General features: G+C 38.8%; 1 protein-coding gene across 6 annotated transcripts; it reads left to right on the forward strand.

Annotated features, from left to right (window-relative positions):
- Positions 1-29,882: 29,882 nt before the first annotated feature.
- Positions 29,883-194,231, forward strand: LOC149287424 (inositol polyphosphate 4-phosphatase type II-like). 6 transcript variants are annotated; one of them, XM_089492952.1, is made up of 23 exons: positions 29,883-29,996; positions 34,025-34,145; positions 36,119-36,145; positions 85,270-85,277; positions 91,166-91,177; positions 96,382-96,461; positions 115,029-115,143; positions 117,860-117,932; positions 124,097-124,244; positions 139,569-139,699; positions 147,323-147,427; positions 151,459-151,567; positions 152,193-152,370; positions 156,471-156,680; positions 162,708-162,846; positions 167,087-167,259; positions 168,347-168,470; positions 170,910-171,027; positions 171,901-172,041; positions 172,995-173,092; positions 177,858-177,970; positions 183,159-183,313; positions 194,099-194,231. In XM_089492952.1, the coding sequence occupies exons 7-23, from the start codon at positions 115,081-115,083 to the stop codon at positions 194,229-194,231; spliced, it is 2,211 nt and encodes a 736-aa protein (XP_089349078.1). In that variant the 5' UTR covers positions 29,883-29,996; positions 34,025-34,145; positions 36,119-36,145; positions 85,270-85,277; positions 91,166-91,177; positions 96,382-96,461; positions 115,029-115,080. The 6 variants fall into 6 exon arrangements, with proteins under 6 accessions (XP_089349078.1, XP_089349076.1, XP_089349077.1 ...); XM_089492950.1 differs by lacking the exon at positions 194,099-194,231 and adding an exon at positions 191,658-191,832; XM_089492951.1 differs by lacking the exons at positions 36,119-36,145; positions 85,270-85,277; positions 194,099-194,231 and adding exons at positions 44,601-44,604; positions 75,689-75,726; positions 191,658-191,832 and having other exon boundaries at positions 29,886-29,996; positions 91,166-91,175; positions 96,387-96,461.
- The last annotated feature ends 94,127 nt before the right edge of the window (positions 194,232-288,358 follow it).

The following is a 288,358-nucleotide window of genomic DNA, read 5'->3' on the forward strand; positions in this document are numbered from 1 at the left end:
TCGAGAATAGAGGTCTGACAACTGGAAAACTCATGAATATATATTCGTATAGCAGGGACATCAAATGTGATAAATAACCAGTTTTATATTTTCTCGCCATTTGCACTTAAGTGTGTGTGTGTGCTTGGAGGATGGACTGATCACCCAACATTTATAAAATACCAGCAGAGTCTGTAGCGCTATTACAGAGGAGAGTAAAGATTAATAATAACATTAAAATTTACAATGTGTAAATTGACAGTAATATCAAAACACAATAAGAAATACTGTAATAGAAGGAGAAGATTTCTACTTGCAATCTTATGGTCTTTTAGGAACTTAAGGAAGAATGAGACAGAAATGAGTGAGACAATGGTGATATGGCTGTAGGGAGTGTCATGTGGAGAAATAAGGTACTTTCCTAAAAAATACAGGTTGTGGGTTTGTATGCTTCTTTGAATAATTGGGTTTTAAATGAGCATTTGAAGTTAGGATATATAATAGAGGATCTGAGGGAAGGAGGTAAGGAATTCTGGAAAACAGATATAGTATCCTGGATACGCAAAAAGGAAGAAGTGATAAAGTTGAAAAGAGATGCAAGTCATGGGCCGAGGATGATTGGGAGAATATGGTCAAGGATAAAGTACTGTAAAGGGCTCTGAATGTAAGAATTTAATTCTGGATGATATGGGGAATAATGATAAGATAAGAAAATTAGTCTGGTAGAGGTGTCCAGGATGGATTAAAGTGGTGGAATGCGGGGGGGGGGTAGTTACTAGGAAATTGCTATAATCAGATAATCAACACTGGATATAATATGGGAATATATAATATCTTTCACAAGGAAAAAGATATGGTAGAAGTAGCAGAATTTAGTGTGTGATTGAATGTGCGGGTTGAAGGATAGAGAGGAGCCAAGTGTAACATGAAGGTAGCAAAGTTGGGTTGTTAGCTAAATCTTCAACAGTGACTGGGATATCAAGAATTGGGGATAGAGAAGGGGGAATAATCAAAAGCCCAGTATTGGAGATGTTGAGCTTCTTGTTGTGGGATGCCATCCAAGCTGCAGTTTTAGAGATTTAATGAGGTAAGGAGAAGTATGGTACATAAAGGTGCACAATCAACATACATGTGGAACTGGAATGCAAAAGAAGAGACTACAGAAGAGTAGAGGCCCCAGAACTGAGCAACAAGGCACACTAACAAAGAATGGGGAGGGGGGACTGCCAGAGAAGGAGATGCTAAATGTATGGTGAAAGAGCCAGAAGAGACGTATGTCAATGAAGGGTTGCAGCAGGACGGGGTGGACTGCAAAGAAGTCCAAGAGGATTAGTAGCAACCTTTTGTTTTGGAGGGGAAGTTGTTAGTAATTCTGAGAAGTTCAATAGGTCTGAAAGATCAGCAGGGTATAATATAGTATATAATAGCATATATATGTATATATATATATATGTATATATATATATATATATATATATATATATATAATTAGTGTGTGTGTATAAGAGCAGTGTATATCAATGTGTATGGGCAGGTGTGAGTAAGGGCAATGTAAGTGTATATGTGTGTGTAAGGGCAGTGTGCGTGTGTGTGGGCAGGCATGTGTAAGGACAGTGTGTGTGAATATGAGCGTGAAACTGAAGTTTTACAGCCAGATGGACAGGGTGAATGGGGGGTTTGCAAAAAAAAATTCTGCCCGGCGACTGCAACTCTGGTTACGCTACTGGTGCCGCCTTCCTGGTAGTGAAAGCCAGCTACAAGACAGGCAGCCCTAGGTTCTCAGTCACATCATGAAATACCGGTCAGGATCCAAAAGAACACATGTTATTGGGACTGGGTATAGTTTATATGGCCACCTTACCAAATGATGGAAAATTTCCATAATTAATATAACTAACACATAATAGCAATATGGACAATATTGGTACTAGAGGAATCTTCTCACACAGACAACAATTGCAAGTACACAACAAAGGTAAAGGGATTTTGGAAGTCGCGCTTAAATGTAGGCTAGACAGCGAGTCATCCTCAATATACATAGAAATGGAAACAAGCGCAAAAACACAAAATGTTACAATTTAACCCCTGCAAGTTAATCTAAAATTACAGTCTCAATAATCTTCCTAAAATGGAGGTCCAGCATCTATTACAGGGGTGTCCAACTTGCGGCCCTTCAGCTACTGCAGGGCTACATTTCCCATAAAGCTAAGGGGCTGGCTGAGGAGTATGGGAGATGTAGTCCTGCAGCAGCTGGAGGGCCGCAAGTTGGACACCCCTGATCTATTACAATTATATATAGTAAAACCATGAAACAAAAGTGTTTTTTAAATACTATTATTTATATTTTCATTCAAACACATTTATAAGTTTTAAAAATGTATATAAATATATAATTTGTGTGGGTGCTCTCAATTAGAAAATTATAGTTGAACAACCACCTTACGAACATTTCAGAAAATAAAACCAGATAATCAGAAATGATTCCGATTTAAAATGCTGCACATTTTATTTCAAATGTGTACCTCTGTGGCTGTATGTTGAATTGCAATAAAAACTGCTGGTGGTGGTCCAAAATTCGAAACAAACCAGCCCTTGGGTACCTTTGGCAACGTTCCTCTGCTTTATGAATAGCTGTAAGAACTTCTCAAAGTTACTACTGTGGTACCTGCATATCTCCAGCTTTTGAAGAACTACAACTCTCCTGAGGGTCTTGAAAAATTTAGCTAATTAATAGCTGAAAAGGGGCTAGTATAATTTGTTCTTACTCTATACCACACATGTACATAAGACTTGGCAATTCAGATTTGCCGATACTGTTAATGTGTACGAATTTCCGAAAACCAGGGACCCTCAATGAAACAAACGAAAACAAAGCTCAGAAAAGTACTGTCATAATCTTCATTCAAACCGGAGCACTTACCTAAGGAGAAGCTGCAGCTCCCTGTCCCCCTGTGTGGTCGGACATTTCACGCCACCAATCAATGAATGCGTATGGGGATCTTGTTAGATTTTCCCTTGGAGCACTTGCTGAGCTAGCACTGGTGCGTGTTGATGACAGTACATCACCGGTCAGGAGATATGTTTGGCCGAACACATCTCCTGCATGGTATGTAGCTGGGGGGAGAGAAAAGGGGCAAATGTGTATTTAACGATATTCCCATGGACTTAATAAATGATCTCTAGACCTCTGTTCTCTACTTTTAGGGATTCATGCCCTTTCAAATATATACAATAACAATTTTAGAAATGATCAGTAAATGGAACCAACATGAATCGCAAGCAACAACATTTGAAAAGGTGATGTGATATTGAATGCTTTATAAAATATCAGTATCGATAAACATTGTTTGTAAAAAGAACATATTTTTGCTCAACATGCCTCCTGGGCCTCTGCGAAAATGTGATTAGGAACTTAAATCAAGGCTATGCTGTAGATATAGTAGATTGCAGAAGCATTTTGGGGTGATCTTTAAAATAAGGCTTTATTATTTGTTTACTGAATATCAAGCCTTTTCTCTACAGCTGTAAACCAGAACTTTGCCTATATTACTCTTTTGAGAAGCAAATGCAGACACCTATTCAAATTCAAATGTTTGCTATGCTTTTATTTACCAGTATTTCATAGTCTGTATATATTAAAGTATTCTAAGAAATTTTTTGATGAAATTCCCCATTTAATGCACATAAAGATGACATCTGTTATACATTTTTTACAGTAGCATAGCAACAGTTTAAAGGTACAGCACTCTGATGAGACCCAGGCTGCAATGTATCCAATTTAACCCCTTTTTCTGGTGTCTAGAACTTTATTTAAGTAGTACTCCAGCACAATGGGTATGGTATTTTTTATTTAAGTAAACTTTAGTTGTTCCAGGGCCAAAAGGTTTTTAATCTGGCCTTGAGCTCGATCACGGCGCTCGCGGCACAGTGGGACCATTTTCTACTGCTGATGTACCAGGTATGTCATTGGTCCTTTAGGGATGTCTTTTAATGACGTACCTGGTTGGTTGCAAAGTGGTTAAAATGTGTTCAGTCATTTCTTATGTTTTTCCTAAATGTTTCACCATATTAATTTCTGTAGAGAATATATACAACAAAAATAATGAATACAACAAACAGAGCTGCCTTTAGATGCTCCTCCGTATATGAAAAGCCCTGTTCTCCCCACAGACCTGTACTGCTGTACTTCTTTAACATAGAGGTTCCTGAGGATTGGCATGTTGGACTAGGCTCCAAATAGATACTGGGCTTGAACATTTCTGAAGGTGACCATGCAACAATAGTTTCAAATTTGTTTAAGGAGCGGTAAAGTGTTTGCTTAACTGTCCTTGTCTCATTGAAAACCACAGCACTTGGTAGCCCCTGTTATCAGGCAGTCGTGTCTGTGCATGCTTAACTGCTACTAGCAGTAATATTTATATTAGAAAATGTCAGCTTTGTCCGATATGCATACTCGTTGATGTGTCCTTCGTTAAAATGATGGTTCGCTGCACCAATCATTGCTCTGTCTGTGAGTCTGGGGTACAACGTGTGTGTGTACGCTTATAGTGCATTGGCTGATCACTACTCAAAATCACGTCAGAATATGGCTCTATAAAAAAATGTATCTTGAGTACAAAAATTAACGATATGTTACAAAAAAATTATTTACTGAATACAAAATCTCATAATGCTTACTTTCTATATTTGACACAGAACATGTATATACATACCCAATGAACAAAAAAATCTTAAAATCTTGTGTTTTTTCTACTGTGTGATAGGAGCGACTGATGTTGTGCAATTATAAATAGTGAGTAACTTTTTTATATATGTTATATGGCCGTGTCACATCAGTAGATAATCTGACCTGGTAATGTAGAACACATTAACTACTAATGAGAGGGACTCACCTTTATTGCATAGAATTACTGCTTGATTGCACTGTTTTACACTTTCAGCCTTTTGCTGTGTAAATCTTCTTTAAATATATTATATATCTTTTTCTATCGTTATCTGCTATCTGCTGAGGTTTACATTTCAAACTTTAAGGAAGAGCTATCTCCCTGCGGTCTTTTTGGAATATGATTGTAATTTCAAAGTTGTAGATACAGCATACTCCTATGCTTCCAGTTTTTCATATTGCCATTGTTCTGGCTTCCATCATTAACGATGCTTATAACTATCTTTAACATTCCCCCAACATCATGATCATCTCCATTCCCTCTATACCATTATCTTGCTATCCACCCTTATATTTATTATTGATTATTATGGTACCCCTATATTCAGCAGCACTGTATAATGGGTACATGTATGCTTTCCATCCCCAACACCACTCGTCTTCTCACTTGCTGTTACATTTGGGTTTATTAACTAATATAGGAGCGGTTATGAGACCTTGTAGGGAACTTGTGGTTTAAACTAGACTTGTGCATTCGTCTTCGGGCGAACATGAAAACGAACACGAAGAGTGCCTTTTCGTGTTCGTTCTGAAGACACGCCGAAGAGAAGACAGCGGCGGTAAAACGTAGGCGAAGACGAAGACAAACACCACGAAGATCTTCGTGATCGTCTTCGTCTACCATTCTCCCCCCCCCCTTCTGACTTACCGCAGCATCGCAGCAGTTCACGGAAGTGTAAATCCGCAGGTTCGCCGTCACGGGTTACAGGGCAGTGCGAATGAGCCTATTGGTCGCCTAGAGGGACCCTGCAGGTCACCAATAGGCTCACTCGCACGGCCTTTGTAAGTTGTAACCCCTGACAGCAAACCTATGGATTTCCGGAGCGGAAATCTGTAGGTTAAAGGGCCGTGCAAGCTACCAATAGGCTCACTCGCACGGTCCCTTAACCCTTAAACCCCTAATGAAAGTTAAAAAGTTAACCCCAATGCTGCAACTTACCCGGCAGATCCCACTGGTCTCCCTGTTCTATTAGTTAAATGTCTGTACAAGCGACTTTATTGGTCGCTCGTACGGACATTTAACTGATAGAACAGGGAGACCAGTGGGATGTGTTGGGTAAGTTGCAGCATTGAGGTTTTAAAAGTCTGTACGAGCGACTAACAGAGTCGCTCGTACAGACTTTTAAAACCCCAATGCTGCAACTTACCCTGCAGATCCCACTGGTCTCCCTCCCTGTTCAATTAGTTAAATGTCCGTACTAGCTACTTTATTGGTCGCTCGAACGGACATTTAACTGATAGAACAGGGAGGCCAGTGGGATCTGCAGAGTAAGTTACGGCACCAGGAGTTTAACTGACAACCAATAGAGTTGCTCATACGGACATTTAAACTCCTGGCGCCAGAGCTGCGTTAACCCCGTATTAACCCCTTAACCGGAAAAAACGGAGAAAAACCGAACGCGAAGAATGTCCACGAATATTCGCCCGAAGAGAAGACAGGAACAGGCGAATACGAAGAGCCCCCTGGTGCCCAAGTCTAGTTTAAACTCTTTAAGATCAATATGCATTAGAAATGTCCTTTGCAAATATCTTGCAGGAGGTGAGCTGGCTGTGCATGGCAAAGTGATTTCAAGAAATCTGCCTAAATTAAATATGCTTTATTCATCCCCATCCATACTTCTTAGAGCTGATGCTTAGAGGAGTTGGCCTTCACAATGTAAAGTGAAGTTGGCGAGATGAAATGGCAACTCTCTTCCTGACTCCCTCTATAATAAATAAAACCCTAGTTATCTTCGCCTCCCCATACCATTATGACCTGCAATACCCCATATTATTAAGCTGTGCCCTTTATTTAATTATTTACAGGATTTGTACACTTTCAAGAATCCATGTTTTCATCCATATTTGTTAAAGTGGAACATTTTACTTTGAAAGCTGACATTTAGAAGAAAGAGATAGTAACTGGCTATACTCTTGTCAATGTTAGTTTTGCGGGATACATTTTTTACAAGTGTCACCTTTAAAAGAAGATGTCTAGTATTAAATGCTCTTCACTCATTGAATACCGACCACTAAGTATTTTCAGCAAAGTACTAGCAATTAGGGGGAAAAAATATATAGGTTTGTTTTTTGATTTTTTTTTTTGTAAAAGTGGCATGGATGTCTGAGTTTGAGGAAAATGGACCAGAATACTTCTTAACATATACCAACTCAATTTAAATGAAAAATATGTTTCAGTACTACAGATGTTTAATATTGCTTTAAAACTGTAATTCGCTGGTAGCCAAGTCTTGTCTCTTATAGCAGAAACCAGTATTACAGGTGCAAACAGAGTCTGTGTAATAGCACTGATAGTGGTAATAATCATATTATATATCATTACTTAGATAATTCTAAATTGTTCACCAGTATTCAAGCAGAAAAAAATAGCTGACTCTTTATAAGCTATTTGGTTCATCATCTTAAAGATAATTCTGTTTGCAAAGGTGTTAATTCTTGAAGCCAACACCAAGTTGAACTGCAACCCTTAACCGTGGTGATGCATTATTTAGTATTTTCCAAGTTTGACATTTCAACCTTTTCAGAAATGTCAGTACCCCCTCTGTCGGCATTCTCACAAATGCTTTTTTTGCTTTGCTTCGTACAATTTTTTTTTCCCTCTGCTTTTCTTGTTTTTAATGCCTGTGACGGTGATAAATGTAACACACTGTTCTGAGAAATCAGGAAATAGGAAACAGCAAAAACATACAGGAAACGCTCTGTTTTCAAGACTGGAAACAGCTCAGTTTCCTTTTACACATCCAATGAAGAATAAAGTGTCTTTCTTTACTGATGGCTCCCAGCTTTACTGATGCAGATGTGATGCTTCTTTTGATGGAAATGTTCCTTTCTTACTTTACTCTCATAGTCCACTTAATCGTCATCGATCTTTGCAGGGCTTCTTGGCTTCTCTCCTTTATTTTGCTGGCCCTTTAGCCGATTTAATAGTTTATTGTACTGCTGTACCATTTGAATGCCAGCAGGATTCGAGTACTCTGGAAATCGGCAGTTGTGGGTGTTGGGTGCAGGTCCAGTTGGGGAGATTTGGGGCAGTGGGTATGGTAACTTTTCAATTAAGTAATTGATAGCTGTGCTGCAAAGTATCCCTGGAAGTTGTTTTCAAATGTTGGCTACTAGGAGGGGGATGACAGCCATGTTTAAACTATAAATGAGCACTGATCCTGAGTGGAACATCACTTGCTTTGGTCGAGGTTAATTACTGAAATCAGTACGGGTTACTATTAATCCCACATGTAATAATTAGAATCAGGCACAATTCTCACTGGGTGGCTGGTGTGTTTTTCATGTCATGTTTAATGTCATTGGTACTTGGAATTGCACACACATTGTGATTATAAAAGTATGCGTCGGCATATCGTCTCTTAAAGACATCTGCTACAGTGCTGTCTGATATATCGATATATCTATATATGTATATAGATATATATATATCTATCTATATATATATATTGATCAAAGAAAATGTAGGGAGCACTCACAGGACTTTTTGAAACCTCAAAAGTCAATTTATTCCAGCGTACAGAAAAACAATTGCAGTTATCAAGACAACCCAACAGATTAAAAAACCCACATAAATAGGGAGGAAGTCGCCACCAGGTGCACTACAGGTGAATAATCAAACGATACAAATCCAACAAACACTCCACCTCATCACCATAACAACCCGAGGAAACTACAGTGAGCGAGACAAAAACAACAAAATCAAAACTACTTCACAGTTGAGGGTATATCTCCATCGCCATAGTAACTACAGAAACAGACATCTATGCAAAGGAGAGATGAATATTATAATAAAAGGAATATAACAAAAGGATAGATGAGAAGCAGTGTTGAAATTGGTTACAAATTCAATCCGGTCAGGATAATTTTTCACATGTATAGGTGACTGATCTCCTAAGGCTCTATCCAGAGCTCCCTGTATGTTTTGTCTCGAGTAAATTGTCCCTCGTTGATAAAAACTAGAAGACATCTCTTGGAGCCGTTCATCTCAATTTCCCAGCGACGAGTTATTGCATTAAAAAAACCCTTAAAAATACCCTTCAAAATTGCAAACATGGCAAAGGCCTTTTCATAGGTTCAGCGTGAAAACTGTCAGCATGTAATAAGGTATTTCAATCTGTAGGCTTGTGGAATAATGCGTAACTAAGAGAGGAATCACTGCCAAAAAATGTATCCAATCATGATGGTGGCACTTGCTTTAAATTATGTAGAAAATCAGGAGTATCCTTAAGTAGAAAGAGCAGTTACTGTCCCCTAAGATGGAAATCCATCCATTCAGCAACAGGTTCCAACGTGCTACCTCTTGCTGAGATGATAGGTCTCCCATGTTGACGTTGTGTGTCTTTATGTAATTTAGGCAATGTGTTGAGCAGAGGACAAATAGGATGTCGCTAAAGAAGAACCTCACAGGTCTTCTCATCATGGGCTCCGGTCTCCAAAGCCCTATTCAATTTTTTTTAAAGTTTAGAGGAGATGACAGTAGAAGGATCATACAAAACGTTTTCAGTGGTGGAATCAGCCAATTGTTGAAGAATTTTCCTGTCGATACCTTGTTTAGTTTTGTATTACCACCCCACCGTCCTTATTGGTCCTTAAATTTCTGCTGAATCCTCACATACAGGCTGTGCAAGCATCTTCAATGAAGGATTATTTGTGTGGGGATAAAATCTGCTTTTTAACTATGCTTGGCATGTCCTTAAATTATTTCAGTGTTAAATTCCGATTACATTTATACTGATCCAGTGTACTGCTTCTATATTATTTGTTCCAGTGTGGGTTTTATTTTTGCACTGGCATTTTAAACTGTGGCTCTAATCGATAAGAGCTATATACAGTTCAATTAGTCTCTCTCTTGTGTCCCTGAAGAGTGTCTTCTGTGTTTTTTTCCCTTGTCTTTGTGTCTGTTCTGCCATGTGGGTGGTAAGCGGGCTATGGATTATGATCTATCTCTTAAACAAACACTTATGTTGGGAGATATGCCTTTGTCCACCAGAGAACGAGAATAGTAAAATCAGAATGTTTCTAGAGATTATATGAAACTTGTCTCGTAGTGGGGGTGTGGATGGGTAATAGGTTTGGGAGAAGCTTAAAGATTTATTGAGATAAAGGTGTATAAGTTCGATATAAGTTCCAAAATTCAGAATTATTATTTAAATACCATTACTTCCTTGACCACATCTTCCTTTTATTGAAGAAACTTTTCAAGGAGCTATTTTTTATTAGCTGCTAGGAAGAGTTGGCTAGACTGATATGTCCTGAAGCCCTGAGAAGTTGCAGGGCTCAACCCAGTTTGAGGTGAGGGAAGTTTAGTGATGATGGCTATAAGACAGATAAGTCAATAGGGGTCCAACATATCTTCAGCATCAGGGCCGGCCTTAGGGGTGTGCGACCTGTGCGACCGCACAGGGCGCCATGGTTGCAGGGGCGCCTGACTGGGACTTAGATTAAAGCATCGTTTTGTTTTTTTTTGTGTTTTTTTTAAAACTTTATTTAACATCATTCATGTTAAATAAAGTTTAAAAAAAAAACGATGCTTAAATCTAAGTCCCGGTCAGGGGCGCCGAGCGGTTGCTCGTGAAGTTCTCGGCAACCGCTCGGCGCCCCTTACTCTCCGTGACTCCGTCGCTGTGCCGGCATCTCATGTTGAGCGCCGGACTATTCCGGCTCTCAACATGAAATGCCGGCACCGCGGCAGAGAGAGAAGACGGATGCCTCCCGCTCTCACCGCAGGACTCCGGCAACAAGGTAAGTGGGGGGGGGGGTGTAGTTTGAAGGGTGTAGTTTGAAGGGGCAGAGGGGGGGGTGTAGTTTGAAGGGGCAGAGGGGGGGGTGTAGTTTGAAGGGGCAGGGGGGGTGTAGTTTGAAGGGACAGGGGGGTGTAGTTTGAATGGACAGGGGGGGTAGTTTGAAGGGGCAGAGGGGAGGGGTAGTTTGAGGGGCATGGGGGGGTAGTTTGAAGGGGCGCCAGAGGAGTAGTCCGCACAGGGCGCCACAACGCCTAAGGCCGGCTCTGTTCAGCATACTGAAGATACAGTCATAGGCCTAACTAACAAAAAGTACCTTTAACATCATTGACTAAATAACTTCAGGCTACACGTAATATTGATATACTGTATACTTGCAGATATTAAACTGTACTGTGTTTTCCAACTTTTAATGAAATAAAACCAATCGTTTGTGTACAATACTGCTAACACCTGGCAAAGAGTTTTGTGTACAGAGGTACAATTTCTTAAATGGTGAAATTGTTTCCTCTTCTTAAATTAATGTTCTTGTTGGAGTAGTATAGCAGATAAGACTTTTTCTGTGATGCCTTTTCCAGCATCATTGAGTATTGGATGTCCTGTTACTCTGGCAGAAGGAATCCTTATGAAACGCGTGGATATTCCTGGTACCCTGAGCAAGGCATTAAGCAACATTACAATACCTCTCTATGATCCTTTCTCTAGGCCTATTATTTTTTTTAAATAATCTGTGCATTCCACCAGGAATAACAAATTCCCCACCGCTACCTAATACAGGAAGTAGAAGCAGAGAAGAGTTTTTATCTGCCAAACTTAAAGCAAGAACATTTATGAAAGTTACAGTATGTGTACATTAATTGCATTATTGCATGATCGTTTTATTCTGGCAGAAAAGAAATACTCTTTACTTTCTGTTAAAATCTGGATCTGGATAGTTATTGGTGAATCCCTACTAAATCTTAATATAGTTGTTCTTTACAAAGCTCTCATTTTGCTTATGGCAATACAATCTAACAGCTATGAACTCTTACCATTGCTCCTATATTTGGTAAAAGTATCAGCTGTTTGAAACTTTATTTCTAACTGTGATGATGCTTCTAGCTTTCTTGCCATTGAGCACCACAGAATATATGTAACTATATACCCAAAATGGTTTTTTTTCTCTTAAAAATAAGATAGCGGGGATTTTTGTTGGAGGCAATTTTCCAGTGTAGCAGTCACACCCAGTCCAAGTAGGACCGCAGCTTCAATCAGGGACAATGCATTGATGGCTATGGGAAGGTATTTAGTGACAAAGATGACTATAGGAAGCTGGTTAGTGACCTGTGTGTGTAATCTCATCCGCTTCATAGTGTGTCCCTGAATGGCAAAATTAAAATATGGTCACCCTAAATCAAGTGATTACCTGCAGTGACCATATGTGTGTCTTTATCTGATCTCTTAGTCTGTTCTTTGACACCATACTAAAAACCTAAATGTTTCACAATGTAGACTAACTAGATGCACTTAGCAATAATGTCTGTTTTCTTGAAGCGTAGAACGATATTTTTCTTTTTTAAATATGAATAAAAACGATAAAAGGTTCTCTTTTTTTTAGTTGAAGTGATTCACTCAAATGTTACTTTGGTTCTCAGAAATGGTTGTTTACAGGTTAATTTTTTTTTTTTTTAACATGTTTAATCAATGCCTTCATTAAAATTGCATTTTTAATAGCACTATTTAAAGTGGACACGCCATCCAAAACAGGGTCCACTGCAGGTAAATAATTGGCGACCCACTCACCTGTTTCACCCCAGAGCAAAGCATCCAAACACTGTCAGTCCTAGACGTTTGGCAGCGGACTTCCAGAGCTCAGACACAAGGCCCTAGCGTAAGCTGGCCACTCCGGCGGAGGTAGCAGGCGTTGCCACACCGCAAACAGACGCAGCCAGGGGGGAGAAACTGCCCTTACCATTAGGGACATTTGAGGCATGACACTAGCCAGGAAGCGAACTGGCATCGAAGAGATGCTGGCACCACCACCAGCAGCAGAATTGGGAAAGGCGAATGAGTGGGCAATTGGCGACCCACTCACCTGTTTCACCCCAGGGCAAAGCACCCAAACACTGTCAGTCCTAGACGTTTGGCAGCGGACTTCCAGAGCTCAGACACAAGGCCCTAGCGTAAGCTGGCCACTCCGGCGGAGGTAGCAGGCGTTGCCACACCGCAGACAGAGGCAGCCAGGGGGGAGAAACTGCCCTTACCATTAGGGACATTTGAGGCATGACACTAGCCAGGAAGCGAACTGGCATCGAAGAGACGCTGGCACCACCACCAGCAGCAGCAGCAGAATTGGGAAAGGCGAATGAGTGGGCAATTGGCGACCCACTCACCTGTTTCACCCCAGGGCAAAGCACCCAAACACTGTCAGTCCTAGACGTTTGGCAGCAGACTTCCAGAGCTCAGACACTAGGCCCTAGCGTAAGCTGGCCACTCCGGCGGAGGTAGCAGGCGTTGCCACACCGCAAACAGACGCAGCCAGGGGGGAGAAACTGCCCTTACCATTAGGGACATTTAAGGCATGACACTAGCCAGGAAGCGAACTGGCAGAGAAGAGACGCTGGCACCACCACCAGCAGCAGCAGCAGCAGCAGAATTGGGTAAGGCGAATGAGTGGGCAATTGGCGACCCGCTCACCTGTTCCACCCCAGAGCAAAGCATCCAAACACTGTCAGTCCTAGACGTTTGGCAGCAGACTTCCAGAGCTCAGACACTAGGCCCTAGCGTAAGCTGGCTACATTGGCGGAGGTAGCAGGCGTTGCCACACCGCAGCAAGTGCAACCAGGGGGGGAGAAACTACCCTCTCCATTAGGGACATTTAAGGCATGACACTAGCCAGGAAGCGAACTGGCAGAGAAGAGACGCTGGCACCACCACCAGCAGCAGCAGCAGCAGCATTGGAAAAGGCGAATGAGTGGGCAATTGACGACCCGCTCACCTGTTTCACCCCAGGGCAAAGCATCCAAAAACTGTCAGTCCTTGGCGTTTGGGAGCGGACTTCCAGAACTCAGACACAACGCCCTAGCGTAAGCTGGCTACATTGGCGGAGGTAGCAGGCGTTGCCACACCGCAGCAAGTGCAACCAGGGGGGGAGAAACTACCCTTTCCATTAGGGACATTTAAGGCATGACACTAGCCAGAAAGCGAACTGGCAGAGAAGAGACGCTGGCACCACCAGCAGCAGCAGCATTGGAAAAGGCGAATGAGTGGGCAATTGACGACCCGCTCACCTGTTTCACCCCAGGGCAAAGCATCCAAAGACTGTCAGTCCTTGGCGTTTGGGAGCAGACTTCCAGAACTCAGACACAACGCCCTAGCGTAAGCTGGCTACATTGGCGGAGGTAGCAGGCGTTGCCACACCGCAGCAAGTGCAACCAGGGGGGGAGAAACTACCCTTTCCATTAGGGACATTTAAGGCATGACACTAGCCAGAAAGCGAACTGGCAGAGAAGAGACGCTGGCACCACCAGCAGCAGCAGCATTGGAAAAGGCGAATGAGTGGGCAATTGACGACCCGCTCACCTGTTTCACCCCAGGGCAAAGCATCCAAAGACTGTCAGTCCTTGGCGTTTGGGAGCAGACTTCCAGAACTCAGACACTAGGCCCTAGCGTAAATTGGCTACACCGGCGGAGGTAGCAGGCATTGCCACACCGCAGCAAGTGCAACCAGGGGGAGAAACTACCCTCTCCATTAGGGACATTTGAGGCATGATTTCAGCCAGGAAGCGAACTGGCAAAAGATGCTGGCACCACCACCAGCAGCACCGTTGGAAAAGGAAAAAGGTGAATGAGTGGGTAATTGACGACCCGCTCACCTGTTTCACCCCAGGGCAAAGCATGAAAGTCTGTCAGTCCATGGCGTTTGGGAGCGGACTTCCAGAACTCAGACACTAGGCCCTAGCGTAAATTGGCTACACCGGCGGAGGTAGCAGACGTTGCCACACCGCAAACACGTGCAACCAGGGGGAGAAACTACCTTAAACATTACAGATAAAAAAAATTAACTTTCCAAGCTAAGAGCTGGGTAACCCAACTTGGGCAGATTGAATTTAAGGAAGGCAATCTGCTCCATCAGATGAGGTGCCATGCGTGAGCGCTGTGGACTCAGTATGTTTCCAGTCATAGAAAACACGCGCTCACTTTGAACAGTGGTTGGCGGACATGATAGTAGCTGCTGCGCAACCCATGAGAGTGCAGGCCACACACTCTTCTTTTCATCCCAGTAGCTAAGAGGATCAACATTAGGCGCAGAAGGAACTTCACAGAGGTAAAGTTTGACCATTTCAGCAGCACTACTCTCCTTTCTGCTGCTAGCTCTGTCAGATGGTCCAACTATACTCCCAAGTGCCTCTTCCCAAAACGCAGCTGCTCCACTCAGCTGTGTTGTGCTGCTTGTGGCACTGCTGCTGATGCTGCTGCTAGGAGTAGCAGACCACATCATCTCTTCCTCCTCCTGCACCTCTCCCTCCTCGGACAGCATTCCCATTTTACGCTGCCAGTCACGCACCTTGTTGACCAATTGCTCCCGGTAGCTACTGAGAACATTAAATTTCAAAGCTAGCTTTCCCTTAATTCTTGGATCGCAAAGGCACGCTAGCATCATTTCGGGACTCTCTTCCATTCGTTTGCGAAGGTGTACTTTTAGCAGATCCTTCAGCTTCCTGACTATGGCTGCTATGTCAGGATGTAGAGTGCCACCTTGAACAGCCTCACGGTTTCCAAGGAACACATCCATCTTGCTGCCTAGATGGGAGAACACTGGGATTACCTGGGCCAGACTGGCAGTGTTTGAGCTTAAATTTTCTGTGGCATCCCTGAATGGTTTAAGGACTGCCACTAGCTGGGCGATCACTGTCCAATCCTCCCTATTCAATGGAGAGGTAATCCCAATATTGTGCTCTGAGGCAAGATTATGGATTGCCCTCTGCTGCTCCAAAATCCTCTCGAGCATGTCTAACGTGGAGTTCCACCGTGTACTGACATCCTGACGTAGGCAGTGTACGGGAAGACCTGACCTCTCTTGCTCTTCCCTCAAAAGTTGGCTAGCCTTAACACTATGGTGAAAGTGCCCAGCGATCTTTCTGCAGCGGGACAGAACTACTGCTGCCACATTAGTTCCTTCTGACATTGCTGCCTTCACTACAAGATGGATGATGTGGGCTGCACAGCGCACACCAACAATATGACCATCTCGCAGCGCTTTCACCATATTGGCACCTCCGTCAGTTACCACAAAACCAACTTCAACATTGGTGCCCGCCTCTGCTCCCACCCAAAGGCTAAACATTTTCCTCATCGCATGCAGAATGTTTTGGGAAGTGTGCTTTTCATCCATCACTTCTGCATGGAGAAGGAAAGATCGGTAGCCTGCTGCAGCAGCTTCCTTAGACACACCGGGCTGCCACCAGTGTGCTGTCAAAGAAAGAAAGGCATGCTGGCCGCTAGGTGCACTCCACAAATCTGTAGTGAAATGAACAGACTGACCAGCAGCCTTGGAAAGCTCCTCTTTCACTGCTGCAACACAGGACCGATACAATGAGGGGACAATGTTCCTGCTGAAAGTGGAACGTGACGGAACTGTATATTGTGGAGCCACAGCCGCCATCAATTGTTTGAAAGGCTCCCCTTCGATCATAGAGAAGGATGCCCCTCCAACAGCAATGAACTGACCAATCAGTCGCGTTACTTTATTGGCCTGCTGTTTGGGCATTGACCTTTTGGATTGGAATGCCACAAATTGTTCCAGGGTGGGCTGGACATGCAGTGCTCCAACCTGCCTTGGTCTCTGGCTGCCAGCACTAGTTGCTGCTGCTGCTGCTGCTGCTGCTGCTATTGGCTCAGAAGAAGAAGCTGTTGGGGTTTTTCCACGGCCACCAGCTATGCTGCCTGCACTAAGTTTTCCCTCTGCATCTTTCCCCAATAGCACAGCGTTGTGTTGAGTGCTGAGGTGATGCTTCATGCTAGCACTGGTAAAATGGCCTACAAAGGAATGAGATCGCTTTGGTTTGGGACCCCTCTGAGTCTTGCTGCTAATTTGGCTCTGCTTGGTACCTTGCATGCTGCTGGTGGATGGGGAAGATGCTGCTTGGGGCAAAAGGCACTTCTTTTTAGTCACTGGGCTGGTACTACTTGTGCTACCCTTTAACTTTGAACGTGCTTCTGGTGCTTTAGGCTTTCCGTAAAAAAACATAGAGCTTGTGGGCCTAGCCGCACTACTACTGCCTGCTTTTGGTGCCTTTCCTTTACTTGATGATCCTTCAAGCAATGCTTCCCCAAATGATAAGCGAGAGCTTGGCCTACTTGGCCGACTAGACTGACGCAAAGGCTGCATCTTAGAACTGGTGGTGGTGCTGGTGGTGGTGCTGGTGGTGGCGGTGGTAGATGGAGCTTGTCCCTCCTTAGTCCCAAAAGGAGGATCCATTTCAAATTTTGTGTTGTGTGTGTAGTGTAGTGTAGTGTTTAAAAAACTATAAAAAAATTAAAAAAAAAGGAAAAACGAATTAAAGACAAAAAATTAGAGGAAGTTCTCTTCAGTGCTACTGCTTAAAAAGTAAAACTATGCACTACTGCACTGTGCTGTGTGCAATCTGCCAAAGTGCTAAAGTTATTTAAATTATTAACTCAAGATTAACTATTTAATAACTAGCAGTATTTTATTTTTAATTTGAATTTACACGGGCCTAAGAGCTTAGCCTACTACTATGCTAGCCTAAAGCTATATTTCCTTACTATAAGTCTACCTCTAGGCAGACGCTCTCAAACCCACTAAGCTAAAGTGAGGTTAAATCAGATTCAGTATATGATTTATTAATTAATATTAAGTTATATAATATTAATAGATTAGAAATAATTTACTTATATATTATGTATTATAGATAGAAGAATATAGATTCTGAATTAGAATTTAGAATTAGAATTACTTATATTATAGATTATGAATTAGAATTTATATTGTTATATATTATTTATAATATATTATAGATTAAGATTAAATAAGATTAGAATTATTTTAGTACTACAGCTAGTAGCTTGAAGCTTTGCTTAGTACAGCTCGTCACAGTCAATTTTTCTTGAAAAGAATTAGAAATAAAATAAAATGTCACAGCAAAACAGTTAGCTTCACTGCTGGCTGCACTCACTAGCCCAACAAGTTCACTTCACTGATGGACTGAGGTGAGCAAAACACTAAGGGTACTTTTAATAAAATTGAAATAAAATGTAAAATAAATGAGAAAATCTTTGCAAAACAGTTAACGTCACTGCTTGCTGATCAAAAAAAAACACAGCACTTATGCGGCTGCACTCACTAGCCCAACAAGTTCACTTCACTGATGGACTGAGGTGAGCAAAACAAATGAAATAAAATGAAAGATTAATTAAGAAAAATTGACTTGGTCTCTTGCTGTTGCTAAAACAAAGCACAAACTATAGAGCTGCAGCACCAGTACTAATAAGATTAGCTGAACTATACGCTAGTAGTAATTATTTAATATTATTACTTTTATTTATAGCTAATTTAATTAACTATTAAGACAAGAAAGAATTATAGAATTATTGATATTACTGATTTTAGATTAGACACTAGTAGATGTCTTGAATGTCTACAGTACACTCTACACTAGTATACTATTACTAACTATAACTGACAAATATATATATAATTTTATAATGAATTCAATTATTAATTATATTAATTAATATTACTGATTTTAAATTAGACACTAGTAGATGAATGTCTACAGTACACTCTACACTAGTATACTATAGAATATATATATATATATATATATATATGACTGACAAATATATATATATATAATAATGAACTATTAAATTATAGATTCTATTAAATTATTATTTATAAATTCTATTTAATTTATTTAAGCAGGACAGGCAATAGGCACTAGTGCCAGCCCAGGGCAAGGGCACCCCAGCACTTACACTACAGTTGATGACAAATTAAATAAAAAATATTAAATTAATCAAATTATTATTATTAATTATATTAAGTAGCACTGAAGTGAGGATGAAGTACACTGTGAGAAATGGCAGGCTAAGGCTTACCAGTCTCACACAGAACAGAACAATCTCTCTCTGTAACGCTCGGATGCAGCACAGCAGTGTTGCCAAAGCAGTCACAGCGAAAAATGAATGGATCTCTCAGGCAAGCTCTGGTCTTATAAAGGCGCCTTCAGAATTCAAAAAACAGCAGCACAGGCATTGGACGAGACCCTTAGCGTGACGTCACAAGAGTGAGCTGATTGGACAGACGAGATCAGCTCACTCCTGTTTGAAATTTTGGCGGCTGCGCGGCAAAAACGATTCTTCGTGGTTGTGAGTCTTCGTCTTCTCCTACGTTTTGCCGGCACTGTATTCTCTTCGGCGTGTCTTCGGAACGAACAAAAAACCGGCCTCTTCGTGCTCGTTTTCATGTTCGCCCGAAGACGAATGCGCAAGTCTAGTTTCAACCTGATTGCCTGAATGCTGCACGTGCAGATTTATACAGAGAGAAAGGTCAACTCTCTGCTTAGTGAATACAGCCCTGAGTAATATTGAATTACTGAAGCTGTCAGCTTCTCAGGCAAGAAGGGTTGAGGTTACACTGCGTAATACAAAGGAGGCATCTTGTCACCCTGTGCTAGCCTGAACATTTATGTATAAAGATCAATTCTAGTTCAAAGTGATAAAAACTAGCAATCAGCAGGATGGCTCCATTGGGTTCTGTGGTAATTGCACCACTTTTACTGTACAAACAAATCACTCTCTGTGTCTTGCTAAATACAATGTACACAGTGTCCTAAAAAATAATCGGGCACATGAATTTATTGTGTTGCGAAAAAAAGCCTACATGTGTTTAAATGCTTAAACACTTATGGCATGAAGACATGGTTGAGATTAAGCATATTTGGCTTTAAATCATATTTACATAAAAAAATAGGGGGTTTTTTCCGCTCAGCTTGCTATTTAGAGTGTTATGAGAACAGCATGGAAAGTTGGCTAGGTGGTTAATTTATTCCTAATGAGTACTCACCTGTGGTAAAGGTCATCTAGCTTTTGTTTACTGCTGTAATCTCTTTTATATTAAAACATTATTTGCATGGGTTTCCTGCAAAGCAAAATCTAGAGCGCTATCATAAACAGAAGTGACAGTCGTAATAAACACCTTTTCAGGCTACCGCAGCGTGTGGCCTTGTGATCTCTATTATTGTTACTACATCGACATACAGTAGTGTGATTCATTCCTTTGGTTTTATTGTTTTATTCATAATATAATTATAATTTATTTTATGTTTATTTTGTCATTTTACTTGGTATTTCCGATCTAGCAGTGCTGAAGAACAATGTTGCCACTGACCTATCATTTAATTAAAATAGCAAGAGACTAAATTATGGAAAATTGGATTAGTAAAGTGAGGACTACAGCTCCACAGATGTGTGTAGGCATGTATTTTATTATATTTAATGCTTTAGTGCACCTATAAGCACTTAAAGTAAAAATTTAGATTGTTGTATATAAGAAACATTGACATTTTCCGCTACTTGATTGCAATGAAGCTTGCCAAAAATTGAGTTATCTGGCAGTTTCTCAAAGTTTAGCAACTTGGAAAAGCTCACATCTTGTTTGCGTGGAAATGGTGCGATTCTAAAGCGTCAACAGCTTCCATGATGTGCTAAACTAGCATAAAACCTGCTGGCTGCTCAAGTGTACTTATCAGGTGAAATTTAGTAAAAAATATTTAATTTCAATTGGCATCAAGACCAGTCCAAGACCAAATGACACCCCAGGCAAGAATATTCTTTGGTGCCTCACTCCCGTTTTGTTCAATTTTAGACAGTGTTCTATTTTAACATCATTATTGTGTCCGCTTTGCCTTGTTTTTTCTAAATGTTATTTTGTCCTATAGAACTGTAGAACATTTTGATTTTATCATACCCACCAAAAGGAGGAACATCAGGGGAGGAAACAGGTGCTCATTGGATTTTGATCCCAATAGGACAACCTAACCAAACTGAAGCAGCCCAGCAGCTGCCACCACTTTGGACCTGCCTCCTAGAGAGAATATGCCTGGCTGCCTTGGATACCTGATTCTAAGACCACATTGGCCAGTAGTCACTTGCCCGTTCAACAACCTCCTTCTTCATACTCTATGGCAGTGACGTGTCCTGGCCTAGCAGGTCCAGTACAAAACGAGGCAGCTAGTCCTCTTAGGTGACCAAGCCCTCCAGTGTCCCATTGTGCAATGGGCCAGTTACAAAGGAGATCTTTGGTCTCCCACACCAGCCTTTTTACACAGCCTTCATAGAATCTCTATGTTTGAGTGATGTTCTGACATATGATGTCATATCCCAAGGCTCTGCTTCTCTCAGACCTGAGGGCCTGGGTCCTGAGTATAATAGGTTTGCATTACTGGAATCAGGTTGCCGGGGCAGGGCATAAGCATTCAAGAGTAGATGGAATCAAATTACTAAACAGTGTATACTTTTCTGTAGTGTTGCTAAGTAGAAACCGAAGGAGCTGATTCTATTCTGGAACAAAATTCTTTCTGTGTTGACAATAGTAATTTGAACAAAATGTGTTCTTTCATATGCAAATACACAACTCATTATTAAAATACTATCTAAACCTCTGAAGCCAACTGCGTAGTCTGTTTGTTTCAAGCCAGCCGGCTGAATATCTACAAAGCGGTTTTCCATTCAAAATCGTTGGGAAATTGACAGGTATGTGGATGTGGCATGATCAGTCGTAGCAGCCTCTTCATGACTTAATTATCAGCTATCTGCACTTCAAACAGACCAGGTATATTGGTATTAACATACGGTTACTTTCCAATATTCTTCAAATGGTTATGGCTGTAAAATGGACTACGCAGCTAGCGAGGGGGCACTTACATTATTGATATGTACTTATTTATTTATGTGACGGTAACATATTCCAGAGGGCCATTTTAGCATCTCTGGTACAGGAAGTTAAAAATAGTGCAATCACCATGCCAACTAATAGAATCTTGTTGGTGGTTGCTCCACCATGTAACACGAGGGTTGCTAAAAAAGAATGGTGTTTGTTTAGGGCCAAACCAGAGAAGACAAGGAAGCACTTTAAGTCCAGTAGACGTGATTGCAGCACCGGCTGGATATGAAGGTTTACACGTTATGTTTTTATGCTCTTGGAGCATGTGGTTGCCGGGTATATCCAGACACACAACGCAGTACATGATCTGCCAATGGTGGGGCAGATCTGGTGAGTATGAAATGTCATCGGGCAGAGACCCACTGCGCATTTGCTGGGTGTGCCAGATTGCCTATGTATACGGTGTGTGCAGTTTCTTATCTTTGCATAATTATTATATAACAGGGACAATTTTAAAATAAAAAGGGAATTTTGATCACTTCTCTCAGTTGGCACACTGCCCCATTTATCATATTTTTTATCTTTTAAAAGTTTAAATATCAGCATTGTATTTTGTTTGAGAAATAGGATTATTTAAATAGTTATAGCAACTACTTTTTGTGTTGGTTAGTAATTAATCACCACAAATACTGTCCTGATTTGAAACTCTTACTTAAGAACAATTTTGCTGTAATTTTTAGAGATTTTGCCATTTTGTCAGCATTGTCCCTGTAATGCATTTTTGCTGCAGATTTTTTTAAGTGATGGCTTGTCTTTGCCTCCGTACAAAAGGGCCATTTTTATGACAAATATGTTTTTTTTCATATGGATCCAAATGACTTTGGCCATTGCCCACTGATGTGAGTAAAATTCAGCCCAAGATTATACAAGAGAAGGCAGCATGTGACATAAATCATGTGAGCATATATTGCCTTTTCTGTGCTTTTCTGGTCGGCATACCTTCCAAGTGTCTGTTTAGGAGGCACAATACACCTCTTTCCTCTCCTAGTGTCATTTCTAGGTACTGTCATGTATCACAGTGTTCTACAGCTATGAAGCTAGTTCAAGTGGAACAGTCATCCATGAACTTGTAGATGACAAGTTCCACCAGAGAGAGGTATTACATGCGCAGAGAGTTGAACAGGGGATTGTAGGCTTTGTGCCGTTAAGGTGTCTTCTTGTCATTTTTCAACGTTTTAAATAAAACTAATTCTAAATCTTCTAAACATGTTTGTTGCTTACTTAAGTAGGTCACTAAGTCACATAAAACTTAGTAAGGCACCCCCAGCCATGCAATACCCCTAAAGGAAAAGTGTACCTGTTTGGCCATCTTAAATTTTGCAAAGTATAGTTTAAATGTGTTCTCTGTAGCACAGCACTACAACTCATTTACCACTCACTAATACAGTAGAGTTCTTATGCCCATAGCGTCGGCCTCATTATGGACGCTAAAGAGTATGCGGCTCATTTCCACAGCTTATATGCCTCCTGCATTGCACCGCAGCTCATGCGTTCAGTGGCGCACTTCGGTATGTGTCTGCTCAGCAGTGCGCCGAAGCTCATATCTGCTCAGCAGAGCCTGGCAGTTAATCTCTGCTCACTGCTGTACTACATTGAATTTTCTTAGTACATTTACTGCTCTCAGAAGGCCTGTATCCTTGTACTGCACTGTGAACTCTAATCCAATCAAGCAGTTCTTGCCCTGTTCAGAGACAAGCACTCTGAGACTAATTAGAATCTTGTCAGGCCATTCGCGTATGTCCAGAAGGATAGGTTAAGAGAGAGAGAAAAAAATAGTTCAAATAAAATAGCTCAGCATATTGGGGAGTTTCAAAGTTCTTTTATGGGGAAGCTGTTCAACAGATTAGCCTGCCAACGGCATGAATGGATCGTAGCAGGGTTCAATTATGGATCTGGTTAATGGGGAGAATGCTTTGTGAGTGCCCCCCGATTCCTGCAACCCTACCCTATAATGCTGAGAGGCTTTTACTGCACACACCATAAGCACAGCAGTCATAATGTAGCCTATTGTATGTCTACCTGGCCATCTTCAAATCAGGCCAGCCCAGGGGAGCCTTCCTGCCCTCTCATCGTTTGGACCTCCCTACGGGGAATTCCTTTTTGGTAACAAAATTTACATGTGCCTAAAGAAGCAGAAGCAATTTTCTTGTTTACTGTACTTGCAGAAAAATGGTCACATACATCTTGGAAAACGTTGTGACCATCTGGTCCTTATCTTTTCCAACCTGTTTTGGAGATATATGAAGGTCTGATGTTGCCTGACATTAAAGTCGATAAGAGGTGGTGGATGATTCATGAATCCTAATGAGCTGACGGTAAATAATCTGAATAGTTCACACACAATGAACATAATGTCAGTCCCTTGTTACTGTTACAGAATGCCACCTGTCATGTTCCGTACCAAGTAGGATGACTGCATTTTCTAACTGCCATTCAGGGACACTTTTTCAAGTGCATTGCATCAAAGTTATACTTTAGACTGGCGAAAACCTGTCGGCCAGTGCCGATACATTTTAGACATCTCTTAAGAAATAGAAAAACAAAACAAGTTGCGACAATGGACGTTTTTTTGTTTTCTCAATTTTTTAAAACATGTATATATTATTGTAGATATATTTTTGAAAATCAATATAATACAAACAAGACTAAATTATAAATATAATCTCTCTGAAATATTAATATATTTCTGTAACAGTTTACTATTTTATTCCAAGGACAGTCTGTACAATATTTATGTATAGTTTAGTTGGTTAGTGGGATACTGGGACACTGGAATAACACTTTGGCTCCATCACACAGGGGCTGACTCAGTGCAGCCAGCAACAAACATGTAAAGCCAACCAGACACTCAGTTGTGAACCAGCCAACCAGAGGCGGAGCTGCTACCTGCCAACCAGCCAATCAGAGGCTGAGCTGTCATCTAGAGGGCCAACCAGCCAACCATAGGCAGTACTACTAGACTAGGAGTTGTGAATGACACTTCCCGCTCTGTCTTACTCACTTACTCACTCTCCATTATACCCGCTTGTGAAACACCTGGTGATGTCCACTAGCTGTCGAAACAAAAGCTTATTGATCTTTGTGCACTGCAGTCTGCAGATCAGCGCACTGACAGAGCCCATTCCGGGACACTACCTTGTTCCAGAATGAAGGCACTCTGAACCCAGGACAGTGGCTCAAAATGCATGACTGTCCCGAGTGATCCCGGCCACGTATCACCCTAGTATCAAGTATTCCAATCCTCTATCAGGTAGTATAAACTATGGGGTAGTATGTACAAAACAACCACAGTGAAAATCAATAGCTAAAATTTGATGAAGACAAACAACTTAATTATGTGCTATGAAAGGGAAGCCCAACAAGTTCATCGTATAAAATGTAAAGAGAAATATATCCATATCTTTTTTTCCTTCTTCTTCTTCTTCAATCTATACTTTATCCAGCCCTTTTTGCGTATGTTAATCCATCATCATACATTGATGAGATGAAATGGTTGATTCTGCTGGAGCTTACTGACAACTCACTCTGTAGTGAATAAGCCCAGAGAAGACAAATGTTATGTGAGTGTACCTCCAATACTCCAATTATCAGTATGATGTTCATTTTGGATAGCTGGGCTAGCTGAAGATTAAAACAGATCTCAAGCAAATGGACACAATGGAGTTCTTTTGAGACCAGTGTTTTGTTATAACTAGATATGGTTATAGCAAAAGTGTATTGTGGAAAATGGTCCTCATTTAAATCAACTTTTACCCTATGGGGCTCAACTAATGTCTCCTTTGAGATAACAAATAAATACTACCACAATTAAACTTATTAGTGAACTCGCTGTATAAAAGTATAAGGGAACATTTTATCTCAAGGGAGCCGAGATCTGTGGCCAAGCAAGGCAACGCTGGTAATTTTATTTATTTTTTTGTTTTTAACATGGCTAATTGTCACGTCATTGCTGATGCCTACTAAATTGGCTGTGTCCCTGTTTAAAAACTAGCATTAGCTGAGCAATTTCCTGTATTGAAGTTCTCTCCCTTCTCACCCTGAGGCTGAACCAATAAACATCAAAGAACAACTCAGGGATGTAATACAGATAGATTGGTTCTAATAATCTGTGAAAGAACTACATAGGTTTATTAAGGGTATAGAACTATTAACATGTATTTTCGGGAGGGTGTTGCAAATTAGAACCAAAATTGAAAAAAAAAACAAAAAAAAAGCTGAATATTATTATACTTAATGTTATTTTGTCCATGTATATTATTTGTGGGAATTTATAGTACATTTTGAAGGTGAAAGTTTAATTGCAAAAAACGGATGATACTTTTACCTGTACTTGTTCTTCCAGAGAATAATGCATTAGACAAAAGAAAAAATATCTATAAAATGTTATCTATTACCGCTTCCCACTCCCGCATCCATGATTTCACTCTGCTACAACCAGCATCTTCAAAACATGAAGATGTTTTGCCTAATTACCTCCTTTATAAAGAAAAATGCAGAAATGGAACGCATCCTTGTTTTAGATTTGTTTTAGATTTTTTTTTCACTCTGCAAGTCTCTTCTGACCTTCATCTTTAATTATTAATCAAGTTTAGTATAGGAAAGGAACATATAGGTAGTACCTTGATTAATATAATATAGAAGGCTAGTAAAGGTCTGATTAAGAAAGCTTAATTAGGAAATAGTTAGCTGTTTAAGGTCATATTGATACCTTGCGTTAAATTATTAGACCATTACATATAACCGTAAATTAAAATAACCTTTTATAAGCAATGACCAAAAACAAACATTAACGATATGTCATTTTTATAATGCCTTTATGCCAGAACATTAAAATAATAAGTTGTGATATATTAATATTAAAAACACCCTTCTTATTACCTTTGTCTCAGAATACAGACTTGTAGCCTTTTGATATCCAACACTTCCTCCTCAAAACCTATTAATGGCAAATGCATAATTTCCAAATTCTACATTTTATACACATCTCTATACACTAAAAAAGTGTGCAAAATAAAGATAAAAATTAACATAAAAAAAAACACCCATCGTGTCCACACAAGGGGAAATGTATTTTAACTTGCTGTTCAGCAAGCAGGACGATGGTGAATCTTAGAGCTATATAAACTAGGGATGAGCATTTGCTTCAAAAATCTTTTTATTTCTTCATATGGCTACCTCTGTCACAGAGATGTCATAAGAACAGAAATAAACATAACTACTTTTTTAGAAAATCAATAATAGAAGAACTTGTAATGTCCTGTTTTATATTTCCACTCCCCAGCTGTGTCCTGTGGGATAAGTGGTCAGGGATCCAGACTAAAGCTTCCTTCCATGACCAGCAATTCTGGAAATATGCCAACAAATAGCAGGTTTCAAGAGATAGTAACGGAAGCGTGGAAAGTGAGTAAACATAGAATGCTCACATATATCAGACTGCTATTTTTTTCAGGTACCAAACAGCCATAGTTTTCTAGAACACTCAGAAGCCAGATTTGTTTCTTCATAGAGTTCATAAATTTGATGCAACTGTTGAAGACGGTAACATTTTAATTGTATTGATTATTTAACACAGAATTTTTTTATATTTTTAGGTGAATTACAATTTGGTAAGTTGAATATTCAATCAGGCCGCCCCGGTGCACAGTACTACTGAATACCTTAATATGCATTTATTGTTGATGAAGTAGTATGGGGAAGTAGACTGTTACTTTAAGAGCCCTGCAGTTGCAAAAATTGTGTCCCTCTACCCACTTTATGGAGGTGCTAGAGATAAGTAGCTGTGGTTTCTAAATCCCATTTGATTGTGTTTGATAAATTATTAATGGAGAACCCAGGCGTTATGTTTGTGCTTAAATGAGTCATGATGGTAAGTGGAATTTGGGAGAGGAATGGGAGTAGATTTAGTGGAAAAGGGGTGTTTTGTAGAAGAAGGAAAGCCTGTGCAGCAACGTTTTGTTTATTTTATTTTTTTTAGCTGCAGTTTGCAACTGATTGTTAATGCCCACATCCTCTTCAAACTCATCTCATGCATTAAAATGAACATGATGTCTGGAGTGCTCCTTTAAGAGAATTTAAACTCCTGCAGCTTCTTTAGAACATTGTCAGTGTGTGTGGGAGTAAAATGTGTTGTGTACTGTTCCCCAACCTTGGGATTGGTTTGTATATAAAAATGGAAACGTGGCAATGGTTTGTTAAGATTTTTCAAGAGTCGTGAGGCTTGGGCCAAAGGCTGAATTCAATTCGCTAAGCATGATGAAGAAAGGTTCTAGCTCCTAGTTAGTAGCTTCCTCAATAGACTTCCCAGCTATGGCTGTAAGGGGGGGGGGGGTAATTGATTTTGCTATGAACACTAAGGTTCTTCTGAAATGCCCGTCAGTGAATCAAGGGTACAACAGCAGGCTAAGAATGTTTCATGATTCATGATATGTTTGAGTCTTGGCCCATCGTAATGCAAAATTAAGTTGGTGAACAGGAAATATTTAAGTATATATTTTAAGAGTTTTATGTAAGTCTTGGGCCCTAGAGAGTATAAACACCAACAAAAAGTATAATTTGCAGGCCCATGGGTCAATGACATCTATGCGTTTTATGTTCCAATGTGGTCCAGTCTTATGGTCTAGGTGTCAAATATGTTTATGTTTTTTATCAATTGGGAAGGGATATATAGATCCTGGAATTATTTACTTACCATTTAATCATTCAAACGTCAAAGATATCTGCAGGACACAATAGAAGCCATTATTTTACTATTTGATTTCAATATTTGGACTCTGTAGAGCATTTCATGTGATAAGTACACTTGACTATTGTTCCCACCGAACAATGAAGCATTAATGATACATATTTTAAAGCAAGATAAATTCACTTTATGGTTATTGCTTTTGAAGAGGAGTTGGTCCTGATGTGATTAATGTTAGAGGGAGTATTTATTTAGTTTCAAGTTAACGAAAAGGTTACAAAATAATGGAAATTGAGACAATTGATGAGCTTCACGTTTCCAAGCAAGTTGAATGGCATTGCATTTACCATTAGAAATGACTTGATTACTATGATCATTGGTTACATTTTTATGAATAATGCCCTGACATGTGCAGATGAGGTATTGTGTACCTAGATTTGCTTAGATTGTAAAAGATGCCAAGATGGCTTGGCTTATCTCCACTTTGTGATGCTACGCAATGTGGCTCCTAATTGTGACCTATAACACTTATCTCTTGAGCCATAAATAATGCTTTAACCAAAATGTTAGGATGACCGATAGTAAATATTGTTAAATCCAGGGCAAAGTTAGATGACCCATAGTTCAACAACAGCAGGAGCTGAGCGCATTGACCCAGGATTGACTTGCCTCTGTGCTTGTCTGAAGGTAGCTTGTCGTAGCATGATAGCAATGTTTACACACTCCAACTCGATCCTATATTAAGAGTATCAGAACAAAACCCAGGCTTTGCTGAAAGACCCTGCTGTGTAAGATCACAATAAACCAATTATTCATGGTCATTTATAGGTATTCTGTCTATTGTACTATTTTTGTATCTTAAGTTTAAATTGTGTGGGGATTCTAGTCTACCTAATAACCATCTAATGCAAATTGTGTTGTTTCAAAGCTTTTGAGTGTTATAGGAGCAAGGGATTGTACACAAAGGGTTATTAAAAAATAAACTCCATACACATTAGCATTACAGCCTGTTTAAAATGTGAAGTTTTTATGCATCGTCTGTTTTTTGTTTTTTTTTATACGATTTTACACTTTTTTTTATCACCATCTGTTTTTTTCAGTGTATACAGCAGACACAATACTCTGGGAAAATCAGCTTTGTTTAGAAAACGCTTTAAAGTAGTATGCCAGAGGGGTCTGCAGAGAGAACACTGAATAAGAGACGCTGAGTGATCGGGTTTTATAAAAGTGAATTAGGTCAAGCCGACGTAGCTCTCCTCTATTGAATCTGCTAGTGTATTGGTCTGTGTAAGTCGCTGCGGATTAGTTTACAATTATATAGCAATGTTTAGCCTCTGGCAGGGAAGTCTTGCAGGAGCTGCTAGTGCAAATGAACTCGTAGCAATAACATGTGACTTCCTATGTCTGCAAAGGTAACTCCAAGGGACTTCCTCTGCTAAATTGCTTCGTCTCCAGAGATGCAATTCAGAGCTCACTATACCGTTTCAGCCTTTAGCGGATTTGCTCTGCATTCGTTTTGTTTTTCTCTCTTTTTTTTTAAATTTTTTTTTTTTTTTACCTTTTTTCCTTTTTGTGCCATTTACAGCATGCAAGGATCTCCTGACTGCCACCCGTGAACGAACTCTGAACACATTTGTGCAGGTCTCAGTAGCACATCCAGCAGAGCAAAGTTTGATCAGATATGCTAACACCGAAGTAGTCGAGGTGAGTTTCTTTTTGTTTCTCTTTCCCTTTTATTTTTCCCTGTTCTATCATTACAGAAGCTGCTGGGCAAGTCAGAACAAAAAAGTAAACGGGGTTAACAAAGTCAAAGCATGTTTAAGGCGTTTTACAAGTAGTCATAAAATAACTTGTTCCTTCTTGACATACGTATTTTAGTATTGCATAGATGCAGCTGCCTTTTCACTCCCGCATTTTGCAAGGGCACCAGGATTTAACCATTCTGAAGGGAAAGCATTGAATTTCTCGACTTTCAGCTCATTGGACTTTTAATAGCCAACCTGGCGCAAAAATGTGCTTACGATTACGAAAAAAGGTATGTACATAAAGCTACAAGTGGCAGGAATAGCATACTTTGTCTTACCAGCCAGAGAGAGGAAAAACAAGGAAGTCTGGGACAATAATGGCAAACAGGAAGGCATTGTTTATGCTGATCAAGGCACCTCTTGTAAAAAAAAAAAGTAAATGGAGTAAAAGACAGGAACCCAGCCGTGGAGCTTTCAAATCACTTTTCCAAGGCACGTTAGGATTTCCTAAGGCAGCCAAATGGGGATGTATATGCCGACATGGATGTTAATTTTCTAGTCGACTGCTGATCTAGCTGGTGGCAATTCGCTATTCAGCAAGTGAGGGGCTTCGACTGCCTGCTTCCGATCTGCACTACTTTCCGGAGTGCAACGAAAGAGCGATACACAGATTCTTTTTCTACTTGAAGGATGACCCAGATTCTCCATCTAACGTCTTCATTGCCGACTGCATTTCTGCACGGCAATGGTTTTATAACCCACTGAGCATACCAAGGTGGTTGTTGGAATGACAACTGTCCTCTTTTTTTATTTTTTTTTTTTATTTATTTATCCTGTTCATTCTTTTTTTGGTTCAATACAATGTGAAAGACTGTGATGGAGCTTTTCTTTTTCTTCTCCGTATACATTGACAGTGTGCCCATCAAAGAGTTGTGTGTCCCACCCTTCTAGTATACTGGCTTCACTTAAGGTTCTAACATTTTTCGCTCCTTATTTGAAGCATCCCTGCTTACTGAACTCTGAGATGTCATCTTCAAAAAGCCATAGTCAGTGAGATCTCTCAGGCTGTAGACTATAAATGCCGCTTTAATGGAAAAACCCCTTGTTAAAATAAAAAAAAATAAAAAAGCTTTGGGAAGTCTATGATGCTAAATATGATGTCTCTCATACGAAAAATTACTGAGACGAGCTGAGAACCAGCAGAACCTGACAGGTCTGCTAAACCAAGCTCATACCCATTGCTTCCCTTCCCCTCAGTGGCATTAGGCGTAATGTGGTATGATAAATCTGGGTTTCCCATCGTACTAAATGCCTTGACTCTTGTGTTCTGTAGAAGTAAGGGTTTGTAACACTATAGCTAAAAATCATTGCTGTAATAAATAATAATGACATTTGTGTTTTAACAGCCTTATGGTACTGCAGTATTTTTTAACTCCGCGTTTAACCTCCTTGACTTGGTTTTAAGATTTGTAGCTTTACTGTGCAGGAGTCCTGCTGGAGGAGCTTATGAAATCAGAGTCTTGTAAAGTCATTTAAATGAATATATACGGTACTTTGTTTTGTGAAATAGCCTTATTATCAGCTGGGGCTATTAATATGGTAGGAACCTCCCCTTGATACACAGTGCATCCTATCCAGTTATGTGGCACACTCTTTGCCAAAAGAAACTGTCCATAACTTGTGTAGAGGGAGCAGAAAAGAATCCAGTCATTTTTTCATGGAAGGTTACTCGATGCCAGTGTGGCTATATGCAGAACTGCAAGTGAAATTCACAGGGGACCCCTGCCCCAGCTCTCCTGGTTGGCAGTATTCGTACCATTATTTTTTACACTTTGTAATATGAATAATGCTACAAGTCTAAATAAATAAGTCAGGCACCAGTATATTCATAAACCCCTTGAAGCAGATTTAGCATTTGTTCAATAATTAACAAATGACGACTTGACGTATGGCAAGTGAGCCCATCTGTATTTATCACATGCTTTTTCCGCTAACTGTTTCACCCCTGTAACATCTTAAAAATGTTTTGGGGGTTCTCCATTTTAATATATCTATAGAATGGTTTGATTCGATGCACAGTAAGTCGTTGGGCGGCTGTTACGATTGCCTCCCAAACATAACTGAAAGAACACATGTAGAAAAGTATCAAACAAAGGTGTGTTAACCTGTGTCCACATCTTCCTACTCCACGCAAGCAGTGCCAGCAGCCAAGGGGGTTAAAATGCTTTGTCACAATATTTACCGTGGAAATATAAAATGTCTTTTAATAAAGTGAAACTAGTAGTACAGGAAGCATTTGTAACCTCTTACGGGAAACCAACCTGGGTTTGTTTTGAACATTCTGTGTGAATTGTGTTAATGCCTTTTTTTTTTCTTTGTAAATGGACTATACGGTTTCCCATATTAAAAAGTAAATAAACACATTACTAAGCTTAAGGAGAAGCTTCTCCGAGGTACCATTTCTGCATCACATGGCATCACTGCGTTAATGAGCCAATCAGTGGCAGGGGAAGCATTGGGAGAGCTTCCTGCGCAGGCACATGTGGTCTCATTAGAGTTCTGCCCTGCAGTATGTAGCATGAATAGCTGCTTCCCTTTTGGGAGTTTATACATCCCACATCCATAGGGAAATGTCTATAGGGAAAAATGGTTTTTGTATAACAACAGCTTTAATATTAGTTTACAAAACCTTTTTGAGCCACTCTCCCGTTTCTGAAGTAAAAGTGTTACTGTTCATGTCTGCTTTCAAAGATTCCACTACATTATACAGTATTTATTTAAACTCATATTAAGTTCTCAGAAAATGTCACCATGCAAAAACCTTTTTTATTATCATTCATTGAGATCAATCACATGGAAGTCTCAGTGGAATGATGCAGAGATATGATCATATCTTGGCTCTCCTACGTCAGACCTGGAGAGTTGTCTAGTATGCATATGATGTCACACCAGCACCTTAGTCCTTGAATGTGATGTCATAAGCTAAGGATCTGACCTACCACCTGACACAAATACCAGAAAAAATTGGTACATGCCTGCATGCCTTACTAAAGTTGCTATTCAAAAAAAAAATGTCGATAAAGTAATAATTGAATTATTTTGTACTGACTTTATTTCCCGATTAGTCACTGCTGTTTGTAATCTCTGTAAAGTGTTGCTACGTAGTAGCCTATTTTACTATTAAGATATTTCAAGCTTACAGCTTTAAACAATAACCCAACATTAAGCCTTAAAAAAAAAGTGATTGCTGTCCTACATTTTCGAAGTGTACCGCTGGTGGTCAGGTGAATGAAATATCCTAACGAATATGAGAAAAATGATTAACTATATTTGAAACCAGATGTTCTGGTCGGATATTTAGGTCAACTGGGTGTTATAAAACAGAGTGAGTGGATAAAAAGGCAACTGTCAAGAACAAAGTCTAAATCTCTACACGAACCTGACAGCAACAGGGTTTGCAGAAACAGATATCATTGTCAGCCGACTATTTGACTTCATGGATTTAATTCCCAAATGCTCCTGTCATTACCGATGCCTTCATTGATGTGGATTAATCAGTATAGTCTGTGGCTGTTTGTACAAATGATAGTACACGTCCCCCGAAAGCAGATACAAAGCATTGTGACAGCTGGCCTTGAGGAAACGCTTAAAAATAAGTTCACATAGGAAATAAACAGTTTATTACAGCGCGCTGATAAAAGCAAACAGCCGATGACACACAAATCCAGTATTATCGGTGATGCTCGGAGAGCCGTCACTTTCAGCGAGCCTTTCTTTCAGCGCGGTGAAGTATGTGGATACTTAAATACTGGCTTAAGACAGGACGGCAATTTTAGTCTTTTGGACGGAACAGAAAGTGTTCTTTGAAATCAATATCCTTTTTTTTATTCCCCCCCCTCTTGTCTGCGTGCTTGTCTGTCAGTTGCTTTCTGTGCTGCCAGCAGCTGCCACTTCATTGAGCTCAGACTGTCTCCTTGTGCTATACAGGGAACAAGAGACCCAGTGTTTCTAACCGGCGTGACGTTTCCTTCGGAGTATCCCATCTACGAGGAAACTAAAATAAAGCTAACGGTGTATGATGTCAAGGAGAGACCTCAAGAAACCGTGAGTATCAAACTGGACGTTTGTTTCTTTTTCTCTCTCCGCCTGGTTGGGGGCTTTCTGGAGAATTAGAGCTAGAAATGAAAAGGGTGAGTGTACTGGAAGTGCCATTTTGAAATGCGTCTGCTTGTTAATTGCGTTTTAAAGCGATGTGGAGTGATTACAAAGCTGGATAAATAATTGTATTTGCGTGTGTGCGTATGTGTGTGTGTGTGTGCACATCCTCTCCTGAGCCACGTTGAGCGAGCAGCGGCTTTTTAAAAATGTATTCGACGCATTCATTTTTCATGAACTGAGCCCTTTTGCGGTGGATGTGACCTGAGGTGCATCTTTCAGGAGCCGTTTTGCGCTCTCTCTCTCCGGTCTGGCATTTAAGGGGTTAAGCGCTGGCGTACTTAGAACTCAGCGGAGCAGGGCTTCGTGCGTTTCCACGGCTTGAGAAAAGGAACAGATGGATTTGATGCAAGAGGGCAAATAACCTTACAAGAAATACAATGCACAAATGGGCCTCTTCACAGCAATCTGCTAACCTGTTATATCAACGCTAACAAAACATTTAGCGCATTCACAATTCATGAAGCTTTTATCATCTATAGCCATAGATTTATCTCTGTTTCAGCTGTACACATAGGTTGCGTGGACCGTGATGTTTTTGAATCATATTGGCTCTCTCGGTTTTATCCGCTGTTCCTTTTTCCAACTTTTAACACCGTAACGTGATGGGTGTTCCGAGCTTTAATTAATGTATTAATGTCTTAGAATCAATTGAAATGGATTTCTCCCCCCAGGGTCTAAATACATGGGAGCTTAGTTCCTCAAGTGTGCAATAAGTTATCTTATCACAGTTAATGGTTTGTAAGCCACGGTTGTCTTTTTTTTTTTTTAAAACACTTATGTGCATCAAAGCAGTTACCAGCTCTCTGAAAATGTATCTTGTTGAAAATGCCACCCACAGAGAACACTTCCATATGCATACAGAGGTACAGGCGTCGCATGTATAATGCATACTTTGATGTCAGGGGAGCTGGGACGTTTGGCTGAATACGGAGTTTGTTCCAGATACACACTCGCTCTCCTCTTCTTCTCCGTTTTGTTGTAGTGCTGGTTCCTGTAAACCAGGGTTCTTCTAGCATGGGGGTCACGACTTAGTACTGTGTCATAACTTACCCGTCACTGGGTCGTGGGACAAACATTTCAATAAATGCCTTAAAGGCACCAACTTCTTCCAGACGTATGGTCCTGGACGTTTGTTCTCTTACATCTCCGTTACTGCGTATTCATCATAAGCCAAAAGCCACCACCAAAGTATGCCACAGCTCCATCACTGCATCGGTCGTAGGGTGGGGTGGTCCTCATGTCCAATTTTAAATGTGTTTAGATCATTTCTGCTGATTTAAGGACCACTTAAAATTAACATTCAAGATCTCTCAGTTAGCTTATATCTTAACTTGTTTTATCAAACGACAGACATTTTCAAGCCAAAGTCACAAATTCAACTTTTCAACTGTATGCAAACTCGTTCCTGGACTTGGTCCCCAGGACATACTTGAAAACAAGAGAAATCTCAATATATTCTTCGGGGTAAAACGTTTTTTAAATAAAAGAAATAAATAAGGCCAAATGACATTACTGCACTGGGTCTTCGGAAAAAAAGTTAAAGAACACTGCTGTAGACCATGAAACATTTAAAGTGGGAACATCTTCTCTATTGTATGCGTTGTCACATTTATGCAGAAATCTGAATACGGATCAGAAATATATTTTAATAAAATGGGAGTATATTTTTATGGCATTATAACTAGTATGTGGTGTGGATTAATGGGGCTAGGAAATAGCTAAAATATCGCACCCATGATGTATCTGTTGCGATGTTCGATCATCTTCCATTATTAACCTATTATTAAGAGACCACATAGTAATAGTTTGCCCAGATGCCCCTGTATCCTATCAGAGCGAGAAGGAAGCGCATAATAGCAAGAGCCATTGCCTTGATTCCAAACCACAAGTGTTTACTCACTCCCTGTGCGCCAGCACTATGTGCATTGCAGCATGTTACTTGGCCATCTGCCATTCAAAAGAGTTTTATTTGCATTTAGACTTTACAGAAGGTATGGCCTTTATTATGTATTCTTCGTGAGCAGCCTGTGTTATATATGGTTCACGAGAGATTTAAACACTTTCGCAAATACAATCCAGGGAATCGCAATTCAGGATAAGATCTATTATTAAACGACAACACTATACAAATATCTCCTATGGTCAGCGGAATTTATGACTACCCTCCAGCGAATGCATAGTGTTCCCACTGTACATGTGTTTGCTGACCAGCTGAGTCTTGGGATATCTGAAGGAGTGCTTCCCATCAGCTGGAACATACACCCTCGTAGGATTTCAGGGTTGTCTGTTGATCAACATTTTTTTTTTAACAGCCCCAGTTGTCTCTTGATGTACTGACATTTGTAGAGCGCTGTAAACCTTCTTCCTAGTACTTTCCAGAAATCTTTAATCATGTAGATTTCTCATTTATAGTTTTTTTTCTCAGCTGACACAAAAGCAGGAACTTATAGGTTTTTTTTAACCCCTTAATGACAACGCCCGTACATGTACGGGCTCAAAATGCATTGTTTTCAATGGGTTTAGGGACCGCCAATTGTCCTTAAGGGGTTAATAGAACTAGAAAAAGCTTCTTAAATGTATCATTTTGATTAAACCATATTGTTTCCGGCGAACCCTCAGAGGAAGGCATAGGAATATAGATCTCTAAAAATTATTTGGTTAACATATGAGAGTTACATTAACCCATTCATGACCAATTCCATACCAGTTACATCATGAAAAGATGGTCCTATAGGAACCTTGAAGTATCTGGTATGTTATCGGTTAAATTGGCTCTACGTCACCATGAATCTCTGTGATTCTGAGCTGGAGTGCAATAGAAAGAAACAATGTTTCCCAGGACCCCAAACCCTGCTTTTTTTTTTTTAAAAGAAAAAATTATTTATTTCAGTTTTAACCTTTTTTTATCCACTAAGAGGTTAATTTTTTACTGTATAGTGTGGTGAGAGTTAGTGAGGAATAAGTTAGATTGGGTTAGGGTATGTTTAGACTTAGATAAGAGTTAAACAATAAATTAAATAAAAATCTCAAAAAAATAGATAACTGAAAATGATTATATAGGAATATAGGGTGATTTCCAAATCAGGAAAAGTGAACAAACATATTTTTGGATTTTTCCTTCAATAATGTAAAATTAAATAAATGTGTTTTTTGTTTTTTTTTAAAGTTCATGAAAAATGGGTAACATTTATGAATTAGATAATTTTTGTTGGTACACTAAATGAGAAAAGTAAATAGCGGTTGTAAAATAGCCCTGATCCCTAAGGGGGGATAATGTTTATAGTAAGTGGAATGCAGCATACTGTATAATGTCCCTTTCACACAATATATTCCCTTTAAGGTTTTGAACTCTACAGGAGGCTAGAAACAGCTTCCTGCATAACCACTGGCTCCTGGAGGGTTAATAATCGACTGGTCATGAATGCAAGTCAGTGATGTCACTTTGAGAAATCTCCACAGTGACATCTGTTTTCACATTACAAAGACTTTCTCCCCTTATCGCCATCAGCCAGTTTATTTATGTTTCACTGGTTGGATCCAAGCTGTCTTCAAGAGTCTGCCATGGAGCGGTGCACATGTTCTGTCTGCAGCTGTTCTGTACTAGAAAGTCAGACCTGTTTGCTGGAGGACTCGGTGGTTTCACATGGATTGAAGTCTTTTCAGTCCTCACAATAAACATATTAGGATTTAAGTTATTAAGGGTAAAACTGAGTGAGCCGAACACCTCATATTCATTTATTAATAGTGGGCTCCAGATCTGGATACAGTGATAAGTGAGTGTGAGTGAAGTGCATCACTCGATTAGGTATAAGCCTCTCTGCTTTGTGACTTTTAATCTCAGAATTTAGTGACTCTATTAAGCAGATTCAGCAGCTGCTAAGAAGGTACAGAGATGAATTATTACCTTTTCAGCAATATGTTTATTTAAAGAACAAAACGTGTGTTTGTGTGTATGTATGTAAATATAAGAAAATAAAAGAGCACACCTAGAATTTCTAATAGAGTCAAGCACAACTTGTTTAATTTTCACATCATGGTACCATGGTTTTGTATGAAAACAAATTTTGTTTCTCTATTAGAAATCCTAGGTGCGCACTCTTACTTTATTTTGTATACATTCTAGTTTGTAGCTGTATATGGGTATGTGTGTGTGTATATATATATATATATATATATATATATATAATGTATGTATATATATTTTAACCTAGCTTGCTTTAAATATGTATTGATTTTGTTAATGTTAGAGCCCTCTAAATCCTTAGGGTTCCTTAAAACCTATAGCTGCCCCTTCGCCCTTCGCACAGAATAGCTGTGAATTTTTCCTAACAGTTCATGCAGGAAGGCAATGGATATAGGCATCTATGGGTTGGGAGTGACAGAGCTGCTGGGACGTCCAGCGTTGAGCTTTCTCAACCCTAGCCTTCAGGGAACTAGTGAGTTCATTTGGATATGCTGAGAAGAAGCGGAGTAGCTGCCAAGCACTGCCTCTTTCATACAGAAAAAAAGTGATAGCATATCCCATTTTAAAGAAAATTGCTTTTAGGAAAAAAGTGAATAGTCCTCATGTACATATTATTAATATGGAAGCAACTATCTGGATCAGCATGATGGTCTTTTCAACATTAATTGATTATATAATTGTAGATTAGCATACGTTGTAGTTTTTGCAGTAAATATGAAGTCTTTAATGTGATGCTTTCTTCAGTACTAATTACTTATTTATAACCACCTTTACATTACAGCCTGTGTTACGCGTTGAGAGCTAAATGTGATCAATATTTGCATGAAATATGCCGATCTTACCTTAATTTGATACATTTTCTGTATACACCTTAGGGACGGTTTTGGGTCCCATGCAGCCTCCGCAACAAAGAGTGCAGGAACAATTCTTAAAAAAAAAATAGAAATAAGAGAACCTTTAAGAGAAGCCCCTCAGTGGTCCTGTTTTCTGTAGCTGACTGGTAATGGGTATATAATGTGGGCACATGCAGCATGTTCGGCCAAACACATCTACAAGCTAATCATCTTGGTGTAGAGAAAGAGGCAAATTTATAAGAATGCCTTCATGATTTTGTAAAGGGGGACAAAACGGAAATTTAAATTGGACACCCAGCTACCCTGTGCATTAAAGTCCCTTTGTGTGCATTGAGGAAGGGTGTGTTACTATTCTTTTTGATTGAGTATGTCAGTATTATGATCATTTATATCTGATATCACAATGTATTGTGAAAGGCCAGCTCCAGTAAGCTTCTTCTTCACAAAAGGCTTTGCTGGTCCTGCATAATGAAAAATGAAGGTTCAGAGATCGCTTTAAAGTCATCTCAATAATTTAACTATGCATTATACAGGGTCATCTCTGCCCTTGCAGGAGAAGCTTTAGCTGGGTTGGTGTTCTATTATGCATCATGAAGTCAGGGAATTGGATTGTGCTACTCTTATACAGATGTCATAGCATAGTGTCATGTGGATGGGCAAGTCGCCTCAATGACCAGAGAGACCGGGGCAAGAAGACACTTAGCTACAGTCGCTGATTTTAGGTGCTCATCAGTAAATCTAATTAGTAGCAGGAAGAAGAAGGTGGCGCTGCCACTTTACATATTCCTCTCTTCGTTCTTCTCATAATTTGCATCACTCTTCTACCATCATTACCACTTCTCACTCCCGCATTCAGGATTTCACCCGTGCTGCACCCCTTCTGTGGAATTCCCTTTTCCGTCCCATCAGACTTTCTCCCTCGTTCACAACTTTCAAAAGCTCTCTGAAAACCTACCTCTTTTGAGAAGGGTACAGCCTTTCTTCCTAACACTCTCAGCCATCATCCTAATCAAGCCATGAGAACGATCAACAACTTCAACTAATCATCCGGATCCCTATCAACTCATCCTCTTCCAAGCAGTCCTCTGCTGCCGTTTCAATTCCCCCCCTAACCACCCACTAGATTGCAAGCTTGCAAGGGCAGGGCCCTCTTCTCCTTTTGTAACGGGTTGTTATTGCCCCACCGATTGTAACAGTGCTACGGAATCTGCTGGTGCTTTATAAAGAAATGTAATGCAGTTCTCGTATAATTGAATGCCATGCCCGTCATGTTAACATTTTCCCCACTATGAAAATTCCTCTGCCAGCATAAAATCTAGTTCCCTCAGTGTGCTCAAAATAGATGTCATCATGAAGACATTATGGGTTTTTGTTATTATTAAAAGCAACCAGTACTTGCTTGGTCTTGTAGTAAATCAGACTGTCATGGTGACTGATATTCTAGCTAGTGCATGACCCATGATAAATTGTTCCGCCACACCGACATGACTTAATTGTGCCGTTCCACTGAGTCTTGAGCTGAAAGCTGGAAAAAGTTGTTTCCTATGTTGGCAAAGTGAATATAATAACATTTTGTTTCTTTTTCTGTAATAGAGATAAGGGATATTATAATGTACATGCCTGCATCTTGGAGAAGAAGGTGTCTCTGTTAGTTGCTATATAAGTACTAGCTAGCAGAAAGTGAACCCATTCTAGGCATAGGTGCCAACAATGTGTTACCTGCTTATGTTCCAGGTTAGTATCTTATTAGCGTTCATTCGGAGATAGTAACAACATAAACATATTTTTCTTTTTTGCTAGTTTCATTTTATATTAGGATATTATAATAGGAGATAAACCTAGTTGGGTTATTAATAATCCAATACCTTTCTATTGATGCTGTGGTTATTTCCATGATCATTTTTGCGTATGGTCTTGATATTCCAAAGAAATGCATGGAAGCACCCCAAATTTTTATTTTGATCTCATTGGCATTTTGAAATTAGAAGTGAAGACGAATGAGATCTAGGTCTAGATGTGAAATACTGCTGTGCAGGAAAAAATACATCACTGTGGGGGATTTTGGAAGGAGAGTTGCAGTTTCATCTCACTGGCTTGAGTTTACATTATAAAGGACTAACCCCTGTGAGCTCCTGCACCAAGAATTCTTTGGCTGACCCTCCACGGAATTTATTTAAATAATTTACATGTACCAGTAATGGCCCTTGAGGGACTTCAGGGAGTTCAAACCACAGCTCTCCTGCAAACTATCCCACCAGCTCTCACTTTAGTAAATAAACCCCCTTTTTCACATCAAAAATGCATACCAAAAATGTACATTATAGAAACATAAATTTGATATTTTTCACTGTTTTCTGGAAATTAAAAAGCAGAAATATTCTTCTTTATATTAAGACAGCATACTATGCCCATATCCAAAGTAAAAAAACATATTTATATTAATAAGAGCACTTGAGTTCCCTAATAGATATATCACCATACTTGGGATGTATTCAGAACTTTACTGTCGCTGCAGAATATAGCTTGATGACCTCATCATATCCTCGTATGCCTCCTCTGTTCTAGTAATCTATATGAAAATAAGATAACTATATATCCCGGGCAGTGCTGTGATCAGGTTTGTGGATGTATGCTGATGAATTACAACTCTGAGGTACAGTACTTGAAGGTGACATTCCTAACTTTGCTGTATTTATATCCTATATCACATTTATACCTCAACTTGAGCTATGAGTAGTACGACATTATGCGTGGGTGGCACATTAAAATGTTTGTATGTATAATATATACATACACACACACACACACACATATATATATATATATATATTAATGTATAATAATAAATAGCATATTAAGTTAATTAATTTTATTAGAGTAGTTTAATTTTTTATTAATTATTATATTGTAAGTTCCTGCGGGAACAGAGCCCTTCATTCCTCTTTTAACTGTTTGTCAATGGCTGTATTGTACTTGTCGTTATCTGTAAAAGTTTAATCTTGTACAGCGCTGCGGAATCTGTCGGCGCTTTATAAAAAAAAGTATAATACTAATAATGACAATAATACTAATAATAATTATTATATATTGGAGTTATATATGTATTTGTTTTGGATCTTCTCAGGTAAGACATGTTTGAATTGTGATCCGCAAACAGTCTTAGGGCCTTCTATTTGTTACTATAAGAATATATATATAAAAAATATATATATAAGTCCCCAGCACATGTATATTGGTTTTGGAATAAAAAGTGAAATATTTCATTTTAATTCCCATTCATATTGGGGGTGAATATGTAATCAATGCACCAGCTTCATGGTTTTAGGGGTCATAAGCAAAATGTTTTATTGGGTCCTCATTTAAAACAAGTATATAGGAAGGCAAAGCATGTATGTATATATATATATATATATATATGTATAAGTGTGTGTGTGTGTATATATATATATATATATATATATATATATATATATACTGTAACCCCCAGGGAGATGATTTCTTTGATATTTGGGTGCAAGTGCTATACAATTCAAGTATATTGGTCCCTGAGGTTTAGCAGTTAGGTCCCTGGGGTTTACCAATTCTTCATCCCCCCTTCCACTGGATAATCCTGCAGCTTTCAGCTATTGTAAGAGACTAGATGTCTGCAGGATCCCAGTCTGAGATTCCTACGAAGTCTGCATTAGGCACAGGCGCTGGACATTAAAACCCCATGGAGCATGAGAGGGAGAGGTTGAGAAGTTCCCCTGTGCTCCCAAGCCAAGGAGAGCTCCAGAGGACAACCTCTCAGCCGAGATACAGGAGGAGAAGAAGGCCCTGCTCTTGTGAGCTTACAATCTATTAAAAGGTTGAAGGAGATTTAGACAGTAGTAATAAAAGAATCAAATCCTATTTGCAGTAACAAACTCATTACATACTGGATTCCAGGTATATTGCACACAGTAAATGGGACAGAAATATACAGATGGCTAAAGCTTATTACATCTCTGCTATCTTTCTATGCATGAAGAAGTAGCATCTGTGTGAGCCAACAGTGTAAGACAGAGTGTTTCTCTGGGGCTATGAAGGAATTCACATTCATTTTATTAACTGATTAATTATTTTGTAACATAACATTAATGGCTGCTGCCCTCCTGTAGTATGCTTAATTAGCGGCTCGTTAATTTATCTAGGCTCTTTTGCGGTAACCTGAATGTATAACGAACATGGGCAAATTACTAGGGCAGAAATCAAGTTGTCTTTAATTCTCGCCAATAGCTTCATATTCCCTGTAAACCAGGAACCTGCATTTTGAAATTTAGAGAGTGGTTAACCATTGTAGAGGAACAATGTACCCATATCCACTATTTTCATAATCGATTCGTCGTTGATTATTTTTTCGATTAATCAGATTATTTAAAATAATTTAATGAACAAACTGGGTGTTAAAAACAAACAGCGGAATAAAATACTAAACCGTTAAATTTACATTAACATGTGTCATTTCTCTAATCGCCTTCTCATTTTACTACTACATAATAATAAAAGCTATATTACAGGAACCCAAACACAACATTTCTCGAACTAGGTTTTAATACCTAAAAAGCTTTTACTATTAAATATTAATTCACATGTAAACTATTTTTCAGATTTAATAAAAAATATGATTGAGAAAAATGCATTTCTTGTTTTTATTTCCTTTTATTTGCCACTCAGCCCCCCTGATATGCCACATACCCCCTGATATGCCTTATGCTCACAGATATGCCCCCTTACAGACTTACCAATGCATTCAAAGACTTGCCCCCCCCCACGTGCTCCAGACTCCCTGGTGTCTAGCGGGGGGGCAGCTGGTGAGCAGAATGTATATTCTGCTTCTTAAAGCAATGTGCAATCCAACGCTGGATTATACAGTACTTTATTTCCCTTCAATGTTTCAATGGATAATAACGTCACTTATTTTTTGTGTGTGTCAGAGTAATCACCAAGCACCTCCATACATTAATATCAGACTAAACCTGTTTGCTATTAAGAAGGACTTTGGTTTTGGAGCAATTATAGATGTCAAGTAACAGACACAACAGTGTTATTTTAAATTTAATTGGAATGACCGTATGTGAGATATTGTCCTCTCACTAATGGTTTTTATTCATTTGTTTCTGAAATGCTCACATCATTTCCTCATGTGTCACATCTTTTTTGTTAGTCATATTGGAAGCCTACAGCAGTGTAATTTTGATTGTAAAAAGTCAGCTAATTTGATCTGCTCTCAGAACAGTGTCAAAATTTATAGCAACCCAATTATTTTACCTTGGGGGAAGAAGAACTTCATCCCTTGTCACACTGCATTAACATCCTTTATATGTAGGCTTTGCCACGCAGTAAACCATATTATCAAATATGACATTTGGAATCAACTGCAAACTTAATTAATGTAGCAACATACTCCAATATTAATGTAGTAGCATTGGGAGTGATGCTATTATATGTATGGATTTTAGTTTCGCTCCACTTCCAAAGTCTGCATGAAACAATTAACATTAATCAGAAACGTAATATTAGAGGAGATATAATGCAATTGGGAAGAATGATAATATGGATTCAGAGAACACTAATTTATGATACCTTTTGCCATCATGTATGAGGCAACATTCAGTCCAAATGGCTGGTCCTGCCAAATGACCCATTTCTACAACAGCCCAAGAGACATTTAGGTTATACAATGTGCAACACACTTTTCAAGAATAAGTACATAAATATCTGTAGAGGAAGCCAAGAAAGAGTGTAAACTCCACCTGGAGTTATTTATGTGATAGGAAACCTAGTGGCTATTTGGGGAATTACAAGTAAAACACACAGGAAGGACTGTTGTGGTTAACTGCCTTCTTTAAGGACTGATTTGTAACTAAATCTACTTAATCTACCAAATTATTATCACTTGTTGTGTCTTGATCAAAATACAGTACAAAATCCTCATGTATTTGCAGGTTTGGATTAAAGTCTTGGTAATATTTTTTTCATTCACATAAAGTTTTGCTAATAAACAGAAAACAAGAACGGAAACATATTGTTTTTTTATTTTTGTAAAGAAAAGCTATAAATAATAAAAAAAAATCTTCCTCCAAATTAAATAATTGCTTTTTTGTTGATTAAACATTCCAATAAGAAAAATTAAATTTATATACCACATATTGCTTTTTGAGAGAATCTACATTAAATTACTATTTCCTTATGAAATATGCATGTTTTCATAATAAGGAAAGCCAGTTTTATGTGCAATTGTTATGTTCTAAAATGTGTGCATGAAGGACTTTTTTTCTCTTGAAAAATAATACTTTTTAGAATCAAGTAAATGGTAATACCATCCAGGGTTTTCTCATACACAATTTTTTAACTTAGGTTCTGCAGCACCTTGAAAGGTCAAGCATTGGTAGACATATTTATCTTCACTACTACTTATTCAGCCTCGTAAAATACCTCTATGCTTTACAATAGACTCAAGATGTGATATGAGACAACCATTTTTCTTAATCCAAAGATACGAGACATTTTGTTTGGTTTAGTACATTTAATTTCCAAGAGCTCAAAACTTGGTATATTGCATTTTTGACATATTCCCATGGAATCTAAAACAAATATTTTATTATCTATTATCTTGATAAAGGTTTATAACGGGATATCTTGATATCTGTTATCTTATTTTGTACATAAATTTGTCTGAAACATCAGTAAATATTTATTACAAAAACACATATATATATATATACACTAGGTTAGTTGCATGTGTTAAATCTGCCTTAAATTAGTTAAGTTTCCATTCCTTATTTTGACCAAAATCAAAGTAAACATGTTACGAGGATGTTAGAAAATACGCTAAGATCAGTATATTTAGTTTATGGAATGTTGTGTATAACAAGTCCCACTGCAGGTAAGTATAATTATCCTAGATAATTCACTACCAAATGTAAATACATTATGAGTTAAACTCACAAGAACACTGGGGATGTTCCTGGGGATTTTTAATATAGCTACCTATGTGCTGTGCATACATGCACGGCCGGCCCGAGACATAATGCTGCCTGGGGCGAAGTTTAAAATGCCGCACCCCCACCATGACGCTGAGGCCGACGGTCATTATCTACCCTTCCTCTCCCTCTTATCTACCCTATTCCCCCCCCTCCCTCTTATCTACCCTACCCCCTCTCCCTTTGTATGTCACTTACCTTGCAGCAGTCCTGCGGCGAGTCTCCCTGCTCTGCCACAGTGCGTGCTGCTTTACTGCTGAGCACAGGAAATGACGTCATCTTCTGGCGTTCAGCATTACAAGCCGGCACCGGGGCCGAGCTAGAAGGCTCGCAGAGGAGAGAGAGGGGCGCCGAGAGGGTACTGACAACTTGGTAAGCAAAAACCACTCGGCACCCCTCTCTCTCTTCCGCTTAAAAAAAAAAAAGGCGCTTGGGGGGGCAAAGTGCCGCCTCTTCAAAAGTGCCACCTGGAGACAATTGCCCCACTCTGCTCCATGGTAGGGCCGGCCCTGCATACATGCATGCTTATCCCAACTGCATTCTGTTCAATCCCAGAACACTGCACACCCCATTACAAACCCAAATAATGGAGGGGGTTGTAGGTATGGTCAAGCAGTCTACTCAGCCACAATATATGTAGTTTTTATCTCTAGGCCAGTTTAGTGTTAGCATAGAGGTAGTGCATGTTACATTTAAATATCTTTTCTCCTATAGATTTTGTTCCCAATTGGATAGCCTACGAATTGACACCTTGCCATTTGTCAATGAAAGGAGCACTTTATGTTTTTTAGGGCAGTTACCAAGAATAAGTGTTTCTAAATGTCTCATTCTTCTCATTATTATTTAATTCCAAATGGCAGTGAATCTCTTTGGTGGGCTTGTTGGCACTGTAAGACCACATTTTCAAGACAATGTAGAGATAAATTCAGAAATTGTTAAGCGCCTTAATTCTACTACTTCACCCTAATTTTGTAATGTATGACCTGTCTAAATACATTCTGTTATATTCAGCATGTTAAAAATATGACTTGGCTAAATTTCACACGTATCTGATCTGCGTTTTGAAATATTACATGGTTGCAAAGACAAGGCAAGTACAGTTAGTAATGATACAGTCAAATGTGTGCCGGGATTTAAGAGCTATGCAGTTACATATTTATTAGAGCAAGTCTGCAATTTTCCCTAAAAATTAAATTTTATGGTTTGAAAGACTAAGCTAAATAATTTATGGGATGGGAAATAACCATCATACCTCCCCTTTTGTTATGTTACTCCCCCACTTTCGTAATAGATAATGGTGGGGTGAGAAGAAAAAATATATCACCACTGTTGGAAATGTATTAAAAAAAACCAGACAAATCCCAAAACATAAAAAATGAAAAAGTATTCTCTAAATCATATTGTAATACAGTATACATTGTACACAAATACAATATACCAAATGCCATGAAGTCTCACTGATTCAGCTCCTTGGTAAGCAATATAGCCATGAAAAAAATAGATAGGACTTCCAAACTTGGGGTATTTTGATATTTGACATTGACACAACCCCCATTACTATATACTAAGCAAGACATTGACGTGGTAGGCCTCTACCACTGAACCAGCATGCCTGTGCCACCTGTGCCCCTTTAGCAACCTGCATGTGCCACTTCTGCCCCTTTAAAAAAAGTGGAGCATGTTGACACCACATCTGGAAACCCAGCAGAAAAAATGTCGGCACAGAGGGGGCAACATTGAAAATAAATATGACACCAAGCCACAATGAACATATACTACAGACAGGCAGACAAGGCTTTAGAAAATCATTGGCTCTTGTGAGAAGTCATAGAACTGTGTGACTAGGCCAAGAATGAGCCTGTATTAAAATGTGAAGATGCTGAATGTAACACTTTTGTAACTAAATCCAGCATTGCCAACATCATAACTAGCACTTGAATGCCGAAACCCTTCCAAAAAATAATTCTTTAATGAAGTATACCATTGCCTTGTTCACAATTTTTTGGGAAACGCATACTTGTCTTGGGACATGAAGGCATACATTGATATGCTGTTGCCGTATATGTTGCAATAGTGAAAAAGCATTTGTGTTTATTTATATAATTAAAAGTTAAGAGGAAGGAAAGGCTAGAGTTTATCAAAGTGCTATTAATGCGTGTGAAAAAGCTCCATTTTAAATGGCTAGAAATTTTATTACAGAAAACTGGTTTACTAAACCTTATGGTTTTCCCTTTGAATGAGATGGAAGAAGATTATTATGATTATTATTTAATGTATTATTTATCTCCATCAAATTACTAAACATCAAAATTGACACAAAAATAGTATATATGATGTTGTCGTTGTACAATATTGATTGCTATTTTGTTTTGTATGCAAGTATTTCTACCAGTTTACGGATATAAAATCTTTGCTATATCACACAAGAAGGATTACAATTTTGAACTGTGTATCAAAACCAACTTTTATTACTAGTTCTTTTGTTCTCATAATGTGGGCTATTTGGTCATTATCATCATATTGATTCGTTTCTCAGGACTACTTTTTACTGTTTTTCCAGCAGCCCTGCACTAGAAAAGGCGCATGTCATTTTGTTTCCGTGCTCGAAGCTTTAGAAATAATTTCAGCATGTATAAAGAGAGTCCTAAAAGATAATTACTGCTGCTGTTTTTGAAGGAGTGCTTTCTGGGTTTTTTTTATTTTCAATTGCACATGTTCTATTAGACATCAATAGATGCATTTCAGTGATTTTCCAAAGAATATTTACAAGTGTATTTTTTACTTAGAAGGTAACTGTGACATTGACAATAATTCACTTTGGCATTTTTTTCTTGTATAGTGTTTGTTTTATTTTTAAACCCTTCGCTTTCAATGGTATTTTATACCCTGAAGCCGTTCACAACATCAATACACGTGATTGCCGTGGTTATTACATGTGACCTAGAAAGCACACTATTAGACCCATGCACTAGGAATCAGTAACTAATGGTGGAGAATTGCTTATGGTGTTCCAGACCGTCATAGTAGGCTTTGAAGCCCAATGTTTTAATCACACCATGAAACATCTTAAATATATGCATGGGTTAAATATCTCTTAAAAGTGATAATGCGTAACATTTATTGGCTTGCATCCTTGTGACATGACTTTTCATTATTTGGATACAACTTGTCTATATTATTGTACCAGGGAAGGCCAAGAGGGACACATATAGAAGAAGAAATGTTTAAACCAAGATTATAGTGATGCTGTTCAAATGTCGAAGGTAAAATATTGAGGGGTCAGTACCACCCTCTGACTTCCTTAGGTTTGCCCTTAAATTTCCTGAATTATATGTTACATTTGTAGCTGGAAATCTCTAACATACGTTGGCTTCCATATGAATGGGGATTTGGAGCCCTCAAAGCCAACATGTAGGACAACGGCATTAAAAAGAAAGTGGACAGAACTGTACAATAAGTTGAACAGCACTTCGCTATACACAGATAAAAGGTCTGCTCCTTAATACAGTAAGGGAATTAAAACATGCATGGGATAGGCATATGGCTGTCCTGAATCTGTGATGAGAAAGTTAATGATCTACAGCAGGAAAAATGGACAGGCTAGGTGGGCTAAATGTTTCTTATTTTTCATCATATTCTTTGTTTCTATGTATCATATCTACCATATCTAGATTGATCCAGGTTGGTCCCATGTGTGCTCATAACAGTCTTAACCTCTTCTTATATTTTATAGAATAAAATCTTTACAGATTAATGTTAAATATTATGGCCAAGCACAGGAGGTCAGTCACTCTATATCTGGGACCATCCTATATCATTATTGAAACCTGACCGGATACATAAAACACACATGAATATGCAGAAATCTCCAGACAGGTCCACTCTTGTTAGCAACAAAAGACGAACATTTAATCCACTTTATACCTGCAGTCCAGAAAAACCAATACATAGATTGAAATGTTTACCGGCAGTTTGGTAGCTGAACGAATGCAACCCTCATTTTTTCTTTTTTGTTCTCCTTTTGATTGTTAATCAGTCAGAATTGTATCATTGCATAGTTAAGTACGGCAATGGATCGTTACCTGTTAATTAGGTAGACATTTGCACTTTAGTGCATTTGAGGTTTTACTGCAATTACTACCTTATAACAACTGCTACGTGACAAATAGCTAAAGAATGCTGTTCAGAAAGTAACTCTGATCTCGGTTTTGTTATAAATTAATATAAATTAACGTAGCAAACCGCAAGAATAGACACGCTTGTGAGAAATAATACACTCCCTAAGCCCTATGTAGAACAAGAGAAGCACTAGGCTTTGAAATTATCTACAATTCTACAATGTAGATTCATTTTCATTTTTAGCAACAATCAAAAAGCTTTTGTTGCAATTTGTTTCATGTTGACCTATCAAAATATAATTCTCAAATTCACAATTATGTTTGTTATGTTATGTTTTTGTTCCATGTATGTATATTGCTCAATGCCCCCTTATATTATGTGTCTTTATCTTTATAAATACGTTGAATTATGTCTTCATGGCAGAGAACATTTAGGTGAACTTGGCATAACGGATAGAGAGTTGAGAGTAGAGGTTACAAAAACAGAGACTGTTTTGGATTTAAGGGAAGGAAAAAATGCAGATGACCACATGCAAGATACACTTGGAATATGTTTCATCCTAGGTGGATGATTAGATAGATATCATAAGCACAGCTCTGTAGCGCAGGCTGCACAACTCCTCAAGGACTGATGGAACCAGTATTAATTTTTACTGATTGGTAATTGTTATTTTCACCAAATTATCACTGTACAAAATTTTTGATATGATAAAGCATTGTCTGCCATCCAATTTGATGGCAGTTCGTGTCTTAGTTTCAGGATAGCTCTATGCCTATGCCCAATTACTCTTTTAGCCTCTACTACTTCTAATGGGAGGCTGTTATCTACCACCCTCTCAGTGAAACCACCTTACATTACACCACGACCCCTAACCCTCTTGTTTTATGACATCTTGTACTTTGTTAAATCCCCTTAAAAAGTTATTTTTCTATCACATCTCCCCTCTCGCGTCTTTCTTCCAAGCTATACATACTAAGTTCCCTTTAGCCTTTCCTAATAATTTTTTTCCTACAAACCATTCACCATTTTGGTAGCCCACCTCTCAACTCTCTCCAATTAACTGTACACAATACCCTGACCAGAGATCTATAAAACATTACAAGAGACACTTTTTCATTTTAGGAGGGTGTGCTCAGAGACATGGCCAGGGCACAGGACTTTATCAAGACTTTTACATGCCATTATGTCTTATTGAAAGAAATTGTCTCAGTTCAAGGATATTTTAGTGTAAACAATACTCATAAAATAATACTATTTCTTTTATCATACATATTCAGGATTTTAGAAGCAAGATTTTGTGGACACAGATTACCTTTTTACATATCACATCAGAAATACTATAGGCTTAATCGTGCTATTGTTATAATAATATTTATAATAATACTTTTATGTTAAAGGATGATGTTTTTTTTGTATCAGCAACACTCTAGGTCAGTGCTGTCTAGACAAGTGTCTTTTGGATTTATACAGTCTTTGGATTAGCGTGACCCTGATTGCCCCGGACAGTCCCTAAATCAAAGGAGCTGTCCTGAATCCTGGGCATCTCTGTTCTGGGAACATGTCATGTTCTGGAATGAAATTAATGTAATGCAGGTGCCCCTGTGAAACCCAGCAATAGTGCTGATGGAGGCTTCAAGCTCTCTGTTAACACTTTCAGTGATAAGCTGGCTGCAGAATTGTCATTCATTTTTAGAATATGAAAATGTTAATATAAATACCAAGTCACATGAGTCCGCTACATAATGGAGATGGAAAGGACATACAAAAAGTACACTGAGGCCAATATTACATATATATATATATATATATATATATATATATATATATATATATATATATATGTGTGAATGTCCGTATGTAAGCAAGGCTCCCAATTATAATGTGTGGACACCCTACTTGTGTTAGGTCTTGATACTACAGCTATGGCATATAATATAAAGGAATATATCCTCTTTCCCTCCCCTCCCAAACATAGTTTAGATGGCTGTGGAAAAAAAGGTGGTAACTGTGTAAAACTGAGTGTTTCTGATAGAGCTTTGCACCCATTCCTGTCCTTAGGGGTGCAAGGCCTTGAGTTACTTCTGTCTTTACCCCATGCTGTCTACCCAATAACCAGAGGATTTGCAGATTCTAAAATGATCGGGAGCAAAGCCTAACAATAAATGTGACAGGTGTCATGCCTATTCTGCAATTCCTATACCTTCATATATGCATGTAATAGTACATTTTATTTAATAAATATGGTATTAATAGTTTACCCAGCTGATTTTAACCTTACTTGGATGCTTGTGGCTTCCGTCCTCGTATCAGAGCAGTGTCACTTGTATCATGGGCAGCCTGCAGGAGTTTCCCTGTATTTTTCTGCTGGAAGGGGCAGTAAATGATGTCCCTTTCCTACAGCCACACTCACTGTAGCACCATATAGTATTAAGTAGATACTCTAACATGCTCACCATACATTGACACATACTCTCTCTGCTCTTCTCCTTTTCCCAGTCTCCCCTATCCCTAGACTCACCCCTGACACACACACACTAATACACTATAATAATGCCATACTGGCTCTAACACCATACAGTAATACACACGCAGACACACTTACTCTTACACATACACATGCTTTCTAACACCATACACTTACATAGTCATATACACACACTCTTGCATGTGGTGTTAAACCAAATATAAAAATATAACACAAAGGTTCGTCTACTTTAACAGATATTTAATAAGAGACAAAAACAAAGTAACAAACAATAAATGAGTGACAGCCCAACATACAATGCAACACTTTCCAAGACTAACCTGCAACCAAGATGGCACCATCCATGCAGGATGGTGGGCAGAGAGAGACTAAACTAAGATTTTGCATTCAACAGGCATATAGAATCACTGTAGGTGTGCCCTCGTTAACAAATCAAAAGACATGTGATACAGGAAAAGTTCAACTGACAAAAACATTGACAACAATACTTATGTCACCACATTGCAGCTCTCCAGTTATTCTCTGCCTACCTCTCCACAATCACACAATCTCCTTCATCAGCCCCCCCCCCATCAGCCCTCACTCTTACAGCTTTCCCTCTCCTTCACTCAGGAGTCCATGGACCCTTCATACTTTCTCTACAGCTCTCACAGCGGGCTACCTGGGGGCAGGATAGGTGGAAGTGCTGCGGCCAGAAGAACCTCCCTATTATGCCCTATACAAAGGATGGCCCTGTTTACATCACACCCAGACCGCCTGAATGCCCATTCCCAGAGTCTTCAGTGCCAGTCAGTTTCCAGCTAAGATAATAAAGCCTCCAAAATTGTTAGGCTGCCTGATGAGCATTGTGATATTCTTACAAAAAGACTGTAGATTGTAAATGGTCAGAGGTCCCTAATACAGATAAAAATTGCTTCTGCATCAATGAGTTAAATGTCATTTCACAAGCATCTGTGACATTAGCATACACAGTATAGTGGGCTTTGTTGTTATTTCATAAATCACATCTCTCTTCATCACACTGTGATGTGGCCTTTTATCTTGTAAGGAACTTTAGATCATACAATAATTTTTTTTGGTAAACACATACCATACGTGTTCGTTATCATTCATACTTCATTTGTCTGCCCTTGAATGTGAACACCTCTGTAGTTTTTAACTTTAAAAAAAATAAATTAACTTGTATTTTCTCAGATCTGTTGCGATAACAAAATCATGATATGCAATAGAAAACTACACAGAATTACTTGTGACTTGTTAATTTCTTTTGCAAGGTAGTGATGAAACTGACCAGATGTACCAATATAAATACTGTACGCAGGCATGTTATGAGTGGTGGTGAGTAGAAAGAATATCAGACTATTTATAACCTGTTAGATTTCCCTATTGCGTCACCAGGATCCCTGGCGCACCACTCCCTTGTAACCAGCCCATTCACACTATGGAGGATTGGATCCAGCCAGCTCTGTATTCTGTATCCACACTGTCTGCCCTTAAGAGGTGGAGCGTCGGGATAAGATGTTAGAGAGGACACCAGCAGTAATGGTGCTCTTGGTCAGGGCTAGGGCAGCCTCAAACCTAAATACTCTACCTCATACACATACCTGGGAACTCTCTGGCTCAGGCTACCTGGACCCCCCCCTTGTGGGGTGCAAGTAGGAAGGCCCGCTGACAGTGGGCTTTCCTGATGGCAGTGGGTGGTCCCACAAGGTCAGTGGGAGGTCCCACAAGGTCAGTGGGCAGTCACTCTGATGTTGCGAGAGACACACCATTTTTGGAGGGGAGTGGGCAGGGAGTGGGCCGCACTGCAGAGCAACTCCTGGGACCTGGAGTTTCTCCGCAGTGACCCTGAGAAGCCGTGCTTCACCTGGAGTCTTAGGGCGAAACCTTGACAAGTATGCTCATACAGCCTCATATGCAAAAAACTGCTTCAAATAGATACAGGTCATCTTATTGTTACTGATTTTCTTAAATAAAGTTAGTAGTTATAAGCAGACTTGGAGCTTCATTATTGAAATAATGCAATTTGTGGCAAAAAAAATATAAACCCCAGAAGAATAGCTGAGAGAAGGAGAGTGGACTCATGCAGACACCGCATCTTTTTTTTTTACACGGGTATAATTATATGAATGAAACCACAGATGCATTTTTTTCTGAAAGAACAGATGCTACAAAAACGTTAAGACGTTCATTATGTTCCAAATTACATCTATTTCACGTTCATATCCTGTCAAAAAGGAGGGTATTAGATGATTATATATTGAAATACATCGATCTATGTTAGATAACAGAACAAACAGTATAATGAGATTGGAATAATAGAGTTATGAATAGGAAGTCGGGCAGGAGTCATTTTTGTGACGTTACATCAGATATCTTTTGTTATGATTTGGTTATTCAGAATAGAGATCCGAAATAGCAAAATTCACATGGAAACAATGAGAAGCTTAAAGGTATACCAAAACCATTAGTGATGCTTCCTCAAACATTGTGTACATTTTGTAATGTGTATGTCTTGGTGCTTGTGACATCACAACTCAAGCGGAAATCCCTTCCCCCTCTCCATTTTTTGGAAGCTCTTTGCCCAGCTTCACCAGTGAGATAATTTAGTCTAAGCGTAAAAAGCCCCATTAACCCATTGTTAATAAAACCTTCTTTTTCAATAGTACCCACATTGGCTGAACCTATGACTACCTAAGTTTGATGTTGAATGTCTGTATTTCATCTCTTTGGTAAATGACATCAGCGGTTTTTGACGCCAGATCCACTCAACCCTCAAATAAGTCCAATAACCTCAGGAATGATGCGCGGCACACTTTTCATTTCTTGCTGCAATGTCAAAAGAGGGCATCTGAATGGACCCCCCCATTATAAATGTCTCTAAGCCCTCCTTCTCCACCTAGGGTCCAATTAACACCGGTCTGACCCCACTGTTGGCACAAAAGCCAACCCCTAACCCTTTTTGCCAGTCTTCCTGGTTCAGGCCCAGTCATGCAGCCCATGCTGCTTATATCTTGGCTCACCTTATTAGGGTACTTCTGCTATATTGTGATATTCTCTGTAACCACTGAATATCCTGTCTATGCCACTTTAGTGTATTTAACACCTGGCAGTTATAGGCATCTTGACTGTTTAGAGAATTATGCCTTCTACCTCACGTTTTTTCGATACTCGATCATTCCAGTGTCTCTTTTTTTAAATGAACACTTATACTCAGCTTTTTTGGTCTTTTATTTCAGTCAAAAGTTTAAGCCGAAGGAACTCTGGAATTAAATAATTGGTTTTTTGTTGTTTGTTTATTTCCCCAACCACATACCTTTCATATCTGATTCTGTACAGAGGTACCTACGGCAAAGTAATCCCAGACAAATATCAGACTGTAATGCTAAACAGCTAACTATATTAAGTATATATTATATTAAAGTACTTACGTTTTTTGCTTTACTTTATATTCTTTATCTCTAGTGTATTATACCTTTAAAATATACATCAGAGCTGCTTGTCGTGTTGTACCACACAAGGAATGCTGTAAAGCAGTATGTACATTCATTATGTAGAAAATACCTTGAGGATATTTACCTTTCTGAGTACAGGGTAATAAACAGACCTGTTCATAAGAGGAGTAAATTACATCTGAAAAGATCTAGAACTCTACTAATTGAAAATAGTGTTTTGGTTGTTTTTTTTAGGCGCCTATAAATTAAAAGAACTCAGCAAGAGTCCAATTACTTTTCTGGCTTGTCACTGTATTTTTATACTACTTCACGGAAATGTAAGGGCAGATAATTAAGCTTTCTCCACACTTAACAATCTTCCTGAATTGGTTTTAGAGTGTCTGGTCATTTCTGTAATGCTTCAGGGATTCTGCAAATGGTAGGATCTTGGTCCCAAATAGGGATAGTCTTGCCAAATCTGGGACAATTGCTTGGTGTAGGACTGGACTGCAGGAGTAAGATGAAGCATCTGATTTTCCTTTAGTGAATACTGTGCCTGACCAGCATACATGGTAAATCAAGAATGTTGTATCATATCTGGAAACTTTTATTGTAGTGACCAGTTGGTGGCAAGACAATTATTATAATAACTCTCATCAGAGCTAGGAACTTACTGGGTTTTGCCCAGATTCTCTGGGTTTTGCACTGCTTCTCCGGTGCTCCAAGATACTGTCCTCCAATTCTGGATGGAGGAGGGTCATTTGCTCACACCAACTAATTGTCATATCTGGGAACTTAATGGCTGCGGGTACCTGGAGACCCCCTTGCGTGATGTGGGTAGGAGGTCCTTATGGCGACAGTGGGTGGTCTCGCCAACGGCGCAGGACACGCTATTTTTAATGGGGAAGTAGGTGGGGAGTGGGTCATGCTGCATCAGAGCTCCTGCGACCTGGAGTTACCCTGTAGTGACCTGGAGAAGCTGAGAGTTCCCAGATATGCTAATTGTGCAGGTTTCACCTATTTCCCAGCTCAAAAAAACCTTGGTGGACCTAACCTGGTGTGGTTGCATGACTATTCCCATTACTTATTGTACCCATACCCTCTTCCTGCCACCTGTAAGGAGGAGAAGGAAAGCTCCTGTGGGGTCAACCCTGGGAGCGTCCCATGTATGGCTATTGTTTATGAGGAGGTAAAGGCATTAGGAATTGACACCTGTATTTAAACAGAAATTTGAAATGGGGTATTACAGCGAGAATGCTCTGAATGGAATGCTTAGTTATCATTAAATCAGAGTGCTGCTCTAGACTGCTTGACCCTAAGATTGGTATAACAATCAAGAGGCTCTTTGGCAATCCCAGAGAGTTCCCAGGCCTGCATCACACACCATGTTGGATAGATAGTACAGCAACCAGCGAACAGAGAGACACACAATGCTGAATGAGTTCCCTGGTGCAAATTACCTGTTGTTTTGTTTTGTTTTTTAAATCATACTGGTGCCAGCAGGTTAACCAAAATGTTTGTTCCTTTTGCATGTGGATCTCATCTAGGGATACTTGGGTGGTCTGATGACATACATGCAATGTCATCCTCAGATGTATATTGTTAAATACATTTTTTAATTATCCCTAATATTTACCTAGTAATAAAGATTTGATTCAGACTAATGGAATTATGACCTCTTGAACCAGAAGACCATTAATTACGTTTTCAATATCCAAACCTTTTCACATCACAAAGTCCCAAGCTGTACAGTAAAAATACCATACCTGGAGCCTTCTCGACTCTGGCCACCCGGAGCCTTCCCTTGCGGGACGTGGCCAGGGTGAGCGGTCCCGCTGACGGCAGCGGGAAATACCCACAATTAAAAGGAAAAATGGGGGAGCGGGGATTGTCAAGACCCCACTCCCGTGACCCGGAGGATTCAGGTCTTTACCCGGAGAACCGGAGGAGCAGCGCTCACCCAGCAATCTCCGGGTCAAACCCGGAGAGTTCCCAGGTATGCAAAATACATGACCATGTGATAGTTCAGCACTTTAATGTTCCTCGTGTATAATTAAGTAGGGGGGTAATATCATACCATGGACATGAAGAAAACAGAGAAGGCAAAGGGAATTTGATTTGTTTCCGAATTTTACAAAAAATGGAAAAACACCTACAAAATACAGTTAAATTAACTGAAAAATATTCCAACATGGGAAACACTGCATCTAAATAACTATATAAGACATGAGTTAAAATCAAAGGCAGTGAACTCCTGAAGGTTGATTCTTTCTAAATGATCTCTATTACTACCATATGGATAGAGCCGCAATTCCATTAGAACTGGTTAAAGTCAGAGCACATAACTGTTTAACAAGTTTAAGCAAAATTATCATTAAAAATGCATATGTTCTCATTTAACTGACAGCCGCGCATTCATGCACCATGCCACTAATGCCGATAGAATATTTGTTTCTGCTCAGAAAAAAAGTCATTATTTTTAATGAATACAGGGGAAAAAAATGATCATCCATCCCAGTTTCTGAGCTTAACGGGGCTAATGTGCTAACGAGAGTGGCAGGAGACAACTAATGCTGATTTCAACAGGTCACAGTGTGAGCACAAGGGAATCTCATGCTTTTCACACCCTTGTTAATAGGAAGGAAGCCCACATTCTATATTTCTCAGTGGAACCATTTTTGCTTGCATAATTTAATACTGTAACTTTGTTTTAAAGAATTTTCTTAATGACAGAATAAACATGGTGTGAGTGTGTATATTTTAACAGCCTTGGATTCCTTGTTTACAGAACGATGGTGCCATGCCATTGCATGTTACCAAGGGCTTGCCTTCCTACGCAACTGTCTTTTTTTATATAGCATCTGTATTTAATTCAGGACAGTGGGTGGTTGAGCAGTCCAGGGTATAATTTTTTTTTTTACTTTATAGGTACTAAATAGAGCACATTTCCTTCATGGGTGCTGTGCTGTGGTCTAATTGAGCTTATGTAAATGTTTAATGATAATTTTCCTTTAATGGTTGCCATTTTTTACATTTGTGCAGTGTCTCTGCCTGACTGCATAATTAACATGCAGGGCAATCTACTGATAATATATGGGGTTGCACCAAAGGCTGTGTTGAGTCTGCTTCTACAATCTAAATGTATATCAAAAGAACTGTTTGGGGATTAATAATAATAATTATTAATAATATAAACGCTACTCTATTCATGTTTAAGACAGAGACTCTTTATAAAGGCTTAAGTTCCACCTCGTTATTACTATTTCTAATAATTTTCTGCTAATTATATCATCCATGGATAAATGTGCTTAAATATATTGAAGTGATGCAGTGCACAATGTATAGCTTATTTAAATGCAAGATTGTTGGATATATAATGTTAGATTTTAGATTATTTAGTAACCATATTATTCCCACCATGTTTCCACTTTTTCTTTAAAGGCCACTTGATGTCTTCTCCTAATTCACTGATTAACAATAGCAGGCATTCAGCTCTGATGTCTGAACATGGCATCTTCTTTTACGTCAGCTGAGAGTGATGTGGAGTGCACTATATCAAAGTAAAGTCTCATTCAAATTACCTTTAAGTACCTATGCTAGGGGGTCTTCATGTCACAAAACTCCCTATTGTTAAACAAATGTTTATTTGTGTTTGATCATTAAAAAGAGGTGTGGAAGCTGAAGCCATCGCAGGAGGAAGGCAGCTGCAGTTAAACAAGGAAGGACATCATTATTCAACTCTAAGCAAAATAATCTAGTACAATTTATACTGTAAATAATAAGTTAATTTAGCCTCTTGCGGTTTCATTTAATCTTCAGACAAATTATATTATAGATGTATCTGGATCCCTGTGGCCAGTATACATTCATTAGCCTAATTCATTGGGGAATGCATTAGATTTATCCTGTAGAAAATGAAGTTGATTTTTTTTAGCCATGTTTCAGATGTTTATGTTTCCATTAGATGCCATTGTTCTGTTTTTCAAACTGTTATTTTGTTTAGACTGTTGGTTTCTCTATTTCCGATGTGAACAATAATGTATAGTTACAGACATTCCAAACTAGGTCCCTGCTCCCCGGATACAGACTGCTCATTTCATGGGGCACTCTGGCCGTCATATGTACTTTAATGCATATGCTAGCTATGTGATCCCTTTACATTTGCAAATGCATGGGAGTATTTCGCAGCCATTGTGTGTGCAGGAGATGTGCTTGGTATGTCTTGGTATGGAGAATTGGATACACCAAGACATCTGAACAATGCTATGCTTCCAACTTTGTGGGAACAATTTGGATGAGTTTGGAACATGGATGGATGTGTTTGGTGTGGAAGAACTTGACTGGCCAGCATAAAGCCCCAAGCTCACCTCAACCCCATTGAACATCTTTGGGATGAACTGAAACATAGATTGCGAGCCAGACCTTCTCATCCAACATCAGTGTCTGACCTCACAAATGCTCTACTGGATGAATGGCAAAAATTCCCACAGAAACACTCAAAAAAATGTTGTGGAAAGCTTTCCCAGAAGAGTGGAAGCTGTTATATCTGCAGAAGGGAACCAACTTCATTTTAATATCAATGTATTTAGAATGCCCCTGTTGGTGTAATGGTCAGATGTCCCAATATAGTGTATGTAATTGTGTTGATTTTATTGAATAATTATCATCTGATTGTGTGACATTTGCTGCTTTTTCATTTTTTGGGGGGGGGTCTGTGATGCAACATAAGTGAATTATATCATACAGCAATATGCTATATAAAGTATACTGCTGCTCTTCTACATCTGAATTTCTATGCTCTCTATCTTTCTGTCTCCTATTTACATAACACTTTGTGCTCATCAAACACTTCATTCTAAAATCATGGGCACATTTGTTTCCATCAAGCAACGACAGCATTAGTAAGGTACTGATGTCGGGTGATCAGGCTTAGCTTACAGTTGGTGTTCCAATTCACCCCAGAGCTATGTGCTGTCAAGTCGAGTTCTTCTCTTTTACACTTTTACCAATTTATCATGTTTTAGGGTACAAAAATGTGCCCTGACCTCTAGCACTCAAACCATCTCTGAAGCAGACATCCCAAATATTCCATTGATTCTTGGTGAAATAAAGTTTTTATTTATACATCTTTTCTGCTTTCAAGAGAACATAAATACAATGTCAGTCATTACAAATCACTGCTTACATTTGAGAAGGTACGTTTTTAACTCTCAGTAGCCATTTAATCCGACATAGTACTAGACTTTGTTCTGCGTAATTGTGCTCTGATCAATATTGTGTCATACACATTGACATTACAATTTAGCTATGGCAATTATATGGCTATGTTAATCGTGCCACTACTGTGTGTTACATGGATTTATGAAATGCTTATTGATTAAGAAAACCGTGTATAAAAATGTAGCCCAGAATTTACAGTCTAGTAGTTTATAGAGTGTCTAAAATTTGCAATGATTTAACTGACTGAAGTAGACAAAAAAATGGACTTTGGTCCCTTAATACCTGTGATCTCTTAAGAACCACTCATTTGTATAACAGTTCACGATGAAAAACTTTAAACCATGGAGGTCATGTAAACCCAGCATTTTATTTTTTAATTCATGTTGGAGCCCATTTTGAATGGACTTTGATGTGTTTTACTAAGCAAATTGGGAGTATGTTTTTTTCAGTTATTGGGATTAGAAAATTAGATTTATGTCTTGTTTTCAGCAACTGATTGAAACAAGTTGCCCTAATGAAACAAGTAGTCTTTATATGTAATCTTCCTGCAAATACTCAGTAGGTCTCTAATAAGCAATTACATGTATGTTAGCAAAACCGCAGTTTTCATTCATGTGGTTGGATCCTACTACTCTCACTGACTTCAGTCGGATCTCAGCTCCCTTTATCTAGAATGGGAGTTCTACTGAGCATGTGAAAAAAGTATACTGCATAGATGCAGCTAGGGAGGAGTTAAATAAGACAGAAGAGCTGCAAGAACAAAAGAAAGCCTGTACAAATTTACATGGAGTAAAAGCCATTACCATATAAAGTTAACATATGTATTTAACATGATAACCTGTGACAAAACCATGTATTTGCAAAGCATGGCTTTGTTGCTGTAACCATACATGCCAAGTATGCATGTTTAGGAGGGTCTCTTGTCCCTCATTGATGACCTTGGTCTGTCCAAGTTCTGTAGTCCCTTAAAAGTTATAATGTGTATAAAGAAACAGCAGAAATTGTGTTGTAAATAAAATAAAAATTCTTATTGTACACAAATGGCCATCAAAAGTTCCTTATGTCACATAAAACGTCTAAAAATCCCTGTCCCCTAACTGTATCTCCAACCAAACCCTCTAATACCAAAGTGTCTCTCTTTGGCCATTTCAGATATATTTAAATGTGTTTGCCTTTCAGAGCTAGAAGGCTCCATATCTCTAACTAAATGCAATGCAAATTCAATAGTATGGAACACCCTGGGCAACGAATAGACATCGAAACTCTGAGTACCAGATAAAGGGCTATCTTCAACGTTGCTTACAATATTCTATATTATTAAAACAGTCTGTTGATTAACATTTCCCCTTACCAGGGCCAGATAAATGTGTGCAAAACTAAGGCTAGGTAGAAAAAAGAGTAGCCATCTTTATATGCTAATTTATATGCTAATTTCAATCTGCTTAATTAACCTGGCTAAACATTATGAGTGTTATAGTTACACGGTGTAGAGGTAGGCAGTATAACATTTATGTGCTTCATGACATTTCCAATTTCTTTCAAATTAATTTTGTTTAGGTTTAATATTTTCGCCCAATAGACATGCATATTGCTAAGCAGTGGACTTCAAATTAATGTTAGTGTTTATATTGCATGTTGATTAGCAGAGACTATAATTCACCCACGTTAAAAGGGTTATATGGAAATAAATGCTAATGTATGTTTGTGGCTATTCAAGTAGCTCCTTATATATTCAGCCGCATTGTACTATAAAACAGAATAACAATAACGCGAAGACAGTAATGTGCCAATAAAGCCAATATCTGTCACTCTCGTGCCCAGTTGGAATAAAACATGCGGCCTTAGCACATAGTCTGTTAGAACTAGGAGGCGACGTACACGCCAAATATGCTTAGTCAAGGTACCTGGCTTGGTGTTTTGGGAGGACTTCAAGCCCAACTGTGCCAGATCAGATCCGTGGCAATCAGTTTTTACACTCAAGTATATGACACCTTTTCATCTAAACGTTGTGCTTGGCAAAGTCTTGGCCATTGTATGGTTGCAATTACTTAACCTGCTGACAGCATGCAATGTTATGATTTATCGTGGGTACTTTTATTCTGTAGCCTAGAAAATGTTGCAAGGTTCACGTGTGCCCTGAACATCCAATATTATTCACCGTCTACACTTTTGCTAGATAAAAGGTATACTATACACATGTTCTAGAGATACAATAGGCACTGACCTACTTACATAGGCATTATAAAGGGTCAAACTCATACAAAAAATCTATGCTGCTCCTGTTTGTATGTTATGTATACAGTGCATGTGGAAAGATTTAATAGAACTTGTCTCTCTGATATTACAATACATTACACAAAGCCAACGATATCTTCTACCAGAAGATGCTCACTGAGGTTGGGTTAGGGAGTTGAAATGTTTGTCTTGCCTACACACAGAATACACACTTTTAAAATGATGCCTAAAACATTGGTAAAAGTAAAAAGTAAAGATAAGTAGATATGCGTATACATTATATTGGAACATCAACAAATTAGGAAATATTTTAATACTGTTTTGACATTTATTATATTGTGATGTCTGTATAAGTGTATATATGTGTGTATGTATGTTTATATGTATGCACATGGTGCTGACAGGTGATTCAGCTGTGAGGCATCAGAAGTTTAGCCGGTTTAAGTCTTGTCCTCCCTCTTTAGTCCGATCAATTTAAATCCTGCTTCACAGGAGGAACAATTCAGTAGACAAGGTCTGGATTGCAGTCTGTACTTAAGAGCCCACATGCCCTCTTTAAAACAGTTGCAGCAGGTGTTGCCACTGATGGAGCAGTTTTTTTTCCTCTAGTCTCCTCAGTACCCAGCTGCTACGATTCACTACATTTCTCTTACTGCATGAGAGATGTTATTGTGCCAGAGCGATTGCGTGTTTAATCCAAATAAGCAGCACTTGAAAGAGATGTGCCAGTTCCTTCCAGCGTAAAGGGAGGATGCAGAAAGGTAAGGAAGCAGTGGGGGGGGGGTGATAAGGGACGCGAAAATCTGTTATTTCCTTGGGGATTCATATTACGTATGCAGGAGCTGCTGAGAGTCGGACAACAGTTTTTGGGACATAGTAAATGCAGACGTACAGTAGCTGGAATCCATGACGTACTATAGCTTATGTGTAATGTGATGCATTTTCAAGGTGAAACCACTATCATTTTAAGGACACTTGCAGCAGATAGCCAAAGACAAATGTATTAATGCCCTAAACAAAATCTATGATAAACTGCAGTGCTTGTTCAATTAACTTTCCTTTTGCATCATCTTTAAAGACATCATCAGTATTGTTATTAATGAGTGACTCATCTGGCCGCGTTGATTGGTACCGTGGACCTATTCAGGGTTTGAACCTATGCAGATGTCACAGACAGAATCTCGATCAGTCTTTGGTGGGTCTCCAGCCAAGTTTTAATTAGTCTACTTAGTAGCAATGCATTTCCGCTGATGTCTGTTTTATCTGGAAATTTGGGATCTATTTTGTGTTGCATTGTATTAGATTTAATTATTTTTCCCTTTAATTCCTGAAGGTGATTTATTGCTCTTTAGACTACGGCTTTACAAATGTTATTTAAAATAGGGTTTGGGCTTTCTTCTGAAAGATACAGGTGACTATTACCGTAAAGGAAAGCGAGACGCAGCAAACATGGGTGATAACTTATTCATAAAAAACAGCAGGCTTCATACGTTAGATGTGAACATGTAGAAGCAGCTAGCTCATTTTTAGGATTTCTTAGGTAGTCCTTGTGTTGCCCAGTATGTGAAAAATAACTTTTCCTTAACTTCAAACATTAAGGACATTGATGAGTGGACCAGTGGATATGATACATGGCTTTTAATGCCAATTGTAGTTTTGCATTTTTTGGCTACGCATGCTTGATTACAGGGACAGACGTCATTTTAAATCGCATTACTTAATTTGGTACATTTAATCCAGACGTGTTGCTTTAAGGGAACGTTCTGGGGCCATCAGTGGTTTACTTCTTTCTCCGAAGATAAGCAATTAACTGTGTCTCTAAAAAGCAGAACAAGGCAGGTACATGACAAGAGATTTGACAACTCTTGCTTCTCCACCTTTCTGGCAGCTCCACTTTATTAGAGAATGAACGTAACACAAGGTACATGTTTTTCAATGTTATAATTGGCACGTACAGGTGTTTATTTATTTATTTTGCGAGATGGCTTTATTTCTGTGCATTTGTTAAATGGATTCACTGACAATGATCGGTGACCTGAATTCTCTCTCGCTCCCCTCATGCTTTGTTTTTATTTCATTGCCTTTCATTAAATCATTTATTTCAAAAAATGTAAAAGTGTTATTCAGCTGACCCATGGTAAGTAAATAGCTACTGGAAACGTTGTTTATAATAGTATCATTGTTAAGTAAAGTAGTTAATTGCTTCCCAAAAACAAAGATGTTACCTTGACCTGCATTGAAGAGAATGGAAACTGTATTGAATAAAAGAGACCATTTGTGCAGTACCGACCTATCTAAAAATCGAATAAAAAGATTATTTTTACTATTATTTATAAATCTAAAACTGTATTGCACTGTTAAATGGGGAAAAAACACATTTGTGTTACAATGAAAGAAACATTTGAAGATGCGTGCTCATCTTATTGAGAATCTATACATAAGGAATGAACGGTTTTAACTACAGGTCCAAGACAGTTGTAGGTAAAATATTTTTGGTGTTCCTCTAAGAACATCTACTGAGCTAGTTTCATCAGGGTAGGAATGCAGGGAGAGGTTATGGTTTGCTGACAAACAGTTGTGAAGCAAGTATGATGAAGTAAAGAACACAGTGAGGTAGAGAATATTGTTATCTAGTGTTGGCTAGTATTGGATTGATGAGATTTACTTTAATGATGGAGGACTCTGGTTGTTGGCGATGTAATAGGCTTCTCTGATGAAGCTGGCTGTAAATATTGTAGTTTATTCTGTAAAGGAAGAGTTGTCCAGGGCGTTAGCAGGATCATTTTTGTTTGAACACATTTATTTCACTATTCGTTATGAAGGGCCTATCTTGGTGAGCTTCTGCTGCAGGAAGAACTTGGCTGGTCCTGTATAATGCATAGATCAATCAATAAGATTTCAAAATAAAAGATTCCTAAACCCATTGAATTATGCATCATACAGGGTCATAAGAAAACTTTTTTTTTTGCTGTAGAACTTGCTATCAAGTACTGTAGTAAGGGAATGGAAACTCTCAGCTTCCCCTTTAATGAATAAACCCCTTTGTTTTGTAGTTATGTACATCAAATTAAAGTATCAGTTGGTTTACTATCTACTTTATACTGATAGTCATGGTAAAATGAGGTTGGATTTGCTTCATAGAAGGAGTTTTACATGGTTAATTTTTTTAAAGATTTTATATTTTCTCTTGTGGCATAGAAATGTTGTTAGTTTCTACGTTTTTAAAAAAAATGTTTATGTAAAGTAAGTTTGCTCAGAGGTAAAAAAAAAAGTTAACCTCTACTCTTACCGTTTACAGAAAAGACGGTAGATATGAATGATGGACGAGAGCTATGGTTTTTGCATTAGGCTATTGCCTATGATGGACATTTATACTCTTTTTTTTTTGTAGCTACCTCGCTCTAAAATTTCCCAAAAATGCATTTACCTGCCCTGAGCCCTTGCAGTAAACCCTTTTTAGTGCACCATGTTGATACCTTGTTCTCATGATGGCAGGAATATGACGTTTGGAAAATCATCTGCAGCCGAGTAGGACTACAGTACCAAGGCAGTGATACCTACATTGCAAGAGACACAGACAGAATAAACAAAGCATTAAAGTAGACATTATGTGTATCTAATCTAATTCAACAAAAGTACACAGCGGTCTAATAAAAACTGTACTAATTGAAACTGGAACAAGAAGCAACAAAGCCAAAATTGTAAATATTTTGGTAGTACCATGCGCCTAAATTTAGGGGACTTTCTCAAGGCTGATAAATTAGTTTTGTTTGAAATACTAACACTAATAACAAACACAAAAGCGTGGCTAAAAATAATGCCAGGTGTGTAACTGGCTGCTCCAAGTACGTCTGTTTATGTGATTAGTGCTACCAACAAAACATGAGCCCATATTGGCACACCAGTCTATTGTGTTCTGAGTAGCATCTTGGGAAATACTTTTCAAAAATTATTTTCAGTCCTTTTACATATTAGAAAGACCCACCTGGTCTGCCCATTTTTCCTGATATAAGGATTCAAACCCCAACTCAGTAGTTTACATCTAAGATAGATAATGGTCAAAATGTAAACATATTGTATTGCTTTATAAAGAAATGAGTTTAAATCAAAGAATGGCAACTTTCCAATCTCACAGTCATTTAATGTCCCTTTCACTTTTGACACAATGTATCATCTAATGACTAGGCTTCACCGGTTTTCCTCTGAACACTTGAATGAACTGTCTTAGTTAGTTACATTACAAAATAGGTCAAAAGTTTACTATCGTTAATATGATAAAAGCTAAAGTGCAGCCTGTAAATTGATTTCAGAGTTTGTATGAATGTTACCACAATCCTTTAGGGATTACTCAATGTAGTCCACCAAATGTATCGGTTTGTCTTAGTCTGTCAATTCTTGTCTTGTCATATCCCTTGAATTTATGTATTGTATTAAGCGCTGCGTAAACTGTTGGCGCTATATAAATAAAGGATAATAATAAATAATAATAGTCTTTCTCAACCAAAAAAAAAAAAAAGAAAAGAAAACAGAGCACATTTTTGGCCTAAATATTACTTACAGGGTTTATTTTTCAATTTCTTTTTCCTGCATCCATCTGTAAAGTACAAGTTTTTTTTAGTAACAAATATAATATATATGTGTGCGTGTGTGTATATATATATATATATATATATATATATATATATATGTGTGTGTGTGTGAGTGAGTAACTGAGTACACATTGTTTTCAAATGGAAAAGATCAGTAACAGCTTTAACATCTTTTTAAAGCTAAATAAAAGGCTAAATTCATACTTACATCATAAGTAAAATACACTGTTGAATATAATTTATTGATAACCAGTGTCACATCCTAGAGGCAATTTACTGGCATTTTGCACTATGTGGGTCAATGAATACCAATGTGCATTTTACACTTGATCAAACTTTGGCAGTTTTCTGTTTGTTTTTTTCATTCTAACTTTGTTTACACCATGAAAATTGAATGTGTTGATCTGTGATAAATCAATGTTCATATTCTTAATTGTGCATTCTGATGGGCCTTCTTTTTATAGTTTCTTCCCCATTTATGGTATAGCTGGTCCTTTTATATATTTAAATTAGCCCTTCATGATGTATAATAAGACACATGTTTTAAATCTAACTAGTTGGTGTATAAACTAGGAAAACATGCACCAGTGACCCGGCACATATAATTAGAAAGTGATTATAATATATGTGTGATATTGGGAGTTATGTACCTCCGCCAATACTGGTGCAGTATATAGTGATGGGGGTTATGCTGTACCACTGTCAATGTCTGTCTTAGTATATAGTAATGGGAGTTATGCTGTACCACCATCTGTGTCTGGATCCCTATATAACAATATGAGTTGTAGTGTACTACCCTCTGTGTCTGGATAACTGTATAATGGTAGGAGTCATGCTGTACCACCATCTGTGTCTGCATCACTATATAATGATAGCAGTCATGCTGTGCCACCATCAGTTTTTGGATCGCTATATTATGATATATTAAGTTGTGGTATGCCACCGTCTGGGTCAGAGTATATTGATGGCAGTTATGCTGTACCACTTTCAGAGTCAAAATGTGATTAAATCGCTGAGTTTGGGGACATTTGTTTTACTACAATTTTTTTAATTCTCTGTAGTTTGAATATCAATGTCCTTGTTATTTATTTATCTACTTTCCTCAAGATATCCTCTATAAAAATATAGTAGGTAGGGGCACAAAAGGAACTAGTTACGGATTTGCCCTTACTCAGCAGCTTCTATAAAGTCAGAGCGACTGATGTCACTGACACATTCAGTGTAATGCTGTTTGGGGACAAAGATGTAATTGACTAACTGTTTGGAGGTAAGTATGGCACTGACAAGCTGTTTGGGGCTGAAAGACGACACTGCAAGCTGTTTGGGGCTCAAAGATGGCACTGACAAGCTGTTTGGAGGTAAGCATGGCACCGACAAGCTGTTTGGGGACAAAGATGACACTGGTAAGTTTGGAGGATAGAGACGGCACTGGTAAGTTGCTTGGGTATAAAGATTGCCCTGATAAGTTGTGTTGGAAAAAAAGATGTTTAGGGGTCAAAGCTGGCACTGTGGGAAGTGAGTGCCCTAAAAATTAGTGGGGTTAGAAGCATGTTTGTGAAGGGGATGAGTAAGCAATATACCCACTCTCGCATATGGGCGCCAAAAACAAATTCTTGCACCCAGGCATCAATCACCCTACGCTTGGCCCTGGCGACACTGTTGTGTACGGTAGCATGAATGAACCAGCTACAGGGTTATGGGCGGCCAAGGCGCCCAAGGCTCGTTGAGGCACGTGGGGCTGGCCTGTGTGGCCAATTCTAACAGATAAGCTACTGTAGCTCAACTTGCTGAAGAAGTTAATGCTGGTTCTGTTAGAAAGGTGTCTGCAGACCAGTCAGGGTGTCCACTGCTGAAAGAGCCTACAGTGGGCACGTAAGCATAAGAACTGGACCACAGAGCAATGGAAGAAGGTGGCCTGGTCTGATGAATTACGTTGTCAAGTAAATATTACCAGACTTCCAGATTATATTTTTTTAATCAGTCAGTTGTAAGGATTTCTGTATTTAAGAAGATTTAGTGGATTTTTGTGTCTCCAAGTCTTGATTAGTAAGCTTTGCAGGGCAGTTAATTACTGATCTACCCTTTAGCATTAAATGTTGTTAAATTGGGTGAAAGAAGCCCCAAGCCATCTAATCTGTAACAACCAGCTCTGGGATTTTTGCAAAAATTACAGCACTCAACTTCTAAAACAGCCAATACATTTTCACGCATGTGTTTTTAAATCAAGGAACTGAAACAGCAAATCCCCTGTTTTAATCTTTACTATCTTTAATTTGTACAGTACACTGCAACAAACACTGTAGGATCATTGGATTGGGAATGCCACTTCTGTTTCACTTATTGTATTTAAATGTGTGCACTTATTGGCTCACAATTGTCTCAGAATCTGTGCGTAGATATTATTCGTTTTTGTAAGTACTGTATATTCTGTTTAATATTTGAGCTGATCTTTTTCAGATAATACTGGAATTCTTTATAATAGTGAATAGAGAGGTTACCACATTCTTGATTTAATGGGTTCCCTTGCGATGTTTGATCGACCAAGTTCAGTTCGTACTTCAATTTAGCTGCTGAACTCTGGAACCATGGAACTTGGACTAGCCATTGGGCATAGTGTGCAAATGACCCGTAGGCTTTTACTAGACAGAGCTGCCTATCAGTGTAAAAGTGTAGCATGCATCAGCACCAATGTGGCTTATCAATTGTTGCCCATCAACTGTTGCACTTAACTGATGTTTTGTGACATCCTTTGTTATATGTTGGGTTCAAGGGAGGAGTATAGAACGCTAAACTAATGTGCTAGTTTTGTCACCTTTTCCCACTTATCTCAGCTTCCTCGACGTAAAATTGTCCCTTATTATGAAGCCATATATATCCACTGTATATCTTATTTGTTAATGTATGTATTTAAATGCATTTAAATCATTAAACCATTTAAGAGATAACTTAAGTAAGGAAATATATTTTCCACCACATATGATTTTAGCAAGTTGAAAGTTGTTTAAAAACACATCTAGAACAAGATGTCATAGTGAAGCAGTGATCCAAAGGTGAGTTCATTGTTATCCATTGTAAATGAGAAGTGCACAAAGTCATTTAACATTATGGATCTCTTTTAATGTTAGGCGTTTATGAAATATTTGGAATCTGAAAAATTCTCTGATTGGATATAATGGAATTTTAATAGCAAGCTCTTCTTTGTCATCACCTGTTACTAAATGTAGGTGGGATATTCAACCCACAATAAGTTGGTCACTTTAAGCATATCCATCCGTGACGGAATGGTCTTCTAGATTGCAAGCTTGTTTGAGCAGGACACTTCTTACGTTTAATATCTGTAAGTGAAAATTGTTATGTTATACACTTCCTTTTATGTCCTGTGTACGTATTGTGCAGCTCTGTGGAATATGGCGACGCTATATAAACATACCTGGGAACTCCACCGGTTTGCAGGGTGAGCACCGCTTCTCTGGTTCCTCGGGTCAAGACCCAAAACCTCCAGGTCGCGGGAGCGGGGTCTTGACACGCCCCGCTCCCGCCTATTTTCCCTTTCAGCGGGCAGTCCTGGCCCAGAAAGTTCCCAGGTATGTATATAAATCAATAATAATCATACAAGGGAACTTTTAAGCTCCAGCTTGCCTTGCAGAATGCGGCCAGGACTACCCGCTGACGTAAGTGGGCGGTCCTAATGACGTTGCGGGTGGTCCCACTAGCGTTGCGTGTCAGTTCCGCTGACATCAGTGGGCGTTTCCCTTGATGTCGCGGGACACACTCCCATTTATGGGGAAAACGGGCGGGGAGTAGGGCATATCAGGACCAGGCTCATGCGCCCTGAGGGAATCGGGTGTTGACCCACAGAACTGGAGAAGTGGTGCTTCACCCGGTGTCCCCAGGCGAAGCCCAGAGAGTTCCTAGGTATGATAATAATGCATATCAGCTCTTAAGGTTCAATTCTTTCTGTCCAGTTGGTTTGAGTTCCACTCTCACAATTTTCTGCTATAGGTGTAAATTACTGGGATCTCTTTGATGATTTTTCTAAAAATAAAACTGTTCAAAACAGTTGGCAGTGACTTATTGTAATCACACAAACAAACCTGCTTCCTCTGGCAGTACTTCATATCCAGGTCCATTGTACTTTCCAATTGAGCGCTATTGTCATAACAGCCAATAACAAATTATTATATCGTAAGAAGGAAAGTTTGCATTTTTTTCTCTAAACACAGATGCATTTACATTTGTACATGAAAGGCAAAGGAGGTTATTGAAGGTGAAAGCAAGAAATTAGAGCCAGAATCTTACTTTTGAAGTAAACCATACTGTGCTTGTAATTAAAATGTGAGCTTTATCGTCTAAACTTTTTATACAATATACTTTATTGTTGAGCTGGGTAGCAGCTCTATAGCACTTAAAGGGTTTTAGAAATAAGGGGGGAAGTTCTTTGTATGCCTCCCATACTTCAATGTCATTTAATACATTGTTCCCTTCCCCCTAGCTCCTCGTAACTATCACAATAATTATATTATTTTCTTTCTTCTATCCCCAAACTACTGTACAAGTCAGCAGCTACCAAATAAGAGCAATAACTTAACTTAAGGATAAATACCTTAGTGGATATGGGGGTAATTATGCAATTCATTAAGATGATGTGGTCAAGATGGGTGCTTCCAGTTCATACACACAAGCTGAGGTCCTAACACTTATATTACTTATTTTAAACAATTACCTTGGTTTATTTAGTGCACTGAATTGTTAAACGTAGGATTTGGAAAAGGGACAGATCCATTCAAGCTGCAATCTGACATATGTATTTTAAATTGGCAGTGTGGCAAGTTCTTGCTACATCCTTGGCTCAAGTAAAAGTCTCGTCATCTGCATGACCAGGTTCATTTAACAAAAACATAACACCAGAAAGGGCAAAAGAGATCCTCGCTTTCTCCTTTTTCTTAATCGCACAAGATAAAGTGTCAATCATTTTTTGCTATTCACATGCACCTGTTGGGTATTCCAGACCCTGCGCAGTAAGATGCCTATTGTGCAGTGTCATGGATGGGGTAAAGAGGTCCAAGAGTACTGCAAGTGTGCCTAAGTGCCTCTGTGATAAAGTATATGTGTAAGATAATTGTTTTCAATGTTTTCGTAATAATGGGTGTATGCTTATGAGTGAATGAGTGGTGACAGTGTGAGTGAATGGACTTGACACCTGGGCCACATGGCGTAGTCATTATAGTCATCATGCAGTAGTTGAGAACCTTCTACTTATAAGTCTTATTGCCAATTGCTTTAAGGTGTGTGTGTGTGTGTATATTATATTATGCAATACATACATACATACATATGTTTGTATTTTATAAAAACTGCTACTTTTTGAAAACTATGACATACCAAGAAGCGGGAAAATTACACTTTTCTGTAGAAGAAATAGTGCTCGCTACACCTTTAAGAGATGATTTACATTTTCAATTACACATATTACTGTTCAGCATGCAGCTTTAGATTCCTGTGTTATACTTATACATTATTTTCCAAATGTTAGACTTTCTATTAACACATCAGGAGGTGATTGTACTTGTGATTACCACTGCTAGCTGCCAGTACACTGTAGGAGATCAAATGTATAGGTATCCTGTTGTTAGTGTCATAGAGAAGAGATAATTTTGGCACCTTAGCATAACAGTTTCTCCTCTGAAGTGTCATAATGAAGACCGAAAATTGGTGACATAATGATCCTCATTGTGGCAGTTATGCACAGTCAGCTGAAAACTAAACATCCATGTCTCATCGAAAGGCAACATTGTAATTCATGATTTGCACATTTCTATTACCATTATAAAAACATGAATAACATCAGTTATTATTATGTCTAATGCCACAAACACCATTTTATATATATATATATATTTATTTATTTATTTATTTATTGGGAAAAGAATAGGTATAGGTAGAACACAAACAGGGCAACGGGAAATATTGTGCTTGGTAAAAGCATGGATATATATGGGGGTGGTCAGAACCATTCCTAAGTCACATACTTTCTCCACATACCCGTAAAAAGAAAAAGGTGGTCATAGCCTTATGGAAGACCTGGCCCTACACATAGACAAAATAGATTCCCCAAAAGTTCAATTCAAGTTCTCGGCCCCCCTATCCCACCAAAACATAAAAAAACTGATAACTATTAAAAATGGTTTGATATTTCTTTTTAGATGTCTCCATTATTTTTTTTAGAATTCCGGCTCTAGACAACATGAAATAAATATTCTGTGTGGTAAAAATATTGCTTATGGCAATAGCAATAACGTTGAGCCAAAACCTAGACTTAGGGTAAAAAGAGCTTATTTTTAGTGAAAATAAACTGTCATTTTTCAAATAAGCAAATAAATGGTATAGATCGTCACATCTCATAAGAGCACTTCCCTAAAGTATTTCAGAAGATTTCTTCGAACCTGCGGTTCTTCACACCCCCAAACTAATTCAAAACTAATTAGATCTCTCGAGAAAAATATCATTTAAGTAAAAGAAAAAGTAACTCCCAAGCATTGTATCACATTACCGGCAGACATTTTAATGGTTTAAAGAGCAGTGATTAAAATGCAGCATGAGTATTATCCTCATAGACAACTATACTTTTTTACAATATATCTATTGTATTTTTAAAATAAAGTTTGTAACTAATAAATCTTTGTATTGAAAAAGCAGAACATAAAACATTTCCACAGTTTCATAGATTAAAATCATTTGTCACTTACATTTCTTGACTCTGTATAGAATCTTTCCATCCCTAAAATGCTAATGTACCTACCTACCTTCTATATGGCCCATATGGTGCTCTTTAAAAGAGAGGGTTCATACTCGGCTCTGATATCGATGCTACAATCTCTGTATAAATATGTGACGCTTTGGATCCAGTTCAATGACCTGTGTACATTTTAATTGAGTTTTAACGGCGGTGAATAACATGTAGTTTGCGATTTATTGACCTGTATAAAACCCGGTTCTCAGAGACTAGGCACCGAGTGCTAAGAAATGCTACAAGAAAAGCCAATGGAAATATTGACAACATAAGAGATTCACTGTGTTTGTGTTAAATTGATAAATTTTAGTCAGATTTCCTAGACCAACAGAAATTTGTAAACATGTCTAAACTCGATTAACAAAACAGAGCCCCGACAATAGATGCCAGTGCGGCAGTACAGGATTATGTCGTTTATGTAATGCGTATGTATATCATTTGATAACTAATAATGACAATAATTATTAGACTTGGACACCAGGGGGCTCTTCGTGTTCGTCTTCGTGCTCGTCTTCGGGGGAAAAAAATCTTCGTATTCTGCGAATATTCGCCTGTTCCTGTCTTCTCTTCGGGCGAATATTCGTGGACATTCTTCGTGTTCGGTTTTTCTTCGTTTTCCCGGTTAAGGGGTTAATACGGGGTTAACGCAGCTCTGGCGCCAGGAGTTTAAATGTACGTATGTGCAACTCTATTGTTCGTCAGCAGGGGGCTCGTCTGCCATTAGTTGATGGCAGACGAGCCCCCTGCTGGCGACCAATAGGGTCGCTCGTACAGACTGTTAAACTCCTGGTGCCGTAACTTACCCGGCACATCCCTCTGGTCTCCCTCCCTGTTCAATTAGTTAAATGTCCGTACGAGCGACTTTATTGGTCGCTCGTACGGACGTTTAACTAATTGAACAGGGAGGGAGACCAGTGGGATGTGTCGAGTAAGTTGCAGCATTGGGGTTTTAAAACCCCAATGCTGCAACTTACCCTGCAGATGCCACTGGAAATCCATAGGTTCGCTGTCAGGAGTTAACTTACAAAGACCGTGCGAGTGAGCCTATTGGTCACCTGCAGGGTCTTCCTCTTGGTTGATGCCAGAGAAGGTCCCTGTAGGCGATCAATAGGCCCATTCGCACTGCCCTGTAACCCGTGACGGCGAACCTGCGGATTTCCACTTCCGTGAACTACCGCGATGCCGCGAAGACAAGGTAAGTTAGAAGGGGGGGGAGAATGGTAGATGAAGACGATCACGAAGATCTTCGTGGTGTGTGTCTTCGTCTTCGCCTACGTTTTACTGCCGCCGTCTTCTCTTCGGCGTGTCTTCGGAACGAACACGAAAACGAACTCTTCGTGTTCGTTTTCATGTTCGCCCGAAGACGAATGCACAAGTCTAATAATTATTATTATTATTATCGTAAAAAAAAGTTGTAGAGGATATTGTTCACACCCAAACTGTGTCAAATTGTTTTCCCCTTCATACTCTGAGTATCCATATAAGTTACAAGATGGCTTTCACCAATGAAGACTTAAACTACTGGTCTGAAAGTGGAAGGTGGAAAATAGATCCTGAAATACTGGTACCTTTTTTTTAACCCAGCCCTATGTAAAAGTATAAAGTATGAAAGCAAACTATTTCTGAATATTATTTTTTTCAACACTAGGCCCGCTACTTCCACTATGGATTCTAATATTAAATTAAGCTTAAATTTAATGGGGTTTTTTTGCCTTAATGTCTCCTTTTATTACTTCTAAAAAAAAAATGTAATTAATTATTTATTATTCTTCTTTAAAAAAAAAACCAAACATATTTAAATGCCACTCATATATGTTTGCAAACTCTTGTTAAAGAAATATGATGATGAAGTGTTCGATTTTAAGCCTATATGTAAAAAAAATGTGTTTGTCATTAAACATACATTTCTATCAAGGGGATCTGGACCCTTTTTTGCAGCCTTTTGCAGCCATTTTGGCATAATTGAAACAAAATCTAAAATTACTTTGACCTGAGCTGGCTGCCTGTGAGAAAAAACTCCCACTGTATTTCAAACTCTGTAAGGTACAAAATGTGATTGTTACCTTTGTGCCCTTTTCTGTTGTAGAAAGGGTGTGTTAACATATATATATCAGTAACTGGGACACGGAATGATGATATTTGTGTATTTCCCTCCGGTTAAAGCTGAAACATTACATTAGTGTACATTACGACTTATCTCTGAGTCAATACTGCATTGGAATCCTGCTTAGGTTGCAAACACAACGCTCTGCCCCCGTGATATGTATACATAATTCTTCATTGATGGCTACATTGTGCTGAAACAAAGCATTTCTTGACATACAGGTATGTGACACTGAAGATTATTTTGTGTTCGGCTGTTAATGTTGCAAATGGAGCTCTCCTTTATATATATGTTATATGCAACATTCATGGTGCTCTTCTTTAGTTATTTATGGGGGACAGGGGACACCCATAGTTGTTAACAGCGAAAGGTTGACTCACTGCCTCCAAACAGCACGCATGATATTTGTATTCCCTAATAAGGCTAGATAATGAAAATTTTAGTAATGTGGGGTGTCAGCTTTTGTTGCTATCATCACAACACACAAAAATATCTGCTCTTGATTGTAGCAAATTAAAAAACAAACCTTGGTTATAGATTCCTATAGATAACCAATGTTGTTAAGTGACAGAACGTTCGTTTCATATTAAATGAAAAAGGAATACTTTCCCTTTAAGAATATTGATTTGTGTGTCCATACAGTCAATGGTAATATAGGCAAAACCAAAAATAAAAGAATGCATAGTGTAAATTACCTTTGAATCAATTAAAATTGTATCTTCACACAAACAATGGTGCGGGGGTCAACACAATGAGGGAGGGGTAAACACACGGGAGAGGTATCCAATTAAATTAATATTTCATGCATCCGAAATGAAAACATAATCTCTGCTTACATGTACATGTAGAAGCTTGAGCATAAAAGTGGGGCTGCAATGTCCTAAAGAGCCTCTGAAAGCCGCAGTCCTGTGTATTGAGCTTGCGCTCGGTTCTGTATTTTATGATTTTGTGACGTTGCAGCCCTCCACGTATGCGCACAACGCATTTCGCCTGAAGTCAGCTTCTTCCAAGGGCTAGTGTTCATTAAAATGTGCAGAAACACTATGTTTCACATATTTGTTACAAATGTTTTCCCCTATGCGTATATGTAAAGGTCTACTGTAGATGTGTGGCCTATGGACTGGAGGCCGCAGTACATGGGCTGCAAGTCTAACACTTTTATTGTGACAGGTGATTAGTTGTTTTATATTTATTTGTTCTCCTGTAGCTGTTGACTAAAAATAGTAATGTTTCTCTCTTTAATCCGTGTTGTTCGGCAGGGTTGACAACCCTTATAATAACAGAAGCCCTTTGATTTAAGTAATGTTGTCTCGGTGTGCTCTTGTAAGAAATCATTTTAATTCTTTTATTCTTTCATATATACACACACCTTAGGCTTAAATATAATGGGATTTTCCAATGTTTCTGACACCACTATATACTGTATTAGTCTTGGCTTGGATTTCTTGTTCAATCGGTTGCAGTCCAGTAAAGAGTGTATATTTGCGTGTATGTATTTTAGCCCATTTTTTGGGGGGGTTCTAACAATTGTATAGCTAATTTTTTGAATGGCCCCTTCAAATGGTAAGCATGCTTACATAGTTACTCAGGTTGGAAAAAGACCCAAAATCCATCAAGTTAAACCAGACGGTTGATCCAGAAGGCAAGCTGATTCTAGTTGAGTTCAGTTATTTGTTGACCTCTCTGTGAATTCTCTGTAAACACGTGCGAAGCGTTACAAATTAAATATTATAAATATTTTGATAGCGTAGAAAATGAAATTAGTTAATAACACATGAGCTGGCAATAAGCCGTTTCCCAAAGGCAAATTTTGCTTGCACAAAGATACGACAACTGTATATGTCATGGACGAGAGATCTTTAAAAAGTGATGTGGAACTCATAATCCTATGTAGGCAGATTACAGGAAATTCATTAAGAGGAAAAAAAATGAGCCCTCACTGACAATTATTCTTCTCTTCTTTGTGAATATATGACATTATTTATATGTTTGGGTTTAGGATCACTAGCAAAATGTTACATTAAATCTCAATACTTTTAAGTGAATCAATACCAAGATATTAAGTGTTAAGGAAGATACATAGATTTGTGATGACATGGCGGTTGTGCCAAATGGATTTTGAGATTGATCATGGCTACTTTGTAGGAATCCTTTTGTCTAACTGTTTTAACAGGAATTGTTAATAGAAGGAGTGTGTGATATATATGGATATAGTTCCACAATCACTATCATTGGGTAGGATTAGAGGTATAGGTACTGTATCTGACACTGCAGAGCGGAGGGACAGTACTGAAACATCTTTGGCTACAGTACAATCCCATCATGTAAAAATAAGCTTTTGGAATGCCCCATTAAATATTGGAAAAGTAAATCTCGGTGACAGACCCTACAATAATTCTAGGGGCTAAATCCATGAGAATATTACACCCCTGTAACAGTCACTTAACACAGCTGGCAGATCTTGTGTAAAGCTCAGGTTACAGTGGAATATATTGTGAGATATTAGATCTGTGCATAACGGACTGAATTTACAACCCACGGAAAGAACAAGTGAAACATCCAGTCATGGCGAGAGAACCGTCTGCAAACCAGGCTCGTGTTGCAGAATCTGGCATAGAAATTCCCATTTCAGCATTTAAATCTGAACAGAGCTGGGTTAAGCAGCTGATTGTTTCTTCTGTAATGTAAGGACCGTTTTACTTTGCAGGGTAGTAAAGCCCCACATCAGGAGTGGTAGGTGCTAATACAGTAAGCAAATTTAAACATGCATGGGATACGCATTCTGAATCTAACACAAGATTTACAGAATCAGGAAAGATTGGCAGACTGGATGGGATGGATAGTTCTTATCTGCTGTCAAATTCTATGTTTCTTGGTCTCTCTTCCTTCCGATAAGTCACAATAGGAACAATTAATTTATATAGTTTCATAAGGACCCTTGTAGCATGCGATACAGCACTCCTCTCACCGAATCTATGATTTAAGTACATTACTTCATTACATTCTTACTTGTTGCTTACTTGTTTCTTACAATGAACTTTTGAGCTGTATGTATTCCCTATGCAGAAAGGCTGTATTTAGTGGCAACCTCTACTGTTTTGTACAAACCTTTGTATTATAAGGCGTGCATTACCCCTATGGAACTCATAAGATTAATTTATTTGATATCCCTTAGTACATGACTACAATACACTCCCCCATTTCGCAACCCGCTATCACAACCAGGCTGTTAATCCTTAGTTGCAACTTTTCGTGTAAAGCGCTAAAATCAGAGTTGACATTATGTTCATTCATATTTATTAAGAACTTTTTTAATTATTGGCTTCATTTATCTGTCAAATCCCACGACGCATTGAAAGAGCAGGACTCGAGCAATGTCACAGGCTCCCATATCTGAACGGTCCGTATTCTTAATCATCATAAATACAAAGCAATCCCGAAACAGAAAGCCGTCGCAAGATCATTCAGAGTCTGGTAATAAGCTGGCGGTGGAGACTTTTCTTTAATCAGATGTGTAAGCCTAATTAGGCAAATGCTTCAGCAATCAGTCACTTAGTAAACCTGACATGGGAAATTGAACTGTAGAGTGATGCAGGTTATTTCCTGTTAAGTGGCTTGTTAATGGTTTATAGTACTTTTTAATGATATCTGTTAACAGACCATACCTCAGCTTGAATATTAAAGCCCCAAACCACTGCTATATGTGAGTTTTCATTGACAAAGTCCTAAAGCCAAACGTTATCCGCCCCTTGTTTCGGAGCACTGATCTATATAAGATGATATGTGTTACATTTTTTTTTAATTGTCCTGAGTGTTTGTTACATGTTTATTTTACTGTTTGCTGCTAGGTTCTTTAATTTGCATTTGCATTTAAATTCAACCTCTGTGTCATGTTCTGCAATATAATAAAGTGATTAAAGGTAGCGCTTGGAGGGTATACTTGCTTTCGAATATGAGATATTTAAAAGTTAGTGGAAAAGCTTGAAGCGTTGGCACTATAAGAATTTATATTTGAAAGCTTGATGTGCTGGCTCCAGAAAACGAAAAAGCTAAGCTATGCAAATTGAATGTAATGTCGAATACTTGTAAGCACATAAAGAAAACAAAACAAGGAAATAAACAATCAGATAGCCCCGCAGAGGATTATATTCGTGCAGAAGGAAACATTCAATAGAGAAAAATGCACAAACAGTAGAAAAAGAAGTCTATCCACACTAAAGTTATATACGGGCGCAGGGGAATTCAATCTTTAATGAGCAGTGCTAAATAGAACACCTTGAGCCTTTACATGAGCATTAATTTCTATAACGTGGACAGGAGCTGGGCCAGGATGCACCTCTGTGCCTCACTTCTTGTTGCTGAGGGAAGCTGGGTAAATCAGTACTAATGAACTATTCATTCTCATCCATTTTACAGTGGTATTGATTTTGCTCCTTCTCCTGTAGAAGGGGATATGAAGGTTGATGATCATGTTTAAGAGTCACCGAAATGGCCAGAATAGCACATCAGGTGCCGATTAACAAAGGGTCTGAACGTTGACTTCATGCGCTTGCCTGCCTGTTGGGAATTGAGATAAGGCCATTGTGGAAGCCACAGGGCACCAGAAAGTCAAGAGAGAATGTGGAAGGGTCAGATCAATAACCTGGAACAAATGCGAATAAAGTAATAGCAGTAAAACCCCTCTAAAGAAGAACTGATATGCAAATCTTGTATATTTTTCAAGAATAATTTTGTTTAATGTTGTTTTCTTTTTTCTCCTAGGTCGTTCCAGAAGCCAATGAGCCAAGAACAAACATTGAGGTAAGCGAATGGAGATTTTCTGTATTTTTTCTTTAAATGCACTTTTTCTACTGGATTTGTCCAACTGCATGCCAGCCATCCTACTGCATTTAAACCTGTTTTGGAACTGGTTTTCTCTGTTTAAGGACTGTTTTGTAACTGACCTGAGATGACTGCTGATGTTAAGCTCTGACATTTCGATGCCTACGCTGCTGGGGCCTTCTCAAACGGAAACGCATTCTATTTATGTCAAATGAATCAGACAGCGGAAATACACAGTGACAATATAGAGTATATGTAGTTCATTCTTAAAATAGGAATAAAAAAATGAATCCATTTGTTGTCCAAATGTCCATTTGTTGTAAGTACCATACTTACCTACAGTGGACACTGCATGCTTTTTTTTTAGATGGTAGGTCTACTTTAAGGATGTCATGTGAGCACATTCAGGGTATGGAATCATTTTTACACACATAGTATTTTGGAATTTGCAAAGTACTATATACAACAATATTGTTTTTTTTTTAATTAACCTCTGCATCTCGTAGAAAAAAATGTATAGACATAGTTATGCATCTGGCAAGCTTTCTTGAAATTGCCTATTTGATTTTGTTTAATTATTGATATAAAAATGTGCATTACAGTGCAGTGCAATTTAAAACTTAATAATGCCTCATACTGTTAATGGGTTTGGTAGCTTGGATTATTTCTAAAGAATGGAATTATTTTTTTTTTTTAAACTTTTGAGCATAGGGACAACTGATGCCACTCATCATCACCAAGTTAACAATGCATGCACACTCCATGCTGCAGACTTATGATGTCATAGTGCAGCAGTATTTCCATAAAGCCTATGGGCTTTTCAATACCTTTTGTGGCACAATGATTGCAGATGTTGCGTATCACTATTTGACATCTTGGTTTCCAGTTTACAAGGCACACAATATTCCTCAGCATTTTACATTGTGCAAACACTGTGAAGCTACACATTTACCAAGTGTGGCAATAGCGGTCCCCTTTTTGGATTGTTCATGGTTGTTTGCAGCCATAACCATATTTTGTAAGTCTAAATTGACATCCATATATATATTAAGCACTTACATCAAACCTAATTACCTAATGTATTCACATTTACCCTATCCTAAAAATTGCTGACCATTGTATTTACTAAATCCATGCACTTAACTCCACCTTTTACTGCACTGTATCATAAACTATAAAGTGCTATACATCTGTAAGTGCTGAATAATTAAACATATCCACATGTACAATTTAGCAAAATCTATACAAAGGGCTGCTTTCTATGTCACGATATTTTAGTCTGTGCCAGACTAAACACAAAGCAAACAAAATAGATTATGTTAATACAAATAGCTAACAGGCACAAGACCAAGCCACTGTAATTTATTTTGATGATTTTGTCACATGAAGTTTCTCATTTGAGTCAATGTTCTTGTTTTTGCAAGTCTGCATCCTTTCAATAAGGTATGCATCCTTTCATCTCTTGAAAGTATTGGAATAGTGATAATCCTCTAATGTCTTATGAACATATAGACAGATCCCCGGATTAAGACATTAAACTATTGAGTGTATTGACATATTAATGACAGATCATTGTTGAAAATTTCATCCATTACCGCTGGTAATGATTTCTGTCAATAGCCTTGGTTCTTTAAAAGACCTGCCGCTGGAGTATATTTTATCATTATTAAAGACCCTCTATCTCCCACGAGAAAGTAGGCTCAATGTACGCGAGCAAATAGGCCCACTTACAGTATAAATTACTGCAGTTTAGCTTAGAAGATGGTATTGCATGAAATAGCCCAAAAACATTTAAGTGTTTGTAGCCGTTAACAAGTTAAGGTTGGTAAATGTGAAGGATTTCTGGAACTGACCAATTCTTTTTGATCAGTGTGTCTTCTCTGTTCCAATAGTACTAAGAAAAGCTTATGATAAAAAGAAGTGCAAATAAAAGTTGCTTCTTTTAGTGTAGATACTCTGGAGGCCATTAGGTGACCTCCCATAAAAGGGATTCATTTGTCATTGTTATTTTAAAAAAAGTGTTTATTTTGTCCGTTGTACTGTGGACTCTGATATTTACATAAATGTTCATTTTAACGCTTCTTTACATTTGCATTTGTTTTAGTTTTTTCGGAGAAATTGTGCTTTTTATCCTGTGTATGTAAAACTTCGAAACAAAAGGACTGACTGTGAATTATCGAACCTGCATTAAACGTCATCCAGATAATTACATCTCTTCAGTTCCTATATTTATCTATAATTGCACATGCAATTGACAACTGTCTCATTCTTTCCTATTTTTCTAAGTGTATCTTTGGCCTTTCGTTTAAAATGCTATTAATTGTACTTTAAATTAAACGTTACATTAAAAGTCATTGGGTATTGGGATTTCAAAGCGAGGGGGCGAGGATCAAGAAATGCGTATGAAATTTCTTTTATGATATACTGTGTATGACCTGGCTCGCAGTACAGCTTTCTATGGTTAATAGCATGATTGACAGACGTGATTAACTCAGAGAGCCACGATCCTGCCTGAGACCTGGAAATGTATTGCCGACTCCATCGGAAAGAACCAAATGTGTTATTTATCTGCAGAAAGTGAGGATTTGTTATCTGCTTGAGAAAAGAAGTGGCAAGAAGGACTTGTAAATGGAAACCCATCCACAACATTTATTTTGATATACCAATTGGCAGTATTATTACTGACTACTGAGTTACAAAAACACATTAGAACAAGTGCCGAAAGGGAATTCATAGAGAGGCTGTTTTTCATGTGAATGATTTTTGATTTACCTTGAGAGGAGAAATAATTATTCCACTGAATGCACTATTTATGAGGTGGCAACTTTACATAAAGCACCTTTATTAAAAAAATCCCTTTTGTGTGACAGAAAGTACATGGGAAAATACTATCCCTTAGTGTGAAGATTGCGCTCTGGCATTGAGATTTGGATGCTATTGCACCATCATTAGTTAAAGTTCCCTCTTGAGAATCTGAATTGGGTTTTTGGAAAAGGGCTTTCCAGCTGTCAGTTGGCCCCACAGAAGATCATAAGTGGAGCTGTAGATTTCTCCTGGCGGTATCAAACATTAAGCAGTACTTGGCAAAAAACAAGCCACTCAGAAACTGACTACCTGAACTGTGATGTCACAAGTATTACACAATGTGCTTAAGCTTATAACACACAAACAGCAATAATCTTTCATGTCCTTATTGAACACACTACTTAAGTGAACCCTGGGATTTAATAACTGGTGTAACCACCTTTGGCAGCAATAACCTTAAACGAGCGCTTCCGGTAGCTGCGGACCATTTAGACCAGGCATGTCCAAACTCCGGCCCGCTGGCCAATTGCGGCCTGCGTTCCGGACTGATAAGGCCCCACAGATAAGTTGCCCAAATATAGATCTTACAGCCCCCCCAGTGAGTCCCCGAGCGCCACTCAGGACTCCTGGGATCTCTCGCCACGGGACTTGACGTCATCAGCCGGCGCAGGGAGAAGGAAAGCCCAAATCTCGCGAGATCTCGGACGTCGCAAGATTTGGGCTTTCCTTCTCCCTGCGCCTCCACACACAGCCACAAGGGCGACCATTAAGGGCTATTGAAGAAGAAAAAAAAACTTCTGCCTACCAAACACCTTGACAAGGAGCAGTAACTGCACAGACAACACACTGACAGGCAGACAGGGCTGTGCACTCAGGATACATGTATAAAGCAGACAAAGGAGCATATAGGAATCTGTGGTAGCAAGCTGTCATACCCTTCATTAACCCCTGACTGTCCGTGACTGTTCTATAATTCCATTATCTGATGGCCTGGTCTATGTGCTGCAGTCCAGATCTCAGTTTCACCCTTCACATTAGTGCAGGCAAGTTTTTTTTCAATTGAGATGAATACATTGTAAAATCTCAGTTAATGTCAGTTGGTCTAAATCAGTTATAAATATATTTGAACACATGTATACTTGGTGTTATGTTCCTGTTCACATTTTTTGAACTTAAAAGTTGACAGACAACCTTTATTACTTTGTGTAATGTACTTTACAATGTTCCTGACACATTTCAGCTTCCTGTTTTTTTGATATTAAAGGCAGAGTCACAAAATGAAAAGTATGCCGTTTTCAATAAACTTTGCATAAAATAGTTAATTTGCATTTAATTTTAATGGTTCAAAGAATGTCAGGCAAAATGGTCGGCCCTCGCACATGTTCACTTCATCAAATCTCTTCAAAAAAAGTTTGGACATGCCTGATTTAGACCATTCCTTCTTACAGAACTGCTCAGCCATATTCTAAGGATGTCTGGCGTGGTTCTTTTTTTAAGCCATTATGTAGTAGATTTAATTCAATGTTAGTGTGTGTATATATATGTATATGTGTATGTATATATATATATAAACAGGCGTATAAAAATGTTGATAGAAAGTATATATGTCCTGCTTTGCCAATTTCTATTTGTCCTTACTAAGAAAGTGACAAGCCCAATGACTGTATAAAAGCACGGCTAGTAAGACTTGTGAATTGTGTTATGGTACTTGGGTGAAGTGTCCAGAGAGGGGGGGGGGGCAGTGATTTAAGGCCAGGATGAAGCTTTTACATGGCTGGATCACATTAGTCCAGCCAGGAAGGCTGGAGTAATACAAACACTGCTGTAATCCGTTTTCTTGTACTATGCAGTGTGTTTCAGTTGGTAAATCGGGAGGCCGACCCAAAAGTAGAGAGAAACATTTATGTTTAGTTCTGCTCCGAAAGAGTAAGTGTTTATTTCTTATTTAGCCTCAGTTTCTGATGAAGCATTAAGTAAATAAAAACACTTAAACCTGAGCATGATCTGTCCTTTGCTATTTTTTTGTACCCTAGAAGATATTTGTCTTTAAGAACAAAACTCCAGTATTCCAAAGGACATTTTTTCACAATGTGTGTGTATAGATAGATAGATAGAAGCAGCTCAATGTCTAGTAGAGGAATGCCTCATCAAAATTCAAATGAGCGTAGAAAACCTTTTTGCGCAAGGCAGAGGAAGCTGGCATCAGACCTTTCCCGTGTAGACAGGTCGGCTCAGGCCTACAGCTTCTCAGTCAAGTTGTTTTTCATACAAGTCATTGCTTTGCTTATCTAGGCATTAAATGTGACAGATTCCAAACAGGGTGATTTATCTTTTAAGAAAACTTGCTATAGCTGCATGTTAAGGCGGCTTTATTGAGCTATGTGTAGCGTTAAATTGGCAAGCACTTGATAATATAGTGTTTTTATAAAGCTTTAGGTCACTGTACACAATTTATGTAAATATTTAAACCTGTTTTTTGTACGTTGCATTGCAGTGCAATTACATTTTTGCGCAGTTTGTTTTAGTTTCTGAATTTTCATTTTTTTCTTTTTTTTTTTAATATCTGATTATGGTTAATATAACTAGATTCCCATATTAATGAGAACATCTTAACAGTAAACAGTTCTGCTGTTAATAAAAGGATATTGGGTGATAAGGAAACTATTTTCAGTTGAAATAAAATGACTATTCAAGTTCACCCTGTGTGTGTCTGGATATGTTGGTGTGGTGACTGTGTTTGTCTTCTTATGTGTGTATATGTCTGGATATGTTAATGCGTGTGTCTGGGTATGTTACTGTGTGTGTGGGTATGTGAGTGTATAAGTGTCGGTGTCTTAGTGTCTCGGTGTGTGTCCCCAGTTACATTAGTGTCAGCGTGTGTTAAAAGGCCTGGGTGTGATTGTGTGTCTGAGTAGGTATGTGTTGTATGTGTTAGCGTGAGTGTCTGTGTGTCTGAATATAAGTGTGTCTAGGTATGTTAGTGTGTATTTGCTTCTGTGTGTGTAAGTGTGTTTGACTGGGTATGTTAGCGTGAGTGTCTGGCTATGTGTGTTAGTGCTGTGTTGGTGTGTGTCTGAGTGTGTTTGTTAATGTGAGTCTGGATGGGTGTATTACTATGAGTTTCTGCATACATTAATGTTTTTGTTGCATTAACCCCATGTATATCAGGGAACTACATTTCCCTCTGCAATGCTATCCAAATTTCCCTAGGAGTCTCTGTGACAGAGATGATTAACAGGGTTCCTGCTTAATGTGTTTAATCTCTGAGTAGGATTTGGCACTGCCCCATCCCAGTGCAGTCCTGACTACTTCTTGCTACTTTTCAGTTTCTTGGGGTTAGCAAGAAGTAATACGAGGGAGCTCCAACAGTCCTACTCACTACTAATGTATCTGCTGTCTACTGCAGCCAGAGTCATCATCATGGGTGCCCTCTATGCTTTGGCAAAAACTGGCAGAGGGAAGCAGGCTGGAAACAGGCAGACAACAGCAGATTGGAAACTGGTAAACAAGGTCAGGCTAGCTGAGGTCATACACAATCAGACCAACAACACGGTACACAGGGATTAAGCAGAGGCAGAGCCAGGGGTTAAAAACCAGAGTATAATCGGCAGATGTAAACACCAGAAAATGTTAATCAATGGGCATGAAAACAGTGCTCCCCAACCCTGGTTTATAAAGGCCCCCGATTACATGATGAAGGACAGGTATGTCAGGAAATGATATCATATCCATAGAGTCCACTGACCCCCAAATCCACCTGGCAGTGACAAGAATGGGTGCCTTACCTCCCACATGCAAGGTTGCTGGCTCAAATCCTATCATTCCTGATCGGGATCAAATATAAAATGAAACTAGACCGGATCAGTTAAATGCAACATTTTGAAGGTGAAAAATGCAAAGGACAAAGATAACCAATAAAAATAAGATCTAACATGAATTTTTGGAAGAAAACGTTTAATGCCTGCATGAGATTTTTATGGCTTTTACTGCAGGAGTTTTCTAAAGCTTGTTTTATGAAAAAGAAAGTCCTAAATTATGACAGTCATGCTAAGCTAATCTTCCATTTCGTAATAACAGACCTTCTAATACACCATCTATATTTTACACTGGGAGCAAGCTATTCTAGGTGCTGTGGGAACAACTTTGTACAAAAGGAAATCCAGTGTTATTATAAAGCCTCTGCAGAGATGAGAATACTCATGTGTGCTGTCAAAATAAATCCTGTTGAAACCTTTTGTAACTGGGAGAAAAATGCCAGAACCCATTGCACTGGAAAAAGAAGAGCTTATAACTAGAAAATACAATATATAAAAAAAAAATGTAATTTGGATTTCCCTATTGTTAGAGACGGGGCTTCAAGACCGATGTGGGTTTAAAATATATATTTTTTTTAATTATTTGCTACAAACTCCTACACATTGTGATTGAGTGATTTAACATATTTCCATAGCCCCTACATCACTAAAATGTATAACGTGTATAGAAAGAGCACACAATGTGTTTATATATTTAACTGTGTTAATAAAGTACTTCTTCTAAAGGGGTTAACCGATAATGTAAATAGTTATCAATAGGTAACTAAGTCACATAAGCCTCAAAGCATTTTTTTTAGCCAAACCTCTAACCACATAACCTAAACCAAAAGTGTCTGTCTTTGGCTACTTGAAATGTTCGTTGGGAGCTAATGCTTGGCAGTTGGCACTCTGAATCAAAAGGCCTCCCAGAGGGTGGCATGCTGAAAGCTGTATGATAACTGTAGTGGCGACAGTCCCCCCTTTAAGGCAGTGTGGAAAATATTAATTTAATTTTTTCTAGTACAGTTCCTTTTAATTGCGGTCGAGAGAAAATGGGGAGTTACTGTAGGTGGTTAAGTCTGAAGCCTACTGGCTTTTAAGGAACTGGGAGGGCTTTTAACATCCCTATTATGAAGTCAGCCCCTTTTAATTACTTACCTGGGATAAGGATAGCAACATGAAGACACCTGAGTGTATTCATTATGTAAGGGATAGTTGAAGGTTTATTGAATCTGTATCTAGTCATTTGTGTGACTGCATTGTATCTGCAGTAAATAATTTATTGTCCTCTTAGTTCTTTCATCAATTTAATAGAATTAAACCTGTTTTTGTGAAAAATGCAACAAAGAAGCTGCACAGAAAAGCTGATACATTTCTATTAAAGTTTTTTTGTACAAATCCAAAAGTAATAAAATAGACAAAATCATTGGTACAGCAATAAAAGCTAACCCATAAATGATGGAGAGAAAGCTGTAGATAGGTGAAGATAATTAAGGTTTATTGTTGGGCATGCTTCTTTTCAATATTTTTTTCTCAATATCTTGCAAATGGGTTAATATCATTCTAGCAACACATCCACACAGACCTTATTACTTGATGTCCGCACGGAGTTGTGTCTGTGAGGTGCAAGGTCATTAGGTTAAACCTTCATAATGTGAAGTCAAGGAGTCACAATTTTCCTGCAGTCTCCTGCTTTAATGAAGAAACCATTGTGAACCAAAAATGCAATGGAGAAAAGCAACATATCAATACAGGATTTACATACTTGTGATAAGTTTAGGAGCCTGGAAAAACCAGATTGAGGTGCCAGGAAATTGATTATTTAGCCTTATATAATAGTGTATATATGTGTATGTGTGTGTGTGTGTGTGTGTGTGTGTGTCTACATCATGGATGCTATGCATGAGATTTGCACAAATCGATGAATTGCATTTCATTTGTTTATACTGTAGAGCACTGGCACTTCACAATACAATAAGAGTACAAATTAACAATAACATTAATATAAACAAAAGTTAAGACGCACTTGTACAAGATAAGAGACTCTGCAGGGCTTACAACCAGGCCCGGACTGGGACAAAAATAGGCCCGGGCATTTAAGCCTGAGCAGCCCATATTTATTTATTTATTGTTAAAGCCCACCCTTCATGTACGATCTTTGCATTTAATCATTCACACAAATCATTAACACATTCATTAATGCAGTCTCACAAATCATTCAAGCAATTCATCCACACATGAATTCATTAATTGTCATACGCATTCACACAATTCATCCACACATTTATTCATTCATTCTCATACGCATTCACACTACCCCCTCTCATCATCTTATCTGCCCCTTCTCACTATGTTCCCCCTTTTCACTATGTAACCCCCTTCCCCACTTCTCAATATGTACCGCCTCTATCTATCCCCTCTCCCCCTTTCTCACTACCTAACCCCCCTCTGCCCCTTCTCACTGCAGCCCCTTCCCTCACCCTATTTACCTTGTTGCCAGAGCAAGCAGCAACTGCGACCGCGCCTGTGGCAGAGCAGGATTGACTTAGGGGCTGATGGAGCTGCAGCTCCAGGCTCCTACCTTAAAATAGGCCCAGTCAGGACCGGACTGACTGGGCCTATATGGCGGCATTAAGGCAGAGCCCCTTAAGCCCGCCGCAACTGCAACCGGGTCCACCACTCTAAGGCAGAGCCGGCCTTAGGTGTTCTGGCGCCCTGTGCGGACTACTCCTCTGGTGCCCCCCCATCCCAAAAAAAGAAAGGAATAAAAACTTGTAACAAAACTCCCCTTTCTCACTATCTATCCCCCTGTATCACTATCTACCACCTCTGCCTCTTCTCACTGTTATTATATACTGAGGCAGACATTGACGGTGGTACAGCATAATGCTTATCACTATATACTGAGGCAGAAATTGACGGTGGTACAGCATAACACCTACCACTATATACTGAGGCAGACAATGACGGTGGTACAGCATAACACCTATCACTATATACTGAGGCACACATTGACAGTGGTACAGCGTAATCCCTATCACTATACATTGAGCCAGACATTGACAATAGTGCAGCATAACCCCAATCACTATATACTACGCCAAACATTGTTGTGGTGTAGGCCTACCACTTCATTGTCTGGCTTAGTAGTAGGGATGCACCGAAACGAATTCTGGACTGAAACCGAAAATGCAGCATTTACCTGTCCGAAACCGAATACGACCTCCCCACACCATAAAAAAACCCCTTTTATTTAAAGTAAGTAACACACCAAAATAGGACAAAACAATTAAAAAACAATATTATATGTATATATATATGATTGTTAACAGCAATCACATTCCTATCATGCCCAGGCATTCCCAGATTCCAGGATGTACTCGCAGACTTGGCATGATAGGAGTATGATTGCCCTATCTACCCCTTCTCACTCCCTTCTGCCCCATCTACCCCTTCTCACTCCCTTCTCCCCTATCTACCCCCTTTCCCCCTATCTACCCCCTTTCCCCCGTCTCACGCCCTTCTCCCTATCTACCCCCTCCTAACTATCTACCCTCTCCCTCTTTGAAGTTCACTTACCTTTCAGGAGTCCTGCGGTGAGGGTGCAAGGCCTCTGCCTCCCAGCTCTGCCACTGTATGGAACAGTATAGAGTGATGGGAGTTATGATGTACTTTTAGAGCATAATTAGATCATGAAAAAGACATTGGAAATGGTACAGCATAACACCCATCACTCTCACACACTTACCAATCCACACATATATACCAATCCACACCTATACCAATCCACACCTATATACCAATCCACACGTATATACCAATCCACACGTATATACCAATCCACACGTATATACCAATCCACACGTATATACCAATCCACACATACACCAATCCACACATATATACCAATCCACACATATATACTAATCCACTCTCACTGAATATTTTCCTACCTTTCCTCTTTTCTCCTTACAGCTCCTTTTCCTCCTCTTCGCTCCTCTTCTTCAGTTCTTCTGTCTTCTCTGTCTTCTTCCGGTTCAGAGGGCACGGACAGCGGTGGGCGCGGCTTCAGTGTTGTGCGCCGGGATCTAACAACAAACCCCGGCGCACAGCAGCTGTTGCCGCGCGGATCACAAGGGAGCGGTATCGGAGGTCTTTAGCAGACCTCCGGCTCCCTTGAGTGATTTTAAGCCGGGTTGAACCCGGCTTAAAATCACTCAAGGGAACCGGAGGTCTGTTAAAGACCTCCGATACCGCTCCCTTGCGAGCCTGCTCCTCCAGCGGCGGACATTACTGTCCGTCTCTGGAGGGGTGCCGGGTGCCGCAAGTTGGCACCCCCTGATGAGCGGCACCCGGTGCGGACCGCCCCCTAGAGTGTGACGCCCTGTGCGGTCGCACACCCCAAAGGCCGGTCCTGCTCTAAGGGGCCGGGAAGCCCCCACCAGTGCCGGCCTTAGGGGTTTGCAGCCGCACAGGGTTTAAATTAAAACATCGGGGTTTTTTTTCAACTTTATTTAACACCCTCCATGTTAAATAAAGTAAAAAAAAACTTTATTTAACATGGAGGATGTTAAATAAAGTTAAAAAAACCCCGATGTTTTTGACAGCCCCTAAGTCAATGCGGCCCTGCCGTGGCCCGGCCCACCGGGCAAACGCCCGGTGTGCCCGATGGCCAGTCCGGGCCTGATTGTGGCTACAATCCTAGTTCCCTGTTCTACAAAGTGTTTGGGATTTACTGAGTTGGCCGTGAATTGAAAACACTGCACACCTGGTAAAGTTTTAGGAATTAAAATGGGGAGATCAGGAAAATGATGTGAACTTTAGCACATTCCAAAGTAATCTGGAAACAGGATGAGCAGTCCTTGCACACAAAGGGGTTCATTCTCAGAAGATTCAGCTGGCTCAAGGATACCAAAACTTGTTTGAAGGGCCAACTTGGCTTTTTTGGGGGGGAGAAATCTTGCTGAAATTAATGGGGAATGAATTTGAGATAATCTCTAGAAGCCAAAATTTGTTCTCTGCCAAGCACCCTACCACTTAAAATGTTCACATTCCTGTGAGTTACCAAATGCTAACAAGCTTAGTGTTAAAAGCTAAACTCATGGTTTTGTGACTAAATGTACTATGGAGGGAATATAGGTGGATCTGGAGGAGGCTATATTTTAATACCATGAATTTTTGACATTTCTTGTTTATTAACGATTATCTTTTAACCATGAACATTTTTCAAGCAGTGTGTTAGGTCATAACTAGTATTCAGTTGTTGTTTCTTCCTTTGTAGAGAAGTAAAACAATGACACAAGTATCCCACCTCTGTCGTGGTATTTATTACAACTAAGCAGCTCCAATAAGTCTGATGCATCGAGGCCTCCTCCGGTTTTATTACTAGTTTCAGGTCATAACTTTTTATTGAATCTACATAACGCATTATTGAACTAGCCTGACAGTAACATAGCCTTTGGATGTTTGTCAGGTTCTTACATATTCCAAGATTCACAATAAGCTTGTTTGTGTATTTAGATGTTGGAAGGTGTTTGCAGAACAGATCGCATGGCTAGTAGCAGATAAAGGTAACGAGTAGTATTGTTAGAATTGGCCCATATTAAAAGGCTTGTAAGATCTGAATTAGGTGGCACTAGCGACTGCTTCTCTTTAGGGAGTGCAAAAGGGAGAGAGTTACAGCGAGGCAAGAACAAAGGAATCCTATAGAAATTCAGAACTTGGAAGAATGTATCAGAATGATAAGAAAATAAGTCATTAATATAAGTGAGATATATAGACAAAAATGTATCTCTGTGTCTTATCCCCCTATTTCTTTGTTTACTATTCATGCTGTGCTTTAGGCTAGTTGTATAAACTAAAACAACATAATGTCCGTTTGTTTCTAAGAAAATTTCAAAAATACAAATTGCTTCCATTAAGAGTTCTTATCCTACATTAATTACTCTTTAACTCAGCCACATCTGCGGTAATCTCTTACATTTTTCAGAATTTAAATCTTCAGATTTTTTTTAAACATTTTGCATTCTAACGCTTGAAACTCACACAAAGCAGACATAGTATAGTGTCAATTATTAATGAGATAATTGGGCTTGCTAGGCACATAATTCTTCTAAAATGCATTTCCAGTTGCATTTCCAGCTAGTACTCTCCTGTCTGTAGTTTATCCCCTTGCATTGTCTGGCAATACTTGAAGTCTCATTGGTAGTGGCCTTTCATGTTCCAACACGATAATAACAGACAAAGGACAAGGCAGCTACTAATAGAAATTGACATTTTAGAAACATACGACATTTTAATGGCAGTGCAAACCAGGCCTTTTAAAGCAAAGTGCTCATCGTCCCAATTTGGATGGGATGCAGGACGTTTTTTTTCTCTCCTAAAGAAAGGCAGTCGCTAGTGCCACCTAATTCAGGTCTTAAAAGCCCCACCATCCTAGAGCCACATAGATCTGCAAAGGTACTCAGAAAAAAAAATGGAAAAGAAGGTGTCCAGTTTATTGTGTGTGCGTGACAAAAGACATTGAATAGAAACTCCCCACTGATACCAACCTCATTGTTACTGCTTGCTGCAGTGTATCATGGGTAACACCATTTTTTTAATGACTGTGCCTTTCATATCATCTCATGTAAGCACAATTTACTAGATGTGAGCAAGCAATTTTCTACAATTATATTGATTTCATAGAAACCTGGGTAATATACATATTGAATTATGCATGAATATAAGAAAAAAAGCAATGCCGGTACCTCCAAAAAAGGTACAAATAAAAAGATGTACCGACTGCTTCACCAACCCCAAATGGGAGTGAATTCTTATTTAAGAATTTGATTTTCAATGAATATAGTTGCTAAACGGACACTTTCGCTCATGTTTGTAGTGTCACAATGAGACACACACTGGCATTCTGTGCCTCTCAGTCCTAGGGTCACCTGCCTACCTCGAAAGCTCTCTGGGTTTTACCCTGGTGTAACTCTTCTTCATAATCTCCCTCACTTGCGTTTTATCGACACCAGATGGGTGTAAAAGAATGGCAATTTAATTATTATAATGCCAGAAAATCCTTAACAGTTTGAACATTGTTCATTCTATCTAACTAAAAACTACCGGTAAATCTAAAACTAGAGTGTATAGCTGTACTTACGTCGCTTGAACATTGTTCTAATTTTTAGCCATACACTCAAAAGGTAACTGTGACCACCACAGCTTTTATTACTTGAATTTTTTTTTTTTAAATATTGGTTTTTTTGTTTAATTGTAAGCGAGATTTTATTATTTTACCTTATGAAAGCTCTGGTCTGTGGCTGAGCTAGCCATTACTAATAATGTTTTATTGTCATGAACCCGTGTAAAGATAGCTTCTGCTAAATGGGTGAAGTAACATAATAATAGAATAGCATTCATTTTATGGAGAGGAAGAATCATGCAAAACCAGAAGTTAAAATAACTTTTTCATAGATGTTTCTAATTGATATATATTGCTTATTTAAACCTGTAAACTCCATTACAGACGTTTATTGAATGTACTAAACTGTAGTGATTTGGGAAAAGTGAGATGAGACCTAAAATCAACAGACAAGGAATAGAATATCTACTCTATACACTGTTCTAATTTTGGACTATGACATATAGAAATACAGATATAAAGTTATAACTACAGAAGCGTTTTAAAACAATGCACAAATTAAACTAATGATAATGGAATAATAAAAAATATTAGCTGCAAGATTCAGTTGTAATTAAAATTTCAATGATGCTGATTATGTCTTTGTGAATAAAATTAAAATTCGTATTGTGGCCGGCACCAGGGACTTTCTGAATTATCACTGTCTCACTTTATATTCGTTATATAACCAATTACAGCATTCGTTTATTAATTAAAATTGGATTTTCTCTTTTTAACTCTAGAAAAGTCTCCTGGGCTGCAGTACCTTTAAAGTAAGAGATCTGGTAAAATCAAAGGAGCAACAGCTGTCTCTTAATCTCAAGTAAGATTTGTTTTATTTAAACGTTTAAGCTTATTTTGGGTCCTTAAACATGTATTACTTTGTGTTTCTGTATTTGATAAAAGTGTTTAATTAAAAAACACGTTGCGGTGGTGTGTATAGTATGCTCAAATAACATAGACTATCCCAGAGCCTGGGAAATTGCTAGAGGTCTGTGCCAGTGGCAGCAAAGGCCTCCACCTCCATGGGTGTCTGCAACTTGCCCCTACTTTGGTAATTCCCTGTCAGGGCCTCCCTTAGGTAGGGGCAAGAGGACCAAGTATTCTTTGGCCTAGCTGTCTGTTGGAAGACAGGGGACAGACTGCCCAATTAGGCTTAATGGGCCATTCACTACTGGTACTGATCGCCTGAGATACCATAGGATGTTGGTCAGTAGAAGATGAAGAGAGGGCAATTGGGTTACATACTAAGTATAATGGGTACAATGGGTCATGTATTTTTAAGACACGGTGTTCCTCCAGACAGTTCCTATAAAATTGTACTTAAAATAGTGTGTATGGAGAATATTAAAAGCTTATGGCTAAAAAAAATATTTACAATCAATAAAACACATAAGGCTTCCAGACCCTCTTATCCTATAATGTCAATTACTTGAACAAAAAGAGGCCAGTGGCAAGGTATGAATGCTTAAAGAGTAAGAATGCTTCCGCTTTTATGTTAAGCTTATTTAGAGGATCAAGAAGATATGTGTGTGTGTGCAAATGTTAAGGAGCTTGGACATTTTTCCCCATTCTGCTTCTTTTGCTTGGTGAGAATAACTTCCATTTCATTCTCACCATTCCATTAATTTTGGCTTTGTTAAATATTATTACCATTTTTGGGGGACATCATTGTATAGAAACACACACTCATGGTTTGCCTTCATTTAGTTTATATATTTCTTTTGGTTTTGGTGTGGTGCTCAGTTGGGTTTATGGGGTATTATATCTGTGTAGCCATGTTTCATACACTAGTTCAGTCCTAAACCTTGCTGGAGCTAGCTGACCTGGTGGTGTGGAGTATGCGAAAGTTAATGGCCCACATTTGCAAAGACTAAGCTTGGTATAAACTGCTAAATATATCAGTAGAAGTATCTTTATGGTTTCCATAGTGACTGCTTCACATTTGGAACTCAAGATCTGCTCTTTATAAATATGCTAGAAGTCACAATCAATATTTCTTCTTTGTTTCACAACTACAGAATGTTATTTGTTTTATGCATTGTTCTGTGAAAAGTGTTTACTTGCAGTATGGATTGTCTTGTATTCTCGGTAGAGGTGCTTATCTCAAAAATAATTTATTACACTGATCATATTTTTTGTGTGAAATTGGAGGACAGATCATTTTAAAAACATATTTGGCGTAACGCCGTGAGTAGGAGTTATCAATATTATTATACTTAATTTATTAAGCGTCAACATATTACCGAGTAGTATACAATATAAAGATAGGGTGATTTATAAATACATAACAAATATACATTTACACAGGAGTTGAGGCCCCTGTCCATGAGCTTGCCAAATAGTTCCTGGCAATAATGGTGGACTTTTTGAGGGTTCTGCTCATAAGCTTACAATCTAAAGGAATAGTGTGGGTAATTTACACAAAAAAAGCGTGAGAAGAGGGAGTAGTAGCTCTCTTGGAGCAGTAATTAGGGATAGTTGGTTTCAGGATGAAAAAGAAGATGTATAAATAAATAAGTGAGTGGGCTAGTGCTTGTGGCAAGATGGTGGCTCGCAGAGAGCTTGCGGTACTGAAGGAAAGCTGTAGGATACCAGAGGGGGGAGGGGATCAGTAGGAAAGGATTGTAAATTTGAAAGGTAAACAACAATGTTTAGCCAAAAGGAAACAATATCCCAAAATTCATTTTTGGTACGTATACAGAAAAAAATGCATAATAAGACAAAATATAAATTGGTAAATGTGCTGATCTGGCAAAGTAATCCAAATGAGGTTGAATACATTTTCTATCTCGTAAGGAGCCTCTCCCAAAATGCTGGCTTAGAGAAAGCTAGTGGGAGTTTATACTGGGGATGTGGATGCAGTATTCAATGTATTAATATTATTAATATTATTAGTGATTATTTTACACAAACGCCCTTGTGACCATATATATACAAAATGTATGTATGTATTCAGTGATTTTCGTATTCAGTCCTCATTTATGGAGTACCCCCAAAACAGGTGTCCTGATGAAATGTTGGGGGTGGTATGGTTAATCTTCCTTAGTTGTCTCGTTAAGTAATGCCCTGAATATGCTAAACCAATCTAAGAATAAAAAACATATTAAGGCACCCTTCCCGAGTTCACTTAACACACAAAGGTAGCCCCGGTAGCTTGGTGAAGTGTGGGGGAGATCTGCCACTCTTCCAGCAACAAGACCTCAGTATCATAGCTCTCTTGTGGTGCAAGCAGCTTCACAGTGCACAGTTCCAGATAATCACATCATATCTTGGCACCCTGTACTAGAAAGGGATGTGTAGCTTGGGGGGCCTGTAGGATGGATAGACCACACACTCATTATTTTAACTGTGAGCAGTTTGTCCGTGGATTACTAATGAACCCAGTCTGCCCTGCTCAACGAGTAGTAGAATATTTACCGGAGTGATGGTTGGGGGCAGTGCAGTTGTGAGAGGGGTGGGAGTTCTAGATATATGAAGTATGGCTACTGCTGCTTCGTTATACAACGGTCCTATCTAAATAAGGAAATAGTAGATTGCTTGCTTGCACAAAATACTTCTTTAACCTTAAAAGTTGTAGTAACAAATCTTGTGATCCAAAATGGTATCAATAAATGAGGGCTCTTGTCTTGCTACAAAGTGTTGTGTTTCCGGGCGCTGTTTGTCCCAATAAGTAAAATTTCACAGGTTCTTATTTATATAGTGGCACTTGATTTACAACTTCACTGGAACTATTGGTTTAGAACATAAAAAATTGGTTGATGTTTTTCTCTCTGTGTCAAAGTTTAGCACCTGTTTCCATCCTTCCGTAAATTTAAAGTAAAATGCCAATTACTGAATACAAGTATGTAGCTGTGCTGTGTCTGCAAAGGTTACTGACTCTTTGATATGATCCCCTATGGTAAGATAGCAGTAAATCTGGGTTAGAAGAACTCTTTCAAGATTTCAGTAGCAGGAAGGAAGGAAATTCATTGCTGCACTCCTGAAACCATCTTTTGCTCATTAAGTCAGCTGTTCCCTTTCTTGTCCGGTTTGATTGAAAACCAAAAACCATTTGAAAGAAAACTTTTGAAGGGTTGCGGTTAGAAACATTTCTTAGCAGTGGCTTTTTATTCTTTCTTTTGTATCCAATATCATCCATCTTAATTTATGGGCTCAGTTTTTATACCAATTTAAAAGTCAAATCATTGCCGGTCCCTAGGTCTAATTAGGAAAATATGCTCAAAATCAGCTTCTCTTTTATTTGTGAATTCCTAAACTGAGTTAATTCATCTATTGAAATAGATGTCAGACGGGTATAAAGATGCACAGCGGAACATCACAGACATGCAGTATACAGAATAAGATTCCTCCTCTCTTCTGACAAAGCAAAGCCAATTAGAGCATCTTTTATATTTGTAGACTTAAGTATCAAAGCTTGTGTTTCTCATTCTCATGTCTCGTTAAAGATATCAAAACATACACACAGACATGACTGAAAACTCTAATCATCAATGGGATGTTTTTAAACCATGAAAGACATAACAAGAAAGACATTTGTGGGGTAAAGGACCATTGTTGGTCAATATGGCAGTAAAATCACTTTTACAACTTTTCACCTAAATCACATTTTTTCATAACCCTTACATCTGTTGATACAGGACCTTTGTTTTTTTGTACTTTCATTGAATTTTTTCGCCATTATCTGGCAATCAAGATGTTAGCCAAAGTTCACCTAAATATGAAAAGAGAGCGTAATTAGAGTTATCATTTGAATCACAATTGGCCGATATGTACGTCCTTACTGAATTACGGTTGATTTTTGTACAGTACTTTGAATTCCACACAATTTCGTGCCGTACATACGTTATGTCAGTTCTTCCATACTGATATTGCTTATAGTTTATTTTGTTAACCCCACGGCTACATTTCTTCAAATGTTGTTCTTTAAACTTATCTGTTCAGGAGACAGTTTAGCATTAAGTTTGTGCTTCACATACCCTGGACTTTATGCCTCTTGCGGAAAGTGAAAGCATTAAATAGTACACAGAGAGAAGTAATAAATCCTTTATCGATATTTACGGGTTTAATGACGCCCAAACTTAGGTTTCTTTGTTTTCTATAATGGATGCATTTCAGTAAAAAAAAAAGAAAGAAAAGAAAATCACAACACATTTTGATAATGAGTGCCAGTTCCTGCCCAATGCTGTACATAGAAAACCCTAGGGCTCACGCATTGATAATATTGTAGTGTAGAATTCAATCTTAAATATCTATGGACCTGCAAACCATAAAAAGCATCAGTACTTGCGTGCACAGACATGAAGGCAATCTTAAACTAATAATGATCATGGTTGGTGTTAGTGTTTCTCATACCCTACCTGAGTAGAGAACCTAACTGCAGATCCCCTTCTACTTTGGACCTCTTGGCTCTAATAATGCCTAAAACATTGAGATCTCTCTGCATTCTAAATTGTACTGTGTTATTTTCAATAATGTGCAAAGAGAATTAATTTTGGGAAACTGCCCCCCCCTTCTGCAAAAATCCAGAAAAACTTTAGTAACTATGAACCTAGCTGTTGAGTTGCATTTGTGATGAAAGTGTTTCTCCCAAAATTTCTGTGCACGTGTGGTCCTGAAATTCACCTGCTGTGATATAATAAACCTCATTTTCGAATAGGGATTTTTGGAAGATGTTATTTTTCGGTTTAAAAATGGAAAATCGAAATTATGTTAAAAACTTCCACAGTGTATTCGCCCTTTTATTGCTTCCACCATAAACAGGATAAGCACATTTCAGTTTAAAAGCAGTAAGGTTTCCTTAGCATATTTTCTGACTATATAAATGACACATCATTGCAAACTGCTGCGTGTGTGAATTGCAAGAAAATTATATCAGCGCAACTTAGTACAAACTTTAGCAATGAAGGTAAATGTCTTTAAAAGAGTCAAATATTCTTTGACGTGCATGTTACATTATCTGAGACTTTTGGATATATATGTGTCCAAGCCTCCGATACTCAGTTATTTACATTTATATTGCCTGGTTATTTCCCCCCCATTTACTATAAGCATCATTAGCCCTATTATGCAATAGTAAGATCAGTGATGGACCATTCTGTTTCATGCATACATTCTTTATGCTGCATATAAAAATGGAATTGCCTGAACCGTTAAGATATGTTACCTTTTAATTTAGTGTTTATATCAGATTGTACTTTCTAAATTAACACACTTGGGACACTATAGTTTGAATTATACATCGTTCTATAATTCCAGTCATATATCCACATGCCAGACCCTAAGTTGTTACCCTTTGTGAGTAAATAATACGAGAATTGGCATCTTGCGCTGAGCAGTGTGGGAGGAATTAGTGTGGCCTCTATATATATAAAAGAGTGAGGAAAGAGTGTATAGAAACATAGGGAACTACATTTACTACAATTACCAAAACAACGGTCCACAAAGCCTCTAGCGTTATCTGTAGAGCATACTTGTTAATGTTCGTAAGACAGGAATATTTACTGCTGTGCACAGGTTCAGAGATGGGTAAAGCAAAACGTTATCAGCAAAAGTTTTACTATTGGGTTACATTATGGTAAATATATAGAGGAGTATTGGTCCAATAAAAAAAAAATCTTCAGTCGAAGGTAATACCTTTTTCTGGACCAACGTAAAAACATTGGTAGCGTCACGCTAGCATTTGGGACCGATGAGGTCCGATTATTTTAATCAATTGAATGAATTGATTCCATTTTTTGTTGTACTAAGTAAAGTACTCGCCTACTGTCCCAGGTTCTAAATAATTTGGGAACCTCGGTCGCTTATGGCTCTCTCATGCATATTATTTGTGTTCATGCACATGATGGGGAGTAAACAATTGTTCAGTTATCCCTTACAACTTCATAGACAGCTACATGAATTATAACTGATGTCCGGAACGAACATCTAGTTGTTTATAGCCTTACGCAGTTACATTTTTTATGTAGATTCGATGTTATCTCTGTAAAATACTACTTGTCAGATCAAATATTGTGTGATCGGAATGCACAATACTGAATTATATGTGTCTGTCAATAGCATTTATTTGGGCTTTGATTAACGTGGACAATGCATCTGAATATCAATAATTTACTAATGCAAAATATATCATATTGACTATAATTTGCTGGCTTTCATCTATCTACAATGACAAGGCACCAATACAAAGTGATATACTGTATGTGTTTGGATAGAAAATACGAAAAGAGATACACAGATCATCTGTAATATATCTATGTAGACTGAGATGTTAGTCCAGTGGTGTAAATTAAAAAATAAATGATTACTGCAATATAAAATAATACCTTTTTATTTATTAACATTCCATTTTAAGGGGTGAGCTTTCAGGAGCATAAACCTTATCTTTTTAAAGTCAAAAGGAATACTTACATCTATTATTATTATTATTTATTGTTTTATATAGCGCCATCAAATTCCGTAGCGCTGTACAATGGGTAGACAGGACAAAACAAATAGTATGTAACATAACAGTTACAGAGACAACAGATGAGGAGGGCCCTGCTCAAATGAGCTTACAAGCTAGAACTTGTAGCTTACATCTACTATTATTTACTCAGGACTAGTAAATGTCATGGCTTTGTGCAATAGCTTAACAAATTAGACAAACATTGCCTGCATTATTAAAATCCAATTGTTGCAGTAAATGTGACATTATCGAAAAGATCATTGAGCTGATTAACTGCTCCATGTAACATAATGTAAATGCCCATTATTATCCAGAGATAAAAGGTGATGTTTTTCACTAGATAAAACAAATGTTGCCAGTAACATTATATACATTTTTCCAGCTTTGTTAAATCAATACAATTTTTCTACAGCTGGGCAATTTTTGTTACAATGGAATGTCTATTTCTGGATGGTGGAGAAGACTTTGTGACAGAAGTGCTCTCAGTCATGTTAGAGAGCAAAGGCTGTCACTTTGATGTATGAAATCTAATAACTTATAACACAAGGCAGGCACAAAGATGTGAAGCCTACGACATCACAGCCTGACTCTCCCTGATGTATGAGGTTTAGCTCAAAAGAAGGCTTAGGGCAGAAGTGGACCATGTGTTCAAGTAGCCAGAGAAACCTCTCACAGGTGGACAGCTGGCCTTTGGTCTCAACCAAAAGTATAGCACAGGGGCATAACGGAATAAAGTAAAGGCTTTTTTCCATCTTAAATTATCTTATTATGCGTATGTTTATCTTGCTAACAGCTTCAGCAAACATTAAGCTTTATAGTTTCTAAAATAAGGATTCGGCATTACACTTCATGTAGTAGCTGACAAACCGGGTCTAGTGAAGTGTGAACATGTGCATTAGGCATGTCTGCAAGGGTGATAGCTGTTAATGTTCCTTAGTGGGAAGACAGGAATAAAATTAGTTTAGAAGATGAGGTTAATTATGTATTTAAGCATATCATGCCAATAGTTTCTTCCATGTTTTTTTAAAGAACAAGCTACCTGGGGGGAATGTTATGTAGGTTTACAGAACACTGTATATGTATCCTAAACTACAGATCAGATTAGATTAATATAGTATGGATCATGGTTTGCACTGGAAGGCAGGTAAAGGGTTCCAGAGGCTGGTAACCAAACCATTTTGTTGAGGTGATATCCCAGTGAAGTCAAAGAGCTATCATAAGAGTAATTTCTATTTATCTCATCAGCGATTCACGTAATACTACATTGCAGAACATGGCATTGGAGAGATAAAGACAACTGAGTATTAATATCAAAGATAATGCTGTGGCCTAAGAAAGTAAACAAAAATCCAGCTATTGGTGGTAATTCTAGTATCGGAGCCACATAGTACAGTATATCCCAATGTTCTGCTCACACGGCAATCTGTAAAGGGTTGTAAGAGATTAGGAGTAGGTGGTAGCTCTTCAGCCACTACCATATATGTGTAAGTTCTGGCCATTTTATGGCAGGCTAAAAGATAGCTATGACATGGGAGTTAGAAATCTAGAGCAGCAACGAGATACAACTTCTTTACCACTGCTCTGGTACAACTGTAGGCACCAAATATCTTCCCTATTCATCTTTTATTCATGTTTTCATTTCTCTGTCATCACATCTGAACAAGGGGTCTCTGAGGTATTCAACCCTTGTGACCCTACAACCTGCTCTGTGGATATATGTTAGCTAACTATTGGTTTTCATAAATTTATGAAGACCCCACTTAAAGTCAGATAAATAGATTTCAACACATTGTGCGTGGATCCTGGTGGGAGTGATGTGGACAGTTCAGAGCCCACAGTTTGGGGGTGGATGATAATTTCATTAATTTGGAGAGGATGGTAATTTTATACAGGTGAACATGACACATAGCTTATGTTCCACAGCTCTTTATTGTAGTTTTTCTGTATAAAGTTTGAAATATGGAAAGTAAAGGATGTGAGAGTTTTTTTCCTCAGTTAACCCTTTACTTACTGGTAAATCAGGGCTAAAAATCATTCTGATGGAAATTACCTTGGGACCATCACCATCACACCTCCTTCTGCAGTAACTCTTGCATGAATAGACACCTGCAAAAGCTGCCCTTTTCCACCCCAGTGATGTCACAATCTATAAGTAATGTACGTTCTGATGCATCATTCTCTGTCCTGTGACTGAAATCTCACAATGCGAATGGCAGCAGGACCTCAACATGCAAGCATGATTTTTTTTTCCACAGGATTTTTCGCTGGGTGGAAAATGATACTTTCCACCATTTTCTGTATATTTAATTATGGTTCTATATACAAGCCATATTTGTACAACTATGTGCCATATCAAGATTTTTTAAAGCCCTAGGCCTGGTACTGAATCGGAGCCAGAGGGATTGGGTCATATTTTGCTGCTTAACCCGCTATAAGAATACAATAAGATGCTTTACTTTCTAATGTTTAAAATCACACTACAGATAAAAGATTATTGGATTAGTTCAGTTTATCAGTGAGTTGTTTGGGTGTGATAGGAAAGAAGTGCCTTTTATCCAGCGTCCCATCTGCTTTTTCATATATAATTAATTAAAGAAGGTTATGCAAATATTCTATCTAGTATTTTTTGCACATTAAAGGGTAGTGATGGCCATGGGAACTAATTAACAGATATCCTATCTGTATAACCCAAAAGACATATTAATAATCGAGGAGAGGCTAAGAAGCATTCAATTTTTCAGTTATTTAAGCGAAAATGAAGCCACCTTAAAACGTTGATGAATGCATGAATGTCTTGGTCATAAATATTACAGCTAAATGTCTGTCTCTTTTCCTGTGACTAAGGGCAGTAGTTGGTCTATGGGCAACATGTAGAGTCAATTTAACCCTTAGAGAGCCTACCTCATATAAGAAACCTGGTTGGCATCAAATGGAAATTCCAAATACATACACCGTATGAGGGAGGGGGACATGTGATGTTCCAGTCTATAAAAATGCACTTCTTAGTGTAACTTCTATTCGTCATGATAAAATGTTATTTCAAAGAGGATTTCTTACAGGCTAGTTGACCTATGAATACGGTAACACTAAATGAAACACCTTCATATTTCGTATTTTAGACCACTTTCTTTGTATGATATTAATTGTCTTATAGTTTTTATAGTTGGCATTCGCCAAGCCAGAGCTAGAGCTGACTGGTGGGAAGTATATCATGCGCAGGGAGATGCCTTCAGCCGTATACATCTGTGCTGCAATTAGCTGGCGGCCGGAAGGGGGCAAACTTACATGGGGGAATCCCACCATGCATCATAAAAATTAAAGTGTATATGGTGGATGAAGTTTTTAATATTGTTACCTACTTCTTTTAGCAGAAGCTGTAAAAAGTACTTATTAAATAGCATACTTGGCACGTGGTATCTTTTTTCTGCCATTTGTAAACTGTCTAGTATATAAAACTAGAGTTGGCAAAATAAACCAAAACTGAAAAAGCTAATTGCCGCATCGCTGTCATTGGAACTTGGCAGGAATGAGTACATTTCAACAATCAGTCTGACTCCGACCCATTGAATCAACGTTGTCATTGCAAACTCTGTTGTACCTGTCACAAAAAAAACTTGAATGTTTAAATAAGATGTTGAAGTAATTTTCTGTATACAGTGTTTGTAGAGGTGCAAAAGTAGCGACTATGCAGGGAGTCAGTTTAAATTTCCCAACCCAACGGTGAAATGTTTCCTTTTTTGGTGAATATATGGACGTTTGAGTGTGTTTTTTATGCAAACCATCCCAAAAGCAGAGGCAACATAGGTAAAATCAGTGGAGGCCAGGCCCCACAGTCTGAATGTTGCCAGGTCTCTCCTGATTTTACCATTACCTGAAGCTCTTGAAGTGTTTTCCAGCGATTTTAGAGTAGTCACCAGGGTGTCTAGAATAAAAAGGAGGTATTATGTGGCATTTCCTTGATGTTGCGTTCTTTTATTGCTTTTCTATACTTTCTGTAAACTTGTTCTTATGAAGGATTCTTCAAGTGAGTGATGTGAAACCTGACTGTCCTGTAAACTCTCCCTTTAGTAAAGAGACCCATCTATGTGTAAATGTATATCAGTATAGAAGCACAAGCAGTATCTCTGCATCCGTGACATATGGAAAGTTTTATATTCATACTGTCTTTTCTGACAGGTACTTGGTTATGGTGATACATTCAATTAGCTGGTGTAATTTTCATGCAACTGTTTGTTTTTTTGGAGCAAAAACTTTGCACAGCATTCCTCCCATCATAGTTTGTGACCCACTTTCTGTCCCCTTAAAGATGCTGTTCCACTGGAACAAAATCTTCACCAGATGTTATAAATTAGTCTTTCTTCTGAAGGTTTAGTTGCATTAAAAATCTTTTTAAAACTTTTAACCTGCTTTTATGCCACATGACAAGTGGTGTTGGCAAAAGTTATGAATGACACACAATTTTAGAAAAAGTTTTGGCATTCAGCGTTACAAGTGTTACGTTCAGCAGAGTAGGTAGAACAGCGCCTTTAAATATGATTCCTGGGGCTTCCCTACGCCAGGCTGAATTGTGATGTGACTGCCCCTCTTGTGAGAAAAGTTTCAAAACTATAGAAAGAAGCTGTTGTTATAATGAGCAGTGAAGGGTTTAGTAATGCAATGTGATATAGATTTAATTATATTTTATGGGGTTCCTTGTAGCAGTTGGACTGGTAGAACTCATTTTGGAAAACCTGTTGTCACAAACATCGACACACACTTTGTAATCACAACAACTTATAACGTTTTCCCCCTATTGAGTTTGGGTTATGTGGGTCATTTTACTTATTTGTTTCATTTCATACTAACTGCCGTTTATGTTAATTACTACTCATTTTGAGCAAGTAGCAAGCGGGTAGTTGTGCAGTGGAATAATCGTTTGTGGTTGAAATGAATCTTTCAGATAAGTCAACACTGTGATTTGGCAGGATCTCATGGAATCAGCCAAAGATCACTGAGCTTCTCATTTTTTCTGTCAGCGAGCCTGACAGCAGTGTGAAATCATCTGTATACTTATGCACAGTGCCTTTTACTTCATAGAAAACAAATGCTGCGTCTGTTCTGTTTTGTTCCCAGAGGGCTTGATGAGGTACTAAGCATTGAAAGTACTTGGCCCGTTTCGCAGATCTCCCATTCATGCCTAGGAATGGAGGAGTCTATAACCTCGTATTTGTCTTCATGTAGCTCACTGTAACTCTTAATCACTGGCTACATTGTCCTAATATTTTTTGGGGGTGTGCATTGTCCAGGGACACAATGTTTAGGGACATCCTTGCGCTCCTGACATTAGTCAACAATAGTCATTTTAATGCCAACAAGCAATGTATGGAGGCGATTGACCCTTTAATGGGTAATGTCCTTCTCTTTTGAAATTTACCTCTTTATTTAGTTTTCTTTTTTATTATACATATGGGCCTTATGTGGGCCATACACGTACATAAAACTACACTTATTTGATACGGTGTACTTAGGGAACTAATAATTGGTTACCTAGGTCATTTATTATATTAGTCTATTACTGGTTTCATTTTATGGCCGCATCTGGTTGTTTAATGCAGAGAAGCAATGTGCTTGTCTCAGTATACTTGAGATTTATACTTACTCATTAGCTATTTTAGCACCAATTAAAGGTTTATGGAGTACTATATAATTTTTTTTTCATAAACAGTAAAGTATGAAGCCAAACACGACACAAACCAGTAATTTAATTGTAGTAAATACCAGCAGATTTTGCTTTTTTTCTGGGAAAAAAAATGCTTTTTGAAACTTTAATCTATAAAAGTTGTTTCTGCCTCTGCAGTTTTATGGGCACTTTAACAACGTACGCTAGACAGACACCCTCCTTTTGTTTCTGGATGCTGCATATGAGTTTTTGGTCCACAATAGCTGCAGACTTAACTCTATTGTAGATCATGTTTGAGGCTGAAGATGGAAGACAATCACGCTTTTAAGATCAAATATACATTTTCATTGATCTGTAGTTTGTTATGTAATAATTGCTTTCAGAAAATGAAAACCTACAAAGCATGGCATTAAATAACACAAGTTTCCTCTATCCCCGTTTCACCTCAGTAAAATTAAAGAAGCACAGACGCAGCGTTTCTCTCACATTCGCGTTACTCAATATATAGAATGAAGCAATGATACGAAATTGTTTTCTGTGAAGAAAACCCTGGACCAGCATTAGACTGTTTTCTCTCCCGTTGCATTGGCTTGTTTGCTTTGCCTCTAGGTTACGCCACTAATGTCAAGTCCTCGAGATAGAAAGAACTAATCTTTGTAAATAAAAGATTCTGCTAGCAGAGGCTATGGAAACAATAATGTATTTTCCAGAACTGGACAGCGTTTTGGTGACATAGTCTGAACATAGGTGTAATTGCTGAGTGATTTACCGAGAATCTGTAATTTACTTTTGGAACCGAGTGGGATTTCACATCCTCGCCCTTATACTGAAAATGCCTGGAACAAGCTGCCACCTAAGCACAAAGAAATGTCTTTCTCATCCTTATTGTCAAGTGCTCCCAAAGTTTTTTGTTGTTTTGTGACTAGTCCCCGTAAGTAAATACTAAGATCTTCTTTTAAGAGGTTTGTAGGAGGGGATGTTAAATTAGCCTTTACCATAGTTAACTAAAGACCAGAGCATTAACCAGCGCCTCTAGTAAGAAAGAAACACTCTTAGAATACCTGCAATCTAGTCCATAAATGAGGATGGTTTTCTCAGTTTTTTCTGTAGAGCGATATTCTTTATACAGCATGCTCCTTATTCCTCTTATTATTGTGAGGTCTCTAACCGTTGTATGTCAACCTGTCTTAATAATGAATAGGAAAATTCTTCATTTAAGATTAGCGCATGTAAGCATCACCTAGAGTGCCATTTGGTGGGTAAAACCCAAATGTTCTTTGGGTTTGCCTCAGACGATATGGCTACGGCAGCAACTTATTTGGCTTCCAGATTTCTACATTTCTAGTAGCCTCAACCCATTTTTCTACCTCTTTTATCTACTCCTCGCAACCTGGATTAGTACTCTGTGCTCATTGTGGCCCCCAGGGCTACTTCACTTGTTTCTGTGGTGAAAAATCATTGTCCTTCTTTGACCAGTTTTTGTCATCTCACCTTGGAAACTCAGCTTCAGAAATGTACTAATTATTATTGTGGTGTGTAAGATATCCTTCAAAAAACCGTACATATACAAACAAAGACTATCAAAGGCCGGCAAATTCACATATAGCACATTTGCTTCAGTCAGACATCCAGATATTTTGCATGATGACAGTCAAAACTGATTATATTACTATATAGCTTGTTCTGCCTGAGCACAATGGCAACATCTGGCACATAATATATATATATAGTAATTATCATATAAAAACACGTTATTGCTGTTTTTATATAAATTATGCACAAATGTTCCTGGCACTTATGGCTCACACATACCTAACGCAAATATTGTATCGTGAACAACAAAACAAGTGTATATATAGTCTCATCCCTTTTATGTCTTCATCTACCATTTCAGAGAGTGTTTATGTCTTGGGAACTTTCAGTAAGTTTATTATCATAATAGTCAAGTGACAAGGCTGTCCTCCCCTCCACCACCACCAGTGGTTTTCCCACAGCCCACTCACTCTTTGTGCCGTGGGAAACACTATTAACCCCTTAATGACAAAGCCCGTACATGTACGGGCTCAAAATGCATTGTTTTCAATGGGTTTAGGGACCGCCCATTGTCCTTAAGGGGTTAAATTGCTACAGCCAATGTTTTTAACTCTGTTTACCAACACGTACCAAAGTGGTTCTCCTTTTCTATTGGTTGGTAAGCTCATTTATCACCAAATCAATGTAGAAAATGAATCCCCCAGCCCTAGGTTGTAAAATCTAAACATCTCTTACAGTTCCCAGGTATGAGAGTGTCTCTGGATGAATTTCTTACTATCAAGAGCCGTTCTTTCTAAAATTAAATGAAAGAACCTGTCTGGAGTCTGTGATAAATACTTGACCCTTCTAACTCTGCAACTGATTATTTCCATGATCCACGGCAACTTATATGACCAGATGCTATTTTGACATTAAAATTGTGACTTGTTTTCTTTATCACTGCCTTATTTTCTTTAACTGTTACAATTTTTTTTCCAATACCAAATAGACATTTTCTACACACTGTTGCGTATTTGCTACATTTCCATTCCATTCGAAATTGAAATTTTATCTCCAACATATTCAGTGATCCAGAGTTTGGTAACTAAATAAATAATTTAGATCTAATTTAACAAAGTCTCTTGCAGAACTCCTGTTAATGTTCCCTGCACAGTTTGGTCTGTGATAAACAAAGCGCAGCCATCTGATATCTACTAAATTTTGCATACTACGCAAGCAAATGTTTAGCATCGCTTGGTATTCATTAGACTTTTGTGCTGAATTGATTGGAACACACCAACTATGATTCTGTTCCAACAACTAAGTACACATCCCAAGAAAGCATTTCTGGCATTGAGACGGCAGCTAACTATAAGGCCCACGTTTAAGGTTCCTTCCATACAATCTACAGCAGGACTTGGAGATAAAACACCTGGCTCAGCACATTTTCTATAAAACTAAAAAGGATGCAAACAACAGAGCAGGACAGTATTAAGGCCAGAAACGTGATATTTTATCCTATGTTTGCTATTGTTTTTATTATACGGAAATATCACCTCCCATTTTGGCCAGGCTGGACATTAATCTTATATATCTGCGCTGATGTATTTTAAATGCACAGCATGCTCGTTGTTTTGATGGCAAAGCTGCACCAGTGGTATTTTACATTCACAGCGGCCGGCAAAGCTAATGATGGCTGTTCCCCAGACATTTATGGAGCTGTTTGTTGATTTGTGCACTGGTATCATTCACACGTAAAATATTAATTTCCTTGCTGTGGATTCATGCTGCCAAATACTTTTAAAAGAAGTTTGTAAAGAGGGTTTTTGAAATCAAATCAAAGAAACCCGGAAGATGTCAAGCAAAAACGGATTCAGTGCTTAAATACCTACAAAAAACATAAATCTTAGAAATTACACATATATTATTGTTACAAGCATTGTGAAGGCTCTGCACTTTGTAACAATAGTGTATGTGTATTTTCTACATTTCACTGCAAGTCCAAGTTGCTTTTATTGTTGGATGTTGATTATATTTTGACCAAATAAAAGGTATCCTCTTTGACCTTTGTTGGCGGTTGACCTTCATGGTGTTAATCTTTTTTGTATTATTTTTAAGACCCCTATATCCTAATGTGAATGATTGAGAATAATTAAAAACCACCAATCTGTTCTGTTGCTTAAAACATACCAAAGCATTTGCTTCAAGCACATGGTAAATCTAGAACCAGTTTCCACCCGCTGGTGTCTACGGTCATGTGACGTATACATCACCACGTTTGTGATGTATACATTGGTGCAAATGCAACCACAAGAACACGTTTGTTGTGAGAGTTTTTTTCCCTGGGTGGAAATAACTAGTTTCGTCCCATTTTTGGAGACAAGTGGGTTTTTTGACCTAGCTCTTGTCTGCTCATTTGCTGGAATTTTTGGTTTAAAATTTAACGCTTCTTAATTTTTTTTAATTATGGCCAGTGGAAAATATAAGACATGCGTAAGGTATGTCACTCTTTGATTCCCTACCTACATGGGCTTCCTCATTCACATATAGACATAGCATAGAGCTTGAAACGCAGTCTTTCCACCTACAGCTGTTTCGAATGTTGAATTAAATCCATGACAGAACATACATATCAGTTACAAGACATACTGCAACACAGCTCAGAACAGCTCAGAACGCGATTAACAGCATAACCAAGTATAATACAGTCTATATAAAAAAGGTATACCTAAAAACCTTCAAGGCACACAGAAATCTGTAAGGACTGTACTGACACAAAGACATACATTGAAACAAGGCATAGTACAACAGTTACCATGGCAAAAACATTGTTGAATGGAGGCAGAGAAATTGCAGAATCATGGTAGGAATGACACCCGGAGCTGAAGGGTAGGTAAAAAGTGAGCAAAGGAAAGGGTTACATCAAATGCACAAGAGCTGGGGGAACAGGAGAGAGGCGGCAGGAGAAAGAATAATCTTTAAGCAGCACCTTTAAAGATGTATTTAGTTGCAAGGCAATATAGAGATTTGCCATGTATGCTTATATTGTAAGGGGTTCTAAACCTATACCACACGCTGTGTATTTAACACTTTCCATTAAATGAATGTGATGATTCAGCGGGTCAGTTAGGTAATGAGGCTAGCAGCACTTGAATGACTACAGCTTACAAAATACAAATGGGAGAACATTCTAATTTCTAAAGGTATATAGTCATCATTAGACTACATAGATATCATATAAGTTGTTAATACATGAGCTGGTGAGGCCCTTGACCATGTATCAGAGTTTGCAGATCAGTGATACAAAACACGTAGGCCTCCTGTAGCCTTTGTTGAGGGACAACGTTGTGATGTTTGTGACCTCATAAGGATGTGAAGTCTCACGCATCCAAACAAGCGTGAACTCGGCACCGCTTATGTCTAGTTCTGCTAGGCAAACAGATAAATGCTAGGTGTAAATTTTGCAGCAAGAAATCTCAAAACAGTTTTGTACTCAAGAGAGGTCGATATTATTTCCTTCCTAGAAATGTAGGTGAAATAAAAAGCCCGTGAGCCGTGTTTTGATAATTGCACTGACGCCGTATAAATGTGCAGACTGTTAAATATACTGCCATGTATCAGATCAGCTGTGACCTTCAGCAGCCAGCTAAGGCAGAAAATAGATGAATCTGGCAGCATCAGCCAGTGACGTCACACAGTTAAAAGAATATCTATGTGATGAAAGGTACCTAGAGGTGAATCAGACTATGAATGCGCAGAGGGGTATTTTTAGAACATTTGGACTGTAACAGGTAGACTTCAAACAGAAATTTGCAGCCCAAAATAATGAAGATTTATTAACCCCTATGATGCTTGGTGCCGTCAGATGGAAAACATCTGTGATATGTGCCTTTGCTGCAGATTCCTGTACAATTTGCAGAGTGGTAGATGTAGAGCAGTCTCATTGTTTTATATGGTTATATGGTTTTTCGGAACTTTGAGCCTATGGCTCATTCCCTAGTGGCAGTCTGCTGCGGACGATGTGCTTTGGATCTTCTGTTCTAATGATAGAGTACCTGTGGCCACAGTCGTGTTATAAAAACCCAGATATGAGAAAGGGTGCCATGATCGAGCCTGAATTTGGATAAGTAGCAAGGCTGTGATAAGTAGCGTGGGTGATAGTGGGGATGGGAGGGGGGCTTGTTTGGTAGTATATGATAGGTGGGTTTATAATAATAATAAAAATAAATACAAATATATATGTATATGTATATTAAGGTGTAGCAATAGTTTACCTTCCTTTTTCTGCAACAGACTTGAAAGCAGAGACATTTCCCTCCCTTCCCCTTGTTTAGAGAATTATACGTTTTAGCCTTCTGGCGTGGATATTGGTGGGGTTATTGGACACAGTTTTGTTCAAGTTGTGGGGGTACCCATCTCAGGGATGGGACCACATTGGTTAGAGTGTACGGTGTGGGCCTTTCCTGCGGGCAAGGTCCCATGGGGGAAGCTGGGTGGTAGCACTGACCCACCTGCTGGTGCAGTTTATGGCTGGTGGGAAAAGGCAGTACATGCCAACAACTTGGATGGTGTCCCTGAAGTGGGACTGGTATTGCGTGATTTCATGTTTGTATGTGAGCAGAGTCTGGAAATAACTTGTAGACAACTCCTGCATTATCATTTCTTTTGTTAATAGCAGTATCTGGTTGTAATGATCTATAATTAAACTTGTTGAACAAGTCTAGTTTTAATGAAGTGTGTATCTCACTCGGTCCTCCCTCGTTCTGTTTCAGAACCTTAAATGGTGGAAAGAAAATCGGTAATATCGAAGTCAATTTGTTGAAGATGGGGGAGATACAGAATGGGGAAGCAGCAGATCACATTACAACAGATGCACAAGGACAAAAGGTAACCAATTGGTCATATCGTTGAAATGTAAAAGTAATAAAAGTAATTCAGTACAAAGTGATAAAAGTAGGCAAGTAAAAAGAAACGCTCAATAATTAGGAGAGATTTCTTTTTGTGTATGTGTGTGATGTGTATGTATATACATAGTGTCACTTATAGGGATCTTAAGCATGGTCCTCTAGGACGATAATTCTCAGAAACCTGCTCCACACAAGGGAACCACATACATAAATTGTATAGTAAACACCAAACAATCATCTCCCTAGAGCTTACAATGTCATATTATATATATATATATATATATATATATATATATATATATATATATATATATACAATTAAATGTATTATATAATATATTAATAGCACAACGAGTAGACTAGATTGGCCAGCTAGCTTTCATCTGCCTTCAGATCTTTATTTTTATGTTTTTCCACCAAACTGCATTTATAGATTATGCATGAGGTTTGGGCTTGAACAATTTGTTTAAAACGTCATTTTAGATGATTAGCAAGGCTAAAAACATATAAATTTTGCAAGATTAGAAATATAAGAAAAATTGTTAAAATTATCCCACAGCTGTGTTTATCAACAGGTAAAATGTTCTTCGCGGGCACATACCTTTAAAATATTCTACTCGGTGGTTATGTCAATTTGCATAGCAATTCGGACATGGAAAGGGTGGTAATGAATGCTCACAATTTTCTACACCTGCTTGCTATGTGATAGCCCCAAAAAATTAGAATTGGTCTTTTTCATAGTAAATATGATTCACAGTCTGTTCAGTAGATTTCCAGTCAACCTTTAATGTCAATTCTAAATTCCCTAATCATGGAAGATATTGTGGCTATTGCAGATTAGTCACAAAATTATGCTGGGGATGGGAAGAACGTATTTCCAATGCAGGATCACAAAGGATAAGTGCTATCTGGCATTATGATACATATTTTTATGTTATTACAAATATTGTATTCCTTTAAATCTCCTGTAGTAATGAAGTTAATGGCTCTGATATAATTACTTTGAAAATGACGTTTATTGTGAAAACACTGAACATTTTTTATGCCAACGCATGGGGGGTATGAAATAAAAAAATCTCAATTAAAAGAAGTTTTGGATAGGCTAATTGGAGAACATAGTCATACATTTACAAACTCAATTCAATATTAGATAAAATATGTAATGTATATTATTATTTATTAAGCACTAAGAAATGTGTGTAGCACTTTATAGTTTACTCCATAATAAAAAGGGGATGTACAATAAGTGTCATGTAATAAGTACAGTCGTCTACAGACATATTGATCAGGGTAAAACAGGTCCGAGTACATTAGGAAAAGAGTTCCATGACCCACAGACCTTTTAGTGTAAATTGTGCCTTTTGTTTTAGAAAATCAGCCCTAAATTTTACAATACCCAGTTGAAATAAAGCAACATATCATTTTTACACTCCACCAGGAAGTGTCTTTGAACAGCCGTGTTCAGTTCTCCTCTAATACGTCCTCCTGGCATAGCTAGAGGAAGCCCGTTCCGGTGACCAGATAGACCTCTGGTTTGTGGGGGCCTGATGGCCAGCTGTAACGGGCCCCTAAAGTACGCCTGGGCAGCTTCTTCTCTTGCCCCATGTTAAAGACTGCCCTGCTGTCCACTTTAAACAGTCTAGAATGGCACAAAAGCATTGTCTTAAGAATAATCTATAGCTCACACATTGCTTAGTTCTAGACACATTAAATATTTCTATTAATTACATATATTAATTAAATAACTAAGAATACCCGTGCCCTCTAGGTCATTTGACACCGTTTGGAAAGGTATAATGAAAAACAAGTACCACTACAGCTTATATAGAGCAGTCAAGATGCTGTAAGACACTAATTATGGAAACAATTTAAAAGGTGCTTGAATTTTTTTTTGATTCTTTAACCTATTTCATAGAAACCAAAGAAATCAATTGAAACAAAAGTGAAAATGTTGTGATTCATGGCTTAAAACTCAAGTAAAACATAGAAGGTATTTGTGTGTCAGAGAAATCCATCATTATTTGATATATCTATTATCGCTCTAGTCTTGTCATCATTTTCAGTATTAACAGAGAAGTGTTTGATCTCATTGCCCCTTGCCTCGGGGAGCTAATAAAACCTAGATATATTACCTTGGTGAACTTTTGTGTCACATTCTACTGAATGGGATGAGAATACTCTAACCGTATGTTAATTTACATTAACTTTGGCAATCTAAAAATATGCATAAGGCACAGAAATACATCTTGGTAAATGGTGTGCTGGGATTTCCACAATGTTGGCAAAAAAAACTGTATGAAAATGAAAAACATGGAGCAGAATAATGCCTGTATTTTGAGAGGCTTTGAGTTTGCTTCCATGCAGAGTGTTTCTGTAAGGTAAGGATAGTGGGAGTCAGTAAGAGGACACCATTTACCAAGATGTATTTATATGCCTTATGCATATTTTTAGATTGCCAAAGTTAATGTAAATTAACATACGTTAATTGTTTGAATATAGTTGAAAGTGATCCCTTTATAATTCCACAACATGCAATTCATTCAGCTGCTTACAAGCAGTAACTGAATCTAGTCAAACAACGTTCGGGTCTGATTTAAGGAATTGGGGTTTTTTTGTTTTTGTTTTTAAAAAATCCATATTCTCAGTAATAAACATATTTTGCCGAATAGTAACCCACCACATTCATGTCTTTACAGTGTTCTTTGGTTTGTGAATGTTCTGCACCAGAGGCAGTTAGCGGAAGTGACAATTTACCTCTACTAAACACAGGTATGGTGTGGATTCCAATCATCCTTGCAGGACATGTTGAGGATTTCTTTGCAGATCTATTATTGTTTATTTATGTTATAACTTGTAGTAATATCAGAATGCAATGAAAATCCAAAGATGTGTGCATAATACTGCTTGTGTGTTTGTTTTAATTGTGTGAAAAAGGAAAAGGCTACAATATTGTGCAAGTAAAATAAATATATTCCCAATAAGAAAAGCAACAATCCATCATAAACTTTCTGGCACCCTAGGCAAGCTCTGCCACCTTCCACCCAACCCTCGGCATTTTATATTAAACAAAATATAACCACCAGCCAAACCCCGGAACATTCTGTATTTTAATCGGAGGCTCCAGGTAAAGCCCTATGGAGGAGGGAGAGATCCGTGTAGCCTACCCAATGAAGTCCCTAGGTATGGATACAGCAAACCTGCCACCAGCATCAAAACAACTGAATCTGTTATATCTATTATGTAGAGGAGACGTGGCAAATATCTTTCAAACCCATTTTCTCTTTATCTTAAGTTAAGGCAATAATGTGCTACATTCCCACCAGGTATGGGCTGCAGCAGACTTTGTGACGGCACTTAACTAAATGCCCCATATGCACCATAGAATTCACCAGTCTTGTACCTTTACTTTGTCTGTCCTGAATCCCTCTGTACATAATGTTCATTTGGTTCCGCTGACTACAATGTAGGGTTTTTCACAAATACATTTTTGTTTTGTAGTTTTAAGGAAAAAATTAGCTTTTGGTTCAGTTTCTATTATTGACAAAGCTTACTGAAGTATGTTACTGTTTATTGAACCGAAGCCCTAAGCTTTTATATTACTTAATGATTTCTCTGATTACGGTGAAATTACGGTGAAAACCACAAACCTTATGTGTAGAGGTGCTTATAAGGTACACATGTAATGCAGTGCTCAGTGTTACTTTTGAACAGGCGCACCACAAAGGTATAGGAATAGGAATACCTACTGCAGCCTTCTTCAAATGCTATACACAACATTGGGCACAACTAAAAATGAAGCAAATTGTGATTTACCTAACTTTCCATGAAAATAAATATTATTCCTTTAAGTTCCTTGTCAGTGAAGATCTATAAAATGCGTTTGCCTGCTGTTCCACACAGGTTCTACGGCTTTATTGCCAACAAATTCATCCACAGTATACTATCTGAAGTTTACCAAGTCTTATCTCCTGAATTTTCTGTGTACATGTATATAATAGAACTTCCACCCACTCTCTCTTTTTCCGCTGTGTTCTTCCATGCAATCTCCTCCTTGCGGTTCCGCTAAGGCTCTGTACAACTCGTTCATTTGCAATATTTGAATTGACTGGTTTATATGTAATCTGTTTTGTTTTATATTTCTGTTTAGCAATTCTGCGCTCCATGATAATCTAGCCTTGTTTGGATTTTTTTTTTTACACTACTGCCAATATTATAAGATTAAATGGATTCGATCAGTAAAAGTAAAGAATTACTTACGCATGAGAATATCAACCAATTAAAGTACAGGATGATAGAAGACAAAACAATAGCAGGTGATCATGATGATCATAATTACAATAAATACAGAATTCTATTTCCGAACTAATCTACAAATCAAAACTGAGACAATATACTCATTCTAAAGTGATTTGTAAACTGTTGAAGCAGCTAATTTGCAATCTTTGCATGTTAGCTTAAACTCCTTACCTAAAGCGAATTCGCCTGATAAAATTAATGTCATTCACCATGTTAAGCTAGTGCATGCTGGCTATCTTAGTCAAACATAGAAGCTTCGTATTAACAAACATACAAACTCAAGTGACATAAATTAACCATAAAGCAGTAATTAAGAGTTATATTTGGTGACACTCAAAACAAGTTGAAGGACCAGATCCAATTTTACATAATGATACCGACATTCATTCCTATATAATTGTCCTTGTCAAAATAAGAGTTAAATGAACTGGGTTCGTCTAATAAGGTAATTATGGGTAGGTTATATAATTGCAGTGGCTCTAATTAGCATCTTGCCTCACAAAAGTAGTAGCATATACGTAAATACAGTTTGTAAATGTGAGGCTATTGCTCAGTTTCCCTTCTTTGGCAGCTATGCCAACTTCTTGAGTGGGGTCTTGAGTAGGGAAGAAAAGACATAGAGAATTTCACCGGCTCTTGATGGGAAGGTGGAACCGCTATCCATAGTTTAATTAATTTGTAAGTGATAAACAAAAGTAATTGATTAGTATATCTAAAAAAATTATAATAAAAGATCTTTCGGTGTTATTCAGTGCTAATTTACACTACCGCTTTCAGATATGGAGCTACACGTATAACACCAATGTATTGTGCTTAGTGGATGCATCTTACCCTTAACCTTTTTTTTCGAACGGATAATATTTCCTCAAAAAAATCATTAGGAGCCATAAGCTATATATTTGCTGATCCCACCTTAGAAGACTTTCTAGAGCTGAGCAGTAAGCAGTCCATTAGAGTACTTTAAAGCTTAACGTAACTAAGAGAATATATGCTTTATTAATAAAAAATAAAAAAATTCTGTGAAGATACTTTAATATTTTATAAGCCTGAAAATTTAATTCACAAGATTGTTTAATATTGTAAGGACTTATCTTATATAATCAGTACTAAAATTGTAAAATGTTTTCCAACAAGGAAACAGAAATCTAACAAATATCTTTATTTTTAATCTTTACAATAAGTATTGTGAGTTTAATAGGACATAAGCTCTGGGTTAGAGGAGGACAAATCTTAGGAACCATGTAGCTGTGGCTCATAGAATTTTATGCTCGCCTCCTAACTTTTTGTGATCATTTTGATTAAGTTGTTCCTGGCTACTACATTTTGCCTGCCTTATACCCTCTCTGGTAGAAATTACATTATAATCTTTATCTAAATCCATATTAGGGATGCAGTTCTCTTCTTAAAGTAACACATAAGAAATGGCAATAAAATCCTTAAAATGATTACTAACAGAGCTTTCCTTTCCTTTGCAAATACTTAATTAAAAAATAGCCACCGTACTTTTCACTGGGCAGCAAATTCAAGTATATCACACAAAGGGGCATAAAAAGTTAATAAAAATTGTTCAGATGTTATCACTAACCCTTACTTTTCGCCCACAAGGTTTCATGGTTAATACAAATAAATAGTGATTTTGGTGCCCCTCTACAAATGCCCTCATTATATTTTACACTTTTCATGTTCAGGTTCCATAAAGTGCTCTGAACAGTCAGGTTCCCAAGGTAGCCTCATTTAAAAGGCTCATAATAATCCTGGCAAGACATGTTTTATTTAACCAACAAAAAACATTTAATAATGGCTGCCAGCCTGGCTTGAATGCTAAGCTTCCACTGCACTTGGGAATTAAATGCCTTTATTCTGTTGACACAAACATTATCCGTTCACCTCTGCTGTTTTAATGCTTAAAAAATAGATATAATTTTTTTCCTTCTGATACTCTTCAGTAGAAACAGTTTAAAAGCGAATGCAGCTGTCATAACTCATTGCCAATTTATGGGGAATAAAGAACTCCATGTAGTTCTTCCTTGAAGTTTTTTTAATGGTTACTTAAATAAAGGGTTTTATGTGAAGGTCATTGAGCCCACATATCTGGCATAAACACACCGTAATCATGGCATTTATTATTTCTCATGTAATAAATCAGGCAGAATTATTGTGAGCTCTTTTTATTTCTTCTTTCATTATAAAAGTTTAGACTAAATATATCATATTTATGTATAAACGTAAAGGTAGGACATGCACATGAAGATGCTGCCAAGGGAGAAAGGTACCTGGGTTCCCACTAGGATTTCAAATCACCTCTCATAAATTGCAGTGCTTCCAAATGACTTGCCTGTAAATAATCATCTTCTGGCTTGAGACTTCATACAATATATTTGCAGGTACGGCTATTCATGCAATGCACAGACTGTTTTTAAAAGGTCAATTCTTTATTTTCTTGCAGTCATCTTTTTTAATTCCTCAACAAAGCCTCTTGCAAAAAGTATGTGGCACAAGCCCCTACCCAATGTTTCTTGTTTGAAACAATGGAAAGTTAGGAAAAGTTAAGCAGTGGTAGACTTTGAACTGCATTCTTTTATGTGTTTTACTAGTTTTTAAGTTTCACTGCATGGATTCCGTTTATAAGTGAAATCCATATGGCTTTGATAGATACAGATCACATTTATTGAATGGGCATGTACAAACCCAGAAATGCAGTGTTTTGCCTGTAAAAATTATTTTCCTGAACTTTTGGATATCTTTATCTAAGTGAAAATTCCTACATTACTAGTTGTGCGGCTGAAATTGAATTTTTCATTCTTGTTCTCCTATATTTAATTTGGAATTGACTGTATAGAAAGTTGTCTTATTACCAATGCAACCAGTGGAATGGTAGAATTAGCAGAAGCATTGTATTGATTAGTAAGGTCATTTTGCCCCAGAATTACCATTTTGTAAAGACATCAATATCCCTGCCCAGTAAGCCTGTTGGACTGTTATCTCAGCGGCTTCACCAATCTAATATATAATAGCCGTGTGACAGTGGGAATTGTCAGTCATGCTGGGCGGGGCCTGCAAATGCTGCACTATGATTGGCCGTGTTGCCATCCAGCATTACAGTTCCCACGAGGGCAAGTGTTGCCCTCCCTGTCCTTCTGCCCTGCAAAGCCTCTCTCTGACCCCTCCAGCTCCCGTCTCATCCTCCAATCCCCTTCCTGGCCCCTGTGCTCTTACCTGCTCTCTCCAGCATCCCTTTGCTCTGGCCTGCCCATTCCCATCCCTTCCCACAACCCTCTGGCTAGATCCCTACAACTGCATGAAAAAACAGGCTGACACAGTTACATTCAAAGTGATCAGTGCATATCCCTGTATGCTGCAGCACCTGATAGCTGTACTGGGGAACCCTGAAGGTGAACCCCCTGCTGCACAGGGCAACCCCACTTTTGACATCACAGGGCCTCCCTGTGCCAATTGAGATCCCTGGGGTCATAAAAGTTTCTGTTTCTAACAATGTTTGATGAATAAATCATGACATCGGTGTAATATGTCATGTGTCGTTGTTCATCTGAGGTTATACAGAGGATTGTTAGTATTAGACTTGTGCATTCGTATTCGGCTTTCGTTGTTCAAAGTAAATACCGAATACTGGGGAGGATCCAGCAGTTAAAGGTCTGTACGAGTGACTCTATTGGAAATCCCTGTTCCTTCCGAGCCAAGTTGCTTAGAGTCATAGACAACCGCTTTGAGCAACTTGGCCTCGGAGAAACAGGGTTTTTAGCCCCCCTGGCAAAGTGCAGGGCAAGGTACAGCTCGAGGCAACTTGGCCTAGGGAGACTAATGGCTTCGGCCTCATGAGTTAAGATCCGTAAGAGCAATTCTATTGGTCGCCACCAGGGGGCTCGTCTGGCATTAACCAATGAAGAGCACCTGTCCTTTATTGGTTAATGGCAGAGGAGCCCCCTGCCGGTGACCAACAGATTCCCTCTTACAGACTTTTAAAATCCTGGCGCCAAAGCTGCTAAGTATTTTAAGAACGGGCGAATATTCGTGGAATACGAAGATTTTTTCCCCCCTGGAAGACGAACATGAAGACTTGGCCGGCGCCCAAGTCTAGTTATTATATCCTGATATGTAAAACCATAGAATTCAAAGAAGGTGTCATTTATTTTTCACACGACTGTACATGATATTAATACATTGCAAGGCTCAGCATATATCCTTTCAGTACTGTTCATCTTTACAAAAATCTTTTACATAACAAGTATGGGAGGTTGAAAGATCTTTATCACTTTGAACTGTGATAAATATAGTGGTTATTGGCAGGTAGATGTGGAATCAGTGTCTATTCATCTCTACATTGAGTGTGTGTATATGTTAAATCAGTACCATTCACCGTATCTTAAAATATATAAACATTATGTGTACTCAATTATGGCTGTATTTTAAAGACCATATGGCTTTTTATTACAATTGTTTTAAAACCGGAGAAAAAAACTTTCATAAAGGCAATATCAATTATATGGCAAAAGTTTTCCGTATAGATACAAAAGCCGCAACATTTTAAATGTGGAACAATATTCTTTAAGTAGTTTACAAAATGCTATTGATGTTTTGTGGTTTCAAATATGTGTGTACCTTTTTCTTCTCCTTAACAGTGCTAAAGAATCCCATCTATAAGTTTTACAGATTCCCATCAGCTGATAACAAGTGGATATGTGTCCGAGAGCAGATGTCGGAGAGCTGCATGTCTTTTCATATCCCGAAACAACTTCTTACCCTGTACTTAAAAGAAGACACCCAAAGGTAAGAAAACAAGTCAACAATGACATGTTTTTGACTCAGCAGAAATGATTAGCTTCCCGAATATTTTATTTTTAATTGCGCGGCAATCATTGACCATAAGGCAACATCTCCAGTTTGTTCCACGGCTCACTGTAAACGCACATCGAGTAGTTAGCATTCCCAAGGCATCAGCTTTCCTGTTGGCAAGTACTTCATCTAAGTGTTTGCATGGCCAACTTTTAATTGATCCCAGCTACATGTACAAATGAAAGACAAGATAGTGTTGGCATACTGATTTTTTTTTCTCAGATGCAGGGAACGTAGCCTCCTCACCCCATTACACAATTTGGAGTGTGCTTCTAGCTTGTAGTGGCTGTAAATTATAAAATGATTTAAAAAATGTTTTTTTTTTTCCTGAGAGGTAGACACACAGCGTGTGAGCATCTGCTTACTAAACATTTCACACACTCGTCGTTTTGGCAGTGAGATCACAGCCAAAGATCCCTTGGGTTTTTGCAGAGGGATAATGTTATAAGGATGTGCTTTTTAAACCTTTTGTTCATTTACCGAAGGAAAGTGTCCAGGATATTGTTTTCTAGCATTTTGTATTTTCTACTTTTGAATAGCTGTCTTACCTATCATTTATAATAGAACAATAAAGACAGTGGAGCATTCTCCAATTATAATCGGACCAGCTTGTTAAAATGTAATATATTGCGTACAACTAAAATTACTGTAAATAAATAAAGCTAAGGTGTACACGAACACACACACACAGTAGAGATTGCTAAGCGTGGGCATTTAAAAAGCAATTACATTTAGTCAAATCTCCGTTTATTGACAAATCATGACAAGATATAGTCAGAACAAGCAATGGCATACATGTACAATACGTGTACAAAAACACATGTCATGAAAACATAGAAATGCGTTCTCATACCAAATATGCAGAACATAATGACAGCGAATAAAATCGCATAAAATGGCAGTCCCGAGTCAACACAGAGAAGCCACGAAGGGCAAATACCGTAGCAAAAAAAGAAGATACAATGAAAAACCATCCGCAAGGAGAATGTGGTAAAGCCTAAGCGCCGTATGATGTAACGGTGTCAAAGAAGCAATATGGGCACTGTTCAGATGTTTGTGAAGATCAGGGTTGTGAGTCAAAGGGAATAACGGGCCTGGTATTGAGGTAAGACTCGTGGTGGCAGCTATACGTTTAAGAACTTTCAGGGAAGCCGAGATGGTTGGGTGCATGCGAATAGTAAGCCCCCAAAATTTCTCCGGCAACCACAGGGCCGTAGAAATGCGATGAAGAAAAAAGGAGTCCTCAATTGCCACCCACAGTTTGGGAGCCTCCATCGACCACTCCACCACTCGACGCAGATGAGCCGCCATCCAGTACCATTCAAGATTGGGGAGACCCAAACCCCCCTTCGTTTTAGGTCTGATTAGATGAGCTAACGACAACCGAGGTCTATCACCCCTCCACACATACCTCATGAAGACCCTATGACATGCTCTGAAAAAGGATCTGGGCAAAAAAATCGGTAAACACTGGAAAAGGTAGAGGAACTTCGGGAGGATACTCATCTTAATAACCCCGATACGCCCAAACCACGATATATGGGGAGCTGCCCACCTACGGAGATCATCTGTCACCGAGGAGAGCAGCGCTATATAATTAAGTTGACGCAATAGGGAAAGATCAGCAGAAATCCAAATCCCAAGATACTTAAAAGCAGACGCTTGCCACTTAAAAGGGAAGATTCGAATCATAGCAGTCTGCAATTCAAGTGGTAAATTAACCCCCAATATCTCCGACTTTTGCAAATTAATTTGGTAGTTGGAAAGGGTTTTAAAGTGGTCTAACTCTTGGATAACCTGCTGGAGTGAAATGAGTGGCCGAGTTAGCATGCAGAGCATGTCGTCGGCATAAATGGCAAGTTTGTGGGTACAACCCGCAATGGTAATACCAGAAATATCAGAATTGTGTCTCAATGCTTGGGCTAAAGGTTCTATAACCAGGAGGAAGAGCACAGGAGACAAGGGACAGCCTTGGCGCGTCCCATTATTGAGCCTAAACCTGTCTGACAGAATGCCATTAATTTTAACCTGAGCCGAGGGATTATGATATAAGGCCTTGACCTGATTCATAAAAGAAAGTCCAACATCAAGCTTCTGTAAAACCCGAAATAGAAATGGCCACGCCACCCTATCAAAGGCCTTTTCGGCGTCCATAGATACCAAGGCCAATGGGATATGAGAGTGATTGGCATGCGCTATAATATTAAGTATCCTAATGGTGTTGTCCCTAGCCTCCCTCCCCGGGACGAAGCCTACCTGATCTTTATGTATTAGTGAGGGCAGATAACGCTGCAAACGTATCGCCATAACCTTGGCTAGAAGTTTCAGGTCAGCGTTAATCAGAGATATAGGGCGATAACTAACACACAAGTCTGCATCTTTGTTTGGTTTGGGTATCACCGAGATGTGAGCCAAATTCGATTGGGGATCCAGTGCCGCCCCATCAGCTAAGGAGTTAAATAAAGTCACCAGATGAGGTCCCAACATCGAAAAAAATTTGCGATAGTACGCTACAGTCAGACCGTCCGGGCCCGGGCTCTTACCCTTAGGGAGGAGTTTTAACGCCTCTAACAGTTCGTCACTAGTGATCGGGGCATTGAGAGCAAGTCTAGCCTCTGCGTCCAAGGTGCGGGAAAAATGTTTGGCCAAATATGCATCAATGCGGTCCAGGAGGGCAGGATCAGAAGCGCCCTGGGTGTTCAAATTATACAGCGCTGAGTAATAAAAATGAAAGCATCGGGCAATGGCATGTGATTCGTAATGAATAACGACATCAGAAGTTTTAATTCTAGGAATGTAGGAAGAGGCTCTCTGGGCCCGGAGAGCCCTCGCCAACAATTTGCCTGGTTTGTCCCCCAGTTCGTAGAACAGCTTTTTAGTCAGTAAGAAGTGACGTTTAGTGGTGGTGTCAAGAAGGGAGGCCAATTGATCCCTAAGGGTGTGAAGTTGGGGCAAGATGTCAGGGGCAAGCGTCAACTTGTGGGACTGCTCAAGGTGATGTATCTTTTGCATGAGCGTCAGCAGACTAGCCAAGCGCAACTTTTTGAGGGTGGCACCTATTCGGATAAAGTGGCCCCGTATCACCGATTTATGTGCCTCCCAAATGACAGGGAAAGCTAAATCATCAGTAATGTTATCCGCAAAATAATTACTTAAACGTGTTGTTAAATCTTCCATATGGGAGGGGTCATGAAGGATGTTCTCATTAAGCCTCCAACTCCAAGGTTTAGGTGTATGATGTGTAAGCTTAAGAGTGAAGTGTATTGGCGCGTGGCACTGATAGACTGGACCCCTATATCTGAAACAGATAAGCGTAGTAAGTGATGGTGGGAAAGGAACAAGCTGTCAATTCTTGAGTAACTATTATGGACAGAGGAGTAGAAAGTGTAATCCTTGGTAGAGGGATGTTGCAACCTCCAAACGTCCACCAATTGGTGAACATGAAGGAGCCGCTTGACTTTCCTAATGCTAGAGAATGGGATATTAGATCTCTGGGAGGAGGAATCACGCAAAGGATCTAGGATCATATTCAGATCGCCCCCAAATATATTGATGCCCTCCTGGAAACCCCCAAATTTGTTGAGCATATGGCACAAGAAGGAAGCCTGACATCTGTTCGGTGAATACACATTGCCAAGGGTCACCTTTAAGGCGCCTATATAACATTTGAGAAAAATAGCTCTACCGTCAGGGTCCCTCCAGATGTCCAATAACCGAAACGGAACAGTTTTGTGAATAACGATCGCGACACCTTTGGTCTTGGAGTCAGGTGCGCTAGCAAAAAATGCGTGAGCATAGCGTCTATCTACGAGTTTAAATTCAGTGGTGGCTTTAAAATGCGTCTCCTGCAAGAAAGCAATATGTGGAGCAGTTTAGAACGCTGTTGCGGTTTGTTTAAGCCTCTGACATTGAGAGAGGTGATTTTAGGGGCCATGGCAGGACATCCAGAAAGACCCCCGAGATCGAGCGACACCCACGGAGCTAAAAGAAACAAAAATAACTAATAGAATTTTAACCATAGAACCGAAAACAAAACAATAATTCCAAAACATGAGCACTAACAATGACTCAGGATGCCGAAGCATCAAATAATGAGCCGGTTGACCTAGAGAAAGGTCAGAAACCATTACTTTAGCCCAAAGAGAGGGTAAAGCAAGTAGGCTCCGGGGGGGTAGAACAACACAGCACGGCATGATGCGCCCCTAACAACTGTAACTAACACAAATACAGTGTATAATGCCACAGCGCACCAAGCCCTTAAGATATCAAACAAAAGCCGGTTGCAATAAACCGAGCGTAGAAGTGATAGAAACCAGAGCAACATAATCCCATGGACATAGGAAGATAACCCACGGGAAACAGGACTGAGTAGTCCATATGAAACATGGCAGCCTATGTGGAATGAATGAGGGAAAATAATCATGACGGGCTCGAAACCTTACGGAGGAGAGAACCGGAAGGGCTGCCAAACAAATCATAATATAACGGGACGAGTCCCCACATAAATGAGGGGGAAAAAAAAGGTCCATAACATTCGACGAAAACTATATGAAACGATCGAGAATCAAAACGATAGGCGAGAGAAGGAAAATAAAAACAAAAGAAAATAAAACCGTATATCAGCCACCAGGGCACATAGGAAGATACCGGCGGTCATGTCCAGCAGAGGAGGTAGATCCGATGACTGCAGGAGTCGGACACCGGACAGTCTGCTGTACCGGGAAAAATGACACTGTCGAACGACGAAACAATGTCCCACTACGAAGCATCCTGAGGCTTTTGACGTTTCCGCCGTTGAGGCCGTGGTGACCAAGCTTTCGACGGATCCAATAAATTGGTAGGTGTAGTGAAAGTAGATTCCCAATCCGTAATTTCACAGGGCGACAGCCCCAAGGCATCAATAAAAGAAGGCACATCGCCCGCGTGACCGATCAAATGCGTGGCTGCCCCTCTTCGGACAATTAAGGCAAATGGAAACCCCCACTGATAGGGTATACCCGCGTCTCGGAGGGCCTGGGTAACCGGTCTCAGGAGGCGTCTAGCTTGTAATGTCAATGGAGATAGGTCTTGAAAAATAGTGATGGCGTGCAATTCCCAGGAAAGAGAAGCAGCATCCCTATAACGCCTCATGATGTCTTCCTTCAGAGGGTAATTTTGTAAGCAACAAATGACATCCCTAGGCGGCGCGGATCCCGTTGGTTTCTGCTGCAGGGCCCTATGTGCTCTATCAAATCCAATAACCACCTCTGCGGGACGTTGTAGGATCTTATTCAAAATCGATTGAAGGGTAGGTATCAGATCAGCATGGGAGACCAACTCCGGAATGCCTCTCACCCGTAGATTGTGACGACGGCCTCTGTTATCCAAGTCCTCTAATTTCCGTGTGAGGTGTATGAGGGTAGAGGATTGTTCCTTCAATTGTTCGGTAAGCAGGTCTATTGTTTTACAGATTTTAGGCTGCTCGTCCTCCAGGATCGCCACGCGGTCTCCAATATGGCGGATGTCTTTTTGGATCTCCGCCAAACTCACGTGTAGCCCTAGCGATAATGGCAGCAATATCATCCTTCGTAGGTAAGGATTCAAACTTCTCCTGCCAAGGCGAGGACGATAACCGCGGAGAGGTCGATAGCGGGTCCCGAGGATCGTCCGCATCAACATCGCTGAGAGCACTGGCCGGCGAAGATGGAGGCCTGTGAGGTGAGTCGCGGGGATCGTGATCCGAGGATGCCGCAAAGTACGAACGAACTGAGGCATGCGAAGCCTTGTCTCTGGAGCCCGAAGGCTTAGGAGTGGTATTTGGTCGGTTAGTCTTGCCCATGGTGCGATGTAACCGGTAACCGAAGCATAAAATCGGGCAAAGTGCGCTGGAGCTCCGGACTTAAGCGTCCATCTTAGGTGCCGGTCGGCCACGCCCCCCAAAAAGCAATTACATTTAGAACTGCTCAATACATATACATTAAAATAATTATAGCAATACTAACTGCCAGAGGTAACAATAGTTTTCTTAGATTACTTGAGGACTCTTCCAAGTCTGGCAACAATATATACACTAGATGGGATACCTGACCGTCAGAGACCATCAGAGACTTTTATGACATTGCATTCGAAATACATAGACATTACTATCTAGTTTGCCCCCCCCTTTGCAGCTATAATAGCTTCCACTCTTCTGGGAAGGCTTTCCACAAGATTATGGAGTATTTCTGTGGGAATTTTTACCCGTTCATCCAGAACAGCATTTGTGAGGTCAGGCTTTGATGTTGGATGAGAAAGTCTGGCTCCCAATCTCTGTTGCAGTTTATCCCAAAGGTGTTTAATGGGGTTGAAGTCAGGGCTCTGTACGGGCCAGTCAAGTTCTCCAAAACCGAACTCATCCAACCCTGTCTTTACAGACCTTGTTTTTGTACCCTGGGCACAGTCACTGTTCCTACAAAGTTGGAAACATAGCATTGTCCAAAATATCTTGGCATGCTGAGGAATGAAAATTTCCCTTCACTCCCCTGAAAAACAGTCCCATGCCATTATCCTAAGATATTTCTACACAGACGCCCTATAGTTTGAGCAAACTTGGTTGCTCAAAAGATTGTGAGTACCAATCTTATAGGAGGGTTAATATCTCTTGTATAAACAATATTATACTATTATCTATATGCTTCTTTTATTTTTCATGTGAACCTGCTGAGAGTCTCATAGAAGACATCACATGTGATTTGAATCTAAGTATACCTGTTTTTTTTTTGGGGGGGGGTTTATTTACTATGCACGTGGGTGTTATTTTGTAAGGACGGATATGTTCAAATATTGCATAACACTATTAATATAGAGTTATTACAAACGGAGCGCTGCACTCTCTTTTGACAGTTGGAACAATGCAGCCAGGCAGGTAATGTTCTCCTGGGATCACCAAACCCAGACTAGCCCTTCAGACTGCCACTGCCAACATGTTTCCACTGCTCCAGTGGAATCACAATTTAAATCACTGCATCCAACGCTTGGCATTGTACATGGTGATGTGAGGCTTGCATTCAGCTGCTCGGCCATGGAAACCCATTCCATGAAGCTCATTTTGTGCTGATATTAATGCCAGTTCGGAACTCGTCAGCTGTGGACTCAGCAGAGCGTTGGCGACTTTTTATGTACCATGCGCCTTAGCACTCCGTGACCCTGCTCTGTGACTTTACATGGTCCTCTCCTTTGTGGCTGTGTTGCTGTTGTTCCTAAATGCTTCCACTTTCCAATAATACCACTTACGGTTGACTGTGGAATATCTAGCAGGGATGAAATTTCACAAATTAATTATTGCAAAGGTGGAATCCAATCACAGTACCACGCTTGAATTCACTGAGCTCTTACGAATGACCCATTTTTTTCACAAATGTTTGTAAAAGCAGACTGCGTGGCTAGGTGCTTGACTTTATACGCTTGTGGCAATGGGTCTGATTGAGACACCGGAATTCAATAATTAAGAGTTGTGCCCCAATACTTTTGTCCACATAGTGTAGATCAGTATGGAAAGTAAATCAATTGGCACATGTTCTTTTACATAAGTCTCTGTAGCATATAATGTAGCCATTTTTTTTCAATATACTGTTGATTCATTTATTAAAGTTTTAAGAGTTTATTATCACATTTTAAAGAATAATGTGCTTCATCAATGTCATGGTCTGTTACCTAGTCAGGAATTAGAAGAAGTACTTAAATTCCAATCATGGGAGGGCTGGCCACATTCTTTGCAAGGTGTAACTCCTGCTAAGTGGCCCAAAACACATTCCTGAGAGAATACATTCTGTTTTGACATACACTTCCCTGGAAGAACATCATATAAAACCATAAAAGAAGTATTAAAGGATCCGCTCAATGTAAACTATGTGTGATGGCCTGGTGGTTCTAGGACCCCAGTCGCTATATGTGGAACTCCACATAAAACACCGAAAGATACTTAAGGCAGACGACCACAATTTTCAGATTATTATATGTATTGAGACTGTCATCAATTGCCATTTCTACTGCTATGTTTTGCATTTTTGCTCAAAATTGAAGAAAAGGGATATACAAGTTTTTCTACACATTTTTTAACACATTTCAGCTGCATAAAAAGGTTGATTTTCCCTGTAGGTAACAATGAATCACTTAATCTTAATTGCTTCTTGTGCTTTGAAGCAGATAATGTATTACTGCTGAATATCATGGGTTAGTTTTGCAATTTCTTTCTACGTAGAGACAAATTTACTTTTATCCAAGATTTTGTGGGCTATTTCTTAAACTCTGAATTTGGATCTGTATATGGAATATAACTGGATCTGATAAGGCTGATGAATTCATTAAGAGTGAACAAATGTACAGAAAAAGGTCCAGATACAGAAATAAACATGATATATCTCCCAGGATACGTAGCCATCATCAGAAAGTAGACGTACATAAATTATTTTTATTGAATGGCATATCATAAACGACTGTGCCATTTGTTTATAAAATGAAATAATGCAGTTAACTATATGCCAGAAGGCTTGTGTTTGACATTTAATTTGCGCTGGCATGGTTATGGGGCAAGTCGTGGCAACTATTTATTTCCATTGTATTACCTATGCTTTATGTTGGCCCAACTTTAATCTCACACTCAGTAGTTTAGCACTTCATAATGCATTGTTAATGTGCCCAAATTGGCACAGCCTACAGAGAGGGTGGCAGATAAATGTAACAGCCTCCCATCAAAAGAACTGATAAAGGTTTGAGTCTCTACATCTGGAAAAATGGGCAGACCATGGGAGAATGGTTCTTATGTGCCGTCAGATTCTTTTCCTGTGTTACCATCACTCGCGTGGTTGGCAGAGCATGATGAAGCCCTGTTAAATGGAGCACAGCGCCTCCGTGACCCACTACCACTTTTGTTCTCTGGTGTTCCTCATTTTTAGGAGCCTGAAACATTTAGTGGTATAGGTGTAATTATGTTCTACCACATTGAAAATCATGGTAACTAATAAAGGCCGGAGTTTCCATCATTGCTATAAGCATAACTAAAAAGCAGATATTGAGAATGGCAAACACTACAGCTCACGAAATTGCTTCCTTGCGTTCTGTTTGAAGAAAACATGATGTAAATGAAGTGCTCTTAAAGTAAAAACTTTTTCTTCATTTTGAGGTATTTGAGGTGCTTTCAACTTATTTCCCCTTACTATTCAAATTGTACTATAAATAGGCTGATTACAATTTATTTTGGACTTCTTTTGTCATTAATGTTTCCATAAATTAATCATCTTACATAAATTAATCCATTGCCTAAATGGAGATGTGCTATGTACCTCCTTGAAGGTCAGTAGGAGGTATATTAAGGCAGCAGAACACAGACATATCAAGTAGTGCTGTAAACTACACAACGTGGTAGCACAGGTGGCATAATGGTGTGCCAACCATACACAACCACTAGGGAATGTATCACCATGTTTTCCTGTACAGAACTTATACTCATTGTCCTAACAGCAAAATGTATGATGTCCGCTAGCGGGATAACAAATTGTATTTTTATATATTTTTATATTGTGTTGACCTATCACATTTGACATTTCAAATACATCTATCTACCTATTTTGGGGGTTAGCGTTGAATGTTATAATAAAACCAACAATGATGGTTGTAATAAAAAAACTATTTACTTATTTTTTCAGTGACTTCTGCTTCTAAATTAGTATTCAGATCTATTTTGTTATCCTAAAATCTCCCTAAGATGCACGATCAGTGGTTATAAACAATAATTTATGTCAGCGGATGGTTTAAAAGCTGTAAAAATGTTGTGGCTGTCAAATAATTCCTCCTTTCTCACTTTTAAACATTACCTATTTTTTAACAGTCCTATTTTGATGAAGTGCAAATACTTCATGCCTCAGAGGCTTAGGTAATCATATAATTAATCATATGCTGGCTCTTTTAGAGAGAAAAGTGCTAACAGCTTAAAATAAAAACTGTATATAATTAGTTTACAAAGCACAGAATAGAGAAGAGAAACTTATTTTAGGAATATAATTTGTTAGATGCATGAATGGTGGTTGATGCCTGTGAGTACAATAGCCTCAGATAGAATGTTACTGATGAGTATAAATTGCATACTAAGTATACTACGACTTATTTTAAAGGAACAGTCATGTCAAAATATTTAATGTGCATTGAGCTTAATGTTTCTAAACATATGGCTTCTTTATTACTGGGTTGTTTGGCTAGCCGTTCTACTTGGACTTAAAGCTACCTTCCCTGGAGAAGAAGTCTAGAAAGAGATTTTGTAGAACCCTGGAAATTTGTGTGATACTTAATACTTAAATCCTGGTCCTCCTGTACCTATTCCAAGAACCACTACCTCTACGCTCACCCCTGACACTTCAATACCATATGCTGACACATACACTCATGATAACACAATATGCTGATGCCCACCTACACATGCAATGGGTGATGGCTAGACGACTGGGTCAGAGCATCTCCAAAGCTGCAGCTCTTGTGGAGTGTTCCTGGTCTGCAGTGGTCAGTACCCATGAAAAGTGGACCAAAGAACGTGGGGGACAAAGGCTGCTGTAGCTCAAATTGCTCAAAAGGTTAATTCTGGATGATAGAAAAGTGTCAGAACACACAGTGCATCGCACTTTATTGCGTACAGTGTGCCTGTGCTGACCTCTGTCCTCTCCTGAAAGTGCCTACATAAGTACTAAGTGCATAAGTACTGAACCACAAAGCAATGGAAGAAGGTGGCCTGGTCTAATGAATCACGTCCCTCTTCCTGCTACTAATTCGTCTCGCTGTACAACCCAGCACCCTGGTTGCTATTTCTGACACTGCTTACCTTTAAGTCATCAGAAATAATTACTCCTAAGTCCCTTTCTTACGCCCACGGATGTCAGCGGGTAGTCCTGGCCGTGTCCCCTGGTATGCTCATTAGGCTTTATTTATACTAAACTGGGAGCTTAAAAGTACATTTCCAGCATAGTTGTGACTTCAACTTACTGTCTTCCTTGTGCATTGTGAATACATGTAATACAAAATTTGGTTGGTCTGATGACTTGGGTTTATGTTCTTAATGGAGAATTCACAGGAGAGTTGTGTTTCCACTCTATACGTTGAAGAGCCAACCCTGGTGAGTGGCTGCTGCAGAATGAGATGGATTCTCCCTGTATAATATTATACTTATATAAGTAAGATTTCTTCACCCTTTGAAAAACTTGCTAGTGCTGGCCTTTCATAATGAGCAGAATTAAACTCTCCTGAAAACTCTCGCCTTAGTGAATAAATCCCCATTGATTTAACTATGTATTATGCAGGGTCTACTAAGCACTTCTTTCAGGGGTTGACCTCTCTGGGGGTAACCCTTTATGCTGTATGTTGGTAAGTTAATATTATACTGCAGTTTAGCATATACATTATTGCATATAGACCTTGGGTTATTATTGTGTAAAATAACAATGAATATAAGAAGTTTTATTCCCATCCAGCCTCTTTTTATTTCTATTGTAACAAAAGGAATATAACAAAGAAAAATGCCTTAGCTGTAAAAAAATATTACAATTAAAGCAATAGGTCTACAGGGTTTTTAGTGAAATACTTGGAAAGGCTGTTAACGTTCTACTAAAGTGAGCATGTGTTCCTTTTTATAGGCCTCGCAAGTTCATTTATTATACTATATAATAATCCTTTTTCTATTGTGTTTCACAGCCCAAATAGCTTTCTTTCTATTAGTGTCTAATCAAAAAATGTATTTTCATACACTAGGCAAGTCATATTTACTTAAATTACCTGAAAGTGTCAAATCCAATTTTTGTTGCTTTGTAAACATTTACATACATAATAGTTAACATTTTTGTATTGTTTTATTTTTAGAGCTGCGTTTATTGCTGCCACTGCTGTCTTTAACTGACAGCAGTATCATAAGTACATAGAAAAATTCTTTGCTCACCCCTCAGGCTTATTGAGTATGTTCACTAATTATCCATATTGGGTGTGACTCCAAGTTAACTCATCACAGAGAGGTGTATTACTGTATTTTCTTGTTTATAAGACGACCCCCCCCCAAAATTTGAATATTAATTTAGGAAAAAAATAAAAATCCTGAAAATAAGACTACCCTTTAGGAAAAAAGTTTTACTAGTAAATATTAATGCACATGTAAACTATTTTTTTAATATTTAATAAAAACTATGAATGAGAAAAATGTCTTGATTTCATTTCCTTTTATTTGCGAACCTGCCCCCCAGTTATGCACATCTGCCCCCAGTTATGCACATCTGCCCCCCAGTTATGCACATCTGCTGTGTGGTAAGGGGGGTTGCTCATATCTGCCCCTTGGTACATCCATTGGTACAGGCATGGTGCATTGCCTAACAACCAGGTGTCCAGAAGACATGTCAGAATTGTCAGGAGACTTTGCAGGAGCATTGTGATTTCAGCTCCCTCACTTTACTATTCATTATGAAGGGCCAACACTAGCAAGTTCTCCAGCAAGAAGGGCTAAGCTGACCGTGCATAAAGTACTCTTCAATGTAAGGAGGAGACTTTGAAGAAATCTTATTAACGAAACTATAAATTGTACAGGACCAGCCACGCTCTTACTACAGTAGAAGCTCACTGGGGTGGGCCATTCATAATGTACAGTGAAGCCCACCAGTCTGCATTTGCTATACCCCCTACTTTATATGCAGTCCTACCACTGCAAGCAAACCTCTCCCTTAACACCGGTGTGGTCACTTTCCTCTTCATTGACTGGGCACTGGTTCTTTGGTCCAGTTTCCCACTCTTTATACAGTACGGAACTTTAAAAGAGCCTGTCCTTCCATACCTATTAAATAAAGACTAGACCAACTACGAGCAAAAGTGCTTGTTGGTCTGCAATTCCTGTCTCAATCATGCAGGTCTTGAGTGGTGCCATTTCTCTCTTAAGGGAGAATAAATGTACTTTATGTGAAGATATTCCACTACCCTGACTGTGCCACTCCACTGACCCTATCTAGAAAGCATTAAACAGACCTATTTCTAGTTAAATATATATTTTATGATATCTATTGGGACAGATAAATAAGAAGAAGTAGGTGCTGGAAATTTGCACTATGAATCTCTCAAATATGAAAAGATCATATGCAATTGTAAAACACAGCAAGCATAACTGAAAAGAGTTTTGATGTCAAAGGAGAAAACTCCCTCGGGGATAGTTTTATTTTCATACTATAGTATTATTATATATCATTTCAAATTCACAGAGGATAAATAGAATAGTTTCAGACTGATGTGGCAATCCAGTTTTCAGTACAGAAAACAAACAAAAATCACCGTTCTGGATGTTGGTTACACAATTGCAATGGATGCAGTTTTTTCATAGGCTTATTAGATTTTTTAGTATATTAAAAAAACAGGGAGTAGGTGTTTTTTTTTTGTTTTTTTTTTAATGTTCTTTTTATTACCTTAAAATTTTGAACAAACTGCAAAAGAATTAGCTTAGAGTGGACTCATGAGCATCGCCAGCGTAGAGCTTAAGTGTCCCCCACCAAGCCAAGACTTGCCCCTAGCACTGCTCTGTTATGAAATCTGATTGTGGTATACTGGGCCCCTTCATAAGCCTTGTCTGGCTTATCTTTTGTGATCAATGTTGGGGGGCGTTCAATAAATAAGAGCAGACCACCATGAAAACCAGAAGAAGTGGAGTTTTTGTTATTTCATTAGCAGGCGTAATGTGAACATTAATGCAAAAGTAGAAACCTCCATGTGGTTTGTAGTTTTATTTAAGAACATATTAATCCCATGTTAATTGAAATATAACCCAATGATTTAAATACAGTGAAAAAAAATGTTCACAAGTTTATTCTGTGTGGTGTTGTGCTTCCACTGTGGAAGAGCTTTTCCTTTTATCATACTTAAATCTGGGAACTCTACAGATTTAACCCGGAGGCTCCAGAAATCAGAGCGGATTACGGAGCCTCCGGGTCAGTGTGTTTAATCTCTAGGCAGGGAAGCTGGTCTTCAGATATACGATATCTCTTATTTGATAACTATCGGAAGCAGCCCTGGAAAGTCCCCAGACATGCACACCTTTTACATGTAAAGACAAATGTGCTGAATCAATGGTGGTTTGGTTTGTGTTTGTTAGAAATGTAAAAAAGTGTGGTCCTAATTTCATGTTTCATTGACTTTAGCTCAAATTAATTACTGTCTTGGCTTCTTTCTGGCAGGATGATTTTTTGGGGGTGGTACTGTTAAATATAGATCATTGTACTGCAAATATGTGGCTCTAATTTGTTAATTTAACATGCAGTTTGCTTTAGTGGGGCTGTCGGAGACAGTAAATTATCCCTTATAAGTATGCATTATGGAAGAAAAAGTTGGCTAGTTAAATTAGATGAAATTCACGAAATCTTACTCATCTTAATACATGCTTAAATACTTTTAAGAAATACAGGTTTTCTCTTTCTTTACACCAGTACTACACACAGGTATCATTGGCCTGTTAATTCATGCTAAATACTACTGCTTTGTCCTCCAGAAATAAATCTAAAGGACATAGAAGCTGTGATCTTGTCTTATCTTTCATGATAGAGTCATTTAGATATTCTTCAAAAAATATCTAATGTGACTTTAAACTACTACTTTCGGTTTAGTGATAAATCTCTAGTATCATCAAATGCATTCAGTTATAGGTAAGCATTGTGAGAGTGGAACTATGGTCCACCCCCTACTCATGGACAATTGGCCACTGCCCAGAGGCCTCTGAAAAGCCCTGCACACTTAGATTATGTGGAACAAATCTGGAGAGATCCTAAGTGTTGAAATGGTCCAGTAGATAAACAGCCACTGAGGATTCTTTAAAAAGACCAGGTATGGGACAGTATTTTAAAAGTGGTCTTATCGCCATAGCAACTGATGGAATGGCCCAGTCTGTGGCTGCTATGGTCACAACACCACTTTTCAAACTTTGCTTCCACAGCACACACCTCCATTGATATTACAGCTCCCTGGGTCAGTCAGGGGAGATCAGAGGATCTATTTATCCAGCCTTGATCCCCACTGCCCACAAAAGTGAGAGTCGGAGAGATATTTGGGACAATGCCCCAAAATCAATATTGTCCCACAAAATAACAAGACTGGTGAGAGGTATGTGACACAGGTGCCTCTCAATGTTGTCTGAGCACATCAGTGGTCTATCTGGATGATGTCTAAGCATCACAACGAAATTTGTTCATTCAGAGAACTGCTACAATTCTAGGATGACAAAATTATCGTTTTCTTTCCAAACAGAATCGAAGAACTGAAAGAGTTGGGTGACCTATCACCACACTGGGATAAACTGCGTCAAAGCGTTATCACTCATTACGAGGAGATGGTTTGTGTCTACCAGGAAAACCTTACAGAGTTGGAGAAATATACAGGTACCCGAATATCGCTTTTATACTCATTTAATAAACCTACTAATCCATAAGTGTGTTTTATGCATGTCATGTTGTCACTTTGCAACAGGTAAAATTAGCATGTAGCATGCAACACGTATGAAGCCTTTTCTTCATAACCATGGAATCCTGTTGTCACGGTCCGCGTCACGGACCGCAACGTAGCGATTCCCCCGAGTACCCGCGACTAGCGGGTACTCGAAACTTACCTCTCCCGCAGCTCCGGGACCTTGCTTCGAGGTGCCAGCAGCCAACAAGCACCCGGGGCAGGTCCTTCAGGGTATCCCCATCGCTAGAGATGGGCGGTACGTACGGGGGCGAACCACGCCCCCTCTCTTGTAGCTTGCCTCCCTGGAGACGACGCAACGTAACTAACGTTGCGTCGTCCGCGGGGGGGCGGAGCCTGGTCTGAGCGGCAGATTCAAAAGCCGAGCACTGACTTCCATTCAGTGCTCGGTTATTGTTCCTGCTGAGTAGTTCGTTCTGAAGTTATACTTACCTGATTGCTTCTCCGTTGCTGACCTGTGCCTGTTCTTGACTTCGCTGCCTTCTCTACTCCTACCCGGCTTGTATGATAACCATCTCCGTTGCTGACCTGTGCCTGTTCTTGACTTCTCTGCCTTCTCCACTCCTGACCTGGCTTGTTTGACGATTCTTGATACTTCTGTGCCTTGCTGCATACTGGGTTCCTCACACAAGAACATTGTGACAGAATAACCGAGCCATTATGGAACCCGCAGGATTGGCTGAAGCTGTTGCAGCACTTACCCAGCAGATGAGTACATTTACTCAGTCTCTGCAAGATATCCAGACAGGACAAAATCAACTCAGACAACAGATGCACCACCTGCAGTCCAATCCTAATATTCCAGGAGATCCGTTTCAGGCTCCCTCTATGAGTCAAGAAAATTTGGGTTTCCAGGGAGCATCTGCCCCTGAACCACCTATACCTATGCCTGAGAAATTTGCTGGTGACCGCAAGAAATACACTACGTTCATGACATCATGCCAAATAATGTTTAATTTGAAACCAAGAACGTATACTTCAGACTATATTAAAATACACACGGTCATTGCTTTGTTGGCAGAGGAACCCCAGCTCTGGGCCCACCATCTACTGCATAGCAACAGTCCTATATTGGAGACATGGGCTTCTTTCCGCCAAGCCATGGATGCACTATATGAAGACCCTTTTAGGACCACCTCTGCTACCAGTACATTGAGAGCTCTCAAACAGGGAAAAAGACCAGTAGAAGAATATATAGCGGAATTCCGACGTGTTTCCATGGAAACTTCATGGAATGAATCAGCGTTACATGATCAATTCCGGTTGGGGTTATCTGATAACATCAGAGACGAATTGGCTCGCACCAGCATTCCTAATTCCCTCGATGAATTTGCCAGACTCTCCATTCAGATTGATAGGAGACTACGGGAAAGAAAGGCGGAACGGCTTACGACTCCTTCTTCTTCATGGCCTACCCTGCGACCTCCCATAAAGACAAGTTCTAAAGAACCTCCTGAAGAACCCATGCAATTGGGCCTCATCAAAGGTCCTCTTTCCACAGCGGAAAGAGAACGTCGTACAACTCTTGATCTGTGCCTTTACTGCGGCGGCAAGGGCCATTACGTCGACGAATGCAGAACTAAAGCGCGTTCTGCAAAGGGTAAGCTCAAACCCTTATTCTCTCCCTATATCAGCAAAAGACCTCCACATTTCTCAAACCATCTGTCTCTTTCCATATCCTTACAGTGGAAAGAAAGAACCCTCACTTTGGCAGCCATGATTGATTCAGGGGCCAGCAGCAATATACTGGATTCCAAGCTCATTCAACGTCTTGGAATCACCACCCGGAAGAAAACCACCCCGATATCCATTCAACTAGTAGACGGAAGCCCTCTGAAGACAGGTCCTATCACCCAAGAGACTATACCATTACGCATGTATATTTCTCCTGATCATAGTGAGGATATAGTGTTTGATGTGGTTCCTTCTCCAGTTTTCCATGTCATACTGGGACTCCCCTGGTTAAGAATCAATAATCCTGTTGTCAACTGGGAGAAGGGCTCTGTTCGCTTCTGTGCTAATAAAGATTCTGTTTATCGCACCCCCTCTCTGTCTATCAATGTGGCTCACGACTACAGTTCTCTACCCGTCCCCAAGATTCCATCTCATTACCGCGAATTCTCCGATGTATTCGAAAAGAAGGGAGCAAACTGCCTTCCACCGCACAGGGAATATGATTGTCCCATAGAACTATTTCCAGGTGCACCCATTCCATTCGGTAGAATTTATCCTATGTCTGAACCAGAACTCATCACCCTCAAGGAATATATAGATGAGAATCTTGCCAAAGGGTTTATACGACCCTCCACATCTCCTGCTGGAGCAGGCATATTCTTTGTATCTAAAAAAGACGGTGGATTAAGACCTTGCGTGGATTACAGAGAACTGAACAATGTAACTGTAAAGAACAGATACCCCTTACCCTTAATACAGGAGTTGATGGAACGTGTTAGCTCAGCATCAGTATTTACGAAGATTGATTTAAGAGGAGCATACAACCTGGTTCGTATCAAAAAAGGTCATGAGTGGAAGACAGCATTCAGATCACGATATGGACACTTCGAGTATATGGTGATGCCATACGGCCTATGTAATGCACCCGCCACTTTTCAACACTTTATGAATGACATTTTCAGAGACATGTTGGATCTATTCGTGGTGATATACTTAGATGATATCCTGATATACTCCTCCTCCTTGCAAACACATAGAGAACATGTGTCTAAAGTATTGATGCGACTAAGAGTAAATGGATTATATGCCAAGCCAGAGAAATGTGTGTTTGAGACGCAATCGGTGGAATTTCTGGGCTTTATTTTAACACCTACTAAAGTCATGATGGATCCTAAGAAAATAGCTACTATTCTACAATGGCCACCTCCCACAGATAAAAAAGGTGTGCAAAGATTCGTAGGATTTGCTAACTTCTATCGGAAGTTTATTAGGAACTTTTCAAAGGTCATTCAACCCATTACATCTCTCACATCCATTAAAAAGAAGTTTTGTTGGACGGAAGCTGCTCAGAGAGCATTTGACTTCCTCAAAGAACGGTTCACCACAGCACCAATATTGATTCTTCCTGTGCCACAAAGGCCCTATGTACTGGAGGTGGACGCCTCTGATTCTGCTGTGGGGGCTATCCTGTCCCAAAGGGATGACACCGACAATCAACTTCACCCACTTGCCTTTTTTTCCAGAACTCTGAACCCTGCTGAGAGAAATTATGGTGTGGGAGAAAAAGAGATGCTGGCCATGAAAATGGCCTTAGAAGAGTGGAGACATTTATTGGAAGGAGCACTTCACCCCATAACGGTCTACACTGACCATAAAAATATGGAATATTTCAGAACTGCCAAGAGACTTCAAGCCCGACTGGCCAGATGGTCTTTATTTTTCTCTCGATTCCAGCTTCATATAACTTACAGACCCGGTTCCAAGAACACCAAAGCTGACTCTCTCTCACGCATGTTTGAAGTACCTACGGCACATCCACAAGTGGAAGACACTGTATTGCAAGCAGGTCATTTTATGACTATTACACAATCATTGTGGGATCTTATCCGTCAACATGGTGCGAACATAGATCCCTCTGAACTTTCACAGCTGCATCCTGATGGTGAGTTCTACTACCACAATGGGTTGCTCTATGTTCCTCCTGGGGTACGCCTGCAGGTTCTACAACAATTTCATGACTCTCCTGCAGCTGGACATGGAGGTATCACTCAAACTACGGATCTTATACGTAGACAGTTCTGGTGGCCTACACTTCAAGAGGATGTACGACAGTTCATAATCTCTTGTACTATATGTGCCAGAGCAAAGAACTCACATATTAAACCCGCCGGCCTCCTGTGTCCCCTGCCTGTTCCCGTAAGACCATGGACAGATATATCCGTGGATTTTATAACAGACTTACCAGCATCAAAACAACACACCACGCTTATGGTCTTAGTTGATAGATTGACGAAGATGGCTCATTTCATCCCTACCAAACACTTACCTACAGCAGACGAAACATCGGTGTTGTTTGTAAAAGAGATCTTCCGATTGCATGGACTACCAGAACATATCGTGTCAGACAGAGGGACTCAATTTACATCCAGATTCTGGAAAGCCTTTTGTGATGAGCTTCACATACATCGCTCCCTCTCCACAGCCTTTCATCCCCAGAGCAATGGACAGACGGAGCGCACAAATCAAACCCTTGAGCAATACCTACGATGTTTTACTTCGCATTTACAAGATGACTGGTACCAATTTCTTCCGCTCGCAGAATTTGCATTTAATAACCACATACATTCTTCAACACAGAAATCACCCTTCTTTTCAAATTATGGTATCCATCCATCCATGCTACCAGGTTCTCCGATAACCAGCTCAGTTCCTTCTGTCACTGAACAAGTCACAAGGATGATTGCCATCCACAAATCCTTGCACAGCACACTTACCAAGGCTCAACAAAGATATAAAAGGTTCGCTGATGCCCATCGTTCTCCTGCTCCTGTATACAAACCTGGGGACAAGGTGTGGCTGTCAACTACTCATCTGAAACTATCCTGTCCTACTAAGAATTTGGGACCTAAATTTATTGGTCCATATACTATTATTCGAGTCCTCTCATCTGCTGCTGTGGAATTACAACTACCTGGTTCAATGCGAATACACCCCGTTTTTCATGTTTCCCTCCTGAAGCCTTGGAACACCAATCCTTTTCCGGGTCGACATCCTGATCCTCCGGCTCCTATTTCTATTGATGATGCTGAAGAATACGAAGTCGAACAAATTCTGGATTCTAGGAGATTTCGGGGTCGTCTTCAGTATCTCATCCAATGGAAAGGATATGAGATCAACGAGAACTCCTGGGAGAATGCTGAAGAGGTTCATGCAGATGAGTTGGTTCATGAGTTCCACTCACTTCATCCTTTAAATCCTGGTCCCCTGAGAGCCCGGAGGTCTCTCCTTAGGGGGGGGGCCTGTCACGGTCCGCGTCACGGACCGCAACGTAGCGATTCCCCCGAGTACCCGCGACTAGCGGGTACTCGAAACTTACCTCTCCCGCAGCTCCGGGACCTTGCTTCGAGGTGCCAGCAGCCAACAAGCACCCGGGGCAGGTCCTTCAGGGTATCCCCATCGCTAGAGATGGGCGGTACGTACGGGGGCGAACCACGCCCCCTCTCTTGTAGCTTGCCTCCCTGGAGACGACGCAACGTAACTAACGTTGCGTCGTCCGCGGGGGGGCGGAGCCTGGTCTGAGCGGCAGATTCAAAAGCCGAGCACTGACTTCCATTCAGTGCTCGGTTATTGTTCCTGCTGAGTAGTTCGTTCTGAAGTTATACTTACCTGATTGCTTCTCCGTTGCTGACCTGTGCCTGTTCTTGACTTCGCTGCCTTCTCTACTCCTACCCGGCTTGTATGATAACCATCTCCGTTGCTGACCTGTGCCTGTTCTTGACTTCTCTGCCTTCTCCACTCCTGACCTGGCTTGTTTGACGATTCTTGATACTTCTGTGCCTTGCTGCATACTGGGTTCCTCACACAAGAACATTGTGACACCTGTAAGCATTTTGCTAGTTCCCATCAGCAGAAAAGCACTAAACACAGCAAATACCATTCTATTAAGAGACTCGGCTTCATCTCTTGTCTGCATTAGAGCAAACTGCTTATACCACTAGATAAGAAAGAAAGAATTCAGTCACAGCCATACATAGGCGATCCATTTACAGTTTTACTATCTGATCCATTAGCACTGACGGTTCTTGATGTTTTCTGTTGCCGCTGCATCTCCAAGGAGGTATTAGGGTTAAGTGAGCGCTGACAGCTCATGAATGAACTATTGGTTTTGCTAGAACAACCTTTAGATGATGCGTTCACCACTCTTTCCCCTAAAGTCATTGACATCATGGAGGGAATATACCGTATTTTTCGCTCTATAAGACGCACCTGCTGATAAGACGCACCTAGATTTTAGAGGAGAAAAAAAAGGAAAAAATATTTTGAGCTAAAAAATGGGCTAAAATATTTATTACAATAACTGAATAAGCTATGAACACAGTAAGACACACACAGTAAGACACACACAGACACAGTAAGACACACACAGACACAGTGAGACACACACACACACACACAGTAAGACACACACACACACACAGTAAGACACACACAGTAAGACCTCCCTCCCTAACCCCCCTTCTCAGTATCTCCCCTCTAACTCCCTAACCCCCCCTTCTCAGGATCTCCCCTCTAACTCCCTAACCCCCCCTTCTCAGGATCTCCCCCCCCCGCCCCGGTCACTTACCTTAAACTCCTGTGTTGGAAGCGTGAGGCGTTTGTCTCGGGTGCCGGCGCTTCACTGCTGAGCGCCGGCATCTGACGTCATATGCCGGCGCCCAGCGTAAAGCGCCGGCACCCGAGACAAACGCTTCCAACACAGGAGTTGAAGCGCTGAGGCAGGCGGCAGTGGCGGCGGCCGCCGCCAGCAAAGGATTCCTGTATATCTGTCAGGCAGGGGGGCCCGAGAGTTGCCGAGCGGTTGTCTTCAGCAACCGCTCGGCACCCCTTGGGCCCCCCTGACTGGCAGAAATCCAGGACTCCTCTGCTGGCGGCCCCCGCCGCCGCCGCCTGCCTCAGTTGCGACCCCGGATTTATCGGCGTATAACACGCAGGTAGGGTTTAAGCTCCGGATTTTAGTTAAAAAAGTGCGTGTTATACGCCGATAAATACGGTATATCGTTGCCCCCCCCCCCTCCCCCCCCCTCCCTGCCTGCATCTTCGCTCCATAAGACGCGGCTGATTTTTCATCCTACTTTGGGAGGAAAAAAACTGCGTCTTATGGAGCGAAAAATACGGTATTTAGTGAGAAGCTATGTTATCCTGTTTATGTTTCTGGCTGGAATCAGCACTCCTTTGATATCAGAAACACCAGCACTGTGGATGGGGATCAGACACCAGGCATTGTGGAAGTTTGCCAGTTCCTGCAGCAATGCCATTGTTTTTACTGTGAAATCAAATTGCAATCCCATTTTAGAAAAAAAAGCAGAATTGCAAAAAAAAAATACACACAAAGGAGTCGTATGGAACAAGAGAACACAGAGAAAAATATAAAAAATGGAAATGTGTGTTCATTCATTATTTTAATTCTTCTAAGTAAATCAAAACACGAGTTGTATAGCTTTTGACTTATTTAAGGCCATATTTTAAATGCGGCCCAGATATAATGTGTAATAAATGTGGCATCACTTTTCTTCATGCTGGGTCTCTATAGTAAACAGCAGGGGATGGCTGTCACTGGAAATACATTAGCATATCTGCACATTAAATATTGCTCTAGAGATTACAGAGAAGGTACATGCTGAGATGGAGCTATAAAAATCTATTCATTTCTTAAATCTGAGTGCGGCATGGAGTCGAAAGAAGAAAAGGGAGAGATCAAATTCTAATATTCTGGTAAAAAAAACACAAAAAAGTAAATGGAGGACCATCTGCTTTGCTGCATTACATGTTGGTGCTTAAAATTTTAAATTTCTTCCTCTCCCCAGGGTCTTCTTTCAAATCCAGCTGTAGTAAAGGAGAAAAGAGTCTAGAATTTGTTCCAATTAATCTACATTTGCAAAGAATGCGTGTTCACAGCCCAAAGTTAAAAGGTAAAAAAAATGCTGATTTTTAAGATTATTAAATGTTTAAAAAGAGACTCATTTAATAAAAACAAATGCTTTCATCTGTAACTTTCTTAAATTAATTGCACTTCTAGCTAAATTGTAATTGTTTTGATTATATAGCAAAGTGTTAGCTGTTTTAACACAGATGCGTCTTTCAGGTAACTGCCTGCACTGTATTTTAATGGCCCAAATGCTCAATGTTCTTGCGATTCTATAGATGTATTTTTCTTACTTAAAGCAAAAACATAATAGAAGGAAATTACATTTTTAAGGGCGAGTCATATTTTCCTTAAGTTCTAGAACAGCTGATGTAATCGCAGAATTGAATATACAAGCTTTAAAGTTGATAGCTCTCTGCCTTTTCATTAGCACATAGTATTGAATTGATGATGTCACAGATGGTGCCATGTATTTGTATCCATGTAACTTTTTATTTCTGTGTCACAATTGTTAAACATACATGTATAACATATCCTATTATTGCCTATCTTGCAGTGTTTCTGATGGTTTGTAAACACGACATTGTGCTCTTAAAACAAATGTTTCTAGTTTTTGCAAGCTATTGTGGGGCTCTTATTTGTTTTTTTAAACAACGCAAATTAGGAAATAATTGCTTTATCAATATTTCATTTACCAATAGTGTTGGACAAGTTAATGTGTTTGACCTGTTATTGAACTACAACTTTTTATCCTGGTCATCATAGGTTTTGCATGATTGCATGGTCTTAAAGTGTTTAATTATTACTATGTTAAGCAACACAGACAGATGTCCAAGTGCCACCAAATTTCTTAGAAGCACTGGAGCATCGTGTCTCTTTGCGCACACCTAAATAAATGACTACTCTACAGTAACTTGGGGTTTGAAGGCTCTTGCCCCTAAGTGGACTGCCTCAACACCTTGAAAATCGTGTCAGCTATAGTTTATCATTTCTAGTGGGAGAAAATCATACAGAAGCAACCCTGAGAAAGGAAATACATACAGAATTATTTAGGATGATAAGAGAGGAAAAACCTAGATCCCAGACACAGAGTTATTTGAGAATGGCCATTAGGGAAGCGTGACTTATCTATCCTTTCACACATAATGCTGCCCTAGACAGTCGTGGAACAAACACCCTGTTTATTGCCTTGTCCTACTACACAACCTTGAAAATATGTTTTACTTTTATATCCCGTTTTCCTACCAGACTCTTGAAAGCGCATGTAGAATCAATCAGGGTCCGACGCATCCATAGCTGGCAAAATACACAATGCGAACTCTCAATCCCCTACCCACCGAGTAATTTAACAGCGTTGTTGGTTTAATCAGTTCCTGGACTTCAAATGGGAAACATATTCAACAAAAGAACAAAATGACAGCCATAAAACCATATGCAAATCTGTAATGAGGATATCTCCAGTAAAAGAACCAGGCTTATTTTGTCTTATATCCTGCTGACAAGCGAAATAACCTTCCGTTACAGGGTACAGTTTTGATTGTGCAGGGGTTTTTTTTGTTTTTTTTTCCATCTTCATGCATTATGCAAATAATGTGCAGCAGGAACAGCAGCTTTGAGTGTCATAAAGATATTATCACTTTCGGTGGCACAGAAGGGTAGATCACTGGGAGAAGAAGGCACCTGTCAAATGGAAGATAGTACATTTGCTGTGTTTTATAATACATGACAAACATTGTTGATAGTTACATTACTCTTTAGACTTTGTGTCATAAAATGTTGTGACATGCTGGAATTGCAATGGTAAAATAATGCTTTTGGCTGCGTTTAAATGTCGCAGTAACACATAAGAGCGTTTTATGACAATACCTGATACAATGGTGCGTATGTAGCCCCTTTTCTAAAATCATCCTGTTACATTTAATAACAAACTGAAGGGTTGATTATTGTATCAAAGAGAACCATACTTATTAAAGCAAGTTATTTTCTTGCAAACTTTTTGCGGCTCATAACTTCACGTTTACGGCTCTGTTTTGACACATATGGCCTTGGTTTTTGTTACCAGAGCTGTGTTAAAAGTCATTAAACATAGGATTGGGAAGTGTGGCGGGCCTAGACTATATGCATGTAATTAAACCACAACATTCAATATTTAAATGCTTTTTAAGTAGAAATATAATAAGATTATATAACAAGAAATATAACAATGATACACGGCAAACAGTTTGTGTATTATTATATTGAGATATATCTCATAGAATAGATGGGAGGAAATTCCACTTAATAACATGTTACATGCAGGTTATAGATTCAACAGTCTACATGGTGACTACATCGGGCATAGAGCCGAGTAAACCTGCTGGGAGTCTTACGCAGAATATACCTTGCAAAATTATACAACTAAGTCCCAGAATCGTACAAATCAAATTCAGTGCATTCACATGCGTTAAATAGTACTATACATATATATGTATCTGTTTATTTGTGGCAGGGTGGCCCGGTTATTGACAAGAAACTCCAAATACAAATGTCAGAATAAAAGTAAAACTTGGTTTATTGTGGCTTTTCTTTAAGGCACACAGTGCTGTGTGTGTGTGTGTGTGTGTGTGTGTGTGTGTATAGATAGGAAGAAAAACACTCCAAAACCAATTTCAATGGCAGAGCCCATTTAAAAGGATTATTCTAATTTTAATCATAGTACAGTGATAACATAACACTGTGTCAGATGAAATTTGCACGTATGGTTTGTGGTGGGTTGTTAAAGGAGGGTGCACGACTGGCCACTAATGACTGGCGCTATTGTCCGAATGAGCCAGCTCGTGAAAGCGCCTACCAGCTACCTTTCACACGCAGCCGCATGCCTATGATTTATTGGCCACTGGCCATACGATGCTGAGGCCGATTTTATCTTTTCAGTCTGGTACTGGAGGGAGAACGAAGTTAACATTGGGATCAGCAGGAATTAGAACGCTATATCCTCCCAGCAGATTAACCTCTCTGCTGCTTTTATCACTGTGATTTAATTAATGTTAGAATGGTTGATTACAAATGACTCGCAAATACAAAAGTTTACTTATCGATTGACACAGTTATAAAATAAGTGCAGTAAGGAATGAGAATACTTTTGTCTTTAAAGGGCAGTTTTGGTGCTATACTATAGTTGGACGCTTTCTTTGTATTATTACATATGTAGATTTTCAAAGCGCAAATATCCTTGGATATAATAATCTCAGTTTAGCAGATGAAACTGCAGATATTGTATTATGTTTGTTAATAATACAAACATGACTTACAGGAGATTAGGGGTACATTTTGTCTTATCCTTATAGTATCTTTCCAGGAAAAACTCATGCCATCAGTTCAATGTACTGAATCAGATCAAAGGATTATAGATAAGTGGAAAGGCCTTCCAGCGAAAGTGGTAGATATTAATACAATGCATGGATTTAAAACGTGCATGGGTTATGCGTACGGCTATACTGTGAACATTAAACAAACCCAAAGACTAAGTAAGCATGGAGGTCTTATAGCTGGTACAAAGAATGTGCAGATTGGATTGGCTGATTTGTTCTTATTTTTTATTAAATCATTTGTTTCAGTGTCAACTGTGCTATATCCCAACTTTGATATAGGAGTGAACCTCAACATAATAATAATAGTAATAACAGTAATTTAAATTAATAAACGATGTAACGTGATATAGAATGTCTACATAATATTGTATATAAAAAGGAAGCGATGTACATAATGACAAATATCCATACTTAGTGATGAGTCTCATTTACACTTAATGAATACACAATTCATTTCTTTCAGACAGAGAATACTATAACATATTGGTTCACACCATGAGAAGCAACTAGGGATCTGGGAACTATTAAAAGCTAGTTAGTTGCTTGTATTTGCATGGGACAGTTAACTAGCTTTCTCTACACTTCCCAAGCCTGTTGGTTTGCAGTAATTAATCATTTGGATAATGATACACACAAAAATCCCCATTAGGTTGACCATGTACCTACTGTAGCTCTGTTCTCATTGATTCTCTTAATGCACACACTTATGTTTCCTCTCTCTTTACAGATGCCCTGTATGATGTCATTACCATTGGAGCCCCCGCAGCACATTCTCAGGGATTTAAGAATGGTGGTCTCAGAAGACTGCTTAGTAGGTTCGAGACAGAAAAGAGAAAGTGAGTTAATAAATAACATTGAACAGTGAAACCATACTTCCCAGCTGCTTGCGACAGTCTAGGCCCACCTGTTCTTAAGTTCTTACTAGGAAGCTACCTTGGATGCCATTATGCAACCTGTCACTCTAGGTAACTTGAGAACACCAGCTACCCAGGGTGCCGTAACTCAACCTGGACATAAACCTCAAACAAAATAGGAGCTTGAACATTAAAAATGACTAGCTGTTGACCCGCCATAATCTGTGATCTTGTGTCTTGCTGCTTCATCTATGTAGATGTCAGTGGAAATTAAAGACTTTCGCACCAAAAATATATATTTTTGAAGCTACTGTTACCTTTAAATAACTATATGGGTTTCAGAAATTATAGTTTTAGGCCATTTCTTTTTTTCTTTTAGGAATACATTGTAATGATTTAGGATCTCTGTCTGCGTTTATGTTTTAAACAGACAGCAAATCAAGAATCCCAGCACTCATTTCTAATTTCTTCTAAAGTTAGAGAGAAAATCTCTATGTAGGATGCATAGATCTATCGGCCTGAATACAACAATAGAAACTACATTAATCCTTGTGTATAAGACCTTTTCCCAACATGCTAATAATAATTTGCATTTCATGTGTTCCAGTACTGGGTACCAATGTATTTACTATTCACCTGAGAAAACAGCCAAGGCAAAAGAAATTCTTAGTAGCATTCATCATCTACAACCTCTTATAACAAGCCATACAGACCTCCTGCTTAATTCAGCAAGACAGCACTCTGTGGACAGCCTGAAGAGTTCTTTAAAGGCGCTCTCGGAAACGGTAAGATTGAAAGGTGCCAAACAATGGTCTACGGCTAAAAATAGACCCATTCAGAATTCTTATAGGACATTTTAATGGGCATGTTGAACGTGGCTGCATCACAAAACACGTATTGCTTTACTTGGGTAGACTTTAAAATGCCAAGTTAAAAAATACCACACTCATTAACTCATGGATGGAGAATAAAGTTATTTATTTTCATACTTTATTTTCTGTTTTTCAAAGTATTTTTTTCTAGAAAGAGATTTTTGGGGAATACATAGTTACTTCGCATTAGCTCTGCAAATGAGATGGTTTTATTCTGTTCCAAATCTGGAATCAGATTTATCAGATATATCAACAATATAGAAACCTTTAGCCATTGATGATATCTTCTCTAGGTAAATGATAACAGGTTTATTATATGCAGTTAAGCAATTATAATTTTTCTTTGGAGCATGGTCCCTTTCTGATTCATTATCAGCAGCATTTTTGGTTTGAAATAAGAAAAGATTAAGTTGTATTTTAACGTTACAGCTAGTAAAAAAAAAAAGTAAATATTTCAATACCATCATCCAGTGGTGATATTTTATGCCATGTAAATATTGTTTAGCAGACAGTCTTTGTGTAAATCAGTTTGTAGTCTGTCCGCTTAGTCAAGCCGTTGTTTCTGTGCATTGTGATATGAATTTTTGAGAGGTTTATCAAATGTGGTGCTGCATAAAAATGAACATGAATACAAGATTAATAAACACTGCATTTTACATACCTAACGCAAAAGCTAAAATGCAGTTTTCCTTGTATATCACTCTTAGATATAGTTGCTAGTTGTTGGTTATGATGATGTATCAGAGTATTTCTATGTGGTCATGTGAGGATGGAGGAAAGCTAGTTGGTATCGGGAAAGAGGTAAAAGTATGCTATTGTTTAAAACATTAAAATCAACGAGTGTTGATATAGTGAATTTACTATAAAGTCATGACTAAAGCCTATTGTGTCTCCTTGGATAGCCCCTAATTGTGTTTTTTGTTACACTTGATAGTTGCATCAAAATCATGGAAACACTATGTAAGCAAATATTTTTTTATTACTACTCTATAACATCATGCTAATACATTTACTCTCTATTTATTTTCATGCTGAGAGAAGCATAGTGCTGAGAAATGACATCATATCTAAGCTCTACTCAATAATGTAGAGAAAGCAGTTAGTGGTGGCACAGCTGATTGCCCCCGACTAAAGCTCTTTCATGCTTTGCTGCCCTTTTATGATTTTCAGCCCAATGAAAAGTTTCCCTTGTGTACCTTACTTTCTGCACGCTTTAGGTGCAGTCATTTTTATTCATTATTATCATTTTTAGTGATTATTATGTGCCATTTGCTTCCCTAGGTGGATATTATGAGGTGAACGTTATTTTGTGGATGATATTTTTGTGGATGACAAAAATTGCTTTACTCTTTAGCACACACACCGTTTTGTTTTCTGTTGTTTTAATTATTAACGCTATCCACTGTTTAAAATCTTCTATTCTCTCCATGCTATGTTTGACCTGTGTTTAAATTATACCATTCAAATAAAGTGACTTATTTTTACCAGGAATGGAAATAGCATTTCAGGTTAAAATAAGCAGAGTTACTAGAACATATTTGTATAACCTATAAGGATAAGGTAGCCCTTTCATTCATGGTTTTGACATGTCCTTTAGAAGGAAAATTAGGCCAGGCAAGTGTCTTAGCAATGCAGTTGCCCTTAGCGTGTGTTATATTTCCAGCGCATTATTTATTTATATATATTTTTTATTTTGACATTAAGTTGGAATAACTTAAAAAAACAACTACTCCAAAACTTATTCCCTTGGAAACCAGCCAGAAAGGCCCCAGAAGTGGAATACAAGGAGTCTATGTAGAGGTTGCAATTATTTCAAAGCTTGAAACAGTTTGAAATACCGTTTCCTTCCAATGCACAGGAAAGATTGTCAATGTGCAAGAATTAATGTCCAGCGTTAATGTTTACTAAAATGGAGCAAAGACTCATTGGTTAAGGAACAGTCGTTTGCTAAGAGATCATGACCCTCACAATGACTTTTCCAGAGGACAAGCCAATTTTTCTGCGCTTTCCTTGTTTTAGTATGAGCAGAATAGTATTTCTGTAAGAAACGCTGCTTGGTTATGTAAAGTGAGTGTTGCTTTCCCCAAATCCTATATCTTACAATTCTAAATGCTAAATAACAATATATAGTAGTGTTTAACCATTAAAACATGCAATATAAATGTATTAAAAATATGTATAAAGTATGAGAAAATCCCCTTAACTTCCTTTTTCATGAGCTGTCTAATTATTTCTACCCATTAACTTAATATCCCTATTGTAACTTTACTAACTGTTCTTGACTAGGTCAGGTAGCCTTTGTAGGGGTCAGTGAGTAGATGAGATATAACTTCAGCAGCCGAAATTGATTAGATAATGTTGGGCCGGCAACAATCTACTGCTAATATCCAAAATCATGAGATGAACATGGAGTTTCTCCAAAACAATTACACTCCATAAAAATGTACAATCTACTGATAGCTTCAGTACATTTTACATTTACTAATGCTGTGATACATTTACTAAAAGCTGTGATAGCAGAAGCTCTGAAGTGGTCCTTCTGCCCCTTCAGTTTATGGGATGCTTAGTATCACTAATTAGAACTACCGGTAATTTGCTTCGGTGAGTCCATACATCCCACACTTTACTGGTCGCCACCATTAAAATACATGTGCCGTAGAAACAAATTACCATGGTGGTAACTCAACTCCCTAGCTATGGTTTAATCCTTCTTCCTAAAACATTGCTAACCAATCTAGCCATAAATGTGGGCCTACAAAACCAACGTCTTCACTGTATGCTTATTCTGCAGTTATACCAGAACTGCCCTTGATTATGTATGGTTAAATGATATGCATTTGATTATTTTTTTTTCTAGCTGGCGTCATTCAGAGTAACATTTCAGTTCAATCTGAGGAATGACGGTTTATATTATCTCATCTGTGTAGTTAAATTGTTAAATGAAATGTTAATGGGATCTTTTAAAACAGAATTATTTTATATCTGTTTTTGTATTGTAAGTTATGGCCCTTGTCACTGCTTTCAAGAGTATACTAAAATACAATGGTTTAACTTAGTAATGAATGGATTTTTTGAAAATGCGCTGCTTATTGTCTGGTGCTCTGGCAAAAGAAAAGAAAATGTATATACAATATTATGCCTTACACAGGGCAAGGGGAGGCAAGCATTTATACTCAGTGGGTTATTGTATTATGACGCTGATAACATTAGGACTGAGTTAAGGTCAGGGGAGCTGTATGACATCATAGTCTGTTACAGTGACGGAACTACCGGGGTCGCAGGGGTCGTGACTGCGACCGGGCCCTGGAGTTCTGCCAGTCAGGGGGGCCCAAAGGGTGCGGAGCGGTCGTTTTCAGCAACCGCTCAGCGCCCTTCTGTCCCCTCTGCCGCCGCCTGCCTCAGCGCTGCCCCGACTGCAGTGGTGGAAGCATGAGGCGTTTGTCTCGGGTGTCGGCGCTTCACGCTGAGTGTGGGGGAGGCCCTTAAGAGATTCTCGCACAGGCGCCCTGAGGCTTCTAGTTACGCCCCTGGTCTGTTATGAGAGTGGATGTTAAAACAATATTCTAATTTCTCCCCGTCTGTTGCAATCTCCTGGTATAAACTGTCCAGATTTTTAAGCAAAATCCAGGACATTTTCTTAAGAAGTTACATAAGTATTTTAAACATACTTGATAACATTCTGCCTTGGTTTCCTAAGACAGAATGTGGAAATATGGATTCATTTTGTGGGCAAACCGTCAAATCTGATCATGTTCTGCCTACGTTACTAATCTTAAATATGTGATTTTTGTTTTTTAAATTCTCTGACTGCCACGGAGTTGTATTCAATAACACAACTTAATAAATCGCTTGGGTTTATATAATGATATCAGCTGTGGCAGATAAGGAAGCAGGTGAGGGTGGATAGATGTGCGTAACAGGTGAAAAGGAATGGTCAACTGTAGACAGCACACACTCTACACCTATCTTATGAAAACCGTTACGTGATATTACATTCTTTTCTTTCTCCACAGACAGAGTTGTTTGTTCATTCATTTAAGGACCAACTTGTAAGCAATGCTCTTTTGGCTTTATACACAGCCCGGCCAGGCTGTGCTAATAAAAAGCTTACAGACCCTCAAAGTGACACAGGTGGAAGTGATTCAGATGGCCCAGAGTCCGCACAGCCAATAACACGGCAGGATTCCATACCCCACCACTCCGAATACGACGAGGAGGAATGGGTAAGTAGCTCTTGTTCAACTATAAAGGCAGGCATTTGCATAGTTGTGTAACTCTAGTTTAAGTATTACAATTGTTGTTACCAGGCTATGGTGCAGATCACCAAAAGCTTTGATTTTATGATAGTCGCAGACTGATTTTTTGTTTTGTTTCGTATTAATGGCATATTAGTTAATAATTCATTAATGGTAAATAAGTATTATATCACAAGCAGGACATATATAGATCTTTTTATATGACATGGGCACAATTTATTGTGGTAAAGATAAATGTAAACATAGATTCAGATGGAGTTACCAAAAAAAAACAAAAAAAAACACCCATCTCTAAGTACAGTCTCTCTCCCAGGAGAGGTCAGATGGTTTAAAAATGAACAAATCTCTGAAAAAAAGACTGCCTTGGCAGTTTGTACTATTTTTTGGTCCAAAGTCTGTTAAGTGAACACAATAGACAATGCAGTATTTCTTCTAACTCTTGCCCTTAATTATTTTAAAATAATGAATAAAGAACAATAGTAATTCCCTTGCATATTACATTACTGCTGATCTTTGGCCAAACTTAATTTGCCTGCGTAAAGGACTGTGAATTTAACAATTTTCTATCCTTTTTTTTAAATATATTTTCATAACAGTATTTCAATATTTCTCTTAATATAAAAAAATAGGCATATGATAGATTTGTTGTTATATGATGTTAAAGCAAAAGTTACATCACTATATCCACTTGGGAAATTAAAATACAAACCTATGTAGTGTAGGAATAGTAAGTAAACAGAAGGTAACGCTTAAAATCTATAATGCAGAAGGGTCACCTAGGCTAACTTCAGTGTTGAAAAACTAATGTTCTGCTGTAAGGGAGTTTACTGTGTGTATGTATGTATATATGTATGTATGTGTGTATATATCAATATATATATATATATATATATATATATATATATATATATATATATATATATATATATACGCACACACATGCAATTGCAGCAGCTTAAGGGAAGCTATTCTGATATTATTCTGAACATAGTATGAAAACCAGGTGCATAATGAAGTACAATAAACGTAGTCATACGTAAATAAAAATGCTTCTTTATTTAGAATAATTTTGCTAGTAAAGCAGTCAATTTTCAAGCTGCAAGCTGCTGCTTCTTAGTGGCCTGTACTGCCTGTTTATAGTTTTTACTTTACAATTATACAGACACATACACATTTTAATTTATAGTGCGCCAGAAACTTCCCTGTTCTTACAATGACAACAATCAAATTTACAACAACATTAACAGACATCAAGGCATGCCGGTATATAAAGGAGGTGCCCTTTCCTTGTGAACTTACAGTCTAATGCGCCCTAAATTTACAGAGGGAGTCTTAACTATGAATTAACCAAACTTGTTTTGACTCAAAATGCATTTTGCGGTTTTTTTAAGTACCGTAATTGTTTTTGTCCTGTCCTTCCACAAATTGAGTATAGTGTCAAACAAAAAAGAAGAGTGGGGAAAGTAAGAACACATAGCTATTTATTTTCTGGATTTACAAGATTTTTTTGTTGAGTTTGCACAGCTTTTTTTTAATCAACTGCAAAATAAGGGGGATATGTGATAGAGTGAACTTGACATCTTCAACCTCAATTAGGATGCATATCATTTGTCAATATTTTCGTAAAATCCCTGCTCATTTCCTAGATAGTCGAGGCAATCTTAACACTCTATTGATTGAAAGCGAAAAGCTGGAAGAAGGAGTTCTCCCCTACAAACATTCCTCTGTTCCACCATTTCATTTATTCTTTGACAGCTAACAGGCATATTTACAAAGTAAAATAAATTGTGAGCTTCAGAGATAACCGCTTAACTCGTGCATAATTGCAGAAAATAATAATACCTCAGAGGAACATTGTTTTAAAGACCAGCGTGAATGTGGGTAGACTAATTTCGGCTGTGGTAATTGAAGTTGGCACGATTCATTAACGTTCCTGATGTGGAGGTAAATCACACAGGGATATCTACCATACTGGGTTTTATTTTTATTTTGTTAATAAAGCATATGCCTTGTATTTATTTCACATATCTTATTTTCCAGAGAGGAAGTCATAGTTAATTGACAGTTTTAGTTACACCATGCCATTTGTAGGGTGATTTATTAGGTATTCCATCCCCGTGTTGGTTTTTATATTGCATATTGCTTTTAGAAGGTGTATCTATCATACACAAAATATGTGGTTTTAGTTGGGTATAGAGCGGCAAAAAAGTGCTTTCCTCATTAAACTTGTTTTTTTTGTTTGTTTAATACAATGTCTTGCATAGCAGCCACCGTGAGAATGAGTGATGGTAACTAAACCCTTAAAGACAAACTTTGGTTGACTGTTACAAATTGATCTGAATAAAGAGAAAAGCTCATCGTTGTCATGATTTCCTTAATACTCAATAGACTTTTGAGTCACAGTGGCAAATACATGGCTGTAAAACGCCAAAGAAATTAGGAAAACAAAGGATTGTCCCTGTTCGAGCACCAAATGAGCTTGCCTTCAAGAACCGAGTTACAGGGAACACAAAGCATTACCAGCAACAGAATTATATATTCCTTTCCAGATGACCAACTATATATCATCTTAGAATCTCTATCTCTTTAACCGTATTACATGTGACCATAGGTCATGTCACAGCAATGTTGTTTTTAGTTGTTGACTCGTCTGTCAATGTGTTCTTTGAAACAAGTACAGTAGAGATACAGATTGGGTTGCCTAAGGGTCAATTCATTAAACAGAATGTGAACTGAAACATACCATATCACAAGCCTAATTATGCATAATGCAGGGTTTAACTCCAGCAAGTTTGTCCTGTTAGAATGGCTAAGCTGACCATATCTAATGCATAGTCATATACTATGGGAGATTTTGGAGGTTTGCCTATGAATGGGGTTTGCCAATCTGCGGCCTCTGACAGCTGATTTCCTTTTTATTTCTGGCCCCGCTAATAATAGTGTCGTTGACTTTAATCAATATTTTCAACTTTCCTTTAAACTAAGGTAAGTTTTACAGTTTAACAATTCAAGCAAGTGGGTTTTAACAAAAAGAATAAACAAGGCAAATAAAGAAAGATATATGGATGAGATCATGTTATAACCTAGCTGTACATACACATGCAGTGTATATATATATATATATATATATATATATATATAGTTAACCCTTTTCACCCCTATGTCCCTCCTTGCTTCACAAAATACTATTTTTTTATGTATTTGTCGTAGAATGCCAGTGAACTTGTATGCAGCGTATCCACCGCCAAATTTGTTACTTTCTCGTCCTTTTATAGCAAATGACTACCCTGTAATAAAAAAAACAGTACAACAAACCAGCCATTGTGACTGACCCACTTGCGCTTCATTAAGCAGGGATATCTTAGACCTGACCTGCTAGGGATCCCTGAGGACTGTCTGTCGGGAGGCAACGCTTTAAATCATATGATACAAAAACCTAGAAATCAATTGTGTTCCAGAATTTAATGAGCTTCAGTCCCAAATGTCTGTGTGCTTCAGTTATTACAAGTCATAAACTAGGGGACTTGCTTTATTTTTGTTATCCCATCTGCTTATTTTTTTCATCATAACCTTACCTATTTCTTTTTGTATATGATTAGAAAGTAGGTTATCGAGGAAGTAGCTCGCACAGGATTTTCTTTTAATTCCAAGCAAGTGATTTGATTAAATCACCTTAGTACAGACCTGGGCAAAGCACGGCCCGCGGGCCACATCCGGCCCGCTGAATAGCTCGGACCGGCCCGCAAGGAGTGTCCTGGTGACTCACCAATGAGTCCGGTGTCCCCCCCCCGCCCCGGTCACTTACCTTAAACTCCTGTGTTGGAAGCGTTTGTCTCGGGTGCCGGCGCTTTACGCTGGGCGCCGGCATATGACGTCAGACGCCGGCGATCAGCAGTGAAGCGCCGGCACCCGAGACAAACGCCTCACGCTTCCAACACAGGAGTTTAAGGTAAGTGACCGGGGCGGGGGGGGAGATCCTGAGAAGGGGGGGTTAGGGAGTTAGAGGGGAGATACTGAGAAGGGGGGGTTAGGGAGTTAGAGGGGAGATACTGAGAAGGGGGGTTAGGGAGGGAGGTCTTACTGTGTGTGTGTGTCTTACTGTGTTTGTGTGTGTGTGTCTTACTGTGTGTGTGTATCTTACTGTGTCTGTGTGTGTCTTACTGTGTCTGTGTGTGTCTTACTGTGTCTGTGTGTGTCTTACTGTGTCTGTGTGTGTCTCACTGTGTCTGTGTGTGTCTTACTGTGTCTGTGTGTGTCTTACTGTGTCTGTGTGTGTCTCACTGTGTCTGTGTGTGTCTTACTGTGTCTGTGTGTCTTACTGTGTCTGTGTGTGTCTCACTGTGTCTGTGTGTGTCTTACTGTGTCTGTGTGTGTCTTACTGTGTCTGTGTGTGTCTCACTGTGTCTGTGTGTATCTTACTGTGTCTGTGTGTGTCTCACTGTGTCTGTGTGTGTCTTACTGTGTCTGTGTGTGTCTTACTGTGTCTGTGTGTGTCTCACTGTGTCTGTGTGTGTCTTACTGTGTCTGTGTGTGTCTTACTGTGTCTGTGTGTGTCTTACTGCGTGTGTCTTACTGTGTTCATAGCTTATTCAGTTATTGTAATAAATATTTTAGCCCATTTTTTAGCTCAAAATATTTTTTCCTTTTTTTTCTCCTCTAAAATCTAGGTGCGTCTTATCAGCAGGTGCGTCTTATAGAGCGAAAAATACGGTATGCACTCCGAAGCCTTGTTCATTTTGTTCACTTCTGTGCTGTGCTAATAGTTATTCAGGCCTTACTTATTCAAGCACCTCTACCAATGACGTAGGCTTGAATAACTTTATTAAACAGCACATAAGTTAACAAAATGGACAAGGCTTCGGAGTTTGTAGTTTGTAGAGGTCTGGCCCTCTAAAACCATTCCAATTTCTCATGTGGCCCCATGGGAAAATTAATTGCCCACCCCTGCCTTAGTACAATATTAAAGGAACACCCCCGAACCCTATTTCCTATATGTTAAATAACATATTAAAGTCAATTTTGCATGGGTTCCAGGGAATTTTACTGCATATAAATCGGCGCAGGTATTGGAATTAGAAAATGAGACTTCTGTGTCATTACACTCCTCCCCAGCTGCCTCTACTAAAAGCAAGGGGCATACCTCAGTATACTTCTTGCACATGCTCAGGAGAACTCCCATTCTAGTCAAGGGGAGCTAAACGCCAATTAAAACCAATAGTTGTAGCAGCAGCCAATCACATGTATGCTGTCTGAACACCAATGTTCTGCTAACATACATGTGATTGGCTGCCGGTTTGATGACTTCAAAGGAAGTGCTACTGAGCATGTGCAAGAAGTGTACCTACTAATGCTGCCTGGTTCCTGAAGCATTCAGGGAGGAGGAAAATGATATGACTAAGGAATGCATACACCAATTTGCAGGCAGGAAAATGCTTTGCAGTTTGTTCCACAGTTGATGCACTCATTAAAAATAAAAATTCAATTTGGTAACTAGACTGATCGTTTAAGAATTATTTAGGTGGAATGCAGAGGGATCCATATGATCCTAAATGGATAGTAGTAATAGGTTTCTCTTTAAATGAACACATGAAGGACGGATGCTGATTTATCTACCGTACTTGTGTGCATATGAGCTTTATTTCCAGTTAAAAAAGGGAACACACTGGGGTATCAATAGCATCATCAATAGCCTTACACATTTCCATCTGACTTTGCATGTATTTGCAGACATGCCTGTGGTTTAGTAGCCCTTCCTTGCAGAAAAGTAAATTGGCTGATGTGTCCTTTTCTCCCCTGTTTTATGGGTGTTTATGCTGTTAGACTAGTTATATGGTTGGTGAAGCAAAGTTCTGCGTCTATGTACTTAGTCTGATAGATAAATTGATGGGGAAGATTGATTTCTTAAACTTTACACTAGTAACTTGATGATGAGAAAGTTTGTCTTTGTTTGTTCAGAGTGTTTTGTATATGTTGTGATACTTATGTTCTTTTCAGGATAGGGTGTGGGCCAATGTAGGAAAGAGTTTACATTGTATTATTGCCATGACGGACAGGCTACTTGAACAAAGCAACAGCACAAATGAAAACAGACTGGATGGCTCAGCTGCAGACCTCATCACGTCACACATAAATGGTAAGCTGAAAAATAACAAATCGTCCTGATCCTGCAGAAGAGCAAAGAGTAAGCCATAGAGCAATTGTTCCTGTGTCTGATGGAATATGCTTAGCACGATATCTCTCTAACGATGTTTCTTTATATAAGAACATATTTCAAAGATGGACAGTGCTTTCCTTTCAATAAGAAGCTTTGTTTAATAAATATCTCGCTGTAGCTGCACTAGCTTTGAGTTTAACATTATTTCATTTTGTCTGCAACAAAAAACTACGGTATGAGCAGTACTTACTAGCAGTGTGTTTACAGAGTAGATATACAGATGCCAATGTTTGTTGGTAGACTTTTTTCCATTGATTTACCTGCCGGGATTCTTAAGATATAATGCCGAAAAACCTGTTTACACTACCAAAATATATGTATAAATACTTTGTAGACACGGCACAAGCAGAATAGGTACATGGCAAATCTGGGAATGGTTGTGGTTGCCATCAGACTTCTCTTCTTTAGCCCAAGGCCACGGGAACTTAAAGGGTTAAGCATATCTGGACAAATCCCAGGAGCCGTGCCTCCTGTTCTCTTGTGCTATCTTATTTCAATGGATTTATGCCATCATGTCTCTTAACAAAAACAAGTTGGCTCCCAGAATTATCTGACTGGCTTCTAGATTCTACATAGAGATGTCCAGCCCAGGGTTAAGGTTTGGATGAATAATTTCAAACATATTTTTCAACAGTAGAGTTGCCATGCTTCATGGTTAGATATAGCTTGTCTTCTTTTTTTTTTTCTTATCATTGTTTTTGTTGTAGACACTAACACTGTAATTAAGGGGTTTTTTTCTCATTGTTGTTTTTGGAGAAACATTTTAATAGGAGCAGCCATTAGTTTCCTATCATGCCTTGTTTAACATTTTCACTGCTAATAAGATCAGCTACTTCTTAGAATCTGAAGCAAACCAACAATCCAGGAGCTCCATTAAATCCATCGTGAGATCACACTATAACAATTAACGTTTGTCCTATCAGAAAAAATAACCTGTACCACAGCTACATACACAGGCCGGCCCAAGACAAAATGCCACCTGGGGCGAAGTTTAAAATGCTAACCCCCCACCCCCATTATCTACCCTTCCTCTCCCTCCCTGCCGTCCCCACATTATCTACCCTCCCCCCCCCTGTACTTACCTTTCAGCAGTCCTGCAGCGAGTCTCCCTGCTTGGTCTCGGCGCCGGCTTGTAATGTTGAGCACCGGAAATGACGTCACCGAGACCGAGCTAGAGGGCTCGCAGAGGAGAGAGACGGGCGCCGAGCGGGTACCGACAACTTGGTAAGCGAGAACCACTCGGTGCCCTCTCTCCTCGGCTTTAAAAAAAAAAAAAAAAAAAGGGCCTGGAGCTGTTGCCCCACTCGGCTCCATTGTCGGACCGGCCTTGTACATACATGACAGCCATAGGATTTAACCATTGGATAGTCACTGCTCCCCAAGGTGAGCATTTAAGATGACTCCTGGACATGAGCATCTGTACCATCACCTCTTAAAGTTATTCCAATTTCTGTTAAATCACATATGTATAACAGAAAAGTGTAGATAAACAGTCAGTTACAGTGAATTTGTTCAAAATAGAAAAGATATATTTTAATTTGAAGGTACCGCAAAACAAGCTGATATTCATGCATACAACAGCCACCCAACACAAACTTTGGGAGGAAATAAATTCTATGAAGCGCAAAATCAGAACAGTAAATCAAGATTCAGGATTTTATGAAGCTTCCATAATGCTGTTTTTGTCAAGTACTTGATTTGCCCTGCCAATCCTGTTTCTTAATATTGAGATCAAGTGGATTAGCAGTGTAGAGCATCATCGATTTTGTGTTAAACAGTAGTTTACCTGTTAAATTACCAGCCACTCAAGGAACCTGCTAAGATGAGAGTAGAACTATAAAAATACCTGGTATTTGGTGAAAAAGGGCTTAAATTAGATCATCCCTCGTATAGTTTGTCATTTGTATTTAATGGAAGGTGTTCTGCCATTACTATGCCGAGCTGCTATAAAGAGTGGTTATGCATGAAGATCACTGTTGCAATTGTAAGAACGGTGTCAAGAGGACCTCAGTATAGGTTGCCTTTGTGATTATATATATATATATATATATATATATATATATATATATATATAAATATATCAAAGTGATTCATCTTCATAGTTCCCTGGTGACACTGAGTAAATTATATGCGGTGGAGTGTGGAAGACCAACAAGTGTTTATAGCCAAGGACATGAGGGATAAATAAATCCGTAGGTAGATGACGTTTTTACAGAATAGGTTCTTATCTTATTTTGTGTTTTGGTTGCTCCATGAAAGCATCTAACACTTCATCTGTGAATATCATTAGATATTTTGTGTTTAATCAAAAGTATCTTTTGAATTATTCATAGAATACAGGATACTCTCCTGTCACCTTAAGTTACAAAAACTGGCTATGTGTTTCAACACACCATACGGCAGTCACATAAATGAAATGGTTTACGGGTTTACATGACGGGCCCGCCGCAGCTCTCCATTGGGTCCCCTCAGCAGCTGCCATAGTACACTGGTGGTCTGTGCTTCTTCTGCCACGACCTTTCCCGCTGCATTTGGAGACCACCATGACGTCATATTCCAGTGCCCAGCAGCAGGTGGCACACAGACCACTCAGTGGAAGATTCTGGGCCAGTAGCTGTACCTCCACTTAGATACGGCTCAGCTGGGTGCACCTTTAGATTTAAAGATGGTCCTGCATACGACTGACCTAGGCTTCTTAATTTGCTGATTTAGCAGTTGTGTTAGCCTTCGGCTTAGATGAATGTCCAAAATGTTCATGGCAAACAGGTGGCTGAAAACGTTATTATTATAACCATCGCTGAAAACGCCGTACGTTTAAGCCAGTTTCTATGTTATATTGAATCCCAAGTTTATCGGCAGGTCTGCTTTTAAATCCTTGAAGTTTTCTTATACTTCTGTATCGCAAACACGGTACTATGACACATCAGAAATTATTCACACTCCAGACCGAGGACTCCAGTCTTCTAAAGATGACTTTAATGCTTTCCTCAATACATATTTTAACATGTACCAGGGCTCACGGGTTTTAGGCATTTAATTGCAACCTCTGGGATTTCATTATATCATTTAGACCAGATGGGAATTTGTTGGCAAGCCGACATAAGCATCCCCCCCCCCCCCCCACTGTCAGGGTCCTTAGAGGACTATGTGGATGTTTTCACATCTAGCAATTTTTATCTTAACATACCCACAACACAGTAGAATAATCCCATTAAAAATTACATCTAAATTGTGCAAATGATATTGATTGATGATGTCACATGCTGTGAGACACATCTTATATTTCCAATGGATACTTGGACGTAAAATATTTGGGTATGAATGTGTTTTATTTAAAAAATGATTTATATAGTTCCAAAATGTGTATTTTATACATTTACACTTTATACTACCATACTACAGTACTGTACATACAAGATACGTAGGCTGGAAACCTCAGAAGTTTAATCTTCAGATGGCAGCATTAAATCCAAAAAAGGAAACCTCTGAGGACTTGAAAGCTTATACAACTTTACATTTTTTTAATGTTCGCCCCAAAAAAGTAGTTTAAATCTTTGTCAGAGTAAATCCCCAAATAGTGCATATTGCCTATACATACATCGCCCATTTTATACCTGTGACCCCCAAAGAATAATTAATATTATTATAACCGGTATTATTGTTCATGGCAGCCCCCAGAATATAAATCAAGCCCTTCTTATGTATCAATGTAGTTTGTGGATCCACGAGACGTAAACACTTGTACTTCCCAATACTTATTCCTCATTGTTTGTCTTTTGCGCAGCTGACAGACAAAGCTATTTTGGAAGCTCGGTGCTAATTTTAAGCTTGTCTGCATAGTAATTACGATAATTGTAATAGTATGATCTTTTTTAAGAGCAAAGCTGGTCTGCCTGACACCTGTTCCTAAAAACACACACACTTTAGGGAACAGCTGGTGTTTTATAAGCCTGTCACTACTCGGTATTAAGAGTGACTGACAGCCGGCGACTAGCTGCAATGCTTAATAAATTCAAAAACCCGCGTCTGTTTTATGAGCGCACGTTTGCATAATATTTTCATGTATTCAGTGTTTTCTCAGCATGCCAGCAGATACTCCTTTTAATAATGTTCTTTTTTCACTTTCTTTTGATCGTCGTATTTCCCCCCCCCCATGCAGAAGACTGGCACGAACAACTTTATCCTCTGGTAATCACGCTGAAAGAGTGCGTGGAAGAAGTGGTGGACAGGGCGCAGAAGTCAATGACGTTTGTCGTATTCCAAGAGTTGGCGTGCGGCTTGCCGCTGTGCTTACAGCTCACCTTTAGAAGGGACATGGTTTTCAGCCAAGCAGTAAGTGTCCATCGTGAATGAAACAAAGTCATTGCTTAGAGAAAGCGAGTGGATTGATAAACCTTCATATTAGCAGCAGCACCGCCTGCTTTATAATGTGTGGCATCCATCGTTTAATTATAAGACAATGTTAGGTTGTTTTTTTTGACCCCCTAAGAATTAGGACATTATGTTCAATATAGCCACGTACTAATAGATCTGTCAGGACTTGGTTCCCAGGACTTACTTGAAAATGAGGGAAATCTCAATGTATTTTCCCTATAAAACAATGTCTAAAAAAAATTCTTGTAATAAAAAAATAACAATAAAGGCTAAATTAAGTTTTTCCTAGACGTGATGAAATACTGAAAATCGCACAGTAATTTTCAACCAGGAAAACTTAAATCTCTCAGCCATTCAACAAGCAATACAGGTATTCACTAAAGTTTGCCACAATAAACCCATAATATTGATTGGGAGTTCTCATACTGGCTAGTATAATACGATTTTCATGTTAACACGAGGGAAACTCTGGTTTGGATTTTCCCCCAGGAAGAGGTCCTTCAATGAAGGTATAGTTAGTAGAAAGTAAATTCAAGGTTTTTTTTAAGTGTGTATGGCAGTAACCCAATGGGAAGCATAGATAGGGAATGAACACTTTGAACAATTAGTTTGCTATGTTTGCTCTTATTACAGATCGAGTTCTAATGACCCAGTAGATTTATTTAGCCTTAAGACCATACAAACCCTAGATGGTTGGTTTCAGCTCTCTAGTTGGACACCAAAAATATAAAGAAATGTATATGATGGAAAAATATGCTTTTTAAAAATACCAGCCTACCGCGTAGGGCTCCCGCCAACACCGCTTTTGTAAATGCTTCAATTGCAGGCATCCAGGCACAAAAAAAGGAATCCCAGGTGTGCAGGACTCTGTGAATTGGCCAGGCACTAGGCGACCTGCAAAGCTTTTTTCTAGAAAGTAGCCATCAATCATGATTCACCATAGTATCTAAGAATGATTATGCAATCTGAAATATAGTACCGTGTTCTGTTCTGTTGTGCAAAATAATTATACCAGTTTTTTCTAATCATGTTTTTTTATTTAAAGCTTTCTGGACTAGTTTGTGGGTTTCTAATCAAGATACATTCAAGTTTACACAATCACAGCTTTCTACAGCAGCTGCACACTGTAGGATTACTTGTGCAATACGAAGGTCTTCTGAGCACATACAGTAAGTGTTGTAACTTCTGCGTTAGGCTCACCCATCATCTCTTTTACTGATGGGGGCTAAGTGTTACGGTGTCATTCTCATCTACAAGGGTCAGCTTAAACGACGAAGCTGGTGACAGCTACTTATTACAACCCTTCCTGAGTTTATGGCTAGAGAAATATGCACCGCCTGTAGCTGGCGTAATACTTTACTAGTGCTGTTCCACCATCTTTGCTGAACTAGTTCTCGAATTATAAAGACCTTAGATTTTCTTAAGGAATGTTTAATTGTCATGTGACACAAAAAAGCTAGATAGATTGATAGAGTGAAAGTTGTTGTCAAAGAAGACTTCCAAGAAGTTTCTGTATTGATCTTTAACTACTAAACCACCCTTAACGATAACTAAATTGTCCGGCTTTATTTTCTTAAGACTTCCACTGGGTTTATCCACTAATGCAGGAGTACACATTCTTTTTCCCCTCTCAAATAGAGGCATGACCATTTCTTCTAGGGTAGATGATGGACAAAAGGCAAGTCCACTTTCCCCACCATCAAAACTTTGAGTCTTTGGGGACTTCATGTGGCATTCATTGGTGCATTCATTATCACGTGTGTCAACATGGAATAAACATATAGTAAACTGAAAAAATCTGTGAAAAAAATAATGGACATATGTACAAGTACCGTATATACGTAGTGCAATTGTGAGAATGAAACATTAACGTTACTGGCCCCTGTGGTGTTATAAAAAAGAATCCAGATTTTGGTAAAGGTACAGTTGTGATAAAGTTAAATTCTCTGAAGTATGCGTGTCATTGAGTCAAGTTTTATAAACACCTGCTTTAGAGGAAAGCTGCATGGATAAGATGAAAAGGGTGAGCTGACATTTCTTATAAATACATACAGAGGTTATTAGCATTAGTTATGAACAAATCTATAGCTTTTGACTCTGAGCCCAACTTAATTAACCATGCAAAATGACAATTCTTCCCTGTTGGTTTTGGTAATCAGTAAGTGATAATCTCTTAACTGCTCACAACATACTGAGTCATTTCTTTCCTGGAATAATTATTATGGCTCTCTTGCTTCACAACCAATGCACAGCCACTTAAAGAACAAGGATGCATAATTTGTTAGATTCTCATACCTGCGTAAAGCTATTGCAGCTGTGATTTACCCACTCAACCAGCAGCTATGAAAAATCACTCATCAACATCAGAAGCCTGAAGAGAGCTGTAAATCAGTCATCTGAAGTGTCCAACCAGCTCAGTGTTCTGCTCTACCCCATCTTGGCATGCAGAGCATATTAAATGATGAATGCAGACAGGCAGGCAGCCTGATTAACATGAGCTCCTATCTTTTTAATATCCTAGAATGATTTGTGCAACGTTCTATCGCATGCAGCTACAGGACTAGAGAAGTGTAAAGTAAAAAAAAGTCACTCCAATGAAGAGGTTAATATTGCTTTATATTTGGTGTCCATCGAAAAGGGCAGTGCAATTCAGGTTTGCCTAAATCAAGTTGTGTTTAGCCAACAAACCTTGCTTTGTGAGGATGTAAAGCATATGCAGTTACGCATCATTTGTGGCGACAGCTGTGTTGTTGGTGGGGTCCTTTGCACTGCAGACAGGTGGGATGAGAACATAGTCCGGGCAATAATAGGTGGGATGATACTTGGATAAAAGTAAAATGTGAAAAATAAAAGTAAATTTGAAAACGTATAAAATGAAGATGTCATGGGAAGGGTAAAAGAGAAAGCTGGATCACTTCCCACAAACATTCCATCAACCAAAATGGAAACTTATTTCACAGATTAGTATGTATTATTCACAAAGGAGGTCGCATATAAGAATTGATTCTGGTACAAATTCAGAAAGTGGTCTTGTCACCATAGCAACTACTGAAATACTACAATCGGAAGGATTATTTTGTTGTTGCCACTATGTCCCATAAATTAGTGTAATGGCTTAAAAAGAGCATCACCTTTTGCACTATATACTTGTTTACTATGACAGGATATTATCTGATTGCGGTAGCACCTTGAAGTCACAAGTGCACAATGAGATGAACTGAATGGTGTTGCCGAAGAGGGCTATTCCAAAATTATTGCTCATTACTAACATTTCTAAATCATTTGTTATTTTATTTCACATTTTGACAACCTTTTATTGTGAGGCTAAAAAAAATAAAATAAATAAAAAATTGAGTCTTAATAAAATCTAATCCACATTATGCCCCAATGCAACCCTCCACTTTCTGCCCTATATTCTTATGACCCTCAGCTCTTTCGGAGTTGTTCAGGCATCGTAGTCATTGAGTATTTGTCCTCTATCGTTTCTGGTTGGTTGCTTTGGTGGTTGGCCACCTGTCAATCTTTGCACCAAAATAACTTTTTATACATAGAATTTAATCTAAGACTTTTCATTTGTTGCTCACTTTTTCTCCCCTTGTTGTACATAGGTGAGGAGATTGGCATGCTTGAAGATATGGCCATTGGTATTTCAGATTTAAAGCACGTATTATTTAAGATAACAGAAGCCAAATCAGATGACTTCCTGCCAGTTGTCACTGGAAGACGGTAAGCATTTTCTTTGCCAGATATGAGGTTTCACACATCTGTTGATATTGGATTAAATAAGCATTTATTGTTTATGGGAGAGCAGAATATTTCACTAGTAATTAGTGTCCTAATGCATTATGTTGATATTACCATAGTTAATTAGTTAATTAAGTCACAGGTTCTGTCTGTTCCTGTTAGTAGATTTGATTTTTGGAATGTCTGTCATCTTCATTTGCACATAATGGCAAAAACAAACCTTTTAGTTAGCAGACAGAACGTAATATATATTTTTTTTAAAGTTGGCTTTTTATCTGCTTCTGTATTCATTTTCTCAAAAAATTGTCTGGTGAGAAAGTTGTCAGTGATGGGCAGTTTCCCGCCACTAATGTCATGCTACATTTCCAGAAACAGAAACTCGGATACAGTACTGGGTTTTTACTACATTTTATACTTATGTTTGGAGAAGACCACAATAATTTAATAATAATGTTTAATGATGAATAATTCTCGCAAAATACAAAAAACATTACCAGCTAAGTAAATACCTAGAACAGAGGTGTACAAATTTCAGGCCATCGGGCTGTCGCATGTTGAGCTCAAACATCTTAAACAAAATTGTTGAAAATGGTTAAATCACTTATGTTCAAGTAGGGAAAATACAATTTCTGGACTGTTCCCCAGGGCCCGGTGTTGAAGATTCCCCAATTAGAACTACACACCAAATGGAGGTTCCAGCGTATTTTTTCAGTGTATTTTCATACATTACCCTGCAGCTATTAAATACTGTGCTGGTCTGTCAAACTATTGCTTTTGGCCATGGCCCTGGTTAGATGTATTTTTTTAGTTGGTATTATATTCTAATTTATTTTGTTTATATTGTTGTGCTTCTAGCGGGTGCTTTGTGGTAGAGATCAAACTTCCCACAAAAATGTTTGAGCTTCTACCTCAAGGAATTAAAGATGGTAAAATGCTGTCGGTCTACCCAGTGTTTTTTAATGTCGGCATTAACGAACAGCAAACAATTGCCGAAAGGTAAGATTGCAGCGAAGCTCTTACGCAATTTATTTCAATTTTAGACATATTTATCCATAATTTTCGAGTTTAGAAAAGCTTAATTAAATGAGCTGTAAATCCCTGAGTTTGCATGCGGGAGCTTTTATTCCATTAAATTGTGCAAAACATCTGATTGTAGATTTAGTACATTTTATTACTAATCTAAATTACATTACATGTTTGAGAATGAGGAAGAAATACTTTATGAGAAACACCATCGGGAATCAATGCTATCCCACGTTTAGGGAAAGTCTTATAGATTAAAAACAAGTTTTCCTTTCAGCATTAAATATTGTTTAGTGTATTACAGAAAGTTTGGTTATTATATTATGTTTGCTTTTTGCCTCTTGGTCCGCTGTTCTTCAGGTGTTATTTAAGTACCATTTTTTTTTTTTTGCAAATACCACTCTTTGGTAATTGCTTTATGGCAGATCACATTTAGCTGAGATTTACCACTAAGAGTTATGGGTAATGTACCAGATAAAGAACTGATATACCAATTGCCATGTCTGTTGCAGAGAATTAAGATGAAATAATTGGAAGGCTATTTGGTTTTAAAAAAAATCTTACACCAGAAATGATTGATGTATGATGCGGGTTTTTGTTAGGAATTTAGATTTCATCTCCCTAAACTCTGGCATTTTGTACCCAAGAGTTATGTTTTTTGTCAGTTCATCTCCTTAACCAAGGTTACAACTACCAGAGAGTTAGAAGCACGAGGATACTTAGCTGAAATGCACAGCAGAATCCTTAAACCTGATGCAGCAAAACATTATAAAAAAGAAAAGTAATAAAACAATATAAAAGCAAAGCCAGTTTACAAGAAGGATTAGCTTCGTTTATCACTGTCAGTCACCAACGTCACCATTGTTTATGACTGGTTTATTACTTTTCACAGCGTAAGCCTTGTTTCCCTTTGTGAACTTTTGCAGATTTGGCGATACCTCTTTACAAGAAAGTATTAACCAAGAGAACGTGGAGCACTTGAAAGAATATTATAGGCTTTGTACAGAAAAAAGCACTCCAGACTGTAAGTATAACATACAGAAGAATGATTACAATAAATCTATTTATATCTTACTTCTAGATATTATTTTTGTTGTTCTGTTTTTGTCTGGTCTGGCAAAAGGGAGAAATAACCATTGTAATTCTCTCTAAAATAAATATAAATCATATAAAACATCTCACAAACTGGCTGAATGAAAGGTAACAAGTACAACAAATTAAACAACAAGACAGCCAGAGAGATCACTTTTATTTTGTATTATTAATTGTACACACATTAACAATTGATGTCTCGATTCTAACACTTGTATAATGATTACGATTAATTTTTCATATACCTTTTTCATATATGCTATTTATTGAGCACTATGGTTCACATTTTATACCATTAACTGTTATATAGTTTATGCCTTGGTTGTAATATATGTTACTCTTTCCTTCCCTTTCCTAAATGTTAGATTGTGACTGTTTAAAGCATGTTATTTATAGGAACATGCGTGTCAGTCACAGCAAGAATTGAAACATGTGCTTGGCATGGTGACCAGACAAATTAGTGTACATATAGTTCAGATAATGTCAGGGGGTACATTGGTCAGGAAAACAGGGGCCTCATACGAGCACCCTAGCGGCCAAGGTCCCATACAATTATACCAGCTGTTCTTGTGGTCCTGTATATGTGGAAAATAGAGCAAAACAAATTACCGGAGCACACTGCGTTAAAATAAATGCATATATAAATATCTGCAAATTATAAATCATCATGCCATATCTCAAATCCACATGGGGTATTTACATCTCATGGTCTCTCCGGCAGAATTAATCACTCGCCTACCTCCTGTGAAGGTGTTCTCAGCAGTTGGCCTTAGTGTCATAGCACAGCACAGTGTGCAACAGGACACAGCCAGGAAGTACTAAGTGCGGCCTGCTGTTACAAAAACAACCAGGGACAGTTAAAGTAAATAGATTTTAATATGTTGCTTGATGCCTAGACATTACACATTACATTTAGCCAGAATGTAATCAAATACGGAAGAAGAGCATGGTAATAAAGTAAAAGAATATGAAAGTGCATCTCACATGGCAAAATCGGAGAGACTGAAGCTAATGGTCGTATTATGGATGGTTGGGCGGAACACCATTTCTTACTAGAACACACCAGCTTTATCACCCTCTTTCTTAGTTCCTATTTAAATGCAATGGGATGACATAATTGAAACAAAATGTTGTGGCAATCTGATGCTTGCCTGCCTTAGAAATAAATGCCTCTACTTCGCCATAAAATGGATGTTCTGCAAAAAGCTTTTGTCTCACTAAGCATTTGTAGGTGCAGAAGAAGCCCATTAACTTATGACAGAGATGTGTTTTATCGAGAGAGGCTCCTAAACCACGCTAGCAGAACAGTCACTTTGCGGGAGTTTTATATAGCATTTGTTTGACAGGTCCATACATTTTGAGATAAACTGACTTGATATTTTGAGAAGAAAAATGCAATGGCTGTGTTAATCATAAACTTTAGTTTCGGGCCACCACCATTTATGCTTAAGTCAGGTCATGTAGGGGGAGCTAAGGTTACTAATACCGACACACATAACAATAACCAGCCGTGGTTGGCCCAAGCTTCCGAACCGTGTCCTGTCAGAATAGTTTGCTGTGGAAAACTAGCTGGACTTTGTTGTGTAATACAAGTACAAAGCAGTCGTTATTTTTAGCTCAAAACAATGTTCTATGCACGTCTTATGTATAGAATTAAAAAAATTGTCACCACGATATCAAACGTATTAATGATGTTTTTGTGTATGCGTGAACTGTTATTTTTTGTGCTGTTTGTGAGAGCTGCCACATCACATTTTAACTTGCTGATTCGCCCTTAGATATTCGTGATAATGGCTTTACAGAGGAACTGTATGGTTGTAAACAATCTTTAATGCCAAAGGCTTATATTCTGTCTGCTGAAGCAATGCGCAGAGCGTAGGAAGTGTGTTATGACTTCCTACTCGGGCTGACAGAAGGGTTCAAATGAGATGTGTATAGAGGCATCGGGTAAATGAGGCAAAATGTGCATGAAGTGCTATGATCGGGATTTTGGTGGATGTCAGAACTAATAAACACAAATTTGAAGTAATTCAAAAATGGGAGATTAAAGAAAAATATTATCATAATATTGACAGTTTTTGAGTGCAGGAATAAACGCAGCTTTATTCCAAATGTGACAGTCTCTCTTAAACATGTTATAATTGTTATTATAGGGACCCTCCAGTGTCCCAGGGGGCCCCCTTCCTCGAAGGGGTCCCTTCTCTCAATGGCCAAAAGGACTGCAGGATGGCCAGATTGTTTTTGCATTGCAGTTGGTTCTTTTCCATTATCATTATGGCAAACTCTCCCCTAGTAAAATGCCACCTTTGTGGGAACTCTGTGGAGGTCAAGGTAATGAGACTTAATTGTAGCTTCACCTATATTCATTTTGTTTAACCATTTTAAACGTGTGTCAGTAATTTGGCCTGTATTCCACACAGTATCTGTGCAAATCCCTTAATTTATTTTTCTTTCATTTTTGAATGTATGGGGGCTGCACACTAGGCTGCTTGCTAGCATGAATCCAATAGGCATGATCCTTGCTAACATGCAGATCTGTGATTGTGACATAACAGGTGTCCCTCACTCCAAAACCGCTTTCCCTAATTCCCCTTTTTTTAAATAAATAATGTGCTGGTAAGCTTTTGTGGATCACAAACTCCATCACCTCTCCAGACCCACTCAGCCAGAGTGATGAAGATGAGAGTTGATGGGAATTGTAGTCAGATGCAAAATATTGACATAGTTTTTGAATGTACCCCTTCTTCTGAAATATGGTATGTGCTATCACATGGTATGTGCATGGGCTTCGTGTACAATCTACATGTATGTAGCACTACATTTATGTGATAATTTTAATATGTGGGGTAGGTGCTTCCTTTAAAAAAAAAAAATAAGAAAAAAATGGTTTTAGCCCCATTTACTACTTAGTTTGGCATAGATGGGGACATAATGTAAGTAAAAATATGTTTTGGGGTTTTTCTTTCGTATTTTACATATTATATTGTGAATGTATGCACGGTATTCCCTAGGTAAAGTGAAAGTGCTTTTGAAGTCTATACAAAATTTATAATGTACATTTTACATGAAAATATTCCTTTTTTACTTGTACAATCTCCAGGCTGCATCTCATCACTGAATCCATACAGTGGGCTGTTCTTTTGTTTCTAAAGGGATAATAGAAAAATGAGGAAAAAAAGCTAGTCTGTGTAGTCTATTAATTAAATATTTTTATTATTAAACAACTGTAGACATTTTTAGAACATTCTGATTTCCAGTCCACTCACAACAAGGACCACCTGACGGCACTACGCAATTAATTTCTGAATTTTGTAAAGGAATTGTGGTGGGATTCTCATGTTCCTTTGAGCGTAATGCATTTACTTTCTACCTACACGCTGTCATTCCACTGAAAAGTCCAGAAGTCTGAGATATAATCTCCAGATGAACACTTGCCATTAGTTATTACATCTCTTCCAATTTTCAGGCAGGTGAACAAACTGCAACCATCGCACAGAAGAAAAAGCAGAGAACGCCAGTGCTGTCACATGAGATCATAGAGTAAAACATAACACTGTTCACAGCGCTGAAACCTATTGTGTTGACTTGTCAGTGTTTATTGCTATGATGACTCTTAAGTAAAAATCAGAACCTATCATCATGACTTGTCACGTACAGAGTTCATCAGCACGGAACAAAGAATCTCACAACTACAAAATATCAGTATAATGTTTATGATAAACTTTTAATATATAAAAAAGGATTGTGTCCCTCATACCCGTCTAATTTAAACATGCATGGGATAGGCAAAAGCTATTCTGAATCGACCTGTTTCTGTGACTGTTTTATTATTCAATATCACCTTAGTTCGTGTTTTTATGGGTCTATGAGTAAGAGGTGTTTCAAAAGGGGAAAAAATGTGGTTAGAGTATTAATGAAAAATAATGTCCTTACACACATTGATTAAGCAGCATTTTTATACTGCACTGTAAGTATGAAACTTAATTCATGGCATATGTGTAATGAAAATGAACGACAGCAGTAAAGATGACATAGATGTTAGAAAATATAATGTAAATCCATTTACAAGGTTTAATATATTTATGATTTCTGTGCTACTGTGGTACTTGGGGGTCAGGGGGGGTATTGCTCTATCTGCACCCTTTTCATGAGTTTCCTCTGTAAACTCACAGACACCAGTCCTTCTATAATAACAAGGGCTTTAGTTATCAGTTACAGCTGTATTTGTATCATTTTTGTGTTCTTTGAGTTTTTATTTTCTTGCACCGCCTTTGTGTAAATCTGCTTTGGGCAAAACTGCATAGCACACAAAGAGAGTGTTATGAAGGGCTACTTGGGTGGACTTGGCCCCTGGGCTGAATGGAGCCAGTCCTCCCCTGGTAGCACAAACTTTTTATCATGGTCTTCTGGATAATTGCATTGGGCATGGATAACACATTCTAAGACTTTTTTCCTCTTCATTTTTACATTTCTTAGGAAAAAAACAAGTTTATCTGCTAATACTTCTTTTTAGCTTGGCTTGTGCTTTTAAACTTAAGCCTGTTTATGCTACACATTTCGATTAATCTGCTCACATTGAACCAGGTAGATTCCTGAAGGGAAGCCATACTAGTCTAGTTTGGGTATGACCTCATAATAAAAATCCTCATTTTAAAAATACAGCTTATTTTTAATTGCATCATTTGTTTTCACTTTAGGCCTCCAGTTATTCCAGGAACAAAGTGACTTGAAAGAACTTCTCGAAAACCTTCACCAAAACACACAAGCCAAAAAGAGGAAAAACATTGAGATCATGTCATTGGCAGCTACTGTAAGTCACCCGGACATGTTAATGGCTTTATATCATGTTTTATGGCAGAGACAATTCTAACAAAATTACTATTACCATCAAGTTCTAGGCATACTGGTTGTTTAATTTGTAATTTGGTTCTAATGCCCTCACTGCCTTTATGCAAACTGTTGCTTTAGTGACATGGTGGCTTAGGTGAAATCTCATTAACATGAAGCTGATGTAAACTCCATTTTAAAATAGACAAAGAAAATGAGAGCAGCATTCTTCTTCTTCTTCAACAATATCCTTTTTATACAGACATAAATGTTTAAAATCCAAGAATCAGAAAACATCCTATCCTCTTCAATTTACCAGTATTTGTAACTAAACACACCTTCGTAGTTATTTAAAAGAAAAACCAAAACGTTTGGCAAAAAAAGTTTTGTCCACTCCCTGTTCCATGATCCTGGGCAAAAGAGTTGAGTTGGTCGCTTAAAGGTTCACTCAAGAACCGGAGTGCTCGGGAAGGATGGCTATGCATTAGGCCTAGCTGTGCTTCCTGACAAAAATTAGAGGTTTATTATACTACTAAGTAAAATCCACCTCCTTTTACTGAAGGCAAAAATGTTTACTTTGCTGATCCCTTGAGGAAAAAAATCAGTGCGACTGCCACTTTAATTTTAATATTCTAGTATAAATATTTTTTTATTATTACTATTAACATTATAATGTTCATTCCTTTTGGACAAAATGCATTTCTAGAATAAAGATTTATTTAATATTTGCCTTCATTCAGGCATGAAACTGTATTAATTGCCATTAGATTTGTTGGCACATTACGGAATGCTGAAATGAGTCTGATTGCAATTTTCAAGAATGAGCAATAAAGTACTCTAATAAATTGACTGTGGTGGCCATAGTAATGACCTGGAAATATTGTTTTACATCAATAGTTTTCAGCATAACAAATATTAGAGCGGTAATTCTCAGTGGGTAACTAGTTATGTTTCCAGTACAGACACATAAATACGTTCATAGTCTACGCGTTGCTTCCCTAAGGCTCATGAGCCTTTATTGATCGCTGCATGCTTATAGGCTGCAGATCTGCTTAAGCCAGACATGAAGCAATAACTACATACAAGAAAAATAATATTTGGTCATATTGATATTTTTTCTCACATATTTCAGTTGGCACTATTAGTACATAAGATCTGTTAGTAAATTAATAGCATATCCTACACATTTGTTTTATTTTGAATTAGTCCACTTTTTTGTGTTGTAGTCCTATGGATCTGTAGTATAAATATGGCAGTTTTTTTAGTATCTGGTATTTCCAAATTTTTGAATGTTTGAATCTGTTATGTTTCATTTACGGTATGCAGTGAAATACCCTTATGGTATTACAAGCAGGAGAACATCTATCGATCTTTAGGTCCATTAAAATGCCATTCAACTTGGTCGAGTGAAAAGATATAGCATGAAGTCTTCTTAATGGCGTCTTTTCATGTGGAAATATCAGAAGTGTGACTTTTTAGAACAAGAAAGGATTCAATGGAAACTAACGCTGTGCATAACATTTCTACAGCGGTACAGAATATGCCCCCCAGGAATGGGGCAATTCTTCTAAATCTCTTTATGCATTTGCAAGGGGAAGAAAATGGTAATTTAAACGGCACACTTATCTTTAGCATTAAAGTGCATATGACGGCTGGAGTGTCCCATTAATGAGAATGGTCCGATAAATTGCAGAATAAGTAAAGTATTAATAAATGTAGTATACACAATATTTGTTCAGATGCATACCCAAAGTTTTCAGAAAGAAGGCTAAACTTTCTACAGGGAAGCCGGTCTGTCAAAGGGTAAATTGAGGGAGGTTATAAGAGCAGGTGCTGAAATAAACGTGCGCAGAGATGCAGGGGTGGAATTTAGGAAGGCAAAAACAAAAAAACTGGTAATGTTGAGAGGGTTGAGTAGTTGGTTGTTTACTACACTTTTTTCCCTGATGTAAAACAGTAGCCTAATGGATTTTTCCTACACTTAAGAATCCCAAAGGCACTTCAGTAGCTTTGTTGATGTCTGCACAGAATGTCCCTATCTTTTATAACGTATCTGTGCTAGTACACTCCCTGTATGTGATTCACAATTTGATGCTTTACTGGCTTTGTGTATTCGTATATTGCTGCTAAAGAAAGGGACAACTTATAAAGTAAAAAAGATCAAACATGTCCAACAGTCCTCTTAATTCAAGGACTGTTTCACTAGCACTAAATGCCTGTAACTATCAACACATCAAACACGGTAGTTTATTGTGAGAAACAATGTAGTTTGTTTAATTAATATATATATATATATATAATATTTATAATATATAATATTTTACCTAAATATGGTTCCACTGTGCTGGACTCTATATTAAATAATACTCTTACAAAACATGCTTGATAAGATAAAACAATATTTATATAATGTGTTTACTTTACATATTATAGCAGTAAAGCCTTAAAGTAGGCCAAACACCTTACAAAGAAAGGAAAAACAATTGGCAATCAGTAAATCATCAACATGTGCCTATGTCGGGGTTGCCTACCCATAGACTTATGACCATTATGGGGCTCCCTATAACTTTCTGGCCTACAATAAAATTAAAAAGAGACACAAGGACCTAAATCCTTTAATTAAAAGCAAATACCTTCTTATTGAGAAATAATGCTACCACCTTACTACAAAGACATCAACAGCAGATCATAGCAGTTTAGAGTGTCCCAGAAGCAGAGTCTTTCTTGTGGCCCCATACAAAGACAGCACTTATCCCACAAAGCAAATCGACATTTGAGTGAACTCTGAATTATCATTCTGTGACCATTTATAAAGTCAGTTGCTTAGAGCAGAGCTTCTGAGCTGCATTCTTTATTCCAGCTCTCATAAAGAAATATATTTAACATGAGCCCTCATTGCACCATGCTGGTTTTCTTTTCAAAAACAAGTTGCACTGCAGGATCATATCCCTTAATACATATTCAAGTGCTTTCCCTGCGATTTATGTTAAAGTTATTGACCAGAAACGTGATTATTGTGATCAAGCTGTATCTCCAATTATATTTCACTTCTTTGAGCTAATCTCATGGCGCTGCTATACCTGCTGTAATGTAATCGTTGAAGATTAATTTAAATTGTCTACCAGTGACTGAACTATGCTCTTTAAGAACCTTTAACAGTGAATGCCTGCAAATGCCTGGTTCTTTTTTTACATGAGCTTTCAAAGATAGTTTCCTCACTCAGCCATTGAAATATAAGGGCCAGAGAGGGGACTACTCATACTGAATGCACTTAATATAAAGACTATTTTAAAATAACCTGTTAAATTCAATGAACAGAGAGATCACCAAAGCTTCCTCAGATAGATGAATCTTGTAAAAGTCCCAGTGAAATACTCCACTGTAGATTAGGGTGACCAAAAGTCCCAACTTTCCGGGAATAACCACTGATTAAGGCTGATATCCTTTTGCCTTCAATGTCTTTACCATAGTTAATATCATTATATTAACTCCCACCAGCAAATTTTATTTGTTGAAAACCACCATTGGAAATAACACGAATGTTCCTACAGTACAGCATTGCGGAATATGATGGCGATGCTTAAATCAATACGATAGCCTTAAATGAGATAGCAATTATTTGTTACAGTGATGTTCAAATCTCATAAAAATTTATTTCTGATGACAGTTCCTTTATCATTTATATGGATTTTGTTTTTCATTTTATCACACACTGTGTATACTTAATTTGTCTGCGTGTAACTTGTTGGGATTATACAGATAAAGCTATAAAACATGTCCCTGGATTTCATTATAAAAATCTGGTCAATGTACTCCAGAAATTGTGAAAGAATCCATTTCTTGTCTGGACTGTGTTTTCTGAGGGCTACAATGTAACTGTATCTATTATGAATTGCGGCGTGGAGGATCTAGTGCCCATCACGTACAAATTTGGGTTCCACTCAATGTTCTTATGAATGCGTTTATTAGGGCATAAAGCTTCAGAAAACTCTGTGCCAGAGGGGTGAGCAACAGGGTGACCACATCAGCCTTGTTTTCCAGGACGTGTATAATTTGTACTTATTGCTGACCAGCCCAGATAAAATGCTGCCCTGCATTACAGGGGATGTATACTACAGGGCAGCATTTTATCTGGGCTGGTCAGTAATATGTAAAAATTATACGTGTCCTGGAAAACATGGCCATTGTGGTCACTCTAGTTAGCAAATAATTACATTACAATGCATTGCCCAGCATAGTGTGGAAGAATATAGGGTTAATGTCAGAGATTAAGGGAAGAAAGCAGAGCAATTAAAGCTGATAATGTTGAGAGGAGAATATTGGTTGTTCACTTCACTTTTTCAATGCTTCTTTCCCTGATGTAAACCAGTAATGGATTTTCCTACACTTAAGAAATCCCAATGGTATTTAGTAGCTTTGTTGGTATCTGCACAGAATGTCCCCATCTTTTGAAACATACCTGTGCTAGCACATGTCCATCGCGTACCCTGCCATTCGATGCTTCACTGAAATTTGCATCTAGATTTGGCCATTAAACAAAGGGAAAACTTCTAAAGCAAAACAGATCAAACATGTCCAACCTTCTTATGCCACCACCCCTTAGAGACACAAAAGGAGGGCCCTGCTTAAATAAGCTATAACTATGTTACTACATGTATTGCTTCTGCCCTGGTTTCTGTATTATGCAACACTCTCGTGCTTTATAATAAAAAAGAAAACAATATGTGTATGTACATTATGCATTTAATGGGTTTATGAAATAATAGATCCTTCTGTCATTGGTCCCCTACCTATGGTCACCTGACCACTAAGGGCCTCCATATTGTATGAAACCACACAGGGTAGGAAATCTTGTCTTACTGGAAGTATAACAAGTTATAAGTATAAGTTATTAGGCAAGCATATTTTCTTTAATTTAGCAGCACATTTCTTTTGTGTAAGCACATTAGAAGCATATTAAAACATTATAACTTTTTTATTGCTGTCGATCATTGTGATAGAGAGGATAACTCAAGGGAGATGGAACCAGGGTAATTAAGAATCTTTGAAACGACTGAAGCCCTTTAACAATGTTAATAATCTGTTGATTCACACAAAACGTGTTTTTATGACTGAAAATATAAGGTAGATATGTAACCCAATACATATTTTTTTGTAATTGATTCTGTTAGATTTGCCGCAAAATGAACGGCGTTCGATTCACATGCTGTAAAAGTGCCAAAGACAGGACCTCTATGTCAGTAACATTGGAACAATGCTCAGTCTTAAGAGATGAACATGACCTACACAAAGACTACTTCATCCGGGCACTTGACTGTATGAGAAGGTATGTATTCACCAACAGTTTTTTTTTATATTATATTTTTTCCCACACACAAAAAACGTTTTGTTATTTTTACAATTGGAATACATTCTATCAATTATGTCCATGATAAGACAAGAGCACATTCTCTGTCCAGGGGAGTTAGGAAAAGTAGAAGTTAAGATGTTTTTAGACCCATTCATATTCTTGATTTGGTTTAATTCAAGTGTAAGTGCCTCAATAAGATGTTTAAGGAAAGCCAAGTTCATTTTTTCTTCATCTAGATAATAGTGTAATTGATTGTAACCAAAGAGAATATTTAAATATAATTTTAATTGACAACATGAGTAAACACAAGATGCAGATTTTAAAATTATGATTTCATTTATTCAAGGTAAAGTGTTAATCAAAACCTATATCATGATGTGAAAAAGCAATTGTCCCCTAAACCTAATAACTGGTTGAGCCACCCTTGGTGGCAACAAAAGTAATCAAACAGTAGCAATAACAGACAATGACTCTGTTACAACGCTATGGAGGCATTTTGGCCCAATCTTCTTGGCAGAATTATTTTAATTGAGCCACATTGGAAAGTTTTCGTGTATGAACTGCATTTTTAAGGTCATGCCACAGCATATCAATCAGTCGGGACTTTGACCTACATTTAGTTTCTTTTGAGCCCTTCGGGTCGACATGCTTCAGGTCATTGTCCTGCTGCATAAAACACCTGCATTTGAGCTTTAGGTCACTAACTGAAGGCCAGACATGGATTTTCTGGTGAAGAGCTGAATTCATGGTTCCATCAATTATGGCAAGTCGCTCATAACCTGAAGTGTCAAAGCAACCCCAGACCATCACACTACCACCACCGTGCTTGACTTTTGGTATGATGTTCTTATTGTGGAATGCTGTGTTAGCGTTACGCCAGATATAACTGGACTAGTGTCTTCCAGGAAGTTCCACTTTTGACTCGTGTGTCTACAGAATATTACCCCAAAAGTCTTTGGAGTCATCAAGGTATTTTTTTGGCAAATCTAAAACAGGGCTTTGTGTTCTTTTTGGTCAGCAGTGGTTTTCGCCTTGTCCCATGGACATTTTCGCATAGTCTTTCTTTTTGTGAAATTGTGAACACTGGCCTTAACTGAGGGAAGTAAGGCCTGCAGTTCGTTACATATTAGTCTGGGTTTTTTGTGCCCACCTGTAACGTTCACCCTTCGCTGGCTGGACTTGTTTAAACTTTGAGTTGCTCATTCCCGTTTCCAGCCACTAGTGGCCGCCCTTGCCACTCAGAACCACTCAGACTGATTATCAGGTCCAGCTGCAGTTGATTACATGATCAAGACAGCCTTTATAAACCTGCCCAGCCCTGCAGTCTGGGCCTTGACATTGACGTTTAGGACTACCTGTTTGGTGCCTGATCTGTTCCTGCTTTGGTGCCTGATCTGTTCCTGCTTTGGTGCCTGATCTGTTCCTGCTTTGGTGCCTGATCTGTTCCTGTTTTGGTTCCTGATTTGTTCCTGAGTTGCGGCCAGCGCCCCACTAGTGGACTCCCAAGTTGAGTGCCCAGCAAGTGGGCAACCTGCCGTGTGCCCTGCAAGTGGGCTTCCTGCCGTGTGTGCCCCAACTAGAGGGCTTCCTGCCGTGTGTGCCCCAACCAGAGGGCTTCCTGCCGTGTGTGCCCCAACCAGAGGGCTTCCTGCCGTGTGTGCCCCAACCAGAGGGCTTCCTGCCGTATGTGCCCCAACCAGAGGGCTTCCTGCCGTATGTGCCCCAACCAGAGGGCTTCCTGCCGTGTGTGCCCCAACCAGAGGGCTTCCTGCCGTGTGTGCCCCAACCAGAGGGCTTCCTGCCGTGTGTGCCCCAACCAGAGGGCTTCCTGCCGTGTGTGCCCCAACCAGAGGGCTTCCTGCCGTGTGTGCCCCAACCAGAGGGCTTCCTGCCGTGTGTGCCCCAACCAGAGGGCTTCCTGCCGTGTGTGCCCCAACCATAATACATAATAGTACATAATAACTCTCTTTGTGCGATTTGCTCGAGTCCCAGAGCCTTATGACTTTGTTACCCTTTCCAGACTGATAGATGTCAATGACCTTGTTTCTCATCTCTTCTTGAATTTCTTTAGATTGCAGCATCATGCGCTGCTTTTTGAGACCTTTTAGTTTAGCCTACTTCACTTTGCTTTGTAAACATTAACTGGGACAAATATGCAAACATAAGAGAAAGGGGCAAATACAACTTACAGTGCTGTGAAAAAAGTATGTTCTTCATTTCCTCTCACGTAGACTTTTTTGGATTGTTCCTTTGGATGAGGGGTATCAGCTGATTGCTCCATTTGTCTGCTTTTTAGTTGCATTCATTTTTAGAGGCAGTTAAGTGAAGGCAATGAGAGTCCTTTTCTATGTTGTAGTTGTGAACAGTTAAAGTGCTTGTTAAATCAAACACCTTATCAAAATTCAGATAGCTTTATAGAAAGTATATCTCTGCAAAACAAAACAGCCCCACAGACATTCTGCACTTTTGGTTGGGCTACATAATCTCTTAGGACACATTTTCCAGTCAAGAACAACCCCAGAGGCTTATTCTTTTATACTCTGAATCAATAAAATCTTCAGCAGATCCTAAAAGCTTCCAAATAGCTTTAAATAATAGCTCTGTGTAGTGCTCCTCAGTCTTTCAATTCTACTGTAATGTCTTTCAAGAAATAATTCAGACATTGTTTTTACCAAACAGGAGGGTAAGTCACCCTATTGTAGCTGGTATCTCTTTAATATGGGTCCACGTTTTTCTATTGGTGCATGTTTTTAGTTCCAGTGTCTGTGTGATGCAAATGTTTTTTGCACATATTAGGGCTTAAATTCAATTGTTGTGACACAAGACATTTAACCCTGAACACAGAGGGATATAATATTTAGTCCCTGTAATGCTGGGGACATAATTTTCTGCACTGTGGTGTTCTGCATTACTGATGGTCAGGGCGTCAGGTTATCTAATGACAGCTTCACCCTCCTAAAGGAGCAACATAACAGTATTCAAGGCGGGATACTTTAGTCCCATAAAGCCCTTGCAGAGTTTTAATACTAGTCTAGTATATACTGTGTTGTATTTCTAAATGTGTGTATTTTATATATAATATATACATTGACGGAGCTGGATAGTCCGACCGACTACCTCCGCTGACTTGTGCTCCCTTAGCCTGAGACAACACACTCTTTTCCCATTTTTCCAGTCACTAGCCGAGACTCAGTGTAGGGTATAACCAAAACGAAGATGTGCTTTACTTTTCACCCACGGCCGGATGCGTCATCTCCCGCGGACTCCCTCAGCCGCTGGGGAGTGATGCCGCCTGCATCCCCTTCCTGGTGCTCCCACTGTCGCTGAGGTAATGGGCCGGCTGTCAGCCGCTGGGGAGGGAGGACAATATCCTCAGCTCCCGGAATTGGGATCTGCGGCTGGGCAGGGAGGACAGGTTCCTCCGCTCCTGGACTTGTGAGCCGCCGCTGGGGAGGCTGGCCAGCTGCGCCATCTCCCGGGCACTCACCCACCCGCTGGAGAGTGATGACACCTGCAACTCCTCCCCGGTGCTCCGGCTGCCACTGGGGAGATGGGCCGGCTCCCGCATCTCCCTGGATCCCAGTAGCCGTTGCAGGTGGGGGACAGAGGCCAGCAGCACTTTCTTGTTACAACATGACTTTTCCCCTGTGCACAAATTCAAGGTCCATAAAGACTCCATATGAATGCCCATGGTTTTGGAATAAGATGTCCACAAACTCTCAGTGTGATGGTCAGCTGTTCACATATTTTTGGTCATGTGGTGTATATTATCCCAACTCCAGGATGCTCTCAAAATTCATACAAAGTAAAAATAAGTAAAACAAAATTAAATGCCTTGCGCAAAATGTTATTTAATATGAATATGAAAGTTTGTCAAGATAAATAAGATTAATGCACACATTCATATGTCAAAATTGATAACTGAATTCCCTTATACTGTAGATTGTACCGTATTTGCTTGATTATAAGACGACCCTGATTATAAGACGACCCCCCAAAATCTAAATATTAATTTAGGAAAAAAACAAAAAGCCTGAATATAAGACGACCATATAGGAAAAAAGTTTTACTAGTAAATATTAATTAATGTAAACAAGTTTTTCATATTAAATAAAAGCTATGATTGAGAAAAATATATATTTTTTTAATTTCCTTTTATTTGCCAACCTGCCCCCCAGTTATGCACATCTGCCCCCAGGGTTGCCACTCTGCCCCAGAAATGCCTTATACCCCCTATTTGCCACTCTGCCCCATTTCTGGAGGTATATATATATAACTGCTAACAGCAATCACACTCCTATCAAGCCAAGGCAGCCAGTACATGCTGTAACCTGGGGATGATAGGAGTGTGAGTACAGCCTCCCTATGCCATGCTACCACCACCACCCTTACACATCCATGCTATCACACACACACACTCATTCACAAACATTTAAATACTCATTCATTCCATTAATCACACATACTTGCTCAAAAACCCTCCCCCACCCCCTTACCTGAACTGCAGATCTCTCACTCAAAGACTTCTGCAGGGGCCCGGCTGTGCGAGCAACTTCTCTGGCCCCGCCCCCAGAGGAAGGAGGGGGGAGGCAGAGTTTTGTGACACTCTTCTAGCTTCCTGTTCTCCTGCTGCTCGCGACCAAAGCACCGGTAAGCAGCCGGCTCCAGCGGACATTTTTTTTGAGGTCTGATTAGAAGACGACCTCGATTAGAAGACAAGGGGTATTTTTCAGAGCATTTGCTCTGAAAAAAACCTCGTCTTATAATCGAGCAAATACGGTAAATTACAAGCAGGACCCTGTGTTATCTAATGATAGCAGAGATAGCGATCCTATTAATTTCAGTGGTTTCCTGGCACTGATTGGCTGCTTTAAGTGGCCAATAAGTGGCAAGAATAATCAGACTACTGAAGAGCTTATACATAGAGAATTGTTTTTTTGCTTAACCAAAGACAAGTCCTATTTAATGCTTATATCCGTATACCGCTTATACTAGGGCTAAATCTGTGGTACAGCAACACTTTTAACCCACTAAGACTCCCATTCAGAGTGTATGTTTGAAGGGAGGGCAAGGGGCAATGATGGCACAGAGCAGCTGTTGAAGAGGGTGAGAGCTCTATGAGTTATTATTATCTTTTTATTAAATAGCGCCAACGATTTATGCAGCACTTCATACAATACGTAAATTCAATGGTTATGACAAGACTAGAATTGACGGACTAAGACAAACTAATACATCAGATGGAGAGAGCCCTGCTCGCAAGCTTACAATCTTGAGTTGCACAGATAATAGGAAAGTGTGTGTGGATGTGTGTGTGTACGTGTATGGTGTGTGTGTATGTGTTACTGTGTATGTATGTATGTGTAATTGTATGATGTTAAGTGAGTGAATGTTATTGTATAGCAGTAAAGTGTGTAGTATGTGTTTTACTGTATGGCATTAGAGTGTGCATGTGAATGGTGTTAGCCTGTGTGTATTTATATGGTGGCTAACACGTATGTTTGAATGTGTGCTGTTACCATGTGTGAGTGTATGCTGTTACCATGCGTTTATGGTGTTAATATGTGTGTGTGTCAGGGTATGGTATGTGTTTTAGTTAGCTGAGGACGCTGAAAAAATACTGCACCCAGGCTGTATTAACCCTCGGCTAACCCCTGATCCATACCTGCAAAATAGCTTAGTCCAGGATAATAATCATTTTGTCTCTGTCTGCCCCATAGCACTTGGCTAATTATGAATATTTAAATTTATTAAAAAAAGAAACATGTTTCAAATGAAACCCAGTACAGTCAATTGTGTTATATTATTAGTACTTTCTTTTAAATTAGCTTACAATTTCCCTGGCACAGCAAGTCCTCTATTGATGTTCTCTTGAAGCAAGTTATAAAGCTGCCTAATGGCACTTCATAAATAAGCCTGACATCTTGCAGTCCTTAATAAAGTATGCCTTTGTTCCTTGACAGTTAAAGTTTTTTACTTTTTAGGTTTCAGTGAATATATATGTTATGTTCTCTTGTAAGTCACGAAATGCTATAATCACACACGGTCTTATCCAGGATTATAAAAAAAAAATCATTTGGTAGGTCTTGTAGGCGAAATAATGATCTGTCCTGTGAACCTCAGCAGGCATGCAGATCAATATAATTATAAAGAAATGCCATGAATTAGAGAGAAAACTGGATCAGCAGTTTTTGCAACCTGAGCATTGTGGAGCGTAAGGTACAAACATTGCTTGCAGCATGCTGATGTACTTACAGATCACACCGTGAATTAGCTACCAAACAGGGAAACGGTCCAAATGTCCATATTTTATTTTCTTCTTAATAACACAAGGTTTCTTAACCTCAGGAGTACAGCTTCCAAAGCACTTGTACACAACTGAGATGCAGTTAGAGCCTATTGAATTGGCAAAAGTTACTATTTCGCATTATGCCGGTTCATATAAATGCTGTTACCATTTGTACAGTTGCATTTTACATTTAAAACACATATTTCACATCATGCCATCATTTTCCCCCCTGGAAAAAATACTTTTGTTAACACCTAAGATTGCAAAAAGTTGCGATCGCTGTTCAAGTCAGCTTCACACAACAATTGGTAGTCAGTTTTCACATCCAAAATCCTCTATGATTATTATTTGTTTCTGGCATCTGGCCATGGACCAGAAAAGAATTCCTACAGCTGTTTTTCTTTTGCTTAGCAGCACATTAAAACCTTTAATGTTGCTAGAAAATATGTACAGAATTTTAGTTTTCAGTAAGATAAACATAAAAAGAACAGTATAATACATATTTGCACACAGTCACGTGCTTGCTTTAATATCCTTATTTACTTACATAGAAGGATATGTAACAGAGAAAAAGTTCTGGAAAGGGTCTGGAAAGTGTTCCACCACTCTTATTGTGAACTACTATAAATTATGACAATTTAAACAATAATTATTAATAAACATATAAAAATATATAAATAACAAATTGTTGCGTCTTTATTTGCAATAGGACTGCAGCTTCACATATGATATTTCCGAAGTCAACTCAGGCTACTTCCACCCCTTGGTGTCCACCTCCAAAAGGTGAAGCTTAACTTTAGAGAACGCTGGATCCACTGCCTGTAAACCACACTAGGATCATATTTATGAAATAAACTAAAATGCAGGCAAACACACTTTGCTGTTATTGATTGCAATGACTACTTTGGTCAGATTATAAAAAATGGTTGTTACTATAAGAAAGACAGGCCATATGAAGCCTAATAAGGTGTCTAATTAAGGATAATACTGTGATTTATATATATGTATGTGTATGTGTGTATTTTGTAAATTCATATCTCTGTTGTGCGTGTGTTTTTGTTTTATTGTACAAATACACTTGAATGATATAGAATTCTTTAAGAATACTATATTAGATATAAAGGGCATAGATAGGGAAGCAACTAAGAAAATAAACACTGAACAAAGCAATAGTTAGGTGTATGACGATATGGCTTGGTCCCTTGAGTCTGGATTATTGAGATGGATAGTGGCATAAATAGAATTCTACATGGCCCTGTACAGCTGTATAATCCTTTACTGAAATTTTAAATTAGGACATGCTGAATGTTCTTGATGTACAATTTTATACTGTAGAATTTGATTTGTAATAATGAGGTTATGTAAAAATATTTGTTATGTTACCTAACATACTAGATGTACGGAAACATATTGTACAAAACCTAAAATAAAAGGCATTCTGAAAAATGAATGAACAGTGACAGTTGAAGTTTAATATTGTGAATTCCACATGCTTGATTAACCCAGCTAATCTCTCCCATTACCTTACTTACTTTGAATAAGAAAATCAAATGTGCATTTATCTTTTTTTTTTTAAATGTGACATGAGATAAATTGCATTAAATGCAGGTAAATGCACATGGCCATGCGGACAGATTCTTATATTCAAGAGTGTTTTGTAATGTTAGGGGTTGGGAGGTCTGGATAGATGTTTTTTTTTTAATCTAGGGTATTTTATGAGAGGTTATCAACGTAATTATAGTAATTGCATTTTCCGCTGAAAATCACAGCTGTTGATATAAGCAAATAAAAATGTCACAGGCAAGTATGATTGTAGGGTATTTAGAGAATCTGCCCTAATATCCCTGGCCATTGGTGTGCAGGAAAATTTTATTTTAAGGACACATGAGAATGGAGTTATCTCAAGAGTGTGGACTTTTACTGCCTGCTTTTTCTTTCTTCTTTGTAGAATTAATGCTAATCAAATGCACGTTCTAACTTTCATTTCTATAACTTTGTTCTGTTTTGTTCCTAACTACAATCATCTAACAGTGGACAAGCCCAGGGAGTGCTGAATGAGTCAGATGATCCCGAGAAAGGCTGTGTAACAGATAACAAGCCAACCTCTCGTCACTTCTATCCTGTCGCCTTGCTTCTTGTCAGCTCGCATTTGTTAGTTGTGTGGCTTATTCTAAGTCTTGCTTTGCTATTAGCCAAATATCAATAATATGCACTTTTCCTATTCTTAATTTTAACGGATGGTAATGATATTTTAATTTGTACAATATATTTTTAATCATTTATACTCTGGACCCAAAATGTGTCCCTTGAACCATTGTTCAAAATGTAAATACAAAAATAAGAGAAAATTGCGTAATTTTATTAGTTTCATTATAGTACTTATTGTATTCACTTATATTGCATTATTTTGATTACACATCTTTTGTAGTCTTTTTTTTTTATTGTTTTACTCATCTTCTTTGTTGCCTTGGGTGGAAAATGTCTAAATATAGTTATTTAAGGGAAATCTCGAGAAAAGACAATGTTCTGTAATAAAGAAAAGTTCTGAATGCTGAAAAATGGAATGCTTAAAAGGCAAATTAGTTTTAAGATTTACATTGTATGTACAAAGAGCAATTCTGGTAAAAAGTAATAAAAGTGGAGCAACACGTCTAGCAACTAATATTCCTACCAAATGCACTAGTTTGAACCAGAACTGTAATTGTTGGAGAAAAAAAAGTATTTTCTGCGATATATGTCATAGAAGCCCTTAAATAGCATTATTCAGCAGTATAGTTTAATAAAAAATAATAGATTTGGCTAGAGGTTTGAAAGAAAGATACATGTAGGGACAAATAGAGGGTGCAAGAAGGGGTTAATGTACAGCACATAACACCATTCTTGTTTAAAAAATGTTTAAAAATGTCATTTGCGTGATTGTGTGTCATGAGAGGTACATAGCAAATTGATATGTTTCTTTTTACCTTATATCACATATAAGGTAACACATGCCATCGCTTGTTGTATTTGGACAAGATTTGGAAATATCCTCCTTGAAGGAAAACGCAGCTCACCCCCACCAGGTTATTCCAGTCTGGACTCCTCAAGCTGTTGTTACACTGATTCCCAAAACGTTTTGGTTTTTTTAGTTAACATTTTTGCAGATTATAAAGTAAAATGTTGCAGGTCCTGTACAGCATGTTATTTAAGTTAACTCTTTGCATGCAAAAAAAAAACACAAAACATTTTACATTCCGACACAGATAAAGGTTTCCCCTACAGCAATATAGTGCATGGTAAAAGAACACCGCAAGGGCTACGTATGCTTTGAGAGCAGGTGAACCTTGAATGGGGTATGATGAGCCTTTTCACCTTGTGATGAAGGACATTTTACTGACTCAAACTAATAACTGATGTTCGTGAAGACTTTGAATATGTCACCAATGGGTGATATATTTTTGAAGGAATGCCAGGAAATAAGTGTGTTAGAGCTAATGAATGACCTTTCAGTGATATTGAAAGTGATATTAAAGTTATACATTCCTGCTAAATATATTTTTCTTTTAATATGATAATTAACTTTATGGTAGTTTCAGTGGTAAAAAGTCCTTCTTCACATGAAGTTAACATTTTTTTGGCCATTAGTGCTTCTGTACGAGTAAGTCACCACCCTATGACGTGTAGTTTCTGCAATCGTGTGTTGGGAGTAAATTGGTTCTTAAAACCAAATTCTGTTTTGTAATTAAAGCAACCTGTATCACATTATTTGTGTTTACTCTTCTGACACTTTTATATATGTTTGTTTTTTTATCATTTTTCCTGAATGTGTTGGTTTAAGAAAGTGCAACCAGTTTTTTGTACTTTATGTCAATATGCACTTTTCTTTGTACAATAATGAAAAATACTATAATGAAGTTAAAAAAAAAAAAAAAAGGTTAGCATTAATTGATCAGAATGAAAAATGTTTTAAGTATTATTTACAAATCTTTATGGCCAGATATATTTCATGCCTTATTGTATGTAAGATTTAAATCGGATTTCTAGATTTACAATTATAATTGTAAAATTATATTTGTAATTTTTAATCTAATCAAAAGAGGGTATTTCTAAGTGAATATAGGATTTAATTATATGTATGGGGAAATGTATCAGTGTTTCAGAGTGCGTGTGATTTGCAGGGTTACTATGAGCTCCTGTTGCTCCTGTGCAACCTACAATAAATAGATTTAATACCACTCTTTACACTCACGTGAGAGAAAATGCTGCTGAGTGGATTTTAAACACTGATGTTTCATGGTGGTTCTGAGGGCATTTTACTATATTGGTCTGGCCTTTGGATTTTAATCTGTAAGATGTATCATCACTTGTGAAAAAAAAGAACAAAATGTATAGTTGAAACCTTGTTATTTTTACTTAAAGACTGCAACGATCAAATAAAAGATATTTCTGTAGCTTGTGTTTCATGAAGTTGTCCTTTCTTTCCCTCCTACCAGAGAAGGATGTCGCATAGAGAATGTGCAGAAGAATATCAATTGCAGGAAATATGCATTCAACGTGATACAGCTGCTGACTTTCCCAAAGTACTACAGACCGCCAGATGGGACCTATGGAAAAGTTCACAATTGATTATAGGGAATGTTCTAACACAAATCTGCACATTGTCACACATCACGGACTGTACTTCATAGTCTGGAGTACATATAACAAGGCATTCACAAGCAATGGATGTTTTTTAGTGGCACATTTGGGAGCATAGATTGCTGTTTGTAATAAAGGAGATTTATTCGAGATTAGTGTAAAGGTTGCAATAGGGCAGGGGTGCTGAACTCGACCTTGAGTGCCACACAAATGGATACCAAAGACAGGTGATTCTGTCGATTCCAGTGAGCTAAACAGTTGTAGGTGTTCAAGCTGCTCATTCTGTATGCAGCCATCAATGCTGTGGAATCACAATCCCATGTAATATAAAAGGTAACGGGCATACACTGGCCAAGTGTTAAAGCTATCTATGTCCTAGCTGGTTTATCAACTGCTGTTGAAATTATTTGTTTAACTTTTTCTAGTAAGTTTTCTTTAGCATATGTAACGTTTGCTTATTGGTCTAGTTTCCCTTTTGGTTTCTAAACATTTTGTAAATATTGTAAACAGGACAAGGCCAAATGACATTGAAATTACTATGTTGCCACTGAGTTACTGCTGTTTATTTTTTCCACCTAAAGTGCTCAGGTTCCTGTTTATCATTAACATAGCTTCAGCTTCCTTGGAAATATGTATAACAGAGATTGATTTGTTTTTTTCTTTGGCGCAGTTTCATACTACTCGTTTTGCACAGTAATATTCCCGGTAGCCCTCTATGTACAGACCTAAAGCTATAGTTCTTAAGAAACCTTAAAATTACATTCCCTTATGTTATTTCTACACCAAAGACAAAGTGTCTGACTCTACACATTGACATTTAATAAAGCAATGTATTGACTTTATAATGCCTATTGATAAACATAGGACATCTCTCTCATTAATGTCACCTTATTGTACCACCACGGCAGCTCCACCTTTATTACTTTCCACCTTTCTAGAAGATTTGCTGCCACTATGTTCAGTAAATGTTCATAGTACGAACAAAATACATTAGGATGTTTCAAGTTCTTAGTAGCTTTATTCTGCCTAGTTGAGTCCAGTTTTTCTACTTTTTCTACATAGGTATTTAGTGGTGGGCTGACAGGGGATATCCTTGAATGGATGCACGGTAGTCTTTCTGGACTACGGTTCATTCACAGTATGTTTATTTTCAGTGGTGCTCCTGTTCTGTTGGAATTACACGTAAGCTTGTGGTCCTTTTGATTCCTACTCTTATTTTAGGGGCATTGTTATATTTGATGTCACACAATAGGAGGGAATCTGTTGCGTTAAACTAATTATGATTAATATATACACAGTAACCCCATTTTAAATAAGTATATGTTTTGGCTTATAACCTATGCATATTTTAATAATGGGGAGTGGTGATGATTCAGTAATTCTACACATTTTCCCCAAGCAGTATGATAAAGGGGAGTTGGTACCTGGAGTTTGGATGTTACTTAGTTGATGAGTTCTACCTATTTAAGTTTTATGTTTCATTTGATCACATGCATTTTTCCCTTTGTTTTGTAACCGTTGTCAAACTGCATGCAAAGTTAGTCATGCTCTAATTCCATGTTTGTTTCATTTCTGTAAATTCATTGCTATGAAAACCTTTGAATGTAATGTTCAGAATTGTGATGTTCTATTGGTCATTATTATTTCTTGAGTATAACCATATTCATTATACACCATGTGTATGCGTTCTATTTTTAAGTTAAATAAATATTATTTTTATTACTTTATGTTTCTATGTTGTAAATGTAAATGCCTTTTCTGCAACGCTTTAAAAAGCAACCTATCCAGACAGATGTTTATATATATAAATATATATTGGTGAAGAATTCAATGCACGGTGCTATACAGGGAGATTTAAATACATTAAACAGCTCAGACAGGAAATTAAGCTGTATTGTTTCTTAAAATAATCCCAGCCTTGATTAGAGAGCCGATACTGGACATGATAATGAATCACCATATTTTTGCATTTAGCCAATGCTATGTAGAGGGCAGGTTGAGAATAAATGCTTGCATTGTCGTTTTTGCAGTTTTTTTTCTATATGTATACTATGGAAGATTTATAGATACAGTTCTGCATTGTGTCTGAAATGTGTGTCGACGACTCCATACTTCTTTGCTTATCTTGAATTTAAAATAGTAATTTTATTCAGGATGATGGGTTTTACCTTCATTCTGAATCTTAGAGTGAATCCAGGGCAGAATAAGTGGTTTTATAAATACTTTTATTGTAAGTTGCCTTACTGTTCAACTGTTATATCTTGTTCAGTAAGAAGTTTTTGGGGCACCCGCACATTCTGCCATTTTATAAGACTCTTTGACACAAGTCGTATTGTTATGTATCATTACTTAAGGCTGTCGTCTGGTTCAACACCATTACATGGAAATTTCATTACCCAATTCATTCTTCAGTATCTTCAGTGCTTTTCTTTTCTCCTTATAAGTATCATATATCCTCAGCCACTCTTCTTTATATATATATATATATATATATATATATATATATATATATATATATATATATATAGCTCTTTTGAAGGCAAAGGGTGGTTGCACCATATATTCATTTGATTTGCTTTTTTCTTTTGTTCACTCACTTAGCATGATAGAAATTAAAATGCCTATTTTTGAAAGTATTCTCACTTTACAGAATGTTTTCACACCTGTCTAAAACTATACAAGAATACATTACATTCAAATGTTCAGCCAAGCTTGCATGGTATCCTTCTCATTGTTCTCATGTCTGTTTATGCCCTATGACAAAAAAAAAGTTATTTTTTTACCTTTAGTAGATGGCATGTTTTGTATATTAAAAGATCCTGCCAATATAACATTCACCACCTACCAGCAGCCGGCCCTGCTTAAAAAAAAGTAATAATCTTCTCTACTATAAGGACGGGAAGTTACCCATCATCAACACACGTGGAAAGCTAGGCAAGGAAGGACCTCAGAGGTTGTGCGATACCAAAGCAGGTAACTCAAAATGATGGTGAGCCAAGAAAAATTTGCAATGCCAGAAGAAGAACCCATAATGAGCAAGGTAGGTTAGAAAGTATCAGGATATAAAGAAATGTAATACCAGGGATATATATATTTTATTTTGCTACCAGCACCTTCAATGCTACCCTGCAAAATGTGTGTTGTATAAACGTAACTTAATGTGAGTTTACCCATCCTACCTAATGCAAGGAAGCAATATATAGAAATGAGATGTGTCTTGAATAAAATGGCTAATATGACAACCTTACATAAAGGAAGCAGACCAACTCTCAGCAGCGAACCCACTTTCTTAGTGACCTTTTTTAATGTTGAACTTCACTGAAGGTGCTGCTGTTTTCACTTCTAAAATATGTATTTTCAGAAATGTTCACAGATATGTTTTGCCAAGACTGTGCACCTCTGTGGCAATATGTGTACTTTTGTTCAGTTAGCAGAAGGATTCCGTTAATATCGATGGCAATTTCGCCAAATATACCCAAGAACTGAACCAGCTTTTCCTTTTTCACACGTACAATTTTCATTTGCGTATTACCCATACACACGCACACGATTAATCCAGGCATCCTGATATCGTAACAATATGGGAAGCTATAAACTGAGTAACGAATATTACACAGCTTGAAAGTGAGCCATAAGTCAATCAGTACCCAAGCGTCACATTTTCACTTTCTAAAATTAACCTTCACGAACTTTGCAGTGAATGTCTAGTCAGACTTAATGCTCTCAGACTGCAGACAAAACAGCAAAGTCATTAAAATAGAGAAAAGCAGTGGGATTCACAATTGTGTGTTTCCAAATACGAACAGAGACAAACTATATCTTTACAAACAATCTTTGCACAATTTCACAAAACATAGGTCATTTGCAGGCGGAGCACATGGCATCTGTACGTTAAAATATACAATTTTATGTAATTATAAAATGCAGATACCAGGGTTGAGGTCGTTAACATGACATTGCTATTTGATGTGGAGAAGAGCAGCAACCGTGGATCTCAAAATGGTGAGTGGTTTTAAGATAAAAATGATCAGCAAATACTACTGTATATCCGTATGATGGCCCAACTGGTTCCTATCTACCATTTGTGCCTGGTTGTCTAGTTAAGAAATCAGATACAATATTTAATCTTTTTGGAGGACAGGTTAACCATTCATAAAGGCCTTCTTTAAGGCAAAGCGTGCGTCACATAATATAAACCGAATACTCCTGTGCATTAATTACACACCAATTACCAGTAAACTCACAGCAAATCTCTCAAGACAATGATATCACTGTCAGGATCTGCATGCTGCAGCAATTCAAATTGGAAAATCTGCTAAACCCCAATCCCTGTGGGATTTACAACTGTTTCTTTCCAAATCCACACAGAGACAAACTATATGTATCATTAGAAGCCGTCTTTGCACATTTTCAAAAGCGTTGTTGCTATCTCATTTAACATCAATCATACGGGGGGCACCCGAGTTCATATATGCCTGTAGATTTTACTCCACTGCTTGTTAATGCTGTCCTGGTAGCGTTATGTGCCCGCTACCGCCAAAGGGAAATCCACGATTCTTGTAATATTTAACGCTTCACAAGGCAGGACCTTCAGGTTAAACGTTTATTCGGATAAGTTTAAAAAGCAAGAATCAACCTGGAAGTCATTCACAATTTGGTCCTCAGACAAGACGTCAACTGTCATGTAACATGTTTCACTCCCCATCTTGGGGCTTAATCATAGGCTGAACCTCCTCTCCAGAACAGAAGATTATCAGGAGGAAAGGGTGTGTCCAATCCATTACACAATTGAATCAATTAACCCCTTTCACTTTCTACTCCCAAACGGTGATGCTGAAAATCCAGAAGAGCTTCCAAATGAGGTAATGCATTCCAATATGTCAATTTATGGACCTTGTTCGGCTAACCTCAGTGAGGTATCAACACTCAGTAGGCGAAAGCCTTACGCGCTTCGCATGCAAAAATGGCACATAATCATAGGCCTATCTTATCCTTCATATCTGCTAAAAAAAAAAAGAAAAAAACATTGGATATTTCTACATTCAGGAGAAATATTAGACTCTATTTGGCGGTTTGGTAAAGATACAATAAACCTCCCTCTGGCACAACAATGCATGCAAATTACCTCCTCTTAGCGGCAATTTAACCCTTTCAATAATTCGACACCTAAGCTTCTCCGCACCCCCTGTGATTGAAAATGTAATGCTACTGGTGATTTTGTGCCAGATTTTTGGATAGGCCCAGTGTGCTTTCTCATTCGCTCCTTAAAGGAGCATTTAGTGCGTCCAACACGCTTATTGCAGTCTAAACATGTTACAGACTAATTACCGGCAAACTCAAAGCAAATCTCCCAAGACAATGATATCACTGCCGTTTGCTGCGTTTTGTATGCTGCAGCAATTTAGATAGGAATATCTGCTAAATCCTACAACTTTGTGTTTCCAAATACGCACAGAGACAAACTATATTTATCATTAGAAACAAGCTTTTCACAATTTTTTAAGTATTATTATCTCATTTAATAACCTAATAAAAAACAGAGATCATTTTCAGATAAAAATCATGGCTCTTTAAGGAATAGTGAAAGATGTGTACATTTAAATATACAATTAAGCAGGCTTATGTGACTTGATAACTATATTCCTTTATAGTGGGAACCATATTAATACAATAATAATTAGAGCCATATGAACTTTTAAGACCTCAGACCACATTGCCAACAATACTATTCTAACCGCTGCAACTTTCATATCTTTCAGTAGCTTTAATTACATAAAATTGCCAATGTTTTGCATTTGTAATAAGCCTATGAAATTCTTAATTTTAAATTAGCAGTAGTAGATGTCACTGTGTGTGCTTAAATTTTTGTTTCTCTGTTCCTTGTATTTAACCTGTCCCACCTTGGTCCTCTGTTTGATTCATACCTGCTACAAGTGAGCGCCTTGGTTCTGTTTCTCCTGTTTTGTTGTGTTTTTTAGTTTAGCGATAGTGTTAGGACGTGCCTTATGTGAAGTTCCGTGAAGTGGCGACAAGCTTACATCTTATGGCAATAGAATAAACTAAACCATCACATTTGCATTCATGTCAGCTCCTACAGCTGGTCCGCATGTTTCTTTTGTATCCCTGTTTTGTCCTTCCTGTATCCTTGTCCTCTGCTCGTTTTTGCCATGACTGCTTATCATCTGGATCTGCCAACTATACCATCAATCGACATGGATCCTGCAGTTATGGCGTGCATTTACTTTTGTTCTGGATGCCTACTACTGTGCACTCTTTTGTATATTGGACTTTCTCTCACAGCACCTGACCCCCATGTGTGTCCTGACAATCACATACTATAAGAAGAAGATAATACACATTATCTATGGCAACACCTTAAAACAAATAATTAATATGATTAATGCACAGAAATCTCTGGGAGGGCTTTCTGTCACTGATTGGCTGTTTCAAGTAGCCTATCGGTGGCAAGAATCACAAGAGCACAGAAAAGAAAAGCAGCTCCAGAGCTGCAGTTTCTAGCTCAGGTAAGGATGTTGGGGTGGAGTGGATTGCTATGATAGCTCACTGGTACTGTTCAGGACAGTACCAGTGTTGCATAAGTTACGCTATGGCTAGCTGCAGCACCAATCATGGCTCCAGTACAGCGCTGTCCCTCTTCCTCTGAACAGCATTAGTCTTGTCTATCGCTGAAGGGGTTAATTGCTGGGGACTGGGAGAAGGAAGCACATTTTGGCAGGTGCACCTAGCCAGGGTCCTGTCACAGGTGGAAAGCTCTATTATGACGGGCATAAGATAATTCCACCCAATATAGCCAGTAAGTCAGAAAATAATGTGTTATATGCAATTTTATTATTTTTATTATTGTTATTGTTATTATTATATAAAGCACAAACATACAAGCAGGTTAAATGTAAGTGATGTGCTGTAAACCTGGACTACAAATTAAGTAATGTAAGTAATTAAGTAATGTAATTTTTTCCCTGTTTTTCTTTGACAGGGAACACATAAGATCACATTATGTACATATGTTTATATCTTTAATTAGGTTTCATTATGGCTTTGCACTTTAAAACAAATGTTATCTCTTCAGTGGCATTGTCATTATCACTTTCCTACTAGCTACTTTAACTTAATTATGCATTTATAACATATAATATTGAGATCATGCTCCAAAATCACTTAAGTCTATGAACCAATTAATATATTTCTTCAAAGTTTAGATTTTTTTCAAGAACAGAAAAATACTTTATAAGTTGGTCGATATTTACTCATTTAATTGTAATTCCTATATCACTACATTTTGTCTTTGCATGAGAACAAAAAAATCATCCATATTTATATATGTTTTAATTGTTACTCTGGTTGAAAAAGAAAACAATCCATCATCTTCACCCATCATCATCAGCCATTCATCATCTCTTGATCAAGAAGTAGGCAAAAATAAAGACACGCTAAGACCATGATTACACAGCACCCATTCATGGAGATGCCAGCTGCAGTGAAAATAGGGCTTCATGTGAGGTGCTGGGGATACCCCATGTTTGTACCCCTGTACCCCATGATGCATGACTTTAGCCAGGTAGATATAGACAGGCTAAGAAAAACACACACTAGGCTGTGTGGAATCTTAGGATGTGGAGAGTGGGTAGGAAGAGGTTAACTGTTTCTGCTATTTGGTGATAAGAGTCTGATGCACTGGGAGGTAGTATTGTTCTGTTTAGGAACAGGATATTTATGGTTGAGGGCATAGGTCAAATTACACAGCTGGTGAGAAACTGGACCATAAGTGTGGGCTCAGGGTCAACTTCCGGGCACAGGATGTCTGCTTTAATTAACTGAAACCCCACCCATATCATACATATTAATGATATGTAGGTTAGGCTTTTGCCTTTTATGGTAAACCCAGAGATATTACAAGTGTGCCAGCCCTTTTGTAGGAGTTTACTTATTTCTTTTGTTTTCAATGTATATATAGTGTGTGAAAATGTAAAGTTGTTAGATTTGCCTGCTTTTGTGCAGATCTCCCTGCAGCTGCTTGTATCCGGAATAAACTTTTATACATTCAAAGAAGTCTGGTGGTCAGCACAACGTTTGATTTCCACAACAGTTTTTGGCGTAGTCGGCAGGATCCCAACATCCAGGAAACCTGATCGAACCTTTCCTTGGGACTCTCTCCAGGACACACAAACCCAGCGCGCTATTAAGAGGTAAGACACCTTTTGAAATGTCTATTGTTTGTGTCTCCTGCGAGTGGTATTGTTCCCTTGGAGGGTAAGATATTCCTGGTGACGGGATCTTTTTACTTTGAATGTATAAACGTTAATATTAAGATTGTATAAGGTGACCTAGGTCAGGGATATTGGAACTTGTGTGAGTGCTGTGTGACTGAGACCCAGGTGGGTCGGGACTGGGTAATAATCAGACTGCAGCCGCCCCAAGACCCCTGCTAGCCTTTCGGGTGTTGACCAGGGTATCTTGATTGCAAGGGTGGTCTGAGGAAAACCCAGTTGCGTGTTAAATTGAGGGCTGAATGAAGTGGTACACATGAGACCCCTGAGGACGGTTGAAGGACGGTCAGGTTATAATTGATAGAAGGTCCCGGGTATTAATATAAATACCTTTAAGGGAGGAGACTGGCCGTGGTGACGTTGATGTAGTGGACTCAGAGCAAGCGCAAGTAGATAATTGTGTCTAATTGTATCTGGTCCAGGGAAAATAAGTTCTTGGTGTATGATTGTGCAAAATTAGTTCCAAGGAAGTGGTGGTCCCAAGAAAAGGGAACCCCGGTTTGGTATTTAATTACCAGGAATTCACGTGAGGTATATAAAATTATTTATTGGAGAAAATTGGGCAATTCCCTGAGAAGGTACCTTTGATTAAATGTAATATGAAATTGGCACATAATGCAAAAGTCTAAGAAAAATTATTAAAGAAAAATGTTTAGAATTACTGGCATGCCTCTCTAAAAATAAAGGCGCAGAAAACTGAAGAAATGACGTCACCCTTGTATGTGTGTGAATAAGAATGCAATAGAAGTAAAGAGTGTATGTATGTATATATTTTCCTTTCTAAGATGTGCACAAAACTATTACGAGTGTTTGTAAGTTGTACTGTTATGAAAGTAAAAGGATGTAATGGGATGGGCTGCTATTGGTGGTGGTTCTATGAATGATTTGTAACTGGTATGATGTTATCATTGGGTAAAGAAATAGAATTGTTTGATTGTTCTAGAATTGTCAGATATTAATTTGAACATTCTAGGAAGTGGATAAGAAATTTGTAGTTATTGTAAATGTGGTTTATGTAAGTGTCAAACTTGCCTATTCTGTGCATAAAGGAACATTGAAAGAGACTGTAGCTTTGCTCCACCATAACGCCCATGCACAATTATACTAGCAAATAACAGCCTAATTATTTGATTATTATTAAAGTGATGTACAGGAAATGCATATTTAAACAAAATAGGCAAAATAATATAATTGTAACTTGATATTAGTTTTTCTTTTTGTATTTTGGGGATTACGTTTTGAAAATTCCCTGGAGTAATGTTTTTAAGTATGTACAGCATGCCTGACAGTTGCCTTAGCCTGGCCAGCTGGGAAAACTGAGGTAAACTATAAAAAAAAAAATAAAAAAAAAAATAATAATAATTCGACTTAAGAGTTTGCAGTAAGCAAAGTTGTATGGTAGTACTAACACTAGTGAATACAATGCGCATAAGATAACTGCTATCGTGAAAGTTGTTTCTACTCCAATCTGCTTTACCAGTGTGTGTGTGATACGAATGAAGTGTGAATGAATGTGGGATAGGAACATGGATATTGTTATAATGCGTGTAAAATGGATTAAGCAGATTGGATTTGGAAAATATATAATAGAATACACCCATATCCCTTCATTGGAATAGTTCCCTAACTGTATTTCTATCAGGAATATTTTTAGTATTAAATTTATGTGAGATTATAATTGTGTTCATTAGGAAATATCAGTTTAGGACACAACGACATCCATATGTCAAGTATATTTATGTACGTGCAATGTCAGATTGTATTAGAATATTGATAAACTAACCATTATGATTTGAGTTATATCTCAACAGGGTTTTCAAGCCACCAGAACTCAGATCAGAAAGAAAGTTGAACGCCTGGTGACTGGTTACTTTGTAACAAGAATGTTCACATAAAGTCATGACTTGACTAATACCTAGGGGATTCATTTAGGTTATAAATTTATAAGGAAATCTTTGTGGCTTCTAAATCCACAGACACAGGTTCACATCTTTCTAGATTCTATCCCATGGAATTAAAATTTCTAAGTACTTTCTTTTTCACACTTAAATGAAAATAATTACAAAAATCTTGTGCTTGTATTCTCTAAGTATATTTGTACTTTCAGTCTATGTAATAAGTATGTCAATGCAATGTGTATTTAGATGTAATGTAAGGAGGTTTTTCTTTACGGAGTTATGTGGTAGATGTATGGAGCCGCCTACCAGTGGAAGTGGTAAATGCTGGTACAGTAAGGAAATGTAAAATACAGGACATGGGCATGTGGCTCTTGAGTCTATGACGGGACCGTGGGCTGATTGGGATATGAGCCTTATATTGGGAAAATGGACAGTGGATGGGCCGAAAGGTTCTTATTTGCTATCAAAATCATACAAGAGGACAATTTATAAATGTGGATATGCCACTAATTTAAGCATTGGAGTCTCGACATCTACAGGTCAAAGCTGTACAGCCAACAATATATGAAGAAAAATGTGCACCATATCCAATCTAGAGACTTGGTCCTTATTAACAGTTTCCAAAGGAACCGCACTGGAAAGGAGCTTATCAAGTATTATGTACAACACAGATTTGTTTGTTTCTTGGATCCATATCTCCCATTGCAAGCTTGCTCCTCCCCCAAAAGATTTAAAAGACTGAAATTCTCCTAGTAATTTTATATTTCAGATACTTGTTTTGTTTTATTTTATGTTGCTTAAGTAGATTGCATAATTAACATGTATTTTAACACAGAGAGAGCAGGAAGTTTAAAAAAAAAAAAAAAAAAAAAGTCTAATTTTACAAATATTTGTTTTTCTATCCTTTGTTATTCTATTTCAGTGTTGTGAACGGAACTCTTATATTGCTCTTGCCAATAGTTACGTTGAGAATGTACAAGATTCTCTGTATTATGATTATATTCATATGCCTCATAGTTCAGACAGGGTTGTTCCTTTTTATACCCGACCCATTATATTGCATTGTATTGTATTGATGAAATGGTAGGATTTAGAAATAAGACTCAAGTTTTACTCCCAGGTCTCCCTAAAACTCTTTATCCTCCCTTTCTGATGTCATAAATTGAGTATGGTCAGTGTTATAATTCTTCAAAGAGAAATGAGGAAGAATAACAGTAGTTCAGACCATTGGGGATTTGTGTTTAGAACGTACAAATATTGAGGGAGGTATTTTTGTAGGAACTAGTAAGTGTCACAAGTAATTGCAGGAATCAGGTGTCATTGTACATCTTGTTAATATTGCATGGGAAGAAGATGTTGGGTAAAGCACATATTTATGTGACATTAAATGGGTTTTATTAGGTGTGGAAATTATGCATTTACTAGATTACCTGAGAATTGTCAAGGATCATGTTATGTGACCTACATATTCCCTACAATAAGACATACTAAAGAAAGAGCAATAGTTGTATTTGGGGTTCATAGAACTAAAAGGCACCATAAAGACGAACCCACGTTTTCAGAAATTTTGGGTAGCTGAGAATTCCTTCCACTAGGGTCTAAGATAATTGGGGAAGAATCAGAGCTTTAACCATCATGTTAGAAATGGTGGCCAATTAAACAGAAAACACTCTCACAAGTATTACAGCAGAAATGCTAGCACTACGATTGGGTGCCATACAGAATCATATAGCTCTTCATTTCATTTTAGCTATTATGCTCACTAGTGGGCTCTGAATGTTGCACTTATGTTCCAGTCGTCTCTAAAAATGTTACTCCAGCGGTTAGTGAGATTAGGAAAGAAGTACTTGAAATGCAAAGTTCCCTGAAAATTTCTTCTGGGGATTGGGGAATAAGTAGTTGGTTTGGGGCGTATGGTTTGATTATAGGGGCTTTGTTCCTCACAACCATATTTGCCTCCATAACAGTGTTGAAACTTTTACTCCTTAAATGTTGGAATTCTGCTACCTCGTCTATTGCCCATTATCCTGTTCTAATTGGTAAGACCATTCATGAATGTCCCCCTAGTGCTAATGGAGATTCTAATATCAAAACCAAGAATACTCAAGAAATTACAAAACACGTTTATTATCTGTGTATGACGGTGACCAAGATTTGGCTGCCCACAAATGTATTAAACACAATGGGTGAATGCCTAAGAGTCATGCTTCATGGAATCTTTAAAGCATGAAAGGGGGGACTGTGGAATCTTAGGATGTGGAGAGTGGGTAGGAAGAGGTTAACTGTTTCTGCTATTTGGTGATAAGAGTCTGATGCACTGGGAGGTAGTATTGTTCTGTTTAGGAACAGGATATTTATGGTTGAGGGCATAGGTCAAATTACACAGCTGGTGAGAAACTGGACCATAAGTGTGGGCTCAGGGTCAACTTCCGGGCACAGGATGTCTGCTTTAATTAACTGAAACCCCACCCATATCATACATATTAATGATATGTAGGTTAGGCTTTTGCCTTTTATGGTAAACCCAGAGATATTACAAGTGTGCCAGCCCTTTTGTAGGAGTTTACTTATTTCTTTTGTTTTCAATGTATATATAGTGTGTGAAAATGTAAAGTTGTTAGATTTGCCTGCTTTTGTGCAGATCTCCCTGCAGCTGCTTGTATCCGGAATAAACTTTTATACATTCAAAGAAGTCTGGTGGTCAGCACAACGTTTGATTTCCACAACAGTTTTATATACAAAATAAAGTTTATAATGGAATGTGCAGGATGGATTGGTAAATACAACAGGACTGGTATTCACAAACGGCATAATGCAAGCAGAAAACAGACTTCAATAGACACAGGACTGCTTTATTGAAACAAGGCAGGATACAGACTTCGGACAGTCACCTTGGCAGGATAGGGACATGGACCTCAAACAGGAACCAAGGCTTGGAAAGTCTATAGACAGAAGACTGTGGCCATAGTGGCAGGGGCTCACTCTTTGTGGTCATAGTGGCAGGGGCTACAGCCCATGGGCTGGAAGGGCACATTGCAAGAAGCCCTCAGGCAGGGCACACGGCTGGAAGACATAGCTGAGCAAGCCGGGTAGATACCAGAAGATAACAAACAACAGGCCAATGTAAGTATATGTAAGTGTATGGTGTTAGAGTGAGTCTGTGTATAGGGTTGCAGAGTGTATGTGTAAGTCTATGACATAGGAGTCAGAGTTGGGAGATAGTGTGTGTTTTGTATGAGTAACTGTATGGTGTTAGAACACGTTTGAATGACTGTGTCCAGCAAAAAGGCATCCAACCTTTTTTTGCTTATTTATATGGTTAAAGAACGCTGTGTAAATCGATTTCTGGCCAGTAAAATATAACTGCTCAATCTTAACATATGAAAGTATTTTAATTGATCTGCTTGCTACAAATGCAACAATTTTAAGTGTCTTGGCAGAGGTCTGTGTTTATTTTCTTATAAGGACTTTTTTTCCCTTATATAACACTCATGAACACTCATATACAGTATATACTCACGTATATGCAGTCTACATATATAATTTGACATATGCACACTATGCATACAACATGCTTGATAATGCAGATTGATTTCGATCCAGATAATACTGAAATAGTATCAAATATATATACTGTTCATAGTGAGAAATAATACTAAGATGACAATTACATTTCGGCTGATGACATATTTTTCAGGCAGACAGAAACGTTGTTAGCATCCTATGTAATATTTATTTAACCTTCTATGTGTGCAAAGTAGGCTACTCAAAATGAAATTGAATATCTTACTTTGGACATGTTTTTGCATAAATAAAAATCTTGGATTATAATCATGGATGGCATTGTAATGTTCCAAGTGTAAATGCAGGATCTGTCTAATGGACTGACTATACCTATTCCTTGGCTATACCTATGACAGCATTACAAGTGTTACTGCCTGCTCGCTGACCTTACTGCTTTGTTATCTGTCACAGTGTTATGACCTATTCACTTGTTCGTAATTGCTTGTCTACCTGTCACAGTGAAAGTTTGCACGAAATTGACTTGCATACTGTAAATATCAACTCAAAAGGCTACGTTGGTGTGCGTATTGAGTACATTGCACTGTTCCTTTACTCCCTGTGCTGCCTTGTCCTGATTCTTTCACAATGCTTAGTAACTACTGGACTTCCTGAGCATTGTTGCTTTTTAATTGCTCATTCTGACTTCATCTGGTCATGCCATTACTCTTGCCTCGGGTTTGAAGTCATGGTATTAGTTCTCCTAATATCGGGCTATTTTAGCATGCCTATTAGTTGAAGATCTAACTCTCATCCCTTTGTTCCAATGGCTTTGATATGTTTTTTCTTCAGGGTCTTAAATCACTCATTCACTAAACTCAACAAAGCTCAACAAAAGAAAATACATCTATAAATAGAAATAACAATGCTGCTCACTACATTCATTAATTCATTTAATATTTGACTCATATAGACTGTTGAGACATCCAGCTTAAGGGCAGGTATTAGGCATCTATAGATCTAGTACAGCCCTAGCCATCAGTATTCAACAATGCACATCTCCTAGATTTTGCTAAAAGGGTGGTAAGTAAGTGGTAGATGTTAATACAGCTAGAGGACTGAAATATGCATAGGACTGGAATATGGCTATCCGGAATCTTGGAGAAGGACAAGAACTGCCAAGTCTGTACATCTGAAAAAATAGGCAAACTAGAAGAGTCAAACAATTTTTATGTGCCGTCAAAGTCTTTGTTTCTATAGAAGCACATCTCTCCCTTGTGGATATCATGCAAAATGCTACTCTGAGGCAGGAGGATTTATACTAGAATGTAATAATTACCATAAATAATGCTTTAATCTTTTTCAGGCTGCTCAGGAAAAGCTGTTTCACCAGATAGAAAGATGGAGTTGCACTGAGGTATAGCCTAAGAGGTGTTAACACGAAATTAATGATTAGTTTAATTTGATGGGTGGAAGTGAATGTTACAGTTTTCTTTTAGAATTTCTTGGCTTTGTCTCTTTACCTCAGAATGTCAACAGTTTTGTTTTGAAATGTAGATAATCATCCTGCAAATTGCTGATAGTATAAACATGAAATTTGATGTCTTCATGAAAATGGAAGTCTCAGTTAACCTTTAGATACATTCAGAATCCCCACCATAAATCCAGAGTCTTCATATATAGTCTGTTTCGGTGATGACAGAATAAATGATGCAGTATGTCAAAAGACAATAATTTGGTGACCTAGGAGGAACATTTAATCCACTTATAGCCATTTTAGCCTAAGAAATAAAGGTATAGCAGGGCCCTCTTGTCTATTCTAGTTCTGTTATACCCTTTGAATGTGTATATTGTAATAAACACAGAATACAGGTGAAGTATACAATAAGAGTAATAAAATTATTCTCATTAAATGTAGAAGTAATTCTGTCCTTTGCAGATTAGAAGACACATCAGACAGAAACACATTATAACATATAGCTACAAACAAAACATTTATTGGAAACGCTTATACAAGAAAAAGCTCAAACGGTACTGGACCACAGTAGACATTACAATAAGCCAAGTAAATTATTGATGAACATTCCACGGCCATGACTGAGAAAACACAACATCACTTACATCACAGACACAGAAGAACAACCACAGACACAGAAAAAACAAATTAATAAACTCATTAGGGACTACTATTCTGAGCTATACACCAAAGCGCCAGACAAGAAGGACATGGGACTACAAGAGGCTCGCTAATAAGCAAAGAGAAGTTTTGAGTAAAGCAATATTGGCCCTGGAAAAACAAGACTATTAAAACACTACCCAATGGGAAAACACCAAGTAGCCCCCGTACCAGCAGACCCCTTTAATAATGTTCTAGACAGTCAGATAGCTATTCAATCCCTAACAGCTGATAGAACGATATTAATACCCAAAGTGGGAAAAAACCCTCTAAGGTACAACCTACCGCCCTATAACTCTGATGAACAAGGGTATTAAAAAACAAAATGATGACAAACAGACGTCAAAACTTTTTGCCAGGTATATTGACAAGACACCTGTTCGGCTTTGTCAGAGGCAAGCACTCTGTCCTGGGGATACAAGCAGCACTCTCGGGATACAAGCAGCTGCAATAGTGTCTAGGAGGCTGCGTCAGGGATGCTCGCTTATGAAAGATACCACAGCTGGTGGATCACAATAAGAATATCTTCTCCTTTCTCTTCTCTCTTCATCTTCTATCATAGTAGTGTATTATTTAGGAGGTCTCTGCACAGCAACTGGATATGGAGGGTGGTTAATAGCTTACATAGTTGTCTATAGATCACATCTGATTAAAACGGCCACATGTATTATCACGTGAAGAGGGACAAGGAGCATCATCGAAGGAACGATGTAAGATGTGTTGTAGGCATACAGGATTTAATAGATTACGATATTGTAACCAAGGTTGAGTGGATGTCTTTGCATTTACGTTGCTGAAACAGACAAAAAAATGACACAAAGTGGCAAATGTGGAATATGGAAGCAGGGATGCCTTTCCTTTAAGAGATGGCATTAGAGGCATGACCAAGGTCAGGCTTTACCAAGACTTTTTCTGTAACTTTATGTGACTCTCTTATAGCTACATATGTAATTTAGTCAGCCATTTGGTAGAAGAACAATGTGTTCCATTTACACATTTTAATTTATAAACATCATTTCTGTCATTGGCATACATATATTACTGTGACTTTTCAGGGCTGTAGAACTCTGATACACTCATACCCAGGAAACATGAGCACCTAACAAAACAGGACATCATGGGAAAGAAAGAGTGGCCGACGGATTTGGGTAACAGAGAGCGGCACTTGGACGGTATGCCAACATTTGCCACCACATCGCTTGAAATAAACAAGGGCATTAAAGCTGATGCGTCAATACTCCTTTTGAAAGCATAACATAAATAATATTTCTTTTGTATGATAACACTGCCTTCACAGTGGTATACATAAGGAAACTAAATATTATTTATTGATGTTTCACTTAAAAAATATTTTACATATATCCATATATGTCCATTGTGCTACTATAAATCAAAGATATTACTTTAGTGTACCATATTTATTATAAAGGTAATAGGAAATTTTTAACTAGAAATATATAAATATAACTTAAATATGTTAAGTCCAATCAGGATGACAGATTTTACCTGAGGAAACAAAATAATAGGTTTTCTTTAGGCTAATTTTTGACTGTTTTGACTTTTTACATTTCTCTGGAGCCACATAACTGTAAATACAATTCACTTGACACAGAGGTTGTTTTTCAATATCGCCTATTATGTCGTTAGGTTTCTTTAGTCCTGACATCTTAATACCAGGGTGTCAGGAGACAAGCTCCACAGAGAAGATTTAGAAGCCAGTAGAATACCATGAAGAAGTGAATGTTCTGTACAGAATGAATATTAAGTATGAGTTTTTTTTCGAGGCCACGCAATTGTTTTGAAGAAGAAGCTCAAACAACGCAACCTTTATTTATTTACAAAAATGCAATCAACAGGAAAATGCTATTTTGGTTTTACAATGAGGTTATTACTCAAAAGTTAACCAGCCTCTCTGTAAAATATGTTCTACTTCCTTGTGCAATACCTGTTTCTCAAGATTAATCAGGTCACAGTAAAACAAAGTAAATATCTCCCGTTACAGAAAACATTGTTCTCCTGCCAGCTTCTCTACATCTTATTAACTCTTTGTGATTGCACACATTAAATATCATAAAATTAATTTCACAAGAAAAATGCCATTTTTTTACTGTGCATATGGCCAATGACAATCGTTCTGTCATGATTATTTCCTGAATGGTCCTCCTAGGCTGGGTCCGGCATTGTTTTTCCTAATTGCAAGTCAAAGACATGGATTCTCCGCTGTAGATTGTCCCAGGGGACAGCCCTGCTGGAAGGTTATGATAACAAGCGTGTCCCAAGACCCAGTCTATCTACAACAATCTGCTATTACCATTACTGAACACTCTGGCCTTTCAACTCTAGAATACTTTTTTTGCACGTGGCATAGTCATGTGTATACATTTCTTTCTACTTTATCTCTGCATAATTACAGTATTTTTTTATTGACTGGGTTGAACATGATTTCCATCTGTTTACACACCGTGCAAATTAAAATGGCCTCTTGCCATAGATCCTAGCATCTTATTTGTTTAACGTCGTGCTAGACTGGGGACTGACGTAGATTACTTCCACTACTGCCCTTTTCAGACTACTTCCCATATTATATCCTCTCAGTATCATTTGCTTAAGCAAAATTTATTTTACGTTAAATTGCTTGTCACTTCAGTTTAATTGCCTCGGCAATAAATTAAACACATCTATTTTGTTTCTAATGCAAAGTAATAAGCCAATTTTGTTTTTCTAGACCCATCTTTTCAATTGATGTGATGAATGCTTGAATTAATTCAGATGAGTGTTCTTTAAAATAAACAGCACTGCTTGCTGCCAGAATAACTGATTTATTATCTATGGAACAGCTATTGAGGAAGGCTGTTTACTTGGTTGTGTTCATTAAGATGTACTGTAGTCAACATGTATGACATTTCACTCCATGCAATTCTGATGTTGGACAAGAAGGCCTGGCTCTGTGTGGGCCAGTCAAGTTCTTCCACACCAAACTCATGCAACCATGTCTTTATGGTGTTATAGAATGTGTGTTACAGTATTTGTGTATGTATTTAGTGTTAGATTGTATGCGCCAGGGAGGTGGTGTTCAGAGACACATGCAGGAGCAGAGCACTGAGTAGTGAAAATTATTTTCTGGGAGTGAAGCACCCTGCTTTACCTGGTCGGCTAATCAAGAATCCATGGACTCCAAGGCTTGCTCCACTGGACCTATGGATATTTTTGGTGGTAGTAATGTGATTTTTCCTTCTCCTCAAACCTGGTTCAGTTTCAGTTTGAGCCAGAGCTAGCTCATCGGTGGTGTTATTGGTTATAAAGAGGGGCACTGGCTTTGTGGTCTAGCTTGTCACAGCATTCAGGGTCTATTGCCATAAGCACAGTGGGGTTGGGGTGGAAGGCTAGGAGATGTCCTAGTCTGCCCCCTAGCCCCAGATGATGGGGCTCAGACAGGGCCAGCCCAAGGCAAAATGCCGCCTGGGGCGAATTTTGAAATGCCGCCCCCCCATTAGCTACCCTTCCTCTTCCTCCCTCCCTCCCTATTATCTACCCTTACCCCCCCCCCTTGTACTTACCTTTCAGCAGTCCTGCGGCGAGTCTCCCTGTTCGGTCTCTGTGCCGGCTTGTAATGCTGAGCGCCGGAAATGAGGTCATCTTCCGGCACTCAGCATTACAAGCCGGCACCGAGACCGAATAGGGAGACTCGCCCCAGATGAGAGAGAGAGGGGCGCCGACCGGGTACTGACAGCTTGGTAAGCGAAAACCACTCGGCGCCCCTTTCTCTGTCTTTCGCTTTAAAAAAAAAAAAAAAGGGCTTGGGGCGGCAAAGTGGAGCGGTTGCCCCACTCGGCTCCATTGTCGGGCCGGCCCTGGGCTCAGATGCAGTAGGAGCCTGGGTCCATGGCTGTCACATAGTGCAGGCGTGATTTAGCAGGTGGTTTCAGGTAAAAGGGAATGCCACAGTAAGGTTTTTGTTGCAGAGACTTCAGAAATTAAGTTTGTTAAATAAAAATCACTTCTTTTGCCACAAACACTTTGGTGTATTTTTACCATGCTGTATTTTATTATTTAAGGTAATGAATTGCTTAAGATGTTTGAAGTTCACAACTTGATCAGCCAGGTGCAGGAGGGCCGTGTGGGACATGTGCACCTAAAGATGCTGTGATTGTTGCTGTGATGACTGAAAAAAGTTCTTAGCTAAAATGGCATTAAACCTTTTTCAAAAATTAAGCAAATCTTCCTTTGTTAGAAGGAGTTTAGAAGAAAAAAAGCTACTTACATGCTGATTTTTATAAATGACCTCTAATTATGTAATGCAATATCATTTAATGGATGTGCAATATACAGGGCCAGTCCTAAACCAAATAGCGCAACATGCAAGAATCTTCTCCATGGGGAATCTGTGCTGCTCCAAGACTAAATTTTAAAACTAGTAGCTTGAGGTCCACAGAACACCTGCAGTTTTTACTTTTTATTTAATGTAAGGACTTTTACTTAATGTCAGGAAGATTTCGTTTACTGAGAGGGTGATGGATAAATGGACATGCTATGGGATGTAGGACAGGCTATGGGATAGGCATATGGCTACTGGCTACTGATCCTAAAACAAGGCCAAAGGCTGATTAATGTTTGAACCTTTACAGCAGATAAAACAGGCAGGTGTGGAGTGCAGGGGGTGCAGACAGGACTGGAGAAGAGGACAGGAGAAACTTTATTTTGGGCAATACATTTTATTACAGTAGAAGAAAGTTTTCCAGATCTAAAGGACAGGAAACAAAATTTGTTGTCTGAAAATTAAAAGAAGATTTGTAAGTCCTGATAGAGTGATCTGCCCCTTGTAATGGATTCCAGGGGCTGCCACTGCCTTGGCAGCTGGCTGCAGGCCCGTGCTGGCCATCTGGCATACCGGGCAAATACTTGGTGGCCCACTGGACAACATCACCTCATACTCACGCAATCTGCCTCTCCAGCTACGCAAGCAAAAAGTAGCACATATCCAACTGTCGGCTGCCAAATTTATTTATTTTTTTTAAATTATTCTTTATTAGAATTTTTTCAAATGAAAAATTATAACACACAAATATCCATAAATTACAAGTCAATAAATAAAACAAGCTTAACGTAGACAACAAACAATAATAATTTTTAGTAACTGATATAGATTACTAAAAATCAATAAATCAATGCTCTATGGTAACTAATCTTAATGAAATAAAACTTTGGGTCTTAACAGAAAGGAATTTGTGTCGCTGGCGGAGTATGCTAGGGTTAAACTCAATTAAGAGATCCCAGTCGCATATGTATTCCAGCTAGACCAGATTTTATTATAACAGTCTAATTTACTTCGGAAAAAGTATCTCTCTGACACTGCCTTAGTTTTAATTTGATTGAGAATTTCGTCCCACATTGGGTTATTTTGACTCTTCCAATGCCGGGCAATACAATTTTTACATGCTAATAGTATGTTAATCAGTAATATTTTGTTAAATTTGGAAATTTGTGGTAAATTTAAATGGAATAGGAAGATCTGAGGCGTCAGGCAGATTTTATTACCGGTAATTAATGAAAATAGAAGACTTACTTTTTCCTTGATAATTTTAAGATTTTGACACTCCCACCAAATATGAAAATGTGTTCCAGTGGCTTCATGGCACCGCCAACAGAGACTGTTGTTAGTATTATACATTTGACTTAGTCTTTGTGGAACCAGATACCAGCGATGTAATAGTTTAAAATGTTGTTCGTGTAAATTTAGGCAGTGAACTGCTTTTCTGGTATACTGCCATGCTTTATACCATTCTTGCAGCTGAAACTCTTTTTGGAGATCTTTTTCCCATAGGGGGAGTGTTTTAGATTTTTCGTGAGGTAAAAGATTTGTTAACGTTTTTGATACCCTCGAGATTATATTGAATTGAGGAATTTCTAAATAAAGTTCGTCTAGTATATCGTGTTTTCTTGGTGGATTTACTGTCAAAAACTGTTTGATACATAAATACGTAAAAAGTTCTTTATTTGGTATGTTGAATTTTAATTGAATATCAACAAATGACCTCACCAGTTGTCCATCCATAATATCTCTGATATTTAAAATACCACTGTGTTTCCAACCACAAATGTTTAAATCTTTGATATAAATACTCAGGGTTTCTATAGGTGTCAGGTCAGATATACCTACTGATAGGCCATATTTTTTCCTAACTTTAGATTTTGTCTTTAGGATATCTCTTAGTAAATGACTTGCTATTTTTAGGTCTTTCCTTTGTTTTCTTATCTAACCATATTAAATTAAATGGGTCATTGATGTTACTTAGATTTTTTTCTATGTTATACCAACCTAAATTATGTTTATTTTTCAGACCCCAGGCCATCACATGAGATATAAAGGAAGCGTCATAGAGTCTGTTTAGGTCTGGATAACCTAACCCCTCCTGAGAGATGCTCCTCCTCAAAATATTTTTTTTGCTGACCATACAAATATAGAAAACACTCTTTCAAATTCATCTAATACTTTTTTAGGAACCTTGTATGGTATAGTTCTAAACAAATACAATATTTTTGGTATTAAATATGCTTTTACTATGTTTATAAGTCCCAACCATGAAAGTTCAATTTTTTTCCATTTTGAAGTTAGTTCTTTCATTTCCTCTAGCAAAACAGTATAGTTTAAAGAAATTATATCTAAAGGATTTTTACTAATTTTAATACCCAGGTATTCAACTATATTCTGAGGTTTAATTGTGTAATTTCCTTCTGAGAGAAATCTTTGTTGGTTTTCATTCAAATATAATGTTATTACTTGTGTCTTTAATAAATGTAATTTGTAATTAGAAAAGGATGCATATTCTTTTATTTCTTCTAACAAAGAAGGAAATGACTGTTCTGGAAGTGACAACGTTAAGAGTACATCATCCGCATATAAAATAATTGAATGTTCCTGAGGACCTATTTTTATCCCGTGAATCTTTTGTGAATTTCTAATTGATGCTGCTAGAGGTTCCATGACCATGGCATATATCAGTGGTGCTAAAGGACAGCCTTGGCGAGTGCCATTTTGAATTGAAAAAGATTTAGATTCAAAGGCAAATCCTTTTATTCTAGCTGTGGGGGATGAATAAAGTGCCATAAATATCTTAAGAATCTTTCCTTTAGTCCAAACATTTGAAAAGTTGCTTTCATAAATTTCCAATTGACTCTGTCAAAAGCTTTTTCTGCATCTAATGCTAGAAAAGCTGAGGGGATATTCTTACTATGGAGTTCCTCTGTTATATTAAAGAGTCTACGGGTGTTGTCTTCTCCCGATCTACCTGAAAAAAAACCAGTTTGATCAGGATGGATAAGATCTGGTATAACTAATTTGAGTCTTTGAGCTAATATTTTGGAGAAGATTTTTACATCTACATTCATAAGGGAAATTGGTCTATAGTTTGTCACTATTGATGTATCTTTTCCTGGTTTTGGTATTGGAGTTATTATCGCCTCCAACATTTCAGTTGGAAATTTACCTATTTCTCCTATCTCTTCAAAGAGTCGATTAAAAATCTGTGATAGCTCCGTACTCAGGATTTTATAAAATAATGCTGAAAATCCATCCGGGCCTGGTGCTTTCCCTACTGTCAAACTATTTATGGCTTCCTCAATTTCTGTGATAGAAATCAAAATATATTTGATTGCTCTGTTGTTATTTGAGGAAGATCTAACTTCTTCAGGTAAGAAAATATTTGTGCATCTGGTTTTTTTTAATCTTCCAGATTATACAGTGATTTGTAGTAAATTTTAAAGGCGTCTCCAATTTGGGACGGGGACAGGCAGGTTTTATCTTTAAAGCGTATTTGTTTAATCCTATGATTTTTATTTTGAGCTTTGAGTTTATTTGTTAAGTCCCTAGAAATTCGGTTATTACTGCAGTACCATTTCTGTTTTAAGCGAGTCATTATTTCCTCTATTTTAATTTGTAATTTAGTTAATATCTCTGCTTTAATTGAATTTATTTCTTCCAGTTTATCTTCATTAGGATTAATTTTATTAATTCTCTCCGCTTTTGCTAGTGCTATATATAGGTCTGCCAGGTTTTTTCCCCTAGATTTTTTGATCCACGATGCTTTTTTGATTAGGTGTCCTCTCAGAAAACATTTCAATGTGCACCACAAACTGGTCACTGAGGTTTCTCCTGTATCGTTGGTTTCTAAAAATAGCTTTGTTAAGGAGCTTAATTCTTTTTTATTTTCTTCTGATTTTATTAATTGCTCATTCAGACGCCATCTAAATCTCTTGTTATGATTTGGATTATCTAAGATTTGTATGTAGACTGGTGCGTGATCAGACCCTACCTATCGAAGAGGAGGAGCATCTCTCAAGTGTTAGTCCTGACATAAAGAAAGTATCTATGTGGGAATAAGATTTATGAGGTGCAGAATAGAAGGTATAATCTAATTCGTCTGGATGCATAATTTGCCAAACGTCATACAAATTTTGTTTGAATAAGGAAGCTGAAAACGTTTCAGCTTTTTTTTTTAGCCTTCTGTCATATATTTCTGTTTTCTTTAATGATTTTCTGTCTAAATTAAAATCTTAAATACAATTTAAGTCCCCCCCTATTATTACTAAATCTTTTTCGATTTTTTCCAAAGTTTCCATCGAGTCATTGATAAATTTAGTTGATAATTCTGAAGGGGCGTAGAGAGACATCAATGTATAAAAAATTTCGTTAATTTTACAAATTAAAATTAAACGTCTCCCTTCTTTATCTGAGTCATGTGTAATATATTCAAATTTAACTCTATGGGATATTATAATTGCAACTCCTCTTTTCTTTTTCTCTGTCATAGAGGCAGTATATATATGGGGATATTTCCGATATTTCCGCGTTAGTATTTGTTGTTTTTGCCAATGGGTTTCTTGTACAAAAGCGATATCTATATTTTCATTTAACATGGAATCATAAAGAAAAGATCTTTTATACGGTGAGTTCAACCCTTGCGCGTTAATTGTTACTAGTTTAAGAGTCATAAGCTTAGTTGATGAAAAAAATTTATAACATAAAGAACCATATTCATCGCCAGTCCGACACTCCTCCATATTAAGACCTTTTTAGTTTCAAGTAAGAGACCATAGAGCTTAACAATAAACAGAAAATATAACAAATATACACTAACTTGTGAGACATAAACATACATTAAATCATTCAAACTATCTCCAAATTTTAGGAGGGGGTAATTTACCATCCTCCGTTTATGGAGAAAGAATCCCTGATCCATCTGGGATTGGTATGGGGGGTATATATGGGGTTACGTGTTAGAGAAAAAGAAAAAAAAAAAAAGAAAGAATTCTATAGTGTGTAGTTTTAAATGTACCGTGTCTCGACTGTGTTATGTGCATTAGGTTCTCCGTATCTTTAGTTTGTATAAAGATCTAAGACAAAAACAGAGAAGAAAAAGGAAAAAGTAATAATAATATTAAGAATTTTAATATTATTCCTTACAAGTGAAAAAAGAAATTTCTCTATAATGTGTAATTTTTTAAAAATCCCATGTCTCGACTATGTTGTATATATTCTTAACTTATCATATATTTTTAAAAAGAGAGAGAAAAAAGGAGAGATCTGTGTAATAAGTATTATGTATAGGTTCTCCGTATCTAGTTTACTTAAAGATCTAAGACAAAAAGGGATAAGAAAGAAAAAAAGAGAAGTCTGTGTAATAAATGTTATGTATAGGTTCTCTTTATCTTTAATTTGTATGTAAGTCAGAATGTGACAGAGATAAAGTAAATAAATAAATATATAATAATAGTGTTAAGAATTTTACATATACTTTACATTTAAATATTATTCCTTACAGGTGAATAAAAGGAATTTCTCTATAATATGTGATTTTTAATATCCCATGTCTCAACTGTGTTCTATATACTCTTATCTTATCATATATTTTTTAAGGAGAACGAGAGAGAAAAAAAAAAAATAATTTTTAAATAAAATTGGGAACTTCTATACTACGATGTCTGAGGTTCATCGTATTAAACCCCAGGAAATTAATTTAACTTTGAGCTGTTCAGGGTCGTGACAGATATAGATCTTTCCATAATAAGTGACCCGAATTTTAGTCGGGAAACCCCAAGTGTATTTGATGTTATTTTCTCTTAAGCATACTGTAAAGTCCGCAAATTTCTTCCTATTAGTCCTTGTAGCCTTAGAAAGGTCGAGGTAAAAAGTTAGAGATACAAATTTCTTGTTCTTTTGAGGGTTTCCTCTCCACCCCTTCACAAGCTGATCTTTAATCCACAAACTGGCAAAAAATAACTATGGTGTCTCTGTCTTGGTCTTTATAAATAGAATTAGATGGTTTTGAAATTCTGTAGACCTTATCGATTGGTGTTGGTCCAAGGAGTTTAATATCTATATATGTAGCCAAAAGTTCCTTAATATATTGGTCCAAGTTTGTAGTTGCTTCTGGGATACCTCTGATTCTTAAGTTTTTTCTTCTGGAGTTGTCTTCAATATCTGCTAGTTTGTACGCCATTTTATTGATTTCCAAATTATATTCTTCATTTTGCACTTTTAGGTCCTTGATAGTCTGTTGAAGGGTGGAAATCTCCTGAGATTGAGAAGCTAATAATAACTTTATGGAGGAGATTTCATCCTTATAGTCTTTCAAATTTCTGTCCAGATCAGATTTAATTTATTCGTATAGAGTCTCTAGAGCCATTGATAAGTCTTTATGAGATATGTAAGACTGTTGAATATGTACTGGTTCTTCTACAGAGTGCTCTAATACTGATTTTTCAGGTGATTCAGAGAGACTCAGTTGGCTACGAGGAGAATAGAAAGTACTTATGGATTGTGGTTTTCTAGATTTGCTAGTATTTTTATTCTTCTCCCCTTTATCCATTTTATCTGTTTTCTCATGCTTGTCCGTTTTAGGAGGCATAATAAATTAGGTGATAATTTCTGTATAAAGGCTTCAGTACGTTCAAAGTATACCTGAAGAGATTTCTTTTAAAGAAAAAATGTAAGTCAGTCTGATACGAGGTTAATTTCCAGCAACTCTTTGCTTAGCTTATTGGCTCAGATTGTTTAATCTGTTTTATCAGATTATTTTATCGTTTTTTGGTGGCAAATTTCTCAGTGTAACAGAATTCAAGACGAACAAAAAGCAGTTTGTGTATGTGTAACAGGAAAAAATGTATTAATTCATTGGATCCCATTCAGCTTTTCTCCATTAATTCACATTATTTAATCATAGAGCTGTGTTCAGATTTTTTTCCAATTAAAGAAAAACTAAAAGAAATTTATATATTCTATTTTTGGAAAGATTCAAAAGACAGAAAGTATGACCAGTCACTATATATCAAGAGATGTAGGTCGGTACATTCAATATAAGCCAGTATAAACCAATTAAATCTGGTCCTACCAGTTTTGCTGATTCAAAGTTTCAGGTGCAAAGTCTTGTTGATTTCTTCTTAACATTGAGAATACTAACAGTTCCAGACTCCAGACAAAAAAGAGGGATAATTCTTCAGTCAATCCTGCAGACACTACTGAAGGGCCGCCACACTCGTCCACCAAAGACCGCCAAACGTCCCCGGAGTTTTAGGGCCACTTCCGTTTCACAGGCCGCGTTTGAGGCAGCACCGGAGAGGTATTTTATCTCCTCCGGTGCTTGCTTACTGCAGTGGCGGTGGCGGTTTAGCAGCGGCGGTCTCACCGCCAGTCGAGCCACTTGGCCGCACCGCCGCACAGCCGCACTACCGCACTACCGCCCAGCCACACAGCCGCACAACCGCACAACCGCGCAGCCGCTCACTCGCCGGAGACCCACAGCTCGATCACTCGATCAGCCGTTGCTCCCGTCTCACACACGCAGCCCCAGGAACGCCCCCATCACACGTACGTGCGTCTCGATGCCATCATCACCTCAAGCTAATCAAGCTGTGTTGTCGGCTGCCAAATTTAAAGTACCAAGGCCACCCGACCATTGCCAGTCCGTCTCTGCCTGCCGGGGATGACTGGTGTTAAACCCACACCTGGTAATATAAAGTACTGTGTAAAAGTTTTAGACAGGTGTGAAAAAATGTTGTAACGTAAGACGACGTAAATAGACGCATGTAAAAAGTTTATTTTGATCATTTAAGTGAGTAAACAGAAGAAAAATGAAAAGTGCAAAATCTTGTACCTTCCCAAAGCACTTTTATAAGTAAAGTAGATAAAGTACACTGGAGGAAAAGTTAATGTAATTTTATTCCAATACGTTATCAATTTAAAATTGTTCCTATTTTAAACAGATATCATGGGAAATGTGTTTAAATAGTCGGATATCTTCACATAACATACTGATGCTTAGACTTTAATCCTGTTAGTATATTTCCTTAACGGGATTTAGATGGTAGCTGACAGGTTTATAATTATATCTTCAATCTAAGTTCAAAAGTCTATTCTAGAGTTGTAGTGCTATATACTTTTATTTTAGTGAGCTAGTGCTTTGGATTTTTATATCTACAGAATACCAATGTTATATTCTTCTTCACGTCCCAACATCCCTACTCATATTTTAATTTTAAATATAATTCCCATAGGCAGTTACTGATCCTCTGCCTCCCAATGCATATTCTATTTGATTTTTTTCAGTTTAACTTGCCATGTTTGCTGTCTCCCCATCAATGTGAACATGAAAACGTCTTTAAACTTAGACAATTGTAACTAATTACTTTTAACAAATCATTTTAAAAGCAAACTAGTAGAAATAAGATAAAACACAACCCCACAGACTACTATCAATAGTCAGCAAAACTGTGTGATGATGCTAAGCCCCTTCAGCTGTATCTGTTCATTATAACTGTGTGGCATCCTGCTTCTGATCTAAATGTCTGTTGGATTCTGATAGCATTGAATCCTTTTTTTCCATCCTCACGTTTTTTAATGATGTGAAGGAAGCAACGGCTTCAAAGTGGGTTTTTTTTTCGTTCTTCAAAAATGATGGATTTTTTTGAAGACTAAGCAAAATAAAGAAATAAACTTTTGTGTACAACCTGCAACAATCTCCCTATGAGAAATTTTAAGATGTTGTAATTTACTTCCCATAAATGTAAAAATACCCAGTATTTCCGAATATACTACTATATGATAGGCATCTTCTGATCCTGGGCTGTCTACTTTGTAAATTCTTATGATCATATTCTGTTTAGAAACATAGAGATTGGAGCACTGCTATTCCCCTGCAAGATCTGGATCTTGAGTATACTAACATCAGTGATTCTACTAAACGCACTATGTATACCCTCTCTATATGCACACATAACACATTACATGCACGCTGTTCCATTCTATGTGATATGTCCTCCCAGTCTCCTGCTCCCCATTATTTGATACTTGTTGGGGCTACAAATTGATAATACATTGGCATTTCAAGGTAGATACAGGCTTCCTTAAACCATTGGCCATAGTTATAGTCCTTTATGTGTTCATTGTAATGCGTATAATACAGTTTAATGTATTTGTCATTTGTGCCACACTTACCAGAGGTTCCTTTAGAATGTAACCCCTTCATTTCCAAGGCATTTTGGTGCCATAATCACCATATGTTTTTGCCATTTTACCATATATGGGTTTCATCAAGATTCACCTTTTTCCAAGTTTTATGTACCCATCCAAAGTATACAACTGAAATGCTTTCATTAGAAATTTTCATTTTTGCAATTTTCGTAGAATTTCTTCTACACAGTAGGTGTCGCTGATGAACAATATAGTGCCAGGGCAATGGCATGTAAAATGGTTTCGGATTCAATTTTTATTGAATTTTTGCTGCATTCATGTTTGGCATTAAATTTAATTTACATGCTGTTCAGCTCGGACATAATTTGGGCTGCGTCCTCAAAGGGGGAGGTCCCTGACACTTTCTGGATTTACCTTTCACCTACAGCAGCACCATCTCAAGGTTAAGCAAGAGATCCACACTCGGCTTTGCACCAAAGCCACCAGTAACCACTGGACCACCAGTAACAGCAGCAATGCACCAATAGATACATCCAGCAGCATGCTATGGGACTCAATTTCTTTGTTACATTGTGGAAAATGAACCGTAAAAGAAAAATCAACTACCCTGTAAAACAAGACATTCAGTGGTGCAATAAACTTTAATTGCCCTATATGAAGATAAAGCATTTCTATTTAGGTATGTTCTTTGTTAACACTGATCTTTGATCATCCGCATAGCCCTAACATTTCAGGACACTGGATTGGAAGATGTAGCAAGAAGTGAGAAGGGGGTGGCTAGCCTGGGAATGAGTGTTAAAGGGGGTGTGACTATCCTCCTTCCGCCTACCGATGCTAACCTGCTGTGTGAGCTCCAGTGCTGTAAATGTGTCGCATGATATCATAGTATGTGACTGTGCTGGATATTAAGGGAAGAGTGATCTATGGTGAGCTAGATCAAATGTAGCTGGCTCTGCATTCATGTGTGTGTGTTGGAATGGGCATTTGAAGAGTGACCCTGAATTTAATAAACATTAAGCTGAACTGCCTTTGCCTACCCACTTGGAGTAATATGGCGAGTGTAGCACTACGATTGGTCGTCCACCCACAAAAGTTTAATGTGACTGGTCATACATTTATGCTTTCACCATGTAGTAAAATACACACACTCCATATGCTGGCACACTCTAACACACACTCTATAACCTCAAACAGTTATAGACACACACATGTTAACAACATACACTCACACATGCAACACAATATGCTCACACATCATAGACTGACACATGCACACTCTACAGCTATACAGCAACACACAGTCATGCTAACACCATACTGTAACATTCTGCCACTTACACACAAACTCTCCAACACATTACACATGCACACTGTCTTTTACTTTGCACAAATCTTCTCTGCAGCTTGTGCTCTCCCTGCTAGCTGCCCCTTAACTATCATATGGTCATATAACACACCCGACCCTGCTGATATCCTTAATTATCGGGTGCCTGGATGTCATGTACCTGAGCAAGCCCTTGGGGCTCATTCATTAACACCAATCACCCATAGAATTATGGCCATTGACAAGTGAACTGAATAACACTGATAATTATGTTATCATGGTACCTGTCAGTGGGTGGGATGTATCAGGCAGCAAGTGAACATTTCGTCCTCAAAGTTTATGTATCAGAAGCAGGAAAAATGGGCGACTTTGGGCCAAATTTTGATGGCTAGATGACTGGGTCAGAGCATCTCCAAAACTGCAGCTCTTGTGGGGTGTTCCCGGTCTGAAGTGGTCAGTACCTATCAAAAGTGTTTCAAGGAAGAAAAAGTGGTGAATCAGCCACAGGTTAATGGGTGGCCAATGCTCATTGTTGCACGTGGGGGCGAAGGCAGGCCCATGTGGTCAAATCCAACAGACAAACTACTGTAGCTCAAATTGCTAATAATGTTAATTATGATAAGTTGTGTTACCAACATAGAAATCTTGCTGATTGGACTTTGCTATTGGATGTCTGTCCAAAAAAGTTAATGAAACCTTTAAGTAGGCTTTGAAAGTCTCCGCTTGTAAATGTTGTTTCACTAAAAAGGTATCACATGTGTCTCTGGACCAGCTTCTCTGGGACACATACAACTGTATAATTTTTTGGTTGCTCTATATATTTTACACCAAGTCACTTTTCATATGTAACCTTGTGGTTACTGCCAATGACAATTCTGCTTGCTGATATTTACATTGCTTTTCCAGTCACCATATAACATGGAATTTGCCCTAAGAGTCAACATACTGTTAGCCATGTGTACCCAGCATACCAACCGTGTATCCCATGCATGCTATTGTTATTACACTTATATAAACCAATACCAATAATTTACACATCACTTCTTACAGTACATACATTCAAGGAAGTGGCAGACTAAGACAAAACAATCTATTAGGTATTGGGCCCTGCTCCCAAGTTTGAGTCCTCTAAGTCCGTGACCACTGAAAAAAAGCTTTTCTGTGACTAACTGGGAAGGCTTTTTCTTACCGATTGATTGAAGTCGGCAACCGATCTGCGTCATTCGTGACAATGAAGAAAATATAAGCTTACAGAGAAAAAGTTTAAAGGTTAAATAGCAAGAAGCATGGCAGTAAGCCACAATACTTGCATGAGAACTCCACAACAAGATTAGTTGCTCTTCTTTAGAGGGGATGTCAGGCACAAAAAGTGTAGATGACATTTGGAGAACTACAATTTAACATAATGATCATACCTGGGAACTTCTGGGCTCCGGCAACCCGGAGCCTTCAATTGGGTGACGCGGCCGGGACTGCCCACTGATGTCAGCAGGCGGTCCCGCTGACGTCAGCGGGAGGTCCCACTGATGTTGGGGGCGTTACCGCTGATGTCAGGGGGCGTTCCCGATGACAGCAGCAGGAAACGCCCTCATTTAAAGGCAAAATGGACGGGGAGCAGGGCATTTGAAGGCCCCCGCTCCGGAGGATTCAGGTCTTGACCCGGAGAGTTCCCAGGTATGATAATGATCATCATTTTAGTTGTTGTCCACAATATCACATTTTGTCTTAAATCTAAACATCTACGAATAGTTTATTTAAAAATTGCAGAGTTTATAGGTAAGGTCACAATTTATCTGCAGTCAAAATAAATTAATACCAGGCCAGAGGCTCACAATTCCTGGGACAAGAAGCGTTTTATTGAAACTGCTTCAAATTGTTCGGCATGTTTTGGGTAAACTCATAGAAGATTCTTGAAAATAATGACTGATTTCTTGGTAACAGCCCAAAACGTTTCAATCTTTTTATTATGGATGACTTTACTATTCTCAGGGGCTAGCACATTATAACTGTAATTTATGTAGAATACAAAAAAGAGTATTTTAAGTGTTAGGCTCTAGGGATAGAAGCCTGGAAGGTAGTACATATTTTGTAGAATCTGACAACTTTACCTTCAGTTTCTCATAGAAACATGACACATTAATTTCTACAAAAATGTCAGTTTTATATTTCGTTTTTGTTAAATTGTCTCAGTAGATATGTTTAGCAATAGGTAGATAGGTAGGCATGGTAACTCCCAACACACTCATCATCAGTTTGGCTGAGAGTGGAACCTTTGTCTTTTCTAACACATTTTTCTGAGAATAGCTTTTTTCAAAAGACATATCATGGTGTCATAAAATAAAACAAACCAACAAACAAAATGGAACCATTATGATGAATAGAAACTCCCACTAACATTGTTGATGATGTTGAATGAAGAGATCATGTTTAAAATGCCCCAAAAGTCAACTAGAAATATAGTGAATAAAAAAAATACACCGAATTTTTAAAAAAAATTTCTACTCTGTTTCTTGACAAAAGTGCACAACCAATTCAGGATGTCTTTAATACACAATTACAATGCCTCCCCATTATAATTATTATTATTTATATATTTCATATGTGTATGACATGGTAAGCCGCTGTGCAATCACTTTGAAACACTAATGTGTTCTGACTTTAGTATGAATCAAACCGTGACCACTATACTTACCTTGTTTCAGCACACCCACCTGATTTATGTGTAGGTTCTATACAAAATAATAGAAATGTAATTCTCCTTATTTGCCACTGCATGGCCTGCTCCTTACTGTCATTATAAATGTGCTGATAAAACAAATCCAATTTTTTTATGCTTTTATAGCTTTTGTATTTTTCAGAAAGTTTTGTTATTGAATGCTAATTTACTGGGCTTTCCCATTCAATTACAAATTACTTGCAGGCTGCTCTGTTTCCTTTTTACTATCAGAAATCACGTATTTGTGAAGTTATAATCTTGTCTGTAATGTGCAAATGCATGAAGTATCTATATTAACATTTTTAATCAAAACTCAACCCCAGGGTGCAGCCTTAGAATAAATGAGCATCACCAATTAGACTGAAGCATCATTTGCTTAATAATTTCCCTTGCCGTTAACTTATTATTTCTTGTGTATTTCATAGCACAATACATACTGCACATGGGGTTTCTATATGCTATACTTGCCCGTTCCTAGACATTTGGGATGTCATCCAGCAGTCAATTAACTCTTGTTATATTTTATCAGATGCCCTCTCTACAGCACAGAGGCAGAGGCACATAGGTGCAGATAATAAGTAACATGCCTTTCCTTTTTTTTTTTTACTTCTCAATTGTTTTCTCTCGTAGCCTTTAAACCTGACTACTTTTCCCTCTAATTCCCTCTTTCTTATGCCTCTCTCTATGCCTCTTTTGTTTCTATCTGTTTCTTCTCTTTCTCATCGCCTTACTGTCTTTCTTTCTCTCTCTCTCTGCTTCTTTTCTTCTTTCCCTCCTTTCATTTTCTCCCCCCTTGTCTACTCTTAACCCATTTTCTTTTCTCTCTGTTTCTTCTTTCACTTCTTTTTTTACTTCTTCCTCTTTCTTGCTCTCTCTCTTTCTCCCCTTCCCACTTGACTCATCTTCCTTTCATCTTCCTCTATTTTTCTTTTCACTCCATCTTTCTTCTTTTTCTCCTTGTTTCTTTGACTATCTTTTTGCTCTCTGTCTATTTCTTTCAATCTTTCTTCCTTCCTTTTTACATTTCTTTCTTTCTTCTTTCTCTCCCTTTTTTATTTTCTAATCTTTATTTGTCCTCTATTTCTTTTGTCTCTCTCTTTCCCTTTTCTTCTTCTCACTTTATTGACCTCCTCATACCACCCCTGCACACATCATCCAGTAGCCCTTTTTCCCTTATACAAGAAAAAGTGGTTCCCCGATATGGTCTTTTTGTTCATCAAAATTTTGTCCAAACTGGAAGGTCAGGAAATGATTTTGCTCTCAATGCACATGCCTATTACCTAACACAGTGGCTAAAATGTTCCCATTATAATCATTGAGAAGTTGAGGATAGAGTAATTTTTACTGTGTGGCATCCCCTGCAACAAGTTGAAATTTTACCCCTTTCATAACTTAGGAGTAGAAAGTCTATATTTTTGGACTATGGCAGCACTACCGTTCAAAAGTTTGGGGTCCCTAGCTGTCAATTTAATCAGGATAAGCCTGCAATATGTTGTACAATTCCATACCTGCCCACATTTTGTTGATAGCAGGCAGAAGCGACATTGATTGAGGCAGCCGTCAGAACAGTCTTCTATTGGGACTGTCCTAGCCAAAAATAGGAGAGCTGGCAACTATGTAATACATTGCTCACCTAAGTGACAACTGGCTATCTGCGTCTAAGGCCCTTTTTAAAACCATCTCATGTTTTACTCATTTTACTCATTTATATTTTATCATTGTAGACATAAATACTTTATCGTGTTGACTCATATTAAACACAGCAGTATCGTATACCTACTACTGCTTACAAAACTATTTTTGAGATAAGAAATCGATTTAGTCTACAACTGTGTCAAATGGTAAACATTAAGTGTATACATTTTATTGTCTCTAAAGTTCACAGGAATTTCAAATACATTTGTAGCAGATGGTAGTAATGTGGAAAAGCACTGGCTAATAGATTACGAAAATAATAATTCCTATATTTATATTGAATATGATGCTGCAATAGCGAGCATAAATAATTCACAATTAAAAACACATGTAATTGAAATTGTACCAACAAAGATAAACAGCTGTTCATATTACAAGTCTTGATATTTATGTTGTAGGTAAGCTAAATGGTAAAGTTCAATGAGCCATTAAGACATATTTTTAGAACAAGCTTTATTAGACATATTAGTGCTAATGACAAGACAATTTAAATAGTGGTGCACATTATACAAATTAATTCAAAAACATGTTCCATATAAGTTACTAGTATTAAGTTTAATATGTAATATTTGGTAGAGGCTGCTAAACTCACAAGTATGCAAATTCATCTCCCATTGTTTTTTTTTAAGTGTATATGTGTGTGTGTGTGTGTGTATATATATATATATATATATATATATATATATATATGTAAAAGGGTGAAGCCCTATTAGTCCAGCAGAGTTTGACCCTTTTTCTTTTCCAAGTGTACCTTAATTTGGTATTGTTGCTGTATATTTTGTATTTGTAAAACTTTAAACTATTTTGTACAATATATATATATATATATAATGTCAAAAAATAGAGTATTGCAGAGTATGCGGTGATACCTTTTTCTGATTAGTATTGCTTCAGACCTGATGAAGGGAGGATAACTCTCGAAAGCTTGTCTTTTTAATATTATGTTAGTCCAATAAAAAAGGTATCACCGCATACTTTGCAATACTCTATTTTTTGACATTATATATATATATATATATTGTACAAAATAGTTTAAAGTTTTACAAATACAAAATATACAGCAACAATACCAAATTAAGGTACACTTGGAAAAGAAAAAGGGTCAAACTCCAGATCCCAATTAGAAGTAGGTTGTCCACATCAGACATGTATTGCCAACCAGCACATGTAAAGTACCTTCCGGAAGATGTGAGACATGTAAGGTTATGGAACAAGGCCATATGAAGAAGCCTGGGGCTTTGGAGCATCTATACATATACTATTCTTTTTGTCCATTGCATGTACATATTAACCCCTAACAAATCAATAAAATAACCACAGACACAGAATTGTAAATTTGATAAATTTGGCCGTAGCTTTATTTAAAAGGGTATAAGAGGCATTAACAACACAAACCATTTAACGTAATAACCAAATAACTTCTTATATATATAATACACCAAATACAATCCGCCCCTTTCTCAGCCAGATTGTGTAACACCAAGCCTCTATCCACCTCAACACAGAGGCAACCTTTACCCCTTATAAAACTACGACAATATAACATATTACATACATTACATTTAAACACAAAAGGGAGGGGGGGGAGAGTGACACTTGCTCAGCAACAGCTCCTTGCAGATTTCTCTTGAGGTGAATTTAATCTCCCTGCGCGCAGCTATTTATTTATTTTAGAGTTGCCTCACGCTGTGAACACAGCTGACTGCACCAATCAGCTGTGCTTATTTTTCCCGCCGGACAGAATGCCCACTCAAACCTCGTGCTGCAGCACAGCTGATTAACCAATCAGCTGCGCTAAATAAACTGCCTGCCCAGCAACCTAGAATTAGATATAGCTAACCTAGCCCGCCAAAACGTTATGCCTTAACTTTCCTGACCTTTTAGTGAACCCTATTATATAACTAATGTCCAGCAATGGACAATTAGCGCACCGCTTAGGCAGCTTGCGCTTTCAATTCACACCGGTAAATAAAACATAATGTGAAAAGAAAACTCATAGGAAGAAGGAGGGCAGTAAAGCAATGGAACACCATTGTCCATTGCATGTACATATACCTGATATATATACCATAATAAATAAAAACAAACACCGTATATATTGGATATAAATGGCCGTAGCATTATTAGAGGGTTTTAAGAGGCATTAACAAACAATAACCAATTCAAATAACAAACATTTCAACATATAACAAATTACAATCCGCCCTACCTTAGCCAGATTGCATCACCACCAAGCCTCTGTCCACCTCAAGCCAGAGGCGACCTTTACCCTTTTAAAGACTACAACAGTATATTACAACATTTTATTTAAAGGGGGGGGGGCGCTCGTACAGCAACAACCTTTGCGATTTTAAATGCGGTAAGAAAATTTAACTTGCGCACTGCTATTTATTTAAAATTAAAACGTCTCGCGCCGCTAGCGCACCAGTCAGCTTCGCAATTTTTCCCGCTCGCACAAACGCTGGCGCTAAAGCACAGCTCATTAACCAATCAGCTGTGCTACCTGTCCTACCTGCCTGACAACATGAAACATGGTTTTAGCTGACCCAGCCTGCTAAAACTAAAGTGCCCTGATCTACCCTGACCTCTAAATTATTATTTATTATTATTTATTGTTTTATATAGCGCCATCAAATTCCGTAGCGCTGTACAATGGGTAGACAGGACATAACAAGTAGTATGTAACATAACAAATTGACTTACAGAGACAACAGGTGGGGAGGACCCTGCTCAAATGAGCTTACAGTCTAGATGACCCTTTTAACCCCTTAATGTCCAGCAATGGAATTAAGGCACCGTTTAGACATCCTGCGCCTTGCAATCCGTTACCTAAAGCTTTCCTACTCACACTGCCTGTTTTGCAGATGGACAATGGGCGAATCAGCTGGCTCTATACTGGCCTAATCAGGAAATATACATACATGCTATAGAGCTGACTCATCTCGGCTAGAGTCTGTCCGTCCCTCATATTAATCCAGAGCTCACAAGCAGCACAATTTGTATTATATCCGTGAAGCATCTCAAGCTGCTACCAAGAAAATAAGTGCACTACAGGATAGATGCTCAGGGTACCCTACCATCTGGGGTTCTGGGGTACTTTTTATGTTTTAACCTCACATTTACCATAAGGAGAGGATGGACATGAGGGACATATATTTCAGGAAAAATTGCCTTAATTATGCCCCGCCATGCATAGGAAGAGATGAGTGATCTTTGCTGTTGTTGACAGAGCATCCTGGGTACCCCATTTAAAAATGAGCCGAGCTTGCAGTGTGCATACTGGGGGAGGGTGCAGGTCAGGGTATTTTTAAGAAATGTCCCTTAACCAGGGTTGCACTAAGGTGAGTGTATGGCACCCAAGTGTCTAGTGGTATCATGTAACCCATGTTTTGTGACCCCTGTTAGTAAAAGGGAGGCCGCTGCTTGCACAGAGAGTGTGAACTGCATTGAATACAGGACCTTGTGCAAAGTAAATTGCGGGTGGTGAAGAACTAGTACACCAAGGCACCATTAACCCTAGGATCACCGGTAGCCTTATCTATACATTATGCAAGTTATTCTGCGGTTGGCACTTTATAATGTATAGTGAAGTGAAAAGATATAAAAGTCACATTTCCTAATATGAACTACTATAATGAATAAGACATTTTGTGAACAAAAACTGCTTTGCAAGTGTGACCTATTAAACTATAAATGAATGTGATTACGGCATAACCAACATCTTCACTTAAAGCTCTATATATAAAACAGAATTATAGAAGGCAGTTCTTATACCTGAAGCGCATTTACTTTTTTACAAAAATAGAGAATAGTCTCAATTTAGCCTGAAACTAAAATGGTTTACATTTGTCAATGCAATTCTATGATATACACAGATATTCTTCTTCACCAACTAACCCATGATTAGATATTGCAACAGGCTTTTAAATTCCTTCATAAATTCTTGAAAGTTTTTCTCTTCATAATCTTCACATTTTGGACAGTTATCCGGTATAACAGGCTACAGGAAAGGGTACATAAACAATGCTTTAAATCAAAGACCGTCACAGAAAAAAAGGCACTGTGATTATAAATATGATTACAAGGGACATTTTATAACATTATAACATTACAACATTTTCCATATAGAAACTTGTACACAGAGAAATGGCATGTTTTTTCTCTAGTCAAGTGTAACCAGACATTGAGGTCTATTCACTACGCTGCAAGTTAGTTGGCCAAGAATGCAATTTTGCAGCAGGGAACACACACACAAGTTGGGCACTCTGATTTCATATAGACACACATAGCTTCTTGGGTGACAGTTTAAATCAGATAGCAACTCAAAGATTAATTAATTTCAAGTTCAACGGATGCCAAAAACATAAATGGGACACAATGAACTCTGCGGAGGATGCAGTACATCTGTCAACCACTTGGGTTCACTGGTGCACTATATATATATATATATATATATATATATATATATATATATATATATTTCCTTACACACTACCAGAACTTCATATGAACTTCATCTAGTCATCCAATGTCTAATTCCTGTTATTATCTTTGATGTTTTACTGTGGTTATTGGTTTCCCTAAGTTTATTTGTTCTGTCCCTGGGTTATCTCTCTACCTCTCTGCATTTCTCACCTCCAGACCTATTATTTACGACACCCCACTCAACCCCCCCTTCTCTTATACCATCACTTGTCTTAAGTTGTAACCTCTATCATGTTGATTAGTATTGCTTCGGACCTGATGAAGGGAGAATAACTCTCGAAAGCTTGTCTTTTAAATATTATATTACTCCAATAAAAAAGGTATCACCGCATACTCTGCAATACTCTGATTTTTTGACATTGTATATATATATATATTGTCAGGACCCTACCGGTCGTCGGCGGGGGTCCTCGCCCTGCGGCGACACCGCCGGGCACCCGCGTCCTCGGCCACGTGTCCGTCGGGTCCCAACCCGTCGGCGACAGAGGCCCTGACCCGGCGGAGTCCCCGCCGAGCAACTACATCCTCGGCCGCACGGCACGGCATCTCCGTGCCGCTGGCCACGTCCCTGGTCTCCGTTGCGGCGGCAGCCACACGCGACAGACGCCAGGACTAGCAGTATGGTGGGGGGGCGGGTCCTGCGGTCCCAGACCGCTGCTGGCAGCCAGGGGGGGCGTGTCCTGCAGTCCCAAACCTCTACTGACAGCCAGGAGAGGCGTGTCCTGCGGTCTAACTGCAGAGGGGAGGGATTAGGGACTAATTGACAGCCACAGAGAGAGGAGGGGAGGAGTAACAATTAGGCGGGCTATTTAAACCTGCAACCCTGTACCTTCAGTACTTGGTTGTTCAAGTTCCCTACCGGATTCCTATACCCTGTTGCTGTTTCTTCTCTATTTGGATTATACGGACTTTTGACCCTCGGCTGGATTTCTGGACTTTGTTTTTGGATTACCCTTGTTGTACTGCGCACCTTCTGATTCGATTACATGGACTTTTGACCCTTGGCAATATACTGGACTTTGTGTGTTGGATTACCCTTTACTTCACTCCCTTGCACCCGGTGTCTCTCTGCGCTGCGCTCCGATCCCAACTCAGCTCTGACATAACAACCAAGTCATATGGAGCCTGCAGGAGTCACCGATGCCTTCATGGCGCTCACGCAGCAGATTGCAACTTTGGCTCACACCATGCAAGGGCTGCAGGATAATCAACAGACCTTGCAAGCCCAGGTGCAAGCCCTACAAGCGGCTCCCATAGCAGCGGCTCCACCTGCACCTCCTGTCCCTCCTCCTATCGCTGACGCCGTAGCCGCACAGGCACCTGACCCTCACGTACCGCTCCCTGACCGGTTCTCCGGGGACCGCTCCAAGTACAAAGCGTTTATTACCTCTTGTGAATTGCTGTTTGCCCTTAAACCCAGGGCCTATGCCACGGATTATGTGAAAGTGAGAACCGTCATTGCTTTGTTCACCGGAGCCCCTATGTCTTGGGCTCACCACCTTCTGCAGGTGGAACACCCAGCCTTGAATAACTGGGAGGACTTCCGACGCTCCTTGGATGCCTTATATGAGGACCCTCACAGAACCGCCACAGCGGAGTCCGCTCTGAGAGTCCTCAAGCAAGGAAGGAGGCATGTGGAGGAATACGTAGCGGAATTCCGTGCGTTGGCTGTAGAGACTCAATGGAATGAACCAGCCCTTGTGCATCAGTTCCGCCTGGGTCTTTCTGAACAATTGAAAGACGAGTTAGCCAGAGTAGGCATACCAGAGACCCTGGAGGATCTGACTCGACTGGTGACACAGATGGACAGGCGCTTTCGGGAACGGCGTTCGGAGCGGTCCGCCGCTGTCGGTCCTCCCCGTCCTATACCGTTTTTCCATGCTACTCCTGCCTCCGCTCCAGCAACAACAGAGGAACCTATGATGATAGGCATGGCTCGTGGGCCGTTACCCGAAGCAGAAAAAGAAAGACGGAAAAAAGCTAACCTCTGCCTCTACTGCGGAGGTCCGGGCCACACTTCCTACCAGTGCCCTGCCTTGGCCTCCAGAGGTAAGCGTTCTCCACCTGTGTATCCTGTATTGTTTGGGGGCCTGTCTAGCCACTTATCCATCCCTGTCTCATTACAGTGGGATGGAAAAAGGATCCAGCAGAAGGCCATCATTGACTCCGGACCCAGCGAATGCTTCATGGACCTTGCGCTGGCACGTGCTTCAGGTCTCCCAACCCAATCCAAGGCACAACCACTCACGATCCATCTCGTGGATGGCACCAGTAACCAACGAAACCATACCGGTCTCCCTCACCGTTGGGACTGGACACCAAGAGACTCTATGTTTCAACCTGGCGCCATCTCCTTTGTTTCCCATAATCCTGGGGTTACCGTGGCTTCGCCGTCACAACCCCTGTATTGACTGGACTGCTGGTGTGTTGACTTTCTCCTCTTCACACTGTAACCGGCACTGTCTTCTCGATGCACGTTCACCTACACCCCACTTTGTTTCATCCACCGTGTCCGCCCCGTCAACCAAGATACCCATACCCTACCAGGACTACGCTAAGGTCTTTGACAAAAAGGAAGCGGAACAATTACCACCACATAGGACATATGACTGTCCGATTGATTTGATACCGGGTGCCGCTATTCCCTTCGGGAGGATATTCCCCCTGTCTAAACCGGAACTCAAGGTCTTGAAGGACTATATTGAAAGTAGTGTACGCAAGGGCTTCATTAGGCCTTCAACGTCACCTGCGGGTGCTGGTATTTTTTTTGTGGGTTTCGCCAACTATTACAGGCGGTTCATCAACAGTTTCTCCCGAATCATCCGTCCTATCACACAGTTGACCACCAAACAGAACCGTTTTCAGTGGACACCACAAGCACAACATGCCTTTGAACCCTTGAAACAAAAGTTCACGACTGCACCCATACTCGTTTTGCCTGATCCAGAAAAACCTTATTTCTTGGAGGTAGACGCCTCTGAAACCGCAGTAGGCGCGGTGTTGTCACAAAGACACGGAGATAAGGACTCCTTGCATCCTGTCTCCTTTTATTCCAAGCGCCTCAACCCTGCCGAACGCAATTATAGCGTAGGTGATCGCGAGCTACTGGCCATCAAGATGGCTTTGGAGGAATGGCGCCACCTGTTGGAAGGCGCTCAACATCCTGTCACAGTGTTTACGGATCACAGGAACCTCGAATACCTCCAGACGGCACGCAGACTCTGTCCTAGACAGGCTCGTTGGGCTCTGTTTTTCACTAGATTTCCCCTACACATAACATACAGACCAGGCGCCAGCAATGGAAAAGCGGACGCTTTATCCCGGTTATACGATGAACAAGAAAAGACCACAGAGGCCGAGAACACCATCCTCCCTGCTGGCGTCTTTCTTGCTTTCCGGACGTCTCTACTCCAGAAGCTCCGAACCCACAGCACCCCTCAACCATCCCCTGTGTGTGACGTCCCTCTCCACTCTGAAGATGGTCTCCTATACAGAGACAGCCAGCTTTACGTGCCAGATCAAGTCAAACCCGACATCCTCAACGCCGTACATGATCATCCTCTAGCTGGACATGGTGGTGTTCAGAAAACCTATGAATTGGCCAAGAGGTCCTTTTGGTGGCCTGCAATGAAACGGGACATCGTAACATACATCAAATCGTGCGATACATGTGCCCGAGCCAAACAACAACCAGTCAAGTCTCTTGCAACCACTACCCATACCTAAACGACCATGGGAAGAAGTGGCGGTGGATTTCATAGTGGACCTACCGGTATCCCAACAACATACTGCCATCATGGTAGTTGTCGATAGGCTTACAAAAATGGCACACTTCATTCCTGTTCACCGATTGCCAACTGCTGCACAAACCGCTGACCCGACAGAGGGGTGCAATTCACATCTCGGTTTTGGGCTGCATTCTGTAAAGGGTTACGTCTCAAGAGACTTCTTTCATCTGCATATCACCCCCAGACCAATGGGCAAACTGAAAGAATAAACCAGATTCTAGAACAGTACCTTCGTTGCTATGTGTCACACCTCCAAGACGACTGGTGCCCTCTGTTACCAGTGGCTGAATTCGTATACAACAACCAGGTACAGAGTTCAATTCGGATGACACCCTTTCGGGCTAATTACGGATACGACCCGCAGTTCCATGTGGACATACCTCCTACTGCCACCGTTCCCCCAGCTGTTGATCGACTCCAACTCCTACAACAGGGGTTTCAGACCCTACAGACCCACTTGCACAAGGCACAACTTGATCAGAAAAGGCATGCTGATAAACGAAGACAAGCAGCACCCCTTTATCAAGTCGGAGACAAGGTGTGGCTATCCTCTGCCCACATCAAATTACCGGGACCATCAAAGAAACTGAGTCCAAAATACCTAGGGCCTTTCACCATTACCGCCCTTTATGGTCCCTCGGCCGTTCGCCTTGATCTCCCTACCACATGGCGCGTACACCCCACGTTTCATGTATCCCTCCTCAAGAAATGGTTCCCCGATACGCACCAAAGAAAACCACAAGCTCCTCCACCTCCCCCGGTCTCGGTGTCGGGTGCAGACGAGTACGAAGTGGACAGCATCTTGGATTCCCGTCATCGGTATGGACGCATAGAATACCTGGTTCATTGGAAGGGCTACGGCCAAGAAGAACGTACGTGGGAACCTGCCTCCAACTTCCATGCTCCTGTGAAGATCCGTGCTTTCCATCTGACACATCCTTCCAAGTCTGCACCTACTCGCCCCCTGAGGTGGCGTCTCCGGGGGGGATCCTGTCAGGACCCTACCGGTCGTCGGCGGGGGTCCTCGCCCGCGTCCTCGGCCACGTGTCCATTGGGTCCCAACCCGTCGGCGACGGAGGTCCTCACCCGGCGGAGTCCCCGCCGAGCAACTACATCCTCGGCCGCACGGCACGGCATCTCCGTGCCGCGGGCCGCGTCCCCGGTCTCCGTTGCGGCGGCAGCCGCACGCGACAGACTCCAGCACTAGCAGTATGGCGGGGGGGCAGGTCCTGCGGTCCCAGACCGCTGCTGGCAGCAAGGGGGGGCGTGTCCTGCAGTCCCAAACCTCTACTGACAGCCAGGAGAGGCGTGTCCTGCGGTCTAACCGCAGAGGGGAGGGATTAGGGACTAATTGACAGCCACAGAGAGAGGAGGGGAGGAGTAACAATTAGGCGAGCTATTTAAACCTGCAACCCTGTACCTTCAGTACTTGGTTGTTCAAGTTCCCTACCGGATTCCTATACCCTGTTGCTGTTTCTTCTCTATTTGGATTATACGGACTTTTGACCCTCGGCTGGATTTCTGGACTTTGTTTTTGGATTACCCATGTTGTACTGTGCACCTTCTGATTCGATTACATGGACTTTTGACCCTTGGCTATATACTGGACTTTGTGTGTTGGATTACCCTTTACTTCACTCCCTTGCACCCGGTGTCTCTCTGCGCTGCGCTCCGATCCCAACTCAGCTCTGACATATATATATATATATTAATTTCCTTTTTTAAAAAAATAATATATTTTGTAACTCACTATCCCCCTTAATTCCACAGGACAGGGATGGAGAGAAAGTGAGGCATTGCATGACGCCTGTACCTCTCCAAAGGATTTTGACTACTTGAAGCCCCATCCTCAAAGGTTTCTTATATTTTTTTAAATCCCTACCATCCCACTAGTAACATGATGAGGGATATGGAGGAGTTGTAATAATTATATATATGATAAAAAAAAACTTTATTCCATCTTCTAAGCATACTAACAATTAATCAAGGCAAATAGGCAGAACAGAACAATGTGAGGCTGGGGATACATTTGAGAGGACCGGAATATATATTTCATATAACTGGTGTTATTTATTTAGAGAAGCATTCAATAAAATAATTCTTGTAAATATACTGTAATAGCATTGAAAGGAACATACAATTGTAAGTTACTTGTGAAACATAATTTACTTATACATAAAGTCTCCAGGGACATCAAGAAACTATGGAAAGAAGTCAACATTAGAAAAAAACCCTGTATATCACAAGGGTATTTGAGTTTATACAGCAGAAAATTTAGGTATATTATTTTCATTTATTGATTTATATAGTACTGTCATGTTCCACAGCGTGGCGTATTTTTTCTCAATCACTTGAGCACATCTCTCTTTTTTTCTCTTTTTTTGTCTATCATGTTTTAACTGGTCTAATTAAATTTTGAATTTTTAACCCTTATTTGTGGAGCTGGATCTTCTATCTAAACTGTCATTTGGATTAACCGAGGATATGGCTCGGCCTTCTATCCCGTGCTCCCTGCAATTTGAAGCGTCTCTGCAAAACATCTAAATGGTGAGCTGGAGTTATCTTTGTTTTTTGTTACATGTTCCACAGCGCTGTACAATAGGTTAAGAAGGCATAGGTAGTGTATCGCATAATTTCAAAAGAAAAAAAGGTAAGGATGGCCCTGCACAAACATACTATAAGATATACTTTTAAAAAAAACATTGTTACCTTCCGAGCTTTTTTCAATTTTTTTATAATTATTTTTATTAAGGAAAAGGCTCCCTCCAAAAATAATGGACGTCTGTTAAGCAATTACATTATTGTTAACCTGTCTTGTAACCAAAAAGTAGGAATTGTCATTTTGAATACCAAGGACAAGAAAGTGAAGGCAGGCTAAAAGTAAAAAAAGAAATAACACAAATGCTTCTTTTATGGCCTTGTATAGTGATATGACTGCCCTCAATAGGGGGAAATTAGGCATTTAACACAATAAGCAATTCTCTGTGCTTGGTGTCCAAGAACCTCACCAGCAATATGTTAAGAATAACTAATTTAGTTTGTACTCCCAAAATACTTACTACAAAATCCCCTAGGGCTTTGTGTTGGCCATCTGTAAATCTGTAATTATCCATCATGAAATCAAGGAGAATTTTTGCATCAGTGTTGTTGTCCATACAACCCAGCTCCTCTACAACAACAGCTAATTCCAGTAGATAACACTGTATAATAGATTCATTGCATGTGTCCTGAAATAAAAAATGAAGTATCACACATAGTTTATCAAATTCTTCTCCATAACATTAGTAAAAAAAAAAAAGGTATAGTCATGTTGCACTGAAAGACTATTCATTGCATACAATGAGGGTTATGTATAAAACAATCTTGAGAGTTTAGAAGTCACCAAAGATATTACACTGGTTGTCATAGTAACTGCACTACTTACAAATCTACACCAGAATTGTTCTTTCTACGTAACCCCCAAAACACCATCGATTACAAATATAAGAAGATTCAGAATCCAGAATATCCCATATACCCATTTTCCTAATTGTTTCTTACTGTTAGATTACTCAAAATGCTAATCCATAATAAGCAGCTAATTACTTGTTTGCGTTCAAGTAATGAGAGGTACATCAACTTTTGCCAATATATTGTACGTCTAAATGTAAAAATCGTGTCTTATAGCCTACTATAAATGTGGAAAGTTGAAAATAATGGCTCAGACATTTGCAGTAAAGTTTAACATTTCAAGGTCCTGTGCATTATGCAGAGTAAACCCCAGTGATACTCTCCTCCAAGACAGGCTGTATTGGCCCTGCAAAATGCATACTTAATAAGGGATAATTTCTTTTACATGTGATACCACACATTTGATTATGTACTATGCAAGGCCAAGGACAGCTCGCCCTTCTTACATCACAAATGTTTTTGTCAGTAAGTCACAAAACATTTAGCATTCATCACAAATAGAATTCCGTGGTAAGCTTCCAGAATCGAATTTTCTAATACACAAACTTTACTTATAATACAGGTACTTACATCACTCTGTATGTTTGCTGTATACAGGGTTAGGTTCATGGCCTTAAATAAAGGGGATGTGATAACACAACATGAATTCATTGATGGTTCTTTCAACTAAATACAGTAGCTATTCTTTTACAAATATAATATCTATGAAATAGTGTAACTTTCAAAAGATTATTATTATTATTATTATTATAATCACGTATTTATATATAGTCCTGACATTTTATGTAGTGTGTTGCATATAACATTAGGTGTAATGTAGTTGAACAGACAGAACCACATATACACATTAAAGATATCCATGCACTGACCACACAAGGAAACATCTGTTTTCCCAACAAGCCCCTTAATTTGTCATTTGTCTTGTTCACGTTTAAGTAAATCATTAAATAAATGACTATAAGGGCTTTTTTTAATGCCAATTCACAACTATAGATCTATAGATAAAATAAATGAAGTAACCAACACAAAAGTATTCTAGTCAAAGGTAAGATGAACCAGATAATTTATTTTCGAGGAGATACATAAAGGTCAGATGTACACACAACACTCAAATGGTATACTAGATTGTGGATGTAAAAGTAAAACCGAGGGGTGCAATGGAAACTAAATTAAGCAAAATATATATTAAAAACCCAGCTATTGTACTTAACATGGGAAAAGGTATGTTGACTTCCCTTTGTCCAATTCCATCTAACCTAAAGCTATTCTATAATTGCTGATTGTTGTTGATTGAACCAGCCAGCCTTGTAAGAGTTGGGGGGTCTGAATAAAAGAAATTGATTACATAATGCTGACCTGCTACAGGCTAACACTGATTACAGCTTCCCCTTGATAACTTTTTTAAACTAGATTTCTTCAAACGTACATTGATTGACAAAGTAAGTTTGAAGAAAGTTATAGGTACTCATTAACTAATGAATAATGAGTTATGCTAAAAGCTGTGACAATGACAAAATTCTTCTATAAAAAGGATGATGAAAAAGAAGACAGAAACCAAAACACTAGTTTTCATTTCAGAACTGATTACTTTAATTTAATATAACATTTTATCATCATAACCCAAATTATTTTATTTGGGAATAATCAATAGCTGTTGTGTGTGCAGATCCAATGTTAATCATGTATTAAGGGTTATAACGGTATATAAAACTGGGACTGGCAAAAATATATGGCCTAGCTCTAAAACAGTATCGCCCGCATGTTGAGCCTGTGTATAGAAATTTTTAACAAATTACTAATGTACAATTCAAACCAAGAAAGTTTGGAAGCAAAGTACTTACAGAATGTTGCGTCCAATATAAAGTTCCATTGATTTCCTATATAACAAAATATACAAGTCTGTGTAAGACTTTGTGGGAGATTATAGGTTTCCAAAACATTTTTTTTTTTTTACAGTGGAACAGTGTTTTGAAGCTCTCCCTGGGGCAGAAGTGGAACCAAACTTTGGAAGGACTCATGCAAATAAACATGCTTTTTTCTACATATAATAGTAATTGCAATTCTTATTGAGCAAGGGAGCACTATGATAATAATTTGAAATAGCATCTGAGAGACACATCTCTCTTGCCATGCTTCTTTATACAGCTCTATCTGCTGTAGTAGTGACTACACATTGTTGCATTTCCCAATAAACAATAGCATGAAGGTTATAAGGAGCTTCTGCCTAGGACCAATAGCAGTATATGGGTTTATATATTTGGCTCCAGGAGGCCAACTGGGCCAATACTCACGTTTACCCCTATGCTGTGAAATTTTGGCTTGGTGAAAGGGAGGGAGCCTTTATTTGGTCCCATAACTAGACCTTTTTGGAATCTACATTCATCTCAAGTTAATCAGCATGCGTGGATATATTTAATGCCTATAAATCTAGAATAATGTGGGCCCCAAGTACTGAAAGTTGGAAAACTCTGTTCTAGAACTTTTTATTTATGTTTCGAAACATGTTAATAACTTTAAATGTTTTCTTTTCTGAATATATGTACATGTGAGTGTCACGAACCGGGTCCATACAGATGACTGTAAAGACCCAGAGCGCCCAAAGATTGTGTTCAGGAGTTACGGTGCAGTAGCGGAGTTGGACAGGGCCTGGTGCAGGGCGACAGCGCTCTCCCGGTGGGCATCTAGGGTTGTGCAGCCACATACCATCGCCCTGACATAGCAGCGGATGATGGCAGAACAGAGCAGAACTTGGAGATATCCTGCAGGCACCCTGGAGCAGGCATGAGACATAGCACTGGAATCATGTGCAGGATGCTGCAGGCTGGAAGTACAGAAGCTAAGCAGAGTACAGGAGAAACATAGCAAGCAAGGGGGACAGAGCAAAAAACATAACCAGACAAGATATACATAATACAGGGCACAACAGGGAACAAGACAAGGAATGCAAGGATCCGACACGAACAGGACAGGACACCCCTCTACCAGGGATACAAGACAGGACACCCCTCTACCGGGGATTCAAGACAGGACACCCCTCTACCGGGGATTCAAGACAGGATACCCCTCTACCGGTGATTCAAGACAGGACACCCCTCTACTGGGGATTCCAGACAGGACACCCCTCTACCGGGGATTCCAGACAGGACACCCCTCTACCGGGGATTCCAGACAGTACACCCCTCTACCAGGGGATTCCAGACAGGACACCCCTCTACCAGAGATTCCAGACAGGACACCCCTCTACCAGGGATTCCAGACAGGACACCCCTCTACCAGGGATACAAGACAGGACGGGACAACAAGGCACAGAGCTAACAAGACTGGCCAGGCAACACATAAATACAAAGAAACCACAGGACCAAACAGGACTAGCCTAAGACTATATGATAACTATTGGAGATTCCGTCACATCTTATGGCCATAGTATGCTTAGCCCACCACTACGCCAAAGTACTCCAATGGCGGTGGGTCCTAACGCTAGAGCCTGCCTACAGAGGAACTAAACATGAACCAAACATGAAAACCAAACACATATCAGAGAGACATACCTGTAGACTGCAGACTGAGACAAACAGAACACATGGGTGGGGCACACCTATAAAGGAAACAGAGCTGAAGCAAGGAGCAAGACTGGAATCAAGGAATCAGAGGTTCAGGGCAGAACATACAGAAATCCAGATATGGACCACAGCAAGACAGGGAAACAAGACATGCAGCTCTGCAGCCTGAATAGAGCATGACAGAGAGACTGTTTCAAAAATACGGAGTACTGTACTGTATTTTTGTATACATATAAGGAATAAAATAGTTTATTGATGCTCATGCTTCCAAAGAATATTTACCTTATGGAAATGATCAAGGTCTTGAAGAATGTACTTGAACATTCCTGATGACTTGCATCTGTAACAAATATTGCACATGGAAAAAGTTACAACTCTAATTTGGGGTGTGTATTTTTAACCCCTTAAGGACAGAGCTGTGTTTTTTATTTTTTTGGTACCCTTTATGATAATGGCTTTAACATTTCTGCGGTGCTCATGTTTAGCTCTAATTTTATTCTCTCTCATTTACTGTACCCACACAAATTGTATATTGTTGCTTTTTCATGACTATAAGGACTTTCTTTAAATACCATTATTTTGATCATATCATCAAATTCACAATTAAAAGAAATTTTAAAATATGGTGAAAATTTGAAAAAAGCGCATTCGTAATTTTATTTGGAAATTCTTTTACTTATCTACAAAAGGTAATGAAAAAACCCATGAAGTAGAATTTATTTGTACTGAGTTTAGAAATACACAATGTATTTTTTTTTCAAAACAAGTCATTCTGCCCTCATGTCCTATTTGGGTGATCTTTGAAGTTTGTCAGTTCAATTTACCCCATCAAACATGCACATCCTGAGTTCAATGATACCACCTATGACTAGTTGTCATTTGGGAAGTGTGCATTTTTCAGTGTTGAACTTTAACATTTGGTGATCCTGTCCCTATGCCATATTTGGGACATCTTTGAACATGGTTAATGTAATTCACCCAATTAAACCATATATTTTTCAAAATTAGACACCCCAGGGTAATTCAAATGTTGGCATTTTAACCCTTTCCATGCACTAGTTGTACCACCAGCCTTTGTCAAAGTTTGTGGTAGTAATTTTTTGGTGTTTTTTTTTCCCTGCACACTTAGTAGTTCAGGTATAAATTTACAGCTCCTGGTATGTGTCACTGCCAAACTAAACACCAATATGTGTTTAGCAACATCTCATGTGTACAGTGATACTACCCATGCTTATGTTTGGTTTTTAGGTTTCTTAAAGGTCACATTTGGGAGGTGCACAATTTTATTTTTTAATGTTGACATCTGGTCAGTTGCACTATTTGGGACATCTTTGAAACCAGCCAATCCAACTTTTCCTATGAAACCACATATTTTTGAAAACTATTCGCTATTTCCAAACTATTAGCTATTTCCATGCCAGGATACAGCGCTAATTTTAAAACATCCTCATAACAATATTTTTTTTAAATGTATCTTTATTATTTAAAATTTTAGGACATATTTTCCTTGAACTTGATGCTATATTGAGGCACTTCAGCAACACTGGCTAAGCGTAGGAGGCAATCGTTGATCGCCTCCTAAGTACTTTTTAAGCCACCAGGGTGTAACAGCATGATGTTTCTGTGTTGTAAGTCTTATGGGGTGCAAACCAATTGATGCCACTTTGCCAGTTAGGTTAATTAAAGGGATACTCCATCCATCATATACTGTACACTTGTTTGCATATCATAGCTATGTGGTCCCTTTAAATATGCATGGTGTCTCCCATATGAATTTGCCTCTTTTCCCACCCTCAGCTTTTTTTATGCAGAAGATGTGTTTGCCTGAACGCATCTCATGCATGTGATATTCTTACCTCCAGTCAGCTCCAGCCCTGGTTTGGTGAATATTGCTGGCGGACATATGTTCATATTCCTGTGTGCATGTGTGTCAAATACTATTTATTTCAATAAGAGCCCTTTCCTTCCACTAACTGTCAAGAATCATCGGACCAAAGAGGAGGAAGACTTCTTCAGCTGCACTTCGGGAAGCTTCTACTTCAGATAAATGCTCAGGTAAGTGATTTGTCTTTCTTTATTTCTGAAGAATATATTTTAAGGTACTCACAGGTACTTTAATACAGTAGCGTACCTAGTGGGGGGCAGTCTGCCCCGGGTGCGGTCTGCCCCGGGTGCCGCTCATCAGGGGGGTGCCACCTAGTGTGACCACATGTCCTGGGCAGCCTTGTCACTTTTTTTTTGACGCAGAGGAGAGAGGGGCGCCTAGCAACTGCTCGGTGCCCCTTAGTCTCTTCCGAGAGGCCTCTAACTCCGGAGGTGTCTCACCGCAGGACTTCTGGGTGGTAAGTCCAAAACCTGTTTGCCTACAGAGGGAGAGGGAGATAGATAGTGAGAAGTGAGGGAGAGGGGAGTAGATAGTGAGAAATGAGGCAGAGGGGGGTAGATAGTGAGAAATGAGGGAGAGGGGGTAGATAGTGAGAAGGGAGTGGGTAGATAGTGAGAAGGGAGGGGGTAGATAGTGAGAAGGGAGGGGTAGATAGTGAGAAGGGAGGGAGAGGGGGTAGATAGTGAGAAGGGAGGGAGAGGGGGTAGATAGTGAGACGGGAGGGAGGAGGGGGTAGATAGTGAGAGGGGAGGGAGATGGGATAGATAGTGAGACGGGAGGGAGATGAGGGTAGATAGTGAGACAGGAGGGAGATGGTGAAGATAGTGTAATGGGAGGGAGAGTGGGGTAGATAGTGAGAAGGGAGGGAGAGTGGAGTAGATAGTGAGAGGGGAGGGAGAGTGGAGTAGATAGTGAGAGGGGAGGGAGAGGGGGTAGATAGTGAGAGGGGAGGGAGAGAGGGTAGATAGTGAGAGGGGAGGGAGAGGGGATAAATAGTGAGAGGGGAAGAAGATAGTGAAAGGGGAGGGAGATGGGGTAGACAGTGAAAGGGGAGGGAGAAGGGGTAGATAGTGAGAAGTGAGGGAGAGTGGAGTAGATAGTGAGAGGGGAGGGAGAGTGGAGTAGATAGTGAGAGGGGAGGGAGAGGGGGTAGATAGTGAGAGGGGAGGGAGAGGGGGTAGATAGTGAGAGGGGAGGGAGAGGGGATAAATAGTGAGAGGGGAAGAAGATAGTGAAAGGGGAGGGAGATGGGGTAGACAGTGAAAGGGGAGGGAGAAGGGGTAGATAGTGAGAAGTGAGGGAGAGGAGGTACAAAGGGAGAGGGGATAGATAGTGAGAAGGGAGGGAGAGGGGGTAGATAGTGAGAAGGGAGGGATATGGGATAGATAGAGAGAAGCAAGGAAGAGGGGGTAGAAAGTGAGAAGAATGAATGAATGAATGAATGCATGGATGAATTGTGTGAATGAGTGAGGAAATGAATGAATGTGTGAATTAATTATGTGAATGAGGGCGATAGTTAATGAGTTTGTGAGAATGCATTAATGAATGTATAAATTATTTGTGTGAATTAATTATGTGAATAAAAGTGTGAATTAGTGAGTGACTGTAAACGTGTTTGTATGTATCATAGATGTATAATTGGTTTGTGGAAAGGCATTGAGGGCACAAGCAGGATGTCTATGAGACAAAGATGGCACGGACCGGGCTGTTTGGGAACAAAGTTGACTCATGCAAGTCCTATGTGTATAATTTGGGTGCTGGTCAGGTTCTATGTGGGAAGTGTGGACACCAGGGCTGGCTTTGGGGTGTGCAACCTGTCATCTATGCCTGTAATTTAGGGGGTTTTATCTATACCTTTTATTGCTGAGTTTTTATGTGATTTCCAGTTGATCTATACCTACAATGCTATGTTTCCATACATTATTATTGTATACCTGCAAATACGGGATTTGTATGTCTGATTCTATGCCTTCACATGTGAACAATAATAATAACAATATTAATATATGTATATAATTGCTGTTAGTAATCACACTCCTATCATGCCCAGGCAACCAGTACATGCTAGAATGTGGGCATGATAACAGCAATCACACTCCTATCATGCCAAGTCAGCTAGTAAATGCCGGAATCTGGGTATGCCTGGGCAAGTGTGATTGCTGTTAGCAATTATGTATATGTATATATATATATATATATATATATATATATATTGTTATTTAATTTTTTTGTCCAATTTTGGTGTGTTACTTACCTTTAGTAAAAGTGTGGGGTTTTATTATTTTTGTATTAAGATGTGAGGGGGTCATTTTCGGTTTCGGCCAAGTGAATGCTGAATTTTCGATTTCGGGCCAGGATTTTTATTTCTACTAAGACAGACACTGAAGTGGTAGGCCTACACCACATCAATGTTTGGCTTAGTATATAGTGATAGGGGTTATGCTGCATTATTGTCAATATCTGGCTCAATGTTTAGTGATAGGGATTACGCTGTACCACCGTCAGTGTCTGCCTCAGTATATAATAACAGTTATGCTCTACCACCGTCAATGTGTGCCTCAGTATATAATGATAACAGTTATGCTGTACCACTGCCAATGTGTGCCTCATTATATAATGATAACAGTAATGCTGTACCACCGTCAGTGTCTGCCTCAGTATATAATGATAACAGTTATGCTGTACCACCATCAATGTCTGCACCAGTATCTAATGATAGAAGCTATGCAGTCTGCACCAGTATCTAATGATAGAAGCTATGCAGTTTTAAAGTGTGTGTGTGGGGGGGTGCCACATACAGGATCCGCCCAAGGTGCTAAATACTCTAGGTACGACCCTGCTTTAATATGCTTCTTTAGTGGGACTGGTAAACTGTCCCTTTAAATATGGAATGGTCCATATTTACTATGACATGGTCTGTGAAGAACATAAGTGTCCTACTTGTTAAAAAAAATAGTAAAGACTTACCTATGTGCAAATGTAGCAAGAATTATGAATCCAAAAATCGCTTTGATCATGACTCAAAGAATAGGATTTTGATCCATACACTGGAACATACAGGATTACATGGGACATCTCCAAAGACTTAGTCAGACCCAATTGCTGAGCTGAAAAACATTGTACTTTTCAGTAAACCACATTAATGTAGATGTATAAAAACAAACTGCAACTTGTTTTTGACAATGACTCTTCAACCTATGAAAACCATTTTGGCTTGCACTGCTACTACTCACAAAAACATTCCAATTTCAGGTCAGTGAGATCCACATAATAAAAAGAACACTAAATGTTGATAATAAATTCTAAAAATATAAAATTAAATATCGATGGTCATACCGATTAAATGACCATATGCCAGCACATAATTATCGCAACAGGTTTGGTACACAGAGGTAGAGAAATGGCACCTGGATTTTATTTTAATTTTTTTTTGGACATGTGACAAGTGTTTAGGAACATAACTGTAGTTGTACAACGATCATACCTCTATCCCATCACCTCGGTTGTTGACCTTCCACCTTACTCTTTTGGCAGAACTCCCCAATGTCATTATTATTAATTCACATCAAGGTATTTTACAAATCCTCCCAGCGCTTATCACCAATTCCATCCAAGATTATTTATAAATATGTTTGTTACCTTAAGACAAATCTGGCTCTGACTTTAACAAATGTTTTTGATGTATTCACCTACTGTGATAGAGAACAGCAATATTACACCACGATTAAGCCGTGTGCTCTTGAACTAAAATGATAGTAGAATTAGGCATTCTGATTCATACGTTTGCACAAGTCTGCACCCTTGTAGCACCCAAAGGATGCTCGAATGGACTTTACCGCCCATCTAGAGTTAGAAGGGTAAGACAGGATTTATGTTAGTTTACATTTGTTTTTTGTTAACCCCTCCATCATGCCAGGCAGGAATGGATGGAGGGGGAGAGACATGGAGTTTATGCCCATCCAAAAGGTTTTTACAGCATTTTAACCTTCTTGTCCCATTAAGGTTACTCCTAAAGATATTTCAAATAACACCCCCATCCCACTGGATACAATATGCGGGGTGAGGCATGGCTTGGGGGTCTGTGACTCTTTTAGGGTAATTTTAGATACTTTAACCACCCTTCCCTTAGTAGAGGATAAGGGTGAGGGCGTATATTTGGGCACTATATCTCCTATGTGAGTTTATTAAATTACCCTCTGTACACAGCATGGGGAAAGAAGGGGGGCACCCCCCTTGGTTAATAAGAGTTTCCTGTGGACTAATATTTATTTTAATTTACTGTGGTAAGGGACTGTGTGTAGGAGGGTGCTCCAAAGGGGTGCATGTTCCTATCATCTGCCAGTGCCTGCCCAGGCCAGTGCCCTACAACATTGCTGCTGCTCCTCTCTCACCTTCTTTACTCAGGTGCCTGTCCTGTCCTGCCCTGTTCTCTGCACTTAAATGCTTAAATTCTTATTTTTTCTTATATGGGGAGGGGCTGTGGCTGGATGTGTATGTCTGCCACTGCCATTGCTTGGCCTGCCCTGGTCTGTGCCCTGCCCCGTGCCCCACTGCCCTTCCTTACCCTGGTGGGTCAATTCTTGTTCTTGTTTCTAATATGAGGGGCTAATGGGGCTAATGGGGCTAATGGAGCTGCAGCTCCAGGCCCCTACCTTAAAATAGGCCCAGCCAGGACCGGACTGACTGGGCCTATGCGACCGTCCTTAATGCAGGACAAAAGGGGCACCTGCCCCTTATGCCCGCAGCAACTGCGACCGGGCCCGCAACTCTAGCAGCGGGCCCGCTACTTACCTGGCAGACGCGCGTGAGCAGCGTCCCTTCTACCGCCAGGGGGACGCAGGAATCCAACGGAGCCATGTGACGTACGTCACGTACGTCACATGACCCTGCTGCGCGTCTGCTTCCCCTGTGCAGATCTGCAGGAGTCTGCGAGCGGCGCATACATCATTAGCTCAGGTAAGGGGGTGAGGGAGGCTGTATGGAGTATGTGAGATTGAATGAAATAATGAATTAATGAGTATATGTAAAGGAGTGAGTGAATGAATGTTTGTGAATGAGTATATGTAAATGAGTATCTGAATGAGGGAATTAATGAGTATCTGAATGAGGGAATTAATGAGTATCAATGTATGAATGAATATCTGAATGAGTGAATGATTATCTGTGAATTAGTGAATACATATTTGTGAAAGAGTGAATGAATATGTGTGTGTGATAGCATGGATGTGTAAGGGGGGGCAAAGATGCAACAGGCAGGCTGTTTTGGTGGCAAAGATGCCACAGGCAGGCTGTTTTGGTGGCAAAGTTGCCACAGGCAAGCTGTTTTGGGGGCAAAGATACCACAGGCAGGCTGAGTGAAACCGTCCGTGGAAACCCTCCGGATGCGGGTGTCAGTGTGGCAAAGCCTGTCCAGGTGTTTGTGATTGGGTGTCAGTGTGGCAGAGCCTGTCCTGTTGTGTGTGTGTTTGGGTGTCGGTGTGGCAGAGCCTGTCCTGTTGTGTGTGTGTTTGGGTGTCGGTGTGGCAGAGCCTGTCCTGGTGTGTGTGTGGGTGTCAGTGTAGCAGAGCCTGTCCTGGTGTGTGTTTGTGTATGGGTGTTGGTGTGACAGAGTCTGTCCTGGTGTGTTTGGGTGTCGGTGTGCCTGTCCAGAGCCTGTCCTGGTGTGTGTGTCTGGGTGTCAGTGTGGCAGAGCATGTCCTGATGTGTGTGTCTGGGTGTCAGTGTGGCAGAGCCTGTCCTAGTGTGTGTGTTCGGGTGTCAGTGTGGCAGAGCCTGTCCTGGTGTGTGTGTGTGTGGGTGTCAGTGTAGCAGAGCCTGTCCTGGTGTGTGTTTGTGTATGGGTGTTGGTGTGACAGAGCCTGCCCTGGTGTGTGTGTTTGGGTGTCGGTGTGACAGAGCCTGTCCTGGTGTGTTTGGTTGTCGGTGTGCCTGTCCAGAGCCTGTCCTGGTGTGTGTGTCTGGGTGTCAGTGTGGCAGAGCATGTCCTGATGTGTGTGTCTGGGTGTCAGTGTGGCAGAGCCTGTCCTAGTGTGTGTGTTCGGGTGTCAGTGTGGCAGAGCCTGTCCTGGGGCGTGTGTTTGGGTGTTGGTGTGGCAGAGCCTGGTGTGTTTGAACACAGAAAAGAACCCCAGCACTCCAATCAGCTTCCAATCCTTAGGTTACTTTATTCAAAGAAAGCAAAACAAAAAAGCAACGTTTCGGCCAATGTTGCTATTTTTGTTATGCTTTCTGTTTTTGTTTTGCCCTTTTTTCCTGCTAGCTCCCAGCTTCCTGGGAGTTGAGTGCTGAACCATTTCTTCTTTTTTTAACTGTCCTGGTGTGTGTGTGTGTTTGGATGTCGGTGTGGCAGAGCCTGTCCTGGTGTGTGTGTGTTTTGGTGTCGTTGTGGCAGAGCCTGTCCTGGTGTGTGTGTCTGGGTGTCGGTGTGGAAAAGCCTGTCCTGGTGTGTGTGTTTGCTTATCTGTTTCCTTAATTTACAGTAGCAACTATTTCATTTTTACTTATCCAGAGATAAAATGCCCTCCTGAATTTGTAGTGTGACTTCAGGGGACAAAACATTCAAGGCCCTGAAATAATTTAGTGGAAAAGATAAGGTATTGTGTTATTTACTCTAATATTTTTTTAAAGGATTAGTTGTACTAAATTGTGGCTTCAGGCTTCCCATGTTGAATGACCAAGTATTAAGTATATGTATGTACATATATGTTTTTTCATAAAAATGGGCTGCTCAGTCTGAAATGCCCGGGTCCGGGCCTGTATGAGGGGGAATTCAGGCTGTCTTCCAGTGACTGCCATGTACTCTGTATTGCCTCTGCTGCTGCAGCTCTGTTTCCTTCCTTAAGCTGAGGAATAAATATTTGACTTTTGGCTGTTTGTATATTTTCATCTTTGTACTGTTTTTGCAGATAAGGAAAGGCACCCTGCAAATTATGGCTTTCTTCCCAGGTAACTTTAACCCCTTGATGACAATTGCCGGTCCGGGCACGTCACGGAAATTCATGTCGATAACGACAAATGACGTGCCAGGACCGGCACGTCATTAAACGGGTGCAGAAAGCGATCTATTTTCGCTTTCTGCACCGAAACGGCGTTGCTGTAATGCCTCGACCTCGAGGCATTCAGCAACGCCATTATCGGCACAAAGGGGCCATCTCTGGCCCCTCCCCGGGGCGTCAACATCCGCCATACTTTGTATGGCGGCGGACGCCCGTTTTAAAAGCGTTTAGGAGGCGATCAACGATCGCCTCCTAAACTTAAATGGTGTCGCTGGAATGCCTCGATCAGGAGGCATCCAGCGACACCAAACACTTACCTTTGGATGGGCTGTGACCGCTCCGGAGAGCGGTCACAGCCGCAGCTGCCGGTGATCTTCGCCATCTGCAAGATGGCGGCGGTCCGGGAAAATTCAATAAAGAAACAATAAAGTCTAAAAAGTTCGCTAGACGGTCTCCAGACCCTCTAGAGAACTCTGGCTCCACTTGCAGGTTGAATATAGGTACTGCATTCAACCATGCAAGTCAATGGAGCTCAGCTTTCTAATCACAGTGTGATTAGAAAAAATAAATTAAAAATAAAATAAAATTAATAATAATTAGAAAAAAAATAGTAAAAAAACAGTAAAATGTAAAAATAATTTCCCACTGATGTCACTATCAGGGGAACCTTCAAGTTGAAAAAAAATGTTAAAAAAATAAAAAAAAAGGCAAAAAAAAAAATATATATATAAAAAATATATTTTTGTGAGCAAGTCCTAAAATTAGCATATTAGCTTAAAACAATTCTCGCATGGAAAGAGTTAAAATACTGGCATATTAAATGCCCATGGGGTGTCTACTTTTAAAAAATGTATGATTTGATGGGGTAAATTGAATTGGCCGGGTTCAACAAGGTCCCAATTAACACGGGGGGAAGGATGGCCACACATCTAATTTCCAATTAGAAAAATGCACACGTACCAAATGTGGCCTTTTAGTTCCCCCCAAAAATGACAAACCCATGCATGTGGGGTATCACTGTACTCAGGAGATGTTGCTGAACACATATTGGGGTGTCGTGTGACAGCGGCATATACCAGGAGCTGTAAATTCATACATAAAGTAGGTGTGTGTGGGAAAAATACACACACAAAAATACTACTGCAAACTTTAAAAAAATGCTGGTGGTAAAATGTGTGCATGCAAAGAGTTAAAATACCAGCATTTAAAATACCCTGGGGTGTCTAGTTTTCAAAAATATATGGTTTTGTTGGGCATACTGAAATGGCCCGGCTCAAAGATGTACCAAATAGGGCACGGGCAGTGGATCCCCAAATGCCAAAGTTCAACATTGAAAAATGTGCATGCCCCAAATGTGGCTCTTTTGCCCCCGAACAGCCAGGCAAAATCATTCATGTGGGGTATCACTGCGCTCAGGAGATGTTGCTGAACACATATTGGGGTGTTTTGTGATAGTGACATATACGAGAACTTTTTAATTCATACCTGAAGTAAAATGTGTGTGACAAAACAAATGGAAAAAAATGACTATCACAAAGTTTGACAAAGACTGGTGGTAGATATGGTGCATGGAAAGAGTTAAAATACTAGCATTTGAAATACCCTGGGGTGTCTAGTTTTCAAAAATATATAGCTTTATTGGGCACACTGAAATGGCCCGGCTCAAAGATGTACCAAATAGGGCATGGGCAGTGGATCCCCAAATGCCAAAGTGCAACATTGAAAAATGTGCATGCCCCAAATGTGGCCCTTTTGCCCCCAAACAGCCAGGCAAAATCATTCATGTGAGGTATCGCTGTACTCAGGAGATGTTGCTAAACACATATTGGGGTGTTTTTTGATAGTGACATATACCAGAACCTGTTTATTTATACCTAAAGTAAAATGTGTGTGAAAAAACAAATGCAAAAAAATTACTACCATAAAGTTTGACAAAGGCTGATGGTAGAATAAGTGCTTGGAAAGTGTTAAAATACCAGCATTTGGAATACCCTGGGCTGTCTAGTTTTCAAAAATATATGACTTGATGGGGTAAATTGCATTGGCCGGCTTCAAAGATACCCGAAATGGCACATGGGGGGAAGAATTACCAGATTTGGAAAAAATGGCTTTGAAATAGCAAAACGGTACCTGTACTTATTGCTCCATAACGTGCAGAAAAAAGCAAAAAAACATAAAAACATTAGGTATTTCTAAACTCAGGACAAATAGTAGAATCTATTTAGCAGGTTTTTTTATTACCTTTTATAGATGAGTAAAAGATTTTTCAACTAAAAGTTAGAAACAGTCATTTTTTTCTAAATTTTTCACCATATTTTATACTTTTTTTAATAGTAAATAATACGATACAATCAAAACAATGTCATCTAAAGAAAGCCCTTCTTGTCCTGAAAAAAACAATATCTAATGTGTGTGGGTTCAGTAATTGGGAAAGAAGAAAATTACAGCTAAACACGAGCAGCGCAGAAATGTTAAAACGGCCATTGTCACGAAGGGTACAAAAAGTAAAATCAGCCTTTGTCACGAAGGGGTTAAAGGCTAATTTCAGAATCGGCAACATCATAATCTCTTCCTGTTGGTCTTAATTTTTGAGAACAGAATGCAACTAGGTGAAGAGTATCCTTTGGGTCAGAAAGCTATGATATCTCAATTTAAAATGTAGCAACTGAAGTGTCCCTTAAAGTGATTTTGTGCTGTACAATCATTTGTTAATTTAGTTCTACTGCTAAGGAGGTTTGTGAGGATGTAGTATAGTATGAAGTTGTGTTCGCCGTTATCAACGCACACAGATGGTGTAGCGCTGCCTGTTGAAATGGTATAGAGTTTGGTGTCAATCATGCATACAGTGTATCTTTCAGCCTGTTTCTGGAATCCATGGGTATGTCTTTGCAGCTGTGTGCAATACTACTGCCAGAATACTTTAACTGCTAGATTTTACTGTGTCAGCATTGTTGGCTGCATTAAACCACATTAACCCCTTAAAGGAAGATTGTGTTATTTTTACATTTTATTTTTCAGCTACTTTACCGTCGCTTTTGCTCATGACCACAGTACATGCCATTTTGTTTTACTTTAATATGCTGCTTCCTTTTTCTTTTGGTTGTGTTTTATGTGCTTTTCACAAACTCAGTTTGTCTTTTTGACGAAATGTTAGAAAACTCCTCAGATCTGGTTTTCACCTCACCCTGCTGGTTTGCCTAGGTCGTACTTCAAAATACATATTACACACACCTTTCCCAAGGTCACCTTGCGCAGACACGTCTAATTCACGCACGTAATTCATAACACACTATGCCTCACGCATTTCATGTCCTTTCTCACTTTTAATGCATTGTTGCAGGGATATTCTCATTCTCGGAGGTATACGACTTTTATTGCCTCTGCCTGGCTTACATTAATTGCTTTTGCTATAACATTTGTACTTATCTCCATTATGTATCTTTTATATTATGTACTCCTGCTTGATGTGTGCAATGGCATTGAATACCCTATTCCTTTTGTATTACTTGACTCTCCGTATTGTGATATTCTATACGATGCAATTCCAAAATAATGCCCCAGCGGGGACAAGGGTAAGTTACAACCAAAAACAAACCAATCCCGTTCCCGGGATCAAAAATACCCTTATTATAACCCCACCCTAAACCATAACTTTTATTAATATGTTTGTTAAAAGGTATAACCAAAAAAAGATTTTTAAAAACACCAGTGTCACCAGTCCTACCATGAAAGGTATACGTCACTGTAACATAAGGGCATATGCCCACGAATAGCCCCCCTGACATGTTTCGCTCCTCAGAGCTTCATCAGAGGTGTTACACAGCTGTGGGCATATGCCCTTATGTTACAGTGACGTATACCTTTCATGGTAGGACTGGTGACACTGGTGTTTTTAAAAATCTTTTTTTGGTTATACCTTTTAACAAACATATAAATAAAAGTTATGTTTTAGGGTGGGGTTATAATAAGGGTATTTTTGATCCCGGGAACGGGATTGGTTTGTTTTTGATTCTATACGATGTGAATCAGATATGAATAAAAATGTAAATTAAAAAAATATATATTTTCAGCTATGTTTTTGTTTAATAATTTCCCTAAATTAAAATAACGTTACTGGCACAAATTATATATTGTTTTCCTAAGAACAAGCTAGGATCTCTATGTGAACCATGCTAATACATCTAATTACTAATAAAATATAAAGAAAAATGTAATTGGTTTTACTTGTCACGAAATATATTGCAAATGGAAAAAAGTATCAATCTATTTTTCACATTACATTGGACTGTAGCCTTAATGGTGTTGAGACTCCAAAACCATCACACAAAAGTATTTACTTCCAGAAGTAGAAAACGTTAATGTTAATTCACAAGGGGCTTTTCACCAGTCTTCATTGAACCATTTTTCTAACAAACTCTTGTAAAGCATGAGGCAAAATATTTGCCTCATATAACATATACTTTTGCAATTTTGCTTGGATCCACATGATAGGTGTAATTGTTTTTAGCTCTAACTCCCCCGAATGTCTTTTCTTTGTCACCTTTTCCTCGCATTTCACTTCCTTCTTATTCTATCTTGTCAATTTTTACTCTATTTTCTCTGTCATCCCACTTCGATTGTTTCCATTTTTCTTTGGCCCATCAGCATTTTCCCTCCCTTGCTTCCCCATAAGCAAATATATATATGATGTATGTATGTATGTATATATATATATATATATATATTAGCTCCCTACCACTACTTTTGCTTACCTTTTAATGATTCTGATAGTCCAGCCTTGAGGCTCTCACCATAGCCCCGGTGTATGACACAAGCTATGCTTTTCAATCTTTAACACAGCAAATAAGAAACTTTTATCAAAAACTGAAAAAAGTTGCAAAACATACCACACCCAGTAACTCTAAAATATGCTCTTTGTAAAAACCTCTGCTGTTGCTAGTAGTGTCAATATCCTTACTTTCTCTTTCAGGAAATGTTTATTTTTTTCACGGTAATAAGCATCAGATGTATAGCTTCCTATTATCCAAACACAGGAAAATAATTGGCACCATTATAGACATGTTAATAGTTTATTGTTATCACTCAACAAAATGCAAAGTCAGTGAACAGAAGAAAAATCTAAATCAAGTCAATGTGAATGTTTTCTGCCAATGCTTTCCTGATGGCACAGCTGGACATTTTCCGATTGCAAAAGGGATGTAAGCATTATGTGACTTTCATCTGCTGCATCAAGTTCCCGTGGCTGACCACTGTATCCTCAACATTGCGCTTTTGTGCTTCTTCAAAAAGAACTTCTTGGACAGGACATCTGGAAACCCCTGCCTTAAAATGTCTGCCTTGGAGAGATCTAATGCAAGTCTTGGCATGCTGTATGACTTTTGACATTAAGCGGTCTTAAGAAACCTCATCCAGTTTTATTCCTCTAACACAGCTGTTTCTGTTTTAGTTAATGATTGTGTCTTAACCTTCATGTTAAATTGACGATCACGAACAACTGTTTAATATGATTGTTTAATGATCACCTAACTATATGGCTACAAAATCCCTGAAGTGTACCTAGAAGAATTAATGCTGTTCTGAAGGCAAAGGGTAGGGTGGTCACACCAAATATGTAATTTTTTTAGATTTTTCTTCTGTTCACTCACTCTGCATTTTGTTAAATGCTAAAAATAAACTGTTAACATGTCTCTTTTAGAAAGCATTCTTACAGCATTTTTTTACACCTGCCCTTCTGCATAGTTGAAAGTTAATATAACAGGGGTTAATATAACAGTTTGGCAGTGCCTCCACCTAGTAATTATCCATGGTATTAGAATATAGTGTACTTGGACACATGTATCAGGCAAAAGACGATAATCAAGACAATGTAATGTAAAGTTGATTTAAAAGAATGTAACCTGTATACAGATTACATTGACCAGACCGGGCCATGCTGGACCAGCCCTTTGTGAACAATCTTGAACAGTTAGGTGGTAATTACCTATTTTTTAGACCTGCTAAGGAACAGATGATTCTTATTATGTCCTGATCTGTAAACTATAGAATTCAAAGAAGGTGTACTTTTTCCACACCACTTCTACACTATATGGATAAAAGTATTGGGACACCTGACCACTACACCAACAGGGACTATTATGACATCATATCCTAAATATATAAGACTTTGCACAAGATTTTGGAGTGTTTCTGTGGGAATTATTTTTCTCATTCATCCAGTAGAGCATTTCTGAGGTAATGTACTGATGTTGGACATGAAGGCCTGGCTCACAATCTCAGTTCAGACTATCCCAAAGGTTTTTGATGACTTTAAAAGGTCAGGGCCAGTCAAGTTCTTCCACACCAATCTCATCCAATAATGTCTTTATGGACCTTGCTTTATGCACTGGGGCACAGTCATTTAAGCATAGCAATGTCCAATGTCCAAAGGTATGTGGCTGTCCGCTAGCTGAAGGTCAGTAGGAGTTATGGTGTAATATAGCAGGACAAAGACTCTAAACATTAAAGCAAATCAACTACAGAATGGATTAAAAAAAGAAAATCTGCCTTTTGGAAAAGGGGATTCTTGATTAAATCAACATACAGTAAAAATGTCAAAATACTTTACGTAGGGTTATTAAAAAATTTATGGTATGGAAAAATACAGTATTCCAAAAGGTCATCAGATTTTCACAAGGCTGGGTAGTTGAGAGGTTTCTGACTTTCGTACATATACTCTGACAAACTGTTCTCTTTTTATGATGTAACCTTACATCTCTTATACTTAAAGGGAGAGTCTGATGGGAAATAAATAACTATTAAATATTTGGTATAATATACACTAGACTTGTGCAAACGGACCAAAAATGATTCAGATAAATATTTCATTTTGTTTTTGGTGCATTCATTTTCGGCCAAGAAATTTAGCTTCTTGCAAAATTCAGTTTTAATGAAAATTGGAGGGCATTTTATATTCGGAAACGAAATTCATTGTCACTCATCCTCATTCACTCTCTCATGCTCTTTCACATTCTCTTACAATTACGATCTCTAATGCTTTTTCTCTTCCCTTTCTTCTTCTTATGTCTTCTTCGCTTCTTCCTGGTATGAACTCTTTTAACCACGCCTCCCGGAGCGCTTCCTCATAAGGGGCAGAGCCTCCGAAAACACCTCCCTCAATTGGAGCAACGGGAGGAGGCTGGCCCCGTGGTTCTGTCCTTTTGTGAACGTACTCCAAGAGCCCATAATATTGTGGTTGCATTTTCTTTCTCTATGAATCTGTCTGCATTATTCTGGCTCTGCTGCCAAAACCCCTACCAATCTCCCTGAAGCCCATTTCCAAGGCATTTTTACCCTTATGGCAGAGTGATAAGGGCTTTGTAAGTTTTGCTAGTAGCTAAATCACATGTATCAGTCTAAAAAAAAGGAATCTCTGTGAAATTTACAAACAATATGACATTTTATTTTTATATATACTGACCTTATTTATGATATATATTGCTAGTACTATAGACAAAAAAATAGGTATGACATGAAGTATAAGGAGAGTATCTTCAACTTTGATAGTATGTACTGAATGTACAGGATTAATATCTTATCTACATTACAGGTCACAAGTCCTAATGTGTCATGCATAAGTCACTTTCAGACAAATATATCTTACATTTTAAGGGGATCTGCCTTCTAAAGAAAAGCTTAATTTAATCAGAAGAAAATGAAAAACAGTCCTTTATTTTTTTAAATAGACTTACATTTTTGGTGCATTTTCTGAAATATTTGCAATATTGGTTTTAATTTTTCCTTTGTACAAAAGGTTTAGATGCATGAATAATTTGCTTCAAATATATTTATAAAAGTGTGGGAATGAGTTTAGGTGTGTATGCACATGTGTAATTCGGTGATAATTCCATGGTGCATGTACAAATCCTGCTTTTCTCTAGCATTTGGTGAAGGATCTACCCAAGACAGATGAGATGAATCTCAAGTTAAAGGGTTTATTGTATGGATATAACACAAAAATGCCAGCAATACATAGACAACAGTAACCGCTTTGGCTTTCTCTGTATCAGAGATAATAGTATCTTCTGTAAGTCAGCAGCTGCTTTCAATGTACAGTTGTGGCCAAAAGTTTTGAGAATGATACAAGTATTGGTTTTCACAAAGTTTGCTGCTTCGTGTTGTTAGGTATTTTTGTCAGATGTTACTATGGTATACTGAAGTATAATTACAAGCATTTCAGAAGTGTCAAAGGCTTTTATTGACAATTACATTACGTTTATGCAAAGAGTCAATATTTGCAGTGTTGACCCTTTTTTTTTCAAGACGTCTTTAATCCGCCCTGGCATGCTGTCAATTAACTTCTGGGCCCATTTTTGCATAATCAATGCTTGGAGTTTGTCATAATTTGTGGGTTTTTGTTTTTCCACCCACCTCTTGAGGATTGACCACAAATTCTCAATGGGATTAAGGTCTGGTGAGTTTTCTGGCCATGGACCCCAAGCCATTTAGTTATCACTTTTGCCTTATGCAAGGTATTCCATCATGCTGGAAAAGGCATTGTTCCTCTACAAACTGTCCTTGGATGGTTGGGAGAAGTTGCTATTGAAGGATATGTTGGTATCATTCTGTCACGGACTGGGTCCAAACAGATGACTAAAAGACCCAGTGCGCCCAAAGATTGTGTGCAGGAGTTACGGTGCAGTAGTGGAGTTGAACAGGGCCTGGTTGCAGGGTGACCACACTCACCCAGGTGTTGAGTATCTAGGGATGTGCAGCCAAACACCAGTGCCCTGATATAGCAGCGGATGTAGTCCAGAACAAAGTCAAATCCTGCAGGCACCCTGGAACAGGCATGAGACATCACACAAGACTCATATGCAGGATGCTGCAGGCTGGGAGTATGGGAGCTAAGCAGAGAAATATAGCAGACACATTACAAGCAAGGGACAGGGAGACCAAGCACGAAACATAACCAGACAAGATATACATAACACAGGGCACAACAGGGAACAAGACAGGACACCCCGCTGCCGGGGATACAGGACAGGACACCCCGCTGCCGGGGATACAGGACAGACTGACACACATAAATACAGAAACTAGCCTAGGACTGTATGATAACTATTGGAGATTCCGTCACATCTTATGGCCATACCACTACGCCAAAGTACTCCAATGACGGTGGGTCCTAACGCTAATCCCTGCTGACAGAGGTACGAAACAAACTAAACATGTAACCCAAACACATAGCACTGAGACATACCTTTAGACTGCAGACTGAGACAAACAGAACACACGGGAGGGGCACACCTTATAAAGGATACAAAGCAAAAGCAAAGAGCTGAAGCAGAAGCAAGGAATGGGAGATCAGAACAGTGCAAAAAGAAATCCAGGAATGGATTCAAGCAAAACAGGGAAACTGAAACAAGAGTGAGATATGCAGCTCCGCAGCCTGGGTAGGATCATGACACATTCTTTATTCATGGCTGTGTTCTTAGACAAAATTGTGACTGAGCCCACTCCCCGGCTGAGAAGCAACCCCACACATGAATGGTCCAAGGATGATTTACTGTTGGCATGACAAGGACTGATGGTAGCGCTCCCCTTGTCTTCTCCAAATAAGCTTTTTTCCAGATGCCCCAAACAATCGGAAATGGGATTCATCAGGGAAAATGGGTTTACCCCAGTCCTTAGCAGTCTAATCCTTGTACCTTTTGCAGAATAACAGTCTGTTCCTGATGTTTTTCCTGGAGAGAAGTTGCTTTTTTAATGCCCTTCTTGACACCAGGCCATCCTCCAAAAGTCTTCGGCTGACTATGTGTGCAGATGCACTCACATCTGCCTGCTGACATTCCTGAGCAAGCTCTGCCCTGGTGGAGCCCTGGTCCCGCCACTGAATCAACTTTAGGAGATGGTCCTGGAGCTTGCTGGAATTTCTTGGGCACCCTGATGCATTCTTCACAACAATTGAACCTCTCTCCTTGAAGTTTTTGATGAGGCGATAAATGGTTGATTTAGGTGCAATCTTACAAGGAGCAATATCCTTGCCTGTGGTGCCCTTTTTGTGCAAAGCAATGATGACAGCACTTGTTTCCTTGAAGTTAACCATGTTCTTAAGAACAGAGGAAGAACAATGATTTCAAGCACCACCCTCCATTTAAAGCTTCCAGTCTGTTATTCTAACTTAATCAGCATAACAGAGTGATCCCCAGCCTTGTCCATGTCAGCACTCTCACCTGTGTTAACAAGAGAATCACTGACATGATGTCAGCAGGTCCTTTTGGGGAAGGGATGAAATGCAGTGGAATTTTTTGGGGGGAATTAAGTTCATTTTCATGGCAAAGAGGGACTTTGCAATTGATTGCAATTCATATGATCTGATAATATATATCAGAGTATATGCAAATTGCCATATCTAAACTGAGGCAGCAGACTTTGTACAGATCTAAGTTCGACCTCTAATTAGAAAAAAGAAGAAGAATTGATCCCCCTGAGGAAGGTAGCAGATCACGCAGAGGGAGGGCACAGGGCAGGTACTGGTAGACAGACACTTCCAGCTACATGACTGACCCCGACTCAATATTACACACACAAAAAAAAAGAATTGATCCCGAAGGGCATTGACGCAAGTAAGGAAGGGCATTGACGCACAGGGCAGGCACTGGGAGGCAAACACATCCAGCCACCAGTGTCATGCTCAGCTTACCCCAGGATATACTGGTGCAGGGTAAGACAGTGTGTCCCCACAAGAGAAAGCCTGTTTGTCTCAGAAGAGTTCTTCCCCATCCAACCGGTAGCCCTTCGGATTGAACCTTTTGGTTTTAGCAGCCATGGGACTTTCTGATGATCCTCCAAGACCAGGGACAATTTCTTAAGGTGCACATCCAGGACAGTCAAGACAAGCCATAGTCAGTTCAGAGTAGTTGATATCGGAGCTGAGGTCAGGAAGCCAGAAAACAGAATAGTTGACATCAAGCCAGATCAAACACAGGATCAATAGTACATAAAACGCATAGGTACATTATCAAAGGACAATGGGTCTCTGGGATTTATATAGGGCTAAGGAGGAGAGGAGGCACCAAATTTGGATGAGTTTGGTGTGAAAGAATTTGACTGGCCCACACAGAGCCCTGACCTCAACCCCATTGAACAGTTTTGAAATGAACTGGGAAATAGATTGCTAGCCAGGCCTTCTCCTCCAAAATCCGTGTCTACCCTCACAAATGCTCTGCTGGATGAATGGGCAGATATTTCCACAGAAACACTCAAAAATCTTCTTCCCAGAAGAGTAGATATAAATATATATACACGATCTTATGTTCACATGTATGAACGTACACACCGATAATCACTCAGACCCCTTTCCTTTCTTTCCAAGTGCTTAGTCACTTCTCAAAAAACAAAGCAGGTGCTGATAAGCGCAAATAAAATAATAATTTTTACAATGGTGTGAGGTCACTTTAAGTGTATCGCTCATTTTAATAGAAGTGGGTGCTGCCAACAAAAGGTAAATATAAGTGAAGTAAAAAAGAAAGTGAGTGGCGCACATCAAAAGTGAAGAAATAAAATATGATACTGCTCAATATGTGTTTTTTTTATGATTTTCTGACTTTCAGGAAAGGAGGTAAAAATGAAACAGATAAAACACTTCTAGTGTAGTAATTTTTAGAATATATTTAGGAATAAAACCAGTAGAACGGCCCCTTACTTCGATAGAGCAGTTTCTGCTCAAATTTGTACTGTATGTAAAGACAACCCCTTGAAACGGCAGTAAAAAATCAACCCTCCAGGAAGGGGTTACGAATTGGATCTCAGTCATTTCTACTTGACAAGAATTCCACTCAGATCAAGATTTGGAGAAATAAAACCCTGCTTGCTTGCCTGCAATGAATGAGGTTCATCATGTGATATGACCCACGGTCTGCTGTAAGCTATGCATTTATGAATATTCAATTTGTCTTAATTTCCTTAGGTAAAGTATGAGCTATTAATTTACTATAGAAAAAAACTATGTAAATTGGCCAGACCCTCTGCAGTTCAAAAGCCAAACTGAATTCTTCATTCCTCTTGCATTCCATTCTTCCTATCAATCTTGAGAGAAGGAAAGAAAAAATACATGCTGTTTTGTTTGCATGTTGTAGATTAAACTCAGCAGAAACATTTGGATTTGATTTCAACAGATATATTAGTAGCGAGAACCTAATAATTCAAGTTGTTTTAACCCTTTTGTGCTATCTTTATATATCTGATATTTAGATGACCAGGATGTGAAGAAAATAGTACTTACTTTGAATTGGCTTTATATGATTAGCTCTTTATGAGTTAATATTAAAGCAACAGTCCTATCGTCTTTGTTCTTTTTTTTTCCATTGCAATGCTGCTATACCTGCCTGCTTGTCATCACAGTGGCACTTTGCTGGTGCTGCCACAAAAGCCAATTAAGCAGCTGCTTGGGACCTCCAGTGGTCTAAAAGGCCTCTAGGAAGTAGGAACCATAGAAGTCTAAAACAGGGTTCCTCATAAAGTTATATTATTGTAATGTGTCTTCCAAAGATAAATGTTAAGCCTCAGAAAAAACCTAGAACTGCTCTGGAGAGGATATACTGGGATCGAAGCATGAGAGCACCATTGCCTGTGTACACTCATTAAGAGATCTTGAGCAAGTACGCTTACCAAGTGGTAATACTGGTATTTTTAAGAGAAATACCATTTAACTGTCTAAAAAACAGGGATCGGTAAGCGAACAGTTCAGTTTTCTTTATGCATGAAAAAAATATATCCCTTACAAATTATTAGACAAATAGATTATTATATTGTATATGGTATTATATTGTAAACAGGAAAAAAAGACTTCAATAGGCTAAATGAAGGTCATGTAAAGTGAACAGCATGTGCATGATACCATTATTCATTAACTGCATTATACATTGAATATAATATTATTAAAGGTTACGTGCTGACTCGACATGCACAAATGGGCCAAAAACAATTTGGACAAATTTTTCGTTTTGTTTTTGGCCCATTTGATTTTAAGGCAACAACTTTTGTTCCTTGCCATTCGTTTTGGCTAAAAATGTGGGGGCATTTTTAATTTGCCCGGTGCTCACATTGACTCTCGCTCACTCTCTCACACTTTCATTCTCATTCACTCTCTCTCTCAGGCTTTCTTAATGTTTCACCACTTTCTCTGCGACCACTTGAGCTTCTGCATCTTCTTCTTCATCTTCTCCCTTCTCTTCTCTCTTGTATCTTCAATCGTTAATCTTTCTTCATTAGCATCTCCACTGACATAACCCATCATCTTCTGCCAAAATGGTGGCGCTGCAGTGACGTCCTCCCCTTATGCATTGCTTTTGTTTAGTTGTCATTTTCTTTTTTCTCATTACTGTAGCACCACAAATGATAAATTATATATTTTACTCCCCCAGGGTATTTCATATGGTGGAATTTTCACTTTCCATGCTGGGATTTTTGGGAGAATACAGCGCCAATTTAGGACTTGCTCATAAACATTTTTTATTATTATTATTTTTTTTTAAATGGGGAGATTATTCTTAGATTCTTGGAACTGAATGGTTCCCCTTACGGTGTCTTTTATTTTCACTTTTTGTAACTGGTCGGCGATATGTAAAAAATGATATGTGGCCTGGGAACCATGCTATTGTGCATTATTGGCAGGATCAGCATTACTAGATTACTAGATATGCACAGCCACATGCTACATTTTTATGCTCATATAGTGTCTGGCCAGGCATATTCATACCTGGGACTTGCCCGGAGAATTCCAGGACTCGCCATTGTCCCGAGCCTCCAGGTCGCTGGATCGTCTTTAAGACACAACCCACACCATTTCCAGATCCACCATCCTTTAAGAACATGTAGCATGTCGTTCACATTGCTGGGGACATCTCAAATGTAGACTTACTAGATCCTATACAAACACCATATAACCCATTACTACATAACCCTGCCAATAAAGCTGGTTACAATATAACGCCAATAAGACAATCTTCATATCAACTTCCTGCAACATGTTTCATAAATTAAAATACAAAACAAAAGGAAATACCACTTTGTGTGAAATCATAGTAGCATACCATCAAAATATTTAAAAGAACAAACATTTAAACACATCATTCTAACAGTCTTCCAGACAATGCAAAGCAAGACAGAACTAAAGAGCCAGACAAGATAGGAATCTTGGTTTCGTTCATGTGTTTTGTCACTTTACAATAATTTGCATATTATCGCCACACCATATTACAACTATACAAGTTGTCTAGTGGACAAAAATAAGGCAAATTAACTTAAACTTAAAAGTAGCAATTGAAATTGTGTAACAGACACGTGTATATTAAGTTCAATAACCTATAAGCAGGTTTTATTAAACTAAAATACTCCACATGGAATAAATGATTGGACGTAAACAACTGCGTAATACTTTAGTTATAATAACGGCAATTAAAAATCAACAAGGAAATAAAATTGGTCAAACAAGTGCACATATCCTCTGCAAGCTCATATGAGCTGGTTAACGACAGCAATACAGAAATACATAGCAAAGGAATACAGTAACTTTAAGCAAACCTAAGTTACATTACACAGTAAAGTAAAAGAATGTGAAATTATTACTTACAGCTCCTGCTAGGTTCCTTGAGAATTACACAGTGCACAACTGTCTGCTGCTAAACAGTGTTCAGGATCAGGAACGGCATGTTTATAGTCCCAAAACACAGTAGTGTTGGACCTTTTCCCACTTCCTGTTTCAATAGCTATTGCAATGTTAAAAGTGTTACTTTACAAATTAAATATTGCAACCATGAGGACACCCAGTGTTTGACATATTTTTATCTAAAATGTGGCATTCTTCTGTCTCCGCCTCTTGCATGTGTCTGTGACTAGCCCTGTTACACAGCACAGCACAAACTGGAAGACAGACAAACACGCATGTTACAAGCGATAAAGTAAACTGCATTTTTAACACATTGTTGGTTTGAAAATCAGATATTTATATAATGTTTTATATTTAAGAAAATGTAAACTTGATAAAAGTAGTCACAATTGGCAGTAAGACTCATGTAGCACACAGTTAAGCAAATGTATGATTTTTACAATTTTTCTGCGATTGAATGTCCTACAACCTTTGCGCATATGACTCCTGTTACTCATGTCTGATTCTATATTAACTAACATCTCAATCCTCTGTGGTAGACCGGGAGTCCAGGTACAGTTGTCCACAGAGAACCGAATGAAGAAAGAAGACTTTTTGGAGCATTGGATAAAGAAAGAAGACAGTAGAACAAGAAGATGCAAGAGAAGAAGCAGTTGGCGGAGAAGGTAGGTAAACATTCAGAGAGAGCATGAGAGAAAGTTAATATGACTGTGAGAAAACATGGGTGACAGTGTGAGGGTTCAGGGAAATCCATGGTTCATATCATGTGAGGATACTCCCAGGCAGATGTCAATGGCCAATCTTGCTTCTCTGCCAAACATAAAAAAATATGGAGAGAACCCAGTGGATTCATGCTGTGTACGTTTGTAGGCATGAACTATTGCTTCTACAAGCTGACTCCAGGACCTCTTCTCAAAATCTTCGAGTGTCCCTAACATATCAAACAGCGTTCTGTTGAATCTGAGCATCTCCTTCTGGATGGTATGGAGTCATTCTAGACTTTTCAGTCCTAAGGGTCATCTAACGGATGACCCTACTTTCAAAATCTCTATCTTGGTCAGAGTACAACCTGTTTGGAAATCCATAATGCACATAGAACTTTTCCTTTAGCAACAGTGGGAACTTTTTGTTCGTTGGGTTTACATGGGCGTCTCTACAGACTCTCTCATTATAGGACAACCCAAAGGTTTTGCCAATCCCTAAATGATGATGGTGGTCGTGACAAGATCTCAGGACCATCCCTGTTGTAGATTTAGAACAAATTGCATCCTGCCAGGATGATCATGGTACTGTATGATATAATACAGTAGTAAAGTGTCTTGTTTCTTAGCCTTCTGCTTTTCCTCTGTTCTGATGATGGACTACCAGGAAGTTGTGGCTGGAAAACAATGGGAAAAATCTCCTATACTAACCGATATTCAGTCATTTCAAAATATGGTAATCATTTCAAGATTTTCCTTCTTCTTTTTAATATTTTCCCTATATTTAATTTTGAAATGAAAACTGAAATTAAATCTGTCATTTATGGTCTGTTTGATGCCACAATTCTCTACATGCATAAGATTGGTAAGGGTTGTCAGCAATAGGCTGCCTTCTTAGAACAATAACCCAAACATGGGTTGCTTTAAGGTTGGAAAACCCTTGTTAGAAGTGGTTTCCTCTAAACAAGAGACATGAGAAATGACAGATCTTCTGCTTTTCTAAGTACATAGCCTGTAGTTTAAGGAATAAGATCCTTGCACTTACTACATTAGTGACAAGTGATAATGTGGATTTAGTCATGGTTAATGAGACCTGATAAAATGAGCAAAATGACTGGAAGGTTGCCATATCAGGATACATATTTTTTAGGAAGGATAGAGATGGCAGAAACGGAGGGGGTTACCATTTATATAAAAAATAGCTTAATTGTAACTCTTGTACAAAGTAATAAGGAGAACCTAGAAACCATTTGGGTAACTTTAGAACTTTGTAGTAAAGCGGTTCTTTGCATTGATGTGATGTATAGACTCCTTGGACAAGCAGAGAACCTTGACAATCTATTACTTGAAGAAATGAGTAACATGTGAACGAGAGGTGAGGTTATCATTATGGGAGACTTTAATCTCCCTTACGTGGACTGGAAAAACCCAACAGCTGGGCCAACCAGGAGTAGAGACATCCTAAATTCCTTACAGGGACTGTGTCTGAAGCAGTTGGTAGAGGAGCCAACTAGGGCTGCAACAACTAATTGATAAAATCGATAATAATAATCGATAATGAAAATAGTTGCCAACGAATTTCATTATCGATTAGTTGACTCGATTTTATCGATTATATGATGAGGGTTTTTAATCCGGTTCATTCAATCTCACTTACAGCAGTAACTACTTAGAGTCCCTCCCTGCAGTCACGGTGACGATTGGCCCCGTCCCTTTTCTTTATAGCGTCCACACTGCTCAGTAACTCATCCAACACTAAGTATAAAATTAATATTTGGGCTGCTGAAAGTTAGGGGAGATGGGGGTTAATTTAGTGGCAGTTATGGTTAATGTGGTGTTAAGGGTTAATTAAGGGGCAGTTATAGTTATTGGGGTCTTTAGGGTTAATTGTTTTTTTTCAGGACAAACAGGGCTTTCTTTATCATATCATCTAATTTACCATTTTTTCCCCAAAGCTGGTCATTCTGCCTCATGTGCTATTTCGGGTATCTTTGACTAGTCACCCCAAGGTATTTCAGATGCTGGTATTTTAACCATTTCCATGCACTAGTTCTAACATCAGCCTTTGTCAAACTTTATGGTAGTCAAACATTTTTGTATTTTTTTCACACACGTATTTCGGGTATACATTTACCGCACCTGGTATATGTCACTGCCAAACAACACCCCAATATGTGTTCCGCAACATCTACTGAGCGCATCTTGTGAATGGCGGCATGATGGCACTTGTGGTTGCTCTTTGGAGCAATCACAAGGCTATTGGGGTAGGGGGGTTGTGTTGCAACACCGTTTATGCTTAGGAAGTGATTCCGATAGTTTCCTAAGCTGTTTTAGCCTTTCCCGCCGATCAGTGCAGCGGTGGCCATTTTTCTTGTGGGGAGGGCTTTCCTCCATAGATCCATGGTCAGCCTCACTTGTGAGGCTTCCGTGGATGCTGCACAGCTGCCGATCGCGGCGATGCAGCTATTTAACAGCAGCCCATACATGTACGGGTTTTGTCGTTATCACATTGCACTGCAAGCCTGTACATGTACGGGCTTTGTCATTAAGGGGTTAAATAAATGAAAAATTTACATTTGTTTTTTTATCCGATTAATCGAAAAAATTATCGGCCAACTAATCGATTGTGAAAATAATCGTTAGTTGCAGCCCTAGAGCCAACAAGAAAAGAAGCTGTGCTGGATTTAGTATTTACAAATGGAGACTTGATTTCAGAGGTCACTGTAGGAGAGTATATGGTCTCCATTGATCATCAATTAGCGTGGTTTAATATAAGAAGAGAGGTTACATTGCACCACACTAAAACCAAGGTTTTTTATTTTAGAAACATGGATTTTCCAAAAATGGAGAGACTGGTAGGTGATTTTTCGATGGTCTGGACATGTTTAGATGGAGTCCAGGAGAGATTGAGCTATTTAAGAGATGTCCTGCTAAAGGCAGCAGAACATTGCATTAAACTTGTTAGCAAGAGTAAAAGAAAAAGCCACTGTGGTACTCTGCAAATGTGGCTTTTAAGAAATATAAACTCATAAATATAATCCCAAAATGTGGAAGATGGGAACAAATACAAAGCTAAGTTTAGGGAGGCAAAGCGCATTATTAGATGCACCAAAGCACACACTGCGGAGAAAATTGCTGGGTTAACAAAAAAGGGTAATAAAACCTGTTTCAGTAAGAGAAAAAAAATATAAACCAGGAATAATTAAACAAAAGACAAATGAAGGGAATTATATAAATGGGAAGGTTGTAGATGATACAAAGGTCTGCAACAGTGTAGACATTCCGGGTGGAACAACTCAAATAGCGAATGACTTAAGTAAATTAGAAGAATGTGGCAGCTGCAGACTGATAGGGGTTTAAATATCTTACATCAGGCAGAATAGATGGACCGAATGGTTCTTATCTGCATCAAATTCTATGTTAATATAACAAAAAACTTAAATTAAATTAAGTTCTGATCATTGACCATGGAGCAAACCACAGAAAATTATTGTTTATTACCAAGGTAATAGACTTGTTGGGGGTATTAAAGTATCAGTATGCTGCCAGTTGAACTGCTAGCTAACAAAGTTTTAATAAAATAATAAAATAAAATTAAATACAAAAAAGTGGACCAATGAACTTTTCTGGACTAAAACTTCCATAACCATCAACCAGAATAATGCAGAGCTTGATAGTAGTTGTAGCCCACAAAAGATGATGCAGCACCCATGCAAAAGAGGTACTGCACATTTGAAAATGTATGTTTTCTACCTATATGTTATGTCTTTAACATCTTTTTGTAGTATAACCCCTTATAGTAAGTCTCTGCCTTGTGCTGTATTGTGTACGTTTGCCTGCATGCATTTGATACATTTACTAAGGGGGGTTGAGACTTTTTAGGAAATTATTTAATTTTCTTTAGTTTTACCATTTGTTTTGGAATATATGGGGAAAATATGTTTTTTTTCTATTTGTAACACTATATTATGTGATAAGGCTTGTGATAACCTTGAAATCAATTAATAGATGAACTTAATAAAATATGTAGGTTTTCCAAGGTAAAGTTTAAAGTGTCCATACGTTTGTTACCTAAACCTACTTATAGCAAAACTGCAAAAATTGCTCGCCATCTGTCCCAAAGGAAACATGTACCCCACATTCAAAGGGTTAACCCCCTGGCTGAAAGTGAAACTGTCTGTCCAGTTCTGCGCTCACCCCGCTGGTGCTGTGATACTGGATACTGGAGGGATCCCTTTGGGCGCTTGCGGCTTCTTCCCACTCACTTGCTGCATTCTCTGCACGCCGACACCTTAACTTCAGTGCACTGCTTGAATATCAATTTCTGGGCCTGCTTGCAGGGAGAGCAGTCTGCTGATGCTGCCTTCTTCACTTCCCTGCTTAGCGCTTCCTCACCCTTCCTGTTCCAAAAGGACGAAGCCTTTCCTCTGATAGGCTGAGAAGCATGTTTATTACCCAGGAAGACTGACAGATATCTATAAATAATCCTGATTGCCTCACAGGAGACAAGTGACTGTTGCTGAAAGAAAGGTCATTGTCCATGACAACTCCAAGACAAAATGACCATATCTACTAACAGTCCTTAATTTGCCATTACAGACTCCTTTTTTGGGTCTGTCCAGTGGTAAAAATACTGCCTATTTGCACATTGTTTTACACTGTTCACAGGCAGCATTGAGTTAAAGCTGCGTGTTTCTAAGAGACAGACACAGACTAAAAGCTGGTAAGTGAGCTCCTGACATCCTTGGACAGGGGGTGGAGCCTAAATTAGGTGGAGTCACGCAGCACCACATAACTCCACCTACTTAAGCGCCCTGACACCTTTATGTCCCATACACCTGGAGCAAAAGTTTGCAAGTATGAATGATTGATCAGACAGAATGGCTGCACGGGGTTACTTTGGTAATATGCATTCAATGATCTCTATTTGGTAGGCTACTCATTGTGAAACAAGAATGGACATGGGTGGTGAGAGGTGCACCTTTAGCATTAAACATTCTGCAGCTTGTATTTATAATAATTCTAAGACTACATATAAAAACTACTGAATATTAAAATATAGATAACAGAGATAAATGTATTAGCTATAAAGCTATATTCCTTATATTTATACGCTTGTTAAATGTAAACAAGGACTTTTTCATAGAAACCTTAGGTTAAATTGTCTTACCGTTAACTTCTCTTAATAAATGACAGGAAATCTGTTTTAACATGCATTTTTAAAAATGTTTTGTCGCCGTAGTTACCAATGGAATGTTAACCGGTATTAACATAACAACGGTTGCTATGGTGATAGGATCTCTTTTCGCAGTTTGCATCAGAATTCCTTTTCTTCTATATAAATTACCCCAATGTTTTCTAGTCCAAAGCAGTTTATATTGTCTCCTTGTGTCTGTGTATGTGAAAGGTTTATTTTTGTAAAATGTAATATTCCCTGCTTTTTTCCCAGGCTGGACTATACTGGGGTGTTCCTATAACTAACTGCATTTATACATTGCTACAATCACCATTTTTAGGCTTATTTTTTATGAAACCTTGTAATCATTTCATTGGATTTTTTTTTTGCATAAACATTTGTAAAACAAACAATGGAAAATACTATACTATAGTATACTATACTAATTAATATTCAATTATTTAAAAATAAGTCATTTCCCCCTTCTTTATAAAATCCTCTCTATTTAATTTTGAAATAAAAACTGAAATTTAATATGTCATTTATGGTCTGTTTGATTCCCGAATTCTTCACAAACAAAAGAATTGTAAGAGTTATAAGCAATATGTTGCCTTCTTAGGACAATAATCCAAACGTGAGTTGCTTTTAGGTTGGAAAATCCTTCTTAGAAGTCAGCAGAGGATTACTGATGATTTGCATTTGTCGGAGTATTACTCACCTGTCCTGCAGGCAAACTAATATCACGTGTACAGTACTTGAGTGGGGCGATAACTAGTCACATGTATCTGGCCTTCTGAATTCTTTGTCAACAACCACATACTGGCTATTGTTCATTCATAAAAAAAACTGAGTTTTTATTAATTACTATTTCTTGTTATATATGTGGAAACATTGGCACCATTCAGCCCAGGGGACAACCTTAAGCTAAAGGCCTAAAAATATAATGTGCTTTAACAATAGACAAAGCAAAAATGCTCAATATACACAATCAGATCCGATCTAAGATATATGTGCCAACATGGACTTCATGAAGGTAGCAGAAATGATATAGTCCAGCTGTAAATGTTGCCTAAAGTCCTACTCTAGACCCACTGGTGGCTTTATGTGGAACTCCAAGTAAAACACACAGGGAATGTTTTTGGTAGTCTTCTAAGATTTTCAAATCAGCCTATTTTTTTAGCATTGGGCTTTGGGTAAATAATACTGTATTCAGGGCAGCAGAATATACTAAAGTACAAGCTTGGTCAAATCAACATTAGGTTTGGCCTGTGCAACACCAGCTGTCTTTGTGCAATTTATATATTATACCTTTGGGATCCTGATTCCTCGGTCTTCCTTTCCATTCCAGATGTATTTTCCGGAATCTCAAAATGTTTGTCTTATATGAATGTATCCCAACATTCCACTAAAACAAACCGAACAACAGTTTCATGTCACACAAACTATACATGGCAGAGAAGTATGTACGGTATATTTGGCTAAAAAATTAATCCGAACCACCACTGTAAATAAATAAAGCCGTAGTATTTGTCTCTGGAAATGTCTGAAACACAGTGGTAAGATGGTCTCGAAAGAGACTACAATGGGAGTGCCACTGAGCAGGTGCAAGAAGCTTACCTACTAAGCTAATGTCTACTGGTTATAGTACAACAGGGAAAAACTTAAATAAGAAGAAGTTTCATTTTCTAACGCCAATAACCAAAGAACTCATAAATCTATTTGCTTGCAGTAACATACAAAATGGACTCCAACATGAAGTAAAGCAATCTAATTAATATTTAACAATACAAAATATATCTTTATTTGATTCCCTCTGTTTTCTGAACTCCATTCCACTTCAAAACAAAGCTAAACTGAATTTAACTTCCAAAAGAACTGTCAAAAATTGCACTTGCTCCTCCGCCTCCTATTTCAAAGAAAGAAAGTAAGCAAAGATAATGCATTTATTAAATTGTATTTGATTATAATGAAGAAGTATAATATGGCTAAAGAAGAGATATAATGCTTGCAATTTAGCACAATTCAGTAAGCCAATCCTTAAAAAATGACTTAATTTTCCTTTTTAGACTATATTGAATGGGTAGTTAAATGATTTCTTCAAACTGTGCTCACACATTCAAGTCTATTCACTAAACTGTGACAGCATGTGAGCTAGCTAAACTGCAGTCCACCTAATAATTCACTAAAGCTAACTCGCTCTCCTTAATTAATGTCAGTCGCCCAACTGTATATCATTAAAAACATTGAGGTTTACTTTACAATTGCTATCAGATCTCAGATTCTGTTTACGGGCTGATATACTGCTGGCGTAAGAAAAACAGTGTTGCATTTTAAAAAGAAAATGTAAAAAACCCACTTACAAACCTACCTCTTAATTATTCCATCGAAGGATCTGCCACTAATATTTTTAGATTTAATTAATAACTTAATTTTGTCAAATCTCTTATTGTCAATTTGCGGATACAAGCGGGTGAGCAAGAACATTACAAGCTTCTAATTTAAAAAATCAACCTATACATTAAAAATATAGCCATCCTTGTAAGGCTGCCCTAAAAGTACAAATAGACTGAAGTATAAGTCTCCTCTTTGAATTTGTGCCACCCTATCATATGCTCCACTTTAGATATGACCCTGCCTCTTGGCTATTGGGTTAATTAGATTGTCCACTGGCAATATATTGAATACACCCAAATAAATTAAAGGGTTTTGTTAAATACAGTGAAAATTACATAGAAACCACTGCACATCATGGCAGACAACAATTTCCACCTCCTTAACTCATCTATGTTAACACCCTACTGACCCACATCAATTGGTTCCTTTCCTTCCCTGCCATTTCATGATCATTGAAAATCTCTCATGTCTCAGTTGCACTCTGATTAAGTTGGTTTGCAGTTCTGCTCTTTGCTTCAGCTCTGTTTCCTTTATAGGTGTGCCCCACCTGTTTTAGCGATTTAGCGTTAGGACCCACCATATATTGGACTACTTTGGTGTAGTGGTGCGCTTAGCATACTATGGCCATAAGATGTGACTAAATCTCCAATAGTTATGATATAGTCCTAGGCTAGTCCTGTATTTATGTGTGTAGCCTGCTCCTGTAACCTGTATTCCTCATTCTGCAACCTGCTTCTACTCCTCTAGCTCTGTCCTGCTTTATCTGTTCTTAGCTCCAAAAAACATACGATACAAGGTGTCAAGCAGACCAGAAAATCCTGTGAACAGTCCTTAATCATTTGTAATCCGCTAATATCGACCAAGATCTTAATGTGGAACTGCTTTGTTGGAGGAATGTAGTTCCAATTTGCTTATTGCAATTCTTGTGGAGCAGTTTGATGGGCTGGTGGAACAGTAGATTGGTGGATTTTTTCCTTTAAAGCATCTAGCACTCCTGCAGTCAGCTTGCTTCAGTATAAAGCAGTGGCTGATATCCAGCACATCTCAGCCTTGATGTTGCCTGAGTTTCTCACCCAACCAAAGAGAGATTTAAAGAACTGATATTGTTCAAAAGAAAGTTTTGAAAATGTTTAAAAGTAGTCCAAGAAATAGGATCAAACTCAACGTGTTTCGCTGGCATGCAATATTTTCATTGTTAATTTTTTCTAGTAGTTCTGTGTGAATATTGCTAGGGTGATACTGACAAGGAACTTCACCCTTTTGATACCACTCAGCCCGCCTTTTTTTCCTTTTTTGTGTATATTTGGGGCCTCTGACCAGATGTTTGGGACAAAGATGGCAGAGATAAACTGTTTGGGGGCACTGACAAGTTGTTTTGGATAAAGATGGCACGGACAAGCTGTTTAGAGACATTGACAAGCTGTTTGAGGGCACAAATGGTCAAAAACAAGTTGTATGTGGCAAAGATGGCACAGACAAGCTGTTTAAAGACAAAGATGGCATAGACAATGTGTCTGGGTGCCAAGAGGGCACTGAAAAGCTGTTTGAGGGCAAAGGTGGCACTTAGAAAGTTGTTTGGAGGCAAAACTGGCACTGTGGGCAAGTTGTTTAGGGACTTCAGGGGCCCTGGATCGATTTTTGCACCAGGGCCCTGTGGTTTCTAGTTAGGCCCCTTAGGGAGACATTGAGAGAGATAGATTGTGAGAGAGACCGTGAGAGAGAGAGTGTAAGTGACAACAAATTTAGTTTCTGAATTGAAAAAGCCTTCCAAATTGCTTCCAAATCAGAAGGGCAGGTAACAAAATGTTTTCTGAAAACGAATGGATCCAAAATGAAAGAAAAACATGTGTCCAACTCGTTTTGAGTCCATGTCAACAAATCTACCTGACAGTGAGCATACACATACATTAAAGTGGGTTGATACATATTAACACATTATAAAACATAGATGTAATAAAAGATCTTAGGGCCTCAGGGCCCCCTTGCAAACTCTGTTGCTTTCCTTCCATCTAGCCTATTGTGGACTGAATGCCTGTGTCTCTGAATATGTGATTTCACACATGTAAAGTCAAATCAACTATGTGCAATTATATTATAAAACAAACAAAAAAAGGTAAGCAAACCCTAAAAAGCATTTAAATTCAGGTTCTGGGGTGCCACTAAAATGACTAATATGTACATACAGCAAAACAAGGAATCAGTACAAACACAGCAAATACTATTTGAAAGCACTTATCTGAAGCATAGATACTGGGGATTCCGTCACTCTGTATGGCCATATACTACTTAACCCACCACTACGTTAAAGTACTCCAATTTTGATGAGACCTATCCAAATTTGCTGAAATTACCTGAATGTGTATACTTTTTAGGATGTGCTTCCTTTTCTGTCTTTTTGTGTATATTTGCAGGTCCTGACCAAACCATAGGGTTAAGCACCCCACCTGCTACGCAGGTTGGGCTTTAAATAGCAGGCGATTATCAGTGGGTTAAAAGACATACATATTTTAGCTGAGAGGTCCCTTTAAATGTATGTGATATCCCCCTTCCGCAAAATCCCCCCATTTTCATTTGCAACTTTGCTCCCAGTTATTTTTGCACAGGAAATGCATCTCCTTGCATGTGATACACTTACCTCCAGCCAGCTCCAGCACTCTGCTGAGACTCCCTGGGTGCATGCTGCCACCGCCAGTGTACGACTGCTTCAATCGGCCAATCAATGGAGAGAATCTTTGTCCACAGATGAGGAGAGGAGCTGCAAGTCTGTAGCTACTGCTTCTCCATAAGTGCCAATTTTTAAAGAATGCCTATTAAAAAATATACACCTTGATATGCATCCTTTTTGTTGTGCATTTCTTACTGTTACTTTGTGTCGCCATATATGTTGCACCTTTAACAAAGTTCCCTATTTGTTACTTGTTGCCATTCTTTAAGGTGTGTTTTTTTCTGAACTTTCCCTGCATTTAATAAATACACTAAGTTGAGTTTTACGCACAATAATAGTGCAGTATGCGTTGACATGCAGATTCATTTTCCTTTCAATTTTAGAAACTCTTGAGGATTGTGTAGATAGAATAAATCATTTCTTAGTGGAGGTAAAAGAGCAGCTGCTGTAGAGTGTTTACCTTGCAATAAAAATATTACCTGCTTTTTAAGTAAAGTTATCCATTGGAGAATAGGTTAATAAAAGCATTTGTGTAATCCACCAAAGTGATGCATTACAGTTCCAACCATCTATTTGTTCTGTCCCGAAATACATTATGCATTATTACCAAAATTCTGTATCCATCAGAACATTTCAAGAGAAATATGCCTTCCATAAAACCTGCTTTGTGAAAGTTTATTTTGTGATTTAACTAGGCATTTAAATGTCCATTAGGAAAGAGAGGCTTATATATCCATCTTGCATTTGCCTTCACCTAAGGCTAGGTTATAGTAGTCATGTAATGCATATAAATCATGCTAAATGCGATTTCCCTACATGCTATAAACCAGTTAGAGGAGGTGCTTGAGTCATTGAAGAGGGATTATTTTAAGGAGAGCATTTAGACAGTATAGTTTTCTATTAGATAACGAAAGATATGTGCCTACCAGCGCTGCTGGTCATGGCGCGGAATCTCTGGGTTGCGGGAGTGGCATTTATGCACACCCCACTTCAAGACAATTTGGGGGCTAGCCCCGCTCACATCTATCATCGGCCCGGCCATGGACATCAGTTGTCCTCTAGGTTGGTAGTAAGGTTATCAGATTGCCCAGTGACCATTCACAGATTCAAGTGATTTACAGGTAAGGCTGCCAGGCAGGCAAAGCCAGACTTAAACATTCTATGCAGCTAGTTTACCTAATTTGTAGGACTGACCTGCATGAGTGGCACCAACCTTGATGAAACCCATACATTAATGCATGAAAATCTTCCTGTTTTGCTTTCCTCAGGTGACGTTTTCTTCTTCCTTTCTTACAGATTATTCAGATATCTTTAGAACCAGGTTGTTGTTGTGTGTGATTTTAAATTATTTTAGTGACTATGATGTAATGGCACTATGGAACCTGCTGGCACCATATAAATAAATCTAATGTTATATCCTAGAAGAATCCACCATGGTGAAATGCATTTTGCTATGAAAAATATGTGCAAGCCCATTTTTGTTAACTGAGATACAAAAGTATCTTTCCCAGCAAATGGCACACAACGTAGGGACATGGAGCTTCTTAGCTTCATCAACCATCTGTTGTTTCTAATATATATAGTATATTTTTTAGTTTAATGATTCTATGCAGACCATTTTGTATTGCATCTAGCTCCCTACTTCCACTTTGATGGTTTTACCTCTACATTCTCTTGTGAAAACTAATCATCCAACTGGAATTAGGTTTAGTACCCTGTGTGGACCATTTGAAAAATGTCATCTCTAAAACATTTAAAGAAATAAATACTACTCTCACCAATGATATACAGGTTAAATGTTTCCAGGTTTAAAGAAAATCGAAAGCTATAAGGTAACATTTCGTGACTCCTAAAGTAACACATAAAATACATAGTTAAATATTTGAATTTGATTGAAAAATTGTACATAATATTACATTTTTCACACAGGGTGAAATTTTAATATTACTGGTATATTAAAACATAATGGAGGGGGGCGTGGTCTGGCGACGGAGCTCGATGGACGTGTGAGTGCAGAGCTCTGCCACCACATAAGCAAATAAGCGGCTCTACCGGTTGATTTACCGACGATTTTCGCATTTCTTTTCGATATTTGATTTCCTCACTCGGTGGTGATGTCGACGAAACATTCTGAAAGGCCCCGCACAAGCTTCCCCACTATTTCTCCAAACATGCCCGGCCGGGTAGTGGGCCTCAAGATGGCGGCGACTTACCTTTCCCGCTCTCACAACCTGACTCTGATGGGGAAGATCAAGACACGGATCCTACTGCCCCAGTAACCTCGGAGATTTTACGCAACATGCTGGACGCTATGCAGACATCTATGACGGAGGCGATTAAGGGGATGCTGTCGGATCTCAAACGAGATATCACACAGCTTGGGGCCAGGACTGACAACATGGAACATAAGTTCGATGATTTTGCTTCAACTTTTAACGATCTGGTGGACCGACACAACTCATTGGAAGACAAGTACGATAAGCTTCTTCTGAAGGTGGCAGATATGGAGGACCGCTCCCGGCGTAACAATCTTAGAATATGTGGTGTGCCGGAGGACGTGCCTACTGATGCCCTCAGGTCATATGTACATGATTTTTTCCACACACTCTTACCTGAAGTGCCTGAATCGGAGCTCAGAGTCGACCGGGTCCATAGGGTGCCCAAGCCTAGGTCCTTGCCGGCGTCGATACCGCGAGACGTAATCCTCAGGTTCCACTATTTCTCCTCTAAAGAGGCCATAATGGACCAGGCCCGCCGTTGCTCTCCATTTCCCGCGCCTTATGATCAGCTACACCTTTTCGCTGACCTCTCGGCTGAGACTCTCACCCTGCGCAGATCTTTTGCGCCTATCACTTTGGGGCTGTGGAAAAATCACGTTCCATACCGCTGGGGCTTCCCCACTAAGCTGCTGGTATCTCGAAATGGGGTTCTGCACATCGTCCACCAACCGGCAGAGGGTCTCCATCTCTTACAACAATGGGAGCTGGTTCGTGACGACGAGTCTACTGCGGAGGATCCAGCTGACCGACCTGTTCCACGGAATACAGCTGCTCTCATTTATTCACATCCGCGTGCACACATATTTTTTGTCCACACACTCTCCATTCAATCCTCATGCGGCAGTACATCACTCAGACCTGATGCGACACTCTCCTCTATTTTTATTATTATTTATTGTTATCTTTTTTTTTTTTGATGTTCCGTGCCGTTGTGCAGACGTGCTTTTTCCTGCCCGACTCTTTGCACCCATTTTGCCGCACGCTATTGTGGCGGCCATTCACACACACATACGCATATATTTTTGTCCACACACTCTCCATTCAATCCTCATGCGGCAGCACATCTGCCGCCCCTACACTCAGACCCGACACAACACTCTCATTTATTTTACTTATTATTTCTTGTTATTCCCCTTTTATTTTTTTTTATTTATTTATTTTTTTTTAATTATACATATATACACAGGTTCCACCGTGGTGGCCGTATAGGCTTTTACTATGTATGCCTTAGGGGTCTCAACTTACACAATACTTCCACACTAACGACACCCCTGACGTCTCGACTTCTGCATTATGGTTGGCCCACAAAGCGGTCATAAGGGGTCGTTTCCTCAAGAATGCTGCTAGAAATGAAAAGCAGCGGCTACAGCTGTTGAATGATCTGATCACCCGTCTGGGAATTCTGGAGCGTTCTGATAAAGCCTCGTGGTCCGCCACCACCGACGAGGAACTCAGGGAGATTAGAATGGAATTACACAAGCTGCAACTCCAGCGCACTGAATTCGCGTTACGAAGGCTACATCAAGCTTACTACTCTAAGGGCAACAAGGCTGATTCCCTCCTGGCGCGAAGTCTTCGTCTTCAGGAAGCCCACTCTTCCACTCACTATCTCAAGTCCCCCCAAGGTGGTAAAATATTTTACCCCAGAGAGATTGCAAATAAATTTGCGGACTTTTATGGGACTTTATATAACCTACGAGAGCAGAAGGATCTCCCCCAACCACAACCTGCGGATATTACAGTGTTTTTTGACTCGTTACCGATACCGAAACTCTCCAGACAGCAGTGGGAAGCCCTTACTCAACCGCCTACGACGGACGAAGTAGAGCGGACTATTGCCGGTCTCAAATCACACAAGGCTCCGGGTCCGGATGGCCTTTCTAACGCATATTACCGAAAATTCAAACACATACTTGCCCCACGGCTTTGTACTCTCTTCTCCGCTTTCATGTCAGCTGAACACGGATACTAAATTATACTCAAAGCTTCTGGCTAATCGGTTGAATGCTTTACTCCCGACTCTGATCCGAAACGACCAGGTCGGCTTCATTTTGGGACGACAACCGCCTGACAATACGAGGAGGGTGTTCAACATTACCTCGCTCTCTCGCAAGACGAATTCTCCGTGCCTCCTACTCTCCCTCGACGCCGAGTAGCCGTTCGACCGTCTACATTGGGGCTACCTGCTGTCGGTACTGCGGGCCTTTGGATTACCAGACGCCTTCGTTGCGGCTGTTGAAATTCTATACCACCGACCCAGAGCAAGAGTTTACTTCGGGGTTCCTCTCCAGACCATTCGATATTTACAATGGAACCAGGCAGGGGTGCCCACTCTCCGCTCTCCTTTTCGCTCTGGCTATGGAACCGCTAGCGACTGCTATCCGGACTGATCCTAATATCCGTGGATTTACTACGCGGTCGGTCGAATCAAAATTGTGTTTATACGCGGGTGATGTCCTCCTGACCCTCACGGAGCCTTTGATCACGTTGCCAAACCTGTCTCGTCTTTTGGAAGCATTTGGACGTCTCTCCTACTGAGAATTGGTTATCGGGGGTCTCTGATTGCGGACCTATCCCGGTCCTTTAACTACTCCTGGAGATCCGACTACATTACGTACCTGGGGATTCGACTTACCAAATCTCCTGCTGCTTTGTTCCGCGTCAACTTCCTACCGCTGTGGAATCGGATCAGCGATGACCTCAACAGATGGTCCAAACTGGAAATTTCCTGGTTGGGTCGTATAGTCTCCTTTAAAATGAATTCGCTACCAAAGTTGCTGTATCTCTTCCGCACGATCCCGGTCACCATACCTGTGGCTTTTCTCCGGCGAATGCAATCACGACTGTCCAAGTTTATCTGGCTCAACAAGCGCCCCAGACTCCAGCTAGGGGTTGTCCAACGCTCAAAGCTGTTAGGAGGGCTTGGAGTCCCTGACATTAAGAAATATTACTTGGCCGCCAATCTCGCTCAGTCCCTCCTGCTCTTCTCCCCTCGCCATCAGGTGGCATGGGTTGATCAAGAATCTTTATATGTCTCTCCGTTTCTGTTACGTGACATCCCATGGCTTCCCAGAGACCTCAGGCCGCCGTTGCCGGATCTTCTAGACACAACCTTATTGTCTCTGTGTGTGTGGGATGCGAACCATCCTGCGTTGGGCTTTCCTTCTGGGCTCCATAGCTTGGTCCCTTTGTCGTCCCTGAAACCCCTGCTGCCGCACGTCTCTTTGGAGGACTGGATACGTAAGGGTGTTACCTCTGTTTCTCACCTCCTCTCCTAAGGTCGGATGCAGACTTTTCAGTCATTACAGTCTCTCTATTCGCTGCCTCGCCAGGACTTCTTAAATACTTACAGCTCCGCGATGTTCTCCGTACGCGCCTGGATCGCTCTGCCCTTTCCACTTCCACCTCACCAATTCTCACGCTTTGCCAAAAGGCGCCTATCTTCCCGAAGGCTATCTCCTTTTGTTATGCGGCTCTGCTGGGTCATGGGTCTGAGGTCAAACTTACGTATATGTTACAATGGGAGAAGGAGCTTTGTCGCACCTATGATGTCGAGCTGTGGTATGATGCCCTTGCGAACTTTCAGGGAGTGTCCCGGAATGCCACTCATTTCGAAACCAATCGCAAAGTTTTGTTTTGCTGGTACTATGTACCTGCTACACTGGCTAAAATGTATCCCTCTTCATCCCCGCTCTGTTGGAGACAATGCGGTGAGGTGGGCACTATGTTACATGTCTGGTGGGCATGCCCTGCCCTTCGATCATTTTGGAAGCATGTCTTCCGTCTCATTACTCAATTGCTGCAAATTCCTGTAGATGAGGGGGTTGAGGTGGCTTTACTTGACATGTTCCCGCCGTGTAGGAAACTTTTAGCGCATGTTTTGCTTGCAGCAAAGATCTGCATTGCTCGTAAATGGAAGGATCCCCCCCCCACGATCCGTGAGGTGTTATACACCATCACCACGACCCGTATATATGAACAAATGGCACATACGGCCTCTAACACGTTGCATCTTTTTCACTCTACCTGGAGGCTTGGGACGACTATTATACGCACACGTTCCCTCCTGTGGCGGGTGGCCTTCTTCTGGGGAATATGCATACTCCCTGGTATACAAAGGCAATCACTGACTCGTGATGGATGTGTCCTTATATCTTCCCCCCCTCCCTTCTCCCCCTTTTTTTCTCTTTCTATCTTTCCCCTCTTCTTCTTTTCTTTCTCTTCTCCTATCCTCTTCTTGGATTGTGTGTTTTCATTTGTTCATCACATTTAGAAAAATTTTGAAAATCTTGAGATTTTACTGGCAGTCCAGTTGCTTTTTTTATATATGCATGTCACTCCTTTTCTGCCTGTACTCGGCGAGTTATGGTCGTTATGTATTGTGAACTCTCCGATTGTTTTTTTTGTGTATTTAGCATCTCGCATTGTGAAGTGTCCATCAACGTGTAAATCTCAATAAAAATGTCATGTTCAAAAAAAACAAAACATAATGGAATATAATATTTTAACTATTAATATAGTAGGGTTCCATCCATGTCAGAAGTATAATAATAGTAATGATGATTGTGCTGAGCAAAAAAAAAGTGCATTTTAAGCTGCATAAGTGATAATCATATCTGTAGTCTGTACATTTTACTATTTAAGCCATTTTACTATTTTATTTTTATTTTACACTAGCACATGGAGTGGACTGAATCATCAAGAATTGAAATGTTCTTTTTTTATTTGGGTTTATAATGTGTAATAATTCCATGCATATATATTAAACTACACAAGTGTTGCCATGTTGGGATATTAAGAGCACCCAGTCATCTACCCACCCAAACATTATAGCATTGGACTCACTTTGTAGGTGCACAGTAGGTGGGACTAAAACATGTTACCCAGTAGGGTATTTTGCAAACATCTTGGTGCTGCTTTTCTTCACCAGTTCGACCCTTACAGAACCAATAACCCTCCACAGCTATTGTGAAAGTAAAGAGATAACAAAGTACCAGATAGGATGTGAGGATGTGTTATCATATCATGATGTTGTTTACCACTTAGCATTTGGCCAGTAAAAAGCAGATTGTACAGTGAGACCTGCTATTTGTATTGTGAAAATAGAGCATTGTGGAGAATAAGAAGTTTTAATAAGAAGTGGAGTAAATTATTACACAAGTAAGACACTGAATGACACAACCTACTTTATACAAGTTTACAAAGAACATTATGAAAATAATATTTAATAATTAATAATAATCATAAAAATATTGTATTAAAAAAATCCACTATACAGTATGTTTTATTTAACAGATGTTCCAAAAACCCTGTTCCCAGACTGGAATGGGGGCTGAGGCTTTTGAAAACTTAGTACACACTATAGACGCCAGTTTAAGACATCATATCCCATCATCTTAGAACATCATATCTAAGTGTCATAAAAAGATGTCCCTACAGGGCCAATGACGTACCTAGTACATCATCGGTTTAAAAGCGGAACACTATTGCAATGATTGCTGGGTCACCGCTGTTGTCTACCGCAGTTCCCCGCACTTCCATGCATGTGATCGCTTTTTCAATCACATGCATGGATACAGCCAGTTGACAGGCAGTGCTTGTAAGATTAGTTAGATAAGGTTAGGGTAAGGTAGGAATTAAGACAATGAAAAAAATAATAAAAACCTAAAAAAATAAAATGATATAGGAATATAGGGTTCCAAAGCAGGGAATATATTTCTGGTATATTTTCCCATTTACTAGCTGCGTATAATTTCTAAAGGTAACCTTTAAAAATTTGAATAAATATTTTTGTTTAAATCCTATTTTATTAAATTTTATTCATTAAAAATGTGAATATGCTTGTAAAAAAGCCTTAATAAAGACTATATATTTCTGGTACAGTATACTAAATGAGCAGGAAATAAAAAAAAATTTAAAAGGTCATAGCAAAAACACAAGAATTGCTCAGGTCCTGTAGTATGAAATAGCCCTGGTCTTTATGGGGTTAATATAACTCTAACTTTATTCCATAATATCTAATATATCCAACACATGGATATTTGACATTATTTTAAATGAGAATACGGTGGTGAGAACGTGAGAAATGTAATGCTATTTGGGAACCTATTATTAAAACACTTGATCATATGCAAGAAAATCAGATTTCCATGGTCTTCAAGCATGCAGAATGATTTTGTTCTTGCAAATTGATTCAAAGAAGGGCAGTCTGTGTTTTCATGGCCTTATCGTCAGAGAATGGATATACGTATGAAAAAAAGTCTTGATCTGTGAACCCAACAAGTTTTTATGATGATTATGTGTAGTTATTGCTATGTTTTTAAGTTTAAGGCGTATCTATAGTTTCCCATGCACAATATCCTGGCTACCTATTAGTCTGTTGAGTATGTATCTGCCGGCTTCCTCCTCTACATCACGGAGTATGAGATTAGGAAGAGAGATGGCTGTATTTTTTAAAGGGACTCACCTTTAATCCCTTTTACACTAGACATTTTCTTCTCCTTGCTAAGCTTTTGTCAAAGAGTTCTGTCTAATGCTTGATATTTACTAGGACACTGGAACATTGATGGGTATCTATCTGCTTTTGTTAATTTTCCATGATTATATGCTACCTGGATGGTTTTTCCAAGGTTCTTTGCTTACTTTTTTTTGTTGTACTACTTTGGCCATTGGAAAACTACAAAATGGAAATAAATATTAATAAATTTAAAATTCACTAATCACTTGACTAATTTGCCATTCCTCCAGGTTTATATAGTAAAAATAAAATAAATAAATTCCTGTAAATTAGCAAAACAGCTGGATAAACAGACAAACCGACCATCTTTTTTTTAAGAAAAATCTGTATTATCTTTTGGAGTAGTACATTAAACATCAATTGCAGGAGTTATCCCTGAGTGTAATTGTCTTAATGGTTCTTGTATCTTCATTTATTTTGTATTTTCTTTGACAAATTTGCATTTACGCTAGAAGCTTTCACAAAACACATTGATGATTTGCAAATGGACTGCACAAAGAAGAAACGCAA

Source organism: Sceloporus occidentalis, unplaced genomic scaffold (assembly GCF_023333645.1).
Source record: "Sceloporus occidentalis isolate IW3139 unplaced genomic scaffold, rSceOcc1.0.p SCAF_61, whole genome shotgun sequence".
Taxonomy (NCBI): domain Eukaryota; kingdom Metazoa; phylum Chordata; class Lepidosauria; order Squamata; family Phrynosomatidae; genus Sceloporus; species Sceloporus occidentalis.

Excerpts from the sequence above, each read along its gene's own strand:
- LOC149287424 (XM_089492950.1), top strand. The coding sequence starts at position 115,081 with ATGGGGGAGATACAGAATGGGGAAGCAGCAGATCACATTACAACAGAT. Across the intron at positions 117,933-124,096 it reads TTTACCTCTACTAAACACAG|TGCTAAAGAATCCCATCTAT; the intron begins GTATGGTGTGGA and ends TCTCCTTAACAG. Across the intron at positions 183,314-191,657 it reads GCACTTGACTGTATGAGAAG|TGGACAAGCCCAGGGAGTGC; the intron begins GTATGTATTCAC and ends ATCATCTAACAG.